The following is a 235109-nucleotide window of genomic DNA, read 5'->3' as shown; positions in this document are numbered from 1 at the left end:
CCCATTTTATTTTCCCTGTTTTTTTCCCTTTTATTTTTTCCCCCGTTTTATTTTCCCTGTTTTTTTCCTTATGTTTTCCCTGTTTTTTTGTCCCTTTTACGTTTTCCCTTTTTTTATCCCTTTTATTTTTTTCCCTTTTTCCCCCCCATTTTATTTTCCCTGTTTTTTTGGTCCCTTTTATTTTTTCCCGTTTTATTTTCCCTGTTTTTTTCCTTTTATTTTTTCCCTGTTTTTTTCTGTCCCTTTTACTTTTTCCCTTTTTTTTGTCCCTTTTACTTTAACCCCCTTTTTTTTATCCCTTTTATTTTTTCCCTTTTTCCCCCCATTTTATTTTCCCTGTTTTTTTTCCCTTTTATTTTTTCCCTGATTTTTTTCCCTTTTATTTTTCCCTTTTTTTCTCTCTTTTATTTCCCCCTTTCCCCCCCTGTTTTATTTTCCCTTTTTTATTCCCCTTTTATTTTTCCCTGATTTTTTTCCTCCCTTTTTCTCTCTCCAGATTTATTTTCTCTCTCTCCGGCGCGGAGCCAAGCGCTGCGGCGCGGGCAGGGCCCCCCCCTCCATCTCCCATCAGCTCCAGGCTGGGGGGGGTCACACACACACACACACACTGGGGGGTCCCCAGCCTCAGTTTCCCCAGCTGAGGTGGGATGGGTGAGAAGGGGGGGGGGGGGTGACCCCCAAAAAGGGTGCTCAGCACCCAGGAGCCACCCTAAAAACAGCCGCACACGGGTGGTGATGCCAGATGGATGGGGCGGCCCTGGTGTCCCCACCCCGTGTGTCCCCCCACCCATGTGTCCCCACCCTGGTGTCCCCCCCCCGCGTGTCCCCGGAGGCAGGATGGGTGCCCTCGCGGTCGCCGTGGGAACGGTCCTTCTCCTCCTCTGTCTCCATGGTGACGGTGAGGATGATGAGGATGAGGATGGTTCCCTGGCAACGTGTGTGGGGGGGTGGTACCCCCCTGGGGGGCTGGAGATGGACAGACGGACGGACAGGCCCCCAGGTGCCCCCCCCTGTGCCATGGGAAGGGGCAGTCCCCGCCGAAGGGTGCTGGGGGGGAAACTGAGGCACGGCCTGAGAGCATGGAGGGGTGCTTGGTGCTGGGGACAGAGCGAGGGTGGCACCGGCACGGGGACAGCGGGGTGCTGGCTGTCACCTGGCACACAGCGAGGGTGGCACTGGCATGGGGACACTGAGGCTGTCCCCAGCCCGGCCCTGCCGTGACGCCGGTGCCAGGAGCCGCGCCGAGCCGTGACTCAGCAGCTCCCGGCCACCTCCGCGGCCGCCTCCCGGTGGCACGTGGCCAGGACCAGCAGTGTCCCAGTAGCCAGATGGCCACTAATCCGTCCCCAAAGCCCTTCCTGGCAGCCGGCTCCGCTGCGTCACGGTTCTCCTCACCCACCTTGTCCCCTCGGCCCTGGTGCAGGTGCCCTGGGGGACACGGGGGACACCATGGGTGCACAGGGCCAAGCCAGGGGGCTCAGGGCTGGCACAAGGTGGGGCAGGACCCAGCCCTTCCCAGTTAGAGTCCCCCAGGGCACTGGGGGGAGGTGGCATGGCCCAGGAGCCAGCCTGGCACGTCCCCTGTCCCCTCTGGCACCCCAGGGACAAAGCCCTGCTAAACTGGGACTAAGAGAGGCCGGGACAGCCCTTAATCCTAAACCCTGGCTCAAACCGAGCTGTGGAGATGTCACCCACCCCCCGTGCCACCCGCCCCCGATGCCACCAGCCACCCCAAACCACGGCCCTGTACAGAGATGGATTTATTCAACCACGTTTTCCGCGGGGGCCGGTGGCCCAGCGGCGCCGTTAGCCGGCCATGTCCTTGGCCATGGCCTTGTTGAGCTTGTCCTTGAGGTAGGCCGTGCGCTGCCGCTCCAGCTTCAGCTCCAGGAACTCGTAGTGAGGAACCTGGAGGGGGAGGGAAGAGGAGACGGCGTCAGACGCACCGTGTCTGGCCCCCGAGGGGTGCCCGTGACCTCTTGTGGTCCCCGATGTCCCACGCCAGGGCCACAGGGCACAGACAGCGCCGGGGAAGCCCTTGGGCTGGTCCCCACCATGGCAGAGGTGGCACCGAAGCTGACGAGGCTCCAAAATGCATCTCAGGCACCCTAAATCCTGTCAGAATCACCCCAAAATACCCCAAATTCTGGTCAAGGGTTCCCAAATTTCTCCAGAATTGCCCACAAAATGCCCCTAATTTGCCCAGGGGACAGCAAATTCCTTCAGAATCACCCCAAAATGCATGCCAGGGACTCCAAAACCCACCAGAACTGTCATGAAATGCCCCAAATGCTACTCTAGGGACCCCAAAACCCACCAGAACTGTCATGAAATGCCCCAAATTCTACTCTAGAGATCCCAAAACCCACCAGAACTGTCATGAAATGCCCTAAATTCTACTCCAGGGACCCCAAAACCCACCAGAACTGTCATGATATGCCCCAAATTCTACTCCAGGGACCCCAAAACCCACCAGAACTGTCATGAAATGCCCCAAATTCTACTCTAGGAACCCCAAAACCCACCAGAACTGTCATGAAATGCCCCAAATTCTACTCTAGGGACACCAAAACCCACCGGAACTGTCATGAAATGCCCCAAATGCTACTCTAGGGATGCCAAAACCCACCAGAACTGTCATCAAATGCCCCAAATGCTACTCTAGGGACCCCAAATCCCACCAGAACTGTCATGAAATGCCCCAAATTCTACTCCAGGGACCCCAAAACCCACCAGAACTGTCATGAAATGCCCCAAATTCTACTCCAGGGACCCCAAAACCCACCAGAACTGTCATGAAATGCCCCAAATTCTACTCTAGGAACCCCAAAACCCACCAGAACTGTCATGAAATGCCCCAAATTCTACTCTAGGGACACCAAAACCCACCGGAACTGTCATGAAATGCCCCAAATTCTACTCTAGGGACCCCAAACCCCACCAGAACTGTCATGAAATGCCCCAAATTCTACTCTAGGGACCCCAAAACCCACCAGAACTGTCATGATATGCCCCAAATTCTACTCTAGGGACCCCAAAACCCACCAGAACTGTCATGAAATGCCCCAAATTCTACTCTAGGGACCCCAAAACCCACCAGAACTGTCATGAAATGCCCCAAATTCTACTCTAGGGACACCAAAACCCACCGGAACTGTCATGAAATGCCCCAAATTCTACTCTAGGGACACCAAAACCCACCGGAACTGTCATGAAATGCCCCAAATTCTACTCTAGGGACCCCAAAACCCACCAGAACTGTCATGAAATGCCCCAAATGCTACTCTAGGGACCTCAAACCCCACCAGAACTGTCATCAAATGCCTCAAATGCTACTCTAGGGACCCCAAACCCCACCAGAACTGTGGGTTTTACCCTCTCCAGGCTAAAAGGGACGGTGCAGCCCTGCCAGGACAGCTCTAATTAATTACCTCCAGAAGCTAATTAATACCTGACCCTGCCAGAGCACAGGGGATCAGCACTGAGACCTTCTCTGCTGTCCTCCTCCGTGCCCGATCCCCCTCGGTCACCTCGGGGCCGCTGAGCAGGTGGCCTGGAGGGGATCACGGCAGCTAATCCCGTGAGGAGGAAGGTGGTGCCCCCCTTGCCCCCAGAGAAGGCGTCTGTGGAATTAGGAAGCCCTTCTCCTCGTCCCCGTGGCTACTCACGTCCACCACGAGGAAGCCGGCCGCCTGGACGTGGCGCCGGGCCATGACGTAGCGGCCCAGCAGGTCTTTGCTCCTGTTGCTGAAGTTGGGGAACTCCCACCGGAGGAAGGCGACCCTGGGAGACACGTGGGGGGAACGGGAGGCCGTGAGACGGGACGCTGAGCACGTGAAACCCCGAGGGAATCACAGAATCCCAGAATCAATGAGGTTGGAGGAGCCCTCTGGGCTCATCGAGTCCAACCGTTGCCCTGACACCACCATGGCAACTAGACCAGGGCACTAAGTGCCATGTCCAGGCTTTTCTTAAACCCCTCCAGAGATGGTGACTCCACCACCTCCCTGGGCAGCCCCTTCCAATGGCTAATGACCCTTGCTGAGAAGAAATGCTTCCTGCTCTGGCTCTGCCGACCGCCCCGTGCCAGCAGGACCCAGCTTTGTCCTGCTGGAGCCGTCACCCTGCCCGGAGCCACCCGAGAAGCACCAGGAGGGCGGCTCCAGCCCCATTTATCCACAGCCCAGGGCTGGCAGAGGCTCTTGGGAGAGAAAACCATTGCCCCCCTCCCCATCTGTGCCTCCACCAGGGCAGCCCCTGCCTCCAAATGTCACCCCGGGGGTCCCTGTGCCCACCCCCTCCTGCTCCCAAACCAGGGGGGAGCAGCTGGGCACAGTGTCCTTGGTACTCCAGCTCTGCCAGGAGCTACTGGCCGTGGTGGGCTGGAGGTGCTGAGCCTGCAGACCCTCAGCCCCACGAAGGCAGAGCCTGCCCCCTCCCCTCCCTGCGAGCCCGCACCCACCTCCTGGCGCCCGGCGGCAGCGGCTTCGTCCCTTCGGAGCGGAGCAGGTGGGGAGCAGCGAAGTCCTTCACGGGGAGAGGTTTATTCTCACTGCTCACCACCATCTCGGCGTCTGCGCGGAGAGGAAGGAGCACAAAGACCCCTGAGACCCACCTGCTCACACCGTCTCACCAACCCCTTCCCAACAAAAACCCCACCCCTGGAGCAGCTCCGCGGGCGGGGCCGGGGTACGGCACCCTCCTTGCGCCGCCGCGGGGCGGGGGCTGCTTCCTCTCAGGCAGAAGCTGTGTCTGTGGCGTGATTTTATCCCCACGGTGTCCCACGGGACGGGGACGTGAGGGTCACGGGCTACAGGAGTTGCTGTGGCAGCCGGTTGGCCGGTCCCCGTCACGGAGGAGGCAGGGGCCGAATTTGACAGGGCTGCAGAGGGGCGTGGGGCTGAAGAACGGGGAGGGATGAGGCCTGGCAGCCACCCCCAAGCCCTCAGGTTCAACTCCCTCTGTCCCGGTGCCCCCGCCGCAGCTCACCGATGTGCCAGCCGTAGACGGTGCGGACGTCGAAGCGCCCGTTGTCCCGGCTGCCCAGCACCCCCGCCAAGGCCTCCCGCAGGCCGCTCTGCAGCAGCGTGACCCGCTCCCCCGCGGGCTCCGCGAGGCTCAGCATCGCCGCGGGCAGGAACGGCCCCTCGTAGTCGGGGCTCTCCAGCTTGGCGGCGGCGTTGATGTGGATGAGCTTGAGCTGTAGGGTCTGGGCCTTGAGGGAGCGGTCGGCTGGTGGGAGGAGAGAAAGAGAATCACTGAGGTTGGAGGAGCCCTCTGGGATCATCGAGTCCAACCATTGCCCTGACACCACCATGGCAACTAGACCAGGGCACTAAGTGCCATGGCCAGGCTTTGCTTAAACCCCTCCAGAGATGGTGACTCCACCACCTCCCTGGGCAGCCCCTTCCAATGGCTAATGACCCTTGCTGAGAAGAAATGCTTCCTGATGTCCAACCTGAACCTCCCCTGGTTTTAGGTCACACCTTCCAGACCCTTCACCACCTTGGTCGCCCTCCTCTGGAAGCAGAGCTAGAGACACGGCCCACAGAGGGGTCTGGAGCTTCATCTGGTGGCCTGTGCAGCCTGTGTGATGGGGATGGTGTAGAAGTTTTCAATTAATTGTTGTAGAAGTTCTCATGAGTTAAGCAAATAAGAATCAATAGAGGTGAAATAAAAGCTCTGGGGCCCCAACAGAAGAGGGACACGGAGCTGTTGGAGCGAGTCCAGAGGAGGCCACGGAGATGCTCCGAGGGCTGGAGCCCCTCTGCTCTGGAGACAGGCTGAGAGAGCTGGGGCTGTTCAGCCTGGAGAAGAGAAGGCTCCGGGGAGACCTTCTAGCACCTTCCAGTGCCTGAAGAGGCTACAGGAAAGCGGGAGAGGGGCTTTTTACAAGGGCGTGGAGTGACAGGACGAGGGGGAACAGTTTTAAACTGAAAGAGGGGAGATTGAGATGAGATGTGAGGAAGAAATTGTTTGCTGTGAGGGTGGTGAGACCCTGGCCCAGGTTGCCCAGAGAAGCTGTGGCTGCCCCCTCCCTGGCAGTGTTCAAGGCCAGGTTGGATGGGGCTGGGAGCAACCTGGTCTGGTGGAAGGTGTCCCTGCCCGTGGCAGGGGGTTGGGACTGGATGGGCTTTAAGGTCCCTTCCCACCCAAACCGGTCTGTGATTCTATGAATTAAGAATAGAATAATTCATATAAAGCCTATCTGACAAACACAGGTGGGCTTTCACAACCCATGAATATTGTTCTCAAAGCTCCTGTGTATAACCCTGACCTATGACTGAACCAATCATCAAAGCTGGAGCTGTCTCTGTGGTGTGATTTGATCCCCGGGGTCCCACGGGAGGGGACACGGGGCCCATGGGCTACAGAAGTTGCTGTGGCAGCCGGCTGGCCAGTCTCCGCCACGGAGGAGGCAGGGACTGAATTTGACGGGGCTGCAGCTCCCCAGCAGTCTACTCACTGTCTTGTTCTCCTTCTCTAGACACACCAGGCTGAGTATCCCCTCTCCCTGCCCCAGGGCTGAGGTTCTCCCCATCCCACGTGCCCACCTCACCTCGGAGCTGAGCGTGGAAGTCGGGCGCCAGCACTCGCTGCAGGTAGGGAGCCCTGGCCTGCTGCAGCACGCACAGCGACCACACCAGCTCCGTCAGCAGGTGAGGCTCCAGGCTGGCCAGCTGGCTCTGGAGCTCCTCGTGGACCTGCAAGAGAGGCAAAGCAAACAGCTCAGCTCAGCTCAGCGCTGCTGGGGCCTCGGGCCTGAGGTCAACACGGAGGTTGGGCAGATCTCGGAGGGGTTATGGTGCACCCGACGCCCAGCAGCGCTTCTGCCCCGGGTTATTTCATAGAATAGAATCACAGAATCAGTTTGGTTGGGAAGGACCTTTAAGATCATCAGGTCCAACTGTTACCCCAGCACTGCCAAGGCCACCACTAACCCATGGCCCTCAGCACCACATCTACACGGCTTTTGAATCCCCCCAGGGATGGGGACTCCACCACTGCCCTGGGCAGCCTGTACCAGTGCTTGACAACCCTTTCCATGAAGACATTGTCCCTCATCTCCAATCTAAACCTCTCCTGGCACAACTTGAGGCCGTTTCATCCCATCACTTGTTCCCTGGGAGAAGAGACCGACCCCCCTCGCTACACCCTCCTTTCAGGCAGTTGTAGAGAGCGAGAAGGTCTCCCCTCAGCCTCCTTTTCTCCAGGCTAAACCCCCCCAGGTCCCTCAGCCGCTCCCATCACACTTGTGCCCCAGACCCTTCCCCAGCCCCGTTGCCCTTCTCTGGACTCGCTCCAGCACCTCAAGGTCTTTCTTGTCGTGAGGGGCCCAAAACTGCACCCAGGATTCGAGGTGCGGCCTCCCCAGTGCCGAGCACAGGGGGACGATCAGGATGATTTGCAGAGGGGACATTTGAAGATCGCCCTAACGTGACCCCACAGCTCACGAGCTGCAGGTCGCTGGCCCAGAACGCTGCGTCGCTGCAGGGGGGAGGCTCATCAGGAAGCCCAGCAGCAAACTGGAGCAGCCCGGGGTAACACACCACTGCGGGCAGCCCTGCCAGGAGGGCAGCGTTCAGAAAAGGGACCAGGCAAGATGCTCCCCTTCCATCACGTCTCCTCAGAATCAATCAATCAATTAATCAGGTTGGAAGAGACCTCTGGGATCATCGAGTCCTCGCCCCGGGATGTGACCACCTTCCCCTCCAGGCAGGGAGGCCTGTGGCAGCCTCTCTCCTTCTCTACAGCTCCCCAGAGCCAAGCGCTTGGCACAGCGAGAGCCACACGGCTCTGCCAGGAGCGGAAGATGATGAAGAGGGGGCAAAGGAGGAAGGTTACCATGTTGAAGAAGTCCTCGCTTCCGCTGGGCTGGAAGTTCAGGCGAGCAAAAGACAGGATGATATTGCACAGATGGGCGACCGACAGCTGCTTGGTGTTGTCCAGGGCGTACTGGAAGATAAGAGGGGGCAAAACCAGGGTTTGGGTCTGTCCTACTCGAGGACCTTTAAGATCATCGAGTCTACCCGTTACCCCAGCACTGCCAAGGCCACCACTAACCCATGGCCCTCAGCACCACATCTACACGGCTTTTAAATCCCCCCAGGGATGGGGACTCCACCACTGCCCTGGGCAGCCTGTGCCAGCGCTTGACAACCCTTTCCATGAAGAAATTGTCCCTGGTCTCCAATCTAAACCTCCCCTGGGGCAACTTGAGGCCGTTTCCTCTTGTCCTAAGTCCTCGGGAAGGTGGCAATCACAGGCAGGACTACAGGGGAGAGAGATCTCCTGGTGCATAAACTGGGGAAGCGGGTGCTGGCACTCGGGGCTGGAGGCTGGGACGGAGCAGAGACGGGCCCCAGCTCAGCCCTGAGAGGAGCAGCGAGCCCTGTCAGCCCCAATTACAGCTGCTGGCTGCGTAGGGAAACCAGTGCTGACAGCCCAGAGAGCATCTAGAGAGGTCAGAGGGGGAAACTGCTCCCATCTCCTGGCAACTGGGATGGATCAGTTTGTACTGGTGTCAGCAGGGGCTTCCCTGCCCTCCCAAGCCCCCTCCTCACCTGCGCGATGGCCTCGAAGAGCGGCAGGCTGAGCCACTTGAGGAGGGCGAAGGACCTGATGCAGCGCGTCACCTCGACGGGCGTCATGGTGGCCACGTGGGGGTGCAGGTCAGTGGCTATCTTCTGGAAGACCTGGGGCTGGTGGAAATTCAGTTTTCCTTAAAGGAGCAAAGAGAAAGCGGCAGGAACTTACATGGGAGCCGTGCCCGGGCTGGCGGTGGTGGCACAGGGGAAAGCACGAAGCCATTAGGAGCAGAGGAGGCTCAGGGACTGGTATCTCCTCCCCAACTTGGCTTGGCCCCATCCCTTCTGCTCAGACCAAGTCTCTGCACCCACCAGCTCTCAATCCTGGTGCCAACTCACGGCTCCAGCCCCCACCTATAGTGCTGGTGGCCAATTTTACCCCCGGTGTCTGGACTCGCTCCAGCACCTCAAGGTCTTTCTTGTCGTGAGGGGCCCAACTGGCTGCCAAGAGGAGACCAGGACCATGCAACACGGCACTGAAAGAGGAGCCAGAGAACTAAGGATCATAAAACAAATGATCAATTAGTGCTGCTCTGCTGTTGAAGAGCCCTGTTGTGCACTGGGTCTGTCACCAGCATGTATCTGGTGGCTCTGGTCTACCCTGTGGTCAGGAACGTCACCAAGAATCCCAGAATCAATGAGGTTGGAAGAGCCCTCTGGGCTCATCGAGTCCAACCATTGCCCTGACACCACCATGGCAACTAGACCAGGGCACTAAGTGCCATGGCCAGTCTTTTCTTAAACCCCCACAGAGATGGTGACCCCTCCAGAGGTCCCAGTACAACCCAGTCGCTTACCATAGGAGAAAATCAGGTCCGTGAGGACGCTGAGGCTGAGCTCAGAGTGCTTCTGGATGAGGTGGTAGGACAGGGCTCGGAGCAGAGGCACGCAGCGCCGGTTCTGGTAGGCCAGAGCCAGCGTGATTTTTCGGATGTCGTCGGGGTTGAACTGTTCAGCAATCTCCAGAGCCTGCCAGGAAAGGTTTTTGAGGGGGGATGTAAAGGGAAAGCACAAAGCGAGGTGCAGATGCAGGCTTTATTCGGAGGGGGATGCAGGAGACCTTCTAGCACCTTCCAGTGCCTGAAGGGGCTACAGGAAAGCTGGAGAGGGGCTTTTGACAAGGGCATGGAGTGACAGGATGAGGGGGAACGGTTTTAAACTGACAGAGGGGAGATTGAGATGAGATGTGAGGAAGAAATTCTTTGCTGTGAGGGTGGTGAGACCCTGGCCCAGGTTGCCCAGAGAAGCTGTGGCTGCCCCCTCCCTGGCAGTGTTCAAGGCCAGGTTGGATGGGGCTTGGAGCAACCTGGTCTGGTGGAAGGTGGACATGGCACTTCTGCTGTTGTCACCTGCGGGAGGGAAGGGAGAGCCCAAGCCCCTACCTTGTCCTCCAGCCGGTCCATCAGAGCAGGGGAGACGTGTCCGACCTTGCTCATCAGTGTCACCACGGTTCGGGTGCCCTCGAGCTCTGTCCATCGCAGCTCCAGCTTCTTGATGACCTCGTTGAGCAGCTTGTTGTCCTTCCCCTGCCTGACTGCCAAGAACTCGGCCAGGGAGGCGAGCTGCCTGAAGGTGAGACGCCGCAGCCGCCACAGCACCTCCTGCTCCACCGACTGCATCTCCCTCCTCTTGCTGTCCACCCCCAAGGAGTAAAGGCTCTTCAGGAGGTTCACCAAGGTGTTGTTCCACACCTGAGAAATCTGGGCAGTGGAGAGAAATAAGGGAAAGGTGGTGAGGAGAGACAGGATGGAGAGTATTCAGTTGCCACTCATGCCAAACACCAGGCAATGCTCTCTCTCTACAGAAAGAGCTGCAGAGCATTGAGGGGGAGGCAAGAGAGTCCTCCTTGGTCTGAGGACATCCATCTGTCTGCCACCACAACGTGAGACCTCTGCTGCTCCTGGCAGGGGTAGCCTGCACAGTCAGAATCACAGAATCAATGAGGTTGGAAGAGCCCTCTGGGCTCATCGAGTCCAACCATTGCCCTGACACCACCATGGCAACTAGACCAGGGCACTAAGTGCCATGGCCAGGCTTTTCTTAAACCCCTCCAGAGATGGGGACTCCACCACCTCCCTGGGCAGCCCCTTCCAATGCCTAATGACCCTTGCTGAGAAGAAATGCTTCCTTATGTCCAACCTGACCCTCCCCTGTCCAAGCTTGAGGCTGTGTCCTCTTGTCCTAGCGCTGGTTGCCTGGGAGAAGAGGCCGACTCCCACTTCACTACACCCTCCCTTCAGGTAGTTGTAGACTGCACTAAGGTCACCTCTGAGCCTCCTCTTCTCCAGGCTAAACACCCCCAGCTCCCTCAGCCATTCCTCGCAGGTCAGACCCTCCAGACCCTTCACCAGCTTGGTCGCCCTCCTCTGCACTCGCTCCAACACCTCAACATCTCTCTTGAAGTGCGGGGCCCACAACTGGACACAGGATTCAAGGTGCGGCCTCACCAGTGCCCAGTACAGAGGGACGATCCCTTCCCCAGACCGGCTGGCTACACTAGTCCTGATAGAGGCCAGGATGCCACTGGCCTTCTTGGCTACCTGGGCACACTGCTGGCCCATGTTCAGCCGCCTGTCCATCAGCACCCCCAGGGCTCTTTCTAACCACTCTTCCCCCAGCCTGTAGCGCTGCAGGGGGTTGTTGTGGCCCAAGTGTCAGACCCGGCACTTGTTCTTGTTGAACCTCACGCCGTTGGTCTCGGCCCATCTATCCACCCTGTCCAGATCCCTCTGCAGACCCTTCCTACCCTCCAGCAGACCGACACTCCCACCCAGCTTGGTGTCATCTGCACATTCACTGAGGGTGCACTCAATCCCTACGTCTAGATCATCTATAAAGACATTGAACAGCACCGGCCCCAGAACTGAGCCCTGGGGACACCGCGAGTGACCGGCCGCCAGCTGGACTTTGCCCCATTCCCCACCACTCTCTGGTCAGGTACAGACCGGAGCGACCCAGGAAGAGGAACCTTGGTGCCTGCACCACAAGCCGAAGCCACGCACCGATCCCAGCACGGATGAGCCTCGAGAGGGAACCGCAGGTCGCTTACAGAGCTGCCACACAGGCGGTGACAGAGGGGAGATTGAGATGAGATGTGAGGAAGAAATTGTTTGCTGTGAGGGTGGTGAGAGCCTGGCCCAGGTTGCCCAGAGAAGCTGTGGCTGCCCCCTCCCTGGCAGTGTTCAAGGGCAGGTTGGATGGGGCTGGGAGCAACCTGGTCTGGTGGAAGGTGTCCCTGCCCGTGGCAGGGGGTTGGGACTGGATGGGCTTTAAGGTCCCTTCCAACCCAAACCAGTCTGTGATTCTATGAACTCTCTCTGCCCCAGAGAAGGAAGTTACACAGATTTGCCACCACCTGGGTGAAATATTTAACTAGACTTTACCCTTCTCTGGAGGCACTTAAAGCTTCCTTGTGGTGTGGCTGGTAAAACAAAGAGCGATGGGAAAGACTGACTGTCCTGGTTTGGGCAGGAGCTGTGCTCTGCTGCTCTGCAGCAGTTACCTGCTTTCGTGGCTGCAATAACAGCTCGTTGGAGAAGGATAATTGTGTTTACAATGAGTCTGATGGCTTTACAGCTCCAAATCCCCAGCCACCGCCCTCTGGGCAGGTTCCTTACACTTAGGCCACACTGCCTCGCTTCTCACAGCGCCCATCAGGCACATCAGCCTGGCTTGGCCAGCCCTGGGGCACCCCTGCCCCTCTGAGCAGTCCCTGGGGACACGGGCACCCCTCTGATGTGTCTTCATCAATGATCTGGACGAGGGCATTGAGTGCACCCTCAGTGAGTTCGCAGACAACACCAAGCTGGGTGGGAGTGTTGATCTGCTGGAGGGCAGGAAGGGTCTGGAGAGGGATCTGGACAGGCTGGATCGATGGGCCAAGGCCACTGTGTGAGGGGCAACAAGGCCAAGTGTCGGGTCCTGCCCTTGGGGCACAACAGCCCCACAAACTGCTACAGGCTGGGGCAGAGGGGCTGGAAAGTGCCTGGGGGAAAAGGACCTGGGGGTGTTGGTCAATGGCAGCTGAACATGAGCCAGCAGTGTGCCCAGGTGGCCAAGAAGGCCACCAGCATCCTGGCTTGTATCAGCACTAGTGTGGCCAGCAGGACCAGGGCAGGGATCGTCCCCCTGTGCTCGGCACTGGGGAGGCCGCACCTCGAATCCTGGGTGCAGTTTTGGGCCCCTCACGACAAGAAAGACCTTGAGGTGCTGGAGCGAGTCCAGAGAAGGGCAACGGGGCTGGGGAAGGGTCTGGAGCACAAGTGTGATGGGGAGCGGCTGAGGGACCTGGGGGGGTTTAGCCTGGAGAAAAGGAGGCTGAGGGGAGACCTTCTCGCTCTCTACAACTGCCTGAAAGGAGGGTGTAGCGAGGGGGGGTCGGCCTTTCAATATGTGAGGGGGATTATAAGAAAGACTGATAGCAGGGCCTGTAGTGACAGGACGAGGGGCAGCGGTTTTAAACTGAAAGAGGGGAGATTGAGATCATCCAGTTCCACCCCCCTGCCACGGGCAGGGACACCTTCCACCAGACCAGGTTGCTCCAAGCCCCATCCAACCTGGCCTTGAACACTGCCAGGGAGGGGGCAGCCACAGCTTCTCTGGGCAACCTGGGCCAGGCTCTCACCACCCTCACAGCAAAGAATTTCTTCCTCACATCTCATCTCAGTCTCCCCTCTGTCAGTTTAAAACCGTTCCCCCTCGTCCTGTCACTCCACGCCCTTGTCAAAAGCCCCTCTCCTGCTTTCCTGTAGCCCCTTCAGGCACTGGAAGGTGCTAGAAGGTCTCCCCGGAGCCTTCTCTTCTCCAGGCTGAACAGCCCCAGCTCTCTCAGCCTGTCTCCAGAGCAGAGGGGCTCCAGCCCTCGGAGCATCTCCGTGGCCTCCTCTGGACTCGCTCCAACAGAGGAGCTGGGCCTCTGGGATTGATCTGGTGGATCAATCTGGTCCACCAGATCCATCCCAGCAGCTCCGGCCACTTTCCACCTCGTGTTCTTTCCCCAAAACGCCTCTGCAGCACGGAGGGGCCGTACCTGGGAATCCGTGACGCCGAGGAGCTGCTGGAAACGTCCATCCTGCAGGATACTCTCCGTCGGCAGTTTCTTTTCCGCTGCAAACCGGGAGAGTTGAGTGATGACGAGCGAGGCTTGGTTGCTGTTGAGAACATGGAGCTCACTCAACTGCAAGAGTTCCTGAGGACTCGCCGCCGTTTCAATCAGTTCCCCGATCACTTTGTGCTCCGGATTTCCCCTGTCCTCCACCTGCTCCTTGACTGAGAATCCATCTCCCCACCCAGAAGGGTTCGAAGTGTGAAACCAAGCGAAAGGTGCTGGAGGCAGAGCTCTGGCCATCGTCACCTTCCCAGCTGGCACCACCAGAGCAGCCGGGACCACCGAGGGGGTAGAGATGAAGGCACCGAGGTGCCGCCAGCAGCAGCGTCGCACCAAGTGGGCTGCCATGGTGGGAGGGAAGGGTGGGGGGCGGCGAGCGGCCGGAGGTCAGCGCTGCATCTCAGGAACGCTGCGGAAGGAAAAGGAAGGGTTTAGGAGGAGGAGAACATCAAAGATAAAAGGAGGAGGCAGCGACTTGTGGTAACAATCGTGAGGAAAGGAGTGTTTCGAGGGCTGGAGCAACTCTGTTCTGGAGACAGGCTGAGAGAGCTGGGGCTGTTCAGCCTGGAGAAGAGAAGGCTCCGGGGAGACCTTCTAGCACCTTCCAGTGCCTGAAGGGGCTGCAGGAAAGCTGGAGAGGGGCTTTTGACAAGGGCATGGAGTGACAGGACGAGGGGGAACAGTTTTAAACTGACAGAGGGGAGATTGAGATGAGATGTGAGGAAGAAATTGTTTGCTGTGAGGGTGGTGAGAGCCTGGCCCAGGTTGCCCAGAGCAGCTGTGGCTGCCCCCTCCCTGGCAGTGTTCAAGGCCAGGTTGGATGGGGCTGGGAGCAACCTGGTCTGGTGGAAGGTGTCCCTGCCCGTGGCGGGGGGCTGGAACTGGGTGGGCTTTAAGGTCCCTTCCCACCCAAACCAGTCTGTGATTCTGTGACTATCAAGTCCACCCGTTACCCCAGCACTGCCAAGGCCACCACTAACCCATGGCCCTCAGCACCACATCTACACAGCTTTTAAATCCCCCCAGGGATGGGGACTCCACCACTGCCCTGGGCAGCCTGTGCCAGCGCTTGACAACCCTTTCCATGAAGAAATTGTCCCTGATCTCCAATCTAAACCTCCCCTGGCACAACTTGAGGCCGTTTCCTCTCGTCCCATCACTTGTGACCTGGGAGAAGAGACCGACCCCCCCTCGCTACACCCTCCTTTCAGGCAGTTGTAGAGAGCGAGAAGGTCTCCCCTCAGCCTCCTTTTCTCCAGGCTAAACCCCCCCAGCTCCCTCAGCCGCTCCCATCACACTTGTGCTCCAGACCCTTCCCCAGCCCCGTTGCCCTTCTCTGGACAAGGGGACAACATTCCCCTCACCCCCCCGGGCCCGGCCCGCACCCCCCGGCCTATCTCCCCCTAAGATCCATCCCCCCGGGCCCGGCTCTCCCCGCCCGGACCCAGCTCAACCCCCGGGCCCACCCCACCCCCCCGTGATCTTCCCCTCAGACCCCCCGGGCCCGGCCCCCCCCCTCCCACCGCCGCCGGCCCTGACCTCGCCCGCCCCCGCCGCACGCCGGCCCGGCGCGGGAGCCCTTCAGCGCATGCGCGTCGGCGCAGTCCGATGGCGTCATCACGCCGCGGCGAGCGTCTATTGGTTTATGCGCCGGAAGGAGAGGGGCGGTACTTCTGGTAGTGAGGGCAGCGGGGCGGCCATGACCCGCGGCGGTCCGGGGCGGGGGGGGTGAGGTCGGGCCGGTGTGAGGCAGCGAGAGGGAGGTGCCATCGGGGCGGCTGCTCTGCCGGGCTGAGCCCCCGGTGCTGCCCCGCTGCCGCCCCTCCCTGGCCCTACTCCTCCCTCAGCCCCCTTAGAGCCTCCCCGCGGGTTGTAACCCCCCATAGTTACAGAATCACAGAGTCGCAGCCTGGCTGGGGTGAGAAGGGGCCTCTGGAGATCACCCAGCCCAACCCCTGCCCAAGCAGGGTCACCCACAGCACGTTGCACAGGGTCGTGTCCAGGCGGGTTTGAATATCTCCAGAGAAGGAGACTCCCCCCTCCCTGGGCAGCCTGTGCCAGGGCTCTGGCACCCTCACACCAAAGAAGTTCCTCCTCATATTCACATGGAACTTCCCATGTTTCAGTTTGTGCCCGTTGCCCCTTGTCCTGTCACTGGGCACCACGGAGAAGAGTCTGGCCCCATCCCCTTGACACCACCCCTGAGGTATCTGTGAGCATTGATAAGATCCCCCCTCAGTCTGCTCTTCTCCAGCTGAACAGCCCCAGCTCCCTCAGCCTCTCCTCGCAGCAGAGATGCTCCAGCCCTCTGACCATCTCCGTACCCTCCGCTGGACTCTCCCCAGTAGCTCCTTGTCTGTCTTGAACTGGGGGGCCCAGCACTGCACACAGTTACTCCAGGTGTGGCCTCACCAGGGCCGTGTAGAGGGGCAGGAGAACCTCCCTCAACCTGCTGCCCACACTCTTCCTCACGCACCCCAGGACACCACTGGCCTTCCTGGCCCCAAGGGCACATTGTTGGCTCACGGTGAACTTCTTGTCCCCCAGAACCCCCAGGTCCTTCTCTGCAGAGCTGCTCTCCAGTAGATCAGCCCCAACCTGTACTGGTGCAGGGGGTTATTCCTCCCCAGGTGCAGGACCCTACACTTGCCTTGGTTGACCTTCATGAGGTTCCTCTCCCCCAGCTCTCCAGTTATGCTCTCTGCTTCATAACCCCGCTTCTGCGCAAGCGTGGTCGAGGCCTTTCTGCTGACACACGCAGGTGGCTACAAGAAGAAGATCCTATTTGGTTCCTACAGGATTTATCTCTACTCCTGGTGCCAGAACTGTGAATCAAGTCAGTTCAGACACTACAAAGATGTTGTTCAGAGTCTTGCTTATCTCTGGCCCTTCTTTGTAATTAGTGAGGGATTTAAGAGACCTTGGATCCTCGAAGACTAAACGCAAGAATCAGTGATGACTATAAGTGTTATCAGTCCCAGAAGCAGACCCACGTCCCTCAGCACCACATCTACACAGCTTTTAAATCTCCCCAGGGATGGGGACTCCACCACTGCCCTGGGCAGCCTGTGCCAGCGCTTGACAACCCTTTCCATGAAGAAATTGTCCCTGATCTCCAATCTAAACCTCCCCTGGCACAACTTGAGGCCGGTTCCTCTCGTCCCATCGCTTGTGACCTGGGAGAAGAGACCGACCCCCCTCGCTACACCCTCCTTTCAGGCAGTTGTAGGGAGCGAGAAGGTCTCCCCTCAGCCTCCTTTTCTCCAGGCTAAACCCCCCCAGCTCCCTCAGCCGCTCCCCATCACACTTGTGCTCCAGACCCTTCCCCAGCCCCGTTGCCCTTCTCTGCACTCGCTCCAGCACCTCAAGGTCTTTCTTGTCGTGAGGGGCCCAAAACTGCACCCAGGATTCGGGGTGAGGCCTCCCCAGTGCCGAGCACCGTTGGCCAAGTTCTGCCTCGCCCGACCCCTGCGCTTTCATTCCTGCTGTGTCAGTGTCCAACCAGCTCAGGGCCCGGCTGTGGGAACGAATAAAAGACAAATAAATCTGTGGGTTCCAGGAATGAGGAGGGGCAGCTCGATCTCACCGTGGGCAAACAAAGTGAGAGACTGATTTATGAGCGGGGTATTTCTCACGGTGTTTGATTTTGGGGGTTTTACCCCCCCCGCAGTTGGTGGTGAGGAGTGTGTGTAAGCACAGGCTTACCCTGACTAAAACTCACCAACTTTTCCCTTTTTGTTCCAAAAATTTTCTTCTGGAAGCCTGGTGGGACCTGGACTCTTGCGTTGGGTGTCGTCTCCCTACGAGGTGCTGCTCGGCTGGATGTTCCCTTTGGAGAGCCAGAAGGGTTTTGGCCCCGATAAAAGGCAGATGACTTTACTCACCGTGGTGGTGTGCTGCAGAGGGGCAGGAGGCCCAGCAAGGACCCCCGGCACCGGGTGTCCCACCTGAATCCAATTTTCTTCATAACTGAAGAACTTGGAATGGATTTGGAAGAAATTGAAGAATTTGGAAGGAATTTGGAAGGAATTTGGAAGGAATTGAAGCATTTGGAAGGAATTTGGAAGGAATTGAAGGGTTTGGAAGGAATTTGGAAGAATTTAAGACTTTGGAAGGAGTTTGGAAGGAATTTGGAAGGAATTTAGGAGGAATTGAAGCATTTGGAAGGAATTAAAGACTTTGGAAGGAGCTTGGAAGGAATTTAGAAGGAATTGAAGCGTTTGGAAGGAATTTGTCTTCCTCAAAAGCTTGTCTCCAGTTGAAGAAGCGTGGAAGGGCTGGCAGGGACCCTGCTGAGAGCTGGCTCAGCCTCAGCAGGTTGCCCAGGGCCTCCTCCAGTTGAGTTTTGGGTATCTCCAAGACCAGAGACCCCACAACCCTATCCGAGCTACCCCCACAACCTATCTGAGGTTCCTGTGTTGGCTCGTGGTCACCTCCGTGTCCACCAAGACGCCCAGGGCCTTCTCTGATGAGCTGCTGGGTGGTCCCCAGCATGTTCCTGGTGCCCGAGGTTGTTCCTCCCCTGGTGCAGGACATGGCACTTCATGAGCTCCATGAGGTTCCTGCTGGCCCATCTCTCCAGCCTGCTAAGGTCCCTCTGGACAGCAGCACGACCTTCTGGTGCATCAATCGCTCTTCCCAGTTGGGTGTCATCTACAAACCTGCTGCGGGCGTGCTCTTGCCCCATCATCCCAGTCATTAATGAAGATGTGAAACAGTTCTGGCCCCAGTATGGACCTCTGGGGAACACCACCAGTGACCAGCATCCAGCTGGACCTTCTGCTGCTGATCACCACCCTCTGGGCCTGGCTGTTGAGCCTATCACCAGTCCATGCTGGTGGTTCCTGACTGTTTTCTTGTTGGGTCAAAACCCTGGTGGGCTTTGGCTTCCTCAAACCCAACCCTGCACCTCGGGCAGTGTCTCCTGTCCCGGCGTCCATCTCTTGTCCTTGAGTTCAGTCAGGAGCTGTCCATGCAGACCTCCAGCCACCTCCATCTCCTGCCTGTTAAGGTGGCCCGTTGTTTGTCTTAGAGAAGATGATCCTTGGAAATCAACCAGCTCTCCTGGACCCCTCTTCTCTCCAGGGCTGTATCCCATGGGATCCTTCCAAGCAGGTTCCTGAAGAGGCCAAATTCTTCTCTCTTGATGTGTCCAGGGTGATGACCCTGCTTTTTGCCCAGCTCCCTCCTCTCAGGATCTTCAGCTCCACCATCTCATGGTCACCACAGCCAAGGCTGTCCCTGACCTTCTCATCTCCAACCAGCTCATCCTTCTTTGGAAGCAGGAGGTCCAGTGGAGCACCTCTCCTCATTGGCTCCTCAGTCACCTGGCTCAGAAAGCCATCCTCCAGGCCACCTCTGGAGTGGTGTGTCCAGTTCTGGTCCCCACAAGACAAGAAGGACGTGGACAGATTGGAGAGTGTCCCATGGAGGGACAGAATGGTGGTCAAAGGGTTGGAGAACCTGCTCTAGGAGGAAAGACTGAAGGAGTTGGGCCTCTTCTCCCTGGAGAAAAGGTTTCGGGGGGACCTCATCACAGCAGTCCAGTTCTCAAAGGGTGGAGGCTTTTGAGGAACCACATGGAGAAGACAAGGGGCAACGAGTCCAAGTTGCACCGGGAGAGGTTTCACCTCAACTTGGGTTGTACAGTGAGACCACCTGACTGGAAGAACCTCCCTGGGGACACGGTGGAGTCCCCGTCACTGGAGGTTCTCAAGATGAACCTGGATGGGGAGTGAGATGATCCCACCTAGGGTCCCTTCTCCACGGAAGGTTGGACCTGGTTGGATCTGGATCTTTCCAGGGCCAACCTGGGCTGTCCTATGGGCCTGTGATTGACCCCATCCGTCCCTGGGGACTTCCCAGATGTCACCCACCGGCTCTGACCTGGGCACTCTTGTCCCTGCTTGATTTACAGCTGCTGGAAGAACGTGCTTGATGGCCTGCACCATCCAGGAGCTCTGAACCTGTTGGGTGGCTTTGGGCGTGCATGGTGGTGCCGACGGGGGTTGAAGGGAGGGTCATCTTCTGGGCAGGGTTCCTTGACGTCCTCCTGAAGGTTCCTGCTTGGCCTCGGAGAGGGCGAGCGCTGCCAAGGCTGGTGTTTGACCAAACCCACCTCGTTTGCCATGAGGGACAGATGTCTTCACCGCTCCGCCCCGCCATAAAACACTTGGGGGGGCTGGAAAGCCCCGGCCGTGGGGTGGGGTGGGGTGGTGGCTTCTTCATCTGTGGGACAACGGGGGGCGAGAAACCCAACGTGGTGTCACCCAATGTCCCCATCAAACCCAAGCTGGCTCTTTGGTGGTCACCTTGGGGCGCCCCTTGCCCCGGAGTGGGCCAGCGCCCTCCAGGGCCATGTTGTGACTCGATGTCACCCCCGTCCTCGCTGTCACCGTCCCCATGTGCCCTCCCACCAGGACCCCAATGGCAAGGGGACCCCAAACCCTGTGGGCTCTTCTGCTGAGCCCTGTAGGTGACCATCAACACCCGTCCCCAGGGCTGGGACAGCCTCTCTGGTGGCCTGGGGACCAAGAGGGGGATGGACTTGGCTCCGGGCCGGATTTGTCCCACCGGGAACTCCCCGGTGACACCGGGGACAGTGCCAGCCCTTGGGCCACCTCTATAAAAGGGCTCCCTGGTCCGGCGGGTGACAGGGGACAGGATGAGGCCACCCCAAGCGATGCCACCGCCGCTGCTGCTGGTGCTGGTGCTGGGGCTGGCCGGGGCCACCACGCCGGTGCCAGAGCTGGCCGGGGCCACCACACCGGTGCTGGATGGCTCCACGCTGGCCTTGCCTGGCTCCGTCCCGCCGTCCCCGCCGGGGCCCGGGCTCGTGAGCTACGAGGACGCCATCGCGGCGGCCGTGGAGCTGCTCAACGCCAGGGCCGTGGGGCCCTACGTCCTGCGGCTGCGGGACGCCCAGCCCCGGCCGGGATGGGTGAGTGCTGAGCTCCTCCAGCCCCAGGGCTGGATGTGGCCCATCTCCAGGCTGGATCTGACCCCCATGGGGATGGAGCCCACCCAACCTGGAGCTGGGTCTGACACATCTCTGGGCTAGATGTGGACCATCTCCGGGCTGGATGTGGACCATCTCTGGGCTGTGTGTGGACCATCTCCAGGCTGGGTGTGGACCATCTCCAGGCTGGATGTGGCCCCTCTCAGGGCTGGATGTGGCCCATCTTGGGGCTGGATCTAACCCCTATGGGGATGGAGCTCACCCAACCTGGAGCTGGGTCTGACCCACCTCCGGGCTGGATGCCACCACTCTTGGGGCTGGATGCCACCACTCTCGGGGCTGGCTGTGGCCCCTCTCGGGGCTGGCTGTGGCCCGTCTCGGGGCTGGCTGTTGGGGACAGCGGTGCTGTGGCCCCCTGACGGGTCCTGTCCCCTCCCGCAGCCCGGGGACCTGCAGCAGCGGCAGGAGCTGAGCTTCACCGTGGAGGAGACCTCGTGCCGGGCCCCGGGAACGGCCACCACCGCCTGCAAGAGCCGCTGGCTCGGGGTGAGGCTTCATCTGGGCACCGAGGAGTGGCCGATGGGGACACTGAGGCACGGGGAGGGGGGTCTGGGGGCTCCTGTCACCGTGTCCCCCCTCGGTGTCCCCGCAGGCGGTGAGCTGGTGCCGGGGCTTCGCCTTCCTGGAGCAGCAGCAGCCCACGGTTGAGCTCTCCTGCGAGACGCTGCCCGCCGGGGTACGAAGGTGGCACCGTCCCCACCGTGTCCCCTCCCCTGGGGACCCCCCAGCCGTGTCCCCAAGGGCTGACACCCCTGTTTGTCCCCCCAGCTGGGCCGCCCGCGCCCGTCCCGGCTCCCGGTGTGGTTGGCCAAGGTCAAGGAGCGGCTCCGGGGCTTCTTCCGCTGCGGCCGCGTCTGGATCCGCGACAGGATCAACCTCAGACCCCCCCAGCCCTGAGCGGGTGACGCTGTGTCCCCCCCATGTCCCCCCCCATGTCCCCCCCATGTCCCCCCTGCCCGGGCGCTCTTCTTCCCAATAAATGTCCCTGCAACGCTCCCGGTGTCACCCTGTGGGTCCCTGCGCCGCCCTGTCCCCCCCCGTGCCCCCCTGGATGGTCCCCAAGGGTCTGGGGTCCCACAACCCCCCCCCCCCCCAGTGCCCAGCCAAGGGGCTCCCAGGGCTGGGGACACCCCAGGAGCGGGGCCGTGTCCCCAAGGGACCAGGCGTGTCACCAGGCACGCGGGACATGTCCCAGCGGTGGCTCAGGACCCCCCAACCCCGTGTCCACCCCCAATAACGGCCGCTCTGTGGGTTGGGGCCCGGTGTTTCCACCCTGGGGGGGGTCCCCAACCTCTCCTGGGGGGGGACAAAAGGGGACCCCGAGTGCCACCGCTTGGGGACACCGCCGGGTCCCCCGTGGGGACATGGAGGGGACACCAGAGCCTGTGCATGGGGGGGGTTTAGGGGTGCGGGGTGGGATGGAGGCGGTGCTCCCCCCTGGGCTGGCTCCTGGCACCCGGTGATGGGTGCCAGCTCTCCCTGGTGGGTGCCACCACCCTGTCCCTGTCCCTGTCCCCGCAGGACACCCACCCCCCTCCCCATGCGCCTCAGTTCCCCCCCCGGGAAGCATCGAGGAGCCTGGCTCACGCACACTGGCCACCACTGGCCCCCGCTGGCCACCACTGGCCCTTTATTGGCTCAGCCCAGGCCCACGGAGCCGCTGGCCCGGACTTTGAAGTGGATTCGGGGTCGGAAGCGCCGGATCCTGCTCAGGAAGCGCCCGAAGCGTCCCCGCTGCACCAGCACGGGCTGGGGGACACGGGGGTCACCGGGGGGACGGGACCCCACCCGGGACCCCACACCCAGCACCCTGCACCCAGGACCCAACATCCAGCACCCTGCGCCCCAGACCCCACCCAGGACCCCACACCCGGGACCCTGCACCCCAGACCCCACCCGGGACCCCACACCCAGGACCCTGCACCCCAGACCCCACCCGGGACCCCACACCCAGGACCCTGCACCCCAGACCCCACACTCAGCACCCTGGACCTCCCCCAGGACCCCACACCCAGCACCCTGCACCCAGGACCCCACACCCGGGACCCTGCACCCCAGACCCCACCCGGGACCCCACAGCCGGGACCCTGCGCCCCAGACCCCACCCAGGACCCCACACCCAGCACCCTGCACCCAGGACCCCACATCCAGCACCCTGTGCCCCAGACCCCACCCAGGACCCCACACCCGGGACCCTGCACCCCAGACCCCACCCGAGACCCCACAGCCGGGACCCTGCGCCCCAGACCCCACCCAGGACCCCACACCCAGCACCCTGCACCCAGGACCCCACACCCGGGACCCTGCGCCCCAGACCCCACCCAGGACCCCACACCAGGGACCTTGCACCCCAGACCCCACCCGGGACCCCACACCCAGGACCCTGCACCCCAGACCCCACACTCAGCACCCAGGACCCCACCCGGGACCCCACACCCGGGACCCTGCACCCAGGACCCCACATCCAGCACCCTGCGCCCCAGACCCCACCCAGGACCCCACACCCAGCACCCTGCACCCCAAACCCCACCCAGGACCCCACACCCAGGACCCTGCACCCAGGACCCCACCCGGGACCCCACACCCAGGACCCTACACCCCAGACCCCACACTCAGCACCCTGGACCTCCCCCAGGACCCCACACCCAGCACCCAGGACCCCACCTGGGACCCCACCCGGGTCCCTGCACCCAGGACCCTACAGGACCCCCCACCCTGCCACCCCACACCCCACGGGTGCCCCAGGACCCACCACCCCACCCTCCACCGCCCACGGGGCTGGGAGCCACCATGGTGGGACGGAGCCATCGGGGTGTTCCTTTTAGGGACAGCTATGGGGCAGGAGGAAGGACACCGACCCCCGACCCCCCCCCATGGGTGCTGGGGGGTGGGTGGGTGCTGGGGGGGTGGGTGCTGCCCCCCCAGACCCCCCAACTCACGTCGGAGGAGGCGTCGGTGCAGCGCAGGTCGATCTCGGGGGAGCTCTGCAGGAGCTGCACGGGCCCCGAGCACTCCTTGATCACCTGGGTGGGGGGGGACAATGACACGCGGTGTCACCCTGGGGACCCCACGCGAGGCCACCCAGGCCCCCCCATGTCCCCCCACCCACCCCGTTCTCCCTGAAGTCGCAGTCGTCGGGGTTCAGGCGGGCGCTCGGGGCGCACTCGGTCTCCATCATGGTGAAGTTGAGTCCCCGCAGCGCGCTCAGCTCGACGCCCTGCGGGGTCACGGGTGGGGGGTCACGAGTGGGTGGGTGGGGGGGAGAAAAATGGGGTCAGGAGTGGGTGGGGGTCATGGGTGGGGTGTCACGAGGCGGGGGGGGTCACAATCACCAAGGTGGGTTGGTGCAGAGTGGGGGGGGCACGATTGGGGTTATCACGAGTGGAGGATGAGGAGTGAGTGGGTGGGGGGGTCATGAGTGGGTGGGGGTAAGGAGTAGGGGGGTCACGAGTGGGTGGGGGGGTCAGGAGTGGGGTGATACTCACCTGGGTGGGCTCAGGGGTTGGTGCTGAGCAGCCTGAGTTGGGTGTGATGAGTGTGGGGGGGGTGTCACGAGTGGGGTGTCATGAGTTGGGGGGTCATGAGTGGAGGGTCACGAGTGGGTGGGGGTAAGGAGTGGGGGGATCAGGAGTGGAGAGGGGTCACGAGTGGGGGGTCATGAGTGGGGGGGTCAGGAGTGGGTGGGGGTCAGGAGTGGGGAGGGGGGTCAGGAGTGGGGGATCATGAGCAGGGGGGGATCAGGAGCGGGATGGGGTCATGAGTGGGGTTTCACGAGTGGGGGGGTCAGGAGTGGGGTGGGGTCATGAGTGGGTGGGGGTCAGGAGTGGGGTGACACTCAACTGGGTGGACTCGAGGGCTTGGCACTGAGCAGCCTGAGTCCGGGTGTCACGAGTGGGGTGTCACGGGTGGGGTGTCACGGGTGGGGGGGTCATGGGTGGGGGGACTCACCGGGGCGGGCTCGGGGTCGGCGCTGAGCAGCCTGAAGGCGTTCTGCACCTCGGGGCGCTGGTTGAAGGAGTCGACGGCCTGAGCCAGCGCCTGGGTGTAGGCGAGGGGGGCTGGGGCGGGGAGGGCGCAGGCCCCCCCCAGCACCGCCAGCACCAGCGCCCAGGCCCGCGCCATCCTTGTCCCCACGGCCACCCCCGGGGCCCCTTTTATCCCCCACCCAGGAGAGGTTGGGGAACACCCCGGGGCTCGGCTCCCCCCTCCGGAAACACCCGGCCCCAGCCCACAGAGCGGCCGTTATTGGGGGGGGACACGGGGGTGGGGGGGACACGGGGGTGGGGGGGTCCTGAGCCACCGCTGGGACGCGTCCCGCGTGTCTGGTGACACGCCTGGTGCCCCTCGGGGACACGGCCCCGCTCCTGGGGTGTCCCCAGCCCTGGGAGCCCCTTGGCTGGGCACTGAGGGGGGGGTTGTGGGACCCCAGACCCTTGGGGACCGTCCAGGGGGGCGCAGGGGGGGACGGGGTGGTGCAGGGACCCGCAGGGACCGTGGTGACACCCTGGGTTTGCCCCATCGCTGTTGCCCATGGCCGGGGGGTGCCCTGTCGCCCCCCAACCCCTGTCACCCCACACACGCACACGCACGACCCCGAAATATCTTTATTCCAGCTCCGTTGGGGACAGGGAGCGGCGGGATGTCCCCGGGTGGGACGTGCCGGCGGGGGGCCGGGGACGCGGGGGTGACGATGGGTGACCCGGGCTGGTGCCTCGCGGGGTGCTGGGGGCACGGGGCTGGGGGGAGAAATAAGGGTGGGCATCACCCCACAGCCAAAAAATGTCCCCAGAGTGTGTGGGGGGACACACGTCCCCAGTGCTGTCACCCTGTGGGGGACCGGGGACACGGGGGACAGGGTGTGGGGTGATGCTGATGGAGGAGGGACCCCGGGGTGGGGGAGTGTGGGGTTGGCCCCCCCCCAAAATGGGGGCAGCACCGCCAGCTCCTCAGGGCCTCATCCTGGCACTGGCCTCAGTCCCCCACTGCGCCCCGTGGCGCCTTGGGGACCAGAGGGACCCCCGGGAGCCTGTGCCACCCGTGGGGTCCCCGTGGGGTGACAGGGACCCCCCCCAGGATCGTTGGCCTGTTGCAGGGGTGGAGGGGACAGGAGGGGACAGGAGGGGACAGGAGGGGACATCCCCAGGGTCCCACAGGACCACCGGAGCCGGGGCTGCAGCCGTGACCCTGGGCTGGCCTCAGGGGGGGTCCCCGTGGCCCAATGTCCCCGTCCCACCGGGTGACAGCCCCGGTGGCACCGCTGAGGCCGGGGGGTGTCATGGGGGATGTCCCTAGCCCCGCTGCCCCCCGTGTCACCCCCCAGGACGGGGACGCGGAGCCCTCACCGCCTCCCGGCTGCACTCCACCATCGACAGCGGCACGTCGGGCAGGAAGGTGAAGACGGAGACCTGGGCCGAGCACCGCCGCGCCTGGGGGACGGGGTCACCCTCAGCGCCTCGGGGACACCCCTCTGTCCCCCTCTGGGTTGTGGGGGGGACACTTACCCTGCCCGGCCGCGCTCGGCAGGCGGCACCGCGGCCCTCGGGGGGGGCTTTGGGGCAGGGGGGCGGCCGGGCCGTGAAGTTGATGCTGAAATGGGTTCCCCAGTCGAAGGTCTGTGGGGGGGGAAAGGGATGGAGGTGACAAAAGGGACCCCAAGGGATGGGTGCCCGTGGTGGGGGGCACCCACCGCCTCGCCCACCCTGCTCCTACCGTCCTGGCGACTCCCAGCACCTTGAGCAGCTTCAGCTCCTGCCCGTGGGTCTCCAGCACGGAGCGGACGAGGTCGCGGGGAGCCGGCGGTGGCCCCGGTGGCACCGCGGCGCCTGCAGCCAGCAGCACGGCTCCCAGCACCAGCGCCATGGGGCCGGGGATGGTGGGGGGCGAGGGAGAGGGGATCGGGTCTGGGATCGGGTCTGGAGTCGGGAATTGGCTCCGGAATCGGCTCAGGAATCAGGAATCTGCTCCAGAATTGGCTCTGGAGTCAGGAATCTGCTCTGGAATCTGCTCCAGAATCGGGAATTGGCTCCAGAATCTGCTCAGGAATTGGGAATCAGCTCCGGAGTCGGGAATCTGCTCCAGAATCGGCTCCGGAGTCAGGAATCTGTTGCGTAATCGGCTCCGGAATGGGGAATCGGCTCCAGAAGGGGGAATCTGCACTGGAATCTGCTCTGGAGTCAGGAATTGGCTCTGGAATAGACTCAGGAATCAGGAATCAGCTCCAGAATTGGCTCCAGAGTCAAGAGTCAACTCTGGAATAGGCTCAGGAATCAGGAATCTGCTCCAGAGTTGGGAATCGGCTCTGGCATCTGCTCCAGAATAAGGATTTGGCTTTGGAATCGGCTCCAGAATCAGGAATTGGCTCCAGAATCCGCTCCAGAATTGGCTCCAGAGTCAGGAATCGGCTCCGGAATTGGCTAAGGAAGAGGGAATCTGCTCCAGAATCTGGAATCAGCTCCAGAATTGGCTCCAGAATCTGGAATCGGCTCCAGAGTCAGGAATCAGCTCCGGAATTGGCTCAGGAATCGGGAATCGGCTCCAGAATTGGCTCCAGAGTCAGGAATTGGCTCCGGAATCGGATCCAGAATCGGGAATCAGCTCCAGAATCAGGAACTGGCTCCAGAATCCACTCCAGAATCAGCTCCGGAGTCAAGAATAGGCTCTGGAATTGGCTCAGGAATCAGGAATCGGCTCCAGAATCTGGAATCAGCTCTGGAATCGGCTCCGGAGTCAGGAATCGGCTCTGGAGTCGGGAATCAGCTCCACACCAGCCCCCGGCTCAGCTCGGGGCCCCCCGGCTCATCCGGCCTCTCCTCCAGGCCCAGCCCGGGCCCCTCGGGCGCGGCGGGGAAGGCATCAGGTTCCCGGTGTTTCCCTTGGCTCAGGGCCGGAGGCTCGGCCAGGCCCGTCCCCCTCCGCGGCCCCTTCGCTTCGGGACAGGACGACCGAGGCCCCCGAGATCCCCATCCCCATTCCTACAGGAGCCCCTTCCCCTCTCCCTCTTATTTTTCCCACCTTTGGGTTTTTTTTTAACTCCCTCTCACCCCGCTCCGAGCTCAGCCACGGAGCTCACCCCATCCCACCCCCAAACGCTTCCCACCTCACCCAAAGATGCCACAGCGGGAGGAATTTCGCTTGGTTTTAATATAAAAAGGGGTTAAGTGACACTTTAGTGCCCTTTTGGGGTGGGGACGGGGGTGGTGGGCACAGCAGGTACGGAGCAGTGCAGCAAAGGCCCGGTGCGAGGGCTGGGGGCTGTCATGGGGCGAATTTTAATGCATTTTGCAAAAATTTGTTTTTTTTTCCTTGAATTCCAAGGAAAACCCTGGAGGAGTTTAAAAGCCGTGTAGATGTGGTGCTGAGGGCCATGGGTTAGTGGTGGCCTTGGCAGTGCTGGGTTAAGGGTTGGACTCAATGATCTTAGGACGAGAGGAACCGGCCTCAGGTTGTGCCAGGGGAGGTTTAGATTGGAGATGAGGGACAATTTCTTCATGGAAAGGGTTGTCAAGCGCTGGCACAGGCTGCCCAGGGCAGTGGTGGAGTCCCCATCCCTGGGGGGATTTAAAAGCCGTGTAGATGTGGTGCTGAGGGCCATGGGTTAGTGGTGGCCTTGGCAGTGCTGGGGTAACGGTTGGACTCGATGGTCTTAAAGGTCCTTCCCAACCAAACTGATTCTGTGATTCGATGTTGCTGGTGGGATTAGTGTTGAGTTCCTCCTGCGTGAGCAGGCTGGGGTGGCAGCAGCATGTCCCCTGCCTGTCCCTGCCTGCCTGCTGGCCACCTCGGGGGTATGGCTTTGCTGAAGGGTGGCACGGGAGGACGCGGGCATGGCAGAGAGCCCTGGAGAGACTCACAGAATCAATGAGGTTGGAAGAGCCCTCTGGGATCATCGAGTCCAACCATTGCCCTGACACCACCATGGCAACTAGACCAGGGCACTAAGTGCCATGTCCAGGCTTTTCTCAAACCCCTCCAGAGATGGTGGTTCATGGTCATGCAGAAGGGCTGCAGAGCTGCCCCAGGGAAGGACACCCCCCGCTGCCCGCACACCCACCGCTCTGCCCACACACCCTTGTACCCCCTGCCCACCCTGTGTCTCCACGCAGGATCTCTCTGCCCACCCCAAGGACCCCAGCTCTCCCCCCTTCCCGAGCTGACAAATCCACCACATCTTCTTCTTCCCCCTCCTGAAACCCTCTGCCCACGCTCTGCTCCAGCCCCCTCTCACACACGGACTCTGAAAATATATCAATATTTAATTTAAGGGACAGCTTTATCATTAACACCTCGGCCTATTGCCCATGTGGAAACCCTAAGACGGTTGCGTAGTGTCGGCGACGTTCCAGAGCTTGCTCAAACGACGCCATGGTTTAACCGACCCCTTTCCCCTCTTCCTCAGTTTCTCCATCCTGTGGCTCTTGCGGAGCAGTTTTTTCCCCATCGAGATGAAGAAAACACACCAGGAGCCCCCGATGCCCTGTAGAAGCAGCACCTTAAAGGGCAGAGCCTGGAGGTGGTCTGGTGGGTTTTCTGCTTCAAGAAGCCAGGTGAGATCCATTTGTGTCCAACAAGAAGCCACCACGCCATCGCTGACCCAACCCTCAGGGTACCAGGGTCATTTTGCTGCTGCCAGAAGCCAAAACTGTATTTTCAGAGTCATTCAAGTGGCCGTTTTGGTGTTGCAATGCCCCTGGCAGCCTCCGAGGGCACTTCCCAACCCAAAGCAGCCCACAGGATTCGCTTCACCACGTCTCCAAGGGTGACGGGGTGGTGGAGGGTGGTGCGGCAGGTCCGTATTTCAACACGTTTGAGCTTTCAGGAGCCTCAGCCTAAAAAGTCAAGGGTGGGGGTTGGTTTGTCAAGGGTTTTTTTTGGGGGTGTGTGTGTTTGTGAACGACACTTGAGCACCTGGAAACGCACCTCGTGTCACGAAACCCCTCGGTGAAGCTCTCCCTGGATTGTCGTTGAGAAGATGGCACCCCCCCCCTTCTCCCAAGTCCCCCCAAATCTTTCTTCTCAGATGGTCAGGAGGGGGATGCAGCCCACGCCAACCCCTCCCTCGTGGCACACCATGGGCGCCATGAATGTCCACCGGTTGGTCTCGGGGTCGTACATCTCTACTGAGCTGAGGTTGGACTGTCCGTCGTAACCCCCCACGGCGTAAAGCCGCCCGCAGTTCGCCACGAGGGAGACGCGGCTCCGCCGGGTGTTCATGGGGACGATGAGGTACCACTGGTCCGCCATGGAGCTGTAGACCTCGGCGATGCTGAGGAAGGCCGAGCCGTCGTACCCGCCGCACACGAACATCTTGCTGCCCAGCGAGGCGGCGCCGTGGCGGCAGCGTTTGTTGAGCATGCTGGAGACCGGGTGCCACGTGGCCGTGTGGTGGTTGTAGTACTCCACCTGTGGGCATGGAGAGCGGGCGGCGTTAGACCCTCACCCAGACCTGGGTTTGGTTTCTTGATTTCATACAATCACGGTTCATATCACACAATCAATGAGGGTGGAAGAGCTCTCTGGGCTCATCGAGTCCAACCATTGCCCTGACACCACCATGGCAACTAGACCAGGGCACTAAGTGCCATGGCCAGGCTTTGCTTAAACCCCTCCAGAGATGGGGACTCCACCACCTCCCTGGGCAGCCCCTTCCAATGGCTAATGACCCTTGCTGAGAAGAAACGCTTCCTAATGTCCAACCTGACCCTCCCCTGGCCAAGCTTGAGGTTGTGTCCTCTTGTCCTGTCGCTAGTTGCCTGGGAGAACTGAGATGCAGACCAGGTGGAAGAGGACAAGCTGGCCTCGTACCACCGACTCTCCCTGCTGTGGAGCTTGTTTCAACGATAATCCCTTTCTGAAACAGAAGCCATCAAACAGGGAGAGAAAGCAGAGGGGAGAGCCTGACATCTGGGACACTTCAGAGCCCAAAGGGATGCCGTGATAAAATGATTTGACATGAGGAGGAAGCGGGGAGAGGACAAAATGCACCAGCTCAATCCTTTTGGCACCGGGGAACAAGAGCAGCACTTCCAAGCTGGTGAAGGGTCTGGAGGGTCTGACCTTCGAGGAACGGCTGAGGGAGCTGGGGGTGTTTAGCCTGGAGAAGAGGAGGCTCAGAGGTGACCTTAGTGCAGTCTACAACTACCTGAAGGGAGGTTGTAGCGCAGTGGGAGTCGGCCTCTTCTCCCAGGCAACCAGCGCTAGGACAAGAGGACACAGCCTCAAGCTTGGCCAGGGGAGGGTCAGGTTGGACATGAGGAAGCATTTCTGCTCAGCAAGGGTCATTAGCCATTGGAAGGGGCTGCCCAGGGAGGTGGTGGAGTCACCATCTCTGGAGGGGTTTGAGAAAAGCCTGGACTTGGCACTTAGTGCCCTGGTCTAGTTGCCATGGTGGTGTCAGGGCAATGGTTGGACTCGATGATCCCAGAGGGCTCTTCCAACCTCATTGATTCTGGGATTCTGTGAATTTTCACACGAGGCTCGCAGGCACCCCGCAGACTTACGGTGCTGAAGATCTGCAGCCCGTCGTGCCCTCCCGATACGTAGATCCGGCCCTCGAAGACGGTGACTCCAGCGGCGCTGCGGTTGGAGCTCATGGGGGTCAGCACTGTCCACCTTGCCGGGAGAGAGGAGAGGTTAGCAAGGGCTCCTGTGGGCACAGCACGTGTTATTTCAACTCTATTCTCTAGGACTGGGGTCCCAACTCTCCTTTCACCGCTTATTTTATTTAAGCCAGGCTTTTGTTCAGGCTTTTCCTGGGGGTAGGGAGGGGTGTGGGGTAGAGAGTTGTGCCAGGGGAGGTTTAGATTGGAGATCAGGGACAATTTCTTCATGGAAAGGGTTGTCAAGGCCTGGCACAGGCTGCCCAGGGCAGTGGTGGAGTCCCCATCCCTGGGGGGATTTAAAAACCGTGTAGATGTGGTGCTGAGGGCCATGGGTTAGTGGTGGCCTTGGCAGTGCTGGGGTAACAGTTGGACTCGATGATCTTAAAGGTCCTTCCCAACCACAACAATTCTGTGATTCTGTTCACCATGTTCCTTGTATAGCCCGGACTCCCAGCGGTGCCAGGGCACAGCCCTACCCTGGCAGCAAACAGACGGAGAAGCTTTAGGGCACCGAGAGCTCTTACTTGTTTGTTTCTGGAGAATAGGACTCTACGGAGTTGAGGGATGAGTTTCCATCGTAGCCACCACACACGTAGATCTGGCCGTCCAGCACCACCGTTCCCATGGCACTGCAAGGAACAGCAGGACCTCGTGAGGCGGCCGTAGGTGCTGCCACACCATCCATAACCCTCAAATCTGCACAGCTGCTGTCACCTTCTTCAGCCCCCCAACCTCCTCCTCTCCCCCTGGCTTCACCTCCAGGCTGCTCACCCGCTCAACCCCACCTGGTCTTTAAGGTCCCTTCCCACCCAAACCAGTCTGTGCTTCTATGAAGTTCTCATTCAGCACCCACCACCACCCAACACCTCCAGCCTTCCTACAACCCCATTTTTTTCCCCCCTCTTGCTCCAAAGGTCCCCTTTCCCACCGAGCCATCCACACCTACCTTCTCTTGCTGTTCATACTTTCCACTTTGGACCACGAATCCATCTCTGGGTTGTAAACCTCCACAGTGCTCAGCCTCAGCTGACCGTCGTAGCCGCCGATGGCGTAGAGCAGTCCGTTCACCACCGCTACCCCGACTCGGCTCCGGGCCGTCGTCATCGGCTGGCACTTCTCCCACCGGTTGGCAATGGGATCAAAGACTTCCACCACATTCAGGGAGTCACCTGCATAAAAATTTGCTACTCAAATTAAGAGAGAGAGACCTGATAAAACACTGTTCTAGTCAGCTTGCTTGTAGCAGAGGCACGCGAGGGAGAAGCGGTCGCTGCTCTGACCCCAAAGACGGGGCTGACACAGAGACTTGGATCTTCTCTGTGAAAACATCTCCTGTTCTGGGCTCTCACACATCCTACTCCAGCCTCCCTGCACCCACATCCAAGTCAAGTCAGAGGCAGTTCCCCAGCCACGTTTCATACAATCACAGAACCGTTTGGGTTGGAGAGGACCTTTAAGATCATCAGGTCCAACCGTTACCCCAGCACTGCCAAGGCCACCACTAACCCATGGCCCTCAGCACCACATCTACACGGTTTTTAAATCCCCCCAGGGATGGGGACTCCACCACTGCCCCGGGCAGCCTGTGCCAGTGCTTGACAACCCTTTCCATGAAGAAATTGTCCCTGATCTCCAATCTAAACCTCCCCTGGCACAACTTGAGGCCGGTTCCTCTCGTCCCGTCGCTTGTTACCTGGGAGAAGAGACCGACCCCCCTCGCTACACCCTCCTTTCAGGCAGTTGTAGAGAGCGAGAAGGTCTCCCCTCAGCCTCCTTTTCTCCAGGCTAAACCCCCCCAGCTCCCTCAGCCGCTCCCCATCACACTTGTGCTCCAGACCCTTCACCAGCTCCATTGCCCTTCTTTGGACACTCATTTCTACTCACCTGCAACGAGAACCTACTCTGAAAAACTCATACAAAGTGCCCTCCTCAACGCAGGAGGAGTGTCAAGCGTTTCAAAGCTTGCCCATGCTCTCTACCATAACACTTGGCAAGTCCTTGGCTGTGCAAGTGGGACCTCTTACGACCAGGGCCTCTTATAACCTCAAAGGGGCAGCAGAGACCTGCAATGTCCCATCTCTTGGTGTCGCTGCTTCCTGGGAAGGCAGCTTCTCTACAGGACACATCAGCCCTGTGGTGGTGTGACCGGGGCAGGAACCCCACCAGGCAGTGCCCAGCACACACCCCCTACTCAGACCCCACACCCCACGTTAAGCAGGCTGGGTGAGGCTCCAGCAGAGAGTTTCATGAACGCTTTCTGTCCCCTTTTGATGCTACGCTGGGCTCGTGCAAGCACATCATGTCTGTCTGTGTGATCCCACAGCACCAGCAACATCACCTGGACACCTCCAGGTTCTGCTTGACACTACAGGTAAGGACACAATCCTCAAAATGCTGATTCTTCAAGACATGCAAGAAAAGCTGTCCTAAATAAACCTGACCTAGGCAGAGCTTCTACCTCGAAGATGTTACATGATGGCCACAGCCACCTTGAGCATCTCAGTGGAAGGGCCAAAGTGATGCACAGAAGAGGAAAAACTGCTCAACACTTCACGTGAGGGAAGTTCATGATCCCACCGTCCTCCCCAGCAAATTACGCTCATCTCTCCACTGCGGGGAGCAGATATCACAGAATCCCAGAATCAATGAGGTTGGAAGAGCCCTCTGGGATCATCGAGTCCAACCATTGCCCTGACACCACCATGGCAACTAGACCAGGGCACTAAGTGCCATGGCCAGGCTTTTCTTAAACCCCTCCAGAGATGGTGACTCCACCACCTCCCTGGGCAGCCCCTTCCAATGCCTAATGACCCTTGCTGAGAAGAAATGCTTCCTAATGTCCAACGTGACCCTCCCCTGGCCAAGCTTGAGGCTGTGTCCTCTTGTCCTATCGCTGGTTGCCTGGGAGAAGAGGCCGACTCCCACTGCGCTACAACCTCCCTTCAGGTAGTTGTAGACTGCACTAAGGTCACCTCTGAGCCTCCTCTTCTCCAGGCTAAACACCCCCAGCTCCCTCAGCCGTTCCTCGTAGCTCAGACCCTCCAGACCCTTCACCACCTTGGTCGCCCTCCTCTGGACTCGCTCCAACACCTCAACATCTTTCTTGAAGCGCAGGGCCCACAACTGGACACAGATATGCAAGGTACCTGCTGAGTTAAGTCCTCCAACAGCATAAATCAATCCTGCAATCGATGTACAGCACCGAGGACGCGTCTTGAAGGCTGGGAGATGCGGCCGGCGCTCCGGCATGAGGTGATAATCTTTTGCCTCATCAAGAAGATCCCTGGAATCAAAGCCAAACAGGTAAAGAGCTCAGCTGATAGGATGAAATCTGACTGTCTTTAAGTGAGATGAAGATTTAAGCAACAGACTTTCCCCCACTATGGCCAACACTTCTAGAAGGCAACGTGGCCCTGCTACCTCCACCTCACTGAGGGCCACTGTCCCCTGGGTGGTTTTCTAACCCCACGTCCAAGCCTCACCTGCATTTGTGGCAGCAACGGACCAGGTCATCTTGTTGCACACGGTCAGTGAGAAACTGAGGTCGACAAAGGGGCAGGCGGATTTTGGAGAGGAGCTCGGGGAGGAACGACTCTCTCTGGTCTCGGTCGTACCGTATCCAAGCTAACGCAGCTTCAAATACCTGTTGAAGAGAGGTGTGACCAGGTGGAGTTTGGGGATATTTTTTTTTCATGTTCTGATGGAAAAGAAACCACAGGGCAACGGTTGGACTCGATGATCCCAGAGGGCTCTTCCAACCTCATTGATTCTGTGATTCTGTGACATATTGACAATGATTCCCCTGATCTCAGATGACCCGGTTTCAGGACAGAATGGCAACGCTCTACATAGCACCAGAGGGTTCTCCCGCCGCGTGATGCTCAGGTGGCTCGGCCTTGGCACTGCTTTCTCTGCCTCTGACTTAGTCCACAATAACAGGGACCAGGGCAGGGATCGTCCCCCTGTGCTCGGCACTGGGGAGGCCGCACCTCGAATCCTGGGTGCAGTTTTGGGCCCCTCATGGCAAGACCTTGAGGTGCTGGAGCGAGTCCAGAGAAGGGCAACGGGGCTGGGGAAGGGTCTGGAGCACAAGTGTGATGGGGAGCGGCTGAGGGAGCTGGGGGGGTTTAGCCTGGAGAAGAGGAGGCTCAGAGGTGACCTTAGTGCAGTCTACAACTACCTGAAGGGAGGTTGGAGCGCAGTGGGAGTCGGCCTCTTCTCCCAGGCAACCAGCGACAGGACAAGAGGACACAGCCTCAAGCTTGGCCAGGGGAGGGTCAGGTTGGCCATTAGGAAGCATTTCTTCTCAGCAAGGGTCATTAGGCATTGGAAGGGGCTGCCCAGGGAGGTGGTGGAGTCCCCATCTCTGGAGGGGTTTAAGAAAAGCCTGGACATGGCACTTAGTGCCCTGGTCTAGTTGCCATGGTGGTGTCAGGGCAATGGTTGGACTTGATGATCCCAGAGGGCTCTTCCAACCTCATTGATTCTGTGGGGGCATTTCAGAGAGCCTGGTTAACGAAGCACTCTCTCACCCTACATGGAGATAGCTGTAGGTCTGCTTTTCATTTGTCACCTCCTTAGTAACCTCCTCGGAAAGGGCAGGACAGATTTCCTGGCTCGAGGACAGGCTCTGTTTCTCCTGCAGACTGTCAGCCCACCACGGATGGATTCTCAAGGCTCCCTTCCCCAGGACCAGCAACCTACTGACAGCGAGGGGCACAGCTGAAGGTCCTCAGGACCCACCAGGTTCCACCTCTGTCACCGATGAATCCAAACACCTCAAAACAATGCTTTGCAAAATCTATAGTCAGAGAATTTCTCAGAGCAAGGTAACATGGGCAGCACAGACAAGAACTGGACCTCAGGGACTCATCATCTAGCATCTCTTAGTGTCCTCACTGTGCCAGGACATGTTCTCAGCTTCCTTCAGACCAGGAATAGGGTCATACCTCATTCCACTCCCAAGCAACCAAAGGAAAAACTGCCTCCGCTGAGACCTACACCAGGTACACACCTGCTCCTCAGACTTCACGTTGAGCTCATCCCTAGAAACGAGCTCCAGGACGTCTTCAAAAGGCAGTGCCAGGAACTCCTCGGACATGGACACCTCCACGAAGTGCTGATGAATGAAGCTGTTGGCAGCGTCGTAGAGCACCGCACACATCATGGTCTCGGCAAACTGCCGCACTCCCAGACAGTTCTTGGGGTGAAGCCTGGGAAAGGGGGGAAAAGGAGAGCAAAAGTAAGGTCAGTTTAACAGAAAGAATCACAAACAGGTTCAAGGAAGCAACTCAAGCCTTGGAGGATACGTGATGCAGTGAAAGCCACCGCTGTGTCCTCTTCGATGACACCAGGTTCCAGCTCACTGATGAACGTATCTCCAGAGATCTGAAGGTGAATCCACAGCAGAGGCAGAGGATGGAAACCACAACTTAAAAACGTCCCCTCAGCCCTGCCAAGGAGCCACTGCACAGACTCAGCTGGCTCTGGGGAAGGCTGAAGGTTGTCAGTTGAGGGGAAGGACAAGGGGCAACGGGCACAAACTGAGACATGGGAAGTTCCATTTGAATATGAGGAGGAACTTCTTTGCTGTGAGGGTGCCAGAGCCCTGGCACAGGCTGCCCAGGGAGGGGGGAGTCTCCTTCTCTGGAGATATTCAAACCCACCTGGACACAACCCTGTGCAACGTGTGCAGGGTTGCTCTCAACCCATTCTCCGCCCAGCCTGGATTTGTGCTTGGGATTGCCCCGACCCACGTGCAGGACCTTGCACTTGGCCTTGTTGAACTCCATGCGGTTCGCACAGGCCCAGCTCTCCAGCCTGTCCAGGCCCCTCTGGATGCCACCCCTTCCCTCCAGCGTGGTGTCTCACTTACTCCCAAGCAGTGACACAGCTGACTCAAACCTTGCTGCTCTTGGGGAGCAGTGAGCACAGCCCAAAGATGACCCCTTACCTCTCTCTGAGGAAAGTGCAGCACGCATCTTTGATGTTCTGCAGCTGAAGGAAACTCGCTCCCATGAGCAGAGACTGGACGTTCTGCTGATCTATGGCCAGGTGACCATTGTAGGCAAAGTTGATCAGAGCCTCAAGTGCACTAAACAAGGGGGAGAAAGGGCAGAATTGATTAACAATTAACCTGGCAGAGGACCCTACTAACAGAAACCCCTTTCCTCGTGCTATCCACACAGAGGGTGGGCTTTCAAGCCTTGCACGCCCAACGCCAAGGCCAGCAGAGCAGTCACGGTCCCTCTGGCTGTCCTCACTCAGGACCTTACCTGGGATCCATCCCCTGCATGACAATCTCGTCCTGCTTGCACTCCATCATGTCGTTGGTGAACATGGCGTGGAAGTACGGGATAGAAGCTGCCAGCACGATGCGGTGAGCGCTGAATTTATGGTCCCCTACCTAAAAAAAAAGAGACAAAAGGAGAAGGAGGGAAGATCAGCACCGTCCACCACGTGCCACATGGCCCAGATGATTCCCTGTAACACAGCTCTGCCAACCTGAGGGCTGAGAGTTGGACAGTTTCCATTTGCAGACAGGACAGCAGCCTGGCTCTTGAATTCAAACTCTTGAATCCAGTTTTCCAGCCTCCTTAGAAGCTGCCACGAGTGTTCAACCAGGCAAAGAGAAATCAGTGCCACAGCCCAAGCGTGGGTCATCTCCAGATTAACAATCAATCTATGATTCTAAGATTCATTATTTTTTTCCTTCTGTGGCTGCACCTTGATCACGCGCTGACTAAAATGAACGTACTGAAGAAGAAAGTGGATTTGATTCAGGTTTAAGATACTGCTGAGAAAAGAATTTGCCCTATTACAGTCTTCAAAAATATAATATTCATCCAAAAGACAATAAAGATGTGTAAATGTGGAGGAACAGAGAGCCGGGTCCACAGAACCACGGGTTTACACAAATCAACTGCACACCCCAGCTGCCAACCCAGATCTGCTTCCCCGGTGCCACGTCACCCGTCTGATCCCAGGACACCCTGACCATGGCCATGAAGACCCAGCCCGAGTCCTGGCCTGCAATTATTCTGCAGAACTAAAACCTGGGTGACACGGCCACCCGCTTCCTCTTCCCCTGAACCGATGAGCTGCTTACAGGTTAAATCCCACGCGCTTTTCTTCTCGGTCAGCCACCACGTACCTTGGGCTTACGCCCAAAGCCAGTCACCTTCACTGTAACCTAGAGGCTCAGGGGCTCATCTTCTTTAAAGCTCTGCAGGTTCACTTTCACCAGCTCTTCTCTACCTGCTCACATTTATACCCTCCCAAGAGCCTTCCTGAGCTTTTTTTCCCCCCTAATTTCCAGGCTGACTTGACTCACACCAGTCACAGAATCCCAGAATCAATGAGGTTAGAAGAGCACTCTGGGATCATCGAGTCCAACCATTGCCCTGACACCACCATGGCAACTAGACCAGGGCACTAAGTGCCATGGCCAGGCTTTTCTTAAACCCCTCCAGAGATGGGGACTCCACCACCTCCCTGGGCAGCCCCTTCCAATGCCTAATGACCCTTGCTCAGAAGAAATGCTTCCTCATGTCCAACCTGACCCTCCCCTGGCCAAGCTTGAGGCTGTGTCCTCTTGTCCTATTGCTGGTTGCCTGGGAGAAGAGGCCGACTCCCACTGCGCTACAACCTCCCTTCAGGTAGTTGTAGACTGCACTAAGGTCACCTCTGAGCCTCCTCTTCTCCAGGCTAAACACCCCCAGCTCCCTCAGCCATTCTTCGTAGGTCCATGCCCATCTGAGCTTGTGCAGAACTACCCTTTTTTCCCCCCACTTCAGCAAGATTTTCCCATTTAAGCTTTGTTTTTTGCTGGGACAGCAAGGTCCTCTACTCTCCAGGTCATCCAAGAAGCCCTTCTCTGCACTCCTCTACCAAAAGCTTCATCGCCCTTTCATGTCTAGGGATTTTTTCTTTTATTTTTAAACAAAACCAGACTTAACTGCCACAAATGCTGGTACGACTGTTATTTTACAAACCAGCCTGACCACCCAGCCGCAGGGGCAAGTCTGCTCTGCCCCAGCTTCTCGCTTTAAAATAGCCCTGCAAACATCCAGTCAAACTGCTTCCAAGACTTGTCCCAGCCTGGCAATGGCAGGAGCTTCTGGAGAGCTTTGTCTCTGTCCTGGTCAGCTTAGGTGTGCCTGAACCCCTGCCCGTGCTGTCTGCTGTGCCTGGAACACCCCGCACAAACCTGGATGATGCAGAGTTCCCAACGCCCAGAGCAAAAGCAGCAAGTGAAATGGTACAGACTATGACAGCTCATGGGAAAAAAGCTCATATACACACTTGTACGGTGAGTTGTGAGGTCAAGATGGGTGGAGAATGGTTTGAGAGCAGCCCTGAGGAGAAGGACTTGGGGGTGATGGGTGACGAGAAGCTCACCATGAGCCGGCAACGTGCGCTGGCAGCCCAAAGCCACCCGTGTCCTGGGCTGCATCCCCAGCAGCGTGGCCAGCAGGGCGAGGGAGGGGATTCTGCCCCTCTGCTCCGCTCTCGTGAGACCCCCCCTGCAGTGCTGCGTCCAGCTCTGGGGCCCCAACAGAAGGACACGGAGCTGTTGGAGCGAGTCCAGAGGAGGCCACGGAGATGCTGCGAGGGCTGGAGCCCCTCTGCTCTGGAGACAGGCTGAGAGAGCTGGGGCTGGTCAGCCTGGAGAAGAGAAGGCTCCAGGGAGACCTTCTAGCACCTTCCAGTGCCTGAAGGGGCTACAGGAAAGCTGGAGAGGGGCTTTTGACAAGGGCATGGAGTGACAGGACGAGGGGGAATGGTTTTAAACTGCAAGAGGGGAGATTGAGATGAGATGTGAGGAAGAAATTCTTTGCTGTGAGGGTGGTGAGAGCCTGGCCCAGGTTGCCCAGAGAAGCTGTGGCTGCCCCCTCCCTGGCAGTGTTCAAGGCCAGGTTGGATGGGGCTTGGAGCAACCTGGTCTGGTGGAAGGTGTCCCTGCCTGTGGCAGGGGTTGGGACTGGATGGGCTTTAATGTCCCTTCCCACCCAAACCAGTCTGTGGTTCTGTGATTCTATAAGATGGGTAAAGGTCAGTATCAGTCTCTTCTGCTAACCCAAAACCACGTGTAAAACATCCCAGAGGCTCCAAGACTTGAGAGCTGTGCCACAAATACCAGCCAATGCTGCGCTGCTGTGTTCCCTTCTCTGCTCAATCATTAATTTATCTCATCCTTTACCTCCACCTCCTGCCTTCCTGTGCTGGCATCGAGAAGGAGACGAGCTCCTGAGACAGCTGAGCAGGAGCCAGACCGTGATGGGGATAGAGGCAGGAATAAGAGGGCTTGCTCAGCAGCCGAGGGCTAAGATGATGTTCCAGGAGAGAGAGGGAAGAAGCAGAAGAGAATAAGGTAATGAAAGCATTGGAAGGGGCTGCCCAGGGAGGTGGTGGAGTCACCATCTCTGGAAGGGTTTAAGAAAAGCCTGGCCATGGCACTTAGTGCCCTGGTCTAGTTGCCATGGTGGTGTCAGGGCAATGGTTGGACTCGATGAGCCCAGAGGGCTCTTCCAACCTCATTGATTCTGTGATTCTGTGAAGTTAAGACAAGAGCTCCAGCAGTGCTACAGCAGCAAGTGCTGGACCACAGTATGGGCACAGCCTGAGCTCCCTCAACGTGCAAAATCATCGCAGCTTCCTTGTGTGCACGCAGCGGGATGGGGAATCTCCGGCCAAAGGAGTCCATGGTCAAGGAGGGGGCTGAGCTCAAGGCCCCAGGCCCCAGCCCTGTTTATGTAAGGAATATTTGCAGAGCAGGGTTCCCCACCCTGACTTTACACAGCCTCTTGTAAGCCAGCACAAACGCTGGCCTGGCCTCCCTACCACAAGAGCTTTAAAAACACTTATAAACACACTGAGTTTAATGAGCAAAAGCCCCTAAGAAGGAGGAAGCGATTCAAGCGCCCGCGTGCCCCTGAAGCTGACAAAACCTCCCTGTGTCCACGGGGTTTTCGTTTCCTCACTCCGCGTGGCTCAGCGCCAAGCCGAGCACACGAACAGCTTTGCCTCTGTTTGTAAGCGAGCGACCGAGGCGCTGCTGGGGAGAGAAGAACAAGAGGGACAGGATTCATAGAATCACAGAATCAATGAGGTTGGAAGAGCCCTCTGGGATCACCGAGTCCAACCATTGCCCTGACACCACCATGGCAACTAGACCAGGGCACTAAGTGCCATGTCCAGGCTTTTCTTAAACCCCTCCAGAGATGGTGACTCCACCACCGCCCTGGGCAGCCCCTTCCAATGGCTAATGACCCTTGCTCAGAAGAAATGCTTCCTAATGTCCAACCTGACCCTCCCCTGGCCAAGCTTGAGGCTGTGTCCTCTTGTCCTAGCGCTGGTTGCCTGGGAGAAGAGGCCGACTCCCACTGCGCTACAACCTCCCTTCAGGTAGCTGTAGACTGCACTAAGGTCACCTCTGAGCCTCCTCTTCTCCAGGCTAAACACCCCCAGCTCCCTCAGCCATTCCTCGCAGGTCAGACCCTCCAGACCCTTCCCCAGCTTGGTTGCCCTCCTCCGGACTCACTCCAACACCTCAACACCTTTCTTGAAGATTCAGACAGGTTAAGAAGGACACTTGGCTTCTGCAGCTCTTTGTTGAGGACTTCTCCTTGGGGAAAGGTTTACACACCACCAGCCACAGCCTGGTTGAGCGCGATGACTAACTCCCTGCTCAGCCTGTCCACATTCCAGCCCTGAGGCTCACAAACACCAGACCTGCTCGGCAAGCTCCGGCGCTTCCCTGCCCATTCCTACCCCCGGGATGAAGCCACACCACCAGCCGTGCCCACAGCAGCTGCTCCTGGCCCAGCCCGACGAGGAATAAACACCGGCGACGCGTCATTTTGGAGCTGGGGGACTGACACCGCTGCCAAAGCAACAGAGAGATGCCCACAGCTGAAGCCTTCTGCACATGAGACTCTGTTCCTTGGTTAAGGGCAAAGGGCTGATTACAAACTCCAGGCTATTTTCTTTCCTGCGAGATGCATTTATTCTCTATTTTTTGTTGTTGTTGTTGAAAATTTTTTCAACTAAAGGGCAGAGGACTGCAGTGCTGGGAGTCACGGAGCAGGAGCTGGGCTGGAGCAGCAGGGAAACCCCTCCCTGGGTCTCTCAAACATCCCAAAAAACAGAAAAGCTCCATTTTTCCATTCAATATTTCCCTGGCTTGGAACAACGTGAAGGAATGAGGCCTCACGTCTCTGAAGGACATTGTGGTGCCTGGAAGGAAGGCAGCCCAACTGCAAGACTTTGGGTTAATGTATCTCTTAAGGACAAGATGTGTTTGGATGAGCGTTCCCATCCAGGCAGCGCAGGACGTGGCTGAGTGAGCAAGAGAAACATCTGAGCTGAATTTCATTTCCACCCAAACACCATTTGCCAAAAATCGCTACTATTCCCAGAATCGTTTTGGTTGGGAAGGACCTTTAAGATCATCGAGTCCACCCGTTACCCCAGCACTGCCAAGGCCACCACTAGCCCAGGGCCCTCAGCACCACATCTACACGGCTTGTAAATCCCTCCAGGGATGGGGACTCCACCACTGCCCTGGGCAGCCTGTGCCAGCGCTTGACAACCCTTTCCATGAAGAAATTGTCCCTGGTCTCCAATCTAAACCTCCCCTGGGACTTCAGCTGTCGTTCCACTTTTTTTTTAAAAATAAAAAGTAGTATTAAAATGGAATAGGCACCTATTAAAATGGTAACACCTGCTTCAACTGCCTGCAGCGATCCTCTGGTTATAACCAAAGTCAACGTCTAACGAAAGCCAGCACCAATTTCAACAGCAAAGTAATATTTACTCAAAACAAACAAGCCTCCAGTGTTACCCAACAATGTTCTGGGGGACAACAAGTTCCCCATGAGCCAACAATGTGCCCTTGGGGCCAGGAAGGCCAGTGGTGTCCTGGGGTACATGAGGAAGAGTGTGGGCAGCAGGTCGAGGGAGGTTCTCCTGCCCCTCTACACTGCCCTGCTGAGGCCACACCTCGAGTAACTGTGTGCAGTGCTGGGCCCCCCAGTTCAAGACAGACAAGGAACTACTGGGGAGAGTCCAGCGGAGGGTACGGAGATGGTCAGAGGGCTGGAGCATCTCTGCTGCGAGGAGAGGCTGAGGGAGCTGGGGCTGTTCAGCTGGAGAAGAGCAGACTGAGGGGGGATCTGATCAATGCTCACAGATACCTCAGGGGTGGGTGTCAAGGGGATGGGGCCAGACTCTTCTCAGTGGTGCCCAGTGACAGGACAAGGGGCAACGGGCACAAACTGAAACATGGGAAGTTCCACCTGAATATGAGGAGGAACTTCTTTGGTGTGAGGGTGCCAGAGGCCTGGCACAGGCTGCCCAGGGAGGGGGGGAGTCTCCTTCTCTGGAGATATTCAAACCCGCCTGGACACGGTCCTGTGCAACGTGCTCTGGGTGACCCTGCTTGGGCAGGGGTTGGGCTGGACGATCTCCAGAGGCCCCTTCCCACCCTTAACCATTCTGTGATTTCTCCCTAGAAAAAGCAGAAAGGGATCAAAGCACAAGAGCTGCTTTCTGCTCCAAGTCCAAACAGAACAGATTTCAGCAGTGGCCACGAGCTGGCGCAGAGCTGAAGCTTTCCACCACACTCCAGTTTCAGGGATGCATCACCAGGATCTCACCCCACAACAGGCTGCCACCAACCACCCTTATTATAAATGATACACCTGGATATTGCAATCATTTATAGTCATCAGCAGAACCCCGACGGGTTCATGAGAGCTGTATCATCACAGGGGTGAAACACCTTGTGCCTGGGCAGCACCACCCTTCCACCTCCAAGCCACTGAGCTGCTCCAAGGGACAGGATTGCTCCTCACCCTTTGTGAAGGAAACAGTTTCACCTTGGGGAATGCCTCATGGACAGATTAACCGTGCTGGGGACAACCCTGCACAGGGTTTGAACCAAACCAGAGTTTGTTTTGGTTATGTGCAGGGAGAAACCTCAGCTCCCCACGCAGGGCTCGACCTCCTGCCCTGGTTTGGTCCCCATCAAGGCGTGGGGCACAGCTGGATGGCGCAGCTGAAGCCACGTAGTTCACAATTTCTTCCCTTGTGCTGGTGACAGTCTTGCCTGACCTTGCTGTTCAGGGAAATAAAACAGAAATAAGCTGTACAAAAAAAAAAAGGGAATAATTTTCTGCAGGGGAAGGGGGGAGGAGTTGGACTGGCCCCTGACAGCAGCAAGATGCACGAAGCTGCATCAGCAAAGAGCTGACCCGCACTGCGACTGCCACCAGCTGAAAGGAAACTATTTCCATGACAAAACCTGCGATTCCTTTTTTAAAACTTGCTCTTCTAATGACAGAAAGCCCTCAGGGAGCTTTATAAATTGGGATCTCTGGTCTAGAAGCTATCATTATGTTCATACCGTCAGCACTTCACAGCAAGTCTTGAAGAAACAACTAAATTTCTAGCTGCAGGTGCATGACAATACCTGTTTTTCCTGTAGAAGATGAAAAATACTTCTGAGGATGAGCACAGAGCGTGCGTCCTGTCGATGAGACCCCCCCTGCAGTGCTGCGTCCAGCTCTGGGGCCCCAACAGAAGGACACGGAGCTGTTGGAGCGAGTCCAGAGGAGGCCACGGAGATGCTCCGAGGGCTGGAGCCCCTCTGCTCTGGAGACAGGCTGAGAGAGCTGGGGCTGCTCAGCCTGGAGAAGAGAAGGCTCCAGGGAGACCTTCTAGCACCTTCCAGTGCCTGAAGGGGCTACAGGAAAGCTGGAGAGGGGCTTTTGACAAGGGCATGGAGTGATGGGACGAGGGGGAACGGTTTTAAACTGACAGAGGGGAGATTGAGATGAGATGTGAGGAAGAAATTGTTTGCTGTGAGGGTGGTGAGAGCCTGGCCCAGGTTGCCCAGAGAAGCTGTGGCTGCCCCCTCCCTGGCAGTGTTCAAGGGCAGGTTGGACGGGGCTTGGAGCAGCCTGGTCTGGTGGAAGGTGTCCCTGCCCATGGCAGGGGGTTGGAGCTGGATGGGCTTTAAGGTCCCTTCCAACCCAAACCATTCTATGATTCTATGATAACTCACCCTCGCGTCTTCTGATTTAAAAAGTGCTCCTTATCTCCAGAGCCAAACGATCTCCCTTTCTTCTGACCAAATAAATACGCTTTCCTGTGCCCGATGGAGTCACGCTACAGCCACGTAAGTCCAACAAGAAAGTGAAAAAGAGCTCATGCTCTTCTTGATCTCATTCCACCCTACCATCGACCGCTTTCCCCTTGCTCAAAATCCATCCCAGCTCCGCCCACTGATTCCAGAAGTACCAGTGGAATGAAAAAAAATATAGAAAAAAACCATTTTTATACTCACTAAGTTTGGGACGGGCTGCTCTGCTCCTGTTTTGATCCTAGAGCAGCTCGAACTCGACCATGCAGCCTTTGGGACTGGCTGCCCCTTCCATCCGTGTTCAAGAGGTGTCTCAAAGTAATGATTTTCCTTTTTATTTTACATTTCTATCCTGCTGCCTACACCCTGAGGTGTCCCAGGGGCAGGATGCCACCAACCCAGGAGCTGGCGTCTCCGACAGCAGCAGGATTTTATCGCCTAATAGTGTCACGGGGCAAACTGCCAAGGAACCTCTGCAAGCTGGGATGTCACCCAGTATTTGGCCTCCCTCGCTCCGTGCCATCACGGGACGTGCGTCTAAACCAGTCTCTGTTGGGGATTTCAGCTGAAGGTGGAAAGAACAGACTGTTTTCGTGGTGATGTTAGAGGAATCGGGCGCTCCTGTTGAGTTAAACACAAATCAGGGTGTTTATCTTCCACTTTTTGAGCCTGGACTTCAGGACTGTCTCCAGACACAAAAGAAATCACCACAAACTTAATCATATCCACATCACTAAGCCAGAATTAGCTGTTAATACTCTGTACAAGCACAAAAAAAAGAGAAATAACCCAGAAATTCCACATCAGCAAGCTCACTGGAAGAGGCTTGAGGATAAAACCTTCAGGCAGCACTAGCACCTCTTCCATGGCTCGAGCAAAACAGCTTCCCCTGGAGATTTCCACCTTTATGTGTTATTTTACAACACACAATTTTAGGGGCCTTTCTTTTAAGGCAAAAGATATTGTTTACCCAAAACAAGAGCAGAGCCACCGCTCGCAGAGCATCCTTCCTGACCACAAACATCACAGAATTCCCTTCCAACGTGTTCTCCAGCCAAGGAATAAAAGGCATTCCCTCCCTTACACTCCCACGCCCCCAAAATATTAACAAGTTCCAGGGTACAACGAAGCTTTCTCTGTAGAAAAATGGTGTAGGTGTAATAAAGGCATCTATTGTTTTCACGCTGCACAGCTGAGAAGTCTCTCGAGTTCTCTGCAGCGAAGGTCTTCTAAAAAAATACGTCTTTCCATATATTCAAGTCACAGCGGGGCCATAGGAGAAGTTAAGCTGTGGCCAAGCCACCGTGGCAAAGCTTTGCTAGGCAGAAGATTATGGAACAGGAAAGTTTAAGAGATTTTATATCAAAATTCAGACATTCAGATCTTCACGCTCCTGAATCACAGAATCAATGAGGTTGGAAGAGCCCTCTGGGATCATCGAGTCCAACCGTTGCCCTGACACCACCATGGCAACTAGACCAGGGCACTAAGTGCCATGGCCAGGCTTTTCTTAAACCCCTCCACAGATGGTGACTCCACCACCTCCCTGCGCAGCCCCTTCCAATGGCTAATGACCCTTGCTCAGAAGAAATGCTTCCTAATGTCCAACCTGAACCTCCCCTGGCCAAGCTTGAGGCTGTGTCCTCTTGTCCTAGCGCTGGTTGCCTGGGAGAAGAGGCCGACTCCCACTGCGCTCCAACCTCCCTTCAGGTAGTTGTAGACTGCACTAAGGTCACCTCTGAGCCTCCTCTTCTCCAGGCTAAACACCCCCAGCTCCCTCAGCCGTTCCTCGGAGGTCAGACCCTCCAGACCCTTCCCCAGCTTGGTCGCCCTCCCCTGGACTCACTCCAGAGGACCAGCCAAAACAAAACCCAACAGCTGAGGGCCCCTCCAGCCACACGCACCCTGGTTCCCTGCCACGTTCCCCTCAAACTCTTCACAACAATAACCCCAAATCTCTCCTGTACTCTGACAGCCCCTACGGCAACACGGCGAGCGCCCAGCCTCTGCTCTTAACCCACCCCACAGCATCCTGCTCCTAACTGGGCAAGAAGGACCTGTCAGTGCCCCTGCCAAACACCAGGTTAAATACTCAGGTCACCGAAGCCCACTTGAAGCTGTAGGACAAGTTTTGCTTTAAGGAAAGGAAATAAAAACCAGTGCAAGCACGTCTGGTTGGACATTAGGAAGCATTTCTTCTCAGCAAGGGTCATTAGCCATTGGCAGGGGCTGCCCAGGGAGGTGGTGGAGTCCCCATCTGTGGAGGGGTTTAAGAAAAGCCTGGCCATGGCACTTAGTGCCCTGGTCTAGTTGCCATGGTGGTGTCAGGGCAATGGTTGGACTTGATGAGCCCAGAGGGCTCTGCCAACCTCATTGATTCTGTCTGGAAGTCAGACAGTAGTTTTTTTTGCTGAGCTCGAAGCAGCCGAGGAAAAAAGCTTAGTGTGTGGTTTCTGCTAACGCTTCAGGGTTAATGTCTCTATAAAGCACTAAAAATACTCGTCTTTTATATAAGGGGAACAGCATTTACGCAAGCTGAGACCTCGGGTGAAAAAACAAGTCCAATCATTATCCGAAGTAGCTCGTTACTGCTGTATGACAGGATTGAAATAAGATCCTTAAGCTACAGGTCTCATGTGCGTAATTAAATCTATCAGCTCCTCAAATAAAAAGATACTCCCTCTCCCACCAAGCTCCTCTTCCTTAAGGATCTCACAGACGTGCTCAGACATCTGCAGAGCATCCAGGCACGGGGTTTTCGAGGAGCCTGCTGAACTCACTAAGCTGTCTGGAATTCCACTCATGTGCCACGGCGGGACAAAGGGAGGCTCCTCCACCTCTGTCTGCTTGGCAGCAGCAGCTCTCTGGGGTGCATCTGCTCGAGTTAACAGTCTGCTGGGGAAAAACTGATTAGAAGGGGGGAAAAGCCACCAGGACTATCACCTGCCAGTCCCACTCGGATTGTACATGAAATAAATAATATAACCTCTCCACAGCTTGGAGTTAACATGCCAGGGTTGTGTTATTTTTTTTAAGAGAGTTTTCTAATCAGACGTGGGGTTAGTAATGGAAATATGGAATTTGAGCGATTCAAAACCAAATGAGAAGCAGCAACACGAGGAGCTTTCAACACTTCAAGAAAGATGTTGAGGTGTTGGAGCGAGTGCAGAGGAGGGCGACCAAGCTGGTGAAGGGTCTGGAGGGTCTGACCTGCGAGGAACGGCTGAGGGAGCTGGGGGTGTTTAGCCTGGAGAAGAGGAGGCTCAGAGGTGACCTTAGTGCAGTCTACAACTACCTGAAGGGAGGTTGGAGCGCAGTGGGAGTCGGCCTCTTCTCCCAGGCAACCAGCGCTAGGACAAGAGGACACAGCCTGGCCAGAGGAGGGTCAGGTTGGCCATTAGGAAGCATTTCTTCTCAGCAAGGGTCATTAGCCATTGGAAGAGGCTGCCCAGGGAGGTGGTGGAGTCCCCATCTCTGGAGGGGTTTAAGAAAAGCCTGGCCATGGCCCTTAGTGCCCTGGTCTAGTTGCCATGGTGGTGTCAGGGCAATGGTTGGACTCGATGATCCCAGGGGTCTCTCCAACCTGACTGATTCTGTGATTCTGTGATCCTGAGCTCCCGTTAACTCGGCTCTTTGAGGACTGAGAAAGGCACAAACCTTCTTTCTTTTGACAGAGGTTTATCCACGATCACCGGAGGTGCCAGCCTGGCACTCAGTTCTCCTCTGGCTCCGCCTGCAGCGACCAGGAGCTATAAACACCCTAAAATTTATCCATGAAGAAACAGGATGAGAAATTGCTTCCCTGTTTTCTGGAGCGGTGCAGTCCACAGGCTTCCAGTAAGTCACTGCTGTGTCCCCAGAGAGCACTTGTACCTTGGCCTGAAGCAGAGACACAAACTGCCAGAAAACAACCCTCTTTCATCTCGAGAGGATATCTGCCTCCAAAACACAATGCTCAGGAAGAACACAAATACTGAGTAGCTTCTTTTCTGTAATTAAAAAGCAGATCAGGAACTAACACCCCCAAATACCTGCGCTTGTCAGCGAACTGAAATTCTTCACGGTTTTGTGGCGTTTGTGAGCTCTGAAATGCTTTAGAAATAGAAAAAAAAAAAGTAAAAAATAGAAAAAAAATAGAAATAATAAAAAAAAATCCACTGTAAAAGAAGTGGGAAAGGTTCTGCTGTGTACAGGAAACCAAAGCAATGAGGGTCCAAATCTTTAACGCAGAGCAAACAAGGCAGCCCGAAAACAACCCAAAAGCCGCCTATAACGTGAAGAGAGCCTGAAAGAAAAGAGCTTTAGATCCAGCTTCTGGGGGGAAACTGGTGGAGGCAGAGATCAAACCTCCCTGATTTCATCTGAAAAACCCAGCTGTCAGTGACTGCCATAACGTGTGACCCATAGTAGGTGGCACCCAGAGGAGATCTCACAGAATCAATGAGGTTGGAAGAGCCCTCTGGGATCATCGAGTCCAACCATTGCCCTGACACCACCATGGCAACTACACCAGGGCACTAAGTGCCATGGCCAGGCTTTTCTTAAACCCCTCCAGAGATGGTGACTCCACCACCTCCCTGGGCAGCCCCTTCCAATGGCTAATGACCCTTGCTGAGAAGAAATGCTTCCTAATGCCCAACCTGAACCTCCCCTGGCCAAGCTTGAGGCTGTGTCCTCTTGTCCTAGCGCTGGTTGCCTGGGAGAAGAGGCCGACTCCCACTGCGCTACAACCTCCCTTCAGGTAGTTGTAGACTGCACTAAGGTCACCTCTGAGCCTCCTCTTCTCCACGCTAAACACCCCCAGCTCCCTCAGCCGTTCCTCGCAGGTCAGACCCTCCAGACCCTTCCCCACCTTGGTCGCCCTCCTCTGGACTCGCTCCAACACCTCAACATCTCTTCAAGAGGAAGCTCTGACCTGCAGCTATTTAAGAGCCAGGAATAGAAAAGGACTTTTTAAATCTGTAGCCTCGACCATCCGCGCAGGAAAGGAGCTTTGGCTCTCGCCGAAGACACCCTAAGCCGCTGGAAAGACACGCAGCTCACTCGCTGCCCCGTGAACCTTTGCTTTCACGTGGGCGATCACGAGAAGCAGCGACAGATTTCCCTAAGCCGAGGTTGACTAATTGGAGCTCCGAGGGAGCCGGTCACATCAGCACTTCTTGCTTTTAATCGCGTCTAAGCCCAGCCGCCATATGCTGCTGAGGCAGCACCGTCTCCCGCAGAGCGGCATGAGCCGCAGCAAGATGGTTTCTGAGGAAGGAGAACAAATCCTGCCCGTCCTGTTGACTGAACGAACGCTCGCCCGCCTCTACGAGGGGCATAATTAAAACAAACAAACGAGAGTACCGACGCTTCCTAACGATTTTAGGCCTGTTTGTCCAGCAAACACCTCTGTGGGCTGGCAGAATTGTTTCCAGCCGTTGACCCCAGGGCTGATGTCACTAAAGAGGCCACGAAAAACCTGCACCGTGCTGCAGCGACGCCGCTCGCTCCCATTTCAGCTGCGAGCCTGAACGCTGCTCACACCACGAGGAACCCAACCAAGAAGCGCTTGGCGGCTTTTCTTCTTCATGGAGGCAACAGCCTGAAAGTACCAGGTGTGAAAAACCAGCAACAAACTCGCTCCAGTGGTGAGACAGGCAGCAGGAGCCACCACGGTCTCCTTCACGTATTGATTCTAAATGTTCCTCAGTGCTTTTCCTACCTTCATATCATAGAAACACAGACTGGTTTGGGTTGGAAGGGACCTTAAAGACCATCCAGTCCCACCCCCCTGCCACGGGCAGGGACACCTTCCACCACACCAGGTTGCTCCAAGCCCCATCCAACCTGCCCTTGAACACTGCCAGGGAGGGGGCAGCCACAGCTTCTCTGGGCAACCTGGGCCAGGCTCTCACCACCCTCACAGCAAACAATTTCTTCCTCACATCTCATCTCAATCTCCCCTCTGTCAGTTTAAAACCGTTCCCCCTCATCCTGTCACTCCATGCCCTTGTCAAAAGCCCCTCTCCCGCTTTCCTGTAGCCCCTTCAGGCACTGGAAGGTGCTAGAAGGTCTCCCCGGAGCCTTCTCTTCTCCAGGCTGACCAGCCCCAGCTCTCTCAGCCTGTCTCCAGAGCAGAGGGGCTCCAGCCCTCGGAGCGTCTCCGTGGCCTCCTCTGGACTCGCTCCAACAGCTCCGTGTCCTTCTGTTGGGGGCCCCAGAGCTGGACGCAGCACTGCAGGGGGGGTCTCATGAGAGTGGGGCAGAGGGGGAGAAGTATTTCGGGTAAGGAGTATGCAGACGCTGTCCCCGTTAGACACTCCCTTGACAGGCTCCTTCTGCACCGCGCTGGATTTACAGCTTCACCCCCGCCTGCAGAGATCCTTCCCAAGCAAGTCCAGGGACGAGCACGTCTTGCGTCAGCGCTGCTCAAGGTAGCTAACTGATTCAGAGCCACCTCCAAAGTCGAGCTAAGAAAAATTACTTCTCCAACATCCAGCAGCTAGAGAAGACACCCTGTACCGACCAAGGCGGGGAAAGACTTGGCGGGGGTTCAGCAGGCTGCATTAATTCAATTGTTTGTTTGAACCGACACAGCAGCACCCCGTCAGCCTTCTGCCAAACCTACCGACCGCTGCTGGGATCTCTCTTCAGTATAGTAAAGAATTAACCAGGCAGTGGAGAAAGTTAAGACTCTAAGAATGACAGAAACATCTTTCTGAAGAGATTTTTAAACCTTGCTAGAGTCGAAAGGCTCCACAACCTCCCCAGATAGCAACAGGACTCGCAGGACCTGAGAATCACAGAATCACAGAATTGATGAGGTTGGAAGAGCCCTCTGGGATCATCGAGTCCAACCATTGCCCTGACACCACCATGGCAACTAGACCAGGGCACTAAGTGCCATGGCCAGGCTTTTCTTAAACCCCTCCAGAGATGGTGACTCCACCACCTCCCTGGGCAGCCCGTTCCAGTGTCTAATGACCCTTTCTGAGAAGAAATGCTTCCTGAAGTCCCTCTTTCCAGGAGGCTACAGCTGATCCACGGGGATGAAGCAGCCCCGCACAGCCCAGGCGTGCACCCCAATCCCGCATCCTGAGGTCGCCACGACAGGCACAGCCCTCACCGGCTCCTTCTTCAGCAGCAGGAGGCAAGTGAAAAGTTTCAGCATGAGTAGGCTAGGGAACACCTTTGCGTTTAATTAAACTTGAGAGTTAATTCTGGAATGACTCAATCAACCCAAGGAGTTGCACGTCGCACCCACCCCACAACAAACTCCTCTGCCCATGAGCTCCTGGTCTGAAGGGCTCCAGCATCTCCTGCCCGGTGCTGGCCGCTCTCAAAGCCCTTGCAGGCCACCCCCGCAGAGCCAGGCACATCATCCCGAGGATTTACCAAGGTTAGAGATTATTTATTTGATGTAAGGCAGTGGATGCTCTTAAAAGATAAAGGTTTCCTAGGGAAAAGGAGTCTTCTCCCATGGGTTGGAGCAGAGGTTGGTCCATAAACCTGCACTGATGCCATCCATAGTGTCACCTCCCAAACTGGTGTGGGGATCACCGGCGGGGGGCCGCGGGGACCCCGTTTCCTCCCCAAACCAGACATTTCATGGAATCACACAGCCTGGTGCTGGAAAACCCACAATGGCTCCAAGGGAGACAGAGGCTCCATCTCCCACCCCGTGCTCGGGGTGAGGCACAGCGTCGGGGTGTCACCGGCATGTCCCAGCACCCCCCTCACCCCCAAGGGACCCTCACAGAGCCCCCCCTCCCTGGGGCTGGGGAGACCCAGCACGCCTTGATACCCCCCCAAGGGTATCTCAGCACTGCCCTTCTCCACTGCCAAAAGCCACGTGAAGGGGGGGAACCTCAGCTCCCCCCTTATCCCCCACCAAAGGGACTGGGGGGGCCCCCTCAGCTCCCTCTCAGGGGCCAGGGCCCCCTCAGCTCCCTCTCCTCAGGGGCCAGGGTCCCTTCAGCTCCCCCTGGGGGGGGCCCTCAGCCCCCCGGGCCGGGTGGATCCCTCGTCTCCCCCTTAGGGCCGGGTCCCCCCATCTCCCCTTCAGGGCCAGGGTCCTGCAGCCCCCCCGGGCCGGGGGGGTCCCTCAGCTCCCCTCAAGGACCGGGGTCCCCTCAGGTGCCCCTCTTCAGGGGCCGGGGCCCCCTCAGCCCCCCTGGGCCGGGGTCCCCCCATCTCCCCCTCAGAGCCAGGGTCCTGCAGCCCCCCCGGGCCGGGGGTGTCCCTCATCTCCCCCTCAAGGGCCGGGGTCCCCTCAGCTCCCCCTCCTCAGGGGCCGGGGTCCCTCAGATCCCCTCAGGGGCCGGGTCCCCCATCCCCGGGACCGGGTTTCCCCAGCCCCCCCGGGCCGGGGGTGTCCCTCATCTCCCCCCCAGGGACCGGGGTCCCGCATCTCCCCCTCAGGGACCAGGGCCCCCTCAGCCCCCCTGGGCTGGGGGTCCCCCCATCTCCCCCTCAGAGCCGGGGTCCCCCCCGGGGCCGGGCCGCACCTTGAGGGTCACGTCGCAGAGCTTGCCCTGCCGCCGGATCTCGCCCATGACGCCGTAGCCGCGGCTGGGCAAATCGCCCACCGAGAAATGCACCAGGTCCTCGGGGTCCAGCTCCGGCTCGGCCCCCGCCGCCGCCTCCAGCATCTTCCCGGCCGCTCCCGCCGCTCCCCGCCTCGCTTCGCCTCCCCCGCGCCTGGGCCCCGCCCGGCCGCCGTACCGCCGTTCCTCCCCCCCCCCCCTCCCCGCCCACTTCCGCCTTCCGCCGCTTCCGGGAGGCGGCCGGAAGTGGCGGGTACCATGGCAACGGCGTCCGCAGCCCCGCGCGCCGCCGCGGCCTCCCCTCGCCCGGGCCCGGCGGAGGAGGGGGCGCAGGTAGGTGCGGGGCGGGGGCTGCCCCCGGGAGCCGCCCGCTCCTCCGGGCCTTGTGGTCACACGCCTGCCCCGGCACTGCTGTCCCCGCAGGCCGCAGCAGCCCCCCAGGCCTCGTCCCCTTCCTCCAGGCCTCGTCCCCTTCCTCCAGGCCTCGTCCCCCTCCTCAAGGCCTTGTCTCCTTACTCCAGGCCTCATCCCCCTCCTCCAGCCCTCGTCCCCTTCCTCCAGGCGTCGTCCCCTTCCTCCAGGCCTCGGCCCCCTCCTCAAGGCCTTGTCCCCTTCCTCCAGGCCTCGTCCCCCTCCTCCAGGCCTCGTCCCCCTCCTCCAGGCCTTGTCCCCTCCTCAAGGCCTCGTCCCCTTCCTCCAGTCCTTGTCCCCCTCCTCCAGGCCTCGTCCCCTCCTCCAGGCCTCATCCCCTTCACAGAATCAAGTTGGAAGAGACCTCTGGGATCATCGAGTCCAACCATTGCTTAACCAGGGGCCCCAGAGCTGGACGCAGCACTGCAGGGGGGGGTCTCCCGAGAGCGGGGCAGAGGGGCAGAATCCCCTCCCTCGCCCTGCTGGCCACGCTGCTGGGGATGCAGCCCAGGACACGGGTGGCTTTGGGCTGTCAGCGCACGTTGCCGGCTCATGGTGAGCTTCTCGTCACCCATCACCCCCAAGTCCTTCTCCTCAGGGCTGCTCTCAACCCATTCTCCGCCCAGCCTGGATTTGGGCTTGGGGTTGCCCTGACCATCCTTCTTGCTGCAGCTTTGCAGAAATTAGGTTAATGGTTGCACTCGATGATCTTAAGGGTCTTTTCCCAACGTAAATGATTCTGAATAAGGCACATACCCCTCCAACACTGGCTTATGTCTGTGTAGCAGAGTTTTGTGATCTCTAACCAGCCCGATAACCAGATGAGTAGCATTTCCACACCGGTTACCAACTTTAAAGCTCCGTGTCTGTTTCCATTTCACCTGTACCTGTGCTGCTCCTGCCTTTACTTCTGCAGCACCAGCAAATATTTTGGCAGCTTTCCGTGCATGTCACGTCGAGGCAATCCTTATGGTGACGTCTGTGCAACTCTTTGTCACTGTGCTTTTTCACAGATCATCTATTTGAAGACTGTCTCCGATATGAAGAGCTTATCATCACGGTAATTGAGCACAAGTTTGGATTCTGCACTAGGTGTTGTGTTGGCATCGAGAGAAAACATAGGATCTGCACGTTCCAGGGATTTAAAAATACTCAGTCCGTGGTTCTCAGGTGGGGCTTTACCAGCTGGATGTGTTCCCTGAGCCCTCCTCTGGTGGATTTTAGTCAGCAGATCCTCTAGCCTTGCTGGATATTAGAATCACAGAATCATTTTGATTGGAAAGGACTTTTAAGATCATCAAGCCCACCCATTAACCCAGCACTGCCAAGGCCACCACTAACCCATGGCCCTCAGCACCACATCTACACGGCTTTTAAATCCCCCCAGGGATGGGGACTCCACCACTGCCCTGGGCAGCCTGTGCCAGCGCTTGACAACCCTTTCCATGAAGAAATTGTCCCTGATCTCCAATCTAACCCTCCCCTGGCACAACCTGAGGCCGGTTCCTCTCGTCCCATTGCTTGTGACCTGGGAGAAGAGACCGACCCCCCCTCGCTACACCCTCCTTTCAGGCAGTTGTAGAGAGCGAGAAGGTCTCCCCTCAGCCTCCTTTTCTCCAGGCTAAACCCCCCCAGCTCCCTCAGCCGCTCCCCATCACACTTGTGCTCCAGACCCTTCCCCAGCCCCGTTGCCCTTCTCTGGACTCGCTCCAGCACCTCAAGGTCTTTCTTGTCGTGAGGGGCCCAAAACTGCACCCAGGATCTGGGGTGCAGCAGCCACCCTTTATCACCAGCATATTTTTGCATATCTGTATAAAGAAGGGGTTACAAAGATATGAGAAATGCATGTTCAATACAGACTGTAAACAAGGTAATTGCTGCTCAGAGCCTTGGAAATGCTGGCGTACCCACGGGCAGCACGGCCCTTTGCAGTGCTGTTGGGCTCCTTTGGGCTTTGTTTCACCTATAACCCATCTTACTCAAAGCCTCAGCAGCTGGAAACACAGTTCTGGATGAACTAACATTATCAATCAGGAGGCTGTGTGTGCCTTCACACACACAAAACACTAGACAGAAGAAAATCTGTCTCATATTCCTGTAGTTATTTCACTTTGCAAGGCTAAGAGGAAGAAAATCTTGTGTTATCAAACACCAATAAGCCTGATACAAGAGGAAATCATGACCAGTAAGACCCTTCTCTTTTCACGTGCTCAGTTTTCTGAGCAGAACAATGCTGGAAAGAATTTTCAGCAACTGTTTGCCCACAGTTGCTGTAAATAAAGAACAGAAACTGCAGCTGAATAGTTGTCAACACTTTATTTTTAAACTTGACTACGCTGTAGCTCGCCTTTTTGTAACAAATCACATTACATTTCATTTTAGGCAGTGCAGCATTGTTGATTTTTCCTTGTATTTTTTCCTCTCTAGTTAGAATGGATGCAGTAGAGAAGAGAGCCCATGCGTTCGTGCGAGTCAAGCCAACGGCTGATTTTGCTCAAGATATAATCAAGTTTGGGCCAGACAACAAGGTAGAGAAGAAGAGATTGCAAGTGTGGAAGGGTTGGGATTTAATTTCAGTTTTGCCCACAGAAATGCAGAATTCTTCCACTCCTTAAGGCCACACGTAACGTTTTGCTGCGTGTTGATTCACGTGTTCCTCCCTGCTGCTCTCTGCGCCGACAGTGGCTTGTGGTTTTGTGTTAGTGACTATGGAAAACATCCATCTTGTGATACAGCCACTGGGGAGAACCCTCCCAAGGCCTGGGACTCTGGTCCTTGAGGAATTCCCAGTGGAAACCACAATTCCAGCCAAAGAGGTCTCCCTGTGCTACAGTTTATTTCTATCCCCCCTTATGCAAGTTCCTCCCTTCACCTGCTCTTGCTTAATGAATAATTTCCCTGGGACAGAGTCACACACATCCCTGAAAGGTAAATGGAAGAACTCAGCCACATTTCCTTTATTTAGAATATCTATTACCAGAAAATACCCTCAGGGTCAGTAAAACAATACCATTATTTGTGCTCCGTTCTCTACTTACCTCCAGGTCTTCAGTAGATATTTTTTTTCACACAATAACTGCTGAAACTCTTCATGGCTAATGAAGTTCTTCATCTCTTTTGGGGTTTCAGAGCATAGACATATCCATCAAAAAAGATGCCAAGAAAGGAGTTGTGAATAACAGGCAGACGGACTGGTCCTTCAGGCTGGATGGCATCCTCCACAATACCTCCCAGGAGCTGGCTTATGAGACTGTGGCTCAGAAACTGGTGTCTGAAGGTTTAACTGGCTATAATGGTAATTTGTTGCTATTTTTATTATTTTGATGCTAAGTGGAGAGTTGATCTGAGGGAGACATCCTTTTGATGTCGCATTTGAGAGATGCAGAGGTGCCCTCCTGAGTTTATTCTTTTGCTTTGGAATCTTTTCTAGGCACGATAATGTGTTATGGGCAAACGGGGGCTGGCAAAACTTACACGATGACGGGAGCAACTGCTGAGTACAAGCATCGAGGAATCATCCCCCGAGCTCTCCAGCAGGTATTGGATCTGAATGGGAAAAGAGGCTGGAAGAAATAACAAGGATATCACAGAATCACAGAATGAGGTTGGAAGAGCCCTCTGGGCTCATCGAGTCCAACCATTGCCCTGACACCACCATGGCAACTAGACCATGGCACTAAGTGCCACGTCCAGGCTTTTCTTAAACCCCTCCAGAGATGGTGACTCCACCACCTCCCTGGGCAGCCCCTTCCAATGGCTAATGACCCTTGCTGAGAAGAAATGCTTCCTGATGTCCAACCTGACCCTCCCCTGGCCAAGCTTGAGGCTGTGTCCTCTTGTCCTAGTGCTGGTTGCCTGGGAGAAGAGGCCGACTCCCACTGCGCTCCAACCTCCCTTCAGGTAGTTGTGGACTGCACTAAGGTCACCTCTGAGCCTCCTCTTCTCCAGGCTAAACACCCCCAGCTCCCTCAGCCGTTCCTCGCAGGTCAGACCCTCCAGACACTTCCCCAGCTTGGTCGCCCTCCTCTGGACATCTTTTGTGTCAGCTCTTGCTGATACTCAAAAGTGTTTTAACACAGTGAACATGTTTTATGTTTCTCTCCACCAGTCCGTTGTTTTTTCTTATTTTCTCAAGTGATGATCATTAAAGGAATAAAGGAGCCTGTAAAACACAGTTCCTTTGTACCTATGTTTTACTCCACCGTGACCTCATGTGCTGATCACAGTGATGTTCCAGAGCATCGGGATGGTGTTGGTTCAAAACATGCTGATTTGTCCGTCCCGTTGCTGCGTAGACACCCTGTCTGGAGGCCCACGTTCACCACGGCTCTGAGGGGCCAGGTCTGCTTATCTTTAGGCAGTGATAGTGCAGAATGCTCTTGGCTCCCACAAAGCCAACCGACACGCACGGCGTGGGGCTGACATAATGCATACAACCTGAAACAAAGAGGGGAGGAATTCCATAATGATGCTTTCTTGTCATTTGCTGAGGTGGTTCCTGTTTAATTCTCCTTCCCAAATGGAAGCAGGCTTTCCAAAGTGGGGTTTTCAAAACCATCATTTTAAGAAATCATATTAAAATTGTTGCCTTAGCCCTGTCAGCCCTCAGGCAACCACAGTGCAAAAGTATCTACGCACACGCAGATGCACTTTTAGCTGCTCAGGAAGTTATAAATAGCTTCTCTGGAAAGCCATAAATAGCTAATAATTCTGTCTGTGAACTAGCACCACCACTGACAAACTCTTTGTCTTTGCGTAGGTCTTCAAAGCAACTTCACGTTCTGTCGACCCATTCGTCACTGTCCGAATATCCTACCTGGAAATCTACAACGAGACCTTGTCTGACCTTCTGTCCACCACGACGAGCAACGGGACCAGTGACGTGCAGATGGCTGTGGTGGATGGCCCCCAGGGCGTTTATGTGAAGGGCTTGTCTATACATTCAGTTAGCTGTGAGGAAGATGCTCTGAATCTCCTTTTTGAGGCAAGAAAACCCAAATATTACACTTCATCTGATTGTTATGTTTATTGGCTTAGCTGAGGGAGGAGGCAGTAGAGCAGGAGGTGGGTGGCCAGGATGCCTGGAGGGAGGTTCAACCCTCTTTGTTCTCTTTATTGTGGGTAGAAGAACTGGTAGCCCTTTGTAGCCATGTTCTTGCAAGGAAAATGTCCCTGGCACAGAGATTCTGGAAGATCTCTGTGGAGAAACCCTGTTTTTAGTGTACACCAGAGCAAGTCAAGTGATGGAGGAAATAGGTTGGGGTGAGACCACAGAACGTAGCAGCATTGGGGATTCCAGGCAGCAGTGAAGGCAGCCACAGAACCTGCCTTCAGTTTAAAAGGCTTCTCACCAGCCACCTCCCCAGCCCTTTCAGCAGACCAAGATCCAACAGCCAAAAAGACTTTGTTTTCGTTACCCTGGTTATCATGTAAGGGTGTCAGTGAGTGACTTAGTACAAAGTATACGATATTTGGGATCCTTTCAGACCCCCCAGCTGACCAACACCGGAATTTCTTCCTGAAAAACACACCTGCCTCTGCAAAAAGAGTCTTACCAGGGACATCTTTGGCAGATAGGTTGGGATAGTCTGGTGATTAGCTGATGAGCTGGTGAAGGGTCTGGAGGGTCTGACCTATGAGGAACGGCTGAGGGAGCTGGGGGTGTTTAGCCTGGAGAAGAGGAGGCTCAGAGGTGACCTTAGTGCAGTCTACAACTACCTGAAGGGAGGTTGGAGCGCAGTGGGAGTCGGCCTCTTCTCCCAGGCAACCAGTGATAGGACAAGAGGACACAGCCTCAAGCTTGGCCAGGGGAGGGTCAGGTTGGCCATTAGGAAGCATTTCTTCTCAGCAAGGGTCATTAGCCATTGGAAGGGGCTGCCCAGGGAGGTGGTGGAGTCACCATCTCTGGAGGGGTTTAAGAAAAGCCTGGACATGGCACTTAGTGCCCTGGTCTAGTTGCCATGGTGGTGTCAGGGCAGTGGTTGGACTCGATGATCCCAGAGGGCTCTTCCAACCTCATTGATTCTGTGATTCTGTGATTTCTGATTTCCCTTTATTCTACCAATGCAGAAGTTTAAAAACACTTCCTTGAATTTTGACTTCATTTGCAGGGCGAGACCAACAGAGCGATAGCAGAGCACACACTGAATAAAAATTCATCCAGATCCCATTGCATCTTCACTATTTATATTGAGGTAAGAGCTCCAGCAGTTTTTCTAGAGACTCAAATGGCTGAGGATCTTTACATGTCTGGGTTTTACTGTATTTCAGTTTTGTCTACTGTTAAGTACACTTTATATTCTTCTCCCAGGCAACTAGTGATAGGACAAGAGGACACAGCCTCAAGCGTTGCCAGGGGAGGGTCGGGTTGGACATTAGGAAGCATTTCTTCTCAGCAAGGGTCATTAGCCATTGGAAGGGGCTGCCCAGGGAGGTGGTGGAGTCACCATCTCTGGAGGGATTTAAGAAAAGCCTGGACATGGCCCTTAGTGCCATGGTCTAGTTGCCATGGTGGTGTCAGGGCAATGGTTGGACTCGATGAGCCCAGAGGGCTCTTCCAACCTGGTTGATTCTGTGATTCTGTGATTCTGAGATATTCTTTCTCCCCTCAGTCTCGTTTCAGAGCTTTCTCAGATGTCAAATGCATTCATTCTAAAATCAACTTAATAGATCTGGCAGGCTCAGAGAGACTCAGCAAGACCGGAGTAAGTAACGGAAGAAATATTTCAGTCTATGGTGAAGAGCCCAGGAATGAACGTGAACTCTTGAAACTTTCTTAGAGCATTAGGGCTCGACCACCGAAAGCTCCTCAGGTCCCACGTGACATTCTGTGTTGATCAGAATAGAAATCGCATCAGCCCTGTGACATATACGTAATTTACCCTTTGGGAAGGAAAGCCAGTGGTCCTTGTAGACTTGTAATGAAAAATTGAGGTCTCAAAACTGAAGAAAGCTCTAGATCATGAATTTATTGGGTCTGAATTAGCTCTTTACCCTCCCAGTCAAGCAGAGCTGTACCCTCAGTAAGGCAAATGCCTCTTCTGTGGTTCAGCCCAAAACCCCAGTTGTGCAAGCTTTGCCTTTTGCTCTTTCTTACAGTCTGAAGGACAGGTTCTGAAAGAAGCCACGTACATCAACAAGTCTCTGTCGTTCCTTGAGCAAATCATCGTTGCCCTGGCTGATCCGAAGAGGGACCACGTTCCCTTCCGGCAGAGCAAGCTCACGCACGTTCTCAAGGACTCGCTAGGTAAGAGCTGTGCCTACAACAGCCCCAAATGGTTCCTAGAAAACAGTGTTGTTTCAGTGAGCACACCAAGTCCTAAGGCCGTAACATAGAAACGTGGGGAACTAATTCGTTATTCAAAGGATATCTGGTTTTCCTCATCAAATAAAGCAGCAGGCGCAGAATCACACAGAATCCCAGAATCAATGAGGTTGGAAGAGCCCTCTGGGATCATCGAGTCCAACCATGGCCCTGACACCACCATGGCAACTAGACCAGGGCACTAAGTGCCATGTCCAGGCTTTCCTTAAACCCCTCCAGAGATGGTGACTCCACCACCTCCCTGGGCAGCCCCTTCCAATGGCTAATGACCCTTGCTGAGAAGAAATGCTTCCTAATGGCCAACCTGACCCTCCCCTGGCCAAGCTTGAGGCTGTGTCCTCTTGTCCTATTGCTGGTTGCCTGGGAGAAGAGGCCGACTCCCACTTCACTACAACCTCCCTTCAGGTAGTTGTAGACTGCACTAAGGTCACCTCTGAGCCTCCTCTTCTCCAGGCTAAACACCCCCAGCTCCCTCAGCCATTCCTCGTAGGTCACTTGTAGGCAGCAGACAGTACAAAGCCCACACTGATCAAGCCAGTAGAAATTCACAAAACCTTAGTTAGAACACTTTAAAAAAACTACCACCAAAAAACCCCCCCAGCATGTTCCAAGCCTTTTCAGATGCTCCTCCTTTAGCATCAGGCTACAGATGATAAACCCAAATCCCCAGGAAAGGCTTACGCTCTTGGAACGTACAGCAAGGAGACATGGGAGGAGGAGGCAGCTGAAAACAGGCTGGAGACATTTGTGTGGAGTAACTGAAGTCATCAGAGCTGGGAGTGATGTTGGAGGCATTCTGAGCACAAGTCTTGAGTTGTTGCTTTTAGGAGAAGCAGTGACTACGTCCTGCCAGGTTCCTGCTAGTCGATTCAGGCCAAAGGCTTTTAAAACCCTCTGCTCTGATTTTCCTGGGTTTAGGCTTTCACAGTTTGTATTCCCATCTTCTTACTGCAGCATCACCACATGAGAAACACATTTTATCTTTATTCTGTGCTTCTGTGCCCATGGGAACTTTAGAGGGACAGTTACAAACTGGCTGTGGTCTTCATTGCTTCTTTTTCTCTATTTTCTAACCAGGGCAATGGTTGGACTCGATGATCCCAGAGGTCTCTTCCAACCTGATTGATTCTGTGATTCTGTGATTTTAGTCAGCACATAATATAATACATTCCAGAAAAGGAAACAACAAAAAGCCCCAAATTATATTCTTTGCTTTTAAATTTAGTTTTTTTTCATTTTTTTCCCAGGGGGAAACTGCAACACTGTCCTAGTGGCAAATATCTGTGGGGAAGCTGTGCATGTCGAAGAGACTGTAAGTTGAACTGATTTCTGCAGAATTCAAGTCTTATTCCTGCTACTGGCCGTAGCTTGGCTTAAAGAATAGTCTCTGGAGGGCTGTGGCAGGAGTCCCAGAGAAACATCCTGCCTAATTCATCCCAAACAGTGGAGAGCTCATCTTATCTCAAAGATACTGCTCTCACCAATCTGCTTTGGGATGCAAACGGATACTGGCCCCAGGGGGGGAAATGAGAGCCTGAAATAGAGCAGGAGAAAATCTAAGCACACTGGATGGTGTTAATTGTTATTGTTGGTTCAACTCTATGAATGTGTTGGAATGGTACAGACATACACACATAACGAGGTCGATGGAATCACACCAGTTCACATCAGAGCTGAGCTGGCTTTCAGCTGGTTCAGGAATCAGGAGTAACCTCCTAACAGTCAAGTTTTTTTAATCTGTGAAATAATGAAATTGGTAAAAGTCTCACTGTGTCAACTGTCTCCCACAGCATCCTCCCAGACAAACTGGCTGCCTGGGGCTTGGATGGGTGGACTCTTCGATGGGTTAAAAACTGGCTGGATGGCCGAGCTCAGAGAGTGGTGGGGAATGGGGCAAAGTCCAACTGGCGGCCGGTCACTCGTGGTGTTCCCCAGGGCTCAGTTCTGGGGCCGGTGCTGTTCAATATCTTTAGAGATGATCTAGACGTAGGGATTGAGTGCACCCTCAGGGAATGTGCAGATGACACCAAGCTGGGTGGGAGTGTCGATCTGCTGGAGGGTAGGAAGGGTCTGCAGAGGGATCTGGACAGGGTGGGTCGATGGGCCAAGACCAACGGCGTGAGGTTCAACAAGAACAAGTGCCGGGTCTGACACTTGGGCCACACCAACCCCCTGCAGCGCTCCAGGCTGGGGGAAGAGTGGTTAGAAAGAGCCCTGGGGGTGCTGATGGACAGGCGGCTGAACATGGGCCAGCAGTGTGCCCAGGTGGCCAAGAAGGCCAATGGCATCCTGGCCTCTATCAGGACTAGTGTAGCCAGCGGGTCTGGGGAAGGGATCGTCCCTCTGTACTGGGCACTGGTGAGGCCACACCTTGAATCCTGTGTCCAGTTGTGGACCCCGCACTTCAAGAGAGATGTTGAGGTGTTGGAGCGAGTCCAGAGGAGGGCGACCAAGCTGGGGAAGGGTCTGGAGGGTCTGACCTCTGAGGAACGGCTGAGGGAGCTGGGGGTGTTTAGCCTGGAGAAGAGGAGGCTCAGAGGTGACCTTAGTGCAGTCTACAACTACCTGAAGGGAGGTTGGAGCGCAGTGGGAGTCGGCCTCTTCTCCCAGGCAACCAGCGCTAGGACAAGAGGACACAGCCTCAAGCTTGGCCAGGGGAGGGTCAGGTTGGACATGAGGAAGCATTTCTTCTCAGCAAGGGTCATTAGCCATTGGAAGGGGCTGCCCAGGGAGGTGGTGGAGTCCCCATCTGTGGAGGGGTTTAAGCAAAGCCTGGCCATGGCACTTAGTGCCCTGGTCTAGTTGCCATGGTGGTGTCAGGGCAATGGTTGGACTCAATGATCCCAGAGGGCTCTTCCAACCTCATTGATTCTGTGATTCTGTGGATCAACTTAACCCCATCTGTAACACAGAGAAGGGAATCACTTTGCTCTTTGCCAAGAAAGTTTTATGTAGCAAAAATATATAAACACAGACACCTTTTCTGCAGTTGCCTTCAAGACAGAGTGGATTTTATCATCTCCTGCTTGTGTTCTGATAGCATCTAGAAATATGGGACATTACCAACGAAATAGCTGCTCTACTTTGCATGAAGAGGAGGATTTTCAGGCTGTGGGGGCTTACTCTGAAGATACCACAACTGCAGGAATTCAGCTTGAAGGCCATTGATGTGTGATTTAGGATTTTTAGGATGTGTTCTTTTGATCAGAAAGAGGAGTGGGTATTTTTGAGATCACAGCTCTGGTATGCAAAGAGCTGCCCACATGCAGAAGATAAAAGTCAAAGACATCTTCTGGAGCTGGCTAATGCTGTAGAAGCCAGTGAGCACTAGAAGATATTCTCCTGCAATGAGAAATCCTACACTGCTCCCTGCAGTTAAATAGCTTTTGTATTTCTATGTTGGGGAACCTGATATGCTTAAGGAGTGAAAAATATGAAAATTATTATGAAAAGGATTATGAAAATTGTATCCTCACCAATATCTCTGTCACTTACTTAAATCCCATATTTTTCAGTTGTCTTCTCTTCGTTTTGCTACCAGAATGAAATGGATCACAACAGAGCCAGTCATTAATGAGACATCTGACCAAGAGGTATGTAGAGAAGGGGAAAGGAAGCAGGCATATTTTCTCAGGTTTATTAATATTTAAGATCATGACCTTCAAAACCAGAGGGAAATTTGGTAGCTTAATGAATTACCCCTCATCAGCCAAGCTGGCACTTGCTGAATTTAGTTATGTGATAAAATGGATTAATATTAAACTTCTTCATTGGGATTTAATTAGTTGCCTTGAATATGCTACAGGGTACAGTCATGCAGATGGTCACATCTCCCCTGACACATGGTAATTCTTTCAGCTGCATACATAGGAGTTCTTAATTTTTCTGATATGATTCTCCTCTTAATAGAGAGATTATGTTGTGGGCTACTCCCCTGGTATGTGGGAAATCACCTCCAGTCCTACCTGCAGCTTTACACAACATTATCCCCGTTGCTGCTGGTAACAACATTTTTGTCACAATTACAAAACTTGTTTAAACAAGGAAATAAAGAAAATTATCAGAGTATTTTCGACGTCCTGAGTGCACTTTCATAGCTGAAACAGAGCTGGCAGCAGTGAATGCTCTATGAATTACTGATAGCCCAAAGAACAAGTCTAGAATTATCTGTAACACATGTGGTGTGGGAGAACCCTGCTGTGTTTCCTGGTCTGATCTCACTGCCAAGCAGAGAAACAGCTGGGGGGTTTCCTCTGCCAGCTTCCAGAAGAAGCTGTGCAACAAACTGTCTTTTCAGTCCCTTTCATTTTTGTTGAGATGGAAAAGAGTAGGGTTTAAGGAACCTCTTGTGCTTTGATGCTCAACAGGTCACTTAAAAAGCAGCTCAGTATCCAATTCTCACTGACTCCCAAGGAGATGTGTGTACCCACACCTTTCTGGAAACACATTCTGAATAAGGAATGCTTGAAGATATTCCACATTATGGAGAAATTCAATCAAATACACCACAGGAGACTCCCTCTTCTGTTAAAGTTAATGTCAGAACTCCTACTGAGTTCAGTAAGGGTCAGAGTGGAAACCTGCACACCTCTTTGCTTTCGAGACAACATCTCATAGTCCAGCACCAAATCAGGTACCACATCAGGAAAGCACCAAATGAAAAAGCAGGTGGCCCTTCTTCTGATGGCTTAGGCTGACTTTGCAGGCAGTACACCCAGGACACAACAGAAGTTGGGAGCTAATCAAAGGCAAAGTGACTCCAGACTCACAATTTCACTGCTGCAAACCCGACAGCAAACCCGGGGGGAGCTGGCACACAGCTGTGATGTTCTCTAGCAGCCAGTTTAATGCTGCTTTACAGCAGTTTTTTTTCTCCAATAACATTTGGTCAGTTGCTCACCCTTTTGTTTCCCTGCTAGGGGACAGTGAAGGCTTTGGAGAAGGAGATTATTCTTCTGAAGCAGGAACTGGCCATGCATGACAGCTTGGTAAGGAATAGGCTGCACCATCTTAGACGGGACCTAGTTAAGGCTTTGTCATGATCTTCATTTTGCAGTAGGATCAGTTAACTCGGAGTCCAGTGTGACTGTATTCTTCCTTCTGCTTCCAGCACTTTCTTGTGGGGTTTAGCAACGCCCTGAAGATCCCATGCAGTGAAACTGTCGTAGCTTCAGTCCCCGTCCACTGTAGATGTTTCTTTCAAGCTTTGAAGCCCTCCTCTTGTTTGACTGAGATGTGAAGGGAAATGCATTGCTTTCAGCGTGCTCCCATCATCTGTCGACTCAGATGATGAGAATCACAATCAGAAATTAAACATAAGGCTTCCCTGGGCACAGCAGAGCTGCTGTAGGCACTGGTGAGGCCGCACCTTGAATCCTGTGTCCAGTTGTGGGCCCCGCACTTCAAGAAAGATGTTGAGGTGTTGGAGCGAGTGCAGAGGAGGGCGACCAAGCTGGGGAAGGGTCTGGAGGGTCTGACCTACGAAGAACGGCTGAGGGAGCTGGGGGTGTTTAGCCTGGAGAAGAGGAGGCTCAGAGGTGACCTTAGTGCAGTCTACAACTACCTGAAGGGAGGTTGTAGCGCAGTGGGAGTCGGCCTCTTCTCCCAGGCAACCAGCGACAGGACAAGAGGACACAGCCTCAAGCTTGGCCAGGGGAGGTTCAGGTTGGCCATTAGGAAGCATTTCTTCTCAGCAAGGGTCATTAGGCATTGGAAGGGGCTGCCCAGGGAGGTGGTGGAGTCACCATCTCTGGAGGGGTTTAAGAAAAGCCTGGCCATGGCACTTAGTGCCCTGGTGTAGTTGCCATGGTGGTGTCAGGGCCATGGTTGGACTCGATGATCCCAGAGGGCTCTTCCAACCTCATTGATTCTGTGATTCTGTGACTCAGATAATGAGAATCACAATCAGAAATTAAACATAAGGCTTCCCTGGACACAGCAGAGCAATGGCAGGTGTTCACCAGACTAGTACTCGCTTCGCTGTTCTGTAATTCCCTGATACACAATTGTTCACCTTTTTTCTTAGGTAAATCGCTCGTTGGTGACTTATGACCCTCTGACTGACGTCCAGATAGCGGAGATTAAGTCTCAAGTCCATAAATACCTGAAAGGAGCCATTGATGAAATTGATGTAAGTAGCTTTCTAGTGGAGAGGGACTTAAATACTCATTCCATCCCATTTTACTCCAAGACAGAAGCAAGGAAAATGTCTTCTGAAGAGGCTGTCTCTAACCCCAAAAGCGTTACAGAATTGTAATTTATTTTTTTTTTTTTTGCATGTTAAGGACTATCTCCTTGTTTTCATTCCATTTTTGCTTTTTTGGAAGCTTGAGGAAACTTTTCCTCAGTCCTGAAACCTTTTAAATGGGTTTCTTTAGAACTTCTTTAAAGAATTAGTGTCAAAATTTTGCCCTGCCAATGTCAGACTAAATCTTTGCGCCAAAATATGTCCAGTCTCTTAGAGGTAGGTTCATTAGGGCAGGGTTTCTCAACTTGAAACTACCTGTTGAGTGCAAAATGATTGCAAAAAGAAACAGCCAAAGTCCTGGGTGCACAAATATACCCGTGGGGGCAAACAGGAAAACAAACAAAATGTAAGAAAACAAAAGTCATAAACGCACACGCAGAGTTACTGTGAGGTTTTGTCTGGTTGTGAAGAGAAGCCACTGTGACAACAGCACAGAAGTTGCTGGAAGATTGTTTTCCAAACAGATAACTCTTTAAAAAAACCACTTGAGACACTCCCTCTCGTTTCATGTATTCGTTATCTTCACTCAAAGTCCCTGTTTTCTCCCTCCAGCAGGCAGGAGTGGAGCAGAGTAAGGGCTTACGTGAAGGTGTGTTTTACCTGGGCTGCCAAATGTGATGGGAGCAGGGAAGGTAGAGAAGGACTAAGGAGCTTCACACAGGGAAGGAGGTCTTCAGTAGCACTGAAGAGTCTTTTAGAGAGAGGGTTGAGAACAGACATAGTGCATTTCATAGCTTGGTCCAGGTTTTTGGACCTTGGGAGAGCTGAGTGTAGATTCCTGCTCAGCTACAGACTGCCCATTACTTGTGGGTCCATGCATCTGCTCCTCATCTCCGGAACAGAGATAGCAGAGCCCTCACCATCTGAAATATTTCCATCAGTACAGCTGACCACAGCATGGAAATGCTTACCTGCATCTTCACTGTGTGCATCTCTTCCTCAGATAGTGAACATCAGGCAAGTCCAGGAGGTATTTAAGCAGTTCAAACTGATTGTAAGGTAAGATATCCAAGGTTGATGTGTTTCACAGTAAGGTTTAGCAATTCCACCAAGCTTTTGTCTGGGCTATCACACTTACTATGATGTCTGTGAATCACAGAATCACAGAATCACAGAATCAATGAGGTTGGAAGAGCCCTCTGGGATCATCGAGTCCAACCGTTGCCCTGACACCACCATGGCAACTAGACCAGGGCACTAAGTGCCATGGCCAGGCTTTTCTTAAAGCCCTCCAGAGATGGTGACTCCACCACCTCCCTGGGCAGCCCCTTCCAATGGCTAATGACCCTTGCTGAGAAGAAATGCTTCCTAATGGCCAACCTGACCCTCCCCTGGCCAAGCTTGAGGCTGTGTCCTCTTGTCCTATTGCTGGTTGCCCGGGAGAAGAGGCCGACTCCCACTGCGCTACAACCTCCCTTCAGGTAGTTGTAGACAGGCTGGAAAAAAAATCCTAAAAATGAAGGCAAGCAGCTTCCATGTCACGAAATAGAAGAGAACAAAGAAGAATAAGGGTGTTAGGGGAACCCACCCACTCCCTGCCCCACCAGCCTTTGCAGCAATGGGCTGGCTAGGCAGTAGAGGTTGCTACTCACGAGAGTGACATTGGGACATTGCTGTAGAACATCTGCCTGCCCTCGACAAACTTGTGTGAACACGAGTGTCTGTGGTACGTCATCACACCGGGCAGCCAGACTTTGCTGGGACCCACCACCAAAATGGGTTTCATGATAAAATTTTGCCTGATTATGATTTTTTTAACTTGGGACTCCTTTGATTGTTCTGAATGTGTGGACATCAAAAGACTTCCATATCTAAGAGGCCTAAAGGAAAAAGGGGAGGTTTAGATTGGAGATCAGGGACAATTTCTTCATGGAAAGGGTTGTCAAGCGCTGGCACAGGCTGCCCAGGGCAGTGGTGGAGTCCCCATCCCTGGGGGGATTTAAAAGCCATGTAGATGTGGTGCTGAGGGCCATGGGTTAGTGGTGGCCTTGGCAGTGCTGGGGTAACAGTTGGACTCGATGATCTTAAAGGTCCTTCCCAACCAAAATGGTTCTGTGATTCTGTGAAAAAGAAAGGAAGAGGAGAATGGAAAAAGGTTGCAATGTTCTGGGGAAGAGCAGAAGGAGCAAGGTGGTGTGTTTGGGAATGAGATCACAGGTAAAAGATGGTTTTCTTTGGGAAGCTGATATTGGCAGGGATCACTGCTTTTGCCATGTGAAATGATCCTCCTTGAACCCAATGGTAAGGGGCTGTTTTCTCTCCTAGTCAACAGGACCATGAAGTGGAGGCCAGATTCCAAAGCAAGTACATTCTGATAGACAAAAATGACTTTGCTGCTGTTGCTGCCCTTCAGAAGGTAACACCCCATGCTTGAGCCTGGCCCAGAATCCGTCTTAAATCAGCTCCTTTGCTGCTGGACCTTGAATTGCCTCAAGGTCTCGACTTTTCCCCGTTGAAACCTGAAGCTCAGAAATGTTAATGGGTGTCAAAAAACATGCACAGAGCAGAGATGCACCAGTTAGGGTTAGGCCCATTATCCAGAATAATTTAGTAAATGGGAATGAAGAAAATATGAACTAGAAGGTGACCTGTCTGTCAATCCGTTGTAGACGGCAGGGTCAGATCACCTGCCTCTGCTGAGATCTCTCTTTTAATCCCTATAATTTCTGGAGCAATCCAGAAATTCTATTAATTTCTGGCCCTATTTTAGTTTTCATTTCATTCTTATAGATGTGTTGCCCTGAAATACTTGGTGGTGGGTACAGATTTCTGGATTAGATTGTGCAACAGGATGGAAGAGCTGCTGGGCAAGGGCTGTCTAGCTTTTGTGGTCTGCAGAGCTACAGATCTAACGCTTCCTGGTCTGTGTTTTATTTCTTCCTATTTCCAGGCAGGTCTGGTGGATGCAGATGGTCGTTTGGTGAGGGAAGAGGATGGACGGGATTTGGGGACTAGAACTGCTCCCTTTTCATCCAGACGTGGCGGGATGAAGAAATCCAGGAAGAGCAATGAGCAGCCCAAGTGAGTTTAGTAGCCAGACACCTCTCCCTTTTCTCTGATAACGTGTCACTGCAGCGACCAGTTCTGGTCAAGGTGTGATGGGCAGCCCGTGGAGGAAGGTAGAGATGAAGCCGGCTTAATGGGCATGTGGAAATTCACAGAATCACAGAATCAACCAGGTTGGAAGAGCCCTCTGGGATCATCGAGTCCAACCATTGCCCTGACACCACCATGGCAACTAGACCAGGGCACTAAGTGCCATGGCCAGGCTTTTCTTAAACCCCTCCAGAGATGGTGACTCCACCACCTCCCTGGGCAGCCCCTTCCAATGGCTAATGACCCTTGCTGAGAAGAAATGCTTCCTAATGTCCAACCTGAACCTCCCCTGAATTTTGTACCTCCTCAAGGTTGACATCCCAGTGCAGTGCTGGAAGAGTTTGTGGTGCCCTTATGGCCACCAGAAGCACCATCACGAGGATGGTTGGGGAATGTGTGTGGCCAGCAGGCACAGCCTGGGGTAGGGTAGGTCTCTGTTATGGGGAAGATTCACTGTGAACAGTTTGTCTGTGCATCTGTTACGAATGAGCCAAGACCTTGGAGCACCACGCAGGGTGTGAGCTGTGGACACAGAGGGTGGATGGGCTTTGGGCTGAAGAGCTTGAAGTCAGCACAGACAGGGTTAGCCTGTGCCGAGATAGGACAAGAGGACACAGCCTCAAGCTGCGCCAGGGGAGGTTCAGGTTGGACATGAGGAAGCATTTCTTCTCAGCAAGGGTCATTAGCCATTGGAAGGGGCTGCCCAGGGAGGTGGTGGAGTCACCATCTCTGGAGGGGTTTAAGAAAAGCCTGGCCATGGCACTTAGTGCCCTGGTCTAGTTGCCATGGTGGTGTCAGGGCAATGGTTGGACTCGATGATCCCAGAGGGCTCTTCCAACCTCACTGATGCTGTGATTCTGTGAGAGAGGTGTAGAGTTGAACATGCAGGCAGGGGAACAGTCCTGTGATGGTGTCAGAAGACGTGTTAAACCTGCAGTTGTTCTTTAAAGTGTGAGGTAGAAGGAGATCTGCTAAGTGGAAAGGGAGGAAGGGACCGTGGACAGAGGGGCAGATAAGGAGAAGAGATTTTGAGAGGGAAGGGGGAACCAGCAGTCAGTCCTGAGCAGAGGAAGATCCTTCAATTTCTAGAAGTGAGGTCCCTGCACTGGCAGTTTCTACAACTACTTCTGTGGCTGAGAGCATCTGCTTGGTTCCTCCCTGACATTCCCCCAAAGTCCTTGTGTTAGAGAGAAGGGGAACCACCGAGGCTTTAGTACCCGCATGGCACGGGGGACTCCTCTGTGCAGTTCTTGTTTTAGGGAGATGGAAGGAGATTTGACAAGCGCTTTTCTGTATCTCTTTCAAGTCACACTGTCCCCTATAGATGAGGCTGGTGGTGGTTGTGGAGGTGAGCTGAGGGAGGGCTGGGCTTGATTGAGATGTGGGTTAGATCAGATCCTAGGGGATTCAGTTGGCAGGTTCCTCTGAAGGTAAAGAGGGTTCTCCTGTCTGCAGGCGTGCCTCAATCCAGACAAGGTGGGACTGTTGTCCTTGTGATCCCTCTCTAGAGAGCTAGTCCAGCCCGGGCTCCGTTCCATAGTGTTTGCTACACAAGGCAGTCACAGAATCCCAGAATCGTTTTGGTTGGAAAAGACCTTTAAAATCATCGAGTCCACCCGTTACCCCAGCACTGCCAAGGCCACCACTAACCCATGGCCCTCAGCACCACATCTACACGGCTTTTAAATCCCCCCAGGGACGGGGACTCCACCACTGCCCTGGGCAGCCTGTGCCAGCGCTTGACAACCCTTTCCATGGAGAAATTGTCCCTGATCTCCAACCTAAACCTCCCCTGGCACAACTTGAGGCTGGTTCCTCTCGTCCCATTGCTTGTGACCTGGGAGAAGAGACCGACCCCCCCTCGCTACACCCTCCTTTCAGGCAGTTGTAGAGAGCGAGAAGGTCTCCCCTCAGCCTCCTTTTCTCCAGGCTAAACCCCCCCAGGTCCCTCAGCCGCTCCTCATCACACTTGTGCTCCAGACCCTTCCCCAGCCCCGTTGCCCTTCTCTGGACTCGCTCCAGCACCTCAAGGTCTTTCTTGTCGTGAGGGGCCCAAAACTGCACCCAGGATTCGAGGTGCGGCCTCCCCAGTGCCGAGCACAGGGGGACGATCCCTGCCCTAGCCCTGCTGGCCACACTAGTGTGTGCAGCTGCACAAGACACAACCCTGAGCACTCAGGAGCTCGGTCGCTGGCTGTCAAAGCCGTAGCTGTGGCAGTCTGCCCGGTGGCCGTTGTTTACAGAGCTTTGCCAGCAGTTGGGCATGGAAAGCATCTCACACAGGCTTTGAGGAGTTTGAAAAATGCCCTTAAGAGGTCAAACCAGGGAAGGCAGTAGTCAGTTTTGCTTTGATCAGTCTGGACTGAGGAATGTAGAGACTTCTAGCTACCTTCTGCTGCCAGATCCAGCCTGCTCACCAAGAACAACGTTACGCAGCACAGAGCGCCCATGGGAGTGTGACGTTCTCCTGAGGGACTCCCCTTTTGCCCAGTGTGGTCTGTGTTGAAACAAGAGCTGGTGTTCATGGAGGCATCAAAGCCATCTCGTAGAAAAGTCAGCATTGACACATGCCACTTTGAACTCAGTCTTTCTAAATAGGCAAGACTTAAAAGCCACGGGTGGCAGCATTGTAGAGCTGGCCAACGCACGCAGCGATGGGGTTTGGTTGGCAGAGGTGACTGGTGTGTGCTGGGAATGCAGTGAGGAAAGAGCAAGGGCGTTTCTGTTTAACAATAGGGAGGAACAGGATTCATTATTTTCCTGGAAATTCAGACCATTAAAGGTCCACTTTCCAGGGCAAACTCATTTCTGAGGCATCTCCTGAGGAACGTGGTTTCTATGTAAATAACTCTTTCTTCTGGGAGTAATACTGGGGGAAAGTGGGTAGAAGGTTGGCACAGAGATGGTACCAGGGTGCCGCTAGCACAGCGAGCTCCTCAGAGGGCCCATCAAAATACCATCCACAAACCTCACCTGTGGCCACCCTGGTGACCTGTGTCGCGTTGCAGGGTGGAACAAACTGACCTCCCCATGTCTGTGTGTGTTCTGATGCAGCTCCCCTCCACCCAAGCCAGAGGCATTGGAGCAGTTTAAGGAGGAGTGTGGGAGTGAGATCAACCGGATCTTTGAAGAGAACAAAAGCATCCTCCTTGCCAGGAAGAAGAGAAGCAGTACAGTAGCGCAGAGGATCAACTTCATCAAGCGTGAGATGGAGGACATCAAAAAGGCTCTGGAGGCTCAGAAGCAGGAGCGGTGGCAGCAGGGTAGGTCGCTGTGTAGAGACTGGCCAGTGAGAAGCTGACAGAATCATAGAATCACAGAAGCAACCAGGTTGGAAGAGCCCTCTGGGCTCATCGAGTCCAACCATTGCCCTGACACCACCATGGCAACTAGACCAGGGCACTAAGTGCCATGTCCAGGCTTTTCTTAAACCCCTCCAGAGATGGTGACTCCACCACCTCCCTGGGCAGCCCCTTCCAATGGCTAATGACCCTTGCTGAGAAGAAATGCTTCCTGATGGCCAACCTGACCCTCCCCTGGCCAAGCTTGAGGCTGTGTCCTCTTGTCCTAGCGCTGGTTGCCTGGGAGAAGAGGCCGACTCCCACTGCGCTACAACCTCCCTTCAGGGAGTTGTAGTTGTAGACTGTAGATACCCTACCCCAGGCTGTCATGTGGGTGTCCTTCTGCAGAGCCCCATCCCTCCTCTTCATCTGCACGTGTCCACGTTCAGGGAGAACCGATGTCTGAGCGGGTTCAAGAGTTCAGCAGTGATTTCTGCCCCACGCCACTCCAACGCTGTGTTTGGAGAAAGCATGTCTAAGGAAATGTCAGTTGTGTGGTTAACCTCACTGCAAGTGGGTAACTACCGTGTGGTTCCACATATAATGACTGTTCTTCGTCCCTCTCCACCCTCATGAGAAACCTTTGTGTCCTTTTCTTACCCTGCAGGAGAGCATGTTGATGAGAAAGGACAGATCGTAATTGATGAGAAGGAGTTTTTACTCATCGTGAAGCTGAAAGACCTGAAGGAAGAGTACAGGTCTGGTAATGCTGAACTGCAGGACCTGAAGGCAGAAATCCAGTACTGCCAGCATCTGGTGGACCAGTGCCGGAAGAAACTCATCTCAGGTACTGGCTGGCCAGGGCAGTTTCTGAACAGCCTCCAGTTAACTGGGGTGCTTGTTAGCAGCTCACTAGTGAAGCACTGAGAATCATAGAATCATGGAATGATTTGGGTGGGAAGGGACCTTACAGACTGCCTCGTTCCACCCCCCTGCCACGGGCAGGGACATCTTCCACCAGACCAGGTTGCTCCAAGCCCCGTCCAACTTGGCCTTGAACACTGCCAGGGAGGGGGCAGCCACAGCTTCTCTGGGCAACCTGGGCCAGGCTCTCACCACCCTCACAGCAAACAATTTCTTCCTCACATCTCATCTCAATCTCCCCTCTCTCAGTTTAAAACCGTTCCCCCTCGTCCTGTCACTCCATGTCCTTGTCAAAAGCCCCTCTCCAGCTTTCCTGTAGCCCCTTCAGGCACTGGAAGGTGCTAGAAGGTCTCCCCGGAGCCTTCTCTTCTCCAGGCTGAACAGCCCCAGCTCTCCCAGCCTGTCTCCAGAGCAGAGGGGCTCCAGCCCTCGGAGCATCTCCGTGGCCTCCTCTGGACTCGCTCCAACAGCTCCATGTCCTTCTGTTGGGCCCCAGAGCTGGCTGCAGCACTGCAGACGTTTGCTGTTTGTTTAAACACACAGGCCTGGCCTCCCTCAATATCTGTGTCATCCTAGAGCGAAGAGGTCATCTCAGAGCTAAAACCAGGGGCAAAAGTCAGCGGTGTTGCCTCATGCCCACGGTGCCTGCCAAGAGCAGGGCTCTGTGTTTAACCTCGTTTATCCTTCATGACTCCCACGACACGAAGCTGCTCCATGGGCTCTCCCACTCCGTGGGGAAACGTGCCAGAGGAGCAGAGCAGAGACACTTTGTAGCAGGGATCTGGGATAACGCCCGGGATTAATAAGGACAGAATTCCTGCTGCGTGCCAGCACCTGCTGGGTGTTATCACTGGCTATTATGGGATAGAAAGTGGTTGTGCTTCTTTAGGACTTGGAATTGAAATGTGACCCCCAAATGTGCTGACCACTCAAAATGGCCAGCTCCAGGCTGGGTGGCTCGGGGACGCAGGAGCAGTGCCACCTCGTGGGCAGCCACCTCTGGGGCTGCACAAGCCCAGGGGACTGTCCCCAGGGCCAGCTACCACCTGGGGACTTTGACCTTGTGGTAGCAGCAAGATGTTCTGTTAACCCTTCATTGAGGGGGAATATATATATATATATATATATATATATATATATATATATATAAAAAACACTTACAAATACCTCAGGGGTGGGTGTCAAGGGGATGGGGCCAGACTCTTCTCAGTGGTGCCCAGCGACAGGACAAGGGGCAACGGGCACAAGCTGAAACATGGGAAGTTCCATCTGAATATGAGGAGGAACTTCTTTGCTGTGAGGGTGCCAGAGCCCTGGCACAGGCTGCCCAGGGAGGGGGGAGTCTCCTTCTCTGGAGATATTCAAACCCGCCTGGACACGACCCTGTGCAACGTGCTGTGGGTGACCCTGCTTGGCCAGGGGTTGGGCTGGATGATCTCCAGAGGCCCCTTCCGACCCCAACCAGGCTGGGATTCTGTGATTCTGGGATAGGCAGCAGCCTGCCTCAGCAGAGGTGATGCCAGCTGACCGTGCCCCATCCTTTTTAACTAATTTTCCTAATAGTTTGAAACTCAAGAGCGTGGAGTCCTGACATCCTGTCTTTGAGTATAAGAGCACTGAGGTCCTGCCTGATCCACGGGCAGGGAGCCAGAAGCAACCCACCCTTGTCTCTTTGGTCATTCCAGCCCTGTTTATTGCCCCCCTGCTTTGCTTTGCAGAGTTTGAGATCTGGTACAGCGAGTCCTTCCTTATCCCCAAGGATGGGCAGGAAGCTCTGAAGCCCGGTGGCAACATCAGACCTGGAATGATTCCCATCGACAGAGTCATGTGCCTGGTGAGTTGTCCTGGCAGCTCTGCTTATTCTCCTTAATAGCCACACGTGGCATGGTAATGAGGGCACAAGTAAGCCCGTGGGAGGAGGAGGGCATGGCAGCTCTGCTCCTTTCTCTCAGCAGAGTGGCTGGCATTGAAATGCTATCTGCTGTGGTGCAGAGAGCAACTATCTGGAGATCCATCTTGCTTTCACATTAGCTTTTAAGAGGCTAAAATAGGACAGAGTGATTGAAGTGCCCGGTCATCTGCTGACTCTCAGTAATCAGGCAAAGTGCCCTGAGGTGCAAGGGGCAGTTGGGAGGCTTGTTTCCAGACTGTATGAGCTGTAATATTTACAGCTAAACTATTGTGTTTCGGGTGGTGGCAACTGGTACTCAGCCTGCCCTCTGCTTAGACACCACCACTTTGGGGTAGCCCGGGTCTTCTGTCATTCCTGGCAAAGCACAGTTCTCTTAAGCTTCTCAAGCTTGGCCAGGGGAGGTTCAGGTTGGACATCAGGAAGCATTTCTTCTCAGCAAGGGTCATTAGCCATTGGAAGGGGCTGCCCAGGGAGGTGGTGGAGTCACCATCTCTGGAGGGGTTTAAGACAAGACTGGCCATGGCACTTAGTGCCCTGGTCTAGTTGCCGTGGTGGTGTCAGGGCAATGGTTGGACTCGATGATCCCAGAGGGCTCTTCCAACAAGAGATTGTTGGATCAACGGTCAATGAGGCAAATGGGGTCGGTTGACCTCTGTGTCTCCAGACGTGTGTTTTTCACGTGGAGTGGGGTCTGTCTTTCTGCTGGCAGGAGGAAGACGAGCAGGAGAGGTTTGAGCGGATGCAGGAGACAACGCTGCCAGCCTGCCCAGCTTCGGTCTCATTGTACAAGGCAAAAATGAAGACTGATCAAAAGGTAACCTCAGCTGGGCCCAGTTCCACGTACCCCTGCTGATGTGCGTTGGGAGAGTGGTTCTGTGCCCTGCTGCCACGTGGGGTGTAGGACTCTTCTGGAACGGATGCTGGTTTGGCCGTAGCCTTTTGAAAGACGCCGGTTTGGTTCTGTAGCACAACTAAGCTCTTTGAAATGTTCTTTGGCTGATGTAAAGACCCCATCCCATGCTGGTCTTCTGCTAAGAAACAATCTCAGTGCTTCTCACTTCTAGTTCCTTCCTGGGAAGGGCTCACCCTAAGGTACCACCAAGACCCTGAGCTTAGCAGGACTTCAAAAGGATTGGGTTCAACACCTTCAAGAAAGATGTTGAGGTGTTGGAGTGAGTGCAGAGGAGGGTGACCAAGCTGGTGAAGGGTCTGGAGGGTCTGACCTGCGAGGAACGGCTGAGGGAGCTGGGGGTGTTTAGCCTGGAGAAGAGGAGGCTCAGGGGTGACCTTAGTGCAGTCTACAACTACCTGAAGGGAGGTTGTAGCGGGGTGGGAGTCGGCCTCTTCTCCCAGGCAACCAGCGCTAGGACAAGAGGACACAGCCTCAAGCTTGGCCAGGGGAGGGTCAGGTTGGACATCAGGAAGCATTTCTTCTCAGCAAGGGTCATTAGCCATTGGAAGGGGCTGCCCAGGGAGGTGGTGGAGTCACCATCTCTGGAGGGGTTGAAGAAAAGCCTGGACATGGCACTTAGTGCCCTGGTCTAGTTGCCATGGTGGTGTCAGGGCAATGGTTGGACTCGATGATCCCAGAGGGCTCTTCCAACCTCATTGATTCTGTGATTCTGTGTGATTGGGTGTTTACAAGAGTGACACACTCTATCAATAAGCATTTTTATGGAAAACATCTCAAAACCAGAGCTCCAGTGCTCGGGAGGAGAATTCCCCAGGGTTTCTTGTGCCCTCCTTGGAGCCTGCTGGGATCTGCCGCCTGTAGAGCGACGCTGGTGTAACGGGGTTTATTTGGGTGGTTTTATTCCAGCACCACTTGGGAAGGTGTTTATTTTTCCCCAGGAAAAAAAACTTTTACAGGTGAGAATTCTGCTCTGAAAACCAAGCTCACATTAACGATCCTTTTTGGTTTTCTGTTGCCAGCACACGTCCACCACAACCACGTCACCCCTCGAGCGAGTGTGCAAGAAGCCCGGGCTCATCACAGCTGACGGGAAGAACAAACCCCTGTCGTTCCTGCACGTTGTGTAGCAGGTTTAGGCTCAGCCTTGACCCTCGCTTCTTGACGGGGTCTCAAGTCCCACCTTTGCTAGTTTGATGCTGTCAAGGTGCATCCTGAGAAGCCAAGGGTGGGTGAGAGTGAGTCCTCCCTTGGATCGAAGCAGCCCTGGGGTGTTTGCTCTCCCAGGGAGAGGAAGGGGCTGGAGAGGCGCATGCAGCAGAGAAGCATTTGCATCAGCCTGGCGTTAGACGTGGCAGCAGGGATTTACCCCCAGCGCAGCAGGAATGGGGCAGCGTTTACCCGCAGCTTTCTGGGAGGGTGATTCAGAGCCAGGGTGAGACCACGGTGCCCAGCAACTGGAGAGCTCCAGAGGGAACTGTGCTGCTGAGCCAGGCTGCTCTTATCTTCACCCGCTGAGCGGAGCGTGCCGAAGGCCTGCTGAAGTCCTCCTCCTCCTCCTCCAGCACCAGTGGAGGTGGGAGGGTGACTCCAGCTCGGCACGTGCCAGGCAAGTTTGTATACAAAGTACCCAGCCAAGAGAGTCCCATCTCCTCCTGCCAACAGCTCACAACCACATCAGTCTTGCCAGGGCAGAGCCGGGCCCCTCCTGCCATTTACCCAAAATGATGAGAGACGTGAGACCTCGCCGGGCTCCCCCCAACCCCCAGCTCGCCCAGTGCGGGCAGGAGTCGCTCCTTTACCCCTCCAGGAGCCTGGGGAACCCTGAGAGCTTCAAAATTATTTGGGGAGCTGGAAGAATAAGGCTGAAAGCCCACAAAGGCTTATAAAGCTGCTGGAAACTCAAATCTAGGCTGAATTTCCCAAGAAAACGCTTCCACATGAACCGAGCTAAGCCTTCTCCTCCCTCCACCCCTCCTTTGCTTCCCCCTCGTGCTTCCGCCTGGGTGCTGCTCGCTGCCACCCTCCCCATTCCTGTGGGTCCCTGTGCTGCTGCTGCCCGCGCCGTGGTCCCAAATCTGGGGAAAAAAAGCAAGAAATTTCAATTTTGGACGCTGCAAATGTTGTTTTGAGGCTTCTGTGTGAACGGGAAGGACCTACCGCACCCCGAAAGCAGGTGGGTGTCCTGGGAGGCTCTGGTCTCACTGGAGGAGCTCTCCCCAGCGTTTGGGAAGCTGGTGAAATAAAATAACCCTGGACAAGAGCAGTTTTTAACTGTTTTGTGGCATTTCTCTCTGAAACGTGGCCTGGAGGCCAGCAGGGCCTGGGGGCCTCGGTGCCCTCCTTAGAGCAGGGGATTGGGGTGGGCACGGGAGAGCGGGTCTGGGCGGCTGGCAGGGGCCTGGGGCGTGCTGGGGTCCAGGCTGTGATCCCAGGGCTGTCCCAGGTGTGATCCTGGGGGTCCCAAAGATCCCTGGGTGCCAGGAATCCCGGAGGTGTTGGTGTCCTGTGGTGCCAGTGTCTGGGGGTGTGGGTGATCCCGGAGGTGCTGGTGATCCTGGGGGTGATCTGGCAGTGCCGGTGATCCCGGTGGTGATCCCAGGGGTGTTGGTGATCCCGGGGGTGATCCTGGGGTGATCTCGGAGTACTGGTGATCCCAGGGGTGCTGATGTCCTGGGCTGCGGGTGATCCTGGGGTGCTGGTGCCCTGGAGTATGGGAGATCCCAAGCGTGCTGGTGATCCCAGATTCCTGGGGCGCTGGTGTCCTGGGGGTGACCCTTGTGTGCTGTTGGTGACCCCAGGGGTGCTGGTGATCCTGGTGATCCCTTGGTTGATCCCAGAGGTTATCCCAGTGTGGTCCTGGTGTGGTCCCAGTGATCCCGGGGAGCTCTCCGTGATCCTGTGGCTGATCCCAGTGTGGTCTCAGTGATGCCAGGGAGCTCTCGGTGATCCAGTGGCTGATCCCAGTGTGGTCCCAGTGATCCCGGGAAGCTCCTGGCAGTCCCGTGGCTGATCCTGGTCTGGTCCCAGTGATCCCGAGGAGCTCTCGGTGATCCCTGTGTGGTCCCGGGGAGCTCCCTGCGGCCCCACAGCTGATCCCGGTGTGGCCCCAATGATGCCAGGGAGCTCTCAGTGGTCCTGTGGCTCATCCCGGTGTGGCCCCGGTGATCCCGGGGAGCTCTCAGCGGTCCTGTTGCTGATCCCTGTGTGGTCCCGGTGATCCCGGGGAGCTCCCGGCGGTCCCATAGCTGATCCCGGCATGGCACCGATGATGCCAGGGAGCTCTCAGTGGTCCTGTGGCTCATCCCGGCACGGCCCCGGTGATGCCCTGCCTGCTGCCGGTACGCTCCCGGCCTGTGGCTGGCGGTGCCGCTGCCCGCCCCGGGGGGAGCGGAGCGGAGCTGGCTGGCGAGCGGCGGCGCGGCGGCGCGGCGGGGAGGAGCCGGGCGGCCGGGGCGGACTCGGCGGCGGGCGGCGGGCAGGGCAGGGCACGGCGCGGATGGCGGGGCCCCGCCGGCGGCCGCTGCAGCGCGGGGCCCGCCGGAGGATGTGAGGCGGCGGCGGCGGAGCCGAGCCCCCGCCGGGCTCGGAGGGCGGAGAGGGGCCTCCCCCGCGGCGCGGCGCGGCCCGGCCCGGCCCTGCCCCCCCGAGGGGCCGCGCCTGCCCCCGACAGCGGCCGCCCGACCATGGGGGACTTCTACGACCCGGAGCACCCCACCCCGGAGTAAGCGCGGGCCGCGCCGGCGGCCGCCCCCGCCGCTCCCCCCGCACCGCGGCCTACGGCCTGTCGGGCCCGGCCGAGCCGCGCCGCGCCGGGCCGTGCACACCGTGGGGAACCGCCGGGGCCGGGGGGGCCGGGGCGCCGCCGCCGCTGCCCCTTCCCTGCTTCCCCGGGGCGCGGCGGGCGGGCGGCAGGGGTAGGCCGCGCATCCCCGGCCTCGCGTGAGCGCCGCGGCCGGGCGCCGGCGGGCGGAGGCCGGGCGGCGCGGCGGAGGTGGGGGGGGGGGGCGGGAAGGGAGAGGAGCGGCGGGCGCTGCTGGGGCCGGGGGTGGCGGTGGCGGGGGCCGCCCCTGCCCTCCCTCCCCTGCCCGGGGGGCGGCGGGGCCCGGCGGGGCTGCGCGGTGTCGCCCGCTCCGCGGAGGGGGGCCGGGGCCGGGCGGTGAGTGTGGACGTGTCCGGCCTCCCCGGGGGGCCATTTTTCCGCACCTTTTTTATTATTATTATTTTTCCCGGTGCGCGGAGGAGTTGTCGAGTCCCGTCTTTATTTCACCCCTTGAATCCTCTCTCCGACAGCGCCGGGGCGGCCCCTGCCCTGACCCCATTTTCTGACAGGAGGAAGGAGCCGGGCCAAAGCGGGCAGAGCAGCCTAATGGCCGGTGGACTCTGGTTCTCTTCTCCGCTGGGGATTTTCACTTGCCCCCCCGACATCACGCCAGAGCCACCGGCTTTATCGCTTCTTCCGAGCAAGCCATTCAGTTCCTGCTGGTAGCCATGGGGTTTCTCCCCCCACCCCACCCCTTCTTGCTGGTCCTGAAAGCTATTTTTATGCTTTTAGACTTCATGAAGGATTCGGGTGCTTCCTAAACTTTAAGTGTGTGGTGTCCCCGACGTGTGTCGGACTCTGGGGTGGAAGGAGGTGGCTACCTGGCTTGTCACACCTCCGTGCCATGGTTGGATTGGAGGCAAAGCTAAAAATGGCGTGTTTGGAGCAAGGACAACAGAGCAAACCTTTTTTGAGTGAATGCTACAAGTTCTGTCTGTGCCCACCTGGAGCAGCTGAGGATCTGTTTCAGCTGAAATGATGCCTGCGGCCGAGCCTTCCCAAATTGGTGACAGCAGGAGGATTTCATTTTAAATCCAGGTTGTGTTTTGCTAGATGTGGCTCCTGCCTTTCTCCTTGGAGCGAGCCCTGCACCTGATTTACGCGAGCTTAACCCCGGCGGGGAGCGCCGGTCCCATCCTGAGCCACCCTCCGGGTTCAGATGACTCTACTATCCATCCAAAAAGTTTTAGCCTGATTTAAGTATTTCACCTTTTTAGTTTAGAGCACGAGGGGTCCTGTCCCCCGGTGGCGTGTGGCGTTTGGTGTCAAACTGAGTGTCACAGCGAGCGTGATGGTTAACAGGGTCCAGGTTCTCTCATGCTGCTGCTTGTTGTCTAAACCAATCTCGAGTGTCGCAAACCTGAGCTCTTGAAAGAAGCCAGAGCGGTTTCTCTAGTGACTTTTTAAAAGAAATACTAATTTATTGGTCTGGCTTTGGGGTTTTCTTGGGGTGTGTGTTCCCGGCGGGGACTCTGAGAGCTGTTGGGATGTTTTTAGGAGCTTTGTTCCCCCGTGCCTGTTTCGCTACGCGTCCGAGTTGTGTTCACCGCGTCGTTAATGGTGTGTCTTAGGCCGTGCTTTTAGCTTGAGAAAAGGATTATGGCTGCCCCCTCCCTGGCAGTGTTCAAGGCCAGGCTGGATGGGGCTTGGAGCAACCTGGTCTGGTGGAAGGTGTCCCTGCCCGTGGCAGGGGGTTGGAACTGGATGGGCTTTAAGTTCCCTTCCAACCCAAACCAGTCTGTGACTCTCTAATTCTATGATTCCTCCAAAAAACGAACTGGAGGAGCCCGGTAAATTGGCAGGCTCAGCCTTATATTTCATGGGAATTATTTGCAGAATGGTTTGGGTCAGAAGGTACCTTCAAAGATTGTCCAGTCCAACCCGTGGGCAGGGATGTCTTCTGCTAGATGAGGTTGCTCAAAGCCCCGTCCAACCCGACCTTGAACGCTTCCAACGATGGGGCATTGTTGCTGCGGAGATGGGGCTCTGCACTGGCTGTGGGAGGTGGGACATTGAGTCAAGGAGCTGGACTGCTGGCAACTTGAGTACATGCTGATGGTGTTCACCAGAGGTTTCCTACCACCAAAGAAGCTCCATCCAGCTCTCGCCTGGTCGGTTGCTCTCCGCGTCCCACTCGGCAGCCAGAGCCCAGGTTCTTGAGAACTTCAGCAAAACCAGCTCACTTCACCACTTTGGGTGCCCAGCTTGGGGCCAGCCTGAGTCCCTGAGCTCGGAGCCACCACCAAGCTCCACACAAGGTCTGCAGCTTCTCCGTGGAGCTGCTCGACGCTGACCCGCACCTACTTCATGGATGTTTGTATCATAGGCTGCGAGCAGAAGAAACTTCATCTCTTTGTGCTGTTACTGGAGCTGCAGTGGCACAACCCATACAGCCAAACCTGGGACGAGCGAGTGCTTCCATCGAGAAGACACCAAGATCGTCCCCGGCCGTGGAGGACTCTCTCAAACAAGTCACACATTGGTGGTGTCGTTGCATGGGGCGAGATGGGTTGAGTTGAGAGTCCTGAGAAGTTCTTCAGCTCACGTCTGCGCATTATGGTGGAAACCAGCAGGTTCCCGTGCACACCCTATGGCTGGAATACATTTATCCGCTGCTGGTTGGACTCGATGATCCCAGAGGTCTCTTCCAACCTGGTTGATTCTGTGATTCTTCTGCACTCTGCTGCAGATAGACCTCCCCAGCTTGAATTTAGCTCCGTTTTGGGGGAAGATGGTCTTCCTGCCGTCCCACATCTCAGGCTGGCGACGCTGGTGGGGCTTGGTGGTGCGCGTGGGTGGTTTGGTGGGGTCAGGGTTTGGGGCCAGCGCGTTTGAACACCACAGTGATTTCGTTGATGTGATTTGATATGGATCCAAACTGCCTAAAGACTCAGGTTTTTGATTGTGGCTCTTACTACGGGGTTTTTTACGTGTGTTGTAGCTGTGGAGACTCCTGGGCCGTTGAGTGTTCGTGTCACTTTGGGGTTTGATTATTTTTTACGTCTTGTAGGCATCTGGATTCTATTTTCTGCTTTTCTCTAGGGAGAACGATAGGTAACGTCGATGCCTTCGGCACAAGGCAGAAGCTCCTGGCAAACGTGCTGTGGTTAAATAACCACATTTGGCTCCTTGGGTCTGTTGTCTCATCCATCGAGGAGATGCTGATGGAAGGGATGGGCTCGGGTTTACACCTGTGTTTCCCTTGGAACGCTCCTCCCCTTTATTAAGGAGACTAACAACGGTCCCATGGGGTGTGAAATCAGGAGTAGGAAGGGAGAAGCTTGGCTTGGGTTTTTCAGCTCTGTGCTTAAGCCTTAATGTCTCTGAAAAATCAGTTTATTTAAAGAATATTCTCTTTATGTGGCTGAATTTGTCTCGGTTGCGGGAGGAGACCTTCACCTGCTCGCCTGGCCGGCCAGGAAGTTCTCAGACAAATTTCTCACTTGAGTTTGTTACTTTTGGCCTTGTCTTAGGACAATTCCCAGCTGGACCCGAACTTTCTGAGGCCGGTTGCTTGCAGCGGAGCCGAATTAAGTGAGGTGGTTTATCTCCAGGTTGGGTATCTCCAGGAAGGACATGTGGCCGCTGGGCAACGCTGCCCGTCCCGCTCTCCTCCTGCCTTTTCCCTGCTCCATCTGCAGCACGTTGTTGGGACCGTTGCCCAGTTCTCTTAAAAACGAAGCCTGAGGTTTGTAGCTTTGCTCTTGGAGAATCACAGAATCCATCAGGTTGGAAGTTGTCTTCTCCCTGGATTTTGATACCTAACTTTGGGTTTGTTGGGTTTGGAGGGAGGAGAACCTCTTGACTTGTCCTTCTGCGTTGGATTCTTGTGTGGCTTCCACCCACCTCTCTGTCCTTCCTCCTTTTCCATCAGCTTGTGGGCCAGAAACGTGGCGTGCAGCAGAGATCTGCAGTGTTTTGCTTCAGGGGAAATTAAAAAAGGGAGAGGAAAAAAAAAATAGGTCCATATTTTGGCGTTGAGCTGTTGAGGTGCCGGTGGTTTCTGCCAAGTGAGATGCCTGTAAATTGGAAAATTGTGGATTTTTGCAGGAGCTGGCTGTGTGTGAGCGTGCTGGGAGTCCTTTTCTCCTTTGCTTTTTGAAGTTTGAGGTCTGTGGGTCGGAGGTGGTCGTCTCCGGTGGAGTGACTGAGGATGGACCGATGTGAATGGGACAGGGAAGGTCGCAGCCTCGGGATGCCTCCCTGCGGGGTGCGCTCCAGCGGTTGGGTTTCTCAAAAATGAGGAGATTTAGTAGCTGTAGGACTACCCAGGCAATATATTCTGAGTTCCAAGTCGTTCCGTGTACCTCTAGTCACCTGGATACGTGCAGGAGTAATTACACACTCCACACTTAATGTGCAAGAGCAGCTAATGTATAAACTCAGCTCTCCTAAATACAACGCTTCGGTGATCGCTCAGAAAAGAGTGAGAAATCCCTGATTTTTGAAGGGAAAAGGCTTTCAGATGGTTCTCTTGTCTTAATTTTGTCTAATTTTCCCTCTGCAGTTTACTATTTGCCTTGCAGTAGCTCAGAGTGGGCTTGAAGTGGAGAGGTGACAGCCTTCCTTCGACGGCCGGTGTTTGAGAGCTGGTGACGTAATTCTAAATATAATTTGTTTGTGTGTATATTTAGGCAGGGAGAGAGGGTTTATAAACCCCTATTTTGAATAGACACAGAAACATAAAGAAAAATTAATTTTTCTATATGTATTTGACCTTTGTCCCAGTTAATAGACTGGCTGCATTTTGTTGTTTAGATGATTATTCAGATTTATTAATGAGCTGTGGGGTACTGGTGGAGCCGTTCAGGCTGCTTTGGTGCAACTTCTTGGTGTTCCCCAGGGCTCAGTGCTGGGGCCGGTGCTGTTCAATGTCTTTAGAGATGATCTAGACGTAGGGATTGAGTGCACCCTCAGTGAATGTGCAGGTGACACCAAGCTGGGTGGGAGTGTCGATCTGCTGGAGGGTAGGAAGGGTCTGCAGAGGGATCTGGACAGGTTGGATCGATGGGCCGAGACCAACGGCGTGAGGTTCAACAAGAACAAGGGCCGGGTCTGACACTTGGGCCACACCAACCCCCTGCAGCGCTCCAGGCTGGGGGAAGAGTGGTTAGAAAGAGCCCTGGGGGTGCTGATGGACAGGCGGCTGAACATGGGCCAGCAGTGTGCCCAGGTGGCCAAGAAGGCCAGTGGCATCCTGGCCTCTATCAGGACTAGTGTAGCCAGCCGGTGTGGGGAAGGGATCGTCCCTCTGTACTGGGCACTGGTGAGGCCGCACCTTGAATCCTGTGTCCAGTTGTGGGCCCCGCACTTCAAGAGAGATGTTGAGGTGTTGGAGCGAGTGCAGAGGAGGGCGACCAAGCTGGGGAAGGGTCTGGAGGGTCTGACCTGCGAGGAACGGCTGAGGGAGCTGGGGGTGTTTATCCTGGAGAAGAGGAGGCTCAGAGGTGACCTTAGTGCAGTCTACAACTACCTGAAGGGAGGTTGTAGCGCAGTGGGAGTCGGCCTCTTCTCCCAGGCAACCAGCGCTAGGACAAGAGGACACAGCCTCAAGCTTGGCCAGGGGAGGTTCAGGTTGGACATCAGGAAGCATTTCTTCTTAGCAAGGGTCATTAGGCATTGGAAGGGGCTGCCCAGGGAGGTGGTGGAGTCCCCATCTCTGGAGGGGTTTAAGAAAAGCCTGGCCATGGCACTTAGTGCCCTGGTCTAGTTGCCATGGTGGTGTCAGGGCAATGGTTGGACTCGATGAGCCCAGAGGGCTCTTCCAACCTCAGTGATTCTGTGATTCCTCAGCGCTGCAGGAAGTGATGAGGAGCCCAAACGCTGCTGTCCGAAGGCTCCCATCGTCCTCGGTGGTTTCACACCCACGTCACCCCGCAGACAGGGCCCTCAGGAGCCGTGATGCTCTTTACACTTCACAGCATCCTGGACTACGCTTCATTTTTGTTCTTCCTTGCCAGAACTGGTAGGATTCATTGAGGAAAAATCTTGAGAAAGTCAAAGCGTGGCTCTGGGTTTTGTCGGTTTGGTAGGACACTTGCTGAAAAAGATGTTTTTATTTTTTTCCTGACTTTTCCCATTTTTTGGGGGGTAAACTTCCATAAAAATGCTCCATCCCTGCAGCAGCCCCTCTCTAGGAAGCTTCAGCCTTTCAATCTCCAGCCCAGAGCCTGCCATCCCCCAGAGCATCTCCCTCAGAGCTCCGGGGCTGACCTGAAGCAGGACCTGAAATTCAGGAGACACATGGACCAGGAGTCAGAATTTGACCCGAAATATTGACGTGGGAGGAAGAGGCGTCGGGCTGGGTGTGAGGAAAGAGTTGGAGCTGGAGCAATGCTTGACCTTAAACACCATTTTCAGGACCAAACACAGATTCCTGCTGGCTTTACCCACCAGCACTCAAAAGATTTTATTATTTCCACAGCGTCACGTTGTAATTGTATCATCCCCTTTCTGTTTGAGATGCATTAATGGAGGTAGAAATAAAAACCTGTCGTTTGAGGCAGCAGAAAATGAGGATTTTAAACGTTTGCAGCCTTCTGGAGCATCGATGGCCAACAGAAAAAACCCTGGAGCCTGGTCCTTGGTGTTTGCTCGCTCCCAGCTCGCACTTTTATTGCAAATAAAGGTATAAAGGAGGCTGGAGGGGGTTGAATTTATCTGCTCCAACAGTCATTTCCCCACCTGCCATCACCTTGTGTTTGGCATTGCCACAGCAACCCCCTGTGGTGTTGCAGAGCGATAGGGTGCATGTTTTCACTCATGAGCTCTCGTTTCTTCTCGCCCTGTTAGGCTGGGTTTAACCTCACTAAACCAGTTTGATTTAAAGCACTCGATTCTCCAGGAGTTGGTGTTGCAGGGAGCTTGGGTTTATTTTCTTTTATTGAATTGAAAGCGGCTCCCAAGATGTCTCCTGCTGCTGACTTAACCTGCCGGGCAGGTTTTGTCATAGGAGATTAAACTTCATCTATAATCGCGTCAGAAATAAATACGTTGAGGATTTTGTGTTAAAGCAGGAGCCTTAAGCTTGGCTGGGGCGTTGCAGCGTTTAGGGGAAGGACGGGAGATTTTGTGAGTGCAGAGTTTAGTGTTGTGAATTAGGGGAGTGTCTGGTGTGATGTGTGTGTCTGGATTATAAGGTCATCTCGCTGGGGTGACTCCAGGTGAAAAGAGTTCTAAATTTAAACAAAACTAAACTAAACTTGAATGTTTTTACCTCCGTGGGAAGCTTGTAGGATACGTCTTTCAAGAGCCTCTCCCACTTGGGGTGCAGGGGACAGGGCTGCTCCTGCTTGCTTTGTTTTGGGGAGGAGGGGATGCTGGGGACCACAAAGGTGACACATCAGAAAGGTGACATTTTCAGCAAGGGTCATTAGCCATTGGAAGGGGCTGCCCAGGGAGGTGGGGGAGTCACCATCTCTGGAGGGGTTGAAGAAAAGCCTGGACATGGCACTTAGTGCCCTGGTCTAGTTGCCATGGTGGTGTCAGGGCAATGGTTGGACTCGATGAGCCCAGAGGGCTCTTCCAACCCAACTGATTCTGTGATTCTGTGATCTCCTCACTGTGCGTTGCAGGTGGCACGTCCCAGGGTGGGCAGCGTGGATGTTTGTGCCTCACCCGGTGACACCAGACTGGCTGGGTCCTGGGAGACCTCCCTGCTCCATCAGTGGGGCCACCGCTGTGGTTAGCCTTCTCCTCGAGCAGGTAGACTTCTGCAAGCCCAGCCCGCGGAGAGAAATCCCAGGATCACAGAATCAGTTGGGTTGGAAGAGCCCTCTGGGATCATCGAGTCCAACCATTGCCCCGACACCACCATGTCAACTAGACCAGGGCACTAAGTGCCATGTCCAGGCTTTGCTTAAACCCCTCCAGAGATGGTGACTCCACCCCCTCCCTGGGCAGCCCCTTCCAATGGCTAATGACCCTTGCTGAGAAGAAATGCTTCCTAATGTCCAACCTGACCCTCCCCTGGCCAAGCTTGAGGCTGTGTCCTCTTGTCCTATCGCTGGTTGCCTGGGAGAAGAGGCCGACTCCCACTGCGCTACAACCTCCCTTCAGGTAGTTGTAGACTGCACTAAGGTCACCTCTGAGCCTCCTCTTCTCCAGGCTAATCTTTATTTGCCAGGCTGTTCAGGAGACAAAGATGACCTGCAGTGCTGGGGGTGTTCCTGCTGCAGGCTTGGTGATGCCTTGATAAGGTCAGGTGAGGAATTTGCTCGCCCATGCAAGGTGAAGCACGATGGTGATACCTGCTGAAGGTCTGTTCCTGCTGGTGGGTGAAGCAGGAGTAGAAACCCCATGTTTTTACCCAGTCCATAGATGCAGCAGGCGAGACGCCCCCTGCAGAAGGTGTGGTGTAGCCTGGGGGCGGCCCAGGGGTCCTCCTAAGCCCTGGGTGGCGAGTCCTTCCCTGCCTTGTCCCTGCCCTCCGAGGGAGGGGCCTTGCCTTTCTGCTCGGGGGGGTTTTTTTCATCCCTTTTTAGCACACAGACCTACCCAGAGCCATTGCTCAGCTCAGGTGGAGCCTCAAACTCTGCGTGTCCAGCAGACAGCAGACTTCTCTGCCAAGAGCCAAGCCCTGTGCTGGTCACCAGTCCTAATGATCGTAAGTCTGCTTAGATATTTGTGATTATTAGTTTGTTTTTCAGCAGGATTTCAATATTGAGATGATTTTCCTGGTATCAAACATCTTTTCACTTAATTAGAGCGGTTGAGTTCAGCACACGCTGAACTTTTCCTGCGCAGCCTGGTGGTGGCATGGGGTGGGGATTTGAGCAAAATTAGAAAAACAAACTGTTTTTTTTCTACTAATTCCACTAATTCCTTCTGAGCCTAGAAGTGTTCCCAGTGTATAACCCACGACAGGAGTCGAACGTGACCGTCCCCACCGGGTGACCACGGTACACGAGAGGGAGTTTTGGAGATTGCTGGCACTTTCTCTCCTCTTATTAATGAACTCGGAGGGTATTTGGTATAAATCTGCAGAGATATTTGCTGCTCTTGTGGTGAGGAATTTTGGCTTGCAGGGGCAGTGTCCCCCAGGGCGTGCTGTGGGGGTAGCTGGGGTGTGTTAACCCAAAGCTTAATCCTAAAAGCGTTTTTGTGCTGGTAGGAGAAATGTCTTGTTGCTTGGTCGTGTCGTGGGGGTGCCTCTGCTTATACCAGCGGCAGGGGCTTGCTGCTGCAAACACGGTGTTTGAAAATATCCTTGGCCTGAAGAATCTGGAAATAAAGAGGGTGGGATTTGGTGGGGGCAGACAAAAAAAAAGCTGGGAACGAGGATTAACCCCCGTAGTGCCTTATTCAGGTTGCACACAGAGCTAGGAGCTGACGCTGAGCTTTTAAGCCTGGCCTAAGCCTGGCTGTAGGAAGGAGGTTTTAATTTCAGCCTTTTGAATTGTTAGGAATTGTTCAGTGAGGGGGTGAAGGTGATCAGTGGAATAAGGACCTTGCCTTGCACTGGGCTTGCAAAGCTGTTGGTTTTAACGTGGTTTTGGGATTTCCTTGTGCAACTCCTGCGTGTCCATCCCACCAGTGATACCCCGTGGGGAGGGAGTCAAACCCTCCTGCATCTTCCCCTCCTTGCTGGAGGTGATAAGCTGGAGGTGATAAACTGCGTTTGTGTTAGATCCAGCCTCATCCTTCCCCAGGGGCAGGGGAGCAGCCCTGGAGGGACAGACCGAGGGGTTTGCACGGCATTGTAGGAGTTAATTGCATCAGGGAGGGCAAATGCAGTTTAAGGACACCTTGTACGCGTGAAACGTTTCCTTTTGTTGCTGTTTGTGCCTGATGCTGTGGAAAGGAGGCGATTTGGAGGCTGGGATTACCTGAAAAGTGATCCCATTTAAGTGTTGTTGATGGGAGGATGCTGACTCTGAAAGCTGCTGATGAAATCTCTCCCTCCCTGCTCGGAGAGGAGGAGGAAGCTTTCCAGGGACTGATGTTCCCATGATACTGAGCCACAAACCGTGGTTTTGAGATCAGCTGTGAGTTTATCCCCTTTCTTTTTGGCACCATCACTCTTCTGTCCCCCCCTTCTGTCCTTCTTTCCCTCGCCGCGTCCGTGCTCCGTCGATAAATCCCTTGCCTGGCTGCCATGGGAACAGCATCGCTTATCACGATTGCTGTCACGATTTCAAACTTGATTTCTTCTTCAGACGTGTCCTGGCACTGAGCAGCAAGGGGAGCGCGGGAGCCGTGTGCGTGGGGGTGAGTTTGGGGATTCCTGGGCAGTTTTGGGGAAGGAGCAGGGTCCTGTGGTGCATTTATTGGAGCAGAAGACTGGAGACCACTGGAAATTGTTTTCTTCTTAACCAGGTCTTTTTCCTGAAGCAAAAGACTCTAGCTTCTCTAAAACACTAATATTATTAACACACAGGTAGCTAAATAGTTAGTAAATGAAACCTTGGCCAAAAAAAAAACCCCAAAACCTCAACCTGTGGCTTTTCCCATGCTCCTGCTGATGTCTCTTTTCTCCCACCCACTTTTCTTTGCAAGAGGAGCAGCAGCAAAAGCAAATTGTTTTTTAAAAAAATCCTTTTTTCCCCTTTATTTCTTCCCCTCCTCTTTAGGGTTTGGTTGCTGGCGAGTGGACCTGCCCCTGTAGGGGCTCCTTGGACCCAGGGCTTAATTCCTAGCTTGGGCAGAAGCCCCTTCGCCGGCGCTGCCAGCTGGCAACCAACAGGCATTTTAGCTCATGCTGGTTTTTTTTTTGAGCCTATATTTTCCCCAGCTGCAGAGAACAGAGTGTAAATGCTCATAGTAAAAATTTATAGCGCTTATAAGTTTTCCATATTGTGTTGTAATGCCTCTCGGATCTCTTCTCGGTGGCTCTCCTCCAGCCCGATGAGAAACCAGACAGGGGCTTGCCTCTTCTCCTTCTTCTTCTTCTTCTCCTTCTCCTTCTTCTCCTTCTTCTCCTTCTTCTTCTTGTTCTTTCTTCTTGTTCTTTCTTCTTGTTCTTTCTTCTTGTTCTTTCTTCTTGTTCTTTCTTCTTGTTCTTTCTTCTTGTTCTTTCTTCTTCTTCTTTCTTCTTCTTCTTTCTTCTTCTTCTTTCTTCTTCTTCTTCTTCTTCTTTCTTCTTCTTCTTTCTTCTTCTTCTTTCTTCTTCTTCTTTCTTCTTCTTTCTTCTTCTTTCTTCTTCTTTCTTCTTCTTTCTTCTTCTTTCTTCTTCTTTCTTCTTCTTTCTTCTTCTTTCTTCTTCTTTCTTCTTCTTTCTTCTTCTTTCTTCTTCTTCTTTCTTCTTCTTCTTTCTTCTTCTTCTTTCTTCTTCTTCTTTCTTCTTCTTTCTTCTTCTTCTTTCTTCTTTCTTCTTTCTTCTTCTTTCTTCTTCTTTCTTCTTCTTCTTCTTCTTCTTCCCCCACTAATACTTCTTCTTCTTCTTCTTCTTCTTCTTCTTCTTCTTCTTCTTCTTCTTCTTCTTCTTTCTTCTTCTTTCTTCTTCTTCTTTCTTCTTCTTTCTTCTTCTTCTTTCTTCTTCTTCTTTCTTCTTCTTCTTTCTTCTTCTTCTTTCTTCTTCTTCTTTCTTCTTCTTTCTTCTTCTTCTTTCTTCTTCTTCTTTCTTCTTCTTCTTTCTTCTTCTTCTTTCTTCTTCTTCTTCATGCCTGCTGTTGCAGTGGCTCGTGTCCGGGGTTTTTCTTGATTTATGAAGTTCATTTCAGGGGGGTGTGTTAGGAGGGAGCGTTCACCGATGATTCCAGGTGCCTCCATCCACCAGTAACCCATAATCTGTGTTAAAAAACCCTTTCTGGCATATTTGTGACCGTGCAGGATGTCGCTCAGCCCTTATTTTTGTAAATGAAAGAAGAAATACTTCTTTTCACTATATTCATCTCCTTGTTTTCCTGGCGTGTTCAATTCCCTCCGTTCTTCCATATTTCAGCACAGGAGAAATGGTTTCTCTTCCCCTGCTCCAAACAACTCCAAACCCAGCGAAAATGTTGCATAAACCAGCAAATGCTGATTTAGGGAAGCAGGGGATGGGGGAGCTGGACCTGGGGGATGTGCTGCAGGGACAGGTATATGCTCACAGCTCCCTTGACCTCATTTTCTGAAGAGCTTGGCTTGATCTCAAGCTTCTGTTTAAATAAGATGTTTGATACTGTTAGTGATCCCCCCCCTCCTCCCCTCCTGGGTGTGCTTTAGCCTTTCCTCTGTGCGTGGCTTTTTGGGGGAAGGAGCAGGATTGTCTGTTAACTTCCCTGCTTTTGGTTTTTCTCTGGTTGCACATTATCCGGTTGTGGTGCGGGATTTTGGGGAGCAGGGACACGTTTGGATGGCCTGGAGAAGAGGAGGCTCAGAGGTGACCTTAGTGCAGTCTACAACTACCTGAAGGGAGGTTGTAGCGCAGTGGGAGTTGGCCTCTTCTCCCAGGCAACCAGCAATAGGACAAGAGGACACAGCCTCAAGCTTGGCCAGGGGAGGTTCAGGTTGGGCATTAGGAAGCATTTCTTCTCAGCAAGGGTCATTAGCCATTGGAAGGGGCTGCCCAGGGAGGTGGTGGAGTCACCATCTCTGGAGGGGTTTAAGAAAAGCCTGGCCATGGCACTTAGTGCCCTGGTCTAGTTGCCATGGTGGTGTCAGGGCAATGGTTGGACTCGATGATCCCAGAGGGCTCTTCCAACCTCATTGATTCTGGGATTCTGTGATTCTGTTTCGAGGGTGGCAGGAGCTGAATGAGAGCAGCAGCGAGTGAACACCTGCATCACCTCCAGCATCGTGGCGGCGCAAGCCTGGAGGTGCAGCCACCAGCCAGGCAGCAGTGAAATCTGCCTAGATATTTCCTTTTTGGCTGTAGGATCTTGCTGGAACTGCAATTCTCCACCTCAGGTGGTAATTTGGTGTGTTGCCTTCTGGTTTGCTTAGCCGTGGTGGTGTGGGTGGAGGTCGGTGGATCCATGAGCAGCTATGGAAGCCCATCTGCATGCCCACCCTCACAGGACATTTCTGGCTGTCCTGGCCTAAGAGAAACAATCTGGAGGTTGGGATTTCCTCCCGTGGAGTGCTGAGGTTTTGCATTTTGGTTCTTTTCTTCAGAAAGAAAAGGAATTGCTGAGGCAGGTAGGCTTTCAGATGGACCTATGCTAATGCCTGCACAATACCCCCTCCTCAGCTTAAAGCAAGGTGTGCTGAGTGCCTGCTGGGGCGGTTTAGGCTTGCAGGGATGTTAGTCTTGCAGATGTTTAGATAAGAAGAGCTTTAGGCTTCCAGTTTTTTCTCTCTTAAGAAGAAGAAAATAAAAAAAAAAAATAAAAAGGAACTATGGGAGGTGAACCCTTCAAGTTTTGTGTGAATGCAGACCAGCGTTTGTCATTTAGGCTTCAGAAGCCTGAAGGCATTTTTTTTTTGTTTGCTTTTTTAGCATAAGCAAAGCCTGGGTGTAGTTCAGATTATAATGTGGATTTCACCTTAAAAAGGAGAGGAGTCTCATTCATGTCAAGCTCTTTAAGCATCTAAGAAATGCTGAAGCTGCTGAACCTCAGAATTAAAATAAACCCTTATTTTTTATTAACATGCCCGTGACAAACATGGGAATTTTCCATGAATAAGAAAGCTGAAGGAATAAAAACATGGAAAAAGAATGCTATATAAGGCCATAGATAAATTTATATAAAGAATTTTGGTAGAAATGTGGGTCCATAGCCTTAAAAAAACCCTTTTCTGCAAATGCAAGCTGCTCTTTACGCCGTGGGGATTTGGGATTTCCCCGCTGCTGTGGTTGCTGTTGGATGCGTTTGTAGGGTGTGTGCAAGCACATCTTGATATTTGTCGTTAATTAATCAGATCTGACTGGCAACATTGTTCTTTTAAATATTACTTTAGGGGCAGACTGATTTTTATTTTTATTTTTTTAAGTGCTAACTCGTAGCGCTGCTGTAGGCACTGGTGAGGCCGCACCGTGAATCCTGTGTCCAGTTCTGGGCCCCGCACTTCAAGAGAGATGTTGAGGTGTTGGAGCGAGTGCAGAGGAGGGCGACCAAGCTGGGGAAGGGTCTGGAGGGTCTGACCTACAAGGAACGGCTGAGGGAGCTGGGGGTGTTTAGCGTGGAGAAGAGGAGGCTCAGAGGTGACCTTAGTGCAGTCTGCAACTACCTGAAGGGAGGTTGTAGCGCAGTGGGAGTCGGCCTCTTCTCCCGGGCAACTGTCAATAGGACAAGAGGACACAGCCTGAAGCTTGGCCAGGGGAGGTTCAGGTTGGCCATTAGGAAGCATTTCTTCTCAGCAAGGGTCATTAGCCATTGGAAGGGGCTGCCCAGGGAGGTGGTGGAGTCCCCATCTCTGGAGGGGTTTAAGCAAAGCCTGGCCATGGCACTTAGTGCCCTGGTCTAGTTGCCATGGTGGTGTCAGGGCAATGGTTGGACTCGATGATCCCAGAGGGCTCTTCCAACCTCATTGATTCTGTGATTCTGTAAATAAAAGGAACAGTTACCCCCTTTTTTTTTTTAATTTATCACCTACTTGTTCGTAGAGGTCTTCAGCTTTGCTTTAGAGTTTTAATTTGGGTTTTGACAAGCCCTTTCTCTTGACACTCACAGAAAGCGCATGAATTCAATGCTAATTTTAATAACGGTCTCCCTTCTATGTACCTGCAGACAGCAAGGTGCGGCTTGGAGGGCAACCAGTGGGATTGCTCTAAACCTCTGGGGCTGGAAACCTGCTGGAAACCCTGCGGGGTGTGTGTTTGGCTGGATCCCCAGCTCGCGTACGCTCTTGCTGTGCCGGCTCTCCCGCGTGCCAGCGACCGCGCTCCCTCCTCAGGCTTCTCACGCGGGGATTTTATGTAACTTCAAACCCAGCATGGGAGGAATTTGGCAAAAGGTTTTCGAACGAACAGCGACGCGTTCGCTAATTTTGGAAACCTGTTTGTATTGTTTTGATCTGGGGCGAAGGAAGAGGCTGTCACTGGAAATGGGATCTGTAACCCAAGCCAGCTCCCTCCTTTAGTAAGGTTTAACCTGCGCGAGGGCACCCGTAGCGAGGTGGGACGGCTTTCTGCTGCTTTAGGTGGTGGTGGAGGGATCATTGAGGAGGGAGAATGCTTGGGTGTAACTGGCTGAAATACTGCTGCAGTGAGGGAGTACTGCTGTTCCCTCGCTGAGGAGAAATGCTTCTCTGTCCAGTGGGAATTAACCTGTTCATATAGACAGAGAATCCCAGCCTGGTTAAGGGTTGGAAGGGGCCTCTGGAGATCATCCAGCCCAACCCCTGCCCAAGCAGGGTCACCCAGAGCACGTTGCACAGGGTCGTGTCCAGGCAGGTTTGAATATCTCCAGAGAAGGAGACTCCCGCCTCCCTGGGCAGCCTGTGCCCAGGCTCTGGCACCCTCACAGCAAAGAAGTTCCTCCTCATATTCAGATGGAACTTCCCATGTTTCAGTTTGTGCCCGTTGCCCCTTGTCCTGTCGCTGGGCACCACTGAGAAGAGTCTGGCCCCATCCCCTTGACACCCCCCCTGAGGTATCTGTGAGCATTGATAAGATCCCCCCTCAGTCTGCTCTTCTCCAGCTGAACAGCCCCAGCTCCCTCAGCCTCTCCTCGCAGCAGAGATGCTCCAGCCCTCTGACCATCTCCGTACCCTCCGCTGGACTCTTCCCAGTAGTTCCTTGTCTGTCTTGAACTGGGGGGCCCAGAACTGCCCACAGTTACTCCAGGTGTGGCCTCAGCAGGGCAGTGTAGAGGGGCAGGAGAACCTCCCTTGACCTGCTGCCCACAGTCTTCCTCACACACCCCAGGACAACATTGGCCTTCCTGGCCCCAAGGGCACATTGTTGGCTCATGGGGAACTTGTCTACCAGAACACCCAGGACATCTAGGACTATACAAGATACATTACCAGTAATGTCACATCTACTTCATTCTTCCATATTTTATTTCAAACAACCTGTTAAATTCATGCATCATCTTCTGTATGGTCCCTTCTTAAGTGTTTTCTATCTTTTAATATTTTGATTTCTCACTCACCACCCTTTAAGCTCCTCAACTTTTAGCAATTTCCACCCCCAAGGGCAGACAAGTCTCACTACCAAGTGCCTTTAGAGCCACAAGATCATCTGTTTCCTAATGCAGTTCACTTTCTTCTGCAAGATTTTCTCTGGGTTTTGAAGGATCTCAACTAGCTTTATCCCCTTCAGTATATTCCAGTTGTCTTGCCAGCTTTGACCCCACGCCGTGCAGAAGCTTGTGCTCTGCCATCCTCCTTCGTGGAGCGGCTGTTTCGAGGTGGCAGATGCTGAGGGTGCTCATGTTCTCATGTCTAAAGAGACAGTTATTTCTTTTTCGTTTAGGACCACCAGCTTTCATCTGTTAGTTGTGCTGTATCACAACACGTCTGGTTATGGATGTCTTGAAAGTCTTCATTGAATCATTTAGGTTGGAAAAGACCGTTAAGGTCATCGAGTCCAGTGTTCATGTTGGGTCTTCTTGGGTCTTGGCTATACTAGACCTCAGTGCTGTTCTCACCCCTTGTAAACGCTTGCGTTTAACACTCAAGATACGTGACTGTCAACAATGTTGGTGTCCTGGAAGTCCAAAACTCCACTTTCTGTCATCCTAAAGATGAAACCTCCTTTTAGGCGCTAATTTGTGTCCAAGTGCTGTTCTTAGAGGGCTTCTGACCTCCTCTGCATCAGCAGTAGTTTGAATTCATGGCTTGCTTAACCCCATTAAATCACATCCATGCCCTCGTGTACTCCACAGCTTGTTTAAACACGTGGCTCATGTTTCCTCAACGAAAACAAACCCTGTTCTTGCTGCTCTAAGAATGATTTATAGCCTATTAATGAGCTTTATCAATTGGACGGGAGCCTTCATAGAGGCAGGAGTATATTACTGCTGGTGATAGGTCTTTCTAGCAGGTTCCTCCTAATTCTCTGTTGATGATGGTTTAAATGGGGAAATAGGTGGTTGTTGCCATGCTGTCACCCTGTCGGGTCCCTGCCTGGGTTACGCAGAAACCGAGAGCTTTGGCTTTCTTTTCCAGAAACTGATACTTCTCGATCAGCTGATGTTTGAAGTGAAACCTGTGAACCTTTTCTGCATGAGATCTTTCACCGTGTCACCTTGACGATGCTGGATTATGGCTCAAAATGACCTTAGTGCAGTCTACAACTACCTGAAGGGAGGGTGTAGCGCAGTGGGAGTCGGCCTCTTCTCCCAGGCAACCAGCGACAGGACAAGAGGACACAGCCTCAAGCTTGGCCAGGGGAGGTTCAGGTTGGACATGAGGAAGCATTTCTTCTGAGCAAGGGTCATTAGGCATTGGAAGGGGCTGCCCAGGGAGGTGGTGGAGTCACCATCTCTGGAGGGGTTTAAGCAAAGCCTGGCCATGGCACTTAGTGCCCTGGTGTAGTTGCCATGGTGGTGTCAGGGCAATGGTTGGACTCGATGATCCCAGAGGGCTCTTCCAACCTCATTGATTCTGTGATTCTGTGAAAAGTGGATTAAATTTAGCAAAGGTCTGGCTGAAAACTTCCCCTGCATCTGTAAGGTAGACAAGGCAGAGGCTGTCTGCGTGCAAACGTAAAGGTTAGAGCACTGGAGGGTGCTTTTGGACTTCTAGTGGAGGAAATAACAGATGAAGACATGAGCTGTTGGCATCTCGGTTGAGGTGTATCGGTAACCACTGAAACTTTTACATCTACTTCTGTAGTTTTCCTTTGGGGGCTGAGAAACTCGCTGAAACTCTCCCAGATATCAAGCAAAGCACGGAGAGAGTCGTCATGTTCTTGTTGCCTCTCCTTCCTTGGAGGAGAAACTGCTTTTCTCATGGTATTGGAGTGAAGAACTTCGGGAAGCAAAGTTGGGCTTTTCTGTTGGCTCAGAGCATTGGCAGGTTGGGTTGGGATCAAGGTCATGCTCCATGTTAGTTCACTGTTGAGTGGCTAGCTGCCAAAGTACTGATTAATTAATTGTAAGCACCGTGGTAAATAGCCAGGGCTGCTAAGGAAAATACTAAAATTGAAAAAAAACCACAATCAGCTTCCTACATCTCATTTTAGAGATTTTTTTTTTTAATAGCTGCGTCGCCTCTGCAGTTTCTGTTGAAATAAGGTTCTGGCTAGTTTGCAGACCCTCAGAAGACAACACCAAGCCAGCAGCTTGCTCAAAAAAGGTTTGCTCTGTCCAAGTCCACGCAGAATTTTCAGCGTTGAAATTTATTGAGCTTCAAAACCACGCCGGGCACCCCTGCGGAGGTCTGTGTGACCGTTGGGTGACGTTGGTAGGGATGTCTCCTGCAGCAGGATTATTTGTGGGGTTGGTGGTACCTTCACTGTGTCCCCATTTGAAGTGCTGAACTTGTAACATGACGTTTCTTCTTTCTACCTGATGTTTACACCTCCTTTTTGTGTTTTCTTTTGCATGTTTTCTCGGCTGCATTGCAACAGAGAAGAAGAAAATGAGGTGAGTAGAACTTTTCTTGACGTAGCTCATGAGACATGCATTAGCCCAACCTGGTTATTGTGACCTATAGATTTCTTGAGTCGAGACTGAGGGTCCAGATAAAGCAAACTGATGTCCTGGGGTTCTTCTGGTTCAGTGGTTAAATGCAGGAAAGAAGGGAAGCACCTTCAGTACCACTTGTGCCATCTACACACCGGGATGCGATAGCAGAGCGCGACGGTGCCCTTGAGTCCTTCAGTGTAGGTAGATGCTGCTTTCTGCACCGTGAGAAGATGGTTATTTAAGGACTTAATGTGTGAAAAACATTAGTTTTGCTGTATCTGGCTCAATGAATTTAAGGGGAAAGGAGAAAATTTGGAGGGACTGGAGTGGTTTATAATATCCCAGTGTAGGAATGACTGCTGCTAGTAATTTTTGATGGTGTAGGACAATATCTGCTCTGGTTGTCCTCCCAGCGAATTGAGAGCTGCAGGAGCACTGCTGCTGCGTGTGTCTCTGCTGAATATGCAAAACGAGCTTCTGTCGCCTTGTTCTTCCTGCAAAATACCCACAGCGACGTTTTGGGGAACGTTCCTTCTGTAAAACATTAAAGGAAGGAGAATTCTTCTACTAGAGAGCTTTCACCAGTAATTGCTACCTATAAGATTTCAAAAGCTACCCGTGGAGTCTGTTTAAAAAGTCATGTTTTGTTAAACTTGGTGTTATTTAGGAAAAAAAAATAATCCCTGGAAGGGTGAGCACATGAGGGTGAAACATTTGTATCGTCTCTGTTGAATAGACTGTGAGAAGGGGAGGAGTAGAAGCTTAGCAGCTCCTTTTTTGCCTTCACACCCTGTGTTTTGTGTGAAGGTGGATGTATCCAAACCCTCGTGTGTGAGCTCGGATTTCAGATCTGGTGTGCTTGAAGTTAGAAAGCTGTTGATCAGAACATTGGCACGTTTCCATGAGTGTGAATTTTGTGCATAAAATAATGTCTCAAAAGTTGTAGCAAGAAAGAAAACTCTTGAGTGCTGATGTGCTGTGTTTACTCTATTTTTAAATATATATTTATTATATTTTTTATATGTAATTGGTATCGTAGGTGAATCCAGTCTCTGATAATTTGGATTCAGATTTATGGAAACCCCTTCCATTAGACATCAGGGTATGGTTGAAGATAGGAACCTGCTCTCTTATTCTTCCATTGTCCCAAGACATATACACAGGTTGGGGTAAAAAGGTGTGAATTTCTGGTCATGTAGGGATAGTAATTGACCCAGCAAACCCCAAAATGATGTTCCCTTGCTCTTCGGGAGGCTGAGCCCAGCGTCCTACGGGAGGGTGGTCTCAGTAGCATTCAGACATGTAGAAGCTCCTACCAAACGAGCTGGACTCTTGATCTTGTCCTTTATTCCTCCATAAATTCGTTTATATACACTTGTGTATGAGTCTCTGGATCACTTCTGATGTTTGGGTTCTTTTGAAAACAGGGATAATACTTTCAGCCTGGCTTTCTGGAGCAGGTTGTGGCACAGTTGTGGAGAGAGGAGCGGGTTTCAGAGCTGGGCAAGTGTGTGGACATGCAGTTTTTTCCAAGGTCACTGTTTAGGTGCCCTTTTAGCCGTGGCACTCGTTTCAAAGCATCCATGAAATAGCACCTGTATAAATAACACCCGTTTAAAAGGAGTGTTGTTTTTTTTTTTGCACCCATTTTTTCCAGAATGCAGCTAATCATAGAATCACAGACTGGTTTGGGTGGGAAGGGACCTTAAAGCCCACCCAGTCCCAACCCCTTGCCATGGGCAGGGACACCTTCCACCAGCCCAGGTTGCTCCAAGCCCCATCCAACCTGCCCTTGAACACTGCCAGGGAGGGGGCAGCCACAGCTTCTCTGGGCAACCTGGGCCAGGCTCTCACCACCCTCACAGCAAAGAATTTCCTCCTAATATCTAATCTAAATCCACCCTCTTTCAGTTTAAAACCATTCCCCCTCTAATCATCTATTAGTGAAGATCAAATGTGTGCATAGTGCTGGGTTGGGTAGCCAAGACTGGTCACGTGGAGACTGTGACATGGTTTTCACAATTAAAATAAAACAAAAATGAGGATATTTTTGTATATATGAAGTCCAAGGGTGCGAATAGAATGGGATGGGGTTTCCATTCCACCAAGGTCTTATTTAATAATTTACTACGGTGCCTTTAGCCTGAGCAACTCTGCATTGTTTTACAAAAGTTAAAGGATAACAAAGTACGTAATAATTCACAGTGGGTTGCAGGAAACCGCTGCTGCTGCCAAAGATGTGTTCATGCAACAGTTATGGGAGTAAAACCCAGCTCTGGACTGGTTTTATACTGCCACAACTGTTTCCATTGGAGTTATGCTTCTCACAGAAAATGTAATTACACTGATGCAATTTGGATTTGGGGGGATAAAGACTATTGACAACCCTTTTACCATGGTGCGACAACGTTTGTCGGTAGGGATTGCGCTCCTGTGACACAGCTTTTGCGTAGACGAGCCCTGAGCTTTAAAATAGTTGGAGACACGCCAAGGTGGGTAAATGTACACTGCTTTATGCTCTGAAAATTGCTAATCTCGGGCTTGGATAAATGCATCCCGTAAGGGACGAGGTTTTGTTGAAGGAGCTTTGTTGCTCTAGACTTGCTCCATTTCCAAAGCCAGGTTGTGAGTGCTGGCACAGCAGCTTGCTTGGTGGAGATCCTGAGCTTTTAATGTCCTAGAGAAGATGACTTTCAGCTCATTAGCATTGAAAATGAACGGACTTACTGTAGCATGGTCCTCACTGCAAGGTGACGAGTGAGATCCTGGGCAGGAGACAGCACAGAGCTGCTAGTGCGGTCTGGGGAAGTGATCGTCCCTCTGTACTCGGCACTGGGGAGGCCGCACCTTGAATCCTGTGTCCAGTTGTGGGCCCCGCACTTCAAGAGAGATGTTGAAGTGTTGGAGCGAGTCCAGAGAAAGACGACCAAGCTGGGGAAGGGTGTGGAGGGTCTGACCTGCGAGGAACGGCTGAGGGAGCTGGGGGTGTTTAGCCTGGAGAAGAGGAGGCTCCGAGGTGACCTTAGTGCAGTCTACAACTACCTGAAGGGAGGTTGTAGTGAAGTGGGAGTCGGCCTCTTCTCCCAGGCAAGCAGCGCTAGGACAAGAGGACACAGCCTCAAGCTTGGCCAGGGGAGGTTCAGGTTGGCCATTAGGAAGCATTTCTTCTCAGCAAGGGTCATTAGCCATTGGAAGGGGCTGCCCAGGGAGGTGGTGGAGTCCCCATCTCTGGAGGGGTTTAAGAAAAGCCTGGCCATGGCACTTAGTGCCCTGGTGTAGTTGCCATGGTGGTGTCAGGGCAATGGTTGGACTCGATGATCCCAGAGGGCTCTTCCAACCTCATTGATTCTGTGATTCTGCTGGTGAGGTGCACCTGGAGCATGTGACAGTCGCTTGGTCTGGAGGTGACAGAGTCATCACGCACAACTGAGTCCTGGTTGGATTTCATGGAGGTTGTTGTATTAATACTGATCTACGCCTGAGCCTGGAAACTTCTTAGGAATTACTAACGACTGAGATAAGGCTGTTGACAGGAGGTGGGAAGGGACGGGCGTTAAAATTACCACTGTAATTCATGATAGTCTGATTTATGCTGAAACCAAATGCATCCAGGTGCAATCTCCTGGGATGTGAAAACAAACACACTTAGAGCTTAAAAATGAAGGATATTTTGTAGCCTGAGACCACAGAAACAGCACAAAGAAAGCGGTACTATCTCTTCAGTTAACTTTATATGTTGAACACTATCTCTTTTTTTTTAAAAAAAAAAAGAATTAAATAAAAAAAGGACTTTCAGTCAGTTAAAAAGCCTCAGCCCAAACCCCAAAAGATGTTTTGCTCCACACTGGCAATGAGTGGGTGATTGGTTTTGTTCAACAGAGAGGCAGGCACGGAAGGCAGCGTGGCTACGCTATCCCAGACTCCAGCCCAGGGTATCAATTTCTATTTTATCATCATGAAAAATTCACCAGGTGAAAGAAAATTGTTCAGCGTGCCTGTAGAACTGAGCTAAAAACCCAAACCCCAGTTCCTCTAACTGCATCCTCTTTTATTTGTTTGCAGGGCAAGCCTGAAACCGTGCAGAAAGCTGGCTTTGTCAAAGGCCTGGTCTTCAAAGGCGTTGCTTCGAGTCGCTTTTTGCCCAAAGGCACCAAAACAAAGGTTAACCTTGAGGAGCAAGGAAGACAAAAGGTGTCTTTCAGCTTTAGTTTAACCAAGAAAACTTTACCGAATCGATTTCTGAGTGGTCTTGGAAACGAGAAACAAAATGAAACTCAAAACTCCCCAGCAGTACCCCTTCAGACTGACTTTAACCCCAAAAGTAAAATGGACCTGGGGGATGCAGCTGGTTCAGCTGAGGAGTCTTCACCTCCAAAACCGAAGGTAGAATTAGGGAAGATCCACTTTAAAAAACATTTACTCAACGTCACAGCAAAACCGCCACCAGCTCCAGCAGCAACGCTACCGCCGCCGCCGCCGGCTGCGGCACCGGTAACGGAACCGGTGGCGTTGGCCACGGACTTTCTCTCCACACCACCGCCTCCCCCTCCGCCTCCCCCTCCGCCGACGGCGTCGCCAGCAGCATCGATGCCGGTCCCTGCAGCGGCAGCCTTGCCACAACTGCCCGTAACGCTGATGTCAACGCTCTTGCTGTCGCCGCCCGTGGAAGCTGAAGTCCCCGCTTCGAAGGAGCCGTGCCACGCGGTATCTAAGGAGGCTTTGGAGCCAGACGTCAAGGAGGACACGGTATCGCGCGGTTCGGAAGAACGTGGAACTCAAAACGCACCCGAGCAGACGGAAATAACTCCGCAGAAGGAAGATTCCCATATTGGGAAAGAGGAGGAGGTTTCCGACGGCTCGAAGGGTGCTCCCCTCTGCTCCCGGAGGCAGGGGTCCAAGAGGAAGTTCTCCCAGTCCGACGGCACGCTCCTGGGCTCCGAGTCCGACGAAGATTCGGTGAGGACCTCCTCCAGCCAGCGGTCACACGAGCCGAAGGTATCCAGTACGGAAAAGGAGAGAGATGCCAGACGCAGCTCTGCATCCCTCAGAGGCGACGACCTGGGGAAGTCCTCCTCGCGCTCCAGGTCGGACAGGGATGAGAAGTACTCGAGCTATTCAAAATCAGAGCGAGATTCGCGGTATGGGTCCTCCCGCTCTCGATCGGACAGAGAGAGACGGCGAAGCCGGTCTCATTCCCGTTCTCGATCCGATCGGAGCTCCCGAACCAGCTCTTCCTACTCGAGGTCGGAGCGCTCCCACTACTACGAATCCGACCGCAGATACCACCGGAGCTCCCCGTACAGGGAAAGGTCGAGATATTCCCGTTCGTATGCGGACAGCAGGGCGCGAGAGAGCTCGGACTCGGAGGACGAGTACAGGAGGACGCATTCCAGATCGAGCGACTCGAGGCGCACGTCGTCCCACTCCTCCTCCTCCTACAGAGACTCGAGGAGTTCTTACTCCAAGTCGGACAGGGACAGCAAAGTGGAGTCGTCTCATGCTGACGTGGAGAGGAGAGGAAGGTCTTCTTCAAAAGCAGATAGAGATTCAAAAAGGACTTCAGAAAGTGAAGTAACCAAAAGGTGCTCTCCCCTTGACGAGCTAGGCTATCGGAAGGGGACATCCCATTCTAAGCCTGACAGCAATGTGAATTCCTCCCGTTATAAGTCCACCCCTTCAAAGACCCCCGCACCAAAGCCTGATAAATTTAAGAGTTCTTTCTGTTGTACAGAATCGAGCGAAGAATTAAAACAGCAGTCTAATTCTCTAGATTTAGAGACCTCTTGTCTGAAAAGCAATGAGATCAGGGTGTCCATTGCGAAAAGATTTGAAAGGGAAAAGACGCTTTCTCCTTTAAAGCAGTTGAACGATTCGCCTGCTTTTAAGAAGGCAGATGAGTTGAAAGCGGGTTTTGCTGACTCCAAGTCTGAGGAACTTCCAGGAAATGAATGCCACGACAGTGTTAAGGAACAAGAAACTTTATTAAAGGTGAAGCACGATCAGTTAAGAACGTGTTTCCCCGTGGAGTTGAGTGTAAATGGGTCCCCGGAGGGTAGGGCTGATGGTTTGGCAACTTCCAGTGCCTCCAAAACAGAGGAGGTCGCCGCGTCTTCTGATGATATCCCGTGTCGGTCAGAAGCATCGCCCGTCGTGAAGATGAGTCCGTCGTATCCGTTGCCGTCTAATGGGTTTGAGAGCACGTCTCAAGAGCAAGAGCCAGACAATTCTCAGGTCCAGTCCAGCGAGTGCAACAGTGTGTTCAGGCAAGCGGAGGCTCCGGTCCCGCAGCAGCAGGGGGAAGCCAGCCCTTTGCCCATCGTGAATGTAGATCATCCTAAAACTGTACTTGAGCAGCTGGATGATCAGGCGACTCTGTGCGACAAAACCAAAGAACCAGTTTTTTGCTACATTTCCGACGATGCCGCCCCTGCTTTGTATCATTCGGAAGTTGAAATCGAAGCAGAACCAGCAGATTTCAAAGTGATGTCCGAGACTTTCCTGGACGTGCAGGTAGAGCCGCAGACCGTTACGTGCGATTACGAGAGCACGGAGGATCACCACTCAATGTCTGCCTGTGACAATGAGCACGGTCATCCTTCCCATCAAATCAGCCTGGCAGTGGAGAGCTCGAGCAGGGATCCCTCCCAGGATGGCTGTTCCCCGAGGAACCATCCCGTGCCGGAGGAAAACGTCTCTTCCAAATGGGACGTGCCACCGCCGGATGGACACCAGGAGCTGCTGCAGCATTCGGAAGCTGAGGAGATGCTCGAGTTGGATGCTCAGCACTTCAGTCTTGGTTTGGCAAAAGGCAAGGCGTCGTTTCAAGATGAACATTCGTACTATTCGGAGGTGCCGCTGGAGCACCGCAGCAGAGAGGTCGTGGAAGAAAGCGCTGTTTGCACCGAGGGAGTGGGGCCGGATGATTTGAGGGTTCGGTGTCCCGGCGTATTGGTCGAGACGGATGAGGGAAACGAGCCCTTGGTGGCTTCGGCTTTTCCAGATGCCTTGTTTCCTTCTTGCGATGTCATTGTCACTGCAGAAGAAACGGAGACGCTGACTCAAGCCCCGACGTGCGACAGCAGCGGCAGCGCCGCTGAATTTGTTCCTGCTGGCCACGACGGTTACTCTGACACAGGGGAGAGCGACAGCGAGGGGGGCAGCGAGGACAGTGACACGGAGGACTCGGAGTCTGATGATGGCGTGCCAAGGAAACGGCTCCAGTCTGTTGTGGTTGTACCAAAGAACTCAACCATAGCGCTGGAGGAGAGCAGCCCTGGCTCCTCACGGAGCAGCCAGGGCAACCGGCGCTTCTCCGACCACTGGGACGACGAGCGGCCCGAGCCCAGTAGGCCCTACTACGAAGAGAGGATGGAGAATATAGCGAGTAAAGGTGGCCCGCAAGTAGAGAGCAGATGTTCTCCTAGAGGGATGGAGAGGAGCCCCGCAACTTCGACCGAGCTGAGCAGGAAGGAAATGGAGGAGCTGCGGCCTGATCTGTGCCAGCCTCAGAGCGATGGTGTTGACAGCACAAGTCAGGCAGACCTGACGGCAGACTCGCACGGCAAACCCAACGCAGACGAGAGGATAACGTTGAAGGAGCTGATGTCTGTCGGTAGGCCAGCCGGCCGACAAGACGAGCAGCCATTTTGTCTGCCGGAGAGTTTTGAAGGCCCCGATAAATCCCGACACCAGATGAGCTCTTCTAGGCCGGACAGTAGGCAAGGGAAGGGTGGGCCTAACCAGTGTGGCCTCGGAGAGTTCTCCAGGGCTCCTGCGACAGAGGAGGTGGGTGGTTTGGGCTGGGAGTTTTCCCAGTCGGAGACGCCCAGTAGCACCTACCAGCAGCCGGATAGCAGTTTTGGGGTCTACTCGGGCTACGTTTACCAGCCAGGCTCGGGAGCGTACGGCAGCTCGCAGAGTTACTGGCAAGGTGATGGTTACTGGGATGCGAGGTCCGCCAGCAGGCCTTCGGCCGTTAATTACGAACGGATTCAAGGGCAAGTACCGGATTCTCTAACGGAAGATCATGAGGAGTACGAAGAGGATGACCATTGGGATGAGGACTGCAAGCCTCGTTTTCCCAGCCCCTCGAGTAAAGGCCAGGAGCCCGAGCAGAAAGAAAAAGGCTCGGTGCAGGCCCACGAGATCAGCAGCAATTCGACCAAGGAGCCGGTACCTGCTGGGGAGAAGAAGGAGGAGGTGAAGGTTTTGGAAAAAAATGATGTGAAAGAACGAGGTCCACCAAAAAAAAGACGCCCGGAGTTGGAGAGCGACTCCGAGAGCGATGTGGACTCGAGGGAGAAGAAGAAGGGGAAAGCTCAGGGAGAGCAAGTGGAGTCGGCGCCGCAGGACGCCTCCATGGTCGGTCGGTTGTGCATCATGGATGACTTCCGAGACCCCCAGCGCTGGAAGGAGTTTGCCAAGCAAGGGAAGATGCCCTGTTACTTTGATCTTATCGAGGAGAACGTGTACTTGACCGAAAGGTAACTGTTTTTTACTCTTTGCCTACAGCAATTTTCAATTTTAACTTCTGGTTCTTTGATAAGTTTTTTAATGGCCAAATTGGCATAATTTGGAGGGAGGGGGAGGGATGTCGCGGTCCCTACGTGTGGCAAAGCTGCTCTAGAGGAGATGACACTGGGCAAGTGTTTAACCCCTCCACCCTGGGTCTCTTCTTCTAAACAGAAAACCCCAGTTGGGCCCAGACAGGACCCAGTGGTGAGGTGGAAGATGGGAGGGAAGTAGGGGGAGGATGGTTTATTTATACCCTCTTGGTCGTCCTGCAGCATCCCCTTTGTCTAGCGTTGGTTTGGGTGTCAGGCAGGACTTGCCCACGTAGGATCACCGGCATCAGCACCAAGTGTGGGAAAGGTTTGGGACAACCAAGGTTTGTTTCCAAAAGCTTTGGTTACTTGTATGTAATTATTTGTGCTCTCAGATGAGTTATTTTAGCTCTGACAGACCGTAATTTGAAATGTCAGAGGGTAGCTGTTGGCTGCAGGTTATCCTGTTCCCTTTGGCATGGGAATGTTGAACAGGGTACTATCCCTGGAAAAGAAAATCATCTCATTTCTGAGCTTCGGGGCTGATTAGTAAGTGTATCCCTTCAGGGCTCAGCTACCTTCACCCCTGCCAAAAAAATACTCACTCTGGCTTCGGCGCGTAGGTGAGAGCTCTTATTCCTGGCTTTGCCACATCTTTGTTCACTAAAATGCCTTTTTTTTTTCTTTTTATACATGTATTTTAAAAGAGATTCTCGATTCAGAGTCTGAATACCAACCACTTATCTGCAGATAAAACCTGCTATTTATTTCAGTCCAAGGTTTTTTTTTTCTTATGCCTTTTTTTATCTTGCTCCAAAGCGTTTCCCTAATCATCTCCTGGCAACTAAAACAGCAATTACTGGGTGCCTTTGATGCCCTACCTGTTCTTTGACTACAATTTTCTTGTTTTCATTATTCTATTTGACAATAAAGCAGAGGTTTAAGTAGCTCCAACCCTCCAATTAAATTTGTTAAAAGAATGCTGTTTGAAAAAGGTACCTGCACTCACCTAATGGGTTATATGTTAATATTTTAGAATATAGGTTTTTTCCTGGCCTTTGGATCAGCGAAACCAAGTGGGTGTTACAGAATAGCTGACACTGGAAGGGATCTGTGGAGATTATTTCCGTAGTATTATATATGATTATAGAATGTGGTATTTCACGAGAGGCTAATCAAAGTTTATCCTTTTAATTTAAACCTTGGATTATGTGGTGAGAAATCCTCTGTCTAGAAAAAATCAGGATTGATTTTTTCTACTCTCAACCTAGAATTTTCTACTCTCAACCCAGAACCTCTCTCTGAATTTTTCTCTCTCAGCCTAGACAGGCTGGAGAGTTGGGCGGGGAGAAATTTAATGAACTATAACAAGGGCAAGTGTAGAGTCCTGCATCTGGGCAAGAACAACCCCATGTACCAGTACAAGTTGGGGACAGACCTGTTGGAGAGCAGCGGAGAGGAAAGGGACCTGGGGGTCCTAGTGGACAACAGAATGACCATGAGCCAGCAGTGTGCCCTTGTGGCCAAGAAGGCCAATGGCATCCTGGGGTGGATTAGAAGGGGTGTGGTTAGTAGGTCAAGAGAGGTTCTCCTCCCCCTCTACTCTGCCCTGGTGAGGCCGCATCTGGAATATTGTGTCCAGTTGTGGGCCCCTCAGTTCAAGAAGGACAGGGAACTGCTAGAGAGAGTCCAGCGCAGAGCCACGAAGATGATTAAGGGAGTGGAACATCTCCCGTATGAGGAGAGGCTGAGGGAGCTGGGTCTGGAACACAGGAGGTTCCACGTAAATATGAGGAAAAACTTCTTTACAGTGAGGGTGACTGAACACTGGCACAGGCTGCCCAGAGAGGGTGTGGAGTCTCCTTCTCTGGAGACATTCAAAACCCGCCTGGATGCGTTCCTGTGTGACTTGATCTAGGTAATCCTGCTCTGGCAGGGGGCTGGACTGGATGATCTTTCGAGGTCCCTTCCAATCCCTGACATTCTGTGATTATGTAATTTTGGGGTAATTGGTTTCTTGTATGACAAAGCGAAGGGGTTTTAGTCCTTCCTCTGGCTGTAGGTGCCTGTGTATGCGCACGTCTACGCTGAAAGGAAAAACTGGATTGTGGACATTGAGGAGAAGGGAAAAAAGTTAAATATCCTGGGATGTCTGTCTGAGGAATCACCTTTTGTGATCAGAAAGTCATCACCTCCCACTCAAACCTGGTGTCCCACCTCTGGATGTGTTTAAGAAAAGCCTGGACGTGGCACTTAGTGCCATGGTCTAGTTGCCATGGTGGTGTCAGGGCAATGGTTGGACTCGATGATCCCAGAGGGCTCTTCCAACCTGATTGACTCTGTGATTCTTGTGGTTGTCCAAAGATAACCAATTCATATGCCCAGTTTCTAGAGAATAAGTGAATTTCCTCCAGTAACAACTGATAAAGATTGAGGAGTAGTTTCTCCACCCTGATACTGTCTAACCTGTGTTTCAATGTCTTGTCTTCAATAGGAAGAAGAACAAATCTCACCGGGATATTAAGCGAATGCTGTGCGAATGCCCTCCACTCTCCAAAGAAGAGCGAGCTCAGGGGGAGGTTGCTTGTGGAGAAGACTGTCTCAATCGCCTGCTCATGATAGAGTGGTGAGTAGCATTTCCTGAGCTGCCAGAGCTGGGCGGTGTTGTCCGTGAGATGACTTGGGAGCCCCTAAAGGAATCCAGGCTTTCCTGAGCGGTGGCAACGAGCTGTCTGCACGCTCTTGTTTTCACTGGCTGGTGCAGAGTGATCCTCAGAGCCTGCACACCAGCATTTAAATCTGACCTTAGATCTTCTGCAGGAGGCTGGACCTTAGCAACCTCCTGTTAAAACCTGCTACAAATGCCTGGAGTCAGGGCAATGGTTGGACTTGATGATCCCAGAGGTGTTCCAACCTCATTGATTCTGTGATTCTGAGTCTTCTGCTCCTCAGCCTTAACTCTAGTCCATCACAAGCGTGGTTGGAGGGAGTTAGAAGTGCCAATGTAGCTCTACTTGAGATCCTTATTTCTTCTCATTTCTCCTTTTGCATCTCTCTCCTCTCCCCAGAGCCTCACCAGGCTACGGCTGTTGTCTCCTTTTCCCTCCTGGGAGAGGCTGGGAGAAGGTGGAGGCAGGGGACAGGGCGCTTAGTGGCATTCACCCCCTGGCATGAGGATTGTCACCAGCTGGGGTGGAAGGAGAGGGGTTTCCTGGCAGAAGCCCTGCCCTTTGGTTTTAATTGAATAGCCCAGGCAGTAGACACAGGGGAAAGGGAGGTTTGGGGGGAAGAACTCCTAAAAACATGGGGAGAAGACACCAGTTCATCCCATTTTGATTGTACGAAGTTGAAGCACGGCGACATTCGTCTTCCAAATGCTTTTATCTTCCTTCCAGAAATAAATTGCCTGCATTTGCATGTTGACAGTCAGATGGTTGTGCTTTTTATAGCAAAACACATTTGAAGGTTTTACACTGAATTTATTACAGTTCCTTGGTCTCTATTTCCCATCCGAGCCCTTTCTGTGCTCGCTGGTGTCCTGCTGGGAATTGATTTGTTCCTTTTCCTTCCCTTAGTTCTTCCAGGTGCCCAAACGGCGACTACTGCTCCAACAGACGCTTCCAGAAGAAACAGCATGCAGATGTTGAAGTGATCCTCACCGAGAAGAAAGGCTGGGGGCTGCGCGCTGCCAAAGATCTGCCATCGTAAGCCTTTGCTCTTCGAATGACGTTCTTGTGCTATTTTAATCCCTCATGAAGGGAAAATAAGTTGCGTTTTCTTAGTTTCACTGACATTAGTAGATTTGCTGAGGTTCTTCCAGCTTTATACACCGTCCTTGTCCTCTGTCAGGTGTCCCTGTTCGTTATCAGCAGCTGCCTATCCACTAATGGGGATAGGGCCCACTCTGGGCCCTGCACTTCAAGAGAGATGTTGAGGTGTTGGAGCGAGTCCAGAGGAGGGCGACCAAGCTGGTGAAGGGTCTGGAGGGTCTGACCTACGAGGAACGGCTGAGGGAGCTGGGGGTGTTTAGCCTGGAGAAGAGGAGGCTCCGAGGTGACCTTAGTGCAGTCTACAACTACCTGAAGGGAGGTTGTAGCGGGGTGGGAGTCGGCCTCTTCTCCCAGGCAACCAGCGCTAGGACAAGAGGACACAGCCTGAAGCTTGGCCAGGGGAGGTTCAGGTTGGACATCAGGAAGCATTTCTTCTCAGCAAGGGTCATTAGGCATTGGAAGGGGCTGCCCAGGAAGGTGGTGGAGTCACCATCTCTGGAGGGGTTTAAGCAAAGCCTGGACGTGGCACTTAGTGCCCTGGTCTAGTTGCCATGGTGGTGTCAGGGCAATGGTTGGACTCGATGATCCCTGAGCGCTCTTCCAACCTCATTGATTCTGTGAATCTGTGATAATAACTGTAGCTACACCACCAGGATGACCAGGCTGCAAGTTTTATTCAGAGAGCCCATCTCAGCAGTGATTATTTTCTGTTCCTTGGTATTTCTTACTTGCAGCTAAGCAGAGTGATGCTTTTTTTTCCCTCTTGGGTTTTGCAGCAACACTTTTGTTTTGGAGTACTGCGGAGAAGTGCTGGATCACAAAGAGTTCAAGGCTCGCGTGAAAGAATATGCCCGGAACAAGAACATTCACTATTATTTCATGGCCCTGAAGAATGATGAGGTGAGCGGTGTGATTGCTGGGCTTGGCTTTGGGGGAGGCTGGCTGGGCTTAGCCCTGGTTACGTACAAGAGAAGTCTGGGAGCTTAACTGTATCCTTGGAGAGGAGAGGCACTTAGTGCCCTGGTCTAGTTGCCATGGTGGTGTCAGGGCAACGGTTGGACTCGATGATCCCAGAGGGCTCTTCCAACCTGACTGATTCTGTGATTCTGTGAGAGATTGTCCTCCCGAGGGAAAGGATGGAGTATGGCCCATCCCTTCCACACGAGCAGACCTCTGTGGGAGAGAAACCACGTCTGTGTCCCAGCTCTGGGAGATGCTTCAAGCCAAACTCAACCTTCCTGAGTGACCAAGTAAACCAGGAAATCACGTTTCCTTTCTTCCCTTGCTCACGGAGCTACATGAAATTGGGTCACTTTTAGCTGATGAAGTCCCCACGTGCGGGATTACTGCCAGTGTAATATTTATCTGTCAGCAGTTCTTAATTATTTATCTTTGCTTCAGCGCCATGGGATCGTGGAGCTGCCACGCAGGGAGCGCAGCCTTGCTTACCTTGGGCGACGGGCCCTCCCTCGCTGAGAACAAATTGTATAAATAGAAATTTAATACCCTGTTCAGCTTGTCTCTTCTGCCAAGACTTTTTGGGTCTGGGTGGAGAGGAACCTCGTGAAGTTCAACAAAAGCAAGCGTAGGGTCCTGCACCTTGCGAGGAATAGCCCCATGCACCGGTACAGGTTGGGGGCTGATCTACTGGAGAGCAGCTCTGCAGAGAAGGACCTGGGGGTTCTGGGGGACAAGAAGTTCCCCATGAGCCAACAATGTGCCCTTGGGGCCAGGAAGGCCAGTGGTGTCCTGGGGTGCGTGAGGAAGAGTGTGGGCAGCAGGTCGAGGGAGGTTCTCCTGCCCCTCTACACGGCCCTGGTGAGGCCACATCTGGAGTAACTGCGTCCAGTTCTGGGCCCCCCAGTTCAAGACAGACCAGGAGCTACTGGGGAGAGTCCAGTGGAGGGGTACGGAGATGGTCAGAGGGCTGGAGCATCTCTGCTGCGAGGAGAGGCTGAGGGAGCTGGTGCTGTTCAGCTGGAGAAGAGCAGACTGAGGGGGGATCTTATCAATGCTCACAGATACCTCGGGGGGGTGTCAAGGCGATGGGGCCAGACTCTTCTCAGTGGTGCCCAGTGACAGGACAAGGGGCAACAGGCACAAACTGAGACACGGGAAGTTCCATGTGAATATGAGGAGGAACTTCTTTGGTGTGAGGGTGCCAGAGCCCTGGCACAGGCTGCCCAGGGAGGGGGGAGTCTCCTTCTCTGGAGATATTCAAACCCGCCTGGACACGACCCTGTGCGACGTGCTCTGGGTGACCCTGCTTGGGCAGGGGTTGGGCTGGATGATCTCCAGAGGTCCCTCCCAACCCTTAACCAGTCTGTGATTCCGTGGGTAGCTTTACAGTAAATGAGTTAAAACTACTCAGTGCTTTTTTCCTCTTTTTTCCTCCCCAAAGTAAGTGATTTTTGTAGCTGCTGGGGGATTGTTGTGTGATCACAAGGGGGCACAGAGGAGTGTTTCCAGTTAGAAAAAGGAGGACACAGTGATCCAGGAGACGACCTTTCTGCTCAAGTACAATGCGTGTGGCAGAGATGTTCAGCTTCCCCAGCCCTTGTGGTCGTTGTACCATGTATCAGAGGGTCAGAAAGAGATAATTAAAAATTCAGGATCCCCACCCAGCTGAAGAACTCTGTATTAACCTGTGATGAAAACTAAGAACCATGTACCAGTTGTTTGGTGCTCTTTTTTTGGGGGACACTTAATATCTTTATAAAACCTGTTCTCCAAACCAAATAAAGTTGATAGCTGGAGCAGGAAAACGTGGTGACTTCTGCGTGGGTTGTGTTTGAATGCATCATGATTGTAGCTGCACTGCTTCGTGTTCCTGCCTGGTGCACAGAGAGGGAGGCTCTTTCACTCTGTTTGTTGTTCCATTTCTTTTCAGATCATTGATGCTACCCAGAAAGGAAACTGCTCTCGTTTTATGAACCACAGCTGTGAACCAAACTGCGAGACACAAAAGGTAAACTGCTGCATCAAAGCTGCTGGCTTCTCACTTCCACTGCCTCAGCGAGCTCAGGGTGAAAAGCATTTCTCCTTTATCTTTATGTCTCTTTGTTTTGGGTTTTATTTTGTTGTTTTAACTCAGCGAAATGGAAACAGCTGCCTTTGAAATAGCGAATTTTAAATTTATCAGTGATGCTGTTTGAAGGATTAGTTTTGTTCATTTAAAGCAAAACCAGAGTCAGGCCTGGCTTGTGTTATAACTCTTGTCATCTTGTTTTTCCCTTGCCTTAGTGGACTGTGAACGGGCAGCTCAGAGTTGGGTTTTTCACCACCAAACTGGTCCCGTCGGGCTCGGAGCTGACGTTTGATTACCAGTTCCAGAGATACGGGTACGTTTCAGCTCTCTCTGCTTCAGCTGCTGGGATTGGGGTTTTTTTTGGGTGCAATGAAAAAATCCTGCTCCGAAACAAACCATTGCAGAGCCTCATCTGACAGAGCAGTTGTGAATGAACTGGAATCCCCCTGTATAAAAAGCTCCCTGGGTAAAGTGTCTTCCATTTCTAACACAAGAGATTGGGAGAGGAATTTCCTGTTGATTTCATATCTTTTCCAGTGTCACTTTATTGCCTTTTTGTTCCACTTCATACCACCTCTCCCCGGTGGAAATTTCCCAGCTAATTATCTCGCCTGTTTCTTTCCTCTGTCTAATTATTAATTACCCAAGCTCCAGACTTCGCAACACCCTTAAATAGTGCCTCTTCTTCCCCACCCACCCCTGGTTTATGACTTTGCAAATACTTGCAGAGCTGTAAAACCCCAACAGACAGCACCTTCCCTCCTGTCTGACCCCACGAGTGCAGGTGTGCAAGCTCCAGCCTGGGCTTTAGCTTCCTTCTCTAAACCTGAGCCTAATATTTTTCCCTTACTGCTTGTCCAGGTGTACAGCAAAGCATTGCACTCTCTTGAGTGTGATTAGCACAGAATAGCATCTGACAGGCTTGAAGCAACCTGTAATTATGAAATTAATTGTAGTTCCATTTTATAATCCCAAGGTTTTTTTACTGAATACAGTTGTTTAAGGAGCAGTCTACAACTTATTGCAGTCTACAACTACCTGAAGGGAGGTTGTAGCGCAGTGGGAGTCGGCCTCTTCTCCCAGGCAACCAGCGCTAGGACAAGAGGACACAGCCTCAAGCTTGGCCAGGGGAGGTTCAGGTTGGCCATTAGGAAGCATTTCTTCTCAGCAAGGGTCATTAGCCATTGGAAGGGGCTGCCCAGGGAGGTGGTGGAGTCCCCATCTCTGGAGGGGTTTAAGAAAAGCCTGGCCATGGCACTTAGTGCCCTGGTCTAGTTGCCATGGTGGTGTCAGGGCAACGGTTGGACTCGATGATCCCAGACGTCTCTTCCAACCTCATTGATTCTGTGATTCACTCTGATATCTTGTATGTTTGAGTTCAGTGACTCTGGGCTTGTCTTGCTGGAATTTTCCAGCTCTGATCTCTTGGGCATCATTAATGAGCTCAGGTTCTGCTTCGTAGAAGATCCTGCAGTTGAGCTTCCCTGGTTCTTGCCGCTAGTACTGCAGAGCCACGTTCCTCCAGTGTGTTATGCACATTTCCAAACCCCCCCCTTCTCCCAAACAGTCGTGGCATAGAGTTTAAAATTTACAGTATGTCGAGTAGAAAATACAGAGACTTTGTGGAAATATTGCCTGAATATAATATAATTTAAACCTTGTCAGCTCTCCATGGCTGTATATCCATGCAAAAAAAAATCTTCCCCCTGAATTTTACTGCTTCCTCGAATCCTCAGCCCATTCTTTATTCTGTTTTGAGCAATAAAATACAAGCCTTTTTCCTAATGAATATAATCTCGGTTGATTGCAATGCGTGGTGAGAAGTTAGCAGACCCCAAACCTGCACCTTTTCCTTTCTGATTCGTCGTTCTTAACCTACAAAGGGCCTGGAACTGAAGCAGGCTTTGATTTCCAACTGAGACAACATGGGATCATGGTAGCTACGTAAGAAATAAAGACTTTGTTTGAATTTTCAGTGGCAGAAAGGCCTTGCCACGCAGAGTTCTCAGCCCTTTCTTTTCAGGATGCACTTGAGAGTAAGATAAAATATTATTAAACTGCTCTGTCACTTTTGCCCACCAACAGCAAAGAGGCTCAGAAATGTTTCTGCGGCTCGGCCAACTGCCGGGGTTACCTGGGAGGAGAGAACAGGGTCAGCATCCGAGCGGCCGGAGGCAAGATGAAGAAGGAACGCTCCCGTAAGAAGGACTCGGTGAGTCTGGTTCTCCCTTGTATGTGTGGGTTTATTTATTTCTAAGCATAGCAGCAACAAGGGGTTGAGCCTGGGCTTCATCTTCTCTATGGAGGTCTTCAGGTCACCTCTGTAGTCATCTTCTGGGATCGGTGACTCATAACGACCTCAAAGTCTGGTCTTTTCTGTGAATATATTTATATAATTTAATTTCATGAGGGCCCTCAACACTTGTGTTTTCTTGGAGCTTTGGTTAAATGAGCAATTTGGTCTGGTGGAAGGTGTCCATGCCTGTGGCAGGGGGAACTAGATGATCTTTAAGGTCCCTTCCAACCCAAACCGTTCTCTGGTTCTATGATTCCCTTTCTCTGGGTAACTTAGCACAAAGTACCACCAGAGAAGGACTTTCACAGGTGCAATATCTGGTCGATATTGCACGCTACTAAAAAACATCCTAAATTCTACCTGGTTTTAAAAATCTGGTTTGTGTCGCATGATTTTTAACCTCGGTGAAAGACGGGCGATACCGGCGTCACCGTGTAGGACGTTCCCTGAAATCTGAGGGCTGGAAGGGTGCAGGTGTTTGCCATCTCCAGGCTGGGATGTGAAATTTGAATCACTTAATTGCTTTGGCCTAGAGGCAAGTCAGCGTCCAGGAGGAACTTGTGTGAACACGTGTCGTGTTTGCGAGACTTCAGTTACAGTTGTGTTTGCAGATGGACGTGAATGAAATATATAACTTAAATGCAGACTTTTTGTTAGTCTTTTTAGAGCTTTTCATGCATGTCATCTCCTATGAACCTGCTCCCCACGTTGGATGGCGGGGATGGGTTCACGTGGTAGATGTAGGAAACGGCAGAGAAGTCTGAGCAAAGCCGTCAAAGGGAGTTTTTCATGGGTGCAGCCTGCTGCAAGAAACTGGATGGGCTCCTTTGGCTTCCTACAATCATAGAATCACAGACTGGTTTGGGTTGGAATGGACCTTAAAGACCACCTCGTTCCAACCCCCTGCCACGGGCAGGGACACCTTCCACCAGACCAGGTTGCTCCAAGCCCCATCCAACCTGGCCTTGAACACTGCCAGGGAGGGGGCAGCCACAGCTGCTCTGGGCAACCTGGGCCAGGCTCTCACCACCCTCACAGCAAACAATTTCTTCCTCAGATCTCATCTCAGTCTCCCCTCTGTCAGTTTAAAACCAATGCCCCTCGTCCTGTCACTCTCCTTGAAGTTATACATCTCTGTTCCTACAAACAGGATTTGTTACCTGCTCTTTTGGGAGAAGCTACCTTTAAAAGTGCCACCTTCCTTTTTATTTACCATGTCGGGGAGGCAGGAAGCCAAGACATTATTTATAAGTCATTTAGAAGTGGTTTTAAAATGCTAATTGGTGGCACTGAACAGTAGGATAAATTATGAACCTTATTTCGGTGTCCGCATGGAGAGGAATGTGCCTCTGGCTGTAAAGGTTATAAATACACATTAGGTGTGTACACCTAAACGGCACCGTTCGTTAGGAGAAATGGGGATTAGAGCTGGGGGTTCCTGCCTGTTGTGTGTGTGCCAGGAGTGCAACCGGCTGCGCTGTGTCCCCAGTGTGAGCAGAGCTGGTGGGAACAGTGTGCTCTTGTACGGGATTTCAGGTCTAAAAAAAACCCCATAATAGGCCAGATTAAAAAAAACCCAACGACACTGAGTCGAGGGAGGGGATTCTGCCCCTCTGCTCCGCTCTCGGGAGACCCCCCCTGCAGTGCTGCGTCCAGCTCTGGGCCCCAACAGAAGGACACGGAGCTGTTGGAGCGAGTCCAGAGGAGGCCACGGAGATGCTCCGAGGGCTGGAGCCCCTCTGCTCTGGAGACAGGCTGAGAGAGCTGGGGCTGTTCAGCCTGGAGAAGAGAAGGCTCCGGGGAGACCTTCTAGCACCTTCCAGTGCCTGAAGGGGCTACAGGAAAGCAGGAGAGGGGCTTTTGACAAGGGCATGGAGTGACAGGACGAGGGGGAACGGTTTTAAAGTGACAGAGGGGAGATTGAGATGAGATGTGAGGAAGAAATTGTTTGCTGTGAGGGTGGTGAGAGCCTGGCCCAGGTTGCCCAGAGCAGCTGTGGCTGCCCCCTCCCTGGCAGTGTTCAAGGGCAGGTTGGATGGGGCTTGGAGCAACCTGGTCTGGTGGAAGGTGTCCCTGCCTGTGGCAGGGGGTTGGGACTGGATGGGCTTTAAGGTCCCTTCCCACCCAAACCATTTCATGATTCTATAAATTAAAGCCAGGCTGCTTTTCCATATGGGCAGATTGCTCGGGAGAGGCTTCTCCTGGCTCTCAAAGCCAGGGAGCGGATTGTCTCTGCCATCACGTAGAGTGGCACGAGCCTGGCACGACCTCAGAGTTATTTTTCCTTTGGCTGTGGCAGGTGGACGGGGAGCTGGAAGCGCTGCTGGAGAACGGAGAGGGTCTCTCCGATAAGAACCAAGTTCTCAGCTTATCCCGGCTCATGGTTCGCATCGAAACGCTGGAGCAGAAGCTCACCTGCCTCAAACTCATCCAGGTGAGGAGGTCCCAGCTGAAGGGGAGCAAACTGTGTCCTGTCACAGCAACGTCCTGGGAGCTCTCGTTAGAGGGGAAAGGTGGGAGAAAGGTCTCACGCTGGTGCCAGCAGCCCAGGCGCGAGCTGAGCGGTTCTGCTTGGTTTGTAGATCGTGTGTAATCACCACCCTGTGCTCGATTTATGTTTGGTGGAGCTCGGCCTGGGTGGTGATGCAAAGTGCCCCTTTCTAGAAGCACATAAATCCCTTGTACGTAAGGGTTTAGTGAGTAAGTGAATGGTTTGTCAGCTTGAAATCCTTGCTGTCTTATCCCAAGATCATCCTGCACTTTTACCTCTGTGTGCAGATGAGCTGCAGCCACTTTTCTGGCTTCTTGGGAAGTTTTATCCCCCAGAAGGAGCTGTTCACCAGGTAACTGTTATAGGACGGTTCTGCTGCATCAGTTACTGCTCCAAACCCGGCCGTTACCGGCCACGTAAATGCCATTAAATGTCCCAATGCCGTTAGGCGTGCGCTGATCTCACCAGGTGCCTGGTTCTTGCTTCTGCCATGGGTTTGACCGGTACCTTAAGCCCAGTTGAGCAGTTAGCCCTGTTAGCCTGTGGAAATCAAAGGGTTTTTTTTTTACCTGGAAATCTCTGCCCATTCCCACGGACTCTCTCTACCTTTGGCTCCTCCAGAATACGCACTCGCAGTCCTGCCTCAAGTCCTTCCTGGAGTGTCACGGCTTGTCTCTCCTCTGGATTTGGATGACGGAGCTGGGCGATGGGCGAGGAAGCACCACGAACAACCTGAAGCTGCAGCTGGAGGTCAGTAATTCCCTGGGGTTGAAGCTTTCCCAGCAGCATTGCTAATTGCTCAGAAGCATGATGATTTTATTTTTCTATTTTTTTTTTTAATATACATATTTCATGCCAAATATTCCTGAAAACAAACTGCAGGTATCCTTAAAACTACAGCCTAAAACTTCTGCTTTAAGGAAAATCCTAAATAGATGGAAAGAATTTGCTCTTGTGGTTTTTATTTGATTTCTGAGTTAGTGACATGAGCCAGGCTTAAATAAATCTCGTCGCCGTTGCTGTTTATTCTGTGCTGAACCTCACAGGGAGTTGGAGGTATCGACGGTCTGACGTGGAACTTGAGTGTTTCTGTTTTCTCTGTGCGCTTTGGCGTTGCATGCAAAGAGACATCTGGGAGTTCCTTTCTAGAGACGCTTCTATGAGAAGGTTGCTGTGCAGTTTGGAGAGGCACACGTGGTCCCACGTGAGCTCTAGGGCCTCTCCTCTCCTGCTGACTTCTCATTTGGTTTTCAGAAGTGGTGACAATCCTGCCCAACCCTGCTTCCATAGCTCAGCATGGCTTTTCTCCAAGCTGATACTTTGCATTTTTGAATGATTAGTGTCCTGCTCGTGCCTTTCTCCTCTTTAACGCCGTGGGTTCAGGTGTTCCCTCTGAGAAACGGGCGCTGTTGGTATCAGAAGATACAGCTTTCGTTGCAAGTCTTGTGTGATCACATTACACACAGAATCACACAGAATCAATGAGGTTGGAAGAGCCCTCTGGGATCATGGAGTCCAACCATTGCCCTGACACCACCATGGCAACTAGACCATGGCACGTTAGGAAGCATTTCTTCTCAGCAAGGGTCATTAGCCGTTGGAAGGGGCTGCCCAGGGAGGTGGTGGAGTCACCATCTGTGGAGGGGTTTAAGAAAAGCCTGGACATGGCACTTAGTGCCCTGGTCTAGTTGCCATGGTGGTGTGAGGGCAATGGTTGGACTTGATGACCCCAGAGGGCTCTTCCAACCTGGTTGATTCTGTGATCTACGCTGTGGTCTCTGACACTGTGTTGACTTCATCACCAGGTACCTCTGGGTGTTTCCTGGTGTCTAAAGGAGGATCCCTGTTCCTGGGACTGCCTTGTTGGGTGCTGGAAGTGTGTTGTGGTACTGGGAGTACAGGAGCTAGCAGCAGCCTCATGTTCTGGCGAGATTAAATCAACTGGAAATGCCATCAGTATCAGAGATGCTCACCTTGTCCTTGGAGCTCCCAGTTGTCCATATCTCTTTTTGTGTTTAAGGTTTAGCTCCACGAGCAACAGACTGTCTCCCTCCTGCTGACGCTGGTAACGCTCCACCTTCTGCTGCAGCACAGGGCACCTCTGTCAGGGGAGGAAGAAGCTTTCCCAGTATTAGTTTGCAAACTTTTTTGGGTCAGTCTCTTCTGTTTTGACTGCTGAAACATCTTGACGTTTCTCTAACGTTGTGATTTTGTCTTTGCAATTAGATTATGAAGACCCTAGAGCTCCTGCCTATACCCACCAAGAACATGCTGGAGGAGAGCAAAGTGCTTCCCGTTATTCAGCGTTGGGCTCAGACCAAGACCGCTGTCCCGCAGCTCAGCGAAGGGGATGGCTACTCAAGTGAGAACACCTCGCGGGCTCACACGCCGCTCAACACGCCGGATCTTTCCACCAAGCAGAGCGTGGAAGGTGACACGGACACCCCTAAGAAGCTGGTGTTTCGAAGGCTGAAAATTATAAGTGAAAACAGCATGGACAGTGCGATCTCGGATACAACCAGTGAGCTGGAAGGGAAGGAGGGCAAAGAGGACCTGGACCAGCTGGAGGGTGCCCCGATGGAGGTGGCAGAGGAGCAGCAACAGCAGGAGATCAAAGCTACTGTTGATGCCCCGGTGGAGAGCAGCAAACCCCAAGCTGCGGAGCTGGAGGCTGAGCCTGAAGCAGAGGTCAAAGAAAGCAACAGCGCGAAGCTGGAAGAGCCCATGACGATGGAAACGCCATCTCAAGATGAAGAGGAAGGCGTGTCCGACGTTGAGAGTGAGAGAAGCCAAGAACAAACAGACAAAATTGTGGATGTGAGCGATTTGGCTACCAGGCTGCTCGACAGCTGGAAGGAGCTCAAGGTAAGAGGCACCTACCTGCAGCTGCGCCAACCTCTGCTCTTGCTAAGGAAAAGGCGGAGTTGTTGCAGTTCGGTACAAACGGGGTCAAGCTGTTGTCCTGTTGGTAAATGTTTGATGACTAAGATTGCCTTTTCTGTGCAAAAGGGTTTCTCCAGGTGCTTTCTATATATCCTTTCATCACCAACTGCTCTGTACGCGACTTACAGTAGATCTCCAGGCGTTACAGAATTACAGGATCAATCAGGTTGGAAGATCCCTCTGGGATCATCGAGTCCAACCATTGCCCTGACACCACCATGGCAACTAGACCAGGGCACTAAGTGCCATGTCCAGGCTTTTCTTAAACCCCTCCAGAGATGGTGACTCCACCACCTCCCTGGGCAGCCCCTTCCAATGGCTAATGACCCTTGCTGAGAAGAAATGCTTCCTAATGGCCAACCTGACCCTCCCCTGGCCAAGCTTGAGGCTGTGTCCTCTTGTCCTAGCGCTGGTTGCCTGGGAGAAGAGGCCGACTCCCACTGCGCTACAACCTCCCTTCAGGTAGTTGTAGACTGCAATAAGGTCTATGTGCATCAGTACGTTGCATGCTGAAAGGAGCAGATAATTCAGTTTGGGCACCTCAAAGACACCTTAAGTCATCCAGTTGTTTTTTAGGCTGTTCAGGGGGAGGGCAGCTCTAAGGGACTGAGAAACCCTCTCAACTGACCAGAAAAAGAGGCTAGTGCCAGCACCTCAAGTATCCGTCAACGTTGAAACAAATTGACGGACCGTCTACTCCTAAATTCAGTTATCACAAGATTGTCAGTGTTTCTGATTCTGTTAACATCTGCTTTTCACCTGCAACGTATAGAGCCTCCAGAAACGGGGCTGTTGGCCTGTTGCGTTCTCTCCATAAAGACCGCTAGAGTATGCAGCTCCTCACGGGTTCACTCTTATCAAGGTCTTCCTCGAGCAGATAGCTTCTTTAAGAGAATGGCTTGGTGGCCACGGGCTGCCTTCTCTCCTCCAGAATCAGGCCCCTGTCCCCACGCAGCGTAGGTGGCCAACTTGGCCGCTCAGTCTTCAGCCAACAGCTTTTTTTGATGGGACATAGGACGATGTTCCAGTAACTCACCACTCAACGCTTCAGGCATTTCCTGGGGTTTCTTTAGGTCTTTGGAAACTCCTTGCCCATCTGTGGCTTCTGTAGGATAATATTCCTTATATTTGAGAGCAGGAGGGGTGGGAGCCTGTAAGTTGCTTTTACGCTTTAATTAAAGTGTAAAAGCATTTGCTGAAGATCCAGCAAAGGAATCAAAGGCGCTGCTGTACTTCTGGCACGGTATGGGCTTGGTGGAGAAGGTCATGGAGGGTCTTCTGCCCTTCTCTTAGTCAAGCGTCTGCCCAGTTTTAATTACTAGAAGTAGTCTTTAAGCAAATATAAGTTTTATGATGCATCCTATAGCTAAGGAGTTGATTTACCCATTGAATTTGATAATGAGTAATGATTTAGAAGAGACTAATAAATAAATATCGCAGTGCCACGCACGGATGGAGGAGACCACAGCAAGCTCCGAGTCCTTCTTGTACCATTCAGTGACCATAGCTATAAAACATTAACATTTATAAAACGTATCTAGAGATTTACATCAGTCTTAAGAGAAATCTTACCTTCACCTCTGAATTTTTCAGAAGAATCAGATACTTTTGAACATTTGCAGAGTTTGAGCTTTATCACTTGGGCCATAAATCTTAGTGTGAGAAGAAGTGAGACTTTATAACCAACTAAAATCTGTTTCTCTAGAGAAGTTAGCCTGTATTTCTTTTTTTTCCCCTTCCTCTCTTTACCACGTGGATCTGTGCTACGTCGTTTACTAGATTTTAATTTGCAGACTCTTAAAATTTGTCCTCACGATTGGGCCCAAAATTGGGCCTCACGATTTTCTTCGTTGAAGCGACACTGTCAGGTTGAATTTGTGGTTAAATTGAAGCAAAGTCCTTTTCCATCAGTTGCTGATACCTGGGATTGTTTAAACTGAAAGCTAAGCCAAGTCTTAGTCCTACGCTACTTTGGAGATAGACTTGGACTACCCAGATCCAGTCTTCTGGTTGCAACCAGACGTGTTCACTTCCAGGATCTGCAGTATTGAAACCTGAAACAGCCCAGAAAAAAACGTTCCAAGGAATTAATGAAAAGTGTGAAGTTTCACAAAATGGATCCAAAAGACTGATTTGAGACCAAATTTGATCTGACGGTGTCGTTTTAACACCAAGGGTTGTTTTCTCTTTGGAGCTTGGAGGAGCTCAACCTTGGGTATCTGGAGAGCTTCGCTGAAGCTTGTGGTCAGGCTGTGGAGTCATGCCCCGTCACCGTTGCTATTTAAGATGTGGATTCACATCCTTTCTGTGTACTTATTAATTAATTAACCTCGTGTGTTTGCAAGGATGCTGATAGCTTGGTGCAGCGTGCGTTTGTGGTCCTAGGGGTGGGGGTGCATCTCACAAGCCCCAGCTTTGTGGTTATCCCAGTAAATCAAACCCAAAAAAGCAGAATCACAGAATCACAGAATGTCAGGGGTTGGAAGGCACCTCGAAAGATCATCTAGTCCAACCCCCTGCTGGAGCAGGGTTACCTGGATCATGTCACACAGGAACGCATCCAGGCGGGTTTTGAATGTCTCCAGAGAAGGAGACTCCACACCCTCTCTGGGCAGCCTGTGCCAGTGTTCAGTCACCCTCACTGTAAAGAAGTTTTTCCTCATATTTATGTGGAACCTCCTGTGTTCCAGCTTGCACCCGTTGCCCCTTGTCCTGTCAAGGGATGTCACTGAGAAGAGCCTGGCTCCATCCTCATGACACTTGCCCTTTACATGTTTATAAACATTAATGAGGTCACCCCTCAGTCTCTTCTTCTCCAAGCTAAAGAGACCCAGCTCCCTCAGCCTCTCCTCATAAGGCAGATGTTCCACCCCCTTAATCATCTTCGTGGCTCTGCACTGGACTCTCTCTAGCAGTTCCCTGTCCTTCTTGAACTGAGGGGCCCAGAACTGGACACAATATTCCAGATGCGGCCTCACCAGGGCAGAGTAGAGGGGGAGGAGAACCTCTCTTGACCTACTAACCACCCCCCTTCTAATGCACCCCAGGAGGCCATTGGCCTTCTTGGCCACAAGGGCACATTGCTGGCTCATGGTCATCCTGCTGTCCACCAGGACCCCCAGGTCCCTTTCCCCTCCGCTGCTCTCCAACAGCTCTGTCCCCAGCTTGTACTGGTACATGGGGTTGTTCTTGCCCAGATGCAGGACTCTACACTTGCCCTTGTTATAGTTCGTTAAATTTCTCCCCGCCCAGCTCTCCAGCCTGTCCAGGTCTCTCTGAATGGCAGCACTGGTGTGTCAGCCACTCCTCCTAGTTTGGTGCCATCAGTGAACTTGCTGACAGTGCACTCTATTCCCTCATCCAAGTCATTAATGAATATATTGAATAGTGCTGGTCCCAGTACCGACCCTTGAGCGACTCCACTAGACACAGGCCTCCAACTGGACTCTGTCCCATTGACCACCACTCTCTGGGTGGTGGGTCATGGGTCTGTGAAAGCCCATTTTGCTCTGTAAAGCATTCGTGGAGAAACTGTGACCTGGGGGATTCATTCTGTCCTGGACTTTATGATGGCACTAAGAGTTAACTGCTTCTGTCCGACTCTCACCTGTTAAAATGCCACCAAAGGACAGCCTGGAGGTGGCCAATGTCTAAAAGAAAAGACTAAGCTGGTAGGGCCTTTTCCAGCAGTCCCAAGCTTTTAAAAGCTGGTTTTGAGTGGTGGAACATCTGCAATAACTGGCCTTGGATGGGGGGGTTGGGTGGGAGGGTCTGAAACCTCGTAACTTAAGCTATGTCCTCTCCAGTCTTGCTGAAAACCCTCTGGTAATTTCAACCCATTTCCATCTAGCTTCTCAGGGCAGCAAGGAGCTGACCATGGGTCTCCTTTTCTCAACTCCATTTTCAACTCCGTGCTCAAGAAGGGAGAGGACATAGCGTGCATACGGTGAAGAACCGGGACGATGGTTGGGAAGCTGGATGATGCATGAGCAATGTAATAGGTGAAAAGAGGACAGAGGTGGTTAACTCATTGATGCCGACGGTATTTTGGTGCGTCCATTGCCGGCAATGGACGTCGCTCCGGGAAAATCCCAACTCCTGGCATGAAAGGATTAAGTGAGCTATTTTTTATTATACCTCTACACACAGGGCTTGTAAGTCCTCAGCTTACACTCCAACTCCTTAACCCACGAGGAGTGTTGGCCACTGCTACATACCCATCACAACACACACTCACACTCCCCAGTGAGTAAGTTTTCAGCCTGGGCTTGTGCCCGCTGTTCCTGCTCTCTGAGGAAGCGGTGCACACCTTTCCCCATGCTGAAAACTCACTCTGGGTGGCAAAGGCTGGTTGGTGGACACCCAGCAAGGTGCAGGTGGTGGTTCATCATGGTTCTTCCAGGCATCTTAGCCCACTCCAACCAGAGGATTGCGCTCAGGTAAGGCTCCGTGGACTGATCCGTACAGCCAGACCCGTGATGGAGGCGACTTGCAGTGTGATGGTCAACAACCCTGGTGCTCTGCCCTCTTGGCATCACAAGAACAAGCGGTAGGGTGAGCAACGCCAAGCATTTTCTCAGTGTCCTTTTGATGGCTTACATTGGAGGGTCACGGAGATGCTCCGAGGGCTGGAGCCCCTCTGCTGTGGAAACAGGCTGAGAGAGTTGGGGCTGTTCAGCCTGGAGAAGAGAAGGCTCCAAGGAGACCTTCTAGCACCTTCCAGTGCCTGAAGGGGTTACAGAAAAGCAGGAGAGGGGCTTTTTTCAAGGGCATGGAGTGACAGGACGAGGGGGAACGGTTTTAAACTGCAAGAGGGGAGAATGAGATGAGATGTGAGGAAGAAATTGTTTGCTGTGAGGGTGGTGAGAGCCTGGCCCAGGTTGCCCAGAGCAGCTGTGGCTGCCCCCTCCCTGGCAGTGTTCAAGGCCAGGCTGGATGGGGCTTGGAGCAACCTGGTGTGGTGGGAGGTGTCCCTGCCTATGGCAGGGGGTTGGAACGAGATGACCTTTAAGGTCCCTTCCCACCCAAACCAGTCTGTGATTCTATGATTTCAGTAGCTAAGGCTGAGGGACAGGAGAGCACGTTTGGCTTCAAGCGTAGCATGTACTTTAATAGCGTTGGTATTTCAGGGTGGTCTGGCCGTTGGGGCTTCCTCGTTATTTATACCAAAGCAGGGCCTTGAGGTCCTGCAGCTCCACTACCCAAGCCATAGGCTTCTTGTGGTGACCCGTTACACATCTAGAATCTGTAGCCAACGTGCGTGCTCTGGCAAGTGACTAATGCCACGTGAACACGACCGACCTGGGCAGCGCTGGCTGCTGCAGAACGTCCCACCACTCTAGCATGGTTTGGGCGCTACTCTGCTGCAGGTGGGACTGAGCTTTTGGCATCTCGCTCCACCCCTGGGTGGGCAGAGGATGCCCTCACCTTCTGGGGAGAGGGCAGGTAGGAGATGTAGCTGTGAGGATCTTGCCCTTATGAGTTGGAGAAGAGTTTTTTCTAAGAAAAATCTTTGGAAAGAGCCAAGTGTCTTGAGTTTAAATCGTTTTAGTTGGACATGTCTAGCCTCACAAGTATTTAGCAGTGACTTGGAGTTCAAGGCTGAGGTGTTACCCCAACTTTGGCCAAGGTGGACTTTCTCTTTTGCAATCACAGAATCACAGAATCAATCAGGTTGGAAGAGCCCTCTGGGCTCATCGAGTCCAACCATTGCCCTGACACCACCATGGCAACTAGACCAGGGCACTAAGTGCCGTGTCCAGTCTTTTCTTAAACCCCTCCAGAGATGGTGACTCCACCACCTCCCTGGGCAGCCCCTTCCAATGGCTAATGACCCTTGCTGAGAAGAAATGCTTCCTAATGTCCAACCTGACCCTCCCCTGGCCAAGCTTGAGGCTGTGTCCTCTTGTCCTATCGCTGGTTGCCTGGGAGAAGAGGCCAACTCCCACTCTGCTACAACCTCCCTTCAGGTAGTTGTAGACTGCACTAAGGTCACCTCTGAGCCTCCTCTTCTCCAGGCTAAACAACCCCAATGTAACCACCCATTCTGTGACCTTATAGCCTGAACTAGGAGAGCAGAGCTTGGGTGACCCAGGCAAACGGAGCTTTCGTCTTCCCCCAAGATAGTCTTTCCAAATCACATCTTGATAGGACAGCCCTGTGAAGCTGCTCTTGCCTGTCCTGTTCCCAGACGAGCCGTCCTGGAGCGAGTGGCTCTCGCTCCGGCACGCACATCGCATGCTTTAATTAGGAGGTTTATAATTTGTTATAACTTAGAGCAAGAAATAGTTTGTGAAAACAATAGGCCCTGGTGAGTGGCCAGGCTGTTGTTTGTGGTGGGTTTTTTTGGCCTTTAAGCAGGGGTATTGTGCCATGAGTCCTTTCTCTTGCTCTGCTCTGCCCCTTGGCGTGGTCCTCAAGCTTCGTGCGTGTGCTGAGGGGTTGGGGGGCTGCAGTGGGAAGGTGTTGAGAGAGGAAAGGAGCAAGGGAGGAGGGCAAGGAAGAGGAGATCCAGCCATGGCTGGTGGAGCGTTGTGTAGCCAGCTTGGTAGGGGACAGATTAGGTTCTGTGGTGCTTCTTCAACAAAGCAACACCATAAGTTCAGAGTACTCGAAAGCAGAGTTAGGTGAGACGACACGGTCCGCAGGTCATCTTGGCTTTGAGCACATGAGCCCTGCCAAACTCCATGAGCTCCAGAAGGCTACAGGTGGCTTCCCAGCTCTACGTCCAGGTGTGGGATTCATCCCCTGGGCCCCAGGAGAAGTGTGGCCGGTCCCCGGTTGGGTGGCAGAGGTTCTGAAGCACGGCTGGGTTGGCAGAGGTTGGCGTAGAAGAGCCATCACCCCTTTACCGGCTGTGCTTGCGTTGGCACGAACACAAGACGAGCCTCTACTGTTGTGCTGTTGTTTCCTTGTGTCCGTCGTTGGTGTCCATTGGTCTTCTCCAGTTTAGTCCCATTAAATCTGAAATAACTGGCAGCTAAGGGGCAGATTTCTAGAGCGGGTTTTGTTAGGCGCAGTCTTCCTTAGTCACTGTGTCCTTTGAGTCCTGAGACCCCTCTCTTGCCTCTCTCCAGCCAAGGGTGGGTTTGTGCCTGCAGCTGGACAGCCTAAAGCCTGGTGTTCTTTTTTTTTGCTTTTCTTCTGTTTCTAACAGACTCGTATCACTTTTCTTTCTGTATTTATTGTTCTGTGCAACTCGTTAAAAATTGCTCTGGGAAGGTAGAGAGACATTTGGACTCTGTTAGCGGCGCTTGCATTGATGTAGCAGTTATGCAAGCTCAAAGCCAGCAGCTTCCGTTTCCAAAAATAAAAGAGGCTTTTCTTTGGAGTTCCCCCTGGCTTGTGTCTGCTTTGACCAGCATCTGGTTTTCATGGAGCAGTTTTGACATATTTTTCTGTTTGTTGCTGCTTCAAAGACTCTGCTGCCTCCATCTTCACCAGGCTGATGCTGGAGCCTCTGCAGCCCCGTGGGTAGATCTGTAGCTGCTCTCCAGCTTGTAGCTCGCTCCCTTCATAATTATCTTGGGTTTTGAGCTAGCAGGACCTTTGTTAGCGCAAATCTAGTTTTCACTTTGAATCCTGGGTGCAGTTTAGGGCCCCTCACGACAAGAAAGACCTTGAGGTGCTGGAGCGAGTCCAGAGAAGGGCAACGGGGCTGGGGAAGGGTCTGGAGCACAAGTGTGATGGGGAGCGGCTGAGGGACCTGGGGGGGTTTAGCCTGGAGAAAAGGAGGCTGAGGGGAGACCTTCTCGCTCCCTACAACTGCCTGAAAGGAGGGTGTAGCGAGGGGGGGTCGGTCTCTTCTCCCAGGTCACAAGCGATGGGACGAGAGGAAACGGCCTCAAGTTGTGCCAGGGGAGGGTTAGATTGGAGATGAGGGACAATTTCCTCATGGAAAGGGTTGTCAAGCCCTGGCACAGGCTGCCCAGGGCAGTGGTGGAGTCTCCATCTCTGGAGGGGTTTAAGCAAAGCCTGGACATGGCACTTAGTGCCATGGTCTAGTTGCCATGGTGGTGTCAGGGCAATGGTTGGACTCGATGATCCCAGAGGGCTCTTCCAACCTCATTGATTCTGTGATTCTGTGACAATAAGAGGTAGAGAAGGACAATTTTGCACCTGGAGGGCAGCTCGTTTAATTGCAAAGACTGGTTTTTTTTGGGTGGGATTGGCCAGTTTAGGTCCTGCCTAAGCTGCCTGTAGCACTTGACCCAAAAAGTCCCATAAACTCATCGAACACCAAATGCTGATCAGAGGTGATATAGAAAAAGCACCACAATTTGCCTAAAAGCAGAACTTTGCTTCAAAAGACCCTTTTTTGGGGGGGTTTCTTTTAAAATGATGATTGAATCACTAAATTATTAGTGTTATGATCCTTGGAGCCCCGGAGATATTGGGGTTGTTCTTGTGAGTAGCTGAAACTCTGACCCTGCGTGTGGTTTGCTTTGCAGGAGGTGTACCGCATCCCGAAGAAGAGTCAAGCAGAGAAGGAGAACAGTGGTATGTCCTCACCTTTTCCCACGTATCTATGAAACCACTTGATTTTCCCAGTTTGGGATGTCAAGAGATGTTCTGCCTTTGTAGCTCATGACGACCAGTGTTCCTGGTCATCCAAAACTGTTCCTGTACCTAAAAATTCTCTTTTTTTTTACCCATTTTCCCCGACAGCCGACCGTGGGAGAGAGACCGCTGGCCAGAAGGATCAGACTCCTACTCCCAAGAACCCCATCCTGAGCAGAGAGCGGGATCCCGAGAGGCAGAGCCAGAGTAAAGAGAAGAAGAGACGGAGAGACTCGTTGTCCCCTCCCTCCTCGGCGTACGAGCGAGGAACGAAGAGGCCGGAGGACAGGCAAGTTGTCTGGTAGCACCGGTGGTAGGGCTGAGGATCTGACTGTTGGGCTGGGAGTGTTGGATCCATGGTGGTCCTGGGTAAAAACTCTGGGAAAAATAGTCCTGGTGATCTTGGAAAACACCCAGAGATGGGGAAGGATATTTTCTCCTGGAGGAATCCCATGTGCATGGTGAGATGCATTCCCTGGCTGGAGCTGAGTGGCTCCTTGGCATGAGGTGGCCTCTCCTCTCGGATAACCATGGGACAGCAGTGTGCGCTTGTGGCCAAGAAGGCCAATGGTGTCCTGGGGTGCATTAAGAAGAGTGTGTCCAGCAGATCGAGGGAGGTCCTCCTCCCCCTCTACTCTACCCTGGTGAGACCTCACCTGGAGTATTGCGTTCAGTTCTGGGCTCCCCAGTTCAAGAGGGACAGAGATCTACTGGAGAGAGTCCAACAGAGGGCTACGAGGATGATGAAGGGACTGGAAGACCTGCCTTAGGAGGAAAGGTTGAGAGACCTGGGGCTTTTTAGTCTGGAGAAGACTGAGAGGGGATCTGATTAATGGGTATAAATAGATGAGGGCTGGGTGTCAAGAGGAAAGAGGCAACCTCTTGTCACTTGTGCCCTGCGACAGGACAAGGGGCAATGGATGCAAGCTGGAGCCCAGGAAGTTCAACCTCAACGTGAGGAAGAACTTCTTTGCTGTAAGGGTGACAGCACTGGAACAGGCTCCCCAGAGAGGTGGTGGAGTCTCCTTCTCTGGAGACTTTCAAGCCCCGTCTGGGTGCATTCCTGTGTGACCTGCCCTAGGCTGGTCCTGCTCTGGCAGGGGGGTTGGACTCGATGATATCCAGAGGTCCCTTCCAACCCCTGACATTCTAGGATTCTATGATAACCTACACCTTCGTCTTCAGATGACCCACACTGTTGTCTTCAGGCATGTTTTGGGACCTAGATGGGTGACAAGGGAAGCTATATCCAACCCTCGCGTAGAAATTAGGCCTACATCCCTCCTCGTGCAAAGAGGTCTTTGAGTCCTTCAAAACCCGTTCCCTTCTTCTGCTCCACCTGTCCCCAGTGCACTTGGGGATTATTCTAAACTTAAACTTAGAGTAAGCCCTTGCCTCTACACGAGCTAGCAGTACCCAAACCAGACAGAGTTTCTAACACAAAGCAACTTCCTTGACCAAGTGAACATCCCCCAAAACTCTTGAGCGCAAGAAAAGTGTTCCAGATAGATGTGACCCCACCAAGCTCATGCCGTGTCTCCTGCCTTCCCCTTGCAGTAGGACAAGAGGACACAGCCTCAAGCTTCGCCAGGGGAGGTTCAGGTTGGACATCAGGAAGCATTTCTTCTCAGCAAGGGTCATTAGCCATTGGAAGGGGCTGCCCAGGGTGGTGGTGGGGTCACCATCTCTGGAGGGGTTTAAGAAAAGCCTGGACATGGCACTTAGTGCCCTGGTCTAGTTGCCATGGTGGTGTCAGGGCAATGGTTGGACTCGATGATCCCAGAGGGCTCTTCCAACCTCATTGATTGATTGAAATACAAAGTCAGAGTGGGGAGAGCATCCCCAGGGAAGGATGTTGGCACCCTGGTCCTTCCGGCGAGCATCGCTCACCGACAAGGACACGGCCACAGGAGGTAAGAGCCAGAGCAGGCGGCTCCTCACCCGCGAAAGAGTTTGTTCTATGTAAAATAACACAAAAAAATACGCTATTTGTTCCCTCCTTCTTCACATCTCTCAACACACCACCGTTACTCAGCTCCACTTCCACCCCCAGACCTCGGCGATGTTTCCATCCTCCAAACGGCTAATTACAGTATTAATTACGTCTTAATTCTTTATCCAGATGTTTTAAACTTTCCCAGCAGAGCTCACAGGAGGACAGAAGTCTCCTTGTCTGGCTGACTCACCACCAATTGTTCCCTAATTATTAGGTGGCTTTAGATGCTATTTCAGAGGGACAACAGAAAACTGACTTCTTGAAAGGAAATTCCGTGGTATTCTTACTGACTTTCACATGATCTGAAGTCTCCCTGAAACACAAGACGGGGAATATTTTCCTTCTCTTAAGTAAGAAGCAGCTTTTGAGGGAGGAAAATGGGTATCTGGTAACAAGCAGCCACCGATTCATGTGCTGCTTTGGCCCAGCCCGGCCACCACCATCACCTCTGTCGCTCCTCCAGCCCCTGGGAAGGTTTGGCTGTACACGCTCGTGGGGTGCTGGGGAATAACCTCAGGAGACAGTGTGGGCTTGGGCGCTCTAAAAGCGATGGTCTGAGCTGATGACACCAAACTGGGAGGGGTGGCCGATCCCCCATCAGGCCGTGCTGCCATTCAGCGAGAGCTGGCCAGGCTGGAGAGCTGGGGGAGAGGAACCTCATGAAGTTCAACCAAGGCAAGTGTAGGGTCCTGCACCTGGGGAGGAATAACCCCACACACCAGTACAGGCTGGGGGCTGATCTACTGGAGAGCAGCTCTGCAGAGAAGGACCTGGGAGTTCTGGGGGACAACAAGTTCCCCATGAGCCAACAATGTGCCAGAGATGGTGACTCCACCACCTCCCTGGGCAGCCCCTTCCAGTGTCTAATGACCCTTGCTGTGAGACGCCGGCTGCCTCTCGTGTAAACTCTCCCGGCAGCGCCAGGAAAGGCTTTAATTATTGACATGGAACTTCTCCTCCCATCAATGAGGTTCGCATTAACAGATCCTTGCAGCTACGCTGGGAATGTGAGGAACATCTTCAGCGTATCTGCTGGTCGCAATGTGCTTTTGATATGGAAATGGAACGCACGAACACGAAGGGAATATGCAGAGAATCTACTAGCTGCTTTATAGAATCCATTATATTAGGGCTGCAAAGCATTTTTGCTTGTAATCCCTGTTTTACCACACTCATAACTTCTCAAAATATCCACCTTTGATCTGAAATTTTCCGTGGTTGAGGTCTGATCAAAGTCCTGCGGCTTTTTTTTTTAACTTAACTCCTTGGAAAAATCCCTCCAGCTGCTCTGCATCTCGGGATGAAAATTCTTATTTGTAAAGAAAAAAAGGAATTAAAAAAAATCCCTCCACGCTTTATGATTTTTTAAGCTGGATCTGTGGTCTAGTAAAACTCCAAACAGAAACGTGCTGTTTGTAATTCCCTTGTTCTTCGTCGTGTCTGCAGATGGGCAGTGTCTGCAGCTCCACCAGCGTGGGGGGGTCCTTGGAGAAGAAAGATGGGTCCTTTCCCCATTGCTGAGCTGCCCTGGTCTTTGGGGGTGAAGATGCTGTGGTGTGAGCTGCGCCTTCTGCTTGGAGACCCTCTTCCAAAACCTCTCTTGATTGGTCCTGCTTTGGGAAACCATGGCAGAGGGTCTCCAGTGCGGGGACCCAGCCTGTTTGGGGGGCACCCTGCTTATTCTGCCCTCTCCTCGGGTTCCTTGCTGGCCCTGGTGATGTTGTCTCCCCTCTCTGTGTACCTCGGTGCTGCCTGGCAGGTCCTCCACACTATTTCTGCTGCATCTTTGCATCTCCATTATCTCCAGCACTGAGCCAAAGTTCACTCCCAGGGAAGTGATGGAGTCACCACCCCTGGAGGGATTCAAAAGCCGTGTAGATGTGGTGCTGAGGGCCATGGGTTAGTGGTGGCCTTGGCAGTGCTGGGGTAACGGTTGGACTCGATGATCTTAAAGGTCATGTCCAACCAAAATGACTCTGTGATTCTAAAGTTGGTAAATCCAGTGGGACCTCTTAGCTCCTTGTTTGTGGATGAGCAGGACCAGTGGGTGTTTCTCCTCTCTCTGAGTTGCCACATTTGGTCACTTGATGAATGTTTTTAGGAGTTGATGCTGCTGTTGGGCATTTAGGCCCCCCCGGGTCTACGTGCCGTTGGAGGTGGTCCTTTTGCTGCTGGAGCCCTGGACCTGCAGGTTTCTGAGGTCTCACAAAGCCTTTTCTTTCTCTCCCAGGTATGACACACCAGCGTCCTCGAAGAAGAAAGTCCGCCTTAAGGATCGCAACAAGCTGTCCACAGAGGAGCGCAGGAAGCTCTTCGAGCAGGAGGTCGCCCAGCGGGAAGCCCAGAAACAGCAACAGCAACTGCAAAACCTGGGGATGACGTCCCCGCTGCCCTACGACTCCATGGGCTACGGCACGCCCCACCACAGCTTCATCGGCTACCCGCCTGGCTACCCCATGCAAGCCTACGTAGACCCCAGCAACCCCAACGCTGGCAAGGTGCTGCTGCCCACGCCCACCATGGATTCGATGTGCTCGCCGGCGGCGTACGAGCACCCGCAGACTTTGGTTGGGCACACGGTGGAACCAACCCTAACTACTTCTCAGCCGGTACCAGTAGTCCAACATGTAGCAACGACGATGGAGGTTACAACGCCGCAGTATGTAGCACAAAGCGACACAGTGGTCCATCAAGAAGCCAACGTGACCGTCCTCCCCGTGGCCACGCCGGGAGCGGTGCAGAGCCAGAGCTACGGGGTGTGGGATTCCAGCCAGCAGACTGTAGCTGTACAACAGCAGTACTCGCCAGCCCAGTCCCAACCAGCCATCTATTACCAAGGACAGACCTGTCAGACGGTTTATGGTGTGACATCCCCCTACTCGCAGACGACCCCACCGATTGTACAGGTAATTTCTATTTCAGACAAGACGTAGCATGAAACACTGGTAAAACGAAGGGTGCCAGCTCCACTTTGTTTGCTCACTCTTTGCTAGTGCTCTTAATGTTAGAGCATCCTGCTTTGCTCTACTACGGAGCTGCAGTAGCACTTCTCTGGGCCCCGCACTTCAAGAAAGATGTTGAGGTGTTGGAGCGAGTGCAGAGGAGGGCGACCAAGCTGGGGAAGGGTCTGGAGGGTCTGACCTGCGAGGAACGGCTGAGGGAGCTGGGGGTGTTTAGCCTGGAGAAGAGGAGGCTCAGAGGTGACCTTAGTGCAGTCTACAACTACCTGAAGGGAGGGTGTAGCGCAGTGGGAGTCGGCCTCTTCTCACAGGCAACCAGCGATAGGACAAGAGGACACAGCCTCAAGCTTTGCCAGGGGAGGTTCAGGTTGGCCATGAGGAAGCATTTCTTCTCAGCAAGGGTCATTAGCCATTGGAAGGGGCTGCCCAGGGAGGTGGTGGAGTCCCCATCTCTGGAGGGGTTTAAGCAAAGCCTGGCCATGGCCCTTAGTGCCCTGGTCTAGTTGCCATGGTGGTGTCAGGGCAATGGTTGGACTTGATGATCCCAGAGGGCTCTTCCAACCTCATTGATTCTGTGATTCTGTAGTAACTTCCCACCCAGGAGTATGAGAAAAGCACATTAAGGCGGGGTATTTTCTGTGTACAAACACCACACGTCATGGTCGTTGGGGGCAAGCAGCAAGCAGGAGTTTACAGCCTGGGAGGGATTTTTTTTTAACCTCTTGATACAAGTTACGTTATTGTTTTGTTGTTGATTCTGGTGTATGGGTATTTCTAGGTAAGAGCTTCCACTGTCGCTGACCAAGTAAGCAGTAAAACGTGGAGGTGTGAGCTCGCCTTCCGTTGACTTTTGGAAGCAGGGTCTGGAGCTGCCACCTCTTGTATGACTTAAACCAAACAAAAAACCCAACAGATCAACCTTCTTTATGTGTTTTCTCTGTATTATGCATCCCTTTCCATCAGGCTCGGCCTTGAGCTCTGAATGACCATGCTGAAGTGCTGTCTCCTTCTACCTTGGCTTCGTTGACAAGGGTTTTGGCTTTCAGCACCTTGCCGATGCCTAGTTCTTCCTAAAAGCAAGATGTAGCCAATTGTATGACTCCTGGGGTAGCAAATAGACCAATCGTCTCTGAAGATCGTTTGCTTGAACCCCACCTCAGTCCCTGGTTATTGCTCTTTGGTTTGGGTGTTACCTTCCACTAGTCCTTGAGGACTCTTATCCTCTTCTTGCCTCCTCCACTCTTTGATTCCCAGTAAGGGAAGCCGTACTGTGTCCTCCAGTGAAGGGTTTTTTGGTAAAGCGAGCTGACTTGTGGTTCCCTGTGCTCCCTTCCAGAGTTACGCCCAGCCAGGTCTCCAGTACATCCAAGGGCAGCAGATCTACACGGCTCATCCGCAGGGGGTCATAGTGCAGCCACCGACAGCCGTAACCACCATCGTCGCAGCTGGGCAGCCTCAACCCATTCAGCAGGTAAGGCTCGGGGGGTCAGAAGGGATGGGGAGTGTTTGTCTACATCTCCTTTGGGTTTGTGTGGTTCTCCATGGCTTCTGGACGATGTGAAGGTGGTGGTGGTACCAACCGGAGGAGCTTCCCGTGTGGCAGCATGCAGGCACCCTTCGGGATGCTGCTCTCCAGGCTGGATGTGGGCATCAGACGCATTTTGGGGGGTTTTGAGCCCAGATCCTGTTGAGTTCAGGCTTTCTGCCAGCACATCTGAGAAGGCTGGGTATGGGTGGGTACATGGGAGCTCCAGGAGCTGATTTGACCACTGAAGCTCCTCCATCAGCAACAACGGTTTTGGCATCCACCACGGAGGATTTAAGAGCATGGGTGGCAAATTGGCTGTATTATAAGCTCAGGGTGTGGTTGAGTGGGTGCTTGGGGCATCTGATGAAGAACTAGGGAAAGATATCGTCCTTGTCACTTCTCGGGCCAACACTAACGTCGTTTTGAAGCTTTACCTTCAACAAAGGGTGCTGGCCATCTTGTCTAGACTGTGCTTTTGCCAAGAAAGGTTGGACCAGATGATCCTTGAGGTCCCTTCCAACCTGGTATTCTGTGATTCTGTGAAAGTCTTTGTCATGGGGAAAGAGCTGTCAGGGCTGCTCTGATCACCCTCACAGCCGCTCACGTCTTCCTCTTCACCCCTCTTGTGCTATTTTCAGCCAGAGCTTGTGGTGACCAATAACCTCCTGGACTTGCCTCCACCATCCCCTCCAAAACCCAAAACGATCGTCCTCCCACCCAACTGGAAAACAGCCCGAGATCCAGAGGGGAAGATCTACTACTACCACGTGGTAACGAGGTGAGTGTGATAACGAGGTGAGCATGATAACGAGGTGAGCATGATGGCTGCTTCGGGGTTGGAGTTTGATAGCTTCAAGCGAAGGAATTGAGTGGAAGAGGAATGGATGTTCAGCCACGCGTTGAGTTGTAACCCGGTGTGATAACGTGGTGGTGAAGAGCTTCACTTCTGACATCTCATTGCAAAAGAAAATCCCATCAAAGCAACATCTTTCTCCCCAGCATCTCAGTCAAGTTGGTTTTAGTTCTTTTGACATCATCTTTGGTTCCCATCTCTCTGCTGAACACGCCGTGCCCCACACGGTGCTGAAACGGCAGCAGAATTAACAGGTAGAGAGAGACCTTGTCTGTGCCTCGTGCTCTGAAACGCCCATGTGGGCCAGGCAGATAACCCCAGTCTGGGGAGGCTTTCATGGATCAGCCATGATCTGTGGCATGTGACATCACAGGCTTGGTTTTCTCACCCTCATTTTTTCCACCTTCAAACCTTTGGTCTTGTTCTGGAGCAAGAAACAGAGTTTCCCAGTGTTTTCCCCACACCTTTGAGATGAGGAGACCCAACTGAGCCTCCTCCCTTGGCGAGGAACGCCTCCTCCGTGCATCTTCTGCAGCTACACGAGAATAGAATTAATCCTGAACTTCTTCAAGGAACACATGCTGGAAGATTTCTTTCAGTCCTCCTTTTAACTGTGTATTTTCCAACAAGGCGAGGCCAGTAGAGGAAAGGAAATCCATTCTACGTAGCAACCAAATGAACAGTGGTCCAAGGTCAGGGATATTCAGCATTATCTGGACAATTAGCAGCGTGATGAAGCATGTGGGGGCTCGTTGAGTTTCCCCCCAGCATGTCCTGAGAAGTAAAAAGCCCTGAAGTGGGACAGGGTTTCTGCTACAGGTCAGAAACCTTGAGAAACTCCTACCAGCAGCTTCTTTTGATGGAGGCTTTCAGGACTGCTTTGTATTGAGCTGAAGAGTGCACATCCTGGCTTCACACAGAGTCTGGAAATGGAAGATAGTTGCCAGGTTAAGGTCACCTCCAAACCTAACAAGGTCTGGAGATCTGTCAGAATCAGAATCAATCAATCAGGTTGGAAGAGCCCTCTGGGCTCATCGAGTCCAACCATTGCCCTGACACCACCATGTCAACTAGACCAGGGCACTAAGTGCCATGGCCAGGCTTTTCTTAAACCCCTCCAGAGATGGGGACTCCACCACCTCCCTGGGCAGCCCCTTCCAATGCCTAATGACCCTTGCTGAGAAGAAATGCTTCCTAATGTCCAACCTGACCCTCCCCTGGTGAAGCTTGAGGCTGTGTCCTCTTGTCCTATCGCTGGTTGCCTGGGAGAAGAGGCCGACTCCCACTGCACTACAACCTCCCTTCAGGTAGTTGTAGACTGCACTGAGGTCACCTCTGAGCCTCCTCCAGGCTAAACACCCCCAGCTCCCTCAGCCGTTCCTCGTAGGTCAGACCCTCCAGACCCTTCCCCAGCTTGGTCTCCCTCCTCTGCACTCGCTCCAACACCTCAGCATCTCTCTTGAAGTGCAGGGCCCAGAACTGGACACAGGTCCTTCTCATCCCTCTTGTTTAGTCTGTTTGTGAGTGAGTCTTCTCATCTGATGGAGAGTCCCATACTCACCCTGCTCCTGCTAAGACAGTGGTCTGCCTTGCTGGCCCCCATTTCTCCTGGTTGTGTTCCTCCCCTGGTTTGTGGTTTTCTTCCCCAGCACCATCCTGTGTTTGCCCTCCGATGCCGACAGCTGCCTGCTCCCCTCTTCCCACCTTGAGGAAATCCAGACCAGTTCTTCCCATCCTTCCCCAGTTTGAGCATGGTGGGGCTCTTCCCTGAGCGTTGGCCTGATGAGCCCAAGCAGGCTCCGATGGCTTCTTCCATCTCAGCTGAGATGTTTCAGCCAAAATGGTGTTTCCCATGGGCAGTGAGCCAAGGAGAGCTCTAGCCCTGCGTTCAGCCTCTTCTAGTGTATGGATGAGCTCCATGGCATCCACCCATCCTTCCTTTCAAGCTCCTGCTCATTCTTGTGGCTTTTCTCAAGACCTTTGGTCCTTTCCATGGTGAGATACCTGTGGCTGAACCCTTGGCTTGAGGTGCCAAGGGCTGACCCTTGTTCTGCAGGAAGGAGTACCTGCCCCAAGGTCTCCGCTCTGATGTTTCCCATCTTTCCGCACCAGAATCAACGACCTTATTTCATGCCTGTGATGAACTTCCCTTGATCCCACGTTGAGTGTCACCAGTGACAGAAAATCGTGCAAATTCCCTTTTTTAAGTTCTTCTTCCAACTTCGAAGCCTACTTAAACTCATAATTAATAGCAAGATAGGGCCATGTGTTACACCCATGTTAAGAGTTTCAATGACTGATGGAGACCAGATGTCCCAGCTGATGGGACAATCAATGAGCAGGTACCGGTTACTTCTAAGAGGATGACGGTGGTCTGTCTGTCTGTCTTCCTCCAGGCAAACCCAGTGGGACCCTCCTACCTGGGACAGCCCAGGGGATGACGCCAGCCTTGAACACGAAGCTGAAATGGACCTCGGGACCCCAACGTACGACGAAAACCCCATGAAGGTAAGGGCGGGGGTCAGCGAGGGAACCGCGGCGTTAACATCTCTGGAGAGACCGCGAGGATAATCCTGTCCCTGCGGAGCAGGAGCAGTGAACACCGGGGCTGTTGTTGAGGTCGGTACGGACTTGGGGGATGATGGAGGGACAGAAGTGACCCAAGCTCAGCCGTGGTGGTTATTCTGACCATAGGACCAGTGGGGTTTTGTGCTTTAAAATAGTGGTAGAGGATGAACAGAGTTAAGTTGATCTTTTCTTGCCCCTCTGAAATACCTGATGAGGTGTTGGAGCGAGTCCAGAGGAGGGCGACCAAGCTGGGGAAGGGTCTGGAGGGTCTGACTTACGAGGAACGGCTGAGGGAGCTGGGGGTGTTTAGCCTGGAGAAGAGGAGGCTCAGAGGTGACCTTAGTGCAGTCTACAACTACCTGAAGGGAGGTTGTAGCGCAGTGGGAGTCAGCCTCTTCTCCCAGGCAACTAGCGATAGGACAAGAGGACACAGCCTCAAGCTTCACCAGGGGAGGGTCAGGTTGGCCATTAGGAAGCATTTCTTCTCAGCAAGGGTCATTAGCCATTGGAAGGGGCTGCCCAGGGAGGTGGTGGAGTCACCATCTCTGGAGGGGTTTAAGAAAAGCCTGGCCATGGCCCTTAGTGCCCTGGTCTAGTTGCCATGGTGGTGTCAGGGCAATGGTTGGACTCGATGATCCCAGAGGGCTCTTCCAACCTCACTGATTCTGTGATTCTGTGATATCGCTGTGCAAAGCGAGACCTGAGAACCTGTTTATCGAACAGACCTTTGTTTTAGGCTTTAAGGCGAGGTTTTATTAAGCTGGAATAGCCAGAAAGTGCATCCCCATGGGGGGATTTGCTGCTGGAGCTCCATGAGCGAAAGTTGGATGGTGTAGACCAGCCTGGAGATATTGGGGCACACCCCTGTGATGGGAATGAGGTGCTGAGAAGAAGGTTGGCCTCTTCTGAGCGAGAAAATAGAGCTGTGCTGGTGCTTTGCAGCTTGGGGGGCTTTTTCCTCCTGACTTTGGAGGGTCTCGGTGGTGCCTGTGACTGCAAGGGGAGCAGCAAGGAAGGATGCTTCTGGAAACGCAGGCGTTTGCATGATGGATTCAAAACCTTTGGGATAAAAAAGGTGCTGAGGGACTCCTGAAGGGCTTCTCCTTGGGACAGATGAGTTTTCACTACTGACTTGAACCCCCAAACCCCTATTTTTAGGTGCAAACCCTCTCTGAAGCCATCACTACCTCGTTCCTAAATGAACCCCGGCCCCGCAGCGTTGGCTGACCTCCCAGTGACATGGTTCTTCCTCACTTCAGAGCTCTAAATCCTTCCCTTCTCGGCCAGGAGCGCCCGAAGGTTGGGCTTTTCCCGGCCGTGGAAATAACTCTGAATTCCCACGTGGTTGTAACTTACTCGCTGCCGCCTCCGTAATTCTTCCACCCTGAAATCGCAACCACATTCCTGGGATTATTTGACCCTCCTCCTCCTCCTCCTCCCCACCCCGCACCTTTTCCAACACGGATTAAACCCAGCGGCGTCGCGGCTCCGGCCACCCGACAGCTGCTCCTGCTATTCCTGGTGTCGGCACCTCCCGAGGAGCACGGAGAGGTCGGCGGCAGCGGAGCAGATCCCAGCAGCCTTGTCCCGGCGAGGAGCCGTCATGGACAGGCTCCAGCCTAGGAGATGAGGGCAGGGCTGTGGAATTTCTTCTCAGCAAGGGTCATTAGACGTTGGAAGGGGCTGCCCAGGGAGGTGCTGGAGTCCCCATCTCTGGAGGGGTTTAAGCAAAGCCTGGCCATGGCACTTAGTGCCCTGGTCTAGTTGCCATGGTGGTGTCAAGGCAATGGTCGGACTCGATGATCCCAGAGGGCTCTTCCAACCTCATTGACTCTGTGATTCCTCCCAATTTCCCGGCACATTTGGCTTCTTGCTCCTCTCCCACCATCACCCCATCCCAGCTTGGTTTTCCCCTAGCAGCGTCTTTCCCCCCTCTCCATCCCCACCTCTCTGGAGGCTTTTGGTATAACGCAGCGAGGTGATGACCATCAATATCATCGTTGGAGGCATCTTTTCCTGCGTTGAGTTCTTCCTGGTGGGCAGCACGGCTTTGGGTTACGGGAGTGCTTTGGGAGAGGCCACGGGGGCAGCGCCGTGGTCACTGACCCTTTCGGAGGGTCCTTTGATAGGAGGTTTGATATCAAAGCGCTTTGAGAAGGAGGTTTGAATGATAAAATGAAGATTAATTGTAGCATAAGGAGAAATTAACACCTTTGCACAAGGAGTAGCTTAGAAATAGAGTTTCTATTTCTCCTCCCCATCTTTCCCTACAAACTTTGGCCCTGATTTTTGCCCCCATCCCGCACACTCCGGCCAAGGGCAGCAGGGCGTTTGTGGCCCTTCCCTGCAAGCTCCTCCAAACCCATCCTCCGCTTGACTTAAGCTGATCAGCACTGATGGGTTAGAACATCCTTTGAGGGCTAAACTCAAGTCCCGGCCTTACCAAACTGACCCGTCCTAGAAAGTGTCACCTGCCTTGTGACATTCCCCTGCAGGCTCGGGGAATGGAGAGAAATGGGGTGTGCCAGCGAAGCCGGGGCTTGGTGATGGAGATGGGGGGGGTGATGGAGAAGGGCTTGGTGATGGGAGGTGGCAGGGCTTGGTGGCAGGAGGTGGCAGGGCTTGGTGGCAGGGCTTGGTGACGGGAGATGGCAGGGCTTGGTGACGGGAGGTGGCAGGGCTTGGTGATGGGAGATGGCAGGGCTTGGTGGCAGGGCTTGGTGACGGGAGGTGGCAGGGCTTGGTGGCAGGAGGTGGCAGGGCTTGGTGGCAGAAGGTGGCAGGGCTTGGTGATGGGAGATGGCAGGGCTTGGTGGTAGGGTTTGGTGATGGGAGGTGGCAGGGCTTGGTGGCAGGTCTTGGTGACAGGAGGTGGCAGGACTTGGTGATGGGAGATGGCAGAGCTTGGTGGCAGGGCTTGGTGACGGGAGGTGGCAGGGCTTGGTGGCAGGAGGTGGCAGGGCTTGGTGATGGGAGGTGGCAGGACTTTGTGATGGGAGATGGTAGAGCTTGGTGGCAGGGCTTGGTGGCAGGAGGTGGCAGGGCTTGGTGATGGAGATGGCAGGGCTTGGTGGCAGGGCTTGGTGATGGGAGGTGGCAGGGCTTGGTGACAGGGCTTGGTGACAGGAGGTGGCAGGGCTTGGTGGCAGGAGGTGGCAGGGCCTGGTGATGGGAGGTGGCAGTGCTGATGGGACTTTGTGGCTCCGGCCTCAACTGGGCGCCTCGTCGGGGTCGGGAGGAGCTGGGAGCACCTGGCGTCGTTAACTGGGAGCGCCTGGTGTTGTTAACTGGGAGCGCCTGGCGTCGTTAACTGGGAGCGCCTGGCCTCGTTAACTGGGAGCGCCTGGCGTCGTTAACGGGCTGAGGAAATGAGCACTGGCTCCCACAGCCCCCGGAGCGGGCCCAGGGCAGTGTCCCCCCCGTGCTGGGATCATACTGGGGAGTGTGCTGGGATCAGACTGGGGGAGTGTGCTGGGGCCAGACTGGGGAGCGTGCTGGGATCAGACTGGGGAGCGTGCTGGGATCAGACTGGGGGAGTGTGCTGGGGCCAGACTGGGGAGCGTGCTGGGATCAGACTGGGGGAGTGTGCTGGGATCAGACTGGGGAGTGTACTGGGATCAAACTGGGGGAGTGTACTGGGATCAGAGTGGGGGAGTGTGCTGGGATCAGACTGGGGAGTGTGCTGGGATTAGACTGGGGAGTGTGCTGGGATCAGACTGGGGGAGTGTACTGGGATCAGACTGGGGAGTGTACTGGGATCAAACTGGGGGAGTGTACTGGGATCAGAGTGGGGGAGTGTGCTGGGATCAGACTGGGGAGTGTGCTGGGATTAGACTGGGGAGTGTGCTGGGATTAGACTGGGGAGTGTGCTGGGATCATACTGGGGGAGTGTGCTGGGATCAGACTGGGGAGTGTACTGGGATCAGACTGGGGGAGTGTGCTGGGATTATACTGGGGAGTGTGCTGGGATCAGACTGGGGGAGCGTGCTGGGATCAGACTGGGGGAGTGTACTGGGATCAGAGTGGGGAGTGTGCTGGGATTATACTGGGGAGTGTGCTGGGATCAGACTGGGGAGCGTGCTGGGATCAGACTGGGGGAGTGTGCTGGGATTATGCTGGGGAGTGTGCTGGGATCAGACTGGGGGAGTGTGCTGGGATCAGACTGGGGAGTGTGCTGGGATTATACTGGGGAGTGTACTGGGATCAGACTGGGGAGCGTGCTGGGATCAGACTGGGGGAGTGTGCTGGGATTATACTGGGGAGTGTGCTGGGATCAGACTGGGGAGTGTGCTGGGATTATACTGGAGAGTGTGCTGGGATCAGACTGGGGAGCGTGCTGGGATCAGACTGGGGGAGTGTACTGGGATCAGACTGGGGAGTGTGCTGGGATTATACTGGGGAGTGTGCTGGGCTCAGACTGGGGAGTGTGCTGGGATCAGACTGGGGGAGTGTGCTGGGATCAGACTGGGGAGTGTGCTGGGATTATACTGGGGAGTGTACTGGGATCAGACTGGGGAGCGTGCTGGGATCAGACTGGGGGAGTGTGCTGGGATCAGACTGGGGAGTGTGCTGGGATTATACTGGGGAGTGTACTGGGATCAGAGTGGGGAGTGTGCTGGGATCAGACTGGGGAGTGTGCTGGGATTATACTGGGGAGTGTGCTGGGATCAGACTGGGGAGTGTGCTGGGATCAGACTGGGGAGCGTGCTGGGATCAGACTGGGGAGTGTGCTGGGATCAGAGTGGGGGAGTGTGCTGGGATTATACTGGGGAGTGTACTGGGATCAGACTGGGGGAGTGTGCTGGGACTGGGCTGGGGAGGGTACTGGGATCAGACTGGGGAGTGCGCCAGCACGAACTGGGAAGCTCACCAGGACCATGCTGGGAAGCCTGGGTTGGGGTGGGAGCATACTGGGATTGGGCTGGGAACTGTACTGGGACGGGACTGGGAAGCACGCGCTGGCCGTGGGGCAGGGCTGGGTGGCAGCAGCGCTGTCCCCAAGGTTGACCCTCGTGTCCCCCCCCTCAGTCTTCCAAGAAGGCCAAGACGGCGGAGGCGGACACGTCCAGCGAGCTGGCCAAGAAGAGCAAGGAGGTGTTCAGGAAGGAGGTGAGTTGTCCCCGCGCCCCACGGGACTGTCACCATCCCATGGTGACATCCGTGTCGGGTTCTCCATCCCATGGTGGTGACATCACCCAAGGGGACACCAGAGGAGGGTGTTGGGGTTCCCCATCCCATGGTGGTGACATCACCCATGGGGACACCAGCGGAGGGTGTTGGGGTTCTCCATCCCATGGTGGTGACATCACCCGTGGGGACACCAGAGGAGGGTGTCGGGGTTCTCCATCCCATGGTGGTGACATCACCCACAGGGACACCAGAGGGGGGTGTCGGGGTTCTCCATCCCATGGTGGTGACATCACCCAGGGGGACACCAGAGGAGGGTGTCAGGGTTCTCCATCCCATGGTGGTGACATCACCCAGGGGGACACCAGAGGGGGGTGTTGGGGTTCTCCATCCCATGGTGGTGACATCACCCAGGGGGACACCAGAGGAGGGTGTTGGGGTTCTCCATCCCATGGTGGTGACATCACCCATGGGGACACCAGAGGAGGGTGTTGGGGTTCTCCATCCCATGGTGGTGACATCACCCGTGGGGACACCAGAGGAGGGTGTTGGGGTTCTCCATCCCCACGGTGGTGCCATGACACCGAAGTGGGGGACATGGCGGGGGGTCCCTGGGGCCGTGTCCCCACGGGGTTGGGGACAGGGTGTGACCAGGTGTGGTGTCCCCTTGGCAGATGTCCCAGTTCATCGTGCAGTGCCTGAACCCCTACCGCAAGCCCGACTGCAAGGTGGGGCGCATCACCACCACCGAGGACTTCAAACACCTGGCGCGCAAGGTGATGGCGGGGGGGGTGACACGTCCCCGCTGTCCCCGGGGCTGGCGGGGGGGGGACACCGCGGTGGCACCTCGTTGGGCTGCTCGTCCTGTAGGGTCAGGGGAGGAAAAGAGCAACATGGGGGGGGGGGATTAGGGGAGTGATGGGCAATGGTTGGGGGGTATTAGCCAATATTTGGGGAATATTAGGCAATATTAGGGGAATATTAGGCAATATTTGGGGGTATTAGCCAGTATTTGGGGAATATTAGGCAATATTTGGGGAATATTAGGCAATATTTGGGAGTATTAGGCAATATTTGGTGAATAATAGGCAATATTTGGGGAGTATTAGCTGATATTAGGGGAATAATAGGCAATATTTGGGGAGTATTAGCTGATATTAGGGGAATAATAGGCAATATTTGGGGAATAATAGGCAATATTTGGGGGTATTAGCCAGTATTTGGGGAATATTAGGCAATATTTGGGGAATATTAGGCAATATTTGGGAGTATTAGGCAATATTTGATGAATAATAGGCAATATTTGGGGAGTATTAGCTGATATTAGGGGAATAATAGGCAATATTTGGGGAGTATTAGCTGATATTAGGGGAATAATAGGCAATATTTGGGGAATAATAGGCAATATTTGGGGGTATTAGCCAGTATTTGGGGAATATTAGGCAATATTTGGGAGTATTAGGCAATATTTGGTGAATACTAGGCAATATTTGGGGGTATTAGCCAGTATTTGGGGAATATTAGGCAATATTTGGGGAATATTAGGCAATATTAGGGGAATAATAGGCAATATTTGGGGAGTATTAGCTGATATTAGGGGAATAATAGGCAATATTTGGGGAGTATTAGCTGATATTAGGGGAATAATAGGCAATATTTGGGGAATAATAGGCAATATTTGGGGGTATTAGCCAGTATTTGGGGAATATTAGGCAATATTTGGGAGTATTAGGCAATATTTGGGGAATAATAGGCAATATTTGGGGAATATTAGCCGGTATTAGGGGAATAATAGTCAATTATGGGATTATTGGGGTTACTGGGATTATCGGAATTATCGGAATTATTTGGATTATCTGGATTATTGGGGGTAGTGGGATTATCGGGATTATGGGGATTATTGGGATTACTGGGATTATCGGGATTATCGGGGTTACTGGGATTATTTGGATTATGGGATTATTGGGGTTACTGGGATTATCTGGATTATCGGGATTATTGGGGTTACTGGGATTATTGGGATTATGGGATTATTGGGGTTACTGGGATTATTGGGATTATCGGGGTTACTGGGATTATTGGGATTATCGGGGTTATCGGAATTATTGGGATTATCGGGATTATTTGGGTTACTGGGATTATTGGGATTACTGGGATTATCGGGATTATCGGGGTTATTGGGATTATTGGGATTATCGGGATTATCGGAATTATTGGGATTATCGGGGTTATTGGGATTATTGGGATTATCGGGATTATCGGAATTATTGGGATTATCGGGATTATCGGAATTATTGGGATTATCGGGATTATTTGGGTTACTGGGATTATCGGAATTATTTGGATTATCTGGATTATTGGGGGTAGTGGGATTATCGGGATTATGTGGATTATTGGGATTATTGGGATTATTTGGATTATGGGATTATTGGGTTACTGGGATTATCTGGATTATCGGGATTATTGGGGTTACTGGGATTATTTGGATTATGGGATTATTGGGGTTACTGGGATTATTGGGATTATCGGGGTTACTGGGATTATTGGGATTATCGGGATTATCGGAATTATGGGGATTATCGGGATTATTTGGGTTACTGGGATTATTGGGATTACTGGGATTATCGGGATTATTTGGGTTACTGGGATTATCGGGATTATTTGGGTTAGTGGGATTATTGGGATTATCGGGATTACCGGGATTATCGCGATTAATGGGGTTAGTGGGATTATCGGGATTATTGGGGTTACTTGGATTAGCTGGATTATTGGGATTATTGGGGTTACTGGGATTGGGATTATCAGGATTATTTGGATTATGGGATTATTGGGGTTACTGGGATTATCGGGATTACTGGGATTATCGGGATTATTGGGGTTACTGGGATTACTGGGATTATCGGGATTATGGGCCGTGACAGTGGGTTGTCCCTGCAGCTGACTCATGGCGTCATGAACAAGGAGCTGAAGTACTGCAAGAACCCCGAGGATCTGGAGTGCAACGAGAACGTCAAACACAAGACCAAGGAGTACATCAAGAAGTACATGCAGAAGTTCGGGGCCATCTACAAACCCAAAGAGGACACGGACCTGGAGTGACCTTCACCACCCCCTCCGCCACCGCCACCGCCACCTCTACCATGACCAGCTCCACCACCACCTCCATGACCACCACCACCACCTCTACCACATCCACCACCACCTCCACCTCTACCATGACCACCTCCACCACCCCTACTGCCACCTCCACCATGACCAGCTCCACCATGACCAGCTTCACCACCACCTCCATGACCACCTCGACCCCCTCCACCACCTCCACCTTCACCTCCATCATGACCAGCTTCACCACCACCTCCACCACCGCCTCCATGACCACCACCACCTCTACATGACCACCTCCACCACCACCACCTCCACCACCGCCTCCATGACCACCACCACCTCTACATGACCACCTCCACCACCACCACCATCACCTTCATCTCCACCATGACCACCTCCACCTCCATCACCATGTCCACCACCCCCCCGTTGACTCCAGATGCGGCCAAACCTCAGCCCCCTCCATCCTCCTCCAGAATTTGCCGGTTTAAGCCCAACCTGTGAATTTATTTTATTTTATTTTTTTTTAAAAAGAAGCAAAGGAGCATAAACGGGGTTCCCCATGGCACCGGGCCGAGGAAAAGCTGGGCTTTACTAAGCTGGGCTTTACTAGGCCGGGCCTTACTAAGCCGGGCTTTGCTAGGCTGGGCTTTGCTAGGCCGGGCCTTACTAGGCCAGGCTTTGCTAGACCGGACTTTACTAAGCCGGGCTTTGCTAGGCCGGGCTTTACTAGGCCAGGCCTTGCTAGGCCGGGCTTTGCTAGGCCAGGCCTTACTAAGCCGGGCCTTACTAAGCTGGGTTTTGCTAGGCTGGGCCTTACTAGGCCGGGCTTTACTAAGTCGGGCCTTACTAAGCCGGGCTTTGCTAGGCCGGTCTTTACTAAGCCGGGCTTTGCTAGGCCAGGCTTTGCTAGGCTGGGCTTTACTAGGCTGGGCCTTACTAAGCTGGGCCTTACTAAGCCAGGCTTTACTAGGCCGGGCCTTACTAAGCTGGGCCTTACTAAGCCAGGCTTTACTAGGCCGGGCTTTGCTAGGCTGGGCCTTACTAAGCCGGGCTTTGCTAGGCCAGGCTTTGCTAGGCTGGGCTTTCCCGCCCGTCACCGCCCTCTGTATTATATTTTAACGTCTCTGTGAATATATTGATCCTTCCGTTGGGTTTCGGTTGCTCTTCGCCCGTTGGCGGGGGACCTTCGGGGTCGTTATTTCTCGTTGTTTTCGGTTCCTCGGGGTTCTTTTTGGGGGTTTCCGCCACGTTTTCAGCTGTTTTCCTGTAAATATCGCGGCGCGGGGGCTGCCCCCCCCCCGCCCCCCCGGCAGCGCGCCTGCCCTGTGGATAAGATGGATTTTACGGCTTATAAATCGTTTTACTTTATTCGATTTTTACGGAAGTTTTTATGTAAAAAAAAAAATTTAAAAAAATAATAAAAAAAAAATAAAAAAAAAAAGAGAAAATGATGAAAAAAATCGGTACCGGCCCCAAAAGAGGTTGGGCACGGCCGGGGCGTGGGACAGGGAGGGGACACAGTGGCCCTCTGTCCTCAGCACTGGTGAGGCCGCCCCTTGAATCCTGTGTCCAGTTCTGGGCCCCGCACTTCAAGAGAGATGTTGAGGTGTTGGAGCGAGTGCAGAGGAGGGCGACCAAGCTGGTGAAGGGTCTGGAGGGTCTGACCTGCGAGGAATGGCTGAGGGAGCTGGGGGTGTTTAGCCTGGAGAAGAGGAGGCTCAGAGGTGACCTTAGTGCAGTCTACAACTACCTGAAGGGAGGTTGTAGCGCAGTGGGAGTCGGCCTCTTCTCCCAGGCAACCAGCGCTAGGACAAGAGGACACAGCCTCAAGCTTGGCCAGGGGAGGTTCAGGTTGGACATGAGGAAGCATTTCTTCTCAGCAAGGGTCATTAGCCATTGGAAGGGGCTGCCCAGGGAGGTGGTGGAGTCCCCATCTCTGGAGGGGTTTAAGCAAAGCCTGGCCATGGCACTTAGTGCCCTGGTCTAGTTGCCATGGTGGTGTCAGGGCAATGGTTGGACTCGATGAGCCCAGAGGGCTCTTCCAACCTGGTTGATTCTGTGATTTTGTGACACACGGACACCCAAGGACACACATTCTGGTCACACACACTTGGGGAGGACACACATGGACACCTGAGGACACACATCCTGGGGACACGCTTGAGGGGACACACAGACACCCGTGGTGACACACGCTTGTGGGGACACACGGACACCTGAGGACGCGCGTTCTGGTGACACACAACTTTAATGCCCCCCCAGGGACCAGCCGTGTCCCCTCCAGTCTCCCACCCTCCACCGTCCCCACACCGGGACCACCAACCTCCCGTCCCCGTCCCACCCTCCGACACCCCTAAAAAAGTACAAAACCCACTTAAAAATGGCGGGGGGCACCCACCAACCCCCCGGCGGCGTGTCCTGGGGTCACACGGCCGAGGTGACGTCCCCCGGTGCCACCAAGCATCCCGTGGCCGGGGTGGCCCCGATGGCATCGGGGCGCAGGCCACTTCGGTCGCCCCCCGGCCCCGCGCTCGCCAGCAGCCGCTCCAGCTCCTCCTGCCGCTGCGGGGACACCCCGCTGGGGGGGTGGCCCTGGGGACGGGGGGCTGTGGGTGGGGGACACAGTGTTGGCACCCGAAATCGCTGCCCGGTGGGATCCCGGGAGAGAGGGACTGACCGGGCTGTGGGTGCTCCCCGACCCCGTTTGGGTGCTCCTCAACCCCATTTGGGTGCTCCCCGACCCCGTTTGGGTGCTCCCCAACCTCATCCAGGTGCTCCCTGACCCCGTTTGGGTGCTCCCCAACCTCATCCAGGTGCTCCCTGACACCCATTTAGGTGCTACCTGGGGTATAGATGTTCCTCAACCCCATTTGGGTGCTCCCTGACCCCGTTTGTGTGCTCCCCAACCTCATCCAGGTGCTCCCTGACACCCATTTAGGTGCTACCTGGGGTATAGATGTTCCTCAACCCCATTTGGGTGCTCCCTGACCCCATCTGGGTGCTCCCTGAAACCCATTTGGGTGCTGCCCAGGGCATGGGTGCTCCCCAACCCTGTTTGGATTCTCCACAACTCCATTTGGGTGCTCCCTGACCCCCATTTGGGTGCTACCCGGGGTATAGGTGCTCCTCAACCCCAATTTGGGTGCTCCACAACCCTGTTTGGATTCTCCCCAACCCCATTTGAGTGCTCCCCAACCCCATCCAGGTGCTTCCCCCAACCCCACTTGGGTGCTGCCCAGGGCATGGGTGCTCCTCAGCCCTCTTTGGTTGCTCCCCAACCCCATTTGGGTGCTCCCTGACACCCATTTAGGTGCCACCTGGAGTATAGGTGCTCCTCAACCCCGTTTGGGTGCTCCTCAGCCCTGTTTGGGTGTTCTCCAGGGCATGGGTGCTCCCCAACCCCACCCAGGTGAACCCCAAGGTAGGGATGCTCCCCCAACCCCTCTGGATGCTCCCTGGGGTGCAGGTGCACCCCAAACCCATCTGGGTGCTCCACAAGCCATGGTGGCACCCCAAACTCATCTGGGTGCTCCTTGGACCCTGGTGGCACCCCAAACCCATCTGGGTGCTCCTTGGGGGTGCAGGTGCACCCCAAAGTCATCTGGGTGCTCCTTGGGCCATGGTGGCACCCCAAACCCATCTGGGTGCTCCTTGGGGTGCAGGTGCACCCCAAAGTCATCTGGGTGCTCCACGGGCCATGGTGGCACCCCAAACCCATCTGGGTGCTCCTTGGGGTGCAGGAGCACCCCAAAGCCATCTGGGTGCTCCACAGACCATGGTGGCACCCCAAACCCATCTGGGTGCTCCCTAGAGCACCCCAACCCCATCCAGATGCTCCCCAAGTGCAGATGCTCCCCGGGGACAGATGCACCCTGACCCCCACCCACCCATGACCCACCCACCCATGGACACGGGGGCTCCCCAACCCCATCCCAATGACATCAGGGGACAAACCCCCCCCACCCCACATCGCTGGGTGGTGGGTGCTCACCCTTGCCGGGCTGGTGGGGCTCCTGCAGGCTGTGGGTGTCGAGGAAGACCCCGCTGTCACCGTGCACCTTCTCGCCCTCGGGTGACGTCCCCAAGTCCCCTGCCCGCGCCTTGGCCAACTGCTGCTTCTGCCTGCACGTGTGCCAGCTGCCCGTGGGGACCGAGGGGGGTCACCAAGGGTGCTGGGGTCACCCCCCCACCCCTTGCCATGTCCCCCCCACCCACCTTGTCCCCAACCCTACCACTTGAAGGCCACGTAGGCGAGGAGTCCCACCACCACGGCGGCCAGGAGGGAGCAGTACACGGGGATGATGTCCTTGCCGGTGGCCTCGGGCGGTGGCACGAAGTCGGGGGTGGCGGGCGAGGGGGTCCCCGTCACCGGCTCCGTGTCCTCATCTATGGCGACCCCCAAGTTTAGGGGTGCCCCAGTGCCCCCCCACCCCTGCCTCAGTTTCCCCTTGCAGAAGAACCAGCACCCATGGGTGGGGTGGACCCCAAATACATTGGGGTGCTGCAGTGGTGTCCCCCCCCAAGTGCCCCCATGATGCCCAGTGTCCCACATGGGGAAACTGAGGCACGGCCACCCCCTCCCTGGTGAAGGGTCCCATGCAGAGTGGGTGGGGGGTGACAGAGGTGTTCCCCCCCCCCCCCCCCGCCTTGGGTGCTACTCACGGGTGCAGAGGGTGTCGCGGGTGGGGGCGCAGGCGCGGGCGGGGGGCAGCGGGCAGGGGGTGCAGGGCTGGCACGGCTCCTCCGCGCTGCTCACGGCCGAGAAGGTCCGGTCTGGGGGGGGCAAAGGGTGCTGGGTGGGTGCTGGGTGGGTGCTGGGTGGGGGGGGGGGTGCAGGGTGGGGGGGGGGTGTTACTCACTGGGGGCGCAGGGCTGGCAGCGGGTGTCGGCGTGGTCGCAGCGCTGGGTGACCCCGAAGCCGGGGGGACACGGGGTGCAGCACCCGCCGTCCGCCATCCGCCGCCCGCACCCCCCGGTCCGCGCGGGCACCTGCGGGCACAGGGCGGGGGGGTCGTGCCTCAGTTTCCCCCTCGATGCTGCCACCCCTGGGGTGGGTGACAATGACCCCCCCGCTGTGTTTGCCCCCCCCCCCCCCCGCCATGGTGGGGTGGGTTTGGGGCGCGGAGCACCCGGTGGGCCCGATCCGGGGGGGGATCGCGGGGGTGGGGGGGGGAGAATGGGGTGGGGTGAAAGAGGAATGAGTTAAAAAATAAAAGAAATAATTAAAAAAAAAGAAATAATAAAGTGAAATAAATGAAATTGGGAGATGCCGTGAGAAGGATAAAAAGAAAAGTAAAGAAACGAAGAGAAAATAAAGGTGAAATGAAATGAAATAGGGGGAAATGAAAGAAAAGGAAAAGAAAATGAAATTAAGTGAAATGGAAAAAGCAACGAAATGAAATAAAGTGGGAGAAAGGGAGGTGAGGTGAAATGGTGAAAAAAATATGAAATAAATCAAATAAAATAAAAAAATAAAATGAAAGAAAAGGAAATAAAATAAAATAAAATAATAAAAGAAAAGAAAAGGAAATTTAAAAATAAAATAAAATAAAATAAAATAAAATAAAATAAAATAAAATAAAATAAAATGAAATAAAATAAAATAATGAAACAAAATGAAATAAAATAAAATAAAATAAATAAAACAAAATGAAAGAAAAGGAAAATAAAATAAAATAATAAAAGAAAAGAAAAAGAAAAGAAGAAAAGAAAAGAAAAAAGAAGAAAAGAAGAAAAGAAAAAGGAAGAAAAGAAGAAAAGAAAAAAAGAAAATGAAACAAAATGAAACAAAATGAAATAAAATAAAATAAAATAAAATAAAATAAAATAAAATAAAATAAAATAAACCGAAATAAACCCAAAAGAGCTACAAGAAGACACGCGGTGCAGGGAACCGGAGCCCCCCGGGGCAGCGGGCGGCCCGGCGGGTCCCGGCGGGGCAGCGGGGAGCCCCGTCCCGTCCCGTCCCGGTCCCGGTCCCGGTCCCAGCCCCGTCCCATCCCCGCCCCGGTCCCGCCCCGCCCGCACCGGGCTCAGCAGCGCCAGCACCAGCGGCACCAGGACCCGCCGCATCGCGGAGACCCGGGCCCGGCCCCGGGCCCCGCCCGCTCCCAGCGGCTCCGCTCCGCTCCGGTCCCGTCCGGCCTCGCTCGGGCCGCTCCGAACTGCTCCGGGCCGCTCCGTCCCGCTCCGGTTCCGATCCGCTTCGGCCCCGCTCCGCCCCGGTTCGGCCCCGCTCGGCCCCGCTCGGCTCGCCCCGGCCGGGCTCGCTGACGGGCGCGGCGCTCGCCCCGGGCCGGGCCGGGCGGGGCGCTCCGCCATTGGCTGCGAGTGGCGGGAGGGGCGGGGCTCTGGGCGAAGCTCCGCCCCCTCGCGGCTCGGCTGCGCCCGGGTCCGCTTCGGGGAGGACTCGGCTCGGGACGGCGCTGGTTCGAGTCCCGCTCTGGGAAGGTCCGGCGGCCAGCGGCTCAACTGGGACGGCACTGGTCCAAACTGGGACCGAGGGGACCGGGGTGGCCGTGGGGAGGGGACAGAAGTGTCTGGAAATGGGGAGAGTGGCTTTATTGACCCATATGGGGGGGGGTGCAGCACCCTGGGGTGGGTGCAGGGTCTCAGGGTGGGTGTGTCCAGATGTGTCCGGGAGCCCACAGATGTGGCACAGCACCCCCAGATGTGCTGGACACCCTCCCCCAGATGGTTCTGAGAGCCTCCAGATGTTTATGGGATCCCCTAGATGAGAGACACCCCACCCCATACACTGGAGACCCCCCCAGGACGTGCCAGGGTGCCACCAGATGTGCCTGGAAAGCCCCAGATGTGGTGGTGCTCCATCCAGATGTGCATGGGAACCCTCCAGACCTGTCAGAACCCTCCCCACCAGGTTTCCCCCACGTGCCTCAGTTTCCCCATGACAAAATGGTGCCACAACCCACTGGGGTGGGACCGGAGACCCCCAGGACAGGTCCCCAGGGGATGTGGGTCCCAGGGGACCCCCCCCCGACACCCACCCCCCCTCAGCAGGGACCATCCGGTAGCAATTCCCTCCAGGATGCAAAACCCCGCTGGGACAAAAGGGTGACAAGAGGGAGGGGACAATGACACAGGTCACAACCTGCCACCAAAGCCACATCAAAGGTGACCTGGAGCCACCAGCATCCTCATCCGGCCCTTTTATGGGGGTGATTTGCATTTACAACCTTTTATGGGGTGTGGGAAGGGGGGGGACACCCCCATGGTGGCCAGCTTGGACCCCCCCCTCCAAAAAATCCCCTTAACCCTGCCCATCCCTGGGTTTGGGACACTCAGGAGGTGACAAAGTCAAGCACGGTGACGGTGGTGGCCCGGGTGATGGATGGGGCGGCAGGGACATGGTGGCAGCCCCCCACCAGTGGGAAGATGGGTTTGGGGGGGTGTGGGAGGGCTTAAATACCCCGTTATGGAGTTGGGGGCTTATGGGGCGTCCATGACCCCATGGAGCATCCCTGAAGAGTGACTTTTGGAGGAGGGGGAGGCTTAAAAGCCCCATCCCAGTTGAGCTGGTGGGGCTGGGGCCATGTGGGGCATCTCCTTCCATGGATCATCCTGGGGGTGAGTGGGTGGAACTGGGGTTTGGAGGGGTGGGGGGCCTTAAATACCCCATCATGGGTGTTGGGGGCTTATGGGGCATCCATGACCCCATGGAGCATCCTTGAAGAATGACTTTTTTTGGGGGGGGGGGGGGTCTTAAGTGCCACATCCTGGATGGAGATGGTGGGATTGAGGGTTCAGGGGGACATGGGGCATCTCGTCCCATGGAGCATTTTGAGGGCGAGGGGTGAAGATGGGGTTTGGGGGGCTGGGGGGGCTTATGGGGCATCCATGTCCCCATGGAGTATCCTTGAAGAATGACTTTTAGGGGAACAGGGACTGGGACATATGGGATAGGGGACACTGGAAACTGGGCCACCAGGGCCCAGGACACAGGGACAGGGACACTTGTGCAGGTCCAGGTGGGATGGGGACACCCAGGCCCACCAGTGCGGTGACCTCAGTGTCCCCACCAAGACCTGGAGCAACCACCACAAGGCTGGCTGGGATGAAGGTCTCGGTGGGTGCACGGCTGCTGAGACCCCCCACACTCATGACATGTGGGTGAATGGCTGCTGAGACCCCCCCCAACTCATGACACGTGTGTCCCCGTGTCCCATCGTGGGGGGGGCCCCAAAAGGGCCCCAAAACCACTGCTGGGGGGGAGGAGACACCGAGGGGACACCAGAGGGGGTGTCCCCCCCACGTGGGGCACACGAGGCCGCGCACACCTTTATTCCCAGATATATTATTATTAATTTTTCTGTAAAAGATCTAAAAATGGAGAGAAATAAAAAAAGGGGGGGGACACACAGACAGACAGACACCCCCCGGCTCCTGGCCAGCGGGCACGGCGGGGGGGACACGTGGCACCCCCGTTCCCAGCGAGGGGTCCCGGCCACCTCCGCGCCCCCCCGGGGCTGGGTAAGGCCACGGGTGCTGGGCTGGGCGGTGGGTGCCCCCCCCGGGGTGGGGGCGGTGGGGCCGGGCTAGGCCTTGCCCTCGGCGGGGGGGTACTGGGTCTCGCCGGCCGAGACCTGGGAGATGCGGCGCGTGGAGCGCCAGAGCCGCCGGTGGAACTGGCCCGGGCGCACCTGGGCGAGGGGGTCAGCGCCCGCCACGGGGCCCAGCCCCACCCCAGTCCTCATCCCGTTCCCAATCCCCAGCCCCTGCCAGAAGCCCGTCCTCTGTCCCCTTCATCCATCCCCACCCCCTTCCAGATCCCTCATCCCCTTCTCCATCCCCATCCCCTTCTCCATCCCCATCCAGATCTCCATCCCCTTCCAAAGCACCATCCCTTCTCCACCCCCATCCCGTTCCAGATCCTCATCCCCTTCTCCATCCCCATCCAGATCTTCATTCTCTTCTCCATCCCCATCCCTTCTCCATCCCCATCCCTTCTCCATCCCCATCCCCTTCCAGATCCCCATCCCCTTCTCCACCCCCATCCCTTCTCCACCCTCATCCTCATCCCCTTCTCCATCCCCATCCCCTTCCAGATCCCCATCCTCATCCCCTTCTCCATCTCCATTCCCTTCCAGATCCCTCATCCCCTTCTCCATCCCCATCCCTTCTCCATCCCCTTCCAGATCCCTCATCTCCATCCACTTCTCCATCCCCATCCCTCACCCCCTTCTCCATCCCCATCCCCTTCTCCATCTCCATCCCCTTCCAGATCCCCATCCCCTTCTCCACCCCTGTTCCTCATCCCCTTCTCCATCTCCATCCCCTTCCAGATCCCCATCCCCTTCTCCATCACCACCCTCATCCCCTTCCAGATCCCCATTCCTTTCCAAATGTCCATCTGCTTCTCCATCCCCATCCAATTCCAAATCGCCATCCTCATCCCCTTGTCCATCCCTGTCCCTTTCCAAACACCCATCATCCCCAGCCCCTTCCTCATCATCATCCACATCCCCTTCCAAACCCCATCCTTTTCTCCACCCACACTCATCCCCAGCCCCTTCCAAACCCCTGTTCCTTCTCCCATCGCCATCCCCTTCCCCATCCCTTTCCCAACCCCTCATCACCCCTCCCAACCCCTCATCATCCCAACCCCTCCACCCACCATCCCCTTTCTTATCTCCATCCCTACTATCTCCATCGCCACCTCCACCTCCATCCTTTTCCCCATCTCCATCCCCACCATCTCCATCCCTTCCCTATCTCCATCCCCTTCTCCACCTCCATCACCACCACCTCCATCACCACCATCTCCATCCCCACCACCATCTCCACCCCCACCATCTTCATCCCTTCCCTATCTCCATCCCCTTCCTCACCTCCATCACCACCACCACCTCCATCATCACCATCTCCATCACCACCACCATCTCCACCCCCACCATCTCCATCCCTTCCCTATCTCCATCCCCTTCCCCACCTCCATCACCACCACCATCTCCATCAACACCTCCATCCCCATCCCCTCCCTTTCCCATATCCCCTTCCCATCCCATCCCATCCCATCCCATCCCATCCCATCCCATCCATCTCTGTCCCCCTCTGCTCTGGAGAGCAAGGAGGACAAGCAGAGGTCCCCAGCCCAGCAGCACCCAGCGGACGCTGAGAGATGACCCCCCCCAAGCCCCACCACCACCTGGGGTGGGGGGCCCTCACTCACCTCAGCAGGCTGCCCAGCCCCCACCACGATGAGCTTGCCATCCTCCAACCCCACCAAGATGTGACTCTTCTCCTTGGTGACGGACACGCTGTGGACGGGCACCCGCATGGGCACGGGGGGCACGGCCGCCCTGAGGCTGCGAGAAGACGAGTGGTGGGATGGGACCCCTCGAGCACCCCAAGGGGGTGATTGGGGTGGGACAAGGCGGGTGGTAGCACCCACCTCTGGAGGTCACGGATCTCCAGCCTGCACTGCATGGTCCCCAGCACCACGAACTCCTCGGTCAGGCACATGGCCGTCACCTCCTCGTCCAGCGGGACGGAGGAGAGGTGCTGCCCGTTCACCGAGTAGAGGTGCAGCACAAACCTGTCCTGGAAGACAAAGAGGAGGGGACACACACGCTGAGGGTGACGAGGAGGGGGACGCGGGGACACCAGGCCATACCTTCAAGCAGGCTCGTTGACCCACTGTGGTCTGGGCGACCACCTGCCCCTCCGGCCCCACGGCCAGGTGGGAGAGGACGGCGGGTGGTGAGCTCTCGTTGGGCGGCCGCAGGGAGCGGATGAAGAGACCCCGGCGGATGGTGTGGATGATGATGGTGCCATCCTACGGGAAGGAGGGGACGTGGGGTGGTGATGGTGGTGGCACTGCCCACCCCACCACCCACCCCAGCTCACCTTGGAGCCCGACACCGCCATGTCCAGCTCGGTGCTGATGGCCACGCACGTCACCTCGGCGTCGTGGCCGTACAGGACCTGGACGGGTTTGGGAGCCAAGCCGCTGGAAAACCCACCCTGGAGTTGGGGACATGGGGACCTCAGTGACCTGGTGGCAGTAGCCACCACAAGCCACCCCATCTGGAGCGCAAAGGTAAGGGTCAACCCCCTACCTGCTGTAGGACCTGCCACACCATGCAGGTGGTGTCCCGGGACCCAGAAATGAGGTAGATGCCGCAGAGGTCAAGCGCCAGGCAGGTGACAACGTCTGTGACACCCAGAGGGACACCATGAGGTGCTGGTCCCATCCCACCATGCTCGGCTCTCTGACCCCGTGAGATGGCACCAAGACGTATTTTGGGGTGTGGAGATGCTGCTAAACCCAACCCCACCCCAGCTCTGAGATGGAGCCTGGTCTGTCCCCATAAGAAAAGGGACACTGGGAGATGTCCCCTGCCTGCTCACATGTCCCCTGCCTCCCCCCGTGGCCCTACAAACCCATCGGGGCATCATCGGACCTTCGTCATCGGAGGAGGACGTACCTATGTGCCGGGTGATGTGCCCAACGACCTTCCCTTTGGCCAGCGAGGTGACGCGGAGGCTGTTGTCCCAATGTCCCCCGCTGAAGAGCAGCTTTCCATCGGGGGACACGGACAGCGTGCGGGAGCAGAGATCCGCGCCGGGGGCGAAGGGGCCCTGGAGGAAGCGCTGGGTCCTGGTGGGGAGGGACATGGGATGGTGGCACGGCCATGGGCGGGCTGGTGGCACCTTCGGGGACCATCCCCGGGGACCATGAGTCAGCTCACTTTGCGTTGGAGACGGTGGGGTCTTTGGTGAAGCTGAAGTAGTTGGAGATGTTCTTGTCGTAGGGCAACCAGTTGTGGGTCCCCAACAAGCCGTTGGCACTCACGGTGACCTGGGCAGAGATGAAGATGGAGGTGACACAGCTCCCACCACTGCAGCCCTCCTGGGGTTTGGTCCTGGTCCCCTTGGGTCAGCAGAGTACACCCATGCCTCAGTTTCCCCACACTCACCAGGACGTCGGGTGATCCCTGAGTGATGAAGGAGTGCGCCTGGTTCTTGGGGACCACGGCTTGCACCAGGGCCACCCCATCGCTGATGCCCTGCGGGGAGACAGCAACCAGTGGGCACCCTCCTGGCCACCACCACCACCACCCCCCTTAGTCCTGGCCAGGGACCCTCCGGGGTTGTCCTCACCTCCACAAAGAAGGACTTGAGCTGGTCCAGGTTCTCGAAGATGTTGGGTGAGCGGGTGTCAAGGCGGGCCAGCCTCCGGGCTGCGCTCTCTGCTGACAGCCGGGAGGGATGGGGTTCCTGGGGGGGGTGAAGGAACCCATGAGACGGGGGGGTGGCCCCCCAAAAGGGGCTATTTTTGGGGGTGGGGGTACGAGCTACCTTGAGCAGCTGGCAGGGCGTCTGCCCAAAGTTGCTGATGATGCCCTCCAGAGCCTTCCTCTGCGTCTCATCAGCGATGGCGTCCAGGTCCACGGCCCCTGGGGATGGGGATGGTCATGGGGGGGCCACCTGGCAGGTGCCCCCCAACCTCCCTGCCCCACGGCTCACCCTCATAGGTGCAGTAGTAGAAGACGTTGAGGGCCTCCACAGCGGCCGGGCCTCGTTGCTTGTACCCAAAAATGAGGTCGATCCACTCGTGGAGGTGGGCTGAGACGTACTCTGACTCCTGTCCAAGGATGGGGCATCAGGGTGAGCTGGGAATGCCCACCACCCCCCTGGAACGACCCCTCGGGGCTTGGAGAGAAGGAGGGATTGGGATGGGCTCCACCATCTCACCAGGGCTTTGCGGTGCTGGTAGATGAAGTCCTCGCGGGAGCGCGCCCACCGGGGAAGCACCACGTCGCCCACCTTCTCGTTGGAGAGCTGCAGGCAGCCCAGGTCGAAGCCTGCAGGCAGAGCAGCCAAGGGGTGAGGGACACCGACCCCACCGTGCTCCCACGGGTGCTGTCCCCATGGTGGGGATGATGGGTGCCCCTTACCGTTCTGGTTCTCCAGGAACTCAGGGAAGTAGAAGAACTCGGGGATGAGCTCCTTGACGTCCACGGGGTTCTCCATGCGGGCTTGCCACGCCGCCGGCACCGAGTGGAACTGCCGGTCCGAGCAGTCAAACCTGGTGGCACAGGACACCCACAGAATCCCAGAATCAATGAGGTTGGAAGAGCCCTCTGGGATCATCGAGTCCAACCATTGCCCTGACACCACCATGGCAACTAGACCAGGGCACTAAGTGCCATGTCCAGGCTTTTCTTAAACCCCTCCAGAGATGGTGACTCCACCCCCTCCCTGGGCAGCCCCTTCCAATGGCTAATGACCCTTGCTGAGAAGAAATGCTTCCTAATGCCCAACCTGAACCTCCCCTGGCAAAGCTTGAGGCTGTGTCCTCTTGTCCTATCACTAGTTGCCTGGGAGAAGAGGCCGACTCCCACTCCGCTACAACCTCCCTTCAGGTAGTTGTAGACTGCACTAAGGTCACCTCTGAGCCTCCTCTTCTCCAGGCTAAACACCCCCAGCTCCCTCAGCCGTTCCTCGCAGGTCAGACCCTCCAGACCCTTCCCCAGCTTGGTCGCTCTCCTCTGCACTCGCTCCAACACCTCAACATCTCTCTTGAAGTGCGGGGCCCAGACACCTGGTCAGAGACCGCTCGTCCCCTCCCCGATGTCCCCTCCCCGATGTCCCCCCGCCGGGTGCCCACCTGCCGCTCTGCAGCTGGATGTGGAGGGTGGTGAAGGGCTCGGTGCGGATCAGGTAGTGCATGACGCCCGCCGCGTTGGAGTAGTGCGTGCCGTAGTGGAACTTGTCCACGGTGCCCGTGGGGTCCTCGAAGCTCTCATACCTGGGGGCGAGGTGAGGGAGGTCCACTGGGAGCCAGCCAGGAGGTCCCCATGTCCCAGATCCCTCCTTTTTTGGGGACACTCACTTCTCCTTCACGTCCCGGGCGTGCCGCTCGTTGGCTACCCCGATGGGCTTGGACAGGTCCCGAAACACGGCCGGGTCGGTGAGGTCGAGGGTCTCCGAGACGTAATCCCGCAGGATCCAGGGGAACTGGGTGGGGGTGGGAGGTGGGTGACAGTGCGGGGGCCACGGGCTCACTTGGGGGGACGGTGGGGGGACATGGGGCTCACCACGGGGTACTGGGAGAGGTCGTTGTAGGTGCGCCCCGCGATCGTGTTCAGCTGCATGAGGTACTCGAAGTTGGAGATCTCCCGCAGGACCCATTTCTGGAGTGAAGGGAGGGTGGTTGAGATGGGCTGGGGGGTAGGAGAGGGGGCAGACACCCCCACCCCATGGCCATCCCTGTCCCACAGCTATCTCTGGTCCCATGGCCATCCCCAGCCCATGGCCATCCCTGGTCCCAGACCATCCTTGGTCCCATGGACATCCCTGTTCGCATGGCTGTCCCCATCCCATGGCCATCCTGGACCCATAGCCATCCCTGGTCCCATGGCCATCCCTATCCCATGGTCATCCCTGGTCCCATGGCCATCCCCAACCCACAGTCAACCCCAACCTATGGCCAACCCTGGTTCCATGGTCATTCTGGTCCCATGGCCACCCCCATCCCATGGCCATCCCAGTCCCATAGCCATCCCTGGTCCCACAACCATCCCCATCCCATGGCCATCCCAGGTCCCATGACCAACCCCATCCCACGGCCATCCCTGGTCCCACGACCATCCCAGGTGCCATGGCCATCCCCATCCCACAGTAATCCCTGGTCCCATGGCCACCTCCATCCCATGGCCACCCCCAACCCATGGCCATCCCTGGTCCCATGGCCACTCCCATCCCACGCTGGCACCCTCCCCTTTGGTATTCGGGAAGGGGAGATATGGGGTGGGGGTAGACAAGGTGGGGCTGGTACCTGGGTGAGCCCCGAGGCTTTCAGCAGCTCCTGGGGCGACCGGCTGCCGAAGTAGATCTGACTGGGGGGATGAAGGCCGAGGATGCAGGAGTACACCTTGTTCCTCACCTGGGGGGACGTGGGTAGGACATGGAGTGGCCAGAGTCTGGGCAGCGCCGTGGCCCCAGGATGGGTTTTGGAGGGGGAAAGGGTGCCACCACCTTTTTTCTGAAGTTGAGGAAGTAGTTGGCCTGGTCGATGAAGAAGAGCTCGAGCGCGGAGCGGCGCAAGTTGTAGCGGCGCAGGTGGACCTCGCGTAGGTGGGACAAGGGGCGCTTGAAGTCGTAGCCGATCCCTGCCGAGATGAGGGGGGTACAGAGCCCCGTGGGCATCACTGTCCACCCAGACCCCAATTCCCAAGGCAGGGATGGAGGCCAGCGTCGCCCTGGAGCTGGGAGGAGCCCACCCCCAAAACCACCAGCACCCAGCGTGATGGGTTCTGGAGGAGATGGGATGGGTGGGGGGTTCCTCAGCCCACCTTGCTGCAGGGATCCCCCCAAGGAGCACGTGCCGTTACCTCCCTCCGTCTCCTCCTTCTCGCTGCTGCCATCGTAGAAGTAGACGTGCTGGGTTGTCACCTCCAGGCGTCCGGGGATGACGGCCACTGTCGTGATGAGCTCGCAGTCCTCTGAGACCACCAGCTTCTCCCGCTGGTTCTGCTCCTTGGGCTCAGCCCTGGGTGACACCAGGGGTGAAGAGACCCCTGTGACACCCTCAGTGTGGGCGAGCCAGTGCCACGGTAAGGGATGGGGACACTCACTGGTTGTCCAGGACGGGGAGGTCCTCCTCAGCCAGTTGGTCATCCTCCAGCTCGCTCACCTTGGCCTCCTTGGCCATGGCAAGTGGGAGGGACTCAGCAGGGTTGTGGAGGTGGTCAGCTCCTGAAACGAGGAGGGGGTCAGCAGACACCTCGAGCCACTCACAGCTGGGGGACAAGTCCTGTGAGGGTTCCCCATCCCACCTCTCAACCCCAACGGGGTCCATGACAGCTCCCAGTTCAACCCCGCCGTGTGCATCCAACCAGTGGCACCCCCTTGCCCCTAGCATGGTGGACCCCTGGGTGTCCCACTCCCATCAGCCTCACCCAGGTTGTCCCGTAGGGCGCTGGCCTCCAAGTGTTGGTCAAAATTCAGGTTGGGCACCAGCTTCAGCCTCATCCGGGAGTAGGTCTCAGCACTCGACAGCTTCCAGCGAACCTCTGGTGGGTTCCTGGGGGGCAGGAGGGGGTGAGGAACCCTGGGGACACCCAGCCGTGCCACCCCTTCATGGAGACCGAGACGGGGGCTCACCGGTCAGCCCAGGCAGAGCGGGGCGAGGTGAGGAGGCGGCACAGGGATCTCCACTGCTTCAGCACGGTGCTGTGGTGGTTGTTGGCCTGCTTGAGCACGTTGGCGTGCCGGGCGTTCTCCGCCTTGGCGCGCTTCGCTGCCGGCTCCAGCACCAGCTCCTGCCAAGGGAGCAGAAGAGTGAAATGACAGCAGGGTGGGGGCTTGGGGACATCCCTGAGGTGAGGAGCGTGTCCATGGGGTGATGTCCCCAGGGTAAGGAGAAAGTCCCCAGGATGATGTCCCCATCCGCAGGATGCTGTTCCTGGGACGAGGAGCACGTCCCCAGAACAATGTCCCCAGGATGAGGAGCGCTTCCTGAAGGCAATGTCCCCAGGGTAAGGAACATGTACCCAGGATGACATCCCCAGGATTAATATCCCCAGGATTAATGTCCCCAGAGGGAGAAGCATGTCCCTGGGGTGAGAAGCTTGTACCCAGAGTCAGGAGAACATCCCTGGAACAACGTTCCTGAGATGATGAGAACATCTCCATGATGATGTTCCCAGGATGAGGAGCATGTCCCCAGAATGGTGTCTCCAGGATGAGGATCCCATCCTGAGGACAATGTCCCCAGAGTGAGGAGGATCTCCCCCAGGATGACGTCCCCAGGATGAAGAGCACATCCCCAGGATTAACGTCCCCAGGGTGAGAAGGACGTCCCTGGGGTGAGGAGCACGTCCTCAGGATGACATCCTAGGGTTGAGGAGCACATCCCCAGGATGATGCCCCTGGGATGATGAGCACATCCCCAGGATGATGTCCCCAAGATGAGGAGCATGTCCCCAGGATGAGGAGCCCTTCACCAGAATGATGTCCCTGGGATGAAGAGCACATCCCAAGGGCAACGCCCCCAGGGTGAGGAGGATATCTCCAGGATGACATCCTCAAGATGAAGATCAAATCCCCAGGATTAATGTTCCCAGAGTGAGGAGCATGTCCCTGGGGCAAGGAGCACATCCCTAGAATGACATGCTTGGGGTGAGGAGCACATCTCCAGGATGATGTCCCTGGGTGATGTCCCTGGGGTGAGGAGCACGTACCCAGGGCAAGGAGGACATCCCCAGGATGATGAGAACATCCCTGGGATGATGTCCCTGGGATGAGGAGCACATCCCCAGAATGATGTTCCCAGGATGAGGAGCATATCCTGAGGACGATGTGCCCAGGATGAGGAAGATGTCCCCAGGACAACAACCCCAGAATGAGCAGCACATCCCCAGGATTAATGTCCCCAGGGAGAGGAGCAAGTCCCTAGGATGACGTCCCCAGAGTGAGGAGCATATCCTTAGGGTGAGGAGAGCATGTCCTCAGGATGAGGAGCACATCCCAGGGTGACGTCCCCAGGCCTAGGAGCAGGCAGTACCTGGAACATCTTGCGGCTGGCCGCTTTCTCCTGCTCCCGCCGCTGGGAGCTGCTCATCATGGCATCGTAGCAGGCGTTCCAGAAATTGGACATGTGGTCGTGGCTCTTGGCAAAGGTGTCCATCTCAAACTGCGCCATGGTGGGCTGCACCTACCGAGAGAAGTGGGACGAGAGGGGAGGCGTTTGCAGGGCTTGGCACCCTCCAACCATCATCCAGGCTATAAGCATCCCTGCCCTGGAGGTCACCCCTGCAGCCTGTCCCAACCCAGTGGTGACATGGGGACCCCACCACAGCATGGAGCCATCTCTAAGCCTAGGAAGGTGTTCCCCCAACAGCAATGCCACCCCACGCCCCACAGCACCTACGTGTTTCTCAATGAAGCTTCTCCACTCCGGGGTGGTGCAGAAGACCTGGAAGTCCTCGTAGAACGTGGGGCTGCCGTTGGTGGGGGGCAGCGAGGGCAGGAAGAGCTGCAGCTGCAGGGTCTCATAGCACTGGTCCATGAGCGTTCGGACGATGGGCACCAACCAGGAGAAGGTCTCCGACTTGGCGTCCAACGAGCGTCGCAGCGGGGTCTCCAGCTTGCCCAGCAGGTAGCAAGCCTCGTCCTTTCTGGGGGCCGAGGAGGTCTGCAGCAGGCTGTGAAGCTTCACGTACGCCAGCGAGTGCAGCTGCGGGGGGACAGGGGACATCTGATGGGGCCCCAAGGGCTGAGGTCTCACCCCGAGCCCCAGGAAGGGTTGACCCACCTGGGGGTCCTGCAACATGATGTAGCCCACGAGGACGCGTAGACCTGTCTGGGCCATCTCCTTGAGGTCGGAGGTGCCGTTGGCCAGGTGGTACCAGACGCCCAGCTTGTCCAGCAGACTGCTCACCCCCTCGTAGATCTGGGGGGGCACCATCAGCCACCACGTCTGTCCCCATCACCCAGTCACCCTCGGCTTTGCTTGACGTGAGTTTGGGTTACGGGTAGGATTAGGGTTTAGGGGTAGGGTAGAGCCCCAACCTACCCAACCTACCCTGGGATTGGGGTTAGGATTATGGTATGGGATTGGGGTTAGGATTAGGGTATAGGATTAGGGTTAGGGCTGAGGTTTATGGCAAGGATGTAGGATTAAGGTTTAGGATTAGGATTTAGGAGGTACGGTTAGATTTATAAATTATGAGTTAAGGTTAGGGTTTAGGGTATAGGATTAGGATTTCGGTTTAGAGTCAGATTTTAGGGTTAGGGTTAAAGGTATGGGATTGGGGTTAGGATTAGGGTATGGGATTGGGGTTAGGATTAGTGTATAGGATTGGAGTTAGGGCTGAGGTTTATGGCAAGGATGTAGGGTTAAGGTTTAGGATTAGGATTTAGGAGGTACGGTTAGATTTATAAATTATGAGTTAAGGTTAGGGTTTAGGGTATAGGATTAGGATTTCGGTTTAGAGTCAGGTTTTAGGGTTAGGGTTAAGGGTTGGGATTGGGGTTAGGATTATGGTATGGGACTGGAGTTAGGATTAGGGTATAGGATTGGAGTTAGGGCTGAGGTTTATGGCAAGGATGTAGGATTAAGGTTTAGGATTAGGATTTAGGAGGTACGGTTAGATTTATAAATTATGAGTTAAGGTTAGGGTTTAGGGTGTAGGATTAGGATTTCGGTTTACAGTCAGGTTTTAGGGTTAGGGTTAAGGGTTGGGATTGGGGTTAGGATTAGGGTATGGGATTGGGGTTAGGATTAGGGTTAGGGCTGAGGTTGATGGCAAGGACGTAGGGTTAAGGTTTAGGATTAGGATTTAGGAGGTACGGTTAGATTTATAAATTATGAGTTAAGGTTAGGGTTTAGGGTACAGGATTAGGATTTAGGTTTAGAGTCAGGTTTTAGGGTTAAGGTTAAGGGTTGGGATTGGGGTTAGGATTAGGGTACAGGATTGGAGTGAGGGCTGAGGTTTATGGCAAGGATGTAGGGTTAAGGTTTAGGATTAGGATTTAGGAGGTGCAGTTAGATTTATAAATTATGAGTTAAGGTTAGGGTTTAGTGTATAGGATTAGGATTTCGGTTTACAGTCAGGTTTTAGGGTTAGGATTAAGGGTTGGGATTGGGGTTAGGATTATGGTATAGGATTAGAATTAGGGCTGGGGTTTATGGCAAGGACGTAGGGTTAAGGTTATGGTTATTATTTACTGGTTATGGGTTAGGGCAAGGGTTAAGTTTTAGGGTTAGGTTTAGGGTTGGATTTAGGGTTATGGGTTAGGCCAAGGGTTAAGTTTTAGGGTTAGGTTTAGGGTTGGATTTACTGGTTATGGGTTAGGGCAAGGGTTAAGTTTTAGGGTTAGGTTTAGGGTAGGATTTACTGGTTATGGGTTAGGGTTTAGGATTAAGGATTAGGATTTTCTAAGGTTAGGCTCAAGGGCTGCAGGGAGGGGCAGGGTTTAGGGTTAGGGCTAGCAGTAGGGTTCAGAGGTCAGGTTTGGGATCAGGACCCCCTGCCCGTGCCCGTCCACCTTCTCGCTCCACAGGGCCTGGTTGTTGTGTCCCTCAGAGAACAAGAAGTCCTGGAGCAACCGCAGCAGCTTGAGGACGTTGTGGGTGAGCCCAGGCAGGGTGGCTGGCCCCGACTCCTTCAGGTCCGTCAGCGCCGACTCCAGCATCATCTCCAGGAGGCTGCAGGAGAGCAGGTGGCTCTACAGGGTGGTCCTCCCTTGGGATGCACCCACCCAGACCTGGGTGGGACTCACCTGCGCTTGATCTCATCAGGGGGCCGCACCAGCTCGCACGCCGTCCCCAGCTTGGTGAGGACAGAGAAGACCTGCCCGCGCTCCCTCCATGCCGCGTCGTCCCAGCCCTCCACCCCGCGCCAGGTCACCGAGAAGATAATGTTGGTCAAGAGGTTGCACAGTTCCTCCTCGGGTGTTTGCTGCCAATGGAGAGGAAGGGTGAGAGGTCTGGTGTCCAGCGTAGCCCAGGGTGGTGGACATGCTGGTTTGGGGCTCACCTGGGGGTTGCTGGTGTTGGAGACGTTGTCGCTGGGCAGCGTGTCCTGGTAGCTGATCTCATCCAGGACGTTGGAGAGGCTGGAGCTCTTGCGTGCTCGCATCCCCGGGAAGGGCTTGAAGCTCTCCAGGGGCGAGGGGGTGCCAGGGCCGCTGGCGGGGGTCTGTGTGCCGCTCTCAGCTGTGGCAATGGAGCTGGTGCTGGCCAGGTCGAGCCCCAGGTCAAAGGGTGAGGTGGAGAAGGGTGAGAGCGGGTGGTAGACACCATCGAATGGAGGACCATCACCAGGGTTGGAGGATGAGCGGCTGGCCCGGTCAGAGGAGTCGAAAGACTTGAAGTTGTAGGAGTGGAAGGACTTGGTGTGGCCGCTCGGGGAGATGGAGTGGTCAGAGAAGCCCTCAGAGAGCTCTTGGTCCGAGGCCTCGTAGCCCAGAGGCAGGAAGACATCCAGCTCCTGCAGCTCGGCTGGCGGCGAGCTCGTGCCCTCTTTGCTGGGGGGGTCCGAGAGGTGGAGGAGCTCCAGGCAGCCCCCGTTGCTCGCGTTGCTCAGGCTGTGCTGGTGGGACTCGTAGGACTCCTTGATGTAGAGCTTGGTGAGCGTGTCCTGCCAGCCGGCCAACCTCGCCAGCTGCTTCACCATGTCCTGCTGTGCGTAGATCAAGTGGAAGAGCTGCAAGACAAAGCAGGGGCTGAGACCTGATGATGTTGCCCTGGCTCCTGGCCCCCTCTTGAGGGTTTGGTCCCTCCGATGGTCCTGAGATCTCAGATCTCCCATAACCATCACCAGGTGCTGTGGCTGCACCACCTCCGTGCTGGTGTGTCCACGTGCTGGCAGCCCCATGCATGGGGTGTTACCACCATCCCCATGGCCCCCACCTTCGGGCATGGCTGGGTGCCCAGGGAGCTCAGCCCTGGGGTGACCACTCGGTCACAGCCCCTTGCTCCCATGGTCCTGCTCACCTTGCGGCAGATATCGAGTCGGACGGTCAGCTCGGCCCGGTGGGACAGGTAAACCACAGCCACCAGGTCCTTGTAGCTGGGAGGGTCTATGGACAAGGAAAGACAGTACGGTGGGACACCTCCTTCTGCCCCCAAAAGCCACCAAAGACCCCCAGCCCCAAGACTGGCTGAGCCTCGTGGGAAGCCACCAGTGACAACTCCATGGGACTGGTGGCCAGGGCCAGCCTGGTTTCGGCAGGGCACGTGGTACCTGCCCCGAGGACCTGCTCTGAGAGGCAGCGGAAGAGCAGCATGGAGCCGGGGATGTCGTTGAGGTAGGTGATGAGCCCCTGGTATCCGATGTCCTTCAGCTTCAGGCGGTTCTTGCTGCGCTCAGGGACCTTCTCGTACTTCAGCATCTTGTAGAGGACCTGGTGAGGCAGAGAGGGGTGGCCACCCTGCTACAGCAAAGCCCCCGGCTGCTGGGGATGGCAAGAGGGTGGTGCTGGGGGCCCACCTTACCTTGAAGACCCTCTCCCGTACTTCATCTGAGAACTTCTTCTGCACCAGCAATGAGAAGAGGACCTCCACATGGCCCGGCTCAAAGAGGAAACCGAAGAGCTGCTCCTGGGCAGGCGAGCCCTTCAGCAGGCTGTGGATCACCTCCAGCGCCCCGCAGACCTGTGGGACACGGGGTCAGTTGTCCACTGCCCTCCATGTGCCTCACCAGGACCTCAGCAACTTCTCCCCACCCAGTGCCAAGTGCTGGGCCAGCCCATGGCACACTGAGGTGTTTGGGGACCCAGGTGGCTTGGCTCCCTACCTGCTGCTCGTCCTGCGCCCCGGCCACGTAGCTCAGCAAGCTCTGCATCTCCTCCCCAGAGAAGCTCCTGCAGAAGAAATCCTTCACCAGGCTGAAGAGGGATGTCTGCACTGTCTTGATGTCGTCGGTGGCCGTGGTCTTCTCCCTGGAGGTGCTGAGGGACAGACGCTCGTGGGTATTCCCGCTGGGGACGTGCGTGTCTGCCCTCCTGTCCCTTGTCACACATAGCCAGCGTGATCCCAAATCCCACCACGGAGCCTGAGGAGCTCTGGGGCAGCCCAGTGTGGACATCCCTTCTGGCCAACCCTGCCCACTGGGAAATGTCCACCCCACACTTTTGGGTCTCGGCAGGGTGCAAGAACCCCCAGTGTCACAGGAGTGTGGAAACGCATCAGGTCAAATGCTTGTTGCAGAAGCCACCATGATCTCGGTTGCTGATGGAGAGATGCTGAGGGTGGAATCTGGAGCTGATCGGTCACAGCTCGGGGATGGGGCATGGTCATGGGGAGTGGAAGGTCCTGCACCCACCACCGTGCTCCCACATGAGAAGATTATCCCATGAGCTGCTTGCAGGGGGAAGATTGCCCCAAGCAGAGGTGTCTACCCCAATCTGGAGCTCCAAGGGGTCAAGCCCACCACCACGTCAGCATTGGGGGGTCCTCACCCGTAGTACGTCCGGATGGAGTCGAGGATGTACTGCACCCCGTACTTCTTGCGGATGCGCTGCTTGTGGTCCTTGATGACGTTGGCCAGGTACTGGATGTGACCTGTGGGGAGAAGGTGTGAGCGGTCGTGGAGGCCGGTTGGGATGGAGAACACCCCCCAAGCACCCCCAGTTCCCACCTAAGCGGACAGCGAAGTCGCTGTTGCTCCAGATGCGGAAGTCGAAGAGAAGATGTTGGTAGAGGAGATGCAGCAGGAGCCCGCTGCCCTCAGAGGCCACCTGCTCCATGAGGATCTGTGAGGCCATCAACGTGCTCATGTCCAGCAGCGGGCCGGAGACCTGCCGTAGGTGAGAGGAGAGGCTTCCAGTCCAGGCATCCCCCTTGGGGAATGGCCCTGGGGACCATGGGATGGAACCTTTGGTAGCCCCTCATACCTTCTGCAGCAGTGCCCCGATGATGGCCGGCCCGTGGCACTGCACCAGGCTCTCCTGGTTCACCGGGTGGTTCTGGATGAAGTTCTTCACCAGCAGCAGGAAGGCGGCCACGCTGTTCCTCTCCAGCCTGCTCTCTGCAAGGCACGGGGCAGAGTCCTGCCGGTAGCTGCAAGCACCTTCAAAGGGCATCCTGGAGACCCTGCTGTCACCTTTTCTCTGCAAACTTTTCAGCCCATTCCCCTCTTTCCCCCAAATTTAAGCAAGAAGAAACCTCCATTGCTCTGAGCTTCTTGGAGATAAGCAGCTGGGTATCAGGAGAAAGCCCATTTCACCCATGCAGGAGAAGGCTCCTGCATGAACCCAGCCCTACTATAAGACACCAGAGACTCCAAGCAAAGGCAAGCGGGTTGGAGTCACCCTCATCTTCTGAGAGCTGCTTGTTGTGACTAATTGGGTCATAACAACATTAAAAGATGTCAATGGTTTCTTCATTACCCCGTAACTCTTGGTGGCCCAGGCAAGACTTCTCATGCCCATGGTAGACACCAGCCTGCTCCAGGCAGCACCCACTCCAGCCACCCGAGCAGGATGGCTCCCACTCCACGTCCCCTGAAGTCCTCACCTGAGGACTTGCCCAGCGGGATGAGCATGCCCTGGGCGTTCCTGGAGGATGTTAGCTCTGGTCCCACCAGGTCGTTGGTCTCCTGCTCATCCTCGGGCTCCTCCTTCTTGGACACCGCTTGCTCGAGCAGGGGCAGCAGCACGCCCATCCCACCCACACAGTTGACCACGTCCTGCCGGAGGGAGGCAAGAGGCTTTGCTGGGTGCTGCGTGGTGACAGCAGCCTAGAGGAGGAGGTTGCACGTGCACCCGGGGTCTGTCCTGCCTGCTCACAGGCTCAGCCCAAGCTGGGGAGAGCCAGTCCCTGTGGCTAGCAAAGATCGGGGTGTGCCCTGACCCATCCTACAGCACAAACCTAAAAGAGGTCCCCAAAAAAGCAGCTGCTCCCCTGCACCACCCATGGTGCCCATCCTGGACGCTGAGCACCTATGGGGCAGACAGGTCCTTAGGGGACCCATGGGGCATGTAGGTCCTTGGTGGACCCATACATCACGCAGGTTCTTGGTGGACTCAATACCACGTAGCAGAGTACCTGTAGGGTCCAGGGGAATGACTATGGCCATCCAACACCCCGTGGGGGTCCTGCCCCTGTCCCATACCCCAGGAGGGGCCCATCTGCCTCCACGCCATGGGGAATATGGGCCAGGATGGACCACCCTGCGCCCAGCATACCTTGATGTCCCAGTTGACCACCTTGTGCCCTGTCAGCCTCCCGTCCAAACCGTGGCTGGGAGAGAGGTCCAGGCAGATGTTGTTCCTGCAGGCCTAGAAGAGAACACCATGGGAGCATCTTCACGCTCCTGGAGAAGTCACCTATGGCAGGGGGTCTGCCAGCACTGTCCCCATCCCCAGGCGGGTGGCTCTCCTCACCTGTGGGGTGTAGTACAGCAAGAGCTTGCTGCTGAGCTCCACCAAGTCACCTTCCAGTGTAAACGGTGATGTGACGTTTGGCCCTGGAGGAAGAGGATGGGGGTGAGCTGGGGCATGGTGAGGGAGACCCTGGTTGCCACCAGCACCCCCACAGATGTCCGCCGCGTCCCACCCCAACGTACCAGCACAGAAGAGGGCCTTGACCTGGGCTTGCTGCAGAGCCTCGCAGAAGATGGCCACGGAGCCCAGGTGACCCTCCAGGGAGGTGGGGCTGCCCCACTCGGTGTCCTGGCTGCCAGCCGCCGTGGTGGCCACTACCCCCTCGGTGGGGGGCTGAGTGGGGGTCCAGGAGTGAGGGCCCAGGGAGGCGGGGACGGACTGGGAGTGGCTGAGCACGGGGCGTGCGGGGAACATCATCTCTGGCCCATGGGACGCCGGTGGGTGGCTGGAGGTGGTGGCAGTGGTGGTCCGGTGGCCCGCAGACCCAATGCAGCAGGAGGTGAAGGACTGGAAGGGAGAAGAAGTCGTGCTTGGCCTCCACCCCAGTGCCATGGGGAGGGATCCTGCCGGGGGCGTCCCCCACCTCATGGAGGGAGGGGAAGCGGAGCTGCGCTGTCTTCCGCAGGTGCCCATCGGTGTAGATGCTGACGACGTTCTGGCCAAAGGGCCGGCGGCCGGCGACGTGGACAACATCAACGCAGTGCTGGGGGGACAGCGAGGGGGTGTCAGGCATCCCGGTGTCCTTGTTGCCCCCTGTGATGGGGATGGGGACAGGGATGGGGACAGGGATGGTGATGGTGCTCACCCAAGCTGAGTCGTTGAAGGCAAACTCTGGCAATGCCACCGTCATGTAGTCCTTCTTGGTGCAGACGGCCACCACCAACACACCTCCAGCGGTGAAGAACGCCTCGAAGCCCGTCCCACCGGCTGTGAAGAAGCTGGTGGAGGAGATGCGTGGTGGGGATGGTGGTGCTGCCCCTCCTCATCCTCACCTCAGCCCCCCGCCCTTGGTCCCTCCATTGAGCATCACCTGTAGAGCTGCCTCCTCTTCGGCCTCACCGGTGGCTCCTCCTCGCTCAGGCACAACCAGGCGTGGAAGGCGAAGGCACCACCAGGCCACTTCTGGACAGCGGGCACCATGATCCCCGCCATGCCGGGAGTCAGGTCGAAGCACTGCAGCGCCCGCGGGGGGCCCTCGGCCCGCGCCATCCCCGAGAGCGCCCGGATGACGGGTGGCGTGTAGGGATGAGGTCCCCGACCCCGGTCGTGCCGCAGAAGCCGCAGCAGCTGCCGCAGCTCGCCGGGGCGGATGGAGAGGCTGCCCAACGCCTGCAGCAGCTCCAGGAGATTTTCGGAGCAGGTAGCCGGCAGCGCTGGCTCGGTGGCCAGGGCACCCAGCAGGCAGCCCACCATGCCCGCCTTGACGCAGGTGAGGCGGCTGGGCAGGGAGGCTTCGCAGAGCCGCCGTAGCTGGCCCGAGAGGAAGACCTGAAGGTCATGGCATGCCAACGCCGGCAGCCAGGCCAGCAGGATGAGCAGGGGCTGCTCGTTGCGGATGGGGTGCACCGGGAAGGAGCTGTGGTCGCCTTCCACTGCCTGCCGAAACACAAGAGCCGGTCGGTGCAGCCCTGACTCCATCAAGAGGGACAGTTCCTCCCCCTGGTTACCCTGAGTTGGCGGTGGAGACCTTGTGCATCAAGTGTTTTGGAGATTCCCGTGCATCAAGCCTATCAGAGACCCTTGTGCATCAAAAGCCTTGGAGACCCCATACATGAAAAGCCTTGGAGACCCCATACATGAAAAGCCTTGGAGACCCCACACATGAAAAGTCTTGGAGACCCCATACATCAAGTGTCTTGGAGACCTCCAGGCATCAAAAGCTTGGGGACGTCCAGGCATCAAAAGCTTGGGGACCTCCAGGCATCAAAAGCTTGGAGACCTCCAGGCATCAAAAGCTTGGGGACGTCCAGGCATCAAAAGCTTGGGGACCTCCAGGCATCAAAAGCTTGGAGACCTCCAGGCATCAAAAGCTTGGAGACCTCCAGGCATCCAGGGTCTCAGAGAACCCTGTGCATCAAGGGTCTTGGAGAACCGTGCATCAAGGGTCTAGGGAGACCCATGTGTATCAAGGGTCTTGGGAGACCCCTGTGCATCAAGGGTCTTGGAGAACTCCATTCATCAAGCATCTTGGAGAACTCCAGGCATCTAAAGTCTTGGAGACCCCTGTGCATCAAGGGTCTTGAAGAACTTTGTGCATCAAAAGGCTTGGAGACCTCTGTGCATCAAGGGTCTTTGGAGACCCCCATGCATCAAGCATATGGGAGACCCCCATGTATCAAGTGCTTTGGAGATCCTTGTGCATCAAGCACCTTGGAGAACCCCCATGCATCAAGTGTCCTGAAGAGCCCCATGCATCAAGCATTTTGGAAACCCCTGTGCATCAAGCATGTCAGAGACCCCCACGTATCAAGCACCCTGGAGACCCCGTGCATCAAGCATTTTGGAGATGTTGGCACATCCAGCAGTAGCAGAGCAAGCACTACCACATCAGAAAGGGCTCAAACCTCCTCAAAGCTGAGCATGACTCCAAGCTAAAGATGGCCCCAGGACCCCTTGGGAGGAAGTCGATAAGAAACTAGCAGGGTAGAGAGGACTTGGGGGGTGAGGATTGGGGCTGCCGGGGCTTGAGTTCCATCACGAACCACCAGCATTGAGGGCTTTGCTCGGCGTGGAGGAGAAGCGGGCATGCTCACCATGTTGAGGAGCTCCTGGAGTAGCCGTTTGGTGGGCTGGCCCTGGCTCCTCAAGACCTCGTAGAGGTGGGCATAGCCGATGCGCTCCTTGAACACCTCCTGCAAGCACCCGGGCACGTGTGACCCTGCGCTGAGCCCCACCACGTGCTGCTTTCACCCCAGCCCATCTCGCAGCATGAAAACCCCCAAACCCAGCCATTTTTGGGGTGTCTCCCCCACCCCGGTCCGCTGCCCACCTTGGCTGAGGGCGAGTTGCTCATGATGGCAGTGAGCACCCCAATGGCATGGACTGCGATGGCGTCGGAACTGCTGTCGAAGACCTACAGAGACATGGGGGTGGTGGGTCTGCTGAGCCATGGGGTCGGGGGGACACAACCCACCATGCCTGGTGATTTGGTTATGGGGTGGTCCCACGTGGTTATGGGGTGGCCCCATACGATACCTGCTGGAGTCTGTCCCCATCCGGCAGCCGTGTGGGGACCTTGTCCCGAGCTTCGCCTGCCTCCCGCGAGTTGCCGAGGTAGAGCTGTGGGACACGGGGTGGGCATCAGCCCCAAGGAGAAGCACTCGATACAGGGTGGGGGGAAGAGGGAAGGGGATGATGGAGTGTCCCCACCCCTGGGATGTGGCCACCCTGTCCCAGCATTGTTTAGAGCCAGGAAGGGTGAGGATGGAGATTAGGTTGCCCAACCCCGATGTCATCAAGAGGGGGACACCAACGTGGTACCTTGCTGTTCTGGAGAAGGCGGATGATGTGCTCGAAGCAGTTGTTGCTGAGAAAGACGGCTTGGAGGACCGGCCGGTCCTCACAGCTCAGCATGGCCGGGATGGCATCTACGGCGAGGTGGAGACGGCTCAGCACCCACCCCACCTCCCCGTCCCCATCCCCGTCCCCAGCCACCTACCCAACATGAGGACGCGAAGAGCGATGAGGCCACTGGCCGCCTCCGGTGCCAAGGAAGCGACGGGCAGGTCGGAATTGAGCACCCTGAAGTAACCATCGAGGAGGACGCGCAAGGGCACGGGGCCGGCGCCGGGACTGCTGCCGTGCAGCACGTGCACCACGGCCACCACGGCGTGCAACGTCAGCTCCAGCAGCCTGGGGACCATGGGGGTCCCCCCACCTCCCCGCCGCAGCACCCCCAGCAGCACCTCCACCGCCGCCGGTGTGATGGCCCGCAGCGCGTTGGGCTGTCGGGATGATGGGGGGGGAAAACAAGCTTTTATGTCGCCTACTGCAATATCAAATCCTTTATTTAAGCTATTAACAGAATCACAGAATCACTGAGGTTGGAAGAGCCCTCTGGGATCATCGAGTCCAACCATTGCCCTGACACCACCATGGCAACTAGACCAGGGCACTAAGTGCCATGTCCAGGCTTTGCTTAAACCCCTCCAGAGATGGTGACTCCACCACCTCCCTGGGCAGCCCCTTCCAATGGCTAATGACCCTTGCTGAGAAGAAATGCTCCCTAATGTCCAACCTGACCCTCCCCTGGCCAAGCTTGAGGCTGTGTCCTCTTGTCCTAGCGCTGGTTGCCTGGGAGAAGAGGCCGACTCCCACTGCGCTCCAACCTCCCTTCAGGTAGTTGTAGACTGCACTAAGGTCACCTCTGAGCCTCCTCTTCTCCAGGCTAAACACCCCCAGCTCCCTCAGCCGTTCCTCGCAGGTCAGACCCTACAGACCCTTCCCCACCTTGGTCGCCCTCCTCTGCACTCGCTCCAACACCTCAACATCTCTCTTGAAGTGCGGGGCCCACAACTGGACACAGGATTCAAGGTGCGGCCTCACCAGTGCCCAGTACAGAGGGACGATCCCTTCCCCAGACCGGCTGGCTACACTAGTCCTAATAGAGGCCAGGATGCCATTGGCCTTCTTGCCCACCTGGGCACACTGCTGGCCCATGTTTGGCCGCCTGTCCATCAGCACCCCCAGGGCTCTTTCTAACCACTCTTCCCCCAGCCTGTAGCGCTGCAGGGGGTTGGTGTGGCCCAAGTGTCAGACCCGGCACTTGTTCTTGTTGAACCTCACGCCGTTGGTCTCAGCCCATCGATCCAACCTGTCCAGATCCCTCTGCAGACCCTTCCTACCCTCCAGCAGATCGACACTCCCACCCAGCTTGGTGTCATCTGCACATTCACTGAGGGTGCACTCAATCCCTACGTCTAGATCATCTATAAAGACATTGAACAGCACCGGCCCCACAACTGAGCCCTGGGGGACACCACTAGTGACTGGCCACCAGTTGGACTTTGCCCCGTTCCCCACCACTCTCTGGGCTCGGCCATCCAGCCAGTCTTTAACCCAACGAAGAGTCCACCCATCCAAACCCCGGGCAGTCAGTTTGCTGGTTAATTGAAATTAATTGAAAGCAAATTTCAGAACTATTAATTCAATCCTGATTTTGAAGTGTTGGCTTAATTAAAACTTATTTCTGCTCCAATTTATTCAGCCAAGAAGTTGTCAGCTGCCAACTCGGAGCCGAACCGGTGGTGAACCAGCAGCTTATGTTTAATTCTTTTTTTAAGGTAAAACCCACTGAATTTAGGGCTGGAATTTTAAATATGATTTTTAAAGGTGGTTTAATTCCAGCATTTATCTTGTTTGGAATAAATATATCAATAAATAAAAGTGGGGAATAAATCAAGATTTGGGGTTTATTGCTTGGTTGAGGAACTCAAGTCTTACCCATCCCCTTGCCCAACGCTACCTTGGATCCGGAGAGAATGGCCCCAAAAAGATGGATAAGTCGGAGCTGGAGCATTTCAGGGAGCTGCCCTCCAGGTTGGAAACTCTCTGCGAGGATGAGGAGGGAAAGATTTACTTCAAGGAGTAAGCACCAAAAAAAAAATAGGGAAAAAAATCCCTTTTCTACCCAAATCCACCCCAAAAACAAGCCTCTGTGGGTGATGGACCCTGTTGATGATGGTGGGGATGAAGATGCTCAAATTTTTTGCAGCTCTGATTGTGCCAGGGGAGGTTTTTTTGTCTTAAAAGAATGGGGTTTTGTCCAAAAATCGGGTTCAGTCGGGGGATTTACAGGCGGGTGGGTTCGTTGGGAGTTTTCGGTGATTTTTTTGCAACGCCTTTGCCTCCAAGGGGTTTTTTTGGGGGGGTTTCCCCTGAAAAAAGTCCCCTTTGCATTGATTTTTGCAGGTTCTCCAGGTCGTGCAGGATTTAATCCCTGCTTTAGGATCCTATATTTGCCCCCGAATCATATACTGAACCTGGGGCAAGTATAGGGTCCCATATTTGTGGGGGCAGGTACAGGATAACCAGGGGCAGGTATAGGATCCTATATTTGCAGGGGCAGGTATAGGATAACAAGGGGCAGGTATAGGATAACCAGGGGCAGGTACAGGATCCTATATTTGCCCACGAATCATATAGTGATCCTGGGGCAAGTATAGGGTCCCATATTTGTGGGGGCAGGTATAGGATAACCAGGGGCAGGTATAGGATAACCTGGGGCCGGTACAGGATAACCAGGGGCAGGTATAGGATCCTATATTTGCCCCCAAATCATGTACTGATCCTGGGCCAAGTATAGGGTCCCATATTTGTGGGGGCAGGTATAGGATAACCAGGGGCAGGTATAGGATAACCTTGGGCAGGTATAGGATAACCTGGGGCAGGTACAGGATAACCAGGGGCAGGTATAGGATCCTATATTTGCAGGGACAGGTATAGGATAACCAGGGGCAGGTATAGGATAACCAGGGGCAGGTATAGGATCCTATATTTGCCCCCAAATCATATACTGATCCTGGGGCAAGTATAGGATCCTCTATTTGCAGGGACAGGTACAGGATAACTAGGGGCAGGTATAGGATCCTCTATTTGCAGGGACAGGTATAGGATAACAAGGGGCAGGTATAGGATCCTATATTTGCAGGGACAGGTATAGGATAACCAGGGGCAGGTACAGGATAACCAGGGGCAGGTACAGGATCCTATATTTGCCCTCAAATCCTACACCTGCTCCTGAACACTATAAGCCCTCACGGATCCTATATGCGCTCCTGGATCCCATCCCCACCCCAGCATCCCCTACATGCCTGGATGCTCTACACACCTATGGATCCCATACCGACCCTTTATGTGCCCCCCCATCCCATTGGGGGCCCCCCTGTACCTTGGAAGAAGGTGCCGAACTCGGGGGGCAAAGGGGCCGGGGCGAACTTGTATTTGCTCTTCTCCTTCGCACTGATGGCTTCCCTGGAAAGAGCGAGGTGAGGTGGGGGGGACACGAGGGGATGGGGGGGGTTTGGGGTGCAAAGCGGGGGGTCCCCACTCACCCGCTCAGCTGCCGCCGCCAGGTCTGGTAGGGGTCGAAGAGGCACTCGCAGAGGTGCAGGGCGTAGAGCATCCCGCTCTGCAGCTGCATCCCGCCCCGCTCGGCCTCCCGCGGGCTCCTCAGCTGTGGGGAACCACGGCAGGATTAACCCCCCCAAAACAGATCATAGAGCCATGAACCAGAGACAGGGTTGGGTGGGAAGGGACCTTAAAGACCACCCAGTTCCAACCCCCTGCCACGGTCAGGGACACCTTCCACCACACCAGGTTGCTCCAAGCCCCATCCAACCTGGCCTTGAACACTGCCAGGGAGGGGGCAGCCACAGCTTCTCTGGGCAACCTGGGCCAGGCTCTCACCACCCTCACAGCAAACAATTTCTTCCTCACATCTCATCTCAATCTCCCCTCTTTCACTTTAAAACCATTCCCCCTCGTCCCGTCACTCCATGCCCTTGTCAAAAGCCCCTCTCCAGCTTTCCTGCAGCCCCTTCAGGCACTGGAAGGTGCTAGAAGGTCTCCCTGGAGCCTTCTCTTCTCCAGGCTGAACAGCCCCAGCTCTCTCAGCCTGTCTCCAGAGCAGAGGGGCTCCAGCCCTCGGAGCATCTCTGTGGCCTCCTCTGGACTCGCTCCAACAGCTCCGTGTCCTTCTTCTGTTGGGGCCCCAGAGCTGGACTCAGCACTGCAGGGGGGGTCTCACGAGAGCGGAGCAGAGGGGCAGAATCCCCTCCCTCGCCCTGCTGGCCACGCTGCTGGGGATGCAGCCCAGGACACGGGTGGCTTTCTGGGCTGCCAGTGCACGTTGCCGGCTCATGGTGAGCTTCTCCTCACGCATCACCCCCAAGTCCTTCTCCTCAGGGCTGCTCTCAACCCATTCTCCGCCCAGCCTGGATTTGGGTTTGGGATTGCCCCGACCCACGTGCAGGACCTTGCACTTGGCCTTGTTGAACTCCATGCGGTTCGCACAGGCCCAGCTCTCCAGCCTGTCCAGGTCCCTCTGGATGCCATCCCTTCCCTCCAGCGTGTCACCACACCGCACAGCTCGGTGTCATCCCAAACTTGCTGAGGGCACACTCAATCCCACTGTCCACGTCACCGACACAGATGTTAAACAGGACAGGTCCCAATCCCAACCCCTGAGGAACGCCACTCGTCACTGGTGTCCACTTGGCCATTGAGCCGTTGACCATAACTCTGAGTGTGACCATCCAGCCAATTCCTTATCCACCGAGTGGTCCATCCATCAAGTCCATGTCTCTCCAATTTAGAGACAAGGATGTCGTGCGGGACAGTGTCAAATGCTTTGCACAAGTCCAGGTAGATGACATCAGTCACTCTTCCCCTATCCACCCATGCTGTAACCCCGTCGTATGAGGCCACCATATTTGTCAGGCATGATTTGCCCCTAGTGAAGCCACGTTGGCTGTCACCAGTCACCTCCTTGATTTCCGTGTGCCTCAGTATAGTTTCCAGGAGGATCTGCTCCATGATCTTGCGAGGCACAGAGGTGAGACTGACTGGCCTGTAGTTCCCCAGGTCTTCCTTTTTTCCCTTCTTGAAGGTGGGGGTTATGTTTCCCCTTTTCCAGTCAGTGGGAACTTCACCTGATGGCCACGACTTCTCAGAAATCATAGAATCACAGAACCGTTTTGGTTGGGAAGGACCTTTAAGATCATCGAGTCCACCCGTTACCCCAGCACTGCCAAGGCCACCACTAACCCATGGCCCTCAGCACCACATCTACACGGCTTTTAAATCCCCACAGGGATGGGGACTCCACCACTGCCCTGGGCAGCCTGTGCCAGCGCTTGACAACCCTTTCCATGAAGACATTGTCCCTGATCTCCAATCTAACCCTCCCCTGGCACAACTTGAGGCCGGTTCCTCTCGTCCCATCGCTTGTTCCCTGGGAGAAGAGACCGACCCCCCCTCGCTACACCCTCCTTTCAGGCAGTCGTAGAGAGCGAGAAGGTCTCCCCTCAGCCTCCTTTTCTCCAGGCTAAACCCCCCCAGGTCCCTCAGCCGCTCCCATCACACTTGTGCTCCAGACCCTTCCCCAGCCCCGTTGCCCTTCTCTGGACTCGCTCCAGCACCTCAAGGTCTTTCTTGTCGTGAGGGGCCCAAAACTGCACCCAGGATTCGAGGTGCGGCCTCACCAGTGCCGAGCACAGGGGGACGATCCCTGCCCTGGTCCTGCTGGCCACACTAGTGCTGACACAAGCCATGATGCTGGTGGCCTTCTTGGCCACCTGGGCACACTGCTGGCTCATGTTCAGCTGCCATCGACCAACACCCCCAGGTCCTTTTCCCCCAGGCACTTTCCAGCCCCTCTGCCCCAGCCTGTAGCGGGGCGGGGGGTTGTTGTGCCCCAAGGGCAGGACCCGACAAAAACTCATGGACTCAGCAACTTCATCCGCCTGTTCCCTCAGCACCCCTAAATAAATATAATACGTAAATAACCCTCCTCTGGCTGAGCTCCCCCCCCAGATTGGGGCAGGGGGGTCTCCCCACACGCTCACCTTGCTCGCACAGACCCGCAGCAGCTTCAGCACCTCCGGGATGAAGCCGGGGGTTCTGTCGGCTTGGATGTTCTCCAGGTTCCTGTGAGGGGGAGATAATATATTGGGGGGGTTAAGGCAATTTGGGGGGGATTAAGGCAACTTGGGGGGGGATTAAGGCACCTTTTGGGGGGGGATTGAGGCACCTTGGGGGGGATTAAGGCACCTTTTGGGGGGGATTAAGGCAATTTAGGGGGGATTAATGCACCTTTTGGGGGGGATTAAGGCACTTTTTGGGGGGGATTAAGGCACCTTGGGGGGGGATTAAGGAACCTTTTGGGGGGGGATTAAGGCACTTTGGAGGGGTTAAGGCAACTTGGGGGGGATTAAGGCAACTTGGGGGGGGATTAAGGCACCTTTTGGGGGGGGATTAAGGCACCTTGGAGGGGTTAAGGCAACTTGGGGGGGATTAAGGCACCTTTTGGGGGGGATTAAGGCACCTTTTGGGGGGGATTAAGGCAATTTGGGGGGGATTAAGGCAATTTGGGGGGGATTAAAGCAATTTGGGGGGGATTAAGGCACCTTTTGGGGGGGATTAAGGCACCTTGGGGGGGATTAAGGCACGTTTTGGGGGGGATTAAGGCACTTTGGGGGGGATTAAGGCACCTTTTGGGGGGGATTAAGGCACCTTGGGGGCAAATTAAGGCACCTTGGGGGGGATTAAGGCAATTTGGGGGGGGATTAAGGCAATTTGGGGGGGATTAATGCAACTTGGGGGGGGATTAAGGCAATTTGGGGGGGATTAAGGCACCTTTTGGGGGGGATTAAGGCAATTTGGGGGGGATTAAGGCACCTTTTGGGGGGGATTAAGGCACTTTTTTGGGGGGGATTAAGGCACCTTTTGGGGGGATTAAGGCACCTTTTGGGGGGGATTAAGGCACCTTTTGGGGGGGGATTAAGGCACCTTGGAGGGGTTAAGGCAACTTGGGGGGGATTAAGGCACCTTTTGGGGGGGATTAAGGCACCTTGGAGGGGTTAAGGCAACTTGGGGGGGATTAAGGCACCTTTTGGGGGGGATTAAGGCACCTTTTGGGGGGGATTAATGCACCTTGAGGGTTATTAATGCACCTTTTGGGGAGGGATTAAGGCACCTTTTAGGGGGGGATTAAGGCACCTTGGGGGGGATTAAGGCACTTTTTGGGGGGGATTAAGGCACCTTGGGGGGATTAAGGCACCTTTTGGGGGGGGATTAAGGCACTTTTTGGGGGGGATTAAGGCACCTTGAGGGTTATTAATGCACCTTTTGGGGGGGATTAATGCACCTTTTGGGGGGGATTAAGGCACCTTGGGGGGGATTAAGGCATCTTTTGGGGGGGATTAATGCACCTTGAGGGTTATTAATGCACCTTTTGGGGGGGATTAAGGCACCTGGGGGGGATTAAGACACCTTTTGGGGGGGGATTAAGGCACCTTGGGGGGGATTAAGGCACCTTTTGGGGGGGATTAAGGCACCTTGGAGGGGTTAAGGCACCTTGGGGGGGATTAAGGCAATTTGGGGGGGATTAAGGCAATTTGGGGGGGGATTAAGGCACCTTTTGGGGGGGATTAAGGCACCTTGGGGGGGATTAAGGCACTTTTTGGGGGGGATTAAGGCACCTTGGAGGGGTTAAGGCACCTTGGGGGGGATTAAGGCAATTTGGGGGGGATTAAGGCAATTTGGGGGGGGATTAAGGCACCTTGGGGGGGATTAAGGCACCTTTTGGTGGGGATTAATGCACCTTGAGGGTTATTAATGCACCTTTTGAGGGGGGGATTAAGGCACCTTTTTGGGGGGGGATTAAGGCAATTTGGGGGGGATTAAGGCACCTTTTGGGGGGGGATTGAGGCACCTTTTGCGGGGGATTAAGGCACCTTGGGGGGGATTAAGGCACCTTTTGGGGGGGATTAAGGCACTTTTTGGGGGGGATTAAGGCACCTTGGGGGGGATTAAGGCAATTTGGGGGGGAATTAAGACAACTTGGGGGGGGATTAAGGCACCTTTTGGGGGGGATTAAGGCACCTTTTGGGGAGGGATTAAGGCACCTTGTGGGGAGGGATTAAGGCACCTTTTGGGGGGGGATTAAGGCACCTTGGAGGGGTTAAGGCAATTTGGGGGGGATTAAGGCACCTTGGAGGGGTTAAGGCACCTTGGGGGGTGTCACCCACCTGCAGATGATGATGAAGAACTTGAGGAGGAGCAGCACCTGCCCCAGGCTGCCCCCGTCACCCTCCTCCTCCTCCCGCGGGACCTGGGCCACGCACTGCCCCAGCCGCTGGCTCAGCACCTGCACCACCTCCCGCGGCAGCACCGGGATCTCCGACACCGACTCCTCCGGCCTGCGATGGGGGAAAACGGGGGGCAGGATGTGATCCCTCATCATCCCATCCCCATCATCCCCATCTCCATCACCCACCATCCCCATCACCCCCATCCCCATCACCCCCCAATCCCCATCACCCTTCATCCCCATCACCCCCCATCCCCATCACCCCCCATCACCCCCCATCCCCATCACCCTCCAATCCCCATCACCCCCATCCCCATCACCCTCCAATCCCCATCACCCCATCCCCATCACCCCCCAATCCCCATCACCCCTCATCCCCATCACCCTCCATCCCCACCACCCCCCATCACCCCATCCCCATCACCCTCATCTCCATCACCCCCCGTCCCTATCACCCCCTAATCCCCATCACCCCCCATCACCCTCATCCCCATCACCCCCCATCCCCATCACCCTCATCCCCATCACCCCCATCCCCATCACCCCATACCCATCACCCTCCATCCCCATCACCCCCCATCCCCATCACCCCCATCCCCATCACACCCCAATCCCCATCACCCCTCATCCCCATCACCCTCCATCCCCATCACCCTCCATCACCCCCCAATCCCCATCACCCCCATCACCCACCATCCCCATCATCCCCATCACCCCCATCCTCATCACCCCTCATCCCCATCACCCTCATCTCCATCACCCCCATCCCCACCAAACCCCCCTTCACCCTCCAGACCGGATGGTTCCAAACCACGGGGAGCGGATGTGCCGCCGCCACGACGAGCCCTGAGTTCGGCGCTGGGTGTCACCCTGGCAGCACCCATGGGTGCCCCGGGGTGCTCCTCACCTGCGGGGCTCCAGCGAGGGCAGGGTGATGATCTTCTCGAAGTTCATGACGAAGGCTTCCAGCCACTGCTGCAGGTAGGAGAGGTCCTTCTGCAAGGGCCAGGAGGGAGCTGGAGCCGCTGGCCAATCAGATCCCACGCTGACCGCCACCCCGGAGGTATCAGCCAATCAGCAGCCAGATAAGTTTAAACACCCCCCCCCCCCCCTCCCAGGAGCCAATGGTCAATTGGTACCAGGGGTGTGAGGACCACCCTGGGAGCCACTGGCCAATGGGCAGTCAGAGCAGCACGACCTGTGGAGATGCTGACCAATCAGCGCACAGAGCAGCACAACCTGTGGAGCCACTGACCAATCAGCGCCCAGAGCAGCACAACCTGTGGAGCGCCAGGGCACCCCCTCCCCGAGCACCTGGGGGCACCCACGGCCCTGAGCACCCCAATGTGGCACCCTGGGGACACCCACATCCCCATGCACCCCATCCAGCCCCTTGGGGTCACCCATGTCCCTGAGCACCCCAGTGCAGCCCTATGGGGCCACCCATGTCCCTGAGCACCCCATACAGCACCTTGGGGTCACCCATGTCCCTGAGCACCCCAGTGCAGCCCTATAGGGTCACCCATGTCCCTGAGCACCCCATACAGCACCTTGGGGTCACCCATGTCCCTGAGCACCCCATACAGCACCTTGCGGTCACCCATGTCCCTGCACACCCCATACAGCACCTTGGGGTCACCCATGTCCCTGCACACCCCAGTGCATCCCTATGGGGTCACCCATGTCCCTGAGCACCCCAATGCAGCCTCTTGGGGTCACCCATGTCCCTGTGCACCCCAGTGTGGCACCCTGGGGTCACACATGTCCCCCTGCACCCCATACAGCACCTTGGGGTCACCCATGTCCCTGAGCACCCCATACAGCACCTTGGGGTCACCCATGTCTCCTTACACCCCATGCAGCACTTTGGGGTCACCCACATCCCCTTACACCCCATACAGCACCTTGGGGTCACCCATGTCCCTGAGCACCCCAATGCAGCACCTTGGGGTCACCCATGTCCCCTTACACCCCATGCAGCACCTTGGGGTCACCCATGTCCCTGCACACCCCAGTGCAGCCCTATAGGGTCACCCATGTCCCTGAGCACCCTATACAGCACCTTGGGGTCACCCATGTCCCTGCACACCCCAGTGCAGCCCTATGGGGCCACCCATGTCCCTGAGCACCCCATACAGCACCTTGGGGTCACCCATGTCCCTGAGCACCCCATACAGCACCTTGGGGTCACCCATGTCCCTGAGCACCCCATACAGCACCTTGGGGTCACCCATGTCCCTGCACACCCCATACAGCACCTTGGAGTCACCCATGTCCCTGCACACCCCAATGCAGCACTTTGGGGTCACCCACATCCCCTCACACCCCATACAGCACCTTGGAGTCACCCATGTGCCTGCACACCCCAATACTACACCCTGGGGTCACCCATGTCCCCTCACACCCCATACAGCCCCTTGGGGTCACCCATGTCCCTGAGCACCCCAGTGCAGCCCTATGGGGTCACCCATGTCCCCTTACACCCCATACAGCCCCTTGGGGTCACCCATGTCCCTGAGCACCCCAATGCAGCACCTTGGGGTCACCCACGTCCCCTTACACCCCATACAGCACCTTGGAGTCACCCATGTCCCTGCACACCCCAGTGCAGCCCTATAGGGTCACCCATGTCCCTGAGCACCCCATACAGCGCCTTGGGGTCACCCATGTCCCTGTGCACCCCAGTGTGGCACCCTGGGGTCACACATGTCCCCCTGCACCCCAACACAGCACCTTGGGGTCACCCATGTCCCCTTACACCCCATGCAGCACCTTGGGGTCACCCATGTCCCTGCACACCCCAGTGCAGCCCTATAGGGTCACCCATGTCCCTGAGCACCCCATACAGCACCTTGGGGTCACCCATGTCCCTGAGCACCCCAATACAGCACCTTGGGGTCACCCATGTCCCCTTACACCCCATGCAGCACCTTGGGGTCACCCATGTCCCTGCACACCCCAGTGCAGCCCTATAGGGTCACCCGTGTCCCTGAGCACCCCATACAGCACCTTGGGGTCACCCATGTCCCTGAGCACCCCAATGCAGCACCTTGGAGTCACCCATGTCCCTGCACACCCCAATGCAGCACTTTGGGGTCACCCACATCCCCTCACACCCCATACAGCACCTTGGAGTCACCCATGTCCCTGCACACCCCAATACTACACCCTGGGGTCACCCACATCCCTGAGCACCCCATGCAGCCCCTTGGGGTCACCCATGTCACCCCACACCCCACTGCAGCCCCTCGGTGTCACCCACATCACCCCACACCCCACTGCAGCACCCTGGGGTGCCCCCAGCCCAGGCGGGGACCATCCCCCCTTTGCGGACATCCCGCTCCCCACGGGGGGGGCACCCACAGCACCGGCGGGACCCCAAGGCCACCTCCCCCCTCTCCCAACCTCTTCCCCCCAAAACCCACCCCCTGCCACCCCAGTGTCCCCCCACCACCCCCCAGTCACCCCATTTCCCCCCCAAAACCCGCCCAGTTACCCCCGGTACCGCTCAACCGCCAGCATCCGGGGGGGCCTGAGCCCGGTGACGGTGTCCCCCTATGTCCCCCCCACCCACCCCCCCCGGTACCTGGCCGGCGGGGTCACCGCGGCCATCCATGTCCCCAGCGGGGCCACACCGGGGTGGGGGGTGGTTGTTATTGTAGGGCCCCCCCTTATTTTCCCCTCTTGCCGCCGCCTCGTTCGGCTCTTGTGCAAGAACCCAAAAACCAACAAAAAAAACCCCCAAAAAACAAAAAAACCCCAAAAGTCAGGAAATGCCAAGTCACCCGCGCCCCAACGGCGCTTCCTCCCGCCGCGCCCGGCCACCCGGTGACGCCGCGTGTCCCCAACCCCGTGGTGGCTGCGGGATGGAGGCGAGGTCACGGTGGTGGCCATAGGGCCAGCGGGATGAGGGATGGCACCGTGTGGCACCACGGTTGGGATCAAACACCGGTGACAACCGGTAGCGTGATGAAAATGGGAGCCAAATCCTGCTGTCACCCCCCAAACCCTGCTGTCACCCCCCAAATCCCACTGTCACCCCCCAAAACGCTGCACCCGCAGCCAGAGTGGGTTGAGTTGGGCAGTTCTCAGCGTGTCCCCACCCAGATGTCCCCTCTCATGCCCATCCGGGGCTGGTGTCCCATCCTAGTGTCCCATCCTGGTGCCCGTCCCCGCCGGTGCCACCTGGGAACGTGGTGCCACCACCTCTCACCGGTGCTGCCCAGAGCTCCCGATCCCCCCGCCCAAAGTGACAGTGGCAAAGCCACCACGTTGTCGTCTCCCTGCTATGTTGTCACCTCCCTGCCATGTTGTCACCTCCCTGCCATTGAGTCCCATGGGGTGACACTGAGGGTCCCTGCCAGCCTCCCGCAGCTGGTGTGGGCTGCTGGCTGGCACCATCCACCCCATGGGATGGCCACCTTGTGGGACACCCCTGGGGACATCCCTGTCCCCTGCCAGGGACACGTCCCGGCAGCCTTGTCCTCGCTGGGTGCTCGGGGATGTCACCGTGGCAAAGGCCAGCGCAGTTTTGCCACACAACCATGGACACCACGGCATGGCACGTGTCCCCACACAACCACAGACACCACGGCATGGCACGTGTCCTCATACAATCACGGACACCACGGCATGGCCCGTGTCCCCACACAACCACAGACACCTCCATGGCATGGCCCGTGTCCCCATACAACCATGGACACCATGGCATGGCACGTGTCCCCATACAACCACAGACACCTCCATGGCATGGCACATGTCCCCATACAACCATGGACACCACGGCATGGCACGTGTCCCCATACAACCACAGACACCTCCATGGCATGGCACGTGTCCCCATACAACCATGGACACCTCCGTGGCATGGCACATGTCCCTATACAACCATGGACACCATGGCATGGCACATGTCCCCATACAACCATGGACACCACGGCATGGCCTGTGTCCCCACACAACCACAGACACCTCCACGGCATGGCACATGTCCCCACACAACCATGGACACCATGGCATGGCCCGTGTCCCCACACAACCACAGACACCTCCATGGCATGGCCCGTGTCCCCATACAACCATGGACACCTCCATGGCATGGCACGTGTCCCCACACAACCACAGACACCTCCATGGCATGGCCCGTGTCCCCACACAACCATGGACACCACGGCATGGCACATGTCCCCACACAACCATGGACACCTCCACGGCATGGCCCGTGTCCCCACACAGCCACAACACCACGGCATGGCACATGTCCCCACACCACCATGCCCCCCCGATGTCCCGGCACGTGTCCCCAGGACCTGTCCCACCAAAGCCCTTCCTCCCCAGCACCCCACAGCGATGGTTTAGGGTCCCCATCCCCGGCGGGGAGGAACCCCCACCCCACCCGCGGTGCCAGCACGTCCCCGCACGGTTCCCTGTCCCCCTCTCGGTCCGGTGCCATCTCCTGCCACCTGCTTCCACAATTTAATGACTTATTTTGGTTTTATGTCCCGCCGGGGCCAGAACGGGCCTGGGGTCTTTCGGGGGTGGCAGCACCCGTCACCGAGGGGACCCTAAAGATGCTTCAACCCTTTTTCTTGGGACTGAGCAAAAGGGGGGTGCGGGTGGCTTTGTTTTGGGGTGCAGAAGAGCTGGTGGGTCCCAGGGGACGTCGACGAGGTGACAGACACCACGGCTGTCCCCATCCCCAGCTGGGCCGGGGGTCCCCACCCCTCCCGGGGCCACAGCGGGGTTTTGGGGTGGAAATAACACCCTTCACCCCAAACCCCCCCCCGGTGTCACCCCAAACGCAGGAGCTGGGGGTGACACGAAGGGGTGGGGGGTCTCCTGTCCGGGGAGGGGGGCGAGTTACTGAGGAAACGAAGTGCCAAAGGGTGCGACGGGGGGGTCCCCACATGCTGCCACCCAGGGACCCCCCCGGCCATGGGACCTGGCCCGGTTAGAGGGAAATACACTGCGGGGGGGGGCAGCGGTGCCAAGGGGGGTCCCCCTGAGCTGGGCACCCCCCCCCGCTGAGGCAGGACCCCCCCCAAGGCAGGACACCCCCCCGTCGCTCCCGACGCTGCTCCAATGTCACCGCGGCCGCACCTGCTGCCGGGGGGGGGGGCGCAGGGACACGGGGTTGGGGGGGACACACGGACCCCCCCCCTGGCTCCCCAGGAGAGGTGGGAAGGGGGGTGCGGGATGCGGCGGGGGGGGGGGGGGGTCTAGCAGGGGGGTGCGGGGGGGATGCGGTGCTTCTCGGGGGGGGGAGTCGCGGACCTCGGGGTGCGGTGAGGGGGGGATCGGGGTAGACGTGGCGGCCCCCCACGGTGGGGGGGGGTGTCGCGGACCTTGAGGTGTGGTGGGGGGGCCCGGGGTAGACGTGGCGGCCCCCCAAGGGGGGGTGCATAGGGGGGTGCGTGCGGTGACCCCCGGGGAAGGAGGACGCGGGGGGGGGTCGTGGACCCCCGGGGGGGTCAGGGGGGATGCGGTGCCCCCCCGCAAGGGGAACCCCCCTCCCAAGCGATGCGATACGCCCCCTCCCCAGGCAGGGGGGTGCGGACAGGGATAGCCCCCCCCATGGAGGGGGGGGATGCAGGCAGCGGGGGGTGATGGGGGGTAACGGGGTGCTGACCCCCCCCTCTTTGCTTGGCGGGGGGGGGTCTCTCCGGTGCCGCCCTCACCTTAGCGAAGTAAAGCATCCAAAGCTCGTAGAGCCGCTCCCGGGAAGCCATGCCGGGCCGGCACGGCTCGGTACGGCGGGCAGCTCCGCCTTCCCCCCCCCCCGCCATCACCGGGCCCTCCCCCAGGTACGGGGGGGGCGGTGACACGGGCCCCCCCCACCCCGGTACCTGCTGCTGGGGAGAGGGGGGTAACCCTCCCACTCCCCTTTTACCTTCCCCCCCCGGGAGCCCGGGGGGCTCCCGGGGGGGGAAGGTAAAAGGGGGGTGGGGAAGGTAAAATGCCCCCCCCCCAATAATTATTGCCCCCCCCCCAATAATTATATCCCTCCTAATTAAACCAACTGAGCTTTGCGCGCTCTGTGAGGGCGTGGGAACAAGCCTGGCTGGGCAGAGAAGGACGATTTGGGTTATTTCACCTTTTAAAATTTATTTTTTAATTTTTTTTAAATTTATTTTTAATATTTTTGTGCCCCCCCACCTCGCTGTGCTTCCCCCCCCCCCTCGGGGGGGCGGTTTGCCCATCGATGCGCTCGGCGCTGGATGCGTCGCCCCTGCCCCGCATGCGCAGTGGGGGCTGTACGGAGCGTAAAGGGAAGATGGCGGCGCCCGGTGGTGGCGTGGAAGAGGAGCAGGAGGAGGAGGCGGCGGCGGCCTTGGCTTTGGGGAGGCTGGAGGAGGAGGCGCGGCGGCGGCGGGAGAGGCTGCTGGCTCTGCGGCAGCGCACGCTTCAGGTCGGCGAGGGTTTGGTGGTGTGGGGGGTGTGTGGGGTGGGTGGTAGAGGGGGGGTATGAGGGGCTGGAGTGGGCCTGGGGGTGTGAGGTGGGCCTGGGGTTTTGGGGAGGGTCTGGCGATGTTGGGGCTGGGGTGGGCCTGTAGTTATTGGGGATATGGGGGGCAGAGGGCCTGGAGGAGGGTTTATAGGTGTAGGAGGGATTGGGGATGTTGGGGGGCTGTGGATGGGTGGGGGGGTTAGGAAAGGTTGGGGGACAGGAGGGTGGGGTGGGGGCTGCGGGGTAGGAGGGCGAGGGGCAGCAAGCAGTGAGGCCTGGAGGCAGAGAGAGAGGTTGGAGGGGGGTCCTGGGGGTAGGGAGGGGTGTGGGGCAGAGAGTTGCACCAGGGGAGGTTTAGATTGGAGATGAGGGACAATTTCTTCATGGAAAGGGTTGTCAAGCGCTGGCACGGGCTGCCCAGGGCAGTGGTGGAGTCCCCATCCCTGGGGGGATTTAAAAGCCGTGTAGATGTGGTGCTGAGGGCCATGGGTTAGTGGTGGCCTTGGCAGTGCTGGGGTAACGGTTGGACTCAATGATCTTAAAGGTCCTTCCCAACCTAAACAATTCTGGGATTTTATGAGTAGGGAATAAAGGGGGAGTTTGTAGGGGACTGGGAGGGACAGGAGGGGCTGAGGGTAGGAAGATGGTGGTAAGGGTGAGGTGGGGGTTCAGGGGTGCTTGGGGAAGGCTGAGGGGTCTGGGGCCCCCAGGCTGGTGGAGCTGGGCAAGCGAGGGGTTCAGGTTATGGGGTACTGGGGGTTAATGGGGGGAAGGATGGCTGCAAGCACAGGAGGAGGGAGCTTGGGATTTGGGTGATGCCCTGGTGACGGTACTGGCTCTCTGTGGTCCCGTGTGTGGGGTCTGTGGTGGCTCCATAACACCCTGTGGCCTGTCTGGCCTCGGGCTTCCTCTTGCTGTTCGGTTCTGCCTTTGCTGTGCTGCCCCTGGTCTTTGCTAAACTCCCCTCGTGTGATTAAGCCTCTTGATTTTTCCACGTTATCTTCCCAGTTCACTCTGCATCCCATCTGAAATGCAGGCTGCGACCTGGCTTTGGCAGTGAGGATGAAAACAGAGATTCACCCCGAGGTTAATTAATAACATGTTACATTTCCCTGGTGATTTCTGGGCCTTAAACTTGTTTTCTGTAGAGAGGTTGAGACCTGATTGCCTTTAGTGCAGGCTTGAGGATGCTGAGGAACTGGTTGTGTTGCAGGGTCCCTAAACTGGGGTTTCCTTCTCGAGTGTGTGTGCTGCGGATGGTGTTGCAGCCTCCTCGCTCAGCCTCAGAGGATTTCACTGTGGTTACTGTCAATATTGTGTTGCAGAAGGTGCTTCTAGCAGCAAAAATATCTGGGATCTGTTCTTAAGGAGTTTGTCTGAAAAGTTTTGTGATGGGTTGAATCCTCTCCCAAAAACCTCCAGTTGTTCTACCTGGCCTTGTTGCCTCAGCAAATGCTGAGATCAGAATATTAAAATAGAGATTTTTTGTTGTTGTTTTTGTTTTGGGAGTGAAAGAAGGATGGAGTAAACTTGAGAAACTTGGCAATTAATACCTCGTCAGTGCCTATGGAGGAAGGTGGCCACGCTCTAGCGTGTCTTGGCACATCCTGGCATTGCTTAATTCTCCTCTTTTGGGCTAGCGAGGCTCTGCTCCCCTTCTGCCACGTCATCCTGACTGTGTTGATCCGGGTTGGTACGCTCCAGTAATGTGGGAAGACGTCGTGTCCCTCCACTGAGGGACCTTCTCTTGGGGTTATTAAGGGGAGCCGTCGCTTTGGTGGGCAGGCCAGGGGTGTTCTTATCTGCTTTATTGCTGCGTTTGTTTAAATTTTGGGGTGAGATTTTCTGACTCGGTCCCTGTGAAGACTGAAACTGTTCTTACTTCTTTTCCACGAGTAGTATCTCGTGCTCAGTACCAGCGTACTGTGCCTTCGAGGGTGATGCCTGGTAGCCCACGATGGCTCCTGGTAGACCTGTCCTGATGAGTTTGTCCAAGCCTTTCTAAATCCATTTTTACTCTTGGCTTTTGCAGCCTCCTGAGGCAGAGTTCCGCCGTTTCATGACAAAACGACCTCCATTGGTTTTAAACCCATTAGATGAAGGTTGCCTTCTCACACAACCCTTGTGAGAAACACAAAATAATGGTTCCATGTTCATGCTTATGATTTTATAGCGCTCTCAGTCTCTCTTCCACATCCAAGCTGTGCTCTGTGAAGCTTTTCCTTGTATAAAAATCTCTCTGAATCCTCTCGGGGACTTTCCCTTGTACCTCCGTGGTGCTGGGACGCTTTTTTGCCGAGAGGGACAGCGTGCCTGGCTCAGGATGTGGGGGATAGAGGAGGAGACCTTCCAGTCCTCGCCTGCTGCTGTGACAAGGCACTGCTGGGGTTTGCAGGAGAGAAGGTGCTGTGACAAGAGGACACAGCCTCAAGCTTGGCCAGGGGAGGTTCAGGTTGGCCATTAGGAAGCATTTCTTCTCAGCAAGGGTCATTAGGCATTGGAAGGGGCTGCCCAGGGAGGTGGTGGAGTCACCATCTCTGGAGGGGTTTAAGAAAAGCCTGGCCATGGCACTTAGTGCCCTGGTCTAGTTGCCATGGTGGTGTCAGGGCAATGGTTGGACTCGATGATCCCAGAGGTCCCTTCCAACCTGATTGGTTCTGTGATTCTGTAACAGGAAAACCCCACCAAGTTTTTGCAGGGAGCCTTGCAAAAGGTCACGCAGGGACGTAGGTCTCTTCAAGTTTTAAGGTTTGGGTGTGTTGGTTTTTTTTTTTTGTTGTTGTTGTTTTAAGTAGCAAACGGTTCCAGCTCCCGAGGTCCTGCAGCGGGGGAAAGTGGAGACAGTCACAGTGTATTGCAGACCTCTCCTAAAGGAAGGCGTTTGTGGGGTGAAGGGCTGAAGAACAGGGTTCTTCATATGGCTTTTCTTTTTGAAATGACTTGAGTACGGGCTGGAAGAGCTGCGTGAGCGTTGAAGTGGTCCATAATGCTTTCTTTGCCCCAGGCTTGTGCTGATGCTCATGACTGCGCTGAGGCTTTATCCCTGATTATCTGCTGTGTCTTTTTTTTCATGCCTAATGGCTGAAGATCAGATTAGAATGTTCTGTTTGTGTTCCTCAGGAAGACTTTTTTTTTTAGCTGAAGAAAAACTTTTGCTCAATTTAAGTTTTAGCTTAGCTTAGTACTTAGTGTCTTTAGTTTAACTGTTTCTGACTACCACCTACCTATACATTTTGAAGCAAAACGGGAGGGCAAGGTCTCCTGAATTTTCTTCTCAGAAAGGGTCATTAGAGATTGGAAGGGGCTGCCCAGGGAGGTGGTGGAGTCCCCATCTCTGGAGGGGTTTAAGAAAAGCCTGGCCATGGCACTTAGTGCCCTGGTCTAGTTGCCATGGTGGTGTCAGGGCAATGGTTGGACTCGATGAGCCCAGAGGGCTCTTCCAACCTCATTGATTCTGTGATTCATCTGTTTAACGCTACCTGGCTGGAGGTGACTCTTGTGTTTGCACACCCCGAGGTCCTGCAAGCGCTTGCCGGAGCAAGCTGGAGCAGTTTGACCAGCAGTGAGATATGCAAAACTACGGGTGTTTTCAGGATGGAGCCCTCACAGGCTGAGTTTCAATAGCACTTTGTGATTTTTTTGGATTAAAAAAGGAGCACAGCGGCGTGGCGCTTCCCGTGAAAAGCTGAAAGCACTTGCACCACCTTGGTGTAAAATTGTTGTGCTACAGATACGACTGACGCTTTTGGGGAGCTTTGTCTGCTTAATGGAGGGGTCAGTCCAAAGTGGTGTATGGAGCAGAAAGCAGGTCCATGTCCTCGATAAGAAGTGACAATATAGCTGGGTTGATCACCGCTGGCTGCTCTAAGGGAGCCGTTGTCCCTGCCTATCTGAGAACTTGAATTTTGTTGCAAGTCCTCTCCTTAATTCCCACGCAGCCGTATTTCTGTATCCACAGCTTTCTGCTGAGCAAGTTGATAATTAACTGTAGTTACTTGTATTTATGAAATGCTTGTCTGCAGGTTGCCCTTGAAACCGGTTCTCTGATGCAGAATCACAGAATCAATGAGGTTGGAAGAGCCCTCTGGGCTCATCGAGTCCAACCATTGCCCTGACACCACCATGGCAACTAGACCAGGGCACTAAGTGCCATGTCCAGGCTTTTCTTAAACCCCTCCAGAGATGGTGACTCCACCACCTCCCTGGGCAGCCCCTTCCAATGGCTAATGACCCTTGCTGAGAAGAAATTCTTCCTAATGTCCAACCTGACCCTCCCCTGGCCAAGCTTGAGGCTGTGTCCTCTTGTCCTAGCGCTGGTTGCCTGGGAGAAGAGGCCGACTCCCACTTCGCTACAACCTCCCTTCAGGTAGTTGTAGCCTGCACTAAGGTCACCTCTGAGCCTCCTCTTCTCCAGGCTAAACACCCCCAGCTCCCTCAGCCATTCCTCGCAGGTCAGACCCTCCAGACCCTTCCCCACCTTGGTCGCCCTCCTCTGCACTCGCTCCAACACCTCAACATCTCTCTTGAAGTGCGGGGCCCAGAACTGGACACAGGATTCAAGGTGTGGCCTCACCAGTGCCGTTCACATCTGCCCGGTTTGGAGTTGGGTGAAGGCTTTGCTTGGGTGAGGTGTGCACCGAAGTTTACCTCGTTTCAAACCCCGTTAAAGTCACCACGTAACGTCACTTCTGCCAGCAGGCACGTCCTGCGATGTGTCTGTAAGCACCTTGTAAATCGGAGCTTGCGTCTTAAAAATATTGAGGTCTCTGCGAAAGCTGAAGCTGGTTTGGGGATCCATCAGTGATGAGGAGAAGCGTGCTGGTAAAAAAGGGTGGGTGAGAGGAAGATCTTGGCTGTTTTAATTGGTTTAGGTATCCCAGTATAGCGTGTCAGCCACGAATACTTTTGGCTTAGGGAGGGATTTTAGTTAAAAATATATGTATATATATTTAGTAAAGTAAATTTATAAATAAATTTATTTATAAGCCTTTCCTCTGGATAGCATCGGAGAAGCAAAGTAGTGAAATAAAGAAGCATGTACGTTATCTTTCTTGCAAGAAGTGAAGTGCTTTTCCCACAGCTACTTATTTTTAGCAATAGATATCCGAGTAGAGGAGCTGTCGTCTGGGATGCCGCTCGTAACCTGGGTCTGCTCCTTTGATCCAGCCCTCGGAATAATCCTGTGTGTGGAAACACTTCGTGGCTGCCCATGGGGCGATGGGACTGTGGCTCGTTGCTGCTGGGTTCATTTGGATGATGAGGGAGAGGAGGGTCTTCAGAGGAAACATCCCAAGTTGGTGAGACTGCGAGCAGAGAGGTTTAAGGTGCGTTGGGTCTGGCTGTCACACTCAGTTAAAGTGTTGAGAGGAGCTTTGGATCCACCTCTGCTCTTTCCCTGCCTGTTTTGAGGGTTTCAGGGTGATTTTTTTCCATGCCTCCATCTCTAAAATACAACTCGTGACCTCTGTAGAGTCAAAGGTTGGACATTAGGAAGCATTTCTTCTCATCAAGGGTCATTAGCCATTGGAAGGGGCTGCCCAGGGAGGTGGTGGAGTCCCCATCTCTGGAGGGGTTTAAGAAAAGCCTGGCCATGGCACTTAGTGCCCTGGTCTAGTTGCCATGGTGGTGTCAGGGCAATGGTTGGACTCGATGATCCCAGAGGGCTCTTCCAACCTGATTGATTCTGTGAAGAGGCAGCCAAGTTCACCGCACGCGGGGAGGATTTGGATGGCAGTAGGTTGGAGGTGGAAGGGTCACCGGCAGTGTTGGACTCATAGACTCGTAGACCAGGGGCTTGGAGCAACCTGGTCTAGTGGAAGGTGTCCCTGCCTGTGGCAGGGGGGTGAAACTAGGTGATTTTTAAGGTTCCTTCCAACCCAAACCATTCTATGATTCTGTGATTCCTCTGATGGAGCAGCTCTGTGCTAGGAAGACACGTGTAGCAATCCTCTTCCATTTCATTTGGCCCTTTGATGGGCTGCTGGGTCCCATCTGAGGCTCAGCGGTTCAGGAAGGATGGGCCAGCGTGCTCAAAGTGGCAAGAAGATGTGACAGAGAGTGGGAAAGGATGACTTGTGGGGAGATGTAAAGCAAATTGGGTGACTAAATGGAAGGGAGAGAAGCTTGTGGGACGATGTTGGCATGAGAAGCACCAGAAGTCCTCAACGCTAGTGGCCACCTCGCCGGACGGCCAGCGGAGCAGCCCAGCAGAAGTTGGCACTTGGAGGCAAGACCTTTGAAAAGACCATGCTGGATGTTTTCCTTCTTTTTTAGTATGAAACTGCTGTCATCTAATAAACCCTGTCGGGAGCGTGTCTTGTAAAGGGAGGGTTAACTTCCCTAGGAGAAACCAGCAGAAAGTTTATAGGATCTGATTTTCCTGATGCTCATTAATCTTGACTGACTTCTGCATCGCCATGGTGATGGACAGAGGGGGTTTTACATAATTTTTCTCTTTTCATCTGTACCCATAAAAAAAAGATTAACAGCTCCTTTTCAACCCGAGCTAGACAGCGCTAAAACCTTGGCTCCTTTAATCTCCTCTCAGTAGTCCCAGCTGGGCCGTCTGCGTTGCCTTTTCGCTGGAGCTTTTGAATGGGCTCCATGGAAATAATCACTGACACGGAGCCTCTTGTCATCCGCCGCTGATAACGCGCTCGTGCCGAGTGAGCAGGAGCTCCGAAGGGTAACGCAGAGCCAGAGGGATGAGTTCACCCACAGAATCACAGAATCGACCAGGTTGGAAGAGCCCTCTGGGCTCATCGAGTCCAACCATGGCCCTGACACCACCATGGCAACTAGACCAGGGCACTAAGTGCCATGTCCAGGCTTTTCTTAAACCCCTCCAGAGATGGTGACTCCACCACCTCCCTGGGCAGCCCCTTCCAATGGCTAATGACCCTTGCTGAGAAGAAATGCTTCCTAATGTCCAATCTGACCCTCCCCTGGCCAAGCTTGAGGCTGTGTCCTCTTGTCCTATCACTGATTGCCTGGGAGAAGAGGCCGACTCCCACTGCGCTACAACCTCCCTTCAGGTAGTTGTAGACTGCAGTAAGGTCACCTCTGAGCCTCCTCTTCTCCAGGCTAAACACCCCCAGCTCCCTCAGCCATTCCTCAGAGGTCAGACTCTTCACCAGCTTGGTCACCTCCTGCTTTATTAAACCTTGGAGAACATCCCCAGGAGTCAAATCCATAGGAAAGCAGGCCTGAACCTACAGCAATTCCTGCAGGAATTTCCCTTGGCATCTCTTCTTGAAGGAAATTGAAGTGCCCTGGTCTAGTTGCCATGGTGGTGTCAGGGCAACGGTTGGACTCGATGATCCCTGAGGTCTCTTCCAGCCTGGTTGATTCTGTGATTCTGTGAAATTCATGATGGTTATTACTAGGAAGGCAACATCAGCGTGGTCCTGAGCTCTTCGTCTTTGTAAATTGTGATTAAATTCAAGAAGGTGTTTGTTGAACAAGAGCAACGTAGTTAAAGGTCAGTTTGAAGCTTTTCCTCCTGTGTAAGTGTTTGATTCCTTTTCAGATTCTATTTTTGAAGCTTTTAGAAGCTTTTCCTTTATTCAGATTTGCTTCTGTTTCCTGTGACAACTCACAGCATCTTTTTATTTTGTTTTTAACTAGGGCTCGACATTTATTTTCCCGATGCCCTTAGTCCTATAAACACAGCAAATGCAAATCATCCCCCTCCTCAGATTGTCTGGGGTAAAGCAGGAACATTTCAAGGGTAATGTATTCTCATCTGGAAGAAAGTCATTTGAGACACAAATGCCAACAGGGAAAAATAGCGTCCGTGTGAACTTGCCGACACACTCCTCAAACGTGGGGCAGAAATGGGGAATCCAAACGTGATCCAAGGAGTAAACACGTTCCTTGGTGGATTTAGGACAGCTACAAAGAACATTGTTAATAAGGAAAAGAATTGAGTGGCGTGATGGGAGGCAGCAGAGGTGTGATCCAGGCTGGTGGTGAAGATGATGGACATGGCACTTAGTGCCATGGTCTAGTTGCCATGGTGGTGTCAGGGCAATGGTTGGACTCGATGATCCCAGAGGGCTCTTCCAACCTGGTTGATTCTGTGATTATGATGTGAAGCGTCTAAGGGTGGAGGGTGTTTGCCAGAAGTTAGGGATGAGCTGAAATAAGAAAATCTTGTCTGTAAATATCCAGATTTCACCAGTTTCTTGCAGCTACTTCAGCTTATTTGAGCTTGTGCAGCCCGTATGACATACTACTCTTCCTTTAATTAGCATTCCTGCATCTCGTGGGATGCAGATGGCTTTGTGCTGAAAATGTGGCAGCTTCAGGTTATTCCCACGGCTTTATGTGAAACAAGGCACAGAGGTAAACAACGGGAATGTCTGTGGAGAAACTGGTCTTTGGCCCTGGGTTGCGTCCTCACCTGTGCTGTAAAAATCCGTGTTGCTCGGGACTGCTGGGGATTTTGTGTCAAGGTGAGGGGGAAGGAATGACCCCACACACCAGTACGGGCTGGGGACTGATCTACTGGAGAGCAGCTCTGCAGAGAAGGACCTGGGTGTTCTGGTGGGCAACAAGTCCCCTGTGAGCCAACAATGTGCCCTTGGGGCCAGGAAGGCCAGTGGTGTCCTGGGGTGCGTGAGGAAGAGTGTGGCCAACAGGTCAAGGGAGGTTCTCCTGCCCCTCTACACTGCCCTGGTGAGGCCACACCTGGAGTAACTGTGTGCAGTGCTGGGCCCCCCAGTTCAAGACAGACAAGGAACTACTGGGGAGAGTCCAGTGGAGGGGTACGGAGATGATCAGAGGGCTGGAGCATCTCTGCTGCGAGGAGAGGCTGAGGGAGCTGGGGCTGTTCAGCTGGAGAAGAGCAGACTGAGGGGGGATCTTATCAATGCTCACAGATACCTCAGGGGGGTGTCAAGGGGATGGGGCCAGACTCTCCTCAGTGGTGCCCAGTGACAGGACAAGGGGCAACGGGCACAAAATGAGACACGGGAAGTTCCATGTGAATATGAGGAGGAACTTCTTTGGTGTGAGGGTGCCAGAGCCCTGGCACAGGCTGCCCAGGGAGGGGGGAGTCTTCTTCTCTGGAGATATTCAAACCCACCTGGACACGACCCTGTGCAACGTGCTGTGGGTGACCCTGCTTGGGCAGGGGTTGGGCTGGATGATCTCCAGAGGCCCCTTCCAACCCTTAACCAGTCTGTGATGCTGTGAGTGGTGGTGGCACCGAAAAGAGGCAGAAAGTGGGTGCCTTGTTTCTGCTCGCTCGGTTCTCTGTCCGATGGCCTTAAGGAGAGCCCTTCAAAAACGTTTAGCTGTTTCTAGGCGTAAAAAAGAATAGGAGAGAACAATAAATGATACAAATAACGCGATCTCTGCTTTGAAATACCACGGAACTGGCACAGCAAAGTATAAAGCGGCTTAATAAGCACGTTTTGTCTGTAGTGGTTGAATTGCCAAGGGAGTAGAGCAGATGGTTGTGCTGCTGCTTCTGGGGAGATGCTTGTTGTAGGCACTTATTTCAGTATTCTTCATATATATATATATATATATATGTGCATTTATGAGTTCCTGCATTGAGCATCTACCTCCCTCCTTGCAGCCTTCCCTCGCTTTCCTCGCTTGGAAGGTGGGTGGTGTCGGACTTTTTCTGTAACTTAGGGAGAAACAGTTGTGTGGCAAAAGGTCCTCGCTGTGAAAGGAGGGTCTGACCTACGAGGAACGGCTGAGGGAGCTGGGAGTGTTTAGCCTGGAGAAGAGGAGGCTCAGTAGCTGTTTCTCCTGCTCTTTTTGGCCAAAAAAGCCTTGAATAAGGCAAAAAAGCAGGAGCCTTCCCTCTGGGGCTGTACGACCTTTGTGTGGGGAGGAAGGCTCTCCCACCTTCATCCCTGCGCCGGCACTAAAGCTTTCGTGCCTGTGTCGTGCATCACGTTGGAAGAAAATTGCTTTGGCCGCAGCCCAACCTTTTGTTTAACGTTGCTTTCGCTTCGCAGCCAGATCGCTTCCCTGCTCCTCCCCGCCTGCCCGCGCTGGCGAGGGAGAGATAGGAGGGGGAGGAAGGCCACGGCGCGGCTCGTTTCCTTTGCAGCGCGGCTCCGCGCCGCGTTTTCCTGCCGTTGCCGTGGACGAGGAGCCTTTTTTCCTGGCTGTCCTGAAGAGTTGGTCACTCTGCAAATGCCAGTGGAGTGGGAGTCGGTCCCTTCTCCCAGGCAACCAGCGATAGGACAAGAGGACACAGCCTCAAGCTTGGCCAGGGGAGGTTCAGGTTGGCCATTAGGAAGCATTTCTTCTCATCAAGGGTCATTAGGCATTGGAAGGGGCTGCCCAGGGAGGTGGTGGAGTCCCCATCTCTGGAGGGGTTTAAGAAAAGCCTGGCCATGGCACTTAGTGCCCTGGTCTAGTTGCCATGGTGGTGTGAGGGCAATGGTTGGACTCGATGATCCCAGAGGTCTCTACCAACCTGATTGATTCTGTGATTCTGTGACTCTGACCGAAGCATCTCTCCAGCTGAAGACTGGTGTGTGTGGTCCGGCAGCTTGGCTTGCTCCTATCCTCAGTTTTGTTTTTTTCAGCTTGGTTTTTATTTTGATGGAGCAAAGCAGCCTCGTTGTTCCTGAAAGCAAAGTACCAAGTGGCTGAGAAAACAGTTGCTGTGGAAACAGAGCGTAGTAAAGTTATTACAGCGAGAATAAAATGCACACTTAGGGCTACAAAGGCTTCATTTCTATTCAGGCTTTATTAGGAAAGTAATAAACTGTCGCAGCGGTGCTGAAGTGGCTGGAGGTGGAAGCCTGCAGACAAAATGATTGTACTTCCACCAGCGATGCACAAATACAGCCGCAGTGGGCGACCAGGAGCGGTCGGTCAGCTAACCTTGGGAGATGTTCCTCAAGGCTCTTTTTTACAATGCCACCCCGTGGACCTTGTTGAGTTTGAGACAAGAGGGTTCTCCAGAGCTGGGTTGGTGCACCATGGGGTCTGGGGTGATGAGGCTTGGGCATGCCTGGAGTGGCACTGGTGAGGCTGCACCTTGAATCCTGTGTCCAGTTCTGGGCCCCGCACTTCAAGAAAGATGTTGAGGTGTTGGAGCGAGTCCAGAGGAGGGCGACCAAGCTGGTGAAGGGTCTGGAGGGTCTGACCTCTGAGGAATGGCTGAGGGAACTGGGGGTGTTTAGCCTGGAGAAGAGGAGGCTCAGAGGTGACTTTAGTGCAATCTACAACTACCTGAAGGGAGGTTGTAGCGCAGTGGGAGTCGGCCTCTTCTCCCAGGCAACTAGTGATAGGACAAGAGGACACAGCCTCAAGCTTGGCCAGGGGAGGTTCAGGTTGGCCATTAGGAAGCATTTCTTCTCAGCAAGGGTCATTAGCCATTGGAAGGGGCTGCTCAGGGAGGTGGTGGAGTCCCCATCTCTGGAGGGGTTTAAGAAAAGCCTGGCCATGGCACTTAGTGCCCTGGTCTAGTTGCCATGGTGGTGTCAGGGCAGTGGTTGGACTCGATGATCCCAGAGGGCTCTTCCAACCTCACTGATTCTGTGAAGAAATATTTGTGCTTGTTTACTATGTAACCAAAATAATTATTAATAAAAGATAGTATTAAAAATACCTTTCCTTTTGGAAATGTGAGGTTATTTTTGGGGGGCATAAACCAAGGTGTTTAATTTTTCAGAGGCAGTTTTGTTCCTTGTGTTTGTTTCTGATGGGAAGTCACTGTTCGGGCGCTGATTTAACCATTTCCATAGTAACCGCCTGTGACTGAACCAGGATTAGGACTTCACTAAGGAATAAGCAGCAGGGACACAGAAGCTCCGGCTCTTAAAAAAAATCATGTTTTTATACAATTACCACAAAGGTTTCTGTGAGCAAATGGATTCCAGACAGCTTTTGAAAAATATCAGTGGATCTCGGGTACTGAGGATACTTTAATGACGTTTTTATGTTCAGAACTTTTTGCTGTAAAATTTTATTATGAGATCCTACTTAGAGAATGGAAACTATTAGTTTTAAAACCTGCTTTATTGCTAATTGAAACCTTGAGCTACTCGGTGATGTTTGGTGACTTAGCTTTTTGCATCCTGGCATTAAACGTCTTGAACGAGCAGCGAGGTGGGAGCAGGGCTGCACGGCGGTGCCTTGCCAGGCTTCAAGGACATCGAAGCTTAAATCTTGGCCAAGCGGGAAGCAAAAAGTGCTGGTAGGTGCCGTGCTCGGACCAAGGCACTGTAACTCTGTCCTCACCTCGTAACTGGCCTGACCGCCACCTATTAGGTTGGACATTAGGAAGCATTTCTTCTCGGCAAGGGTCATTAGCCATTGGAAGGGGCTGCCCAGGGAGGTGGTGGAGTCACCATCTCTGGAGGGGTTTAAGAAAAGCCTGGCCATGGCACTTAGTGCCCTGGTCTAGTTGCCATGGTGGTGTCAGGGCAATGGTTGGACTCGATGAGCCCAGAAGGCTCTTCCAACCTCATTGATTCTGTGATTATGCTTCAGTACAAAGAAATAATAGCAAAAACAGTGAACGTAACCACCAAACAAGATGAATGCTCATTACCTTGATGAAGTTGTACCAAAAATTGGACTGTGTGACCCAGCAGCTTCCCAATTGTCAGGGATATGAGGATGGGCTGTTGGATGGGCTGCTCTTCTGGCTGATTTGAGCAGTAGCACTTTGCCTTGCGCTGGCTCTGGGCAGGCAGAAGGTGGGAATAGGAACAGCTACAGCTCAGCTGGCAGAGAATAGCTGGAGAGATCAAACTTGCTTTGTTCCAGCGCTGACCTCTTTTTAACTGCTCAAAAAGAGACAGTTATTTGTGCCAAAGAAGCACTTGACTTGTAACGTGACCATCCTCTAAGCCTTAAATGAAAGATAAGGAGATCTTTTAGTATTCTGGTCAATCCCTGAGGAAAATAAGTCGGTATTAGTTCCTGGGAAGAGGAGAAGCTGTCGGGTCGTTGTGTTGACTTTTCAGGGTTGCCAGGGGATGGGCAGCCGTGGTTGGGTTGTATTTAATATGGGCACGCAGGGCTGGCTAAAGCCTGGGGGATTGGAAAGGGCAGCTCTGCTAAAGCTGGGGAGGAATGGAAATGAGAGTGGGAAGATTTAGGGAGATACCAAAACGTGGCAATCTGGTTATTGTAATTTTGGGTAAAGGCCAACCCTGCTTAGAGGGGGAAGCAATTCTTCAGACAGGAATTTTTAAAAGACGGTGGAGAGAAGGAAACAAACACAAGCTTCAGTTTGTAGAGTGTATTTGGGAAGGAGTTAAGTGACATACTTGTCATATGGGAATGATGAGCTGCTTTCCAGACCAACGGTGATGAGAGGAGGTTAGCAAAAACGCTTAAAATCAGCAGCTGTAGGTAATTTGCACCTAGGAATCCTAAAATAATCAGCCGAAGAGCTTGTTGGCCTGCTGCGTTTTGATTTAAATCTTTTCTGAATATTGGATGAAGTCCAAAGGACTGGAAGAGTGCTGATAAAACAGCACTGCTTAAAAAATAAAGGCAAGAGGGGTAACTTGGGCGAAGCCGGTTTGACTGCTTGTAGGTGTGGAGCAGGATGATGAAAAGCCTGATCTGCAATTCTTTTAACCAAGAGTGAGCAAAAGGGAGTGTCATTTTTGTCATGTAGATTTGAGTTAGGAAGGGTTGGTATTGCACAACACGCTGGTTAAGAATTACAGCCTGAAATGGGTAACTGATAGTTTAATAGCTGTCAAGGAGGAATTGTCACCCGGCAGAAGTGTTGCTTTTTGGGGCCTGTGCCCCCAGTATTTCCATTAGTCGTTTGGAAATATGTGTAAATTTTCTGCTGGCTTAATGACAGCTGATTCACAGTCTGAAGGCTGGTGAGGTCCGAGTAGCGATTGTCGTCTTTGTATTAAGTCTGAGCCCTTTGACACAGCCTCAAGCTTGGCCAGGGGAGGTTCAGGTTGGACATTAAGAAGCATTTCTTCTCAGCAAGGGTCATTAGGCATTGGAAGGGGCTGCCCAGGGAGGTGGTGGAGTCACCATCTCTGGAGGGGTTTAAGCAAAGCCTGGACATGGCACTTAGTGCAATGGTCTAGTTGCCATGGTGGTGTCAGGGCAATGGTTGGACTCGCTGAGCCCAGAGGGCTCTTCCAACCTCATTGATTGATTGAAATATATTCTTCTCTCTGCCTGGTGCTGGCTAGGAGGAAAGCAAACTCATGCAATTAATGCTGAGTGAATAACGTGGTTTACATCCCAGGTTTGCAGAACCCGGGTTCTGAACCTCACAGACATCATCCAATTCCCCATGTACGTTCAGCTACGAGCACGAGCTATTTACTGCTCCCATGTAAAGCTTGCTCTGGGCCTTGGGGGTGTTGCAAGAGGCAGCTGACGCCCTTCTTTGAACAACCTCATGCAAATCTTCTTGGATTTACAGCTTGAACAGGCAGTGGATTAAACTCTTCTCATCTCAGATCTCTTTGTGAAGAGGGGGAGTCAGTGGAGCAGAAGTCTTCAAGTAGGTAGCTACCAGCCAAGGGTTGCCAGTTGCAACGTCTGTGAATTAAAATAGGTAGGAGACTACAAGCGAGCAAGGTTTTTAATGTTGGGAGTTTCTCTTTGGAGTGTCTCCTTCCAGAGACTGAAGGATGGGAATGATTTAGTTTGCAGGCGGTTGGTGAACGGTCTTGTAGACTTGTGTGCCTGTCTCCAGCCTTATGACTTGCAGCTAATAATAAACACCTTGCCACGGAGTGCCTTGAAAAGAGGAATTGCTAGAGTGAGAGTGGAACGGCAAAGGGGTTATTTTTGGCTCTCTCTGTGGCATTATGGTTTGAAATGTGAGAAGATGAAGTTGAACTGAGAAGTAGTGAGAGCTGCAATTTGTTGCTGCACACCTGGGGGAAGCGACCACCAGCGAGCAAAGGGAAATGCATTAAAACACTGGAAGGACAACCCTGTAATTAGGGCAAATGCTGTTCTGGAAAGGAATAATTCCTGAGTTAAGAAATGAAAGTTGTGACACAGCTGTTGAACAGAAATACTTGAAGAGGATGATGAAGGGACAGATGTTAAGACAAAGATTTGGAGCAAACCCCAAGACACTGCTGCTGTGTCAAAGTATGGAGGGATCGAGTAAATCCAGTGTGGGCAGAGAAGAAAGAGGAGAGAGATGGGACAGCAGTAAAATGTGGAGCTGTAAGATAAGTTGCATATTTGAGAGGCCGTTTCCGTATCAATAAATGATCACGGTAATGGGATCTACCTTTCTCCAACCCTTTGCTCCCTCGGAGGCACAGCATCCTCCCTGCAGGCTCCGTATCTCGCGTGTGGTTTCATGTTCTACACCTGCAGGAGCGGCTGGAGAGGGAAGCTCCTCCACGTTGGTGCAGCCGTTGTGCACAGGAGGAAGGAGATGTTGGTTGCAACCCCCTGTTGCTTCTCTTTGCAAGGGCAGTTAGTCACCCATGTCTGCACTGAGCAGAATATCAAGGGAATATTATTTCCCCCCTTTCCCACTTCCAGTCCCTGAAGGGGCTACAGGAAAGCGGGAGAGGGGCTTTTCACAAGGGCGTGGAGTGACAGGACGAGGGGGAACGGTTTTAAACTGAGAGAGGGGAGATTGAGATGAGATGTGAGGAAGAAATTGTTTGCTGTGAGGGTGGTGAGAGCCTGGCGCAGGTTGCCCAGAGCAGCTGTGGCTGCCCCCTCCCTGGCAGTGTTCAAGGCCAGGTTGGATGGGGCTGGGAGCAACGTGGTCTGGTGGAAGGTGTCCCTGCCCATGGCAGGGGGTTGGAACTAGATGGTCTTTAAGGTCCCTTCCCACCCAAACCAGTCTGTGATTCTATGATTTGCTGATGGTGTGCTCAATTTTTCTAGGAATATCACGAGGACTTCAGAAAATATTCGTGTGGTAATAGGAAGTAAATTGGAATTGGGGATTTTGGGCAAGCTCTAGAAGAGTGGTAGGATTTCAATATGAAATTATTTCAGCATATGGAGAAAGGAGATTTGTAGCGCTGCAAAGAGCACAGGCTTGAGATGGGAAGAACAGCCATGGCTTGATGTGAATATTTTTGCCAAGTATCTCTTTAGGATTTCAGAACCTGCTTATAACCCTCCTGGATAAAATTCTGGCAAGAATGAGGGGAATGCAGGCTCTACGTGTGCGCACTGAAAGTATGAAGAGATGAAAGGAATGAGAAAGGACTTTGAGTGCAAGAAGGTACTTCCCACAACCTTAAATACCGTGGACTGAAGGGTGTCTAAATCTTGCCTAGCACTAAGCTCACACCAGAAGAATCGGAATCAGTGAGGTTGGAAGAGCCCTCTGGGCTCATAGAGTCCAACCATTGCCCTGACACCACCATGGCAACTAGACCAGGGCACTAAGTGCCATGTCCAGGCTTTTCTTAAACCCCTCCAGAGATGGTGACTCCACCACCTCCCTGGGCAGCCCCTTCTAATGTCTAATGACCCTTTAGAAGACCCACCTAGAAGGGTGCAGGTACTCTTATCTAGCCAAGTTCATGGTCTTTATTGAACAAGAAATGTCTGTGCAAGTATTGCAAGGTTACTATGAACTTAAAAATAACAATAAAATTGCAAATAGGGAGTTAAAACTGAACTAAATATTGGGTTTAGGAATTATTATTTATTTTTTCTTTCTAAAAAGACAGCATTGTTTTTTCTTGCCCTTTGGTCAGGAGCTGAACCTGAACAACTCCAGTCGCTGATGAGCCTGAACCAGAACTGAGCTATTTCCTGGCTCGTCTCCCTGTTTGCACGTAATCTAATTTTTAACCCAGGTCACTGAATGCAGTTTTAAAGTTTGTATAGTCAGGATGCCCGTGATAAGTAAGTTGTTGACTGGGGAAACCTTTCTGGTCCTTTCAGAGGTTAGGGATAAGTTTAGCTGGTGAATAATTTTGGTATCCTGAAGTTGGCTGTTAGATGTCCAGAGGAGTCCAGAGGCGGGCGACCAAGCTGGGGAAGGGTCTGGAGGGTCTGACCTGCGAGGAACGGCTGAGGGAGCTGGGGGTGTTTAGCCTGGAGAAGAGGAGGCTCAGAGGTGACCTCAGTGCAGTCTACAACTACCTGAAGGGAGGTTGTAGTGAAGTGGGAGTCGGCCTCTTCTCCCGGGCAACCAGCACTAGGACAAGAGGACACAGCCTCAAGCTTGGCCAGGGGAGGTTCAGGTTGGACATTAGGAAGCATTTCTTCTGAGCAAGGGTCATTAGCCATTGGAAGGGGCTGCCCAGGGAGGTGGTGGAGTCCCCATCTCTGGAGGGGTTTAAGAAAAGCCTGGCCATGGCACTTAGTGCCCTGGTCTAGTTGCCATGGTGGTGTCAGGGCAATGGTTGGACTCGATGATCCCAGAGGGTTCTTCCAACCTGATTGACTCTGTGATATGTCTGAACTCTCCAGCGAAGCCTTTAACAGAGCAAGTGACTAATCAAAGTAATTTCTGATCTCAAAGTGATGTTGGTCGTGTTCTGGTTATAACCAATTTTTCTTTGCAATTTTCCAAGTGAACCTATTTCAGGGTTGAAAAAAAGACTTTGAGCAGACTGACCTAGAGGGTTTCATCTCTTTGAATTGGGTGAAGAAGGACCGGTAACCTTTGTGGCGCGAGGAAAGGAAGTTTCTTGAAAATAATTTCTCTGGTCTCTGAGCTGTTCCTGTTGAAAGGCAGAGATGAATGTTGGCACAACAGCCCCTGTGCGTTTGTGGCGACGTGAATCATAGCCAGGGTTAACAAATGCTGTGTGTGTATTACCAGGTAACTTGGGTAATGCTCCTCCTGGAAGTGGCCACGCTCACGGAAATAAAGACTCAATGTGCCAGCTGCTAGAGCTGCCACAGTTTGCTTTTCGTGTGGAGGATGACGGGGGAGTTCAATCAGAAAAGCAAGAGCTTCCAGGGAAGTCCTTCATTCATGGCTTTTGCTGTAACAATGCACTGCAAAATATGGGCAGAGGTGTTTGCCACGGAGCATGTTTGCTCAGCGGTTGGATGAGATCAGTTAAGCAATGTGAGACCCAAACAAAACCCTTCCCAGCTCACAGAATCCCAGAATCAGTCAGGTTGGAAGAGCCCTCTGGGATCATGGAGTCCAACCATTGCCCTGACACCACCATGGCAACTAGACCAGGGCACTAAGTGCCATGTCCAGGCTTTTCTTAAACCCCTCCAGAGATGGTGACTCGTTATTGTTAACGTTTGATATCTGTGCCTGTCTGGATAATAAATATAATTGCTAACTCGACTAATAAGCTGTGAGTGCCATTGCCTGGATGATGCAAAATGAGCCTCTTTACGATCTTGTCACACCCTGTTAAAGAGAAATTTGATTTATGTCACTGTACGCAGTTTCTTGCGCTGAAATGAGACCGTTAGTTGTGCTGATCACTGTTTGGTTTCTACCAGCTTGTGTCGCAACCTGTGAAAAGGTCTGAAATCACAGAATCACAGACTGGTTTGGGTTGGAAGGGACCTTAAAGATCATCCAGTCCCACCCCCCTGCCACGGGCAGGGACACCTTCCACCAGCCCAGGTTGCTCCCAGCCCCATCCAACCTGCCCTTGAACACTGCCAGGGAGGGGGCAGCCACAGCTTCTCTGGCCAACCTGGGCCAGGCTCTCACCACCCTCACAGCAAACAATTTCGTCCTCACATCTCATCTCAATCTCCCCTCTGTCAGTTTAAAACCGTTCCCCCTCGTCCTGTCACTCCATACCCTTGTCAAAAGCCCCTCTCCAGCTTTCCTGTAGCCCCTTCAGGCACTGGAAGGTGCTAGAAGGTCTCCCCAGAGCCTTCTCTTCTCCAGGCTGAACAGCCCCAGCTCTCTCAGCCTGTCTCCAGAGCAGAGGGGCTCCAGCCCTCGGAGCATCTCCGTGCCCTCAGAAGGCAGACCCTTAGCTCAGCGTCCCCGTCTCCTTTTGCTTGGCCATTTAACGCGAGGTGGTAATTCAGCCGCAGGGTTGAGGTTTCCGAGCTCTGTTCTTCGTCGCAACGTGCTGTGTGCTCTCTGAATTGATGCAGTTCCCAGTAATTAGGGGGATATCGGCGCTGAGGGGCGTGATTGCCTTCAAGAGGAAAATTAAACCCTCCTTGCCCGTTTGTTACCGCGCTATCGGTACAAGCAGAATCCTAAAGGGAGAAAAAGGAAAACAGGCTTAATTTAAAAGTCGTTTGAAACTGTGCGGTGCTGTTTGCCCTGTGCCCTCTGGGAGGGTTTCTGGGCTGCTGTTTGCTCTCTGTCATTTCCAGAGAGGCCAAGGCCTGACAGATCAACTTCTCTTTCTTTCAGAATAAGGACAGCGGCGAACGTGAGAACAAGCAGCTCCGAGAAGATGACGAAGAGGAGCCCATCAAGCACAAGTAATTACTTATTTATTCCCACTTGTCTCTCTTATTGTTCAGGCGCTGCTCTTGTGTTTGCTAATTAGGATTTTTCCTTGGCTTCTAAGGTGCAATTTATTTTATTTTTATTTTCAGTGTGAATTTGATCTCATGGTGTAAATGATCCAAGATGGGGGAATAAAGAGGAGAAGCCTGGGGCTGACTGGGGGGTAGCGAGGGGAAGGTGGTGCCATCAGAGGTGTCGGGAGCATTTAGGCTGCCTTGCTTTAGGCTCCCTGGACTTCAACAGCCATTGCTGCATCTCTGTCCCCAGCACCTGTGTCATTTTAAGCGTGGATTATTTTTTTTCCCCCATGAATGGGGGCCCACGGGGTACACGTGGCTGTTTAACCGCGGCCCACCGCTGTTCTCTCTTGTCATTGGAAAATGTGAGCACAAGACTAACCGAGGCGAGGTGTTGCTCCTGGCAGGAGCAGCTGACTGTGCAGTTGGTTTCCTGCCGGTAAAAACACCGTCAGGTCTCTTCTGGAGACAACGGGGGGTGAAATTTGGTTTGAAGATGCGGGACGTGACCTTTTCTCATCGCTTTACCAGCTAGAAACCTCCTCTGTGGGAGGTGTGTGTCAGAGATGCTGCTGCAGCTGAGCACGTGTGCTCTGCTGAGAAAGTAGAGCAAAATCCTCGCTGCTGCTTGGGAATAACTCCTGGCAGAAAATACATCCCTTCTTGAGAGCTGCCCACGTGGATGTGGGGCTGGGAGTGGTTCTGGAGAACCATCACCCACCCTGAACTTTGTTTGTAGGCGCCGTGGTTGGGTTTCGTGCTGGAAGAGGCACAAGGTCTGGGCTGAAGCTGAAAGAGGAGCGAGAGATCTTGGAGATGATGATGAATAATGAATAAACAGCTCTTGCTGTCCAGCCCTGCCACTCGATACGCTGCGTGGCGAGGTGATGCAGCGTGCGGTGGCCCGCTGATGAGGAGCATCAGGCCTGGGCTGTCTTTACCAGGCGATGACCTGGCATCGTTGTGCTAGGAGTGATGCACTCCTGCTCCCAAACTGGAATTAGGTTAGACATTAGGAAGCATTTCTTCTCAGCAAGGGTCATTAGGCATTGGAAGGGGCTGCCCAGGGAGGTGGTGGAGTCCCCATCTCTGGAGGGGTTTAAGCAAAGCCTGGCCATGGCACTTAGTGCCCTGGTCTAGTTGCCATGGTGGTGTCAGGGCAATGGTTGGACTCGATGATCCCAGAGGGCTCTTCCAACCTGATTGATTCTGTGAATTCTGAACTGGTCCACTAAACCTCTGAAAAAAATCTTTTTCTACTCCGGCTGACTTTCAGGCTGGGGATTGCTTCTTTTTAACCGCTGCTGAGCAGCCTGGAAGCGTTATCAGAGGTGATGTGGTTTCTCACCCAGTCTTCGACGTCACTGCTGGCAAGTTGGTAAATCACTTTTTCCACGAGCGCTTGTTCTCATCGTGGTGCAGGTTCAGTAAAAAGCCTTCTTCTGCCTGGGGCTGATGCCCTTGAAACTTCACCCAGGTTATATGTAGAGAGGAAAGGTGTTGAGCACTTCAAGAAAGATGTTGAGGTGTTGGAGTGAGTCCAGAGGAGGGTGACCAAGCTGGTGAAGGATCTGGAGGGTCTGACCTCTGAGGAACGGCTGAGGGAGCTGGGGGTGTTTAGCCTGGAGAAGAGGAGGCTCAGAGGTGACCTTAGTGCAGTCTACAACTACCTGAAGGGAGGTTGTAGCGCAGTGGGAGTCGGCCTCTTCTCCCAGGCAACCAGCGCTAGGACAAGAGGACACAGCCTCAAGCTTGGCCAGGGGAGGGTCAGGTTAGACATTCGGAAGCATTTCTTCTCAGCAAGGGTCATTAGCCATTGGAAGGGGCTGCCCAGGGAGGTGGTGGAGTCACCATCTCTGGAGGGGTTTAAAAAAAGCCTGGACATGGCACTTAGTGCCCTGGTCTAGTTGGCATGGTGGTGTCAGGGCAATGGTTGGACTCGATGATCCCAGAGGTCTCTTCCAACCTCATGGATTCTGTGAGTAGGAACTCCAGTCTCCAGCCAGCTTTGTGCTGGATGCATGAAACTCCCCACAGATGTGGGCACGGGGCTTCTCCTGAAACACGTGGGAGTGATGCCTTTGGGGAGAAAAGTTTGCTTTCGGGATGGATTTCGCTGCAGGAGTCTGTAGCTCTTTGTCCCTCTCTCCAGCTCCAGCAGGTTTTGTCGGGATCCAGACGTAACTTTGCAAGGCAAATGAGCGCAGGATCTGCTCTGCAGGAAATGTTTGAATCACAAATTTGGCTGAGACCATTCTTAGCTTTTGCTTTACTTGTTGAATGTCCTTTTTCTGTCGCCGGAATTGGATGTGTGTTTTTTAACAAGATCTAGAAGGCTGGTGAGCCGATAACTCGATTTTCTCTTTGATTTTAATTTCCCAATAGCCTCGCTGAACTTTCTCAGCTCTTTGAAAACAGGAACTGCTGTGCACTAATGCCCCGTTGGCTGCTGGAAAAGGTAAACTGAGATAATCCGCTGATGTTTACCCTGAGTTTGAGAAACGACAGGTCCTGGGAGCTGAAATCTGCCTTCCCTGCAAACCGCTCCCTCGCCCCAAACAAGCGTCTCGATCGCTCTGCTGCTTTCTCAAGCTGAAAACCACCAAGAGCACGACGTGGGGAGGGGAAATCAAGCGGTTCAAGAAATAATCCTGTGGCCTGTACACAGGGTTTAGGTGAGGCGACTGCCCCCAAAAGCGGGCAGCACCCTGGGCTTTCCCTGCAGGCTGGTTCCTCCTCCATCCCTCAGCCCGCACCTGAGACCATCCTTTATACCCTGTAGGAAGGACAGAGCCACCAGGCACCAACTTTACTAATATTTCCTCGCTGCCTATGTGACAACACACTTTTTGGCAGCTTCCTGTTTTCTTTCTGGTCGACTCAAATCTCCACCCCCCCCTTTTTTTTTTAATTTTTTTTTTCATTTTTTTTTTGTTCCTTGTTTTTATCTTTCACGCCACAAGCTGCCACCGCAGGAACAAGCGCTGACGAAGCCCTGATACGCTTCGCAGCAATTTCAGCTCAGCCTATCTCTGATCTAAGCTCTCCGGGGAGTTTATATCTGTCATTGCAAAGAGCTCAGGTCATTTTTATTTTTACCACTTACACCAGGAAACACCTCCCGGCCCGGCGGCAGCCCGCGATCTGCTCTTGCAAGGAACAGGGTGTGGGTGGACTTTGGCCCTTCCGCTTGGTTTCTGCAGGGGGAAAAAGCACTTTGGGGCTCGGGGATCTGCGAGCATAAAGCCACGGCCGGCTGGAGACTGGCGTTGCCACCCCGATGGGAGCAGAGAGGCGTTGAGCTGTGAAGCTGGGCTACGGTTCTGCAAGTGGAGCTCATCAGGGATGGTAAAAGTGTAAATAAAAAGCCAAGGCAGGGCTTGGAGAGGGAGGGGAAAACCAAAAAAAAATACCTTCAGCTCTTCAAGAGTTGAAATTAAGCTTCAGCGAGCTGCTGTTGATCAGCTGCTGGTGTTTCGACACTTAGTCATGCTTTAAAATTACAGCTCTGTGCTGGGCTGCTCGCAGAGATGAATTTCTGGGAGGAGCTGGGGGAGGCAGGGGTTGGGAAACGCGATCTCACCCCTCGCTGTGGGAAGAATGTCACGGGGCAGGTCGAAACCACTTTTTTATCTCTGCACACAAAAATACAGCAGCGAGTCTGCTCAGCGTTGGGTTTAGCCAAGGCGGTAGCAAGGGTCACTGCTGTGCTGGACGTGCTTCCTTCCATCCTGGAGCGTGGAGAGCTTCATGAGGAGTTTAAAAAAAATACATAAAATTTAAAAAATTATAATCAAATATGGGAGAGAGCAGTATTGATGTGTAGGCTGAGCTGAGCCCACGTGGCGTGTTCAATCGACATCTGCATGGACAGCTGAACCTCTTGCTGCTGGTGGCTTGTCCTGATGGATGCTGTCCAATGAGTCGGGCTCCATCACCACCCCACATCTGCAGGGACCAAGAGCGTGTCCCCTCCGTTGGGAAATGCTGTTGGAGTGAGTTTCTCTGTTGGGAAACGCTGTTGGAGCGAGTCCAGAGGAGGGCGACCAAGCTGGGGAAGGGTCTTGGAGGGTCTGACCTGCGAGGAACGACTGAGGGAGCTGGGAGTGTTTAGCCTGGAGAAGAGGAGGCTCAGAGGTGACCTTAGTGCAGTCTACAACTACCTGAAGGGAGGTTGTAGCACAGTGGGAGTCGGCCTCTTCTCCCAGGCAACTAGTGATAGGACAAGAGGACACAGCCTCAAGCTTGGCCAGGGGAGGGTCAGGTTGGACATGAGGAAGCATTTCTTCTCAGCAAGGGTCATTAGCCATTGGAAGGGGCTGCCCAGGGAGGTGGTGGAGTCACCATCTCTGGAGGGCTTTAAGAAAAGCCTGGCCATGGCACTTAGTGCCCTGGTCTAGTTGCCATGGTGGTGTCAGGGCAATGGTTGGACTCGATGAGCCCAGAGGTCTCTTCCAACCTGGTTGATTCTGTGATTCTGAAAGTTCTTGGCCCATGGCAGGAGGAGGTGGGCAGGGGCAAGGCTGTAGCGTCGCACCTTTTGCTGGGTGCTGGAGAAGGGAGAACAGGAGTTTAGATGGGCGAATCCACCTGGCTGGTGACCAGTGGGGGTGCTGAGTGAGGAGACTTAGGAGCTGGCAGGGTCTAGGGACCCCCCAAAGGTGCATGTGCCCATTTTGATGCATTGCAGGGCCCTTCTCCCCTCCAGAGCTGTGAGGATGCTGTGGACCTTCCCTCTGGTTAGAGCTGTGCCCATCTCACTCTGGAGGAGATATCTAGGAGATGATCTCCTTCCGCAGGGAAGACCCCCATGGAGCTTTAGGTGGTCCAAAGCCTGGCTGTACCCTCCTAACAGAGGCTGTTGATGTGTTCAGTGGGTGCCTGGTGATTCCGACTTTGCTTTGGGCAGGCTGAGTGCCCCTGTGCCCGTCCCCCAGCAGCAGGACACACAGGTGAGCAGCCAGAGGTGAAACACTAGTCCCATCTACCCAACCTTTGGCTGTGAGTTCCCAGCATCTTTGCAGCAGTCCGCTCTTTTTCATTGTTACTGGGAACACATCCCTGCTGTAACCAAACCACGGCATTGTGGGTGGTTAATTTTGGGTGCTTAGACCTCCCTCTGACCTGCCTGTGGGAGAGCTCTTGGTGTGGTGCGTGGGGACAAGGCTGTACGTAACCCTGAGCTGACCTGGAGTGTCCTTTTGCTCACAGACCTTGTGTTGTCTCTGTGCTGAGACTGAATCTGAACGTGGTTATTGAAGTACAGAGTTGCAGCAAAGTCGTGCTTGATACTATTTTGAGGCCGGCTAAGGAGATGTTGAGGTCCTGTGGTTGTCTAGGTGCTACCAAGGTACCTTCAGGGCCCCTTTTTTGGCTTGAGGCAAGGGTGGCAGATCATTTCTGATCCACCACCAGCCAAAAGAAGCTGGAGGAAGCCCACAAGAGCATGGGCAAAGCCTGCTGTTGTGCCGGCACGCAGAGGAACGTAGCTGGGTGCTATGGGCAGGGTCAGGGTTTGCACATCAGCCAGCTCCTGGTGCTGCATCACCAGCCTGGGTCCCGTGCTGCAGATTGAGTGTGGGTTTTGTCCCGGTTGTATTTACTGATGGTGAAGTTGCTCGTGCCTGGCTGGAAGACGCTGAGCTGCCTGGTAGAGCAGCGTGGGAGGCCAGACAACCTCGTGGCACCTGCCTGTGTTTGAAGAGCTTCTCTTGCAGCCCTCCTCCTGCAACACCCGGGGGTACGTCTCTCCCCATCCGCGCTCCCCCAAGAAGCACGTCCTGAGAAACCAGTTGCCTCAGCAAGTTTTGGGGGCTCGTGGTGTTAATAGAGGTGTTTGTTTTCTTGTCATTCCTCGAGTGCCTTTTGGCGAGGAGGATGTGCTCTGACACGCTCAGCTATTTGAGCAGGAGCAGCCCTCTCCCAGGGAAGAGGGATTGCTCCTCGGAGGGTGGGTGCTGGTGGGTCTCTGCCTCTACTTGTTGCTTGCTCCTTTTCTGCCCTGGGCAAGGAATCCAGGAATGATGGCAACAACTTTGTCCTCTTGATCAAACACCACCACTGGACCTCTGCGTTAGAGAGGTCTCTGTCCTACTGCAAGAGAGGGTGCGAGGAGATGTTGAGTAGTTTCTGACCTACGAGGAACGGCTGAGGGAGCTGGGGGGGTTTAGCCTGGAGAAGAGGAGGCTCAGAGGTGACCTTAGTGCAGTCTACAACTACCTGAAGGGAGGCTGTAGCGGGGTGGGAGTCGGCCTCTTCTTCCAGGCAACCAGTGACAGGACAAGAGGACACAGCCTCCAGCTTTGCCAGGGGAGGTTCAGGTTGGCCATTAGGAAGCATTTCTTCTCAGAAGGGTCATTAGCCATTGGAAGGGGCTGCCCAGGGAGGTGGTGGAGTCACCATCTCTGGAGGGGTTTAAGAAAAGCCTGGCCATGGCACTTAGTGCCCTGGTCTAGTTGCCATGGTGGTGTCAGGGCAATGGTTGGACTCGATGATCCCAGAGGGCTCTTCCAACCTCATTGATTCTGTGATTCTGTGAAATTAAGCCTGTTCCAGGATGGGTGGATGTTGTATAGCAAGTCTCGCAGTGCCCCCAGAGGATGGTGGTGCTGTAGAGTTCCCTCAGCACCCATGGGTGATCACGCAGCACCCTGTATGTTCTAGGTGGCTTTGCAGTGGGTCGTTGCGGGGGTGACCGAGGGGAGTGAAGAGGGTACAAGAGTCCAAGCCTGAAATCTCTGCCCAGATACTCTTAATCTGGTTCTTTCCATGGGGTCTGCAGACAGAAGGAAGAAGAGTAAGCTCGTCAGTCAGTTAAAGTCACTACACAGTGAATTTTCCCTGGTGAAAAAATTCGGAGACCTGTAAAAAAAAGCTTGAAAATTACTTCTGCTCTGTGGTTTGCAAATGAAAACAGAAAAGGGAAGAGGCACTTTGAGGAGAAATGTTTGCTGCCACTGAAGAGCATCTGAGTGTTGCCCCAGGGGACACCTTCGCCGTGTGGCCCCACAGGTCCCCTCTCCTTTCAGGTTCTTCAGTAGCTTGGCCAGAGCCCAGCTCCCACCAACGTGGGCCCAAAACTTCCTGGGTTGCTGCTGAAGTCTCCTGCTTTGCTGTCCTTGGTTGTCCAGCTGCTTCGTTGCTGCTCCTTCAAACCTTCTTGCCCTCACAGAGCACATGATGGAGCAGAGGAGGGTCCACCAAACCACCACTCCTTCAAGGATTTGAGACCTCCCCTGTATCTTCTGTAGCAGTAATTTCTTTGTGTGTTTGAGTCTGGCTTCCCAGGAGTTAAGTGAAGTTTGGAGATGCAGAGAAATAAAATGAAATCCTTGCGCTGGTTCCTCTCTAAAGGCCAATGTGGAAATGGTTGTCCAGGACATCTGGTTTCAAGCAAATCGGAGTGGCTGTTGCAAAAAATGGAAGGCTCTGAAAACGGGGGCTCTGGAGCAGCTTGGGAAGGTCAAAGGGCAGCAAATTCTCAAGCCAGATGGTATTTCTCCAGGGCTTTGGAAAAGAAATTGCCAGAAATAACTGAGACAGGGCTGAAAACACTCAGGACTTCCCTAAGCTGCTTCCAAAGAATGGAAAGGCTCTACCATGGCGCTTCAAAAATAGTCATCTGGGATCTGGGTGTTTCAAACCACTTTGTTTTGGTGATGCAGCAGAGGAAGCATCTTTTTTTTTTCCTAGTTCCATCAGGTGCCAAGAGTCGACGCTGAGGAGCACAAGAGATGTTCAAGCAGAGCGATGTGAAGGGCTTGAGGGAGACCAAGAGGTGAAGAGCCGTGGAGGACACCCACCTCTGATCCTGGGCAGAGTAAGCAGGGTCTGCAAATGCTGCTGGACTCCTGCCTTCTCCTGCTGCTGTCTGTCCTGCTGAGGTCCACTTGCCTCTTTCACCTCCAGAAGCACTAAGAAAACCATACTGAGATGTCCTAGCCAGCTTTCCTCGGCCCTTAACCTTGTCCTCAGAGAGGTAAAAATACCAAGGTGCTCTTGAAGCAGCCTAGTTGGTGCAGCTTTCTTCTCAGCAAGGGTCATTAGAGATTGGAAGGGGCTGCCCAGAGAGGTGGTGGAGTCACCATCTCTGGAGGGGCTTAAGAAAAGCCTGGACATGGCACTTAGTGCCCTGGTGTAGTTGCCATGGTGGTGTCAGGGCAATGGTTGGACTCGATGATCTCAGAGGTCTCTTCCAACCTGACTGATTCTGTGATTCTGTGACTGTTTTGTGATAGTAACTATGGGAGCAGGGATGCTGTGACATCTGAAGAAATCGCTCTTACGGGGTTTCTTGGCCAACCCATTCCCTGTGTTCCTGATGCATGGACATCAGCCAGCGGCCACTTCACCAGAAGGTGAAGGCTTGACAGGCTGGAGAACTGGGCCCGTGCAAATGGCATGAAGTTCAGCAAGGCCAAGTGCAAGGTCCTGCACATGGGTCGGGGCAATCCCAAGCACAAATCCAGGCTGGGCGGAGAATGGATTGAGAGCAGCCCTGAGGAGAAGGACTTGGGGGTGATGGGTGACGAGAAGCTCACCATGAGCCAGCACCGTGTGCTGGCAGCCCAAAGCCAACCGTGTCCTGGGCTGCATCCCCAGCAGCGTGGCCAGCAGGGCGAGGGAGGGGATTCTGCCCCTCTGCCCCGCTCTCGTGAGACCCCCCCTGCAGTGCTGCGTCCAGCTCTGGGGCCCCAACAGAAGAACACGGAGCTGTTGGAGCGAGTCCAGAGGAGGCCACGGAGATGCTCGGAGGGCTGGAGCCCCTCTGCTCTGGAGACAGGCTGAGAGAGCTGGGGCTGTTCAACCTGGAGAAGAGAAGGCTCCAGGGAGACCTTCTAGCACCTTCCAGTCCCTGAAGGGGCTACAGGAAAGCTGGAGAGGGGCTTTTGACAAGGGCATGGAGTGACAGGACGAGGGGGAACGGTTTTAAACTGAGAGAGGGGAGATTGAGATGAGATGTGAGGAAGAAATTGTTTGCTGTGAGGGTGGTGAGACCCTGGCCCAGGTTGTCCAGAGCAGCTGTGGCTGCCCCCTCCCTGGCAGTGTTCAAGGCCAGGTTGGATGGGGCTTGGAGCAACCTGGTCTGGTGGAAGGTGTCCCTGCCCGTGGCAGGGGTTTGGGACTGGATGGGCTTTAAGGTCCCTTCCAACCCAAACCAGTCTGTGATTCTATGATTCTAAGGCTTAGAAAGATAGATTATCAATTGAAAAAAAAGAGTGTTTGCTCCATGAAGCCCTCGGGGCTGGAGGAGTAGAGCAAAAAAGAGCCTCGCAGACAGCTTTGAGTGTCCCGTGTTCTGCATCGAGAGAGCTCTCTGCATTCTGCGCATACCCTGCATGCCGCGCCGTTTCCAACCCGCCTGCTTCAAAGAAAAGCAGACATCTCCTCTTCTTCCGCAGCGAGGAGCTCCAGGCCTGAGTGGAAAGTGAATTTGAGGCATTCCTGACCCAAAACAGGGAATGTGCCACCCCTGAGAGCCTTGGTGGAGATGCTGGGAGGTTGTGTCCATCACTTCCCTCTGTAACTGCTGCAGCTACCCCCATCCTCCTGTGGTCCTAGGAGCTTCCAGCACAGACCTGCACCCGCTGCCGGCTGTAAGGCTATAACCACCTCCAGCCCTGGCAGTCCTGGCTCATTTGGGCTGAAATGGGCTGGGAAACACTGCACAAGGTGCTCAAGGAGCAGGAGATCTTCTGGGTTGGGCATTGTCCATCACTTAGAAGGAGATGCTGATAAAATCTGCTAGTGACCATGCGTAAGCTTTATCCCACCCTAAAGCCGACTGGTTCAAACCCAGCTCTTGTCCAGGTGCTCATTCCTTCACGAGGAGCGTTAAGCACTCACGTTCGTGCCAGTGCATTGCACGTTGCACAGGGTCGTGTCCAGTGGGTCTGAATATCTCCAAAGAAGGAGACTCCCCCCCTCCCTGGGCAGCCTGTGCCAGGGCTCGGGCACCCTCACAGCAAAGAAGTTCCTCCTCATATTCAGATGGAACTTCCCATGTCTCAGTTTGTGCCCGTTGCCCCTTGTCCTGTCGCTGGGCACCACTGAGAAGAGTCTGGCCCCATCCCCTTGACACCCACCCCTGAGGTATCTGTGAGCATTGATAAGGTCCCCCCTCAGTCTGCTCTTCTCCAGCTGAACAGCCCCAGCTCCCTCAGCCTCTCCTCGCAGCAGAGATGCTCCAGCCCTCTCACCATCTCCGTACCCCTCCACTGGACTCTCCCCAGTAGTTCCTTGTCTGTCTTGAACTGGGGGGCCCAGAACTGCACACAGTTACTCCAGGTGTGGCCTCACCAGGGCTGTGTAGAGGGGCAGGAGAACCTCCCTTGACCTGCTGCCCACACTCTTCCTCACGCACCCCAGGACACCACTGGCCTTCCTGGCCCCAAGGGCACCTTCTTGGCTCATGGTGAACTTGTCCCCCAGAACTCCCAGGTCCTTCTCTGCAGAGCTGCTCTCCAGTAGATCAGCCCCCAGCCTGTACTGGTGCGTGGGGTTATTCCTCCCCAGGTGCAGGACCCTACACTTGCCTTGGTTGAACTTCATGAGGTTCCTCTTAAACCTTTCCTGCCTTCGAGTTACTCGGGGTAGCACCGCTCTGCTGCTTGTCTCTCTGTCTTTACAGTCAGACTTGTGCATAGACAACGGGGGAGACAAGTCTTCTTGTCCTGGTGAGTGTGGCACTGCTGGGGCTGGTGTGTGGTGAAATCCCTGAGCAGGCGGCTGCGGGGAGCGCTGGGCACCAAGAATTACTGGAGACAGGTGCGAGAGCTGCTCTCGCCCTGCACGGTTAATTAAAGGGATCAATTTTGGTTTGTTTTCTGCTGGCGCTCGCAGTCGTGCATGGGTTTAATAAGGACCTGAAAGTACTGGTGCCAGGCGCGGGGGGATCTTTGGGGTGCAGCCTCGCAGCCCTTCTCCTCTTTGTCCCCGCGCGACGGCTCCTTCCCCTTCTGCCAGACCCGCGCCGCTGCTCGTCCCATCTGCAGCAGAACCTGCCGAGTTGGGCCTTGTGGTTTTATGGGCCACGAAGGTGCTCCGAGGGCTGGAGCCCCTCTGCTCTGGAGACAGGCTGAGAGAGCTGGGGCTGTTCAGCCTGGAGAAGAGAAGGCTCCGGGGAGACCTTCTAGCACCTTCCAGTGCCTGAAGGGGCTACAGAAAAGCTGGAGAGGGGCTTTTGACAAGGGCATGGAGTGACAGGACGAGGAGGAATGGTTTTAAACTGACAGAGGGGAGATTGAGATGAGATGTGAGGAAGAAATTGTTTGCTGTGAGGGTGGTGAGAGCCTGGCCCAGGTTGGCCAGAGAAGCTGTGGCTGCCCCCTCCCTGGCAGTGTTCAAGGGCAGGCTGGATGGGGCTGGGAGCAACGTGGTGTGGTGGAAGGTGTCCCTGCCCGTGGCAGGGGGGTGGGACTGGATGGGCTTTAAGGTCCCTTCCCACCCAAACCACTCTATGATTCTATGTCTTTTAATCTTGTGGATAAACCTCCATTGAGCACGAGCGGTGCTGGGCTGCAAGGCTTTGTTTTCAAGCTGAAATGCGTCTTCTCCAAGTGGGAAGAGTGTCAGGGAGCAGGTTTAAACTCCAATTCCTCTTCCTTGTGTGTTCCCCAAGTGGTGCCGAAGCCCTGCAGCAACATAATGAAGGGCTGGACACCCTTCTTGTGGCAGGAACCAGACCTCCAGAGCGTGTGCCCCTTGAAATGTGGGATCCAGGAGCATCTGCTGCAAACACAAGACCTCTCAGCTGTCTGCTGGTTTGGCTGTGGCCGAGCAGCCACAGGTCCCATCACATGTGTGTAACGATGATTTAAAAATCCTGCTTGTCAAGGTGTAACGGTCACATCTTGCTGGACTGAAAGAAACAGCTTGCTTAGAATCATAGAATGGTTTGGGTTGGAAGGGACCTTAAAGCCCATCCAGTTCCAACCCCCTGCCATGGGCAGGAACACCTTCCACCAGACCAGGTTGCTCCAAGCCCCATCCAACCTGGCCTTGAACACTGCCAGCGAGGGGGCTCGTCGCTCTCTTATTTTAGGTGAGCTGACCCTAGGGAGTCTGTGTTTGGTTTCAGCTGCAAGTAAATCCTTCTAAACGTGAACTAAGGAGACCACAAAGCCTGGGAGATACTGAAAGTTTGCATTCTGCAGGGTCTGCCACTCTGCCAGGTAAATCCTCTCCAGCGAGCGTGAGCCAGCCCGTGGCCAGAGTTAGACATCGCAGCCTGATGTCCTCTTACCTTCTGGATGAATTAGCTGCTCCTCTTCCTCCCCGGCCTCCCAGATTAGCAACAAAATCCTGCTAAGTGGAGATTGTCTGTAAAATCATGGAATAATGGTGATTTCTGGGTGCCTGGAGATGGCATCTCCTTCTGCAAGAAAATAATCACTCGATCATCCAAGATCAACCTTCCTGAAAAGAGCTGCCGTTCTGGCTGGGGACTGATGGTGATCAGTACAGGTTAATGTAACAAATCCCTCCTCCCAGGGCATGTGTGCGTAAAAATATGTGTAAAACTCTGTAGAGCAGCTTGTCTTCATGGGTTGAAGGTGCCCTTGGCCTGGGGGAGGTAGTGCAGCTACATGCTCATCTCCTCTGTGTTTCGTAGAGTCATAGAATGGTTTGGGTTGGAAGGGACCTTAAAGACCATCTAGTTTCTTTGAAGCATCCTTTCTCCCAGCGCTGGGGAAAGTTGTTCGTGTTCCATGGTGTTGCGCTGACATAAGGGCTCAGGGGACCTGGGCTTCATGAGAAATGTCATCAGGTCTCCTAATCTGCCTGGACTCTGGTTTCCAGGCTGCTTGTCGTATTTATCTCAGTTAGATCTTGTTGAGCTCCAACCACCTGCTCCCAGCATCTCCGTGGCACCAGCCATGGTGTGAGTCGGACCCTTTGCATGTAGATTCAGCTGCTGGCGAGGGGATGGCGTGGTCTGGGAAGGTGGGACCTTCCTGCTATGCTCCACGGACCTCCAAGGTTGGGGTTTTTTTGTGCTTCCCAGAGGAGTGTGGCTATCTGACCACTGACCTTCCTCTTCTCACCTCTCCTGGGCTTCTTCACCCTTTCTTTTGCCTCTCTTTGCTTTGACTTTCTTAGAAAGGGTCATTAGACATTGGAAGGGGCTGCCCAGGGAGGTGGTGGAGTCACCATGTCTGGAGGGGTTTAAGAAAAGCCTGGACATGGCCCTTAGTGCCCTGGTCTAGTTGCCATGGTGATGTCAAGGCAACGGTTGGACTCAATGATCCCAGAGGGCTCTTCCAGCTTGATTGTTTCTGTGATTCTGTGGCCTTGGTGAGGGATCATCCCAGGGGTGCTCATGACTGAGGTTGTCTAATGGTTGTCCATTTGAGGCCTGAATTATTTGGGAGAGGTGCGAAAAGAACAGCCTTGAGAAGGGGGAGAATTAGCATCCGAATACCGGGGAGGTGCGTGCACTGGGGAGAGGGCCGAGTGATGTCTCTTGAGCTCTCCTGGAGGGACGTGGAAGTATGGGTGAACTTCTGGGTGTCGTTTGGGTATCATCGTCCCCATCACCGCCACCTCCACCACCCATTTGCTCAGAAACCTGAATTGCTCCCTTTATTTGCACCATGTGGTTGACCTGCACCCCTGTTTGTAGCACTTCCAGAAGCATCTCTGGTGACTGGGTAACCACCTTGTACCCTAAATACTTGTTTTTTTCCCTTGTCCTTCCCACGTACCCCCTTGGGATCACTTTTTTCCTTGACCGTGGATCTTCTACAGCATTTCCATCCTCAGTCCATCACTGGGTTGAGACCTAAAAGGGAACTGGGCTGAAGTTCAGAGCTTTGCAAGGCAGCTTGGGTCCATTCCTAGCTACATCTGCTTGGCTTGCCAAGACATCGCCTTTATCATGCCAAACTCCTGGTTGACCCTGTCTTTTCTGACTTGTGTGGGTTGATGCCCATGTGCCCCTCACTAGCGAGAGCCCACAACCGGGGCAGCTTGGACATGTCTCACTGCTCTGTGCTCTTCCCCCCCAGGGAGATCAAACTGCGAAACTACGAGCCTGAAGATGAGGAGCTGAAGAAGAGGAAGTTGCCCAAGGCCAAGCCGCCCTCAGGTGTGTGCAAGTGGGAGTGTGGGAGGCGAAACGAGGGAGCGTGAAAGCAGAAGTGTTGCCAACGGTGGTGCTGGTGCCTGCGGTGAGGGAATGAGGCAGCGCTTGTGGTTGTGAGGAGAAATAAAACAGCACGGGACTCTGCACCCAGCCAGTGTGCTGCAAAATGGATGGGTTGTACCTTTTCTTCCCCAAAATCAGGTGGTTTATCATGGAATCATAGAATCGGTTTGGTTGGGAAGGACCTTTAGGACCATCGAGTCCAACCGTTACCCCAGCACTGCCAAGGCCACCACTAACCCATGGCCCTCAGCACCACATCTACACGGCTTTGAAATCCCCCCAGGGATGGGGACTCCACCACTGCCCTGGGCAGCCTGTGCCAGGGCTTGACAACCCTTTCCATGAAGAAATTGTCCCTCATCTCCAATCTAAACCTCCCCTGGTGCAACTTGAGGCTGTTTCCTCTCGTCCTGTCGCTTGTTCCCTGGGACAAGAGACCGACCCCCCCTCGCTACACCCTCCTTTCAGGCAGTTGTAGAGAGCGAGAAGGTCTCCCCTCAGCCTCCTTTTCTCCAGGTTAAACCCCCCCAGGTCCCTCAGCCGCTCCCCATCACACTTGTGCTCCAGACCCTTCCCCAGCCCCGTTGCCCTTCTCTGGACTCACTCCAGCACCTCAAGGTCTTTCTTGTCGAGAGGGGCCCAAAACTAAACACAGTTTGGAAACCTCTGTGTTCTCCTCGCTGCAGCCTGAGGTGGAGAAGCCACTGGGATGTATTCTGGCAGCAGCTTGCTGGTGTGAGGGTGGTAGGTTTGGGAGATGAGTGTCTGCAGCCCTGGAGGGTGCTGGCGTGTCTGTGCAGCCGTGGTGGGTGCTGGGTGAGCGTGGTGTTTGCAAGCCCCATTGCTTCATCATCCCCTCTCACCCGTGGGGACTACACACCCTGCATTGCACAAGTGGAGCCTGTGTCTGAGCACACCGAGTCCAGCCCCAAACCAAAGGGTTGACACTCAGAGGAGCCGAGCTCTCACTGGAGGATTCTCAAGGAGATCCAGGTTGGTTTTTGTTTGAATTACCTTTAAACACATATTAGTCATGAGTCCAGGGTGTTCAGTCTGCTGTTTCCTAGCCTTAAGCTTCACCAGGGGAGGTTCAGGTTGGACATTTCTGTTTGGGCTCATCGAGTCCAACCATTGCCCTGACACCACCATGGCAACTACACCAGGGCACTAAGTGCCATGTCCAGGCTTTTCTTAAACCCCTCCAGAGATGGTGACTCCACCACCTCCCTGGGCAGCCCATTGAAGGATGGAGGGCTGCTTTCCACACGTGCTTTGCCATTGTCCCCAGGATCTGCAGACCTTTACGGAAGGTCTGGGCTGGAGCTTGGTTCCTCTGAGGTGTCTCAGGCCCTGGCCTTGTAAATGAGTCACGGTGAGTCAAATACCAAACACCTGCGGAGCAGCTGATCCCTGCAGGTCTCACGAGAAGAGGACTTGAACCCAGCAGGCTTCTTGCTGCTGTTGCTGTTTAATGGTTGTTGAGTTTGCGTCCCCAGCAGCGTGGCCAGCAGGGCGAGGGAGGGGATTCTGCCCCTCTGCTCCGCTCTCGTGAGACCCCCCTGCAGTGCTGCGTCCAGCTCTGGGGCCCCCAACACAAGAAGGACATGGAGCTGTTGGAGCGAGTCCAGAGGAGGCCACGGAGATACTCGGAGGGCTGGAGCCCCTCTGCTCTGGAGACAGGCTGAGAGAGCTGGGGCTGTTCAGCCTGGAGAAGAGAAGGCTCCAGGGAGACCTTCTAGCACCTTCCAGTGCCTGAAGGGGCTCCAGGAAAGCTGGAGAGGGGCTTTTGACAAGGGCATGGAGTGAGAGGACGAGGGGGAATGGTTTTAAAGTGACAGAGGGGAGACTGAGATGAGATGTGAGGAAGAAATTGTTTGGTGTGAGGGTGGTGAGAGCCTGGCCCAGGCTGCCCAGAGAAGCTGTGGCTGCCCCCTCCCTGGCAGTGTTCAAGGCCAGGCTGGATGGGGCTTGGAGCAACCTGGTCTAGTGGAAGGTGTCCCTGCCCATGGCAGGGGGTTGGGACTGGATGGGCTTTAAGGTCCCTTCCCACCCAAACCAGTCTGTGATTCTGTGATAATTTTCAGACGATTTTTAGGAGTCTCCGAAAGGGTTTGGGTGGTGGAGGGACATGTGTACCCACGTGTGCTCACTCGTCCGTACCACGCTCTTAAGGCAAAGACGTTCAAGTGGGCTTTTATCAAAGCTTTTGTGAACCAAGCCCAGAGCTCTGATGGGTTTCCCTGTGCTTTGTCCCGTTGGTGTCCCGCCGCTGTGCCCTGTGCTGATGCTGGTCCTGTTCCCCCATCTAGTGGAAGACAAGGTGAAGGACCAGCTGGAGGCCGCCAAGCCGGAGCCCATCATCGAGGAGGTGGTACGTATATTCAGAACTGCTCTGTGCTTGGTGTGTCTCTCTGTGTCCGGGCTTGAACCTTGCCTGCAGCTCTCACTGGGTGTCTCCTCTTCCTCCCTAGGATCTGACAAACCTGGCCCCCAGGAAGCCAGACTGGTGAGTGCCTGCAGAGCCCCACTCCTGGGAAAGGGGTGTTGGTGTCAGCGATGGGTTACCATCACCTCGAGGTTGTCCAGGTTGGGTTAAAAGTGCTAGAAATGGGAAACCCAGCCCTGCTCTTGAGGGAGACACAAGGCACGGGACTGCCCTCCCTCTTCCTGCTTACACCGAGGCTCCACTGATCCCTTTGGGGTGTTTGTCACCATGGTGGTCTCAGTGACAAGGGATGCTCTGGACATTGGGTTGATTTGCCCATGAGCTGCCCCAGTGGTAGATAGACTCTGCTCCATGGTGCTCATAGGAGAGAGGAGGAGTTTCTCTTCCACTGGGAAATGTGTAACGTGGTCCCTGTGTTCCTACCTGCCTGGGGTGAGGGTTTGTTCTGACGTTGGTGCTCTCCTCCCCAGGGATTTGAAGCGAGACGTAGCCAAGAAACTGGAGAAGCTGGAGAAGAGGACGCAGAGAGCCATTGCTGAACTGATACGTGCGTTGGGGTGCTGCAGGGATGGCGTGTGGGGTCACCAGTTCGTGTGGGGTCACCAGTTGTTCCAGACGGATTACACCATCTTTACTGGGAGCTTGGTGCCTTGTTGGTGGGCCAGAGAGGGACTGGTGGAGCTTGATCCCCTTCCCAAAAGGGTCTGTGAAGCTGTTGGTCCGAAGTAGCTTCCCCGAGGCTGCACGCACGCTTGGCTGGCGTGGCGGGGAGAGGTGGTTTGTGGGTTCGGGGTTCTCTGCGGTGTAGCTTCCCCAGTACAGCCAGTTTGTTGCTGAGCCGCTGCTGTTTCTCGCTTGCAGGAGAGCGGTTGAAAGGGCAAGAGGAGGAGCTGGCGTCTGCTGTGGGGTCAGCGAAGCAGGAGGGAAGCGATTCCGACTGAGGAGCTCCAGCGGGCAGCCTCGGGTGTGGGCTCTGCCTCTGCCAGCACCGCCCGTCCAGTTGCTTTTGGGTGGAGGCACCTCGCTGCTCACCAGCGCTTTGCCCATGAATCCGACCATGCCTGAAGGAGAGGGGCAGATCCACGGAGCCCTGCTGCTGTCCTCTCTCAGGCTGTGGCTGGCCGTTGAGGAACACTTCACAGGTAGCTTTTTGGGACCACAGGAGCAGGACAGACACCCACGTTAGCTTGAACTGAGGCCACCAGGACTCGGAGCAAGGAAGCTGTGGGCAAACAGGCGAGTGCCAGAGAAGGTAAATGCAGGATAACTCTCCTCTCGCTTGCTGGGTAAGCAAGAAGGTGCCCCCACAGCCAACAGCAGCCCTTAGAGGCACGACCATTTCCCAGGGGGCTAATGGAGGTGGCCGTGTGGCTCAAGACCTGTTGGCCACTCTGTGTCCAGCTGAGGTTAACGTGAGGTTTGTTCTGTTCCCTGAAATTTCCCCACCCTCCAGGCTTGTGCAGCGTGTTCCACTACTCTGTGTGTTTTATAATTGACAAAGTTTGTTGTTAACAAATCTTTTCGTAATAAAATGACCCCAAAACGGAAGAGGTTGTCACTTGTTCTGCAGAGGGCTGGGTGGAGACTCATATCTTTAGTGAACGATAATGTCTTTATCAATGATCTGGACGAGGGGATCGAGTGCACCCTCAGTGAGTTCGCAGACAACACCAAGCTGGGTGGGAGTGTTGATGTGCTGGAGGGCAGGAGGCTCTGCAGAGGGATCTGGACAGGCCGGATCGATGGGCCGAGGCCACTGTGTGAGGGTCAACAAGGGCAAGTGTCGGGTCCTGCCCTTGGGGTACAACAGCCCCCCGCACCGCTACAGGCTGGGGGAGAGGGGCTGGAAAGTGCCTGGGGGAAAAGGACCTGGGGGTGTTGGTCGATGGCGGCTGAACATGAGCCAGCAGTGTGCCCAGGTGGCCAAGGCGGCCACCAGCATTCTGGCTTGTATCAGCACTAGTGTGGCCAGCAGGACCAGGGCAGGGATCGTCCCCCTGTGCTCGGCACTGGGGAGGCCGCACCTCGAATCCTGGGTGCAGTTTTGGGCCCCTCACGACAAGAAAGACCTTGAGGTGCTGGAGCGAGTCCAGAGAAGGGCAACGAAGGTGGGGAAGGGTCTGGAGCACAAGTGTGATGGGGAGCGGCTGAGGGAGCTGGGGGGGTTTAACCTGGAGAAAAGGAGGCTGAGGGGAGACCTTCTCGCTCTCTACAACTGCCTGAAAGGAGGGTATAGCGAGGGGGGGGTCGGTCTCTTCTCATTGATCTTATCAATGCTCACAGATACCTCAGGGGGGTGTCAAGGGGATGGGGCCAGACTCTTCTCGGTGGTGCCCAGCGACAGGACAAGGGGCAACGGGCACAAGCTGAAACTTGGGAAGTTCCATCTGAATATGAGGAGGAACTTCTGTGCTGTGAGGGTGCCAGAGCCCTTGGCACAGGCTGCCCAGGGAGAGGGGGAGTCTCCTTCTCTGGAGATATTCAAACCCGCCTGGACACGACCCTGTGCAACGTGCTCTGGGTGACCCTGCTTGGGCAGGGGTTGGACTGGATGATCTCCAGAGGTCCCTTCCAACCCCAACCACACTGGGAGTGTGTGATTCTGGGATTCTGTGATTCTGTAACGTGCATTTCTTCACTGGGAAGACAATTGGGGAGCGTGACCATGCGTCCCCCGTGGAGCCCCAGCCTCATCTCCATGGAACGCCCTGTAGATGTCACCAAATCTCCGTGCTCAGAACTGCACCGTGTCCAGCTGGTCCCAGCGGCTGGACCCTGCACAAAGCCGGGCTTTGGGTGCTGGGCAGCGGCTCAGGCTGGGATGCCACCACGCTCCTCCATCCATCCGGCTGCCTCTGCTTTGCAACACGTGTCAAGTATAAACACGACCCCCCCATGCAAAGGTAGGAAGCGGAAGAGTTTTCGCTCGTTGACTTTAAACGCACATAAATTACCTTTAAACTGCCCTTCCCAGGGCGACCCTGTGCTCCGTCTGCAGCTGTGACTGTGTCACCTGGAGCAGAGCCATCCCTGCGGGACATGAGGGGCTGGGCTGGTACCTGGAGCGGGGTGGTGGGGAGGAAGAGCAGGATCAGGCCCACTCCCCTCTCCAATGGGGCCTCGCCGTAAAGCATCGCTTATCCCGGCACAAGATTGGGGCCCCAGCGTGAGACGTGGGTCCTGGTGTGGGATTGGGTTGGTGGCACGGGAGAGGGGTGGTGGCACGGGAGAGGGGTGGTGGCACGGGAGAGGGGTGGTGGCACGGGAGAGGGGTGGTGGCACGGGAGAGGGATGGTGGCACGGGACAGGGATCGTGGCATGGGATGGGGTCCTGGCATGGGACTGGCATTCCTGCATGGGACAAGGATCCCTGCATAGGACAGGGGTCCTGGCACAGGACTGGGGACCCTGCACAGGACAAAGGTCCCAGCATGGGACTGGTGTTCATCCATGGTACAGGTGTCCCAGCATGGGACTGGGGTCCCTACATGGGACAGACATCCTGGCATAGGTCCAGCGTCCAGCATGGGACAGCCCTGGGGCTGGTGCGAGGTGCTGGGGGACTAATCCCCCCTTCCCTGGGGTGTTCCCTTCCCCAGTCTGGGGGAAAGAGGAGCGCGTGGGGAAGGGCTGAGAGAACGGGGGCGTTTGGGATGTAACACCAAACTCTGCATCCCATGGATTTAATTTCTTCCCTGGCTCCGTAGCCACATGGTGAGGGTCTTTCTCCCTTTCCAAGGCTGTGCCCCAAGCCTGTGTTTATCCTCTAGACCCTTTAAAATCCCTCATGGTGCTTCTCATGGCCCACAAGCAGTTTTCACTTAACCATGAGGGGTTTTTTTTTTCCATTGCAGGTGTCCCAGGGACCCACCCGAAGTCCCCTCAGAGAGCGCAGTGCTCTAATAAGGAGGCCAATGCCAACGTCAAAGAGGAGAGAGGATTATGGGTTAGAAACTTGAGGTAATGACATTTTTTTAAGGTGTGATTCAAACAACGCTCTCCTCACAGCCAGTATACAACAGGGGAATTAAGTGTGAATTATATTTACACAGTGTCTGGCCTGAACCAAGGTGGCAAACGCGTTTTAGAGGAGGATGTTAATGGGAGATCAGCCAGATGCTTGCCCCAGATGACCACCAGCTTCTGCTGTGAGTTGGGGAAGACTTTATTTCAGGTTGTGCATGTGAGGACTTGCAGATCTGGGGTCCAATGCTGCTTCTGATAGCCATGTAGCTGCATGTCCTTCAGCCCTGATGGGTTTGCAGTCTACAACTACCTGAAGGGAGGTTGTAGCGCAGTGGGAGTCGGCCTCTTCTCCCAGGCAACCAGCAATAGGACAAGAGGACATGGCCTCAAGCTTCGCCAGGGGAGGGTCAGGTTGGCCATTCGGAAGCATTTCTTCTCAGCAAGGGTCATTAGGCATTGGAAGGGGCTGCCCAGGGAGGTGGTGGAGTCACCATCTCTGGAGGTGTTTAAGAAAAGCCTGGCCATGGCACTTAGTGCCATGGTCTAGTTGCCATGGTGGTGTCAGGGCAATGGTTGGACTCGATGATCCCAGAGGGCTCTTCCAACCTGGTTGATTCTGTGATCTTCAGTTGAGCCTGAGCCACGGGATCCCTGTCCATTCCTTCATGTCTCAGTCACCCTGGACTGCCTTTGAAACGCCTAATTTCGCCCAGCCCCTGGGCCCCATGAACACGACTCGAGTTCAAACACAGCTTTCAAAGACGGACAAGTCCCCAAATGAAACCACAGAGCAAAGGGGGTTTGCGAAAACGAAATAGGAAAAACTCCCACACGCAGACAGACGCACAAAGAAACCCTTTAATAAATAACACAAGTGCCTGCCACAAACTGAGAAGCAGGAGAAGGGACACTGGTGACCAAC

The 235109-nt window shown here is 54.6% G+C and overlaps 9 protein-coding genes and 2 non-coding genes across 14 annotated transcripts; 4 read left to right on the top strand and 7 right to left on the bottom strand.

Annotated features, from left to right (window-relative positions):
- Positions 1-1747: 1747 nt before the first annotated feature.
- On the bottom strand, positions 1748-15302 carry TBRG4 (transforming growth factor beta regulator 4). The gene is made up of 11 exons (XM_068404406.1): positions 15235-15302; positions 13618-14104; positions 9971-10288; positions 9386-9557; positions 8565-8722; positions 7846-7956; positions 6560-6704; positions 4990-5232; positions 4463-4574; positions 3669-3783; positions 1748-1908 (listed from the first exon to the last, which is right to left on the bottom strand). Exons 2-11 carry the CDS (start codon positions 14041-14043, stop codon positions 1807-1809), a joined length of 1902 nt encoding a protein of 633 aa, XP_068260507.1. The 5' UTR covers positions 14044-14104; positions 15235-15302; the 3' UTR covers positions 1748-1806.
- LOC137666068 (small nucleolar RNA SNORA5) lies at positions 4747-4887 on the bottom strand. Its single transcript, XR_011048590.1, has one exon. It is a non-coding gene; the product is annotated as a small nucleolar RNA SNORA5 (small nucleolar RNA).
- LOC137666066 (small nucleolar RNA SNORA5) lies at positions 6308-6445 on the bottom strand. The gene has a single exon (XR_011048589.1). It is a non-coding gene; the product is annotated as a small nucleolar RNA SNORA5 (small nucleolar RNA).
- Positions 15303-20377: 5075 nt separating the features above from the next.
- LOC137666053 (cathelicidin-B1-like) lies at positions 20378-21610 on the top strand. Its single transcript, XM_068405633.1, has 4 exons — positions 20378-20635; positions 21095-21199; positions 21306-21389; positions 21482-21610. The coding sequence occupies exons 1-4, from the start codon at positions 20378-20380 to the stop codon at positions 21608-21610; spliced, it is 576 nt and encodes a 191-aa protein (XP_068261734.1).
- Positions 21611-22351: 741 nt separating this feature from the next.
- LOC137665444 (cathelicidin-2-like) lies at positions 22352-24835 on the bottom strand. Its single transcript, XM_068404428.1, has 4 exons — positions 24662-24835; positions 23823-23930; positions 23653-23736; positions 22352-22462 (listed from the first exon to the last, which is right to left on the bottom strand). Exons 1-4 carry the CDS (start codon positions 24833-24835, stop codon positions 22352-22354), a joined length of 477 nt encoding a protein of 158 aa, XP_068260529.1.
- Positions 24836-28945: 4110 nt separating this feature from the next.
- KLHL18 (kelch like family member 18) lies at positions 28946-54126 on the bottom strand. 3 transcript variants are annotated; one of them, XR_011048511.1, is made up of 11 exons: positions 53947-54126; positions 37587-37717; positions 37265-37405; positions 36326-36524; positions 34794-34954; positions 34458-34594; positions 32258-32495; positions 31836-31940; positions 31210-31321; positions 29630-30112; positions 28946-29538 (listed from the first exon to the last, which is right to left on the bottom strand). XR_011048511.1 is itself a non-coding variant. In XM_068404416.1 (10 exons), the coding sequence occupies exons 1-10, from the start codon at positions 54088-54090 to the stop codon at positions 29726-29728; spliced, it is 1755 nt and encodes a 584-aa protein (XP_068260517.1). In that variant the 5' UTR covers positions 54091-54126; the 3' UTR covers positions 28946-29725. The 3 variants fall into 3 exon arrangements, 2 of the variants coding, with proteins under 2 accessions (XP_068260517.1, XP_068260518.1); XM_068404416.1 differs by having other exon boundaries at positions 28946-30112; XM_068404417.1 differs by having other exon boundaries at positions 28946-30112; positions 32258-32480.
- A 107-nt stretch (positions 54127-54233) lies between these two features.
- Positions 54234-80344, top strand: KIF9 (kinesin family member 9). Of its 2 annotated transcripts, XM_068404403.1 has the most exons (21): positions 54234-54318; positions 55410-55456; positions 56824-56924; positions 57526-57691; positions 57827-57933; positions 59156-59380; positions 60507-60590; positions 61008-61100; positions 61495-61642; positions 62968-63032; positions 65236-65313; positions 66640-66708; positions 67746-67850; positions 68911-68966; positions 70233-70323; positions 70858-70988; positions 74118-74326; positions 75012-75191; positions 76987-77102; positions 77890-77994; positions 79113-80344. In XM_068404403.1, exons 3-21 carry the CDS (start codon positions 56829-56831, stop codon positions 79218-79220), a joined length of 2232 nt encoding a protein of 743 aa, XP_068260504.1. In that variant the 5' UTR covers positions 54234-54318; positions 55410-55456; positions 56824-56828; the 3' UTR covers positions 79221-80344. The 2 variants fall into 2 exon arrangements, with proteins under 2 accessions (XP_068260504.1, XP_068260505.1); XM_068404404.1 differs by lacking the exon at positions 61008-61100.
- Positions 80345-104579: 24235 nt separating this feature from the next.
- SETD2 (SET domain containing 2, histone lysine methyltransferase) lies at positions 104580-151522 on the top strand. Its single transcript, XM_068404391.1, has 19 exons — positions 104580-108836; positions 111391-111522; positions 112472-112600; positions 113443-113566; positions 115557-115634; positions 115910-116007; positions 117780-117906; positions 120290-120424; positions 121103-121231; positions 122708-123346; positions 131875-131923; positions 132092-132272; positions 136210-136885; positions 138276-138410; positions 139106-139245; positions 141717-141828; positions 146917-146997; positions 147690-147791; positions 149953-151522. The coding sequence occupies exons 1-19, from the start codon at positions 104680-104682 to the stop codon at positions 150112-150114; spliced, it is 7386 nt and encodes a 2461-aa protein (XP_068260492.1). The 5' UTR covers positions 104580-104679; the 3' UTR covers positions 150115-151522.
- A 961-nt stretch (positions 151523-152483) lies between these two features.
- Positions 152484-156345, bottom strand: LOC137665975 (tumor necrosis factor receptor superfamily member 16-like). Its single transcript, XM_068405512.1, has 6 exons — positions 156151-156345; positions 154983-155112; positions 154786-154896; positions 154356-154509; positions 154115-154260; positions 152484-152729 (listed from the first exon to the last, which is right to left on the bottom strand). Exons 1-6 carry the CDS (start codon positions 156193-156195, stop codon positions 152548-152550), a joined length of 768 nt encoding a protein of 255 aa, XP_068261613.1. The 5' UTR covers positions 156196-156345; the 3' UTR covers positions 152484-152547.
- A 2076-nt stretch (positions 156346-158421) lies between these two features.
- NBEAL2 (neurobeachin like 2) lies at positions 158422-193536 on the bottom strand. The gene is given in 57 exon segments (XM_068404599.1): positions 158422-158783; positions 160313-160448; positions 160535-160683; positions 160757-160918; positions 160990-161106; positions 161202-161296; positions 161571-161743; positions 161835-161944; positions 162063-162152; positions 162247-162363; positions 162445-162542; positions 162613-162730; positions 162841-162950; positions 163044-163174; positions 163757-163897; positions 163982-164106; positions 164187-164282; positions 164927-165115; positions 165118-165260; positions 165483-165640; positions 165726-165846; positions 166050-166174; positions 166255-166412; positions 167657-167806; positions 168023-168328; positions 168407-168544; positions 170143-170302; positions 170377-170555; positions 170634-170911; positions 170914-171029; positions 171208-171302; positions 171593-171678; positions 171843-172002; positions 172094-172252; positions 172395-172548; positions 173059-173161; positions 173238-173397; positions 173494-173627; positions 174116-174287; positions 174787-174879; positions 174985-175067; positions 175167-175491; positions 175568-175687; positions 175790-175922; positions 176015-176580; positions 177738-177836; positions 177974-178057; positions 178180-178263; positions 178465-178571; positions 178643-178928; positions 180449-180534; positions 181874-181956; positions 182037-182158; positions 184551-184632; positions 186735-186905; positions 187704-187792; positions 193474-193536. Coding segments are annotated over 57 exon segments (8181 nt in total). The 5' UTR covers positions 193525-193536; the 3' UTR covers positions 158422-158678.
- A 452-nt stretch (positions 193537-193988) lies between these two features.
- CCDC12 (coiled-coil domain containing 12) lies at positions 193989-231769 on the top strand. Its single transcript, XM_068404977.1, has 7 exons — positions 193989-194204; positions 213511-213581; positions 227636-227715; positions 230085-230146; positions 230247-230281; positions 230692-230768; positions 231083-231769. The coding sequence occupies exons 1-7, from the start codon at positions 193998-194000 to the stop codon at positions 231160-231162; spliced, it is 612 nt and encodes a 203-aa protein (XP_068261078.1). The 5' UTR covers positions 193989-193997; the 3' UTR covers positions 231163-231769.
- Positions 231770-235109: the final 3340 nt, after the last annotated feature.

This window comes from Nyctibius grandis, chromosome 7, assembly GCF_013368605.1.
Source record: "Nyctibius grandis isolate bNycGra1 chromosome 7, bNycGra1.pri, whole genome shotgun sequence".
Taxonomy (NCBI): Eukaryota; Metazoa; Chordata; class Aves; order Nyctibiiformes; family Nyctibiidae; genus Nyctibius; species Nyctibius grandis.
This window is presented reverse-complemented; position numbering and strand designations above follow the sequence as displayed.

Coding starts and splice junctions, on each gene's coding strand:
- TBRG4 (XM_068404406.1), bottom strand. CDS start 14,043: ATGGCAGCCCACTTGGTGCGACGCTGCTGCTGGCGGCACCTCGGTGCC. Junction 6,705..7,845: donor GCGAGGACTTCTTCAACATG/GTAACCTTCCTC, acceptor CCTCTCTTGCAG/GTCCACGAGGAGCTCCAGAG. Junction 1,909..3,668: donor CCGGCTTCCTCGTGGTGGAC/GTGAGTAGCCAC, acceptor CTCCCCCTCCAG/GTTCCTCACTACGAGTTCCT.
- LOC137666053 (XM_068405633.1), top strand. CDS start 20,378: ATGCCACCGCCGCTGCTGCTGGTGCTGGTGCTGGGGCTGGCCGGGGCC. Junction 20,636..21,094: donor CCCAGCCCCGGCCGGGATGG/GTGAGTGCTGAG, acceptor CCCCTCCCGCAG/CCCGGGGACCTGCAGCAGCG. Junction 21,200..21,305: donor GCAAGAGCCGCTGGCTCGGG/GTGAGGCTTCAT, acceptor GTGTCCCCGCAG/GCGGTGAGCTGGTGCCGGGG.
- LOC137665444 (XM_068404428.1), bottom strand. CDS start 24,835: ATGGCGCGGGCCTGGGCGCTGGTGCTGGCGGTGCTGGGGGGGGCCTGC. Junction 23,931..24,661: donor CCGACCCCGAGCCCGCCCCG/GTGAGTCCCCCC, acceptor GTGACCCCGCAG/GGCGTCGAGCTGAGCGCGCT. Junction 23,737..23,822: donor GCGACTTCAGGGAGAACGGG/GTGGGTGGGGGG, acceptor CCCCCCACCCAG/GTGATCAAGGAGTGCTCGGG.
- KLHL18 (XM_068404416.1), bottom strand. CDS start 54,090: ATGCTGGAGGCGGCGGCGGGGGCCGAGCCGGAGCTGGACCCCGAGGAC. Junction 37,718..53,946: donor TCTGCGACGTGACCCTCAAG/GTGCGGCCCGGC, acceptor CTTTTTTTTTAG/GTAGGGGACCATAAATTCAG. Junction 37,406..37,586: donor ATGCAGGGGATGGATCCCAG/GTAAGGTCCTGA, acceptor CCCCTTGTTTAG/TGCACTTGAGGCTCTGATCA.
- KIF9 (XM_068404403.1), top strand. CDS start 56,829: ATGGATGCAGTAGAGAAGAGAGCCCATGCGTTCGTGCGAGTCAAGCCA. Junction 61,101..61,494: donor AGAGACTCAGCAAGACCGGA/GTAAGTAACGGA, acceptor TCTTTCTTACAG/TCTGAAGGACAGGTTCTGAA. Junction 68,967..70,232: donor CAGTTCAAACTGATTGTAAG/GTAAGATATCCA, acceptor TTTCTCTCCTAG/TCAACAGGACCATGAAGTGG.
- SETD2 (XM_068404391.1), top strand. CDS start 104,680: ATGGACCTGGGGGATGCAGCTGGTTCAGCTGAGGAGTCTTCACCTCCA. Junction 139,246..141,716: donor TACTACCACGTGGTAACGAG/GTGAGTGTGATA, acceptor GTCTTCCTCCAG/GCAAACCCAGTGGGACCCTC. Junction 147,792..149,952: donor TCAAACACCTGGCGCGCAAG/GTGATGGCGGGG, acceptor TTGTCCCTGCAG/CTGACTCATGGCGTCATGAA.
- LOC137665975 (XM_068405512.1), bottom strand. CDS start 156,195: ATGCGGCGGGTCCTGGTGCCGCTGGTGCTGGCGCTGCTGAGCCCG. Junction 154,261..154,355: donor GCCTACGTGGCCTTCAAGTG/GTAGGGTTGGGG, acceptor CCCCACGGGCAG/CTGGCACACGTGCAGGCAGA. Junction 152,730..154,114: donor GCCCCACCAGCCCGGCAAGG/GTGAGCACCCAC, acceptor CCCCACCCACAG/CCCCCCGTCCCCAGGGCCAC.
- CCDC12 (XM_068404977.1), top strand. CDS start 193,998: ATGCGCTCGGCGCTGGATGCGTCGCCCCTGCCCCGCATGCGCAGTGGG. Junction 194,205..213,510: donor TGCGGCAGCGCACGCTTCAG/GTCGGCGAGGGT, acceptor TCTTTCTTTCAG/AATAAGGACAGCGGCGAACG. Junction 230,282..230,691: donor GCCCCCAGGAAGCCAGACTG/GTGAGTGCCTGC, acceptor TCTCCTCCCCAG/GGATTTGAAGCGAGACGTAG.